Source organism: Rattus rattus, chromosome 18, assembly GCF_011064425.1.
Source record: "Rattus rattus isolate New Zealand chromosome 18, Rrattus_CSIRO_v1, whole genome shotgun sequence".
In the NCBI taxonomy this organism is placed as follows: Eukaryota; Metazoa; Chordata; class Mammalia; order Rodentia; family Muridae; genus Rattus; species Rattus rattus.
In genome coordinates this window covers 36,434,360-36,722,717 of record NC_046171.1, presented here as the reverse complement: position 1 = coordinate 36,722,717, position 288,358 = coordinate 36,434,360, and the positions used below count along the sequence as shown (strand labels likewise).

The window sequence follows — 288,358 nt, the reverse complement described above, 5'->3', positions numbered from 1 at the left end:
ATATTTCCCTTCTCCAAGATAAAAGCAATGACACAGACGAAAACTTCTAAACAGCAGTATAACTCCAGCCTCATGGGCTTAACATTCTGTCCAGTTAGTACAGGACATACACTGTACCAGCTGTCCCTGCACTCTCCCCACAGCCTGTAGAGCTATCATTTAGGAATGTTTAGGGATGGAGGGGCCGCTGAGATATCCAATGCAAAGGTATTACTTTAGGCTGAAGAAAAGGAATGGGAAGGAACTGGAAGAAGGAAAGAGGTTGGTTGTTTTTTGGTTTTTGTATCTGATGGCTAAGCCACTACTAGTAAGCTATAAGCTTTGTAGCGCAGTGAGTTCCATGAAAGGACCCTTTCTACTTCCTCTGTCCTCTAGAAATTCCATGGGCAGAAGTGTGTCCCTGAAAGTAAGAGGGCATAGCAGGTGCCTGACACATGAGAGTTCACCTTGTCTGATAGCTCTTGTTATTTTCCACATTCTACCTATGGAATGGCACGCAGGTAGCAGGATTCTGCTTTTCAGTGGGGTTTGTTGTTACCCACATACACTGCCATCTTATTTTCTGTTTCTTTTTAGAATGAGATTTTTTTGAATATTTAATTATTCATTTGTGCACATGAATATGGGTGCTTGGGGAGGCCAAAGGTTTCACATCACCTACAATTGGAGTTACAGGTGGTGGTGAGCCACCTATGAGGGGGTGAGGAATCAAACTCTTACATCATTTTGAGACGCCACTAGCTTGTGCTCAAGATATAGGCCAGATTCTTTGTTCAAGACACACATTTGGCCTCAGAAATTCATTAACAAATATTGCCATTAAACTCAGGAGATGATTACTTTGGATACATAGGGAATGAACAAAATCCTAGGCCAACTGCAGGTGGAAGGAATAAGGTTGAAGCTGCCCATGTGTTACACAAGAGACTTAAGAACAAAGACATCAACAGCAGTGCAACAAACACACAGTTATCCTCCAAATGGAAGAATCAATACAGTTAGCAAATTCCAGAAAGCATGTCGGAGTTATCTAATCCTGGCAATGAGGAACATGTCCAAGGAATTGGTTATTAGATATGAAAGTAGTAATGTTTAATAAAGAGAGATGCATGCCGAATTTTGTTCTCCTGTAACATAGCACAGATGAAGGGTTGCATCTAAAAATCTATTCAACCTAACTATTATTCCCATGCTCAATAATAAAATATAGTTTAAGATACAAGACTTTGCTTGAGACTACTTGAGACAGCAATCATAGATCTGTCATGTCAGTGTTTTTCAATTTAATTTTTTTAATAGCATGGATGGTTAGCCTGTGTGCACCATGTGAATACAGTGTACATGGAGGGTGGAAGAGAGGCATCAGTCCTTCTGGAACCAGAGTTTGAGGCTGCCGTGAGGTGCCATTTATGCTAAGAATCAAACTCACATCCTTACGAAGAATCGTCAGTGCTCTTATCCACTGAGCAATTTCCCCAGCTCCTCCCACACATTTCTAAAATGTCATTTTTTTCAGATAAGTAAATACATTTTTTTAGGCTTTTAAAATATTTTCAGCTTACATTTAGGATGTAGCTTTTAGTGGACCCAGAGATTATTATGCTAAGCAAAATAAAAAGATTCTGAAGGACAAATTTTGGAGGAGTTCTACCATATATTAATGTGGAACGTTTTAAGGCAGAAAAATAGAAGGGGGACCATATGGGAGGAAGAAGGAACCACACTGAGGTGAGTCAAGTCAAGATGAAGCAGGTCAGAGGTGAATAGGATCAGAGGGCTCTCGATGTGTGAATAAAATGTCACCAGTTATTCTAATAAATAACATATGCTAATAATAACACCTCAGTTAGAAATCCTGTCAGATGATGATAACTATTGGAATTATTTTGATTAAGTAATATTCTTATTCTATTTGACTATCTCCTGATGCATTTCCAGCTTAAAAAAATAAAAGACAATAGAACCATGTTGAATGATGGTTCAATAACTTTCTGTATTTAATTATATAGATTGTGAATATTTTTATGCTGGTAATTTTTATGTATACACTGACTTCTCAACATGTTGAGACCAATAAGCTTATTTTAATATCTTTATATGTTTCATGAATTTCTTATTACATGTGATCATAATCATTGCAAAATAGGTGGTATATTTCTTCATGGTCAGGCACATCTGGCCAGGTGGTTGTTTCCTGTTCTTCCTGTTGGACTTTTATTCTCCAGGATAGGAAGAGAAAAGGATTCCTAAGGGGACCAGGTCTTGGGAGCTCAATCGAGCCTTCCTCCTCTCAGATTTTATGCTGCTGTGATTCCATAACATTTCTGCCATTTAATTTCTCTTCATATATTGCTGAACATTGCACCTGTCTCATACAGGGCCCTGAGATCATGTTGGGACTGTAATTTAAGAACAGAGTCTGATAAATATGCTTATGATAGTAAGGTAATTCACCTGAGGACATGATTCTGCTTGCCCTCACCTGCTCCACTGCTAGGAAAGAAGAGGGAGAAGTAAGGAAAAAGGAGCGAGAAGGTAGGTGTGGTCTCTTTGAAACTCAAAGATGACAGAAAGTTAACACTAAAAGACTGTTGTGTAATATTTTCAGAACTTTGTAAACTCTACATTTCTATTTCATAAATTTTAGGATTCTCATGATGTGTAGCGCAGACTTCATATTCAGATGAGATCATCTCGAGAACAATTCCAATTACCAATGCACGCACATTTATTATTTTAGTTAATACAATTCTGTAAATAATTAATCTTATCACTTACAAGTCACCGCTTCATCTTCTGCATATAAATGTGTTCCATTTTCTATGTGTGATACGAATGACTAATGATATTAAGCCAAAGGATGCCAGAGGAATGTACTTCTTTATATATTTTTTCTTTTCACATTTTATGGACAAGAAATCCACTAAGTGTGAATGAGCGTAGAGAGTGATAGAGAGGGGAAAATGTCAATCAATAGGAAATGCAGTCCAAGGATCTTGGTTACACACGTTACTCCTTACTATGAATACGGAACCACATTAAGCCTTCAGGGACTCATCATAATATTTAATATGTGCGTGTCCCTATGGGCCACTTCTGTAGCTGGAATATAAAATAACAAACCTTTTATAAACTTCAGCCGACTAATAATAATAATAATAATAATAATAATAATAATAATAATAATAATATAAAAAGTCGTTAAGTGAGATGTTGGAGCAGAAATCAATGAAGTGACAGTCACCAAATATACATACATGTAACTTGTCATAAATACATCAAATCATTTATTCTCACCCACCAAAGAATGAAAGTGGTGGGGGATGCATTAACAGATTTGTTCTCTTGATATCAAAGCTGACTTTTCAAAAGTGAAAAAGAGCCCCTAGTATGCAAAATGTCCCATTCAACCCTGGAAGGGCTTACCACTTTGTGCCTTCCAGAAATTTCTACAACTAGATACAATAATCCTAAATATCTGAATAAATTACAGCATTACACAAGACAGACTAACAGAAAGAGATAGTAAAGGGGTGTTCTCATTGTGAAAGGGAGATGCAAATTAACTCATATTCTTGAAATTCAATAAAGGAATATTAATAAGAAGTAATAATTCAAATTAGAGCGATAAAAAGGAAGTGCTAATTTATCAATTCTGTGCTAAAAGTCCCTCTCCTCATTCTCTGACTAAAGGAAACTACAGAAAAGCCCAATGATAACATTCAAATTAAAAATGAAACACAATTGACTTTGAATCCCAGTTTTATAGGTTCTTAAAGGCTCCAGAGGATCTCGATCATCACCCTGGGCAAAGTGTAGACCAATCCCTGGATAGTTGAGACTCTGGAATATGCATGGAGCCAGTTCTTTAAAGACCTCTTTTATCACCCTCTGTGACTCTTGTACACATTTAGGCTTAAGAATGACCGTCTGAATAGTTTTGTGAAGAGAGGAGGATACTCAGATGATCCCTGCTTTCTGCACCTTACCTCTTTGTCCTGGGGTTCTTAAAGAAGTTAAAGTCCTGCTCTGCTTACTTGCCAAGTTTGCTATGGGATGCCCCAAAGTGCTTATTTTTCTCATATTTAACTGCTTTTAGTTTGCGTCCTTTTCAATAGCATAGCATTAACTTTTGATGTAATTAAAGCTTACGCAAGTCTCACTTACCTTCACATCTTCATGTTAATCCAGGAAGTTCTGTACATATGGAGGAGAGACTTCCAAGAATATGACAAAATGGCTTGTCTAGTGTCCGAGAGTGTCAGCTGGCTGTTGTAGATCCTCAGTTGGACAACTGAAAGCACCAGTCTGAAGCCAGCGGGACCTGGTTATCTCTAAACAGAGCAGAGAGAGAGTGAGGGTTCGTCACCTGTAATCTACAATCGCCAGGATCTGCTGGGGACAAGGCTACTCTCAGTAAACAGTGTTGCTAAATTTAAACTTGGCTGAGGCTGGCTTTACTGCTCCTCAATTTAGCACAGTTGTCATTTAAAATTTCATGACACTGGGAAGTCAGAATCACAAGATGACTCGGAAGGCAGAGGAGCCAGCAGGAGTTCCTATTGTGCTAACCGACTATTTTTTCAAACATTGAATGAAGTGGGATAGTTACTAATTTTACTAATTTTATTTTCGATATGCAGGTCCTGAGCTCATACCGAACTTCTACGTCAAGGCTGATGAAATGCTTCTTTACACAAAAGTCTGATATTCTATAAAACATAGGGATGGGATGGTGTTACTAAATTCCCATAGAATCTCCTGGTAATTTTGTGGCTTTCTTTCAAAGCCTGGGTAATGCTACAGAGATAATTAGGCATAGACAAGGATAAAAGTCCTTCCTAGTTCATGCGTGTGGTAGTATACGCTTTCCTACTCAGGGAAACCCAAATTCTTTGCTGAGTGAGTTAAACGGAAAATGACAAGGAAAGGGGAATAAAACACTCTTAAAATTTATAATCAACAAAGCAATTGTTTTTATGAAGGGGAAAAGGAAGCAAATGTACAAGTAATTCTTAGATCATAGGCACAGGGACAGGCATACATTAAACAGTGAGCATCGGAGAGTTTGTATGAGCACAGCTCATGGAAAGACCCCAACACCGCCCTGCTACCTTATTTCCTGTGTCTCACAGATAGAAATGATACGATCATCTGACCTTGTCTTAATCCATAAGGAATGCAAAATATACTGAATACAAATGCTACCGGAACGTTAACTAATTTATCAGTGAAACAACTCTTGATGCTTTTCTTGTTAGAAAAGGGCCATGATGCTTGAAGGTAGATAGCTATCTTGTTTCCATAAGAAACAAACAAACAAACAAACAAAAATCAAAGAAACTTCAGAGAAGCAAACATATAGCCCCCTATGGGTGAATAGCAGAGCCAGTTCTAGTAATTCTGAAATGCCATTGGTTTGAAATGCCAAGGGGTTGGGACTAGAGAGATGGCTCACAGGTTAAACCCACTAGTTGCTCTTCCATGGGGACTCTGGTTCAGTTCCTAGCACCCACAGGGTGGCTCAGAACTATCTGTGATTCCAGTTCCGGGGGATTTGGTGCATCTTCTGACCTCATCAGGCACTGTATACGTGTGATAGGCAAAATACTAATAAAACTAATACAAATAAAAGAATACACTGGATTTTCAGTTCCTTGCTAGGAGGAGCCTTGTGGCAGACAAAATTTCCTAAAACTGCTAAGCATGTGCCCTGCTGTGACTGTCATGATCTCTCTCTCTCTCTCTCTCTCTCTCTCTCTCTCTCTCTCTCTCTCCCCCTCCCTCCTTCCCTCTCTCTCTCTCTGCCTCTCTTTCTCTCTCCCTCTCTCTCTCTCCCCCCCCTCTCTGACACACACACACACACACACACACACACACACACACACACACACAGAGGCATTATCTTCTCTTAGTATCTAGAATCATCTTTAAATTTTATGACAGATCACGCTAAAACCTTGTTTAGAAACTTTCAATTCATTTCTACTGTTCTTGGGATAGAGACCAGTACTTTATGCAGTTGCCTATCATCTCATGTTGCATGCAGATCTTGTGTTAATATACAGTCTCCTGCTAGATACGATGCCGTTCACATGTAACTGCAGCACTTTGGAGGCAGAGTCAAGAAAATTGTGAGTTTGAGGCAGGCCTGGGACACCCAGGGAGTCTTATCTCTCTTAGTCACCAGAAGAAAACAAACCACATCACAGCCGTACTTCCGTAAGCTACAGGGAGCCTTGCTGTTTACCTCATTTTTAGTTAAACAACAGTCAATGAAGTGTTTAATACATACCGAGCACCAAATGTGTGTCTAAATAAACCATAAATGGTATAATCAAGTTTGCCTCATGCTTTAGTTTCTGGATTATTTATAAGTCTGTTGGAGGTAAGGGTATATGTAGCATATTTGTTGGGAACCAATAGTTGATGACTTATAAGCACCAGAGATGAGAGATACTTGGTTTGTTGATATTGATTAATTTACACTGGCTTCTTTTGAAAAAGCTGAAGGTTTTCCTCTCTCACAAAGGAAAGGCAAACATAACATTATTTTGTCAAGAAAGTCAGAAAAATTGGAAGCATGTCTGATTCTATGGTTGTGTCCTAATTCTGTGTAAGTTCTATGAAGAAGCATCTGGAAATATGGCCAACCTTTAGTGGATAAACTCTTGTGGTTTCAAATATGATGTGATTTGTATTTAAAACTAGAGGTAAAATTCCCTATTAGTGATAATTAAAAGCTACATCTTTTTTGAGTAGATCTGCTTCATTTGGAAAATTGTTGCCTTTGAATATTTATCTGCAAAGAGCCAAAGAGATTTCCATTGATTCAAAGATGAATTTAAAGATATGTCTACTGTGCTAGCTATGTTATACATAGACCACACTCTAGGTTTCAGGAACTCTTGGAGCTGGGGATCGAACCCAGGGCCTTGCGCTTGCTAGGCAAGCGCTCTACCACTGAGCTAAATCCCCAACCCCCATAGACCACACTCTAAATGAAGGAACTATTTTCTAAACAGTTTAACATGAGAACTTGTGGAGGAAGCCAACAAGTCGTGGGGTAGTACACTGGAAGGAAGTATGTAATCAGGAGGATGGTACCAAGCTTGCGTCCTCAGGTTCCTGACTCTATCTAGCATGGCTAGACAATGTATTCCAAATTAGACACAGGTAGACAGAACACGGGATTCAGAAATACAGAAATCAAGGAACCAGGAAAGGGAAGCACAGACAATAAAAGTTTTGTACTTGAACAAAATTCTTCCATATGTCACCCCTCTCCCCCAGTCCTACCAAGCAAGGTTGAAGTTTCTCAGAGCTGTTGTTCAGTCCCACATCCTTTAAGATTGTTTAGAACATTGCGTTTGTTAGGAAACGACTGAGATGGAAAGAGGCTAAAGAAAAAAGGAAGTCATTCGTCAGGAAACACAGCTTGAAAATGACTCCGAGGAGTTCTTGAAAGAAAAAATAAAGCCAAAGAGAAGCCTGTTTATACCTTTTCTCCAGGGTACCGAAAGATATTTCAGGAAGTTAGTGAATCATGGCTTAATACTCAATTGTTTTTCAACAAAACAGATCTCATCAGGGTGTGAGTCATGTTTTCATTTCCCCTGTGGCTCTGGCTCCAAAGGGTAGGTTAATTCTGCACCATTTACTTTTGTTCTTTGCATGTATGCATATTTATGTGTTATATATGAAAAATGAACTTAACTGAACCATGAAAGAATGTATGCTGCTGCTATGGACCCCTCATATTGGTGTAACAAAGCTGACTCGTCACACCCAGAGAATATTCCACATTGTATCTTCTTATTGATTTCTGAATCTACTGGCAAAATCGAGTTTTTCTTTTTGTAATAAATTGAGGCATGGACCGAGCAGTGGTGACACAGACCTCTAAATCTCATCGATCAGGAAGCAAAGGCAGGCAGAGCTTCATGATTTCAAGGCCAGCCTGGTCTACAGAGGTGGTTTTAAGATAGTCAAGGCTACACAAAGAAACTGTCTCAATGAGCGAGCAAACTGAAACAACTTCTATAATTTAACATTTGCGGTTCTTTAAAAAGACTAAGACTAATTTAAGACTAAGAGATTGTTGACTAATGCTCACATTGTGTAGCTGCTACTCTTAATAGTGACTAATTCTACGTCAAAGATGATGACTACTCTACAACAACTTCCACAACAAAAAGTCTATTTCTCCCTTATATTTTGAAAACTTCTCAAGGAGGTAAGAAATGCAATACTGTAATATGGGAAAGATAAATAAGTGAAACCACTATATATATACATGGTTCCATCTACATGATCAGTCTTCTGTGATTTTATCCAGTCAGGAGGGGACTGAAAGATTTGGATACTCCCAATGCACACTTGATGAGATCTGAAAATAAGGCCATTCCAAGGGTTCAGGCTGGACCATGACTAAAGATGCTCTTCGTGTGACAGCAGGATAGATAAGAGTAGTTATTAATATTTAAAAAGAACATTATGGTACAGAGCTTAAGGTCACATGCAATGCAGTTAGACCCACAGAGACTTTAGGAATAAAAAGAGAAAATCTGGGTCTTAGAGGTTGAGCAGGATCCTGTGTCCATCTGGAACCTATGCAGCTGTCTCCAGTTTTCCCTCTGTCTAGATCCTTCATCCGCTGTCCCATAAAAACACCACATTTATTGATCAGTGACTGCCAAGCCACAAGGAGGCTGTAGGGATGTGACGGACCCAAGGATGCTGGTGTATTGGAAACTGTCCTATCCAGGTGTGCTTCCCACTCAGAAGCTGACATTGTAGTTGTTAGATGTCAGTTCCTAGCAAGGGTGAGAAAACTATTTCCTCCTCCAAACTCTCAGAGCAATAACATGGGAATCAGCGCCCTTGACTATGGCAGATTTCTCAAGGACAAACAAGTTACGGTGTTCATTCGAGATGATCCTGGCTTACCTGATCCATCCAGCACACTGACCCTCTTCACTCTGGTTCTTTCCTCTTTGTTCAAACAGGTGCCCTCTAATGCCATTCAGGGATGTCTCTATTCTGTGCATTGTTGTGATTATGTATGCAAACCACACAAAGCTCACAGCAGGTAGCATGCACTGTACACAGACACCCAGTTCAGTTGTTCAGTGAGGCTCACGAGTATTTATTGAACACGTGCAGCTGGGTGAAGAATTGTGAAGGTTTTTAATTCTGTTCATATTTCATAGACTATCCAGATGCCAAGTAGCTTTTTTTCCCATTTGTCCCTTGGCTCTTGATGAACAACAGTGGTGTTTCTTTTTTACGTGAAGGGTCCCCTGAGTCCAGGGACTGTGCCATATGTATCTCTCTGCCTGCAATAGAAGGTTGGGCTGGGAACAGAAGCCTATAATGCAAGGTGGTGATCACTACACATGGTATTTTGCATCAGTGCAAAAGAAAAAAATCGCTCTCCTTTATCTCTCCTATCATTTTCATTTTTTTCTGTCTCAGGCAAGACAGGAGGTTTGCATTGCCTTTGAGTGTGAGCATGATACATTTAGATATGCGTTCCATCACTCTACGAGATAAAACATATGCCTTGTAACAATCAGCGCCACGATTTCATGCGGAATTGAAATATTTCAGACTTTGATGGGCTCAGCAGATACACACACAGGGAAGATAGATGTCAAAGTACAGGCAAATGTTTAACTGTCTCCATCACTGATGCTGTTGGCTCTGGGCCCACTCGGTTGGTGCTGCTTTCTCAGAGAGTGAATCATACATAGAAATTATGATGACTTTGAAAGTGGGCTTATGGAGCTGGGGAGAAAGCAGTCTTACAGTGTGTCTTGTGTGACATGAGGATCCCTAGAACCTACTTCAAGAGAGTTGGGTGTGTTGGCCTGCCCATGTAATCTCAGGACTAGGAGATGGGAATAGGTGGAAAAGGTCTGTTCACCAGCCTAGCTACAGATCACTGAGAGACCCTCACTCAAGGTTGTCTTGTGGCTTCTATACCCAGTACATGCATGGATGCATGTGTTTATATACACATGCACGCATGCACACGCATGCACACACACACACACACACACACACATACACATGCGGAGCCACATGATATAGGCTATAGGCTATATGTAAGAGAAATACATGCTCTTAATGACTGATCCATCACTATAGACCCACAAATGAATTTATATATGATAATGTTATTTAACTATCTACTTATTTTATCTAAAATTGAAGCTATCGATATGTTTGTAAGAACTCTGGTAACCATGAAAGACTATTTAGGAGGGATGAGATAAGGAGGCAGAAAGTTCATGCTCAGTTTATACTATTGAATAACAGTGTCTTAGTTGAGAGAAAAGTATTTTAAAACTATGATGCATGGCATCGAGGAAAGATTCAGATAAGGCAAAAATGAAGCAAATATGGTTGTTGGATTGTTAATAAGATATTCTTTGGATTTATACAGAGGGAGCTTCCTGTAATCCTGACTATCTGATGACCTGGGATAAACCACCATTTTCGTTAAAGTGTTTACTAAAGAATATTTTAAAAATGCTATGAAAAGTGCTTGGATTAACTTACAGGATTTTAAACCTGGGTATGGAAAGCCCAATGGGCCAATGTTCAAGTTTGAACTTTAAAGATTTTTGTTCTACTGAACTGAGCCAAGTATCTAGAGCTTCAGTCTAGAGTAAAAGCTACAAAACCTTTAGCACCCAAGGGTGTGTGAATCTATAGTTCTGGATGCTGTTCTGTCTCTAGCACACACCCACAGCCATGCTTGTTTGTACACACTGCAGTTTTATCTGGACTCTCCTTTTAGTCTCAGAACTTTTCTCAGGAAGATTGACTTTTCAACTAATACACCAGAACTCCAGCAGTCAGCATGTAAATTCCATGTATGAACTAATAGAGATGTCAGAGAGGGAAGAGAAATACAGACATATCTACAAGTCCGCCAGAATTCTAACTGCCTAAAAACAGTCTAGTCTCTCTTTCAAAATGTTTAACAGCACTGTTACTGGGTGATTACTCACCTTTAACTTTTCTCCATCTTTCAACACAATTCAGCAAACACAGAAAGATGATGATACAGTGAGGATGCTCAGTACAATGCTCCATGATTATTTACTGAATGGGTTAAGCTGGTCCTCAATACAGCTGACCGTTGGAAGAACTAATCAAGCAAAGTTCTTGCAGCTCCTGCTTTGCTAGGGACAGGTCCAGAGCACATTTAATAGTGTCTCTATGCAGAGCTTCTATGGTTTGGCCAAGGGGAAGAATATGCCTACAAATTGGCCTGTGCATGGTTCTTCTTTTTAGCTAGATGACTGCACTTTCACTCTGCAAGGGTTTAAGTGATGAAGAAGAAAATTTAAATGTGAGCTTGAAGAAGAATGAGAAAATCGCTATGTTAAAACTTCGTGATTTATTGCTTTGATGACCTGTGTCCTGAACAGGAGGTAAAGAGCTAACTTCCTCTTTTCTCCCTCAATAGACTGGTGACTCTGTAAAATGTCCTCCTTTGACATCATCTGCTGACAGTGTCCTTCAGTAGCACTGCTTCATTAAAAACACACAAAGTCCCAGTTAGTTGACTCTGAGGGTGTTCTTATAGAGCCTGGGCCACCAACCAGGGAGCATTCAGGAGCTGGACCTAGAAATGTGTACCAAATATACAACTTAGTGTTCATGTATTTCCACCAATAACTGGAACAGCAGCTGTCTCTGTTTCTGCTCCCTGCCATTGGATCCCCTTCCCCAATTTGATCTTCCTGGTTGGGCCTCAGTGGGAAAGGATGTGCCTAGATTTGCTGAGATCAGATACTTCAGGGTGGGTGGTACCTAAGGGAAGCTTCCCTTCAAAGAACAGGAGGGGGCAATGGGTAGAAAAACTTAGCTGGGTCTGGTGGCACACGCCACTAAACCCAGCATTTGGATGGGAGCGGCAGGTAGATCTTTGTGAGTTCCAGGCCATCCGGAGCTGCATAATAAGACCTTGACCCAACAGTAACAACAAAATCCAACAAAAACCAAACAAAAGAAAAACTTGTGAGGGTAGGAATGGGAAGAGAGGAGGAGGGGGCTGCTATTGGGACATACAATGAATTAAAAAATTAAAATAAAAATTACAATACCCATTTTAAATATTTAATTTTTACTTCTTCTTAAAAGAAAGATAAATATAATTTAACTTAACTGTATGTATCGAAACATATCTATAAATAACTCAATAAAATCAAAAAGTTAACAAGCCAAATTCACTCATGACTTGACACACAGAGTAGTGACTAACATCCGCACATAGGAACAATAGATTGAAAAATGCAAGAGAAACCACGTTTCTCCAAGATTCTGGGCTTAGTTTGAGACCTGAGTTTTGAGCTATCTACATTTTTTTTAATTGCTTTAATGGTTTAGTGTTATTCAAAGACTAGGTCATAAATGGGATCTCATAAAACTACAAAGCTTTTGTAGGGCAAAGGACACTGTGGTTAGGACAAAACGGCAACCAACAGATTGGGAAAAGATCTTTACCAATCCTACAACAGATAGAGGCCTTATATACAAAATATACAAAGAACTCAAAAAGTTAGACCACAGGGAGACAAATAACCCTATTAAAAAATGGGGTTCAGAGCTAAACAAAGAATTCACAGCTGAGGAATGCCGAATGGCTGAGAAACACCTAAAGAAATGTTCAACATCTTTAGTCATCAGGGAAATGCAAATCAAAACAACCCTGAGATTTCACCTCACACCAGTGAGAATGGCTAAGATCAAAAACTCAGGTGACAGCAAATGCTGGCGAGGATGTGGAGAAAGGGGAACACTCCTCCATTGTTGGTGGGATTGCAGACTGGTACAACCATTCTGGAAATCAGTCTGGAGGTTCCTCAGAAAATTGGACATTGAACTGCCTGAGGATCCAGCTATACCTCTCTTGGGCATATACCCAAAAGATGCCCCAACATATAAAAAAGACACGTGCTCCACTATGTTCATAGCAGCCTTATTTATAATAGCCAGAAGCTGGAAAAGAACCCAGATGCCCTTCAACAGAGGAATGGATACAGAAAATGTGGTACATCTACACAATGGAATATTACTCAGCTATCAAAAACAACGACTTTTATGAAATTCGTAGGCAAATGGTTGGAACTGGAAAATATCATCCTGAGTGACCTAACCCAATCACAGAAAGACATACATGGTATGCACTCACTGATAAGTGGCTATTAGCCCAAATGCTTGAATTACCCTAGATGCCTAGAACAAATGAAACTCAAGACGGATGATCAAAATGTGAAGGCTTCACTCCTTCTTTAAAAGGGGAACAAGAATACCCTTGGCAGGGAAGAGGAGGCAAAGATTAAAACAGAGACTGAAGGAACACCCATTCAGAGCCTGCCCCACATGTGGCCCATACATACATATACAGCCACCCAATTAGACAAGATGGATGAAGCAAAGAAGTGCAGACCGACAGGAGCCGGATGTAGATCCATCCTGAGAGACACAGCCAGAATACAGCAAATACAGAGGCGAATGCCAGCAGCAAACCACTGAACTGAGAACGGGACCCCCGTTGAAGGAATCAGAGAAAGAACTGGAAGAGCTTGAAGGGGCTGAGACCCCATATGTACAACAATGCCAAGCAACCAGAGCTTCCAGGGACTAAGCCACTACCTAAAGACTATACATGGACTGACCCTGGACTCTGACCTCATAGGTAGCAATGAATATCCTAGTAAGAGCACCAGTGGAAGGGGAAGCCCTGGGTCCTGCTAAGACTGAACCCACAGTGAACTAGACTGTCGGGGGAGGGCGGCAATGGGGGAGGGGTGGGGAGGGGAACACCCATAAGGAAGGGGGAGGGAAGGGGATGTTTGCCCGAAACGGAAAGGAATAACACTCGAAATGTACATAAGAAATACTCAAGTTAATAAAAAAATAAATAAATAAATAAATAAATAAATAAACCTCCAGCAGCTCCATTGTCAAAAAAAAAAAAAAAAAGACTAGGTCATGCCATTCCTATTTTGATCATTTTATGCATTTAGTAGTAAGAAATGTTGAAGTCAGAGCTTATGTCATGATTACAAAAGTGCTGTAGGCAAGCTTTCAATTATCAATCTAAAATCTGAGACATTTCTCTCTCTTCCTCTAGTGACTATTACTTGTAAGGTATTTTGTTCATATTGTGCAAATCCAGATTGAAAAAAATATACCCCTTAATTTGGGTCCTGCTGTCAATAAGTTTTGTTGTCAAAGTGCACTAAAGCAGGCCTGCTGCTGTGTGGGCTGCTCACATGATAAATATTATAAGACCCATCCCTATGCTAATTCTTTAGTAATTTCTGTGTCAGACCACAAGGAATAGCCTGGCAGTGTGGTTCAAAACTAAGGTGTGAGGACGGGTCCCCCATTTTACTGCCTTTATTTTCTCTGGCCTCCTTTTGTACAGTTAGGAGGCTTCAACTGATCATGCAGAATGATGGACAGAAGTAACCTAAGGACAGAAGTAACCGCTCACAGATGAGGGACCCATAGCTGTACTTGAAAGGTTGCCAAATTCCAAGGCCCTATTTTACTTTTGAAGGGGCTTCGTATCCACAAATAGGGGAGCTCAGTCATTCATAAAATTCACTTAATTGTCAGTCATCTATTCAGACAATTATTTGTTGTAATTTGCAAGCTACTTTTATTGACCTTAAATTGTTTTAAGTCAGTTCTGAAGTTCGTATATACACATTCATACTTAGACACATAAATATCAATAGTCATATCAACATGCACTCACATACATTTATACACAAACGTATACAACATACACACACATACACAAATATACAACACGAAAGACACATACATACATAAACACACATAGACACACATGCACACAACCATACACACACACAAACACGTACACACACACATACGCACACACGAACACATGCACGCGCACACACGTGCACATTCATTTATAGTTGCGATTTGTCTCCCTCTCTGCTGAATGACTTCAACTGACACTCATATTTTATAGGGCTTTCTCTGTCCTTGTGTTAATGATGATGTTTCTGCTGCTGGTAGACTTCATGTTGTGTTACATTAATCAACGTCACCTGCACTCCTCCTGACCCCAGAAGTAAGGGATTGCCCTCAATCTTACTATGTTTGCTCTTTTGCAATTAGCTGCCTTTCTCTTCTTAGTCGTAAAGCATTAATTTATTATAGTTTTACTATTGTTGGACAACTGTAAAATTATTTCTCATTTTCACCTGAAAATACGTCAATGGAATAAAAGGCTCCAGAATATTTCAATGTTAAAATCCAGAATGCCAGATGCAGGCAGTGTGAGGAGAGACATTTGACATCTACTAGAGGTCAAGCTTGTTATTGGAAATGGTTAACCAGAAACGATTCTTTGTGGCTAAACACCAGACCAATGTGGTTGCCCTGGTTTAATTCCTTCCCAAAAATCTACAGTAAATGCACAAATATTTTTTTTGTGTGATTTTAAAGTATAAAAAGCCCACCATGTAATCTGGACTCTCTTTTCTATGTAATTATAGTCATTTTCTAAAGTGTCTGGTATGAAAACATACAGCCACAACTGTAGTTTTCAAATTTCTCACAAAAACATCTCTGAGATCAACAACCATTATATTGCGCTCTCTGTACTCGGGAACCCAAAACTACTGAAACTCTTTGCTGTGGAACTGAGTATTGATCACAGCTGAGATGAGAGTCTGTGGTGCTGAGTTCACTCATAATGTCACCCCAAGTGCCATCCCTGGGACTTGCCGTGCTACCCAAGGAACAATGAAAGCAGAAGGCATTTGTCTGCTGCGACGTTGATATCAATGGGCTGCACAAAGGAATGGCTGGCTCACTATTGACGAGGCATGCAAAGCAGACGGAGCAGGATTTAAGAAGAGGAAGAAATCCGGGACAATTCACAACCTTAAAATGACATCCTTCTGCCTTCTTTAAGACACATATATATTTCAAGGAACATCAGAAACTTTTGAGACTACAAAGCAAATCCTTTATGTGCCTTATCTGCAACTTCAAAAGTCAATAATTACTTTTAAGAAACTATTCTCTTCAGGAACTCTTGCTTGGATATTGCCGTGTGGGAAAGTCAAACTTTCTTTGGAGCAGTTACATACTTTCTCAGGTTAAGGACAAATAAACATTGCCAGCATTTTCTCTTTTTCTCAGCAGCTCCATTCTCTGCCTTTGTCATTCCCTGTACGGCTTGTGAAGCAATGCTTTCTCTTTTCTCTGCTGGCATTATGCATTCTTTCTATAACCACCTACTTTTTAAAGGAACAGATAAGCACTATGGAAAACAACTTGCTATCCAGCTTTTCTTTTATGAAAAGTTAGGTTCTTATCAGGTGAAGTCATAATGTGGGAACATGTTTACGTGGTAATAAGATCTCACACAATATCCTTTACTATATTGGTTTTATTACAAAGTGTGTCTTTGCTGGCAGACTCAGGAGCACAGAGAAGGCTCCCTATAAAGGCCTTTGAAAAGGCATCCTGAAATATCTCCAGCTAGATCATTCTGGGAGATCCGGATGCTGATGAGTTTTATGTGGGGGTGTCTATTAGAGAGCTCTTAGGGAGAAAGAGTTGCAGAAAGTTACATGAGAAAACCCAAGACGGTTTTCCAAGGCTAGACACAAACTTTGCCAGAGTAAGCTGAAGTGTGAAAGTCTCACAAAGACAGGTGATGGTCACACCACACTGTTTAAGCTAATCGTTGACTATCATTGTTTTACTGTATTTTTCTTCTAGCATACCACCAGACATAATTACCTATTGCTCTCCTTTTTTTCTTTTCTCTTTTTGTCTTTATCAAATGCTTATACATTCTATAAAGACTTGTGTCTTGTATTATTAGTCTCTAGATCAATATAGAGACTATAACATTGCTAGTAAAAGTTACTAGCTATTTGGCTATTCAGTACACGAAATATGGTGAGTCCAAACTGACACAGACTCAACCCATTGACTTTAAGATGGTTCAAAAAGCCTTACTTATTACTTAATAGCTGATTCACATGGAAATTATAGTGTTTTTATTTACTTGATTAGCTACATAACTAAATTTACTGTACCCACTTTTTATATCTCATGTGCTTTTGCTGTTTGTTTTCCTAGATTCCCATCTGGGCCTTGATAATGAATTGTTTAGCCATAGGAATGGTAATGCACATGCTGGTTTGAACGTTTGACCAAGGCTTACACTGTTTGCTCTCTAGCGCTTTAGCCATTGTGAGAACTTGCCCATCTTGACTGGATTATTTATGGAGAGGACACGTAGGACCAAATCCAGCTGCTGCCATGAAGCCTACCTGTAACACCCTCAGCTTATCTCTGTCTAGAGGACCAAATTCTCTCAGACCACTGACAGAAGATTCCTGAGTAGGATGGATGTTAATTAGCATAGCGGCTGTTGTTGCCTTGTTGGTTAGCCAGACTTACCCAAAGGGTTCCTTGCCATGGACATGGGATCTTCAGAACTGAGCTTAGCTAAATAAAACAATTAGCACGCTACCTCCCACTCATTCTTAACCTCTCAACCTAGTTTCTTAGATAAATGCTTTTGCAGTGTTCACAAATATGAGAACAAGGAAAGATACTCAATAAAGATATGGACAAGTTCCCTTCCCCCAGAAGTGTTATTTATTGATTATCATGGGGGATCTTAGGGCAAACACCAGCTGGGGTGTTAAAATGTAAATGAGACTGATCTACATAGCAGGACTTATTTTCTCAAGCACATGTTAATTTGTTAAAAGGTCTCCTTTATAAGTCTTCCTAGATTTCTATTGTTAGAGAAGGTTTGTATAACCAGCTTTATCTTGCTATGCTACTTGCTGAAGAGAGGGCTGAGTGAATTTGCTTGGTGGGATCATCATATTTTTTGTACTCAAAACACTGCTGGGAAGAAGGTTTGTGTATTGTCTAACTGGTTCTTTGTGCTTAGTGGTGCTATATAAGGGTAGTGAACACGAAAAATGGGTTATGGTTAGAGGCATAAGAGGCAAAAAGTGGAAGTGTACTCTTTCATAGAAGACAGGGAAACTCCACCAGGATGGGGAAGGGGTGTGTGAAGGTTTGAAATGAAAGAACTCGAAGAAATGAGGTTTTAATGCCATGGACAGCAATAGGGACACTGTTGGAACAAATGTTTTGTTTGAATTCTCTTTACTTTGGAAAACTGTACATTTGAAACATTATTTAACATATTGTTTAAAAAAAAACATACCACCATTCTGAAACTGATGGTATAGATCTGAACTTCACAGTTCAATAGACCTCAATCAAGGCTTTTTCCTGAGGCTTCAATTATCCATAGTCAACTGCAGCATAAAAATGTTGTATGGAATTCTAGAAATAATTTCCACTGTAAGTTATACAATATTTGAGTAGCAAAGCAGACTCGTACTATGCCATTCTGTGCTCCACCCCAACCCTACATATCAGGATGTCAATTATCCTTTTGTTCAGATATTTATGCCATGTCTGTCACCCGTTAGATGCTTAGTGACTGTCCTGGTTGTCTGATACAATGTCATAGCATCACTGTGCCTGTGCAGAGGCGACTCTAATTGAATTTAGTAATAGTCATGAATGCAAGACTCGGAGGCCTTTGGGCTTACAGTTGGAAAGACACATTAATTCTCCAGTAGGTGGCAACACTGTGGGAATAGAGCAAAAATGCCCATTGAGCGTCCCGCACTATTGTGACTTCAGGAACCCACTGAGGATTACAGTGTGCTTGTCCATAGAGAAGGGGTCAGTGCTCCAAGTATACAAAGGAATCTGCTACGAAGCAGAAGCACGGTGCGGAAGTAGAGCAGAGGAATCTCAAGACCTCTAAGGCCCTTGGTTGCCCATATTATTTACCAGCTGGGTAACTAACAGTGAGCTCAACCCTACTCTTATTCAGCAGAGAAAAGCATCTAATGGCGGAGTGATCAGAACCCAGGACTCCTCATCTCCGAATTAGTTGAGACAACGAATATTAAGATATTTGGTGCAGTGCTCAGATAGAAACCTTGGCTCAAATACTGGAGCACGGTACCATCTTTGTAAAAATGAAAAGATAAGGCCACAGTCAATGTGACAGTTGAACTGGACCCCTGTGCTGCACTCCCTAAGCTGTATTCCAAAATCAGGGCTGGCTGCTCAAGCAGCTGCTAATTGAAAAAATTCTATCTTTTATGAGGTCACTTCTTTGGAAGACCAAAGATACTACTTGCCGGCTGCAACTGACTTCCCAAGTAAGGAGAACTTCAGTGCTGAAAATCATAATCAAGTGTTTACTATGGGCTTTTAAATTGACTCTACATGATTACCTGTGATTCAATTATTGCCTCAGGTTTACTTCAAAGGGAAGAGAGAAGAGGTAAATTTTTTTAATCAAATATTTGCTATCTCACATTTTAACTATTTTCAGATGTTAGAGGTGAAGACGCACAGGTGTTCTTGCCTGGGGCCATGACTGTCACCTCATGGAATCTTAGCTTTCACCAGCAATTCAGCCAATGAATCACAAGGTGGCATCCCTGTTTTAGACACTGCTGGCATAGAAGAACTATGGAGAAAGTGTTTTGTTAATTTCATATCTGTGCTTTGAAATGTAATAATAATAATAATAATAATAATAATAATAATAATACATAAAATTGATAGTTAATGCAATATAGATAGTACTTTGCTCATGGTTGACCAGAAACACAAAAGGATTAGAAAGTAATTTTTTTCTTTTTCAGGAGTTTGAAATTCTAAGACAGTACTGTGCTTTTGACATAAAAGGAGGTTTAGATTTATAGGATAGTAATGTATGCCCTCATCCACAGCTATGAGACAGAGATGGACGAGCAAACCCTCTGGTTCTTCCTATGCACTGTGAGTTATGCTTAGTGCACAATGGCAAGTCAGGACCATCATCCGCAACAATGACTTGGAATGCAGCCAGCCCGGTGCATAGATTGCGATACTGCAGTTCTGCAGATAAGAAGAGATGACAATGGAATACCTGAGCATAGGTAGTTTGATGAGGTGATATGGAGACAGTCACTAGCCGGGAGGATATACACACCTCTACAGTATGCTGCGGGACCGCGTCAGTGGGCACTGACACGGAGAAAAATGGACTGCTGGGAACAGAAGAAGTCTGGCAGACTGCTTGGACATGGCACAGTCAGAGAAAGCAGCCTCATTTCAAGGCAAACTATCAAGCAATCCTGAGAAGAATAGACTCCCAGAGTCCTGGCTTCTTAGCCCTCCATCCTAAGCCAAGAGAAACAAGGCAATCGCCATGCTTACACTGGGGAAGCAAAGCAGGCACGTGCCACCGGAGTCAGATGAGGTGGCTTTATATTGATGTATGTCTCTGTAGATGGGGCCCTGCAGTTAGTTTTTAGCAAGTTTTGTTGTCCTGTGGACAGTGGTAATGGAGCTGGCTATATCTGCAGGCTTCACACGTAGGCACACTGATAAACACCGATAGAGTTTTTGCTCCTGATAACGCCTAAAATTCCTCTATGTGACAGTGCACAGACTGTTCGATATATGCACGATGGTATACTCTGTTAATAAAATGTCTTAATATAAGTTTGCAGGAAGAGTACTTTTCCAGCATTCAATTATTTCTATGATTACCGGCAAAGGAAAACACTGCAGAGAGCTGTATTTACGAACTAAATCACCAAGGAGGTTAGTGACGGCTTGCAGGCTTAGTCAGATGAGTCTTGTAATTTTTTAGATGTTGCTGCTTAAATCACAGTGTTTTTAAGAGGCTCAAAAGTGATGTTAGATATAGGCGTGACTTGTAATCCATCATCACCAGACACCCATAGAACAAGCTTTAAAGGGTAATCAAGAGGGTTTTCCACAAGTGTTCATGGCAGAATTACTATACTCTCGCTTCTACTCTTCTGGGCTTTAAAAGACTAGGATATGCTTTGTGTACAATCACTTAAACTAAGGCAAATAAAAAGTGGCTTTAATGATAAGTTACCCAGCTGCATTTCCATTAAAGGAACAAAGGGGTACCCCAACACCATGGCTGTCTCCTTATTTATAGCTTCCAGAATGTCATCTCCCTACTCAAAGCTAAAATCTTCCCTGGTTAGCTGATTTAGACCCTGATGCATCTGAAAATTACAAGACTTACATGACTAAGCCTGCAAGCCTTTTGTAACTCTCCTGGTGATTTAGTTCATGGAATACTGAACAGTAAGGCCGGCCATCCTTTATTAACTGCAGTGACTACAAAGGACCCAGCCGTGGCTTTGCTCTGCACCTTCAGAGACGCAACACTGCCTTTCTAGCCCACCATTGCTTCATGTCGATAAGCAAAACCCCAGCAAGAACTCTGAACAGAGAAGTAACTCACTTGTTCCTCCTTCAGAGTCTGGTTTTGTTTGATTTCATAGTCAGAAGGAGAGCAGGAAGAGGCGACTAAACAAAGTTTCCCCCTTTCCTAATGTTATTTCGTTTTTAATCAAAGTTCCTGTCCCAGTGAAGTCATCTTCATGTGTTTCCTCCTTAATTTTGTTTCCCTTCCCATCCGCGTGGAATTGGTAATGCACTCAACTGTGAGTTATTGACTCTCATCTTTCAAAATGTCTGCCGAAGTGAGTGGAGTCCCTCCTGTCATTACTCTTGCTGCAGCCATTAGATGTTCAGCTCTGGTGAATTAAACACAAGGAGCCACATGAGAGAACACTGTTTCCTGCTAGAGGTGTCAGTATGAATTGGGGACACCAGCTATCCGGACAGTGTGCAAAGCAGATGGCCATCAATAAAGGAAGCTGTGCTTTACCTGTTTCTTTTGATGACCACCTGCAAACGGGGGATCTTCCTGAGAGGAGACAGATAAAGGATGTGAAATTTCAAAGAGCAGCGGATGACTGAATTTGAAATCAGAGTCCCCATCCAAAGTGTCAGGGCAATTGGCAGAAATGCGACTTGGAAGATATCTGCAGATTGCAGTTTATAAATCTTGCGATTGCAGAGTATCGAGGCACATGTCCCGTAGATAGAAGGATCCACCAGACTTTTCTTAAAATTCCTCTGGGTCAGAACCAGTGGAGAATCACCCAGGGTTTAGGACTCCTTTCTGCTGTTACCTACTTTTGCCCCCTTCCTTGAACATGGATGCTTGGTATCCTATCCTTTAAAATCTGTTTTCTCCTGGTTGTTTACACTGGATAACACTGTGGATGCTAGTATAAATAACATTTACCAGAGCTACAGACTTTAATGTTTTAATGTTCGCTTAGTTTATTTTTAAACATCAACAGAAAGTGTTATGGCTAGTTTTTTTGTCAACTTGGTAACAGCTTTAGCCAACTGAGGAGAAGGAACCCCAAGTGAGAAACTGCCTCCAAGTAAGGCTCTAGGCAGGCCATTAGGATATTTTTCTTAATCGGTGATTTGGGAGGGGCAAGCCTGTTGTGGATTTGGCCTTCCTTATGCTGGTGGTCCTGAGTACTATAAGAAAGCAGGTCTAGCAAGCCACAAGGAACAAGCAAGTAAGCAGAACTACTCCATAGCCTGTGAATCAGCTCCAGGTTCCTTCTTGATTTGACTTCCTGTCTTGGCTTCCCTCCGTAGATTGTCATTCAGGATATATAACCAAATAAATAGTTTCTTCTTCAAGTTGTTTTAGGGCATGATGTTTTGTCATCATCATCATCAGATTATTATTATTATTATTATTATTGTTATTGTTATTATTATGGTTTTTGGAGACAGGGTAGCACTGGCTCTCCTAGAACTCACTCTGTAGACCAGGTTAATCCCTGAGTTCTGGGATTAAAGGTGTGCACCACACTGTCATGCTCACCACAGCATTATTAACCCTAAGACAGGAAGCTTATTTTTCTAACTGAATTAAAAAACTTAGCCTAGTTTGATTAATGAGAAATAACATAATTTCACTCTGACTCCAGAAATCACGCACACACACACACACACACACACACACACACACACACACACACACACACACAGTGGGAGCCCTTTTAGAAGTTAGACCTGTAATGAACTACTAGAAATGGAAGACTAATTTGTTTTGAATACCATCTTGGGAAGGAATGCTGAGAAAGTATTTGTTGCTAAATCAGAAGTGAGCAGTAACATTTTGCTGTACAAAGTCCTGCTTGTTTGCCAAAATTGACACAGTAAACAATTCAATCGCTCATCAAGCAGCGTAAGGAGAGGGCATCGTCACCAGATTGCTGCATGTAATTAAATTATTTGATGGATAGTCTAGGTATTCATTTGCCAAACAAATGCCTGGTAAGGCAATGTCTTAGTCCATAAGGATAAAATTCTCAGGTAATCTCAACATATCTGGTTTTTCATGGTGCTTAGTCTAATCATTTAAGCAATTTAATGATTGCCATGATCGAATCATGTTTTTAAAGAAAAACATTCAGTATTTGAAATAAAAGTTTGACCTGATATGATTGTTCAGTAGGTGAAAGGGTTTGCTGTTGAGCCTGCTGACCTGAGTTGGCCCCTTGTATTTCATGGTAGAAAAGCAAAGCCAACTTCACAGAGCTATCCTTTGATCTCTCGCCACTGCATCCACAGATAACTGTTGCCTTTGGTTCTAATATGTACAGGACTCATTCAATGGAGGTGTGGTGGCTTGAGTATGCTTGGCTCAGGGAGGTGTGGCCTTGTCAGAACAGGTGTGGCCTTGTTGTATGAAGTGTGGCACTTTGAGGGTGGGCTTTGAGACTCTCCTTCTAGCTCTCTGGAGGCCAGCTATTCCATTTGCTTTTGAAACAAGATGTAGAACTGTCAGCTCCTCCTGCATCAGGCCTGCTTAGGCACTGCCATGTTTCTGCCTTGATTATAATAGATTGAACCTCTAAACCCATAAGCCAGCCCTGATAAGATGTTGTCCCTTACAAAAGTTGCCTATGCTATGGCGTCTCTTCATAGCAATGAAATTCTAACTACAACAGAATTGTGCAATACAAGAAATCTCCCTCTCTCTCTCTCCCACTCTCCCTCTTTCCCTCCCCAACTCTTCTCTTCACTCTTTTCTCTTCTTTCTCTTGCCTCTTCTCCTTGTCTCGTTCTCCCATTAAATCTCTCCACATGGAAAAAAAAATCTCCACTGTGTTAGCCATTTCAGTTCAGTAGAAAGCTCCTAACTTGCAAGCAATTCTCATGGTGGTCCCTGCTAATAAAGAGAATGCTACCCAATTTCAGAATCTCACTGAGGTTAGACCATTTAACCAACAGAACAAAAAGTAATTTCCTTGTGATTTCCCTATTTCTCTTCCTGCTTTGGAAGAAAAGGATATCACATTCTAAACAGCATCTGAACACTCATTGCCTAGTTCTACGCTTCTTTGATTAGCATTCCTTTTGAACTCATACTAATTAAGAATTAATCTTATTGACATGGGGAACCTCTAAGAAGTGACATGCTTTTCTTATTCCATCAACCTTCCATTACTGTGCTTTCATTGCTATATTCAACCGTGTGCTAAACTTCCCAGAAATAATTTCTGTGAATGGCCAATAAGACAGGAGGATGAAGTATTTTATTCCTTCAAATACTGTCACTCTAATCCTCTGAAGATCCTTTCTGGTCCTGAGGGTGGCAGTGTGCTGCATTGAATTGCTCTCTAGAGATGAAGCCCTCACTATCCCATCTGCCAAGCACATTGGCAGCAGTGGTTCAAAGAAAAGAGCCCCTCTGCTGGCATTGTCTATGAGGGAAGGTACTGCCTTCTCCAAGGTATGCCTCCTCTCCATGGCTGCAGGTTTCCACCCAGTGACTGGTAACTGTGGGGCAGGAGGGCCAGATCCCCTTTCCAAGTTTTAGGACTCCTCTTATGAGCTATCTGGGTCAAAAGTGACAAGATGAGGCTCCTGCCTTGAGACAGGTTTGCTGATGAGCTCTCCCTCTCTTGAACATTGCTTCTCTTACTACCTTACCACTGCCAATTCCCAAACGCTGTCCCAAACTCTGCGTTCATAGGCTCCCCAGGAGTCTGTCTTCAGTGATATCAGTAAAGGCTTCAATAACACTATTACCTGTTGTTTAATATTGAAACACACTTTTTAATCACTCAATAGAGAAACAAATTTTATAAACCAAATATTCCAATTTGACAAAATTCGATGTTATGTTTAACACAGAATATGTTTTTGAGTTACTTGGGTCAACAACACATGTGATCCTTTTTCCAAATGCTACACATGTATTTTGGAATAGGAAGGAGCTAAGATAATTTATAAAGAGAAGAATTCATGTAAGATATGATCACAATAAACATTGCTAACTTTTTTTTTTCTTTTCTTTTTTTCAGAGCTGGGGACCGAACCCAGGGCCTTGTGCTTGCTAGGCAAGCGCTCTACCACTGAGCTAAATCCCCAACCCCCCATTGCTAACTTTTGTATGAATAAACATTTGTCCTCTCTCCATTAAAGCTTGTTTTGTTATTATAGGTGTTGGTCCTCAGACGTGATAGATTTTCATTCAGGTGAGCAGGAGGCTGTCTGGCATCCACATCTGTACATCTCCTCTCTGTCCAGAACTTCACTTGGTTATGCACAACCTCAGTGTTGGTCTTTGAAGTCTTGCCAAAGTGGAAATGATTTTTTTAGTGCTCTTAGTAAGTAAATGGAGAAAGAAGTGGGAAAATCTCTGTGAAATGACTACGAGAAGAGAGCTCATGAAATGAAAATTTTAGCATGAAGACCTAAGCTCCAAGCAATGCCACCATGGCATTCTGATTCTGCCCAGCAAAGCACTGTAGAAATAGAGACCAGCCCTTGAATCAAAGGAAAAGTCCCGTGCAAAGTGAAGGCATGGTGAGTGGAAGTGAAGCACTATCTTCAAGTGGAATCTAATAGAGAAACCCAATATGGCAAAAAGACAATAGAGAAGCTAGGTACATAATTATGGAGGCATGGGTTGGGCAGGTAATGTGTCATTTTCCTCAATCTGAGATACCTCTAGATAACATTTAGAACTCCGTGACTCAGAGTACAGAAATCAACTGGAAAGCTCTCAGCAGTAAACAACCTTATATTCCGAGTAAACAAGCTTATATTTATTTGTTGTTTCTTAGTGTTCTCATCTTCTCAGTTCCTCCATATTTCCAGTATATGGTTTGGAAGGAATTGACTCTTTTCATGTCTCAGGGGGTGGAACCTGATTGGCATAAACCGGATATCATCTCATCTTCAGGTCAACACTAATTGGTTCAGGGTTGACTCACTAGGTTAGTATCCTAAAACATGCAACCAGAGGAATTGTCATGTTGTGACAGTGACAGAGGAAGTGAATCAGGCTGGGATCAGCACTGAGGAACAACAGCGAGAACCAAAGACGAATTCACTGAAACGAATTCATCGCTGTACTGGATCAAGAGTCCTCGGAAACCAGCTGATTATTGTCGCTACTCCGTAAGTCAGTTCTTACCTGGGACTTCCGCAGTACAGGGAAGCTCTGTGACTACTGTCAATTGTGTCTCAGCACCCACAAGAATACGCAGCGTGAACAGGTAGCACACTAATTGGTAACTAACAGAGGTAAGAACCATGGCTCGAATTCCCTGCTTGGCCCTAAGTGTAATTTTACTTAACCACTCCAAATCTCATTTCCTTTATTTGAAAAACCAAAGAGTTTCCCAGATTCGTCATTAAAAAAAATCAAGCCATTCCTCTGCTCACACGAAGTCATTGTGACTTTATGCAGATTGTTGCCGTAGTGATCTCAGATACACTAAAGACTGAAAGCTGATGTAGCACTGATATCAGCACGGCATAAGCTAAGCCCTCAGAGAATTTTCATTAGGCAAGGGTTAAAGCAGCTCCGTTCCTGCCTCAGCTGACTGCCTGAGTGTGAAATTATGGTAGTTCATAGATGATGTACATCGGAAGCCTGGGACAAACAAGCAGGGTCATTATTGTTTCTTTCGTAATTTCCTGAATGTGGAGCTGAGTCTCAGGAAAATTGTTGAACAAAATTGTGATTCTTGAATTCTTAATCGAAATTAAATCTGGTGATGAGTTTTTGTTCAGAATACGGAGAGGAATGTTTTCATTCGGGAAAATGCACTCTCTCTGTAGTTGGTCTAGTTTTAAGCTGAGCCTGTCTGAGACTTCCGGCAAAGCACCATCAGATCTATCACCTTTGACCTCAGGGCAGGGAGGAAGTAGAAGCTATGTCTTTTTGTAATTTCCATGGTTAAGGTTGTTCTTAGTTACAATCTAGGGCAAACTTATCAGATAAAAATACGAGTGAGATCCACAAGGAATGTTAATTTTTCAATTTTCAATTTTTGATGGATGTATTTAATAAAGAGAAAACAAGTTAACTTAATTTTAGTAATTTTATTTAGCCTGTTATACTAAAGCCCTTGTTTTAGTACGTAACAATTGTAAAAATAGAGAGATATTTTGAATCTCTTTTGGTGCCATATCTTTTTGCTGCTGTTTATTTTATTTTATTATCATTATGATTTTCTGTATGTGGGGTGTGTGTGTGTGTGTGTGTGTGTGTGTGTGTGTGTGTGTGTGGTATATCCATGATGTGAATGTGCTAGTGTGTGTACATATACACCACAGCTCAAGTCTGGAGGTCAGAGGGCAACCTCACAAGTTAGTATTTTAATTCTACCATGAATGTTTGTAATCAAACTCAAGTAGCTGTGTTTAGAAGGCAAGAACCTGTACCTGCTTAGCTGTCTCACCAATTATGGTTCTAAATCTTTAAAATCAGAAATAACAACACTATTTAATAACACCCAAAGAAAAGGGTTTCTCCCTCCTGTGATTTTGATGCTAATATTGAAGGAAAACCAAAATCAAATGCTACCTTAGGCATTTGTTCATCTCTGAGAAGCCCGAATTCCCCTTTTCCAGAAGCAATGAGACTTTAATATAGTCCAACACTGGGGAAAAAGAAGTAGCAGGTGAGGAGAGTGGAGGACGCTGAGAGCTTTGCTGCAACTTGCCCACACTTGTAGAATTGGTCCAGATGTTTACAAGTGGCACTGTTCACATTCAGAAGTCACAAACATGTTCACACAAGGAATGATAGAGGTTTTGGAACCTGTCGATATATTGACCGAATGAGAAGACAATATTTCAGCTATTAATCACTCTGTTTTTCTCTGTAACTCTTCCTTTTTCCCTTCTTCATTTAAGCAGACAGCAGGCCTTCCGCTTCCTGCTACAGGGTAATAGTAAAGGGAGGTGAAATATAGAAATATTCTCTCTGTTTTTTTGGTTTTTTTTTTGATACAAAATTTCCTTAAGGCCATTTAGAGATGTATGCAATAGGAACCAGGGAGATAGTATGGGTACATAGAGCAAATGGTTTGGACAGAAATGGAAACACGAAGGGCAGCCTCCAGGCACAGAAGCCAGAAAGAAGAGCTCAAAAGAAAGGGAGGCACTAGAAAGAAGAGAATGTGTGAGAGCCACCAGAAGAAAGACCAAGAGGAAAACAATTCTGTATAGCAAAGATGTACCCACAGGGGTCCCAGGAGACAATTGGGTATTTGAATCTAGAAAGGGCGGAAGAGATCTTCAGAGTAATGCACCACACATGTCCATGGCAGCCAGCAAGGCTCAAGAATAAGTTACTCAATTGTCCTTGTCCTGATAAGTTGGCAAGGGAATCTTGTAAGAGAATATATATATATATATACGGCTATTCTGGAAGGGTCAGCATAGTCTTAAAACAGCAGGCAGCTGTGCTATGGAAAAATAGTGTGCTATCTATTGGACAAGCATTCCTGTGAATTGAGAGCTGCACAGGTTGTGACAGGGGCTACAGAGTCCACAAAAATGACTGCTGTAACTCAAGCGAATAGTCAAGTCTGTACTTGGATAGCAGTCCCTCCAGAGAGTTGAAATCCTGTCAAATTCTACTGAGGAAGCAAGACTGGCAGTGTTTGGTGAATGGAGGTGGTAAAGAGACAAAAGTAGATTCAGGGCATATCCCAAGTTGTTGAGCTAGAACTTCTGAAATATGATTATCCTTTTGAGGTGCTTATCAACTCTAGCACTGTTTCAAACTGTCAACAACTCATTTAGCCCACAGAGGACTCCTACTCTGTATACCTTGAGACACTGTTTCAGAGAAACCAAGTGCTGTACTCCACATCACAGATCGTGAAGAGGAGGGCCGTGGTTTTGAAGATGTTGAGTTCAGCATCTAAGCCACACACCGCTGCTGTTGGGTGAGAGACCACATGGAGCCCTAAAACCGATTAAACCAGGAAAAGCCTACTTAATGCAAGGCTGGGATTTTGATATCAAGGTACCAGATATCTGATAACTTCTGTCCAAATGCCAAGCCTGTTCTTATCCCTTTGTTTGTATATGTCTTATAGATGAGTTTCTTTTTAATACGCCATTATGGAGTGCAGATCCAAATAAACTGTTCTTAAGCCAGTCTTCTAATAAGTTTAGCCTCTGAATCATTAAATACAGAGGCTCCCAATTGCCTCCTCTTATTCCCAAATAAAAGACAGTGGCTGACTTTATTCACTTGAGCCCTCCTTTGAATGGCTAGTTTAACTCTGTGAAGGGGGCATGAAACTTTTTCTGTTGCTTCAGCACCTAAGAGGAGTCAGGGTTTCCTTGATGGGAGATTTGAATTTAGATTAAAAACAACAGCAAAATTCCATTCAAAACCAGCATGTCTGCATCAGCCAGATAATGACAAGCAGCTTGGAGGTCACTAGCAAAAGCAGGTCAAATTGGCACTGCTTCACACTTGGGAGCAGCAGGAGGTCCGAGGCTGGAAGGAAGGCAAACCCTGTGTCTACAGCATGCAGTGAGCTGCAGGCTTTAAGATCAGGGTCTGCACTGGGGGCCAACTGGGGTGAGGCACCCCTCCGCAGTTCCCCAGACTTGTAATTGAATTCTTTTGCCCCGTCCCTTTGCTCTGGCTTTTGATCCTTGCTGGCAGTCAATTTTCCTCCAATTTAAAACCTGTTGCTTGTCCTGACCTCATGCTATATTCTTCTTACTGCCTGGAGTCCTAGTTTTGATCTTCTCAATGCTGACCTGTCCTGCACACATTGATTTCTATTTGATAAGGATTTGCAGACAGTGTAGAAAGCAAATATTTACACAGAGGTTTTGGGCAAAGAACCTCCTTACTGAGGTTCAGACTTCCAGCTAGTGGAACATTTATTCTTGGATAATCTACGCTTGGTCACACCACACTGTCTGGACATTAGCAGTGGGCAACACCAGCTGCGGATACTGTTGTTCTGTTATGGAATTGAACCTTTAGATTAACTTCACTTCCCCCTGCTTCTTCCCAACAGCCTTTGTATATTGTGTACTATTGCATATTTTGACCAATTAGAGAACAGTTCTACGTAACCAAGGACTCTGATAAAACCAGTAAAAAATTCTGTAAATGAGCTTCTGTGTTTTTATTTCATGACACTGTTGCCTCTTCATTAATCTTGGACTAAATTATGTGTCTGCACAGACACTCACTCACACACACACACACACACACACACACACACAGACACACACATGATATCACTATGATGACATTGATCTTTTATAAATGTGTACCATTCTTCCCTTACTAGATTGCAACCATGAATCAGGACTATTTCTCTTGGTGTTCTGTGCTTCCCCACATATCCCTACCCCCCTCTCTCTCCATCCATCCATCCATCCATCCATCCATCCATCCATCCATCCATCCATCCATCATTGGAATTCAGTTAGAATTGCATGAATTTATGTGTGCTTCTGGATGTGTGTACCACAAGCACACTCAAGAATCTAAATTAGGATCATATATTTATGAGTTATGTTTGTGTCTCACAAGGGATTGTGTTAAGAAAACCACAGGGCATAGGTACCAGGCCTAGGGCAAAAGGGGTCTTCTCTTATAATGATGCGCTATAGTGATTATATAGAGGTAACACATTAGATTAATACTCAACCTATGAAGCATTCAAGTTAAAATCAATCAGTGGAACACATCAATGGTTCACCTTTATATACTGTGAGTTCAATCACTGAGAATTTTTATGGAGTCCTTAAATATAATGATCTGCAGAAAGGTAAAGGTTGATCTATTAAGAATGATTTTACAAAATCAGTATGCAAGTCAGAGTCTTCTCTAAACATCTTAAAATGTAAGTTACTGTCATGAGCACTTAACAAAAAGCAACCAATGGTGGTAAAATTCTGTTCATAAGTTGATTTGTGTTTTAAATATAGCTTTTAATATTATTTATGCCATAAATATCCCAAGACCAATTGAATCAAGCAGCTTCCTTTACATTATTATATGTGTTTATTACACAGAGAAACATGGTGTAATTAATAATCCAAAGGACGGTGTGGACAAAGAGAAGAAGGTCAGCTTGAAGGGTGATGTCATAGGAAACTGAGGGATTTTGCACACTCAGACAAGTAGAGACAGTGGTTCCCCAGTCGCCTTCCCAGTGTGTGCCTCCATGTCAGCTTCCAGACAATGTTTTCTGAAGTCATATTGAGTACATACCAAGAGCTTTGTGAGAAAACGGTAAGTCAGAAGTTTTACTGCCTCCTGAATCCTCACCTTTCTATAGTCCAATAAGATTCCATTAAGTGGTTGTCATGCACTGTTGCTTCATGTCATAAGTCAAGGCATTGAAATTTCTCAATACTTTATTGTATTAATTTGTAAATTATTTATCTGAATAGTTGAGGAACAGTTCACCTACTGAGGAGTGATTTATGAATGAAACTGTTGAAGGTCTCAGACCCGACAAGGCTGCCTTGACTTTGAGTAAGAGCCTTGCTAGCTCTTTTAGCAGTATTTTATAACACATAATTTTAAGTTATGGCAACATGCTTCCCTTCATTTCAAATATGAAATAAAAAGGCCTTAGCACTGTTTGAGTATTTTTATATTTGCACATACTCTAACAACAAAGTTAAAGAAATATCAGTATAGTAACATCAAGTGTCAATATAGATAAAAATCAAAGGAATTTAAAAACAATTATTTGGATTTCAAGGGGAACTGTAGACCGTTATCTTTCTAGTTAATTGATATTCAGTCTCTTAATCATTTTTATTCAGGCAACTCCGGCTTTTTATTATTCAAAAGGAGAACACATACTTGCAATAAAAAAAATCAATCCTGTGTTTTGAGTTCTTACTTTATACCATGTTTTCTCATTTAAAAAGTTAAAAATTTAAAAAAAAAGTCCTCACTAGCTAGTTACGAAGTATGCAGTCACTTAGACAAGATAAAGCTATTTGAACTCCTAACATATTTTCTGATTTTCAAAGTCTTGAAGTTTGTTATTTCTAGATCACTTTCTGCCTGGCTTGTTTTAGATGGTAGTTCACTTCTTGAAAAGTTTCTATAATTGATTTCTAGCTGAAAAGTGAAACCAGAAAGGTCTGTGACAACTTGACTCTAACTGAAGCAGTCAGGGTGTTCCCTAAAGGTGTTTATAGACTACCAAGTAGGCACCCCGCAGCAACCTATGCCTCCTGAGATGGCTGGGAGTGGGCTGACATATCACCACCGTCTCCTTGAAATTTAATGCTAAGAGTAAATGTGCATGAAGACAGCATCACTGTTTCAGTACCTATCAAGGGTCAATCCGAGTTAAAAATAGAAAGGGATATCCTCACTCACTCATGGAGATATATTCGTTTGTTTGTTTATTATTTATTATTTATTTTCATGGTCAGAAGGAGAAACCTGACAACACAACCATGGGGGGAGTATTGAAATACATAAACCATAAGAAACACAGCAATCATCACAGAGCCATCACCTCAATTACCTACTCTCTGCTTACTCTTATATTTCTTCCTGTACTACTTTTTAGGCATAACTGAAAAATACATTTATTTACTTATCTGTGGGGGTGGAACTTAACCTTTTTACAAAAGATCTAAAATGTTTTCAGTAGCCACTAAAAATAATATTTTTAGTTTCAAACCCAAATATCCAGTCATATAACTACTTGTATGATATATTCACATGTAGACCACATAAACTTTACTTACTTCATTCCTGACATGATACAGACTGCTTACACACTGTTAATACTAAGTACTATACTGGAAAACATTGTCTAGTTATCAAACATTGTAGAAGTGTCTATGTGATCTGCTTTTTGTCATGTATTACAAGCTATTCTTTTAGATGTATCAAGATGTTGTAAAAATACAAAAAAGCAAATGAGTCTAGAACCCACTCTAGGTACGGCACTGCAGTGCCCCAAGATATCTGGTGGATATCTTAATTCTCAGTCAGCAAAGCCTCTCACCTGCTTTGCTCCATCCCATACCACACTGCCAAAGGCCTCTCTCTGAGCCTGGCAGCAATCTCTCTACCTATCTAGTTCCCAAGGCAGGTTTCCATGCCAGAAACACACATCCCAACTCTGTGGTGACCCAGAACAGCCACCACAAACTTTCTTACACTTAAATCACTACATGAAAGAACACACAACACAATAACCTTTGGCCCAATTGATAAGATATAATTGCCCACCTAAACATACAAAACCCAATACACATCCATCCATTAGAACATTCATAACAACCTGTAAAGGTACAGCGAGGAATCTTAACGTCACCTGCCATATTGTCCTGTCACGGCTTCTCTCTCTCTCCCTCCTGTCTCTTCCTCCTTTCCCTTCTAGTCTCCTCCTCTTCCTTCAAACTTTTCTCCCACCCATCCTTCCTTCTCATCCAATGACAGGCCTCCTTCTATCTTGTACCTGCCTCACCTGTGACATTTTTATTTTTTATATTTTTACAACAACAGATGGCAAACAAATGTGATGGGCAAGAATCCACTAGTAATCCTAAGAATTGAGAGAAAGTTTTTCTTTTCTAAGTAAGAGGAGGCCCGTGCCATGTTAAGTCATGTGATATCTTAAGTGCAGGAATTTAAACAAAGAAACAGGGAACTGGCCTGGGCTGTCAGGCTGTAGGTCCCCTGCTGTGTGATAAGTAATGGCAGATCATAGAGTTAGAGATTAAAAGCTGCTTTTTAAAGAAGGTTGTTTAGAAAGTCTTTCAGGATACTCATATTCCTTCTAACGTGGGCTCCACAGGGTTGAAATCCTAGTTAGACAAGCTATTTCTTAATGAAAGGTATTATTAGAAGGTGATTTAAGTTTGTTTTTAAGGAGAGAGTACAGAGATTACCCGAATCACATGGGGATTTTCACCCATGGTTCAGAACTTAAGGAAAATTAGTCACTGACTCCAAGTAGAGAGTCGTGATAAATGTCTGTAACACCAGGCAGAATGAATACAGACATATATTATAGAAGTTATTAAGGTTAAATAAACATCTGTGGCTCCAGGTAGAGAGCTTGACAGATGGATATATTTTGGGCTAAATAAAGTCCTGGTTTGATATGCTGCTTATTGGTATTAGAATTGATAAAAGGTATTTAGTTTGTTTTATGAATTACCCCGCTAAAGGTCATATGGCTTGTTAATGCCGGCTAGTGAGGTTTTGTGGCTACTTTTGATATTTACCACAACAGGAATCTCAGATTCTCTTAACGTGGGATCCATGGGAATTTTGGGTTTATTTCCTGATATCACAGAGTACAAAAGCCTATCAGGCTCATTGTTTAGTTTACTTCCTTTTTAAAAAAATTGTTTAATCTTCATAATGGGTGTGACTTTGAGTTTTATGGTCATATTATTACTCTGGGAGAGAGTGCAAGATAAAAGCTTTTCTGGTTATAGACTAAGGAACACAATATTTTGGGGGAAAGATTTTGTCTTTGTGTTTTTAAAAAATGTGATTAGGCTCTGGAAACCTCATAGAGTCATACTGATCAGATTTGATAGAGGTAGACTGCCTAAAAAAAATTGATTCAGGAGAATCGAACAAGATATCTTGATTCTAAACTTTTGTCTTGAGAGTTGTATTTTGTAAAATGTGCTTACTTGAATTCCTGGTCTCAAGGACTTTCAGCTGGGTCCAGTCAGGACTTATCAGGACAGCATTTGCTTCATTCTTCCTACTCCCTACCCTCAAGGACATCTCAACGCCCATATTCAGCTGGAAGAAATTATGGAGGAGTCATCGCCCCAATTCCCTAGACTCTTGGGGATCTGAAAGTGGTTATTCTAAAGTTGTTTTTATGAGTAATTTAAAATTGGTTGTAATTGAACAGGGAGGAATTAGCTAGATTGAGTTGTACAGTCATAATCTCATTTGGTAATTAAGCTAAAATCATCTTTGCTTTGGTATAGAATTTATTTGTCAAAAAAGTTTAAAAGTACAGGGCTTAGAGCCAGTCCTTCCACTGATATCATTACAAACTTCTGAGTTCATTACACAAGTGAGTAAAGGGCTAAATAGCAAATTCGTGGCTCTGACTTTGTGAGCGTACTTTCAAGATAATATTAAGATATAAAGACAACAGTCCAGATTGTCTTATATAGATGGCTTACCAAAACCATCAGAAATCCACAAAATTTGAGATTTAAACTTATTTATCTTTTATTGAGACATATCTGCTCCTAACAGTTCTCCTTTGGCAGATTTAATTAAGAATTTGAACATCTCTACCTCCAGGTGAGGGAATACTTTGTGGCCAGGCAGCCACTGGACAAAACTGCCTGTTTCATCTGCAGACTAATATTGTCCAAAAAAGGACAAATTATGCAGAATAGTTGACTGATAAACTCTGTCAAGACAAGGTGATCGTTGTTTTCTACTCTCAAAATTCAAAATCTGCATTTCAACAGTCTGTCAGTTGACTTCAGGCCAGAAGGCTGAAGACTTGCACTCACATGCTGCTAACAGGGGACGGTGCTAGTAGAGATTTGTCTTTACAACCTCTCAGTTCTGGATGCCGTGTTAGGCTTCCTATGTGCATAGATAGTTGGTCATTCTCAGATTTCTGATGGGGTCGAAGACTGATTATAGTCTCTTAGCCTATGAGGCTGTTTAACTCTGAAAATACATATTTTATTGGATAGTTATCAGATAGTATACAAACTAGCCAAGATATAATATAGATTTTAAGTCTTTCTTAAGCTGGAATGGATAAAAAAATGTTCTGTTTAACTGATATAGTGTTGGACTGGGTCTTAGATATATTTTATGTTTTTAATTGCAAAATGATAATAGTTGTGCTCAGCTTATGTTTGAGAGAAAAGTTTTTTTCTAATTAAACAAAAAGGGAGAAATGTGGGATGATGTCACAGGTGAGGCAGGTACAAGATAGAAGGAGGCCTGTCATTGGACAGGAAGGAAGGATGGGCGGGAGAAAAGTTTGAAGGAAGAGGAGGAGACTGGAATGGAAAAGTGGGAGGAAGAGACAGGAGGGACAGATAGAGAAGCCGTGACAGGACAATATGGCAGGTGACGTTAAGATTCCACGCTGTACCTTTACAGGTTCTTAATGGATGTATGTATGTTGGGTTTTGTATGTTTAGGTGGGCAATTATATCTTATCAATTGGGCCAAAGGTTACTGTGTTGTGTTCTTTCATGTAGTGATTTAAGTGAAAGAAGATGTGCAGTGGCTGGTCTGGGCCACCACAGAGTTGGGATGTGTGTTTCTGGCAGGAAAACCTGTCTTGGGAACTAGATGGGTAGAGAGATGGCTGCCAGGCTCAGAGAGAGGCCTTTGGCAGTGTGGTATGGGATGGAGCAAAGCGGGTGAGAGGCTTTGCTGACTGAGAATTAAGATAACCAGCAGATATCTTGGGGCACTGCAGTGCCGTACCTAGAGTGAGTTCTAGACTTACTTGCTTTTTATATTTTTACAAAACATCAAGATATTCAAAGTTACGTGAAAATGCCAACTTCTTTAACATTGCTCATGAGCACTGTATTAAATTTTTATCTCACTCCAAGACTTAGTGCTAAGTTGATCTTTGGTAGCAAGTCAATCTGAGCACACATTCTTGTGCTTATTGGCTATTTTACATTTCCTTGTCCTCTTAGTTTCCCAGTGAGGCTTCTCTCTTTCTTCTTTATAGACTGGGGGGTATTTTTATGGTCCCTTTGGTGGGCCTTTGTGTATCGAACATTCAGGAAAAGCTTGGGCTGGTGCTGTAAACCTAAGAGCTTCAGCCTACGGGAGGCATTTAAAGTCCAGGAACAGATGTGATCAGCCTTAAGAAAGCTTAAGAAATAAACAAATAGTGTCTAGGACTCAAATCCACCAACATAGTGACACATGTAAGCTGAATAAAGAAGAATTCAGCAGACGATAACAAAGAAGAATTATTGATGAGGCATTTAAGGGACCACAATAGCATGGGTTTGGGGCTTTAGTGACCTAAAAGGTACTATTAGAAAGCCAGAGGAGGCAAAACCAGTTGAATCCCAAATGGCAGAGAGCATAAGCAAACTCTTCTGTGTGGTAGTCTGATTCTGAACACAGAGGACAAAAACTGAACTGTGACTGCAGAGAGGGTCTGGGTCAAGGTTGAATTCACTAGCTCATTTAAATATAAAGAAAGGTAAGAAGCAATGTGCTCTAACATAATGACATGTAAAAAAAGAAACCTCTGGTCAAGGTTACCAATGACCTTCACAGTAAATTAAGGATCATTTTCAATTCTCATCTTATTAGATATTGCTGTCACAGGGGTCAATTATCCTTTCTAGTCCAACTTCCATAGCATGGCTACTGGTTCTCTTCTGTCCTTTCAGACCGTATTTTCTAATGTCTTCATAGTATAGTTGAGAGTTTATTTTTAGTGCATTTCATTATGCATTTCCTACCATTTTTCAGGCTCTTTTTAAAAGGTGGTCTCTTTTTAATTATTCATGAATCATCACTTTTATGACAACAGTCCTCATATTCAAACCTAGTTGCTAAGTAGTTACAGCCCCTGAAAACACGTGTCCTACTTGATGGATTGATATACATTTTGACACAAATATGCCACGGGAATCTGGAATTCAAGAATCCCAACCTAAGCTCTCCTGGATTTACCACTGTTTTCTACTCTCTCCTACGCTGATAAATACTAGATGTCATGTTTAGAAATCTTTATGACATTCTTGACCACTTATATGTAAAACAAAATCACATTGCATTGCTGATTTGAAGAAATCACTAGAGAGTAAAGGGTTAATGATAAAGGAAATTTGATTATCTTTAAGGAAAAATAAGGTTGTCTATCCAAATAGAGTTAATACATGTATGTCAATGTGATGGCAGCAAGTGAGTTAAGTTTGATTTTCTAATAGAGAAGTAAAAGAGTTCATGAAAAGTATCAACATTATGTGGGGCCCAATGAGTACAAGGAAGACCACGGACACAATCCTGTTATCTGTAACAGCGTTTAAATGAGATTTTACCATCTGGTAGCTGCTAATATTCAATGAGAGGATCCTGGTATTATTTTGGCAATAGTTATAGATAAGATTAGTTATTTCTACGCTCTGGGCTCTTCAATCTTCAGGTTGTCAACCTCAAAAGGCAGAAAACCAGCTCACGAGCAGGGCTGATGATGCTGATGGAAAAAAGCAAGTAGTCTGATTTCTTAAGTCATAGTGAATTTACTCACCTATCAAATTCTCTTCTCTAAGGCTTTTTGTCACCCTTAGTTTGCCCAGAGGAAAAATACTTGAATTTAGACACAAGGTCTATAAATTTGGGAGCATTCAGCAAAAATTGAACTTAGGAAAGTTGAAAAAGTTTTCACAAGTAAATAAGAGTCAAAATTTCTTTTTCGCTTTGAATTTCTTAGGTTAAATGGAGAGGCATTAGTTGACTATATGTCTAAGGTAAGAGCAAATCAAGGAAAGCAATTATTGACTTGACTGTCACTGTTGTATTATAAAATGTAATGTGTGGGTTTCTTTTCCAGAAATTCTCACAAATGCATCAAATTATGAGGGAGAGAAAACAACAGTAGTTCTTATCATGCAGTTTTGAGAACAATAACTTGCCAGCGTTCATTTTTCTGCTCTGCAGGCACATCATCAAGAAGCTTTTGAAAAATGACAAGGACTAACTTTTTCCAAAGAAAATGTTTGATCCAACTTCTACTGATCAAAAGGCAACTAAACAACTATTCACAATACCTGCCCTTGAGCATGATTGGCTAAACTATGCATCTGGTTCACAATCAGGAGACAGTGATTGGTTCAAAGTCAAAATACGCATGGCAAAAATTTTACTTCTAAAATTCAAGGAGATGTGGCTTTGGAATGCTCCCTCTGAAAACCTTTTGCTATCACTCTTCTCTGTTCTAGTTCACATGATATATATAACACCCCATGTACCCAATTAATGAACAGAAAAAAGCTAATTATAGAATTTTGTTACTCCTACTGCATATATGAAAGTAATGTTAAGTCTCTGTGTCCTATGTACGTCTGAAGCTTTATGGCCAACAGTTATCATAGATGTCCATTTTCTTCAGCTACAGTCACTGTGAAAGGGATGGAGAATGTCTGTCCACTGATTCCTGGCTTTGTGACTTTGTCCATCTGGGACTCAGGCACTCCTACTCCACTCCAAGTCCTCAGGCAGCCTTTTTTCATGTTACTGTATGGGTTGATCTGCATTTATCCACACTCCAAAATAGATGAAGTGTGTGGAGAGGTTTAATTAATTCTCTCAGTGAGGACTTGGGAAAGATTCTGAATATTATTGCATTTGGGAATGTTAAATACTGAAAAGAAGACGTCCTATCACAATGTGTCTTTCCCAGTGCTGCTTTTCTTCACAAGTTAGAGAAATGGAACAGAAGTAAGAGTATGGTGACTCCAAAGCAAGTCCCTAATATTTTTACAAGTGGTAACTTAAAAGCTCCAACTTTCCTTCCAGCATCACAAGAAGAAATGCATCTGACATATGAGTAGACATGAGTGGTTCTTTCACCAACTTACCAGTTTCCTTTTCTCAAAGTGGAACTAAGGGTTACTCACAGCTGCTTGCTTACCAAGCAGTGCCTTAGCACCAAATTCCCCTCCTTTCTTTCCATTTCTTTGGGCAGCAAGTTCAGGAGGAGGAGTTAAGGAGCTAGAGGCCCAGTCAGAAGTGCCTTCTCATCCACCATCCACATGTTAGTTGTCGAGATGTGCTTTCATGAGAAAGAAAGCAGACGTTAGTGTCTGGGCTACTTCCTGAGCAGCATGAAAGGGCTCACTGGGGTCAGAGCTGAGCAGGACTCTGAAGATGCTGTTAGACCACAGGGCAGCTCTCTAGCATCCCGAGTTACAGAAGTCAATTACAGTTTGAAGTTGCATTTTTCTTTCATTATTTATTTTGTGTTATTGGGGTGAGGCAAATACCGTACAAATAAGGTTAGAAGACAACATTCAGGAGTCAGCTCTCTTCTTCCTACCTCATAGATTCTGAAGATTGAACTCAGGCTTGGGTGAAAGTGCCTTTGCCTGCTGAGCCGACCCATTGCTCTTCAGAAGCTAACACTACGAATTAGTAATAGCTATTATTCTGAAATGCTATTAATTAGTTACTTTTCAAAGCTTATCTAAATCACATTCATTTATTGAATGCCTACTATGTGACCAATAGCAGTTTAGACAACGTGTGGATTTGATATCATGTAGCCCAAGGCTTAGGAAGGAGTCATCTTCCTACTTTAAGTGCGAGGCAACAGCTTCGCTGTGACTAACCACCTTTCATATTTTACAACACCCAGTAATCAAGCTAGGAAGTGTGATTCCAAAGCTTATATTTCTTGTGTCATACTATGACAACATTGTGAGAAGCTGACCATAGAACCATCAAATCAGTGATGTGGGGCACAGAAGGAACTTTAAAGATGTTGATATTCTCATTGAAGTTAAAATGAAGTTGGAATGTTTATGTGTTTTTTCTTCTCTGTGAAGGGACAATTCATAATTTTCGTCATGTTCTCAAAGGGTTAACCCATAAATTTGAAGAGACACTGTACTTAGTAGACTGAGAAAATGACCATCATTTCCCTCCAGTTCTACCATATGGCATCTCATGCTTATTCCCAAAATGCTCAATTTTCTCCACTGATTAGAGCAAGGACGGAAACCTTAGAAATAAGGAGATTAAATAATAATGAAGTATACGAAACTCCATTTAGCTCAGTGGGCTGCTTGGCAGCTGCCCACAGCCCTTCTGGTTATCAGCACACCCCAGAGGCTACTGTAGATTCATTAATATAATTTCAGACTAGAAGATTCTTGGAGATCGTATAATCTAATTCCCTCAGTTTATAAACGATAAAAGAAGACCCAGAGAAGTATAGAGACTCCTACACCCCCACGGAACATTTTTGCTGGGTTGATAATGGATACATTTGCCCAGGTATCAGAAGCTTTTGGCCATCGTGAGTGCTTCCATCATCAAGGAAAGGAGAAACTTTGGGATCATGTTCAAATCGACCATTCCAGTTCTTGGATTGATTTAGCATAACTAGATACTATTTAGCTCCGGGGCTTTTAATCCTATTAGCCATGGTGGCACCACATCTGTCTGGCACCAGTGTGGTCTGTGGAAGATGTCAGGAAAGGTTGAAATGATGCTGAGAATTCTCGTATTCTAAATCTGTAAACCCGAAAGAGGACGATGCCCTTCTCAGATGTAGCTTAATGAGGCAGGCATTGCCAATTTCACTAACATCAGCCAAGGCATAATGACAAAATCAGTAATTTAATTAGTCTCTCACGAATGAAAACATTCCATTCACACCATTATTTGAAGCATTATGATTTCATTGGTTTCTACTTCATTGGAAATGTAGGAAAAAAAACTTTTAATAGAAAAAAAGATTCTTATAAAAGTCTAGACCTTTAGACCCCTAAGAAGAGGAAATGGCTAAAATATTATTTTTAGAGGACATAGAAAAGTTTTTATCTCAGAGCATGCTCTTGGTTATCTGACATGATCCTAAGTGCTGAAATCGATTGTGTTTTTGGAATGAAAACATTCTCGGAAGCTTCCTTTAAATGGACAGAAGGCAGCATGTGTGGCAGGAACAACTCTTGAAACTGGACAAGATGTGCAAAGTGTGTTGAAGAGTTCAGTCTCTGCAGATTTCTGTTTTCTCCTGGAGAAGCATTCACAGTTGTAAACATAGCTTTGTAAAGCTTATTCTTCTATCAAATTAAATTAATTAAAAACTGAAGTGTATGACTCTGTCGTAACAATTTTATACAGCAGTATACAGTTAAGGTGATTGTGCTCATTATACGTAAAAATAAAACTTTAAATCTTCCAAACAACATTTAAAATCATTCCTAAGAAAGTTTGTAAAGAATTAACACTAAGGTTTTGGAGTCCAGTAGTTAAGAGCACTGGCTGCTCTTCCAGAGAACGCAGGTTCAATTCATAGCACACACATCTATAACTCCAGTTCTAGGAGATCCAGTGCCTTCTCCATTCCTGGTGCCCATGAACGCATGAGGTACACAGACATACATGCAGACAAAATACCTATACACACATTTTTTAAATTAACAATTAGCACAAAAAAGCAGACTAAAGATATCTATATATTTTGGTTGGGATTTTGTGTTTCAGTAAAATGTTCTAAACAGACTCATTATTATAGTTTACCTTGAAAGCAGAGGAGGAAGTAACAGGCTGGAACACACTATTGTTCATGATAAATGTTCCTCAGGTATAAGACAGATAGAATGTGAATCCGTTGCTCAAACATTTCAATTAATTAACAATACAAGGAAGTTCATCTGATCAAGTATAGTTGTCACAGAGTTCATTATAGTAATAAAAAATTGTTACTCAGCCATATTTTGTTATTGACCCTACTCAGTTCTGTGTTTACTTCTCTTGGATGCTGTGGATATTGTAGCATGTATCAATTTTTGTTTGTTTGTTTTGCTTTTAATGATTGTGGAGGACAAATGTGCTATCATATCATGCTTGTGCCTTTATCCTTCTACCTATTCTATTGCTCCTTGTTGGTACCTATAATTTGGTTCCTAATATATAATTTTTTAAATTTTATGAAACTTTTAACAGATATTTATTGTGTATTTTTAAAAAATCCATTAGCATCAAACTTTATTTTCTATTCCTGAGCCATTTTTTTTATTAGATCTTTGTCCTATATCTTTTTTCTATTTTCACTAAAATTTACCCTACTTTTGTTTGGGATCTGTATGGTCAAATGAATCTAATATGGACTTTTGATATTCCTAGAAGATGTATATTTACCTAAAGATAAACTTTTATTTTTTTCCCCTATCTGTCCCACCCAAGGGAAGGAGTCCTTTTCTCCCAAAGAAAACAAATGTTTTACTCTTAATGTGAGTCCTGCCTGCCTACAGGAAAGCCTTGCTCCACTAAGCACTATCTTTATTTCAAATCTTTCTCCTTCTTGACAAACTATTAACATGATATCAGTACACCAAAAGGGGCAGGAAAATGGTGATGATTTAGGTGGACAATGAGTGGTATATCTCCGCTATGGACCCACCTATGTCTCTACTTCTTTATATCATCCAGGTGTGTTTCCATGGGTTCTTTGTTTCACTATTATGGTCCACATTTTCCTCTCCATGTATAGTAATTATTTGTCAAGTTCTGGTTTTACTGCATAGTATTCCCACTTGAGGGATATTTATGTCATTCTATTAGACAGTTAATTACTAATTGATCACTTTGACATTGGGTTGGGCAAGAAAAACAGCTCACAGTAATCTATAACCCTTCTATCTGGGGAAGACATAACTCAAACACTATCTCCCTGAAAATCCTGTCATATCTTTTTATGTGGGTCACAGACAGATGTATGGTTCCAAACTGAAGACAGCTTCTTTCTAGCATAGCATCAGATGTTGGAGCCATAACAAGGTACAGAGCAAACGCTGAGCCAGCTAGGATGAAAGTCGGAAACTTTCCCCAGTTTAGTTCTCAAGCACATTGTGGTCACTTACACCCGAGCTCCCCCACTCGTCTCTGAGTCCATTCTCTAGCCCAGATCCATAGAAGACTTCTACAGAGACCTATGCATGGGACTTCCTCTGTGAATTCTCTTCTCCTTTGACATACACAGTGTATTTACTGAGATAACATTTAACTAGTAAGACAACTGAGTAAGTCATATGGACAGCACTGAAAAGAATGTTCTGGAAACACCAGGTGCAAAAACCTTAAAGTATAAAACATCAGCTGAACCTGAGGACTTACATGGTAGCCAATGTGAGACTACATTGGGATTTCACTGAGATTGACCATGGAGTTACATCTAGAAACTTGTGAGAACAGAGGTGAGGATATGAACTTCTTTCAAAACTAAAACAAATCCCTGGATACTGAGCAAAAAACGTCAGCATTGGAAGGGTGAATAAGTTGAAAAAATGATCTTTTTGGCCTCTTTGTTAACTGTAGGATAGTAAGGGAAGAGGACACAGAAGGATATGATAACCGTGCAGCAGAAAGATTATTGTTGTGACATCAAGGGTCACATGGCAGGCATCGCGGGAAGCAGGCAAAGCGATATTGAAGATAGAGCCACGGTGTAGGTTACTCTGGTGGATCTGCTATGGAGTGTAAAGTATAGCACGCTGTCTTGATGAATATAAGAACTTCCCTGAGATGAACTTTACTGAGATGCAATGAAGTGCTTCAAGAGAATCAACGAGAAAATCGGAAAGAGCTTTGGATCTTAAGACCAAAGAGCTTTGGATCTAAGATACTTAGAATTATAATAGTATCATTCCTATAGAGTCCCAGGGTGAGGTCAAAGAGAGTGTTATCAACTTACTGGTTGTACTTAATGCCGCAAGACTGTCACTCTAAGTATGTTATGGACATGAGGGGAAATAATCAGAATAGTAAGAAAGACTAGAAAACCTCCTGAAAGACGAGTGAAAAGTCAATATGTTTCAAGAAAAAAATGGAGCAACTGACTGTCAAACATGAGCAAACCATAGTGAATGAACAATGAAAAATGACCAGTGTATTACAGTGGCCCTGAAAGAGCTATTTCAGGAGAACCATTTCAAGTGGAAATAGTCAAAAGAACCGAGGGGAGGAAGTAGGGATGGACTGTTCATGATGCGTAGAGAAGTTCTATCCTACACACAAGAATTAGACAAAATAGAGCCTGTTACATATGGAATGGCTGTAGACTGTGAGTAAGAATTCAAAGTGGGATTATAGTTTGACTAAGAGTAAGGTATAACAGAAATAGGACAACTCTAAATCTAAAATTAGAGTCTAATGGGCATAAATAAGCCAATTTTCCAAGTGCACACATTTATTCCTTTCTTCTTTCTTTTTTTTTGGACCACATAATCCATCTTGAATCAAGTGGTTTTTTTTTCTCATTCATATCCCTTTATTTCTACAAGAAATAAATGAAGCAGGGTGCTCTCCAGCATGCTACTAATTTAGACATTGCTCAAAGACACTGTGGTTCTCTGGATAATCTGGAGTTCCTGAAGATACAGTCTCAGGACAATATCTCACTTGACAAAGAGGGGCATCTGTATGGCTTTGGCTTCTTTCTATTTCTAGCTTGGCTTTCCTTTGCAACGGAAAGATTCTATACAGAGAATTATAGAAACACATCTGAAAGAGAGCTGGGTGTGTCTGAGGCAGGTGGATAGGGAATATGAGGCCAGGCTAGAATCAATAGTGAGACTCTTTCTCAAAACAGGTAAGCAACAACAATTCACAAGGTTCCGCTGTGTTTTTCAGCTTAAATTATCAACTATTTACTGCTCCCTATCTATTCAATCCTAATAAGGATGCATGCTATTAACCATTTTTAATTATTGGTTTAATTGCTTTCCCTCTGAATTCCGCAAGGTAGGATGACTGATAATGTAAACAGACCGTAGACTGCCGGTGGTGAGTAAGTTAAATGTAGGATTAGGAAAAGAGAAAAATACATCTTGTTTCTCTTCCTTCTTTACAATAGGGAACATTCTGGGGCTTATAAAAGCAATTATATACACAGAAACAGTTATTATATCAAAATAAAGCTGTTTATCTAAATGCAAATTTCAAGGTTTTTTTTTTTTTTCCCTCCCTCTCTTTTAGTGGTTACCATTTTATCGTCTGTGTCTGCTGCATAAACAGACATGTTCCGGAGTATGATGTTTGTTGCACGAAACATTTCATAGGTGAAGGGGTGCAGGGAGGAGTTTCTGATAAGGGAATTCATTCCATACCACTCCATGCCTGAGTACACATGTGGAAATTTCATCGACTCTGGGAAAAGCCATATGTAGATATTATTCAAGGGCGGTTTAAAAGGTTAGTCCCAGAGGTTTATTCTTATATCCCTTCTTGAGGAAGAAACGCTGTCTTGGCCTTAGGTTGCATCTGGAATTACAGCCGAATGGGAACCGGTGGCCGTTTCCCTCTCTCCTCTGCTGTTTTTTTTAAAATATATTTGAAAATTCTGCAAACATGAAAAGGTCATCATAATTATGGTTGACGAGAGCATCACAGCTTCCCCTTCTTTCCTCTGGGGAAACCGCCTGGGATGGGCTTTGAGGTGGGCAGGTTAATGGGAGGAACAATAGATGATTAAACACGGCCTGACTGACAGCTGCTTCTCGACATTTGGGTTAAGTCATGAGGGAGGCGACCCAAACAGGGCAAAGGAGCAGGTTTACATGTGCTCTTCAATTACTCTTATGAGATTTATACAGCTCCATAAATGAACACCAGGCTGTAATAAAAAATATGTCAAAATCAATAGAAATCCTTGCTGTTCAATTCGTCTCCTGTGTGGATTTGGATGTAGGCAGTTTAAGGCATTATTCTTTCTTTCTAGTCATTATTACTAATTTTCCTGTAGCAAGAATTACCTTTTCTGCATAATTTTGCTTGCAAATTTAACAGTCCTCCAAGGTTTGAGTTGAAAGGAACAGAAAAAAAATTCCTCTTTAATAAATAGTAAAATACAATGAAATGGGAGCTGAGGTGAACTGAAAAGCAGGGGAGCAAATAGGATATTTTATATATATATATATATATATATATATATATATATATAATATATGTGTGTGTGTGTGTGTGTGTGTGTGTGTGTCGAAAATAATGTTTCAGAGTTCCTTAAGAAATTAGTAAGCCGGGGGTTTATACTCTTACAAGGAACCTCCTATGGTTTTAATCATCAGTCAGCTGTCTTCAGATCCCTGTAACCTGATATCAGAAGGCTGGAAGCTGATGGGAGAGGTTGGGTGGATACACACTTGAGGTAGAGGGGACATGGACAGAGTGAGAGGAATCTCTGCATGAGTTGACATTAAAAAAGAGGAAAGTGGGTTGGGGATTTAGCTCAGCGGTAGAGCGCTTGCCTAGCAAGCGCAAGGCCCTGTGCTTCGGTCCCCAGCGAAGGTCCCCAGCTTCGGGAAAAAAAAAAAAAAGAGGAAAGCTAGGAGGGCATATGCTTTTTTCTGCCTATAATTCATATACACACAGAAATCTCCAAGGATTCCCGAGAAAATGAGAAGAAAATCTGTTCTCCATAGGAAATAAGAGGGTGAGGCTAACTAGATCTTCGGTCAGGAAACACCCACAGTCTGAGCAGGGTACCAACCTCTATGGGGAGAGTATGTTCTCTCCTCAGTCCTTCCTGGTTTGCTGCCTCCATTCCACATAGAGTAATGGTTTTCAAGATGTGGGTTGTTGTAGGGTGGCAGGCTGTGAAAGGTACCCTGATTCCTGGTCGGGATAGGCCGAATCCTCCAGGGACCCTTAAGGTCAGCAGGCACATTCCCAGTCACTCAGGAGATCAGGGCCTTCTTATGTACCTGCAGCTCCCACAGCCCCCTGTAGAGAGGTTTGAGACAGACCAATCAAGTAAGGACAATGTCCCAAGCCCCTCCTCCACAGGTGAGGATGCCACCACAGGACATGTAGGTTCAAGATAGGTCAATCATAGAAGCAGGACCACACCTCCAAATATGTAGATGAGATCTTCCCAAGCTCTCAGGCCAAACCAATAGGAAGTACCTGCTGTCAGACCCTGACCTATCCAAAAACTGTATTTAAGAATATTATTCAGGATTAAAGGTGGGCAGGAATTATTCCATCGGCTGAGAGCTTCTGTGGTAAGAGCGGTAACACCGCTGCTTGGGGAAGAGATCTGCTCTCCTGAAATCACCACCAGAAGCTCCCCTGCTCCCTTGCCAAGCAACCAAAGTGGCAGCAGTGGAAAAGAGAAGGACCAGCAGAGGAGGAGGCAAAAGCTGTTCCCCATCCTTGCCTGAGTTCTCTTCCCCTCGCCTGAACTTGAGCACCTAACTGGGCCAGAGATCTCCATGGGAAGCCCCTGTGTCCAGCCCCACATCTGGTTCCTCAGTCCCACAGGTTATGACCCCTTTTGGGGGGGTGTCAAAAAACACTTTCACAGGGGTCAACATAGCAGATATTCTTAATACCAGATATTTACATTAAAATTCATAACAGTAGCACATTAACAGTTATGAAGTAGCAACAGAATTAACTTTATGGTTGGTTGTCACCACAACATGAGGAACTTTATGAAAGGGCCCCAGCATTAGAAAGGTTGTGAACTACTCATGGACTTAGATAAACAGGCAGGGCAATGCAAGACAGTGAATGAAAACCAGGCAATTTTAATGGCAAGATAACACCTATCATCTCTTTGGGTGACTAATAGACAAAGGTTCTAGAGCTCCTTAAAGAAAGAAAACTTCTGGATTATTCCAAGCCCATTACTTCCTTCCAGAAGAATCAGCATCTAAATCAGAACTGAGATGTGTGTGCTCATGTGTTCACCTGTGCTGAATTGAAAGACGATGTATTTCTGTCTGTAAATTGAAAGCCAGGTTGTGCATATAACAAGGAAGAGCTGTTTCAGAAAAATTCCCCATGAATACTCTTCTCCTTAAAGTGGTAAAAGAGAAGTAAGGACAATGTACCATGGGGCACTGTAATGGAAGCATGGTGTCAGTCTCTTTTCTTAGGGGAAATAGTGGGATCTGAACTTTGCACACCATATGCATTTCTGAGACCAAACCGGATACTGCAGAACAAGGCTGGCCCAGCTGTCTGTTAGAATGGAAGGACAGGGTGCTCCCAATCCAAGACAGCTCCACCCATCTAGGAGCTCCCCCAAAGTATTCTCATTCTATTACCACTTGACACTGCCTCATCATGTTTGGACATGGCTCAGTATGGTAGGGCTTACCTTAAGGGACAGGGCAGAATAGAGACAAGGCATGTCTGGGGCAGGGGCAGGGGAGGCAGAGGAGGGCTACCTTTCAGAAATATGAAGATTTCAGGCAAGATCACCTCCCCACAGTTTGTTCATTCAGTAGATCGGTATTTACTGAGACATTACAATGTGTAGTAAGTAGAACAGATGGCAATCACTATGTGATTGATGAGTCAAAGCCTTGAACAGCTTATGGAGTAGCTAAGAAGCCTTTCCCCTGAGAAAGCACAGATGTTGTTGTTGCTATTGTTGCTGTTGCTGCTACTGCTGCTGCTGCTATTGTTGTTGTTGTTGTTGTTTTTTGTTTTGTTTCAGTTTACAACTCCCAGGTCACACTCCATCACTGAAGGAATCCAGGGCAAGACTTCAAGGCAGAAACTGAAGAAGAGGCCATGGAGGAATGAAGATTGCTGGTTTGCTTTCCTTGGCTTGCTCTGCCTTTTTTCTTATATACCCCAGGCCCCATGTCCAGGGGTGGTAGAACTCACAGTGGACTGGGCCCTCCCTCATCAATCACTAATGCTCCACAGGCCTGCCTACAAGTCAATTTGTTAGGGGTATTGTTTTCCAATAGATATTCAATAAAAGGCATGTTTGAAGTAACTTCCTGGGTGACCTGGGTAGCTTGCACTGAGTTGACAAAAACTAAAACACAGCAAAACAAACCCATCAACCAAACAACTGTCAGCATAGCAGGGACTTTAAATGCAAAGTGAGAAGGAACAAAACTGAAGAAATGGTATTAAAACTAGATAAGGTTTTGGGTAAGCAGGTCAGCCTGGGGAAAGAGTTAAATAATCAGACCCTGAACTTACCATGATCGAAGTATATGTGTTCATTCCTGCCTAAATGTGTGCATGTGTCTGTGGAGGGGGAGAGGGAGAAGGAGAATGCCTTAAAAAGTATTTTAGGCAGAGAGAAGGAACCCGCAAAGAATGTAAGAAAGGGAAAATTATGTAGGTGACAGAGGCATGGAAAAGTGGGACGACATAGGGGAGAGCAGTTACAGAAGGCTCTGAATGGCTGCCCTATGTCTGGCTCAAGATTCTCCACCTGCTTTCCTGGGGATGCTATACAATAACTCAGGTGAAGATGGTAACTCTGGTCTCTCCACATTTAGCCCCCAAAGGCACATAGGAAAGTTTCATGAAAGATGGCGATCTGAGCCTGAGTGAGCACTCTGGGCCAGCATCACAAAGCATATCTCATATAAGACGAGCGCTTGGAAACAGGCTAAGATTCAGGACACCCTACTACCAGGCGAAGGGAGGGCTGAGCCCTTGACTGGGAAAGGGGGTCGAGGCCTTGTCACTGAGATTCACTTAACAAAATACCTCAGAATCCAGCTTGTCCTAATTACATAGTTGATTGTTAATAAGTCTTCTAGACATTGAGCTACTAAATTGTGTCAGATAATATTCTCCCACCTTCCACAGGGTAAGTGGCATACATACTGTTCATCTCAGTACGATTTTGAGAAACTTCAAAAAGTATGACTCTTAAAAATGCATGAAGGCAGTAAATATTATGTTTAGCCCTTTTGAAGAAGCCTTCAGAGACACACTTTCAATTTGTATACCTTTGAAGATAATCTGACCTGCTTATTCACAGTTCAGTATTGAAACCAAAGTAGGGCGCCACTAGCTGTAGACAGAGCCTCTAGGAAGTATAACAAGTAATAAGCTATCGTCGTGAGACCTAGCGGCATCACTAGACTACAGGATATCTGCTGATGTTGGCTTTAGGTTACTGGGTTTACGTCATTTGCTCCTGGGAGAAATTTCTGCTCCTTAGTAATCTTCTAAGTTTGGCAAAGTCCTTACTAAGCAACATTATCTTTTGTTTTCAGGATGAAAACAAGGGCTTAAAGTTTAATTTCCAAATTCAGAATCAGAAAATGTAATTAAATAATTTAATTTATGATAGGCCCCATTTCCCCAGTGGTACCGATCCATATCTCTCAATGATTTATTCAGTCTTACCACGTCTCTGTCAGCAGAAGAACTTACATGGCAGCATGTAATGGCATTCCTTAGACTCCTTGAAATCATGGGTTAAGATAACTCATCCTTTGTGAAGTACGTCTGTGTACTCCTAAGACCTAAGAGGTATTTCTTCTACTACTATGCAACAGAGTTTTATCATGAACATTAGCATGCATCCTAAAGGAATTGAAAGTTCCTTTGAAAAGTCACACAAGTTTTCTGGTCAGCTTTGAGAGAACTTGACAACAATAAGCACCTTTTCTCTCTGGAGCTATAACCATCAAATTCTTTGCCTCCCATTTCTGCTTTGCAATCTCCCGTGGCCACTTGAAAAACAACTGCCACTGCCCTAGCATTACAGGTGGAGAGGGAGTGGGAAATCAAACGTGACGAGAGGTAAGCTTTTAAATCTGCTGTCAAGAAGGAAAATACTGCTGCCACCGCCTTTCTGAGTCTGGGCATAGCGTGAGGTCCCCAAGGGAACAGCACTATGTGTTTTAGCTTCTCGCAGTGTGGCAAGACCCCGGGACAACACCGAATTGTTTATTTCAGAGAAGCCTTGTACTCCTCTGTTCAATCTCAGCCAAAAAGGAATGTTGATTGGCACCCTTGCTGAAGACAGGGAGAGAGGGCGGGACGTTGGAACCAGGAAATGCCCCGGAGGGGAAGACCAGCACCTGTTCCAAACCCAGCAAGGTGCTGATGATATGAACTGAAATCACATGGGAGTTTATAGTTTAAAGGCAGGGGTAAGCTACTGGAAATTTGCTGTGGTGCAGAAGTACTCTCAAACAGGAAGTACCATATCCAGGCACCGTAAGTGGCAGAGGATGGCAGTCCAAGTAACTCCAGCAGGCAGCAATGAAAGCAGAGGATCTTGACCTTGAGACCAGCATATGTATGGATGTGTATTTATCTATCAAGACATCATTTGTCTATCTATTGCCTGTCTATCCATCCCATATTTTGAACCATAAGTTTCATACGTAGAGATATGTGAGAAACCAATCATTCTAAAATGAGTTTTTGTAGTGATACCAAAAAAAAAAAAACAAACAAAAAAAAAAAACAAAAAAAACAAAAAACATCCCCAAAACAAGAAATAAACACAATCCCAACCTGTGCATTTTCCAGGTTCTCTCAAAACTGTAATGTACAGCTACTGGCATTTTTGCATCTTTGAACCGAAGACTCCATTTTTCAAGCAGTCTTTCAGAGTCGAAGCCTAAATTCTTGCCATATGCCAGGGGTTAGGCCATTAATATGTAAAAGAAGCTGGTATCCAGAGAATTGACTTTATAATTGGAGAACACCAGAATAAACCTAACACTTCTCCAACAATGCCCTCCACAGCTCCATGTTCTCTGGGCTATTAGGCCATGTCCAATTTTCTCGGTCTGTTGGAGGAAGCAGATGCCTCCGTGTGCTGGAGAAACTTTAATTACGGGGCCTTTTCCTCCCACTGGAAAGCCTCTTCCTGTGGTTTGGAAGTTTGAATTATTCAAGTTCATGTTAATACACTGTGTTGAATGTGCAGCTTGCTTTCCGAGGTGCTCCTGGGGCTGTTTGCATTCTGTGGGTCTGGTCTCTCTCTCTCTCTCTCTCTCTCTCTCTCTCTCTCTCTCTCTCTCTCTCTCTCTCCTTCCCCCTCCCTCCCCCCCCCTGGCCTCCTTTTCCCATCCTCTCTCATCTCCTTCTTTCCCCTTTGTGAGGCAGGAACCAAGGAAAACTCATGACTGGGACTGACAGAACTCATTTCTGGTAGAGATCGTGGGCAGAAAAATCTCCCAGTGGACATTTCTCAAGTACGACTCTCTTCCTTAAAGTCAGTTGGCACAGGAGGTGGGCATAATGTACACACTTTGATTGGCATTCTCACGACCTCTAAGTATATTTCTTCCAAATCCAAGCTATATAATTGTGACTTTTTCCTTCCTAAAAACTGCAGTCAATACGATAACACTTCAGCTTTCCTATGGGTTATGAAATCTGGCCTTAACTTTTATCTTTCAAACATTTTTTTTCATTGAATTTCAGGGCTTGAGGAGTCTTTTTAAGGATTTGTTGGATGCTCCAATCTTGCTTGTCCCTTATTCCATTTTGGGGAGGGGGAGGTCTAGATTTTGAGTTGTCACTGTGACTTCCCAACAAATAAAATCAGCATCAAAATGCTCAGTACTATTCCTGGGTTAAGAATCACTGCAGTCTCTGGGCTTGGTTGGTCACTCAGCACTTGCATAGCTCCATAGACTTCGTTTTCTTGTTGAAAAAATAGTGGTAACAATGTAAACGCCATCAAGAGATTGTGTACTCGTACATATTTACCTACTAGACTTTCTTTTCAAAATTATAAGTATGAATTCAGGATTTTACTGTCAGATTCATGTCACAAAGTGGCATACTTTCTGTTCCAGTTTATTGACTAGGAATCATAGGTCCACGGGGCCAAATTCTCTCCCCTCCCTACAAATTAGATCTGCTCCAGGAAGAGAAAAGCAAAGAGGCAGGGGGGGGCGGAATGAGAGCCCTGAAAATGACTAAAGAGATATATGGACGTGTTCTCACATATAACCAAGAGCACTGGTGCAAATCACTGGCTGAGACATGCTGCTAGGGGCGGTTTTAGGGCATCACAGGAGGGGAATTCTGCAAAGAGAACCACAAGTGCTTTTGTTGTTGTTTGTTTGTTTCTTTTCCCAGAAATTGATGTATTATTCAGGCAAAAAAAAAATGCAGACAAAAGGAATATATTCAGATGACCATCGTGTAAATCTTTTTTTAAAAAATCAACCAGTATTTTGAGGTTTTATTGTCAATGTTAAAAGCATGTTAAAAAAAAAGCAAGGCTGAGTCAAGGGCTCACATCTTCATCATGACTTGGTATCAAAGAATCCGTGCCATTGTATATCTCCTCAGTCATATTCCAAGGAATATAGTATCGTCCAGATTGTAAGTCTGTGTTTATAATAAGAGAGCCCTGAAAAAGGGGTTCAGGTAGGCAAAACTGTAGCTTAAGGATGCACAGCCAGAACACACTCAAAATATGGAGATAAGGGACTCTCGAATGTGCTCTGTGTCTAAGCTATACCCATACTTCCATAGAGATATTTCAGCCTATGATAGCTTGACAGTCACACATACAATGGGGATCCCATAAGATACTATTCTTTTGACACAGTCTGACTATGTAGTCCAGATTGGGCTGGAACTCAGTATGTAATCATGTAATCAAGGCTGGCCTTAAACTCAGAGATTAGCCTGCCCCCACCTCTCATGTGCTGGGTTTAAGGGCATGTCCCATCACACTCAGCAAACTCAAGAGAATATAATGGAGCTGAAGCTTCCTATCTCTAAGGAGATCAGAATCATAATGTCATAGCATGCTGGTCATATTTTTGTAGTGATACTGGAATATATATATGTGTATATATATATGTGTGTGTGTATATATATATGTATATATATATATATATGAAGAATAGCAAAATATGCCCTTTAACATCTTATAGTCACTGTGTTCCTTGATTTCTTAAAGAGGCTATGTTAACTGACTAACCTGTATATACTGTCTAGGATGTGGAAGGACACTTGATAATTTTGGCACAAGAACAAGTCAGCTTCACCATGAATTCCTTAGGCCGTGTCCCCATCACTAAATGACGTAACATGAACAAGAGCTGTAGGTGTGTGAATAAATGCACATTTGTTTGTGTGGTAGCTCTGGGGAGAAGCATACTACATTTAAGGAAACAGTCCTTAAATTAAAACTAAAGTTGAAATTGATCTTCAGTTCAACTTTATGTAGTCTAACAAGTTCTCTGCTGTGGCAAAATGACAACACATGGTAATATAGATTGGCTGATAAAGATTTCAACACCAGATAACACCTTTGGGCATTTATCCTAAATACACTGCTATTAAGGTCTGAAAGAGACCTATTTATTGGACTTTGTTCATTGGAGGACTATGGAAGAATAAACAAAGTCTCTCTCTCTCTCTCTCTCTCTCTCACACTCTCTCTCTCTCTCACACACACACACACACACACTTACACACTCAAACACATATTCCCTAAACATACACCATACACTCACAACACACACACACATACTCTCTCACACATACTTGCAGTGACACAATGTTCAACATACACATACACACACACCCTAAACACACATCATACACTCATAACACACACAGTCACACTCATACATATTGACACTCACACACTCTCACACATACTCAAACTCACACATACTTAGAGCATACACACAGACCATACACTTACAAAACACACATTTGCACACACACACATACACACACTGACACTCACTTGCATTCACACATACACATATGCAATATCTGAATGCTATTTGGCTTTAGAAAGAGAGGAATTCTTTCCTTGGTGACATCATAGTGAACCTTGAAGAGGCCACACTAAGTGGAATAAACAAGCTATGGAAACATAAGCACCTCATTGCTCTACTGAGAGAATTTACCCACTACTCAGACTCCCAGCATCATAAAGAAGCATGGTAGTCTCCAGTCTCAATGAAGAGAGAGACATGGGGATTTTCAACAGTGGACATAGCAACTTAAGTCAGTTCTAAGACCTGATTTACAGCATCATACCCTAGTCAACGACAATGTATTGTACATTTTTAGACTTTCTGCAAAGTGGAAACCTCAAGTTTCTCAATGTAGTACCTGAAAACAATTTAAGAGTACACAGGGATAGACCTATGGCTCCCTCCACATATGTAGCAGAGGATGGCCTTGTTGGGGAGGAGGAGAGGCCCTTGGTCCTATCAAGGCTCCATGCCCCAGTGTAGGGGAATGTCAGGGTGGGGAGGTGGGAGGGAGAGAGTGGGTGAGTGGGTAAGGGAGTGAGGGAGCACCCTCAGAGAAGCAGGTGGCTGGTGGGATAGCAGGTTTCTGAAGGGGAAACAAGGAAATGGGATAACATTTAATATGCAATTTAAAATGCTAAAAAGAAACCAATTTAATGGGTATTAGCCAAATACACCATATCGTATTGTTTGATTTGCTTATAACAATAGACATGTTATCATTCTCTCAGGAAGAGCCTGTGTTTCTTTTTAGTCAAATGTTTCATTGCTGATTTTGATTCTTCTGTTTTATTTCCTAACCTTGAATCAACAAAGGGCTGCCATTTTTTTCCATAAGAATACATTTTGTTTTACATTTTCCTGTGCCACACTTCAAGTTAAAACAAATACGAGCTTATCTTTAGAAAGCAAGGTAGAAAGTCCAAATAACTGGTGTCTTAATAGGTCAAATATTCTATTAATACTCATATAATATTATATTCATTATAATATTCTAATGCTTTCTTCTTGGGAGTGGATGGATGAGTTGGCTTAGACGGTAAAGGCTTCCATGACCTGATTTAATCCTTGGATTGAAGAGGGCGAGAACCAAATGTTGCAAGTTTTCATCTGACTTCCATGTGTGTGTTAAATAATGAATGAATGAATAAATAAATAAATAAATAAATAAATAAATAAATAAATAATTTTTTAAAATAAAACTTTCATTTTTGCCCAGTAACAATCCCATGTGGAGTTGTTGAGATCTTACTAATTCATACTGCAGCACCAAGAAGACAAATAAAAATGAAACAAATATCAGGGTGATGCAAAACTCCTCTTTAGAAGGGGTTAAAAGAGAACGGAACTAGAGTATTTCTACTCCACAGTATTAGTTTTTGTTCTCCATTTACATCACATCTGAAATCTGTATTCATATATACTTTAGACAACATTAGGAAAATTGCCCAATTTAAAAAGAAGAAAGTGATCCCCTTTAATGTCAGTTAGAGCTAATCACTGAGATTCTGGATGAGGAGTAACAATATAACTTTAACAATATTGGACACTCACTTCGAACTCGGCTCTGAATTATTTAGATGTCTTTAGTTTCATCAAACAAATTCTCGTTTTTATTTTTATTTGAAAAATGAGGAAATCAGGGCATAGAAATGCCGATTATCCTTTTCAAGGCCTTAGCTCAGAGAGCCTCTCACCTCATCCAGACCCTGTGAAAGTGCTGCAGATACAACCTTCCCCCATAAGACTCTATACTATAGGCTTAACATATTTCATGTAAACATATAAATATGACACAGAAATATAAAGGAATTATGCTAAAAACTCAGTGGATAGGACAGGACAATGTGGTATGAAGATAGGAAAACTATAGGAGATGCCGGAATGAAATGTCAAGTGAAACTCATTATGACACAGTGAACATATGCCGATGATGTTTAAAAACATAAATGGGGCTGCGGCCGGTATAGTCACAACCTTCTAAAATCTGTGCGTTCAGTGTGAGTCTCTTAGATGTCATTAAGCAACGTTCTGCTGCAGCAATAGGAAGGACAGCATCTCAGTGAAGAAGGAACTTAACCTTGTTTGTTTCCATCCCGGTGTGATTCTGGAGACCTAAGCGCAAAGGGCACACCTGATCTTCTAACACGTGTCCAAGTCAAGCACCTTCTTCTCTAGGCCTACAGAAATCAGCATGGCAGAGCAGACCAATGATTACCTTATTTCTAAAAGGGCTCTGCACTGCCTAGTTTATCAAAAGACATTCCCACCCCTTCCAAGTAATTAATTGTGTGCTACGTTGAAATATGAAAGTTTCCCTTGTACTATTGCCTAACCAACTCCCACCTAAAAGATCCCTGGGGAATAGTCCTTGAAATCCCCTTCTACTGACCGTAGAGTGTGTGAAACTTTTATTCCACACAGAGTCACATTTACAGGGTCAGTAAAAGAAACTCTTCTATTCCTTTCTAACTTAAGAGAATTGGGAATTACCAGAGGCATCTTTATAAATATGTGATGCAAAGGATGCACAAAAATGGTCAGTCTGTTAGAATCATGCAATCAAGGAATACTTGCTAAGGAATGTGTAGTAGCAGTGACATCAACAGAGGAGAAGCTTTTGGGGAGCAATGACAGGGATCCACAGGGGCGACTGCAGAATGACAAAATCCACTGGGTGTGTTTTCAATCAGAAAATATATGCAGTGGTCCAGTTCATTTTGTTTTGTACACACAGTTCACCAGTCACTGCTATTGTATTCAGGATTGATGGAATTCTAAAAAAACGCCACCAGTATTGGCATGTAGCTAAGTAGACACATGCCACAACAAGGTCCCTAAAAGCATTCTTTTCTGAGATGTTGCCTTTCTTTAATGCAGAAGGACACAGGACCATAAGAGACCCATACTCTTCACTTCCTATAGCACTTGCTCTTAGAGGCCTAAACTGCTAAGCTGAGATGGAATGGATAGACAGTCTCCTAAATCCAGATGTATGATGCGTTTATTAAATGTGAGTAAGAGTTATCTGTAGCAGGACAGAACAATGAATGTTTTATGGAGAAGACATTTATGTCATCCTTACTCCAGCTTTTCTCAGAATATGTCCCTCCATGGTGGCTTGTCCCAAGATGACCAGGGTACTAGATATAATTTATAGTCAAAGAAGTTCATGAAACCAACTAATTTTTATGGTGATAACTCTTGTGCCCTGTCCTGTTGGAGGTGGCAGTAGTAAGGTCTCTTCTTTTCTCTCTCTCTCTCTCTCTCTCTCTCTCTCTCTCTCTCTCTCTCTCTCTCTCTCTCCACTTCAGATGCAAAGAAAGAGCTACAGTTCCTGAAGGACACAGACTGTACTGTACTTTGTAGTCTAAATAAATACTTTGTTTAGTTATTAAGAGAGAAAATCCTGTTTAAATGACTAAAATAGTCCCAACACACAATGGGTTCTTCAGTAAGCACGACCGATGGAGTACTGGAATGGAGGAGTGAGTATATTCACCATGCCCTCAGGTTTTATCACTCACATTCTCTTATAGCTTTCAATCTGGAGTGTACACATTTTCAAATATATCCCATAGTCGGGACTGCAATATCGCGTTTGAGTTTTTACACTAAAAATATACTCTCGAAAGACAATTCAGTCACCAGCTAAAAAGAGAACTCACATTGGGCCCTGATCAGGGCTATTTATAAATTTTCCTTGGGTAGGAAAAATGATGCCATAGCTGCTTCCAAATCAGGAGAGAGTAGAGCCAGTAATTCAAGAGGAGAAAATTGCTTTGGATCTTCATATTAAAATTAAAGACAAAAATCTCCAGACATCCTAGCCATCATCTTTTTCCTGGCTATTTTTAAATGGCCCCAGCCAGTAAGAAAATGCTTTGGATTTAATCACTGTGTCCCCCCATTTTCAGCCCCTTGCTCCTGCATAAGGTCATGTGCAGAGACCCCGTTTCTTAGAGCTCCTCAGTTGAAGAATTCACAAGCTGTGCTGTAATTTTTAGCTGATGAGACTGATGGGTGTTATGTATTTTCCTCAGAAAGGTTGCGAAGAGCAGTATGGTCTAGAACTCTCTCTCATGAAGCTCCTCCCAGAGAACTATTTGCTACGTACAGATTTCGTACTTTGTAATCAAAATCAGAAAGCATAACCAAGATGAAGTTTGCATGTTGCAAAGCACTTTTCTATGGGCTTTTATAACAAAGCTAAATGCTTTATGCTCTGGCCAATCTCTTGATCCCAGTTTTTAAATACAAAGCTGCCCTGTAGGTAGCATAGTAGCAAGCGCTGTAGCTTGCATGAGGAATGAAAGGTGACAAAACTTCTTTACAGTAATCATTATAGACGTTGTGACGAGCTGGAATGGCTGTACTATCACTGTACAGGAATACCATTTCATCAGCTTTCACCGAGGCAGAGCGCAGTTATAAATGGCATCTTTCCTTAAATGCCACACTAGCCTACTATTCCGAAAGGATTCACTATAGAGGAAACACCACGCAGCTTTTGTTTCTATTGCAATTACGTTGGTAGACTCTAATTAACAAACCAAACGCAGTCCTTTGAAAGCCACTAACACTGTCAATCAGCTATTCCAGTGTTGCCCTCTACCAAGAGTCTTTGCTGTTTTTCTCCATGCAGGCCAGAGGAAACAGTTGACTGTCTTGTTCCCCTCTCTTTCCTTTTCTTTTCTTCCTTTCTTTTGTCTTCTCTTTTCTCCTTTCCTTTCCCTTCCTTTGCTGTCCTTTCCTCCCTCCCTCCTTCCCTCATCTGTTGTTTCTTCCTTTATTCTTTCCCTCTCTCTTTTGTTCTTCCTTTCTTTCTTCCTGAGTATCTGAATGATTGGTGGTCAATAGGGCCTAAATGGAGAATTCCGTGTTGCTTTAGAGCCATCTTGGGAAGAGCCTTAAGCGGTCGAAATTCTGTTCTGCAATTTCTCATAAATTATGCCCCTCTGATGCAGATCAGACTGAAATTGGACGCTGACAGAGGGGATCACACTGAGCAGTGAAGCCCAGAGGGATTCCACCCTCTCAAGGTTGCTCAGTTCCATCTCCTGCTTCTGGACAGCCTTGTCTTAGGAGGACTGGCACTACTGAGAACCCTTCATTGTTGAAGGAAATTTAAATACCAGATGGTCTCTCAGAGCAGATGCTAATTGTTTTCCTTTTGAAATATAGGCTATTTGGGAATGCATTTATTTTTATTTTTAAAAATCATAACCTGATGATATCTAGGTGATATTTATGTTGATACTGCCGTATTTACTAAGAACGTTTAAAAATGTTAAAAGGAGATAGCTCATGTAACATACTGTGTGACTCATTTTTTAAATTGCAAAATATTAACGTTCACGAAAAAGATATGGTCAAGATTGAGTTGTAAATGACCGGTTTTTAATTTTTTTTTTCCTTCTGGTCCTGTTGACTGCATTATCAAGGAGCAAGCGTGAAGGCAAACCTGGGGACCTCAACGTCATGCCTGACTCTGGGGACCTGGTTGTCATCAGAGCATTTCTCTCTGTATATAACTGTCAAGGGACATTCACTCTCAGGCCCCCTAGAAGCAGACTGACAAGCCGGTCCTCTGGAGAGGATGGGAGTCGTGTGTTCAGTCCACCTAGCGTGACACTCACTGCCGTAGCCCTGCTGCTAATTGCACATGTGACGTGAAAGATCTCTGCTTGGGAGCAAGCAGCAGGTTAATTAAACAGGGCCGCAGTCATGGATGCTTCATACAAGGGAGCCAGCCAATCTCTGAACAGAGTTCTTGTTTTGTCTTCACCTGTCAGTATGCTAGCACCCTTAAGGCCTCGAGGAGTAATTGCTCTCACCATCTAAGCAGCTGCAGGTCAGCAGTGAATACAATGGGAAGAACAGGAAACAAAGTCAAGACGATCATTAATTTGACAGATATTTATGAGGCCAAATGTTGGGCAGGCACCGAATCTCGGGTCCTGCAGTCCACTTCCCCATCTGATAGATAAGATGTCTGTGCCATGTCTAAGGGAACCTGATTTCTTCGAGGCATTAGGAAGCTCTTATAATGCTCTGTGGACAGGATGAAAAAACGTGGGCTGTCTCCTAGGAAGATTGATATGAGCGTCTGATAAATGGATGGTGCCACCGGGAAAGAGATCCGTAATGCCAGGCTCGGGAGCTCAGAGGTCAGCCGCTTCTCATTCCACATTTGTTATCGCAGCTTTCGATGAAGACTTCACAAAAGGCCTCTTTATCAGCTTAGTGGGAAAGGGCTCTGGCTCTAGGTCTGAGACCATGCTTTGACACAAGACAGGACTTAAATCATGCAAGTTTCTGTTTTCTTCTATGAAAAAAAATTATCTATACTATCATTAATGGAAGAACTCTGAGAATAAAAGGGAATGCATGTTAACTGAATGCGTGCCTGCTAACCCAAAACACAGATAAACAACTACACAGACGATGCAGGTTTCCCTGTGCTACACAGCAAAATCAAGATGAAAATGATCTTAACCATTGAATAAGGTAGAATAAGGGATGTATTAACAACTAAAGACATAAAGAGATTGTTTAGTCATTTTTAAATTTCACAAATGCTTCTCAACTTTGCTTTCCAGCTACTTCTATTATAAATATGACAGACAGCAGTGTCTTGGTCCCCTTAGCACTGGGATAAGGGAGTGTGTGTGTGTGTGTGTGTGTGTGTGTGTGTGTGTGTGTGTGTGTGTGGTCTCCAGGGATATTTACTTCTGATGGTTCTGGGGGCTGGGGCATATGAAGCTGAAGATATCCATATATGTCTTCCTTCTGTATTCTCAAAATTCTTTACTCAAAGAACCTCACTTTTTCTTATTCTCTCATTTTTTTCCATACTGACACATTTAATGAAATAAAGGATGCAGGTTAACAAATCAAAACAAAAAAACCAACCAAGCAAGCAACCAAAAACAAGTAGCAAGAGTATTTTAAATCACAGTTGTCCTCTCTCCATTGTCCCTTTTTAAGTCAGACCATATGTTTTAATAAAAGAATATAGGGTTGTGAATGAAATAGAAATTTAGTGGCCCTCAAATCAGTAGGCATCTCTAGAGAGCATAATGTTAGGTGCAGGAAACTCAAGGCCCTCTTCACTAAGAGACAAAGTGCTTCAATATGGCAAGAGAACTAAGTCTAAGACCAGAGAGACACACACTATAATCTGTGACAATCACAGATATGTATGGGTGGCTAGAACTTCCTCAACAGAGAAGTGCCTATTAAGGTCCTACTGGAAGCTGATGTAACCGTATCTATCTTCTGACTGCTGCTTCACAGACGGGTTTCTATGGAATAACGCTGTTTTCCTCCTAGGACCACACATATCCTTTGCTGAATTTACAAACAATAAAGACGTACTTTTCTCACCATTTCAGAGTTTGAAATGTCCTGAGTGTCTGTTGTGGGTCTTCTGACTCTGTCCTCACCTGAAAGCAGGGACGAAGGACTAGAACTGGACCCAAGTCAATTCCCTTCTGGAGTTTTGATTCTTAAAAATCACAACAAGAGAATTTCTAGGTGACATTTGTGCTGACACTGCCACGTCTACCTAAGAATATTAATAAATACAAAACAGTAACATATTACTATGAGAATATTGATAAATAACATTTTAAAATATTAAAATGAGGTTGGTCATATATCAGATTGTGTGACGTGCAGAGTTCAGACTGAAAACAAAACCAGCATTGTATGAAGACAAAAGAGTGCAACCATACTCTTTTTGCTAGAGATTTCCAAACCATATACAAGTGGTTTCTTCACAACTTCACAACTTTTTTTTTTTAATATCTGCACCAAGTGGCAAAGAAAACAGACATAGCTGGGAGAGATTATTTGAATAATCTCATATACTAATTTCACATTCTCCTATTAGATTTTGAAGTTCTTTTTATGGTCTATCTGTGCTCCAAGTAGCTAGCTATATAAAAGATTGTCAAGGCAGAAACAGTAGAGGGCTAGATGGCCTTGCATATCTCAATGTAATGGGTACAGCTCTGTCAGAGCAGAAAATATATTTACAGAAATTAGATTTCCTATATTCACAGAGCTTCACCTCACTCTTCACAAACTACTCTGCTATATTAATATTTTATCCCCAACAGTGGCCTTTATAGGCCACTCAACTATTAATAAATACTGACCCATGTTAACTATACTTTAGTCTGATAACCAGCAGTTTTTCAGAACAATGACTTGTGGTGGTAAACGATTTCAAGTGAAAGAATCATTAAAACTTGTGCTGAATTTTTGTGATGTGCTCTTGTCTGAAAGAAAAGAGTTGCTAGTGCAATAATAATCACATACACTTTTTTTTTTTTGGTTCTTTTTTACGGAGCTGGGGACCGAACCACATACACTTATTAATGGTCTATAGGTCATGTATATTCATGCATGATATTTCTGATAAGTGCACAGGCAAATACAGCTGCATAGCAAACACCAAAATGATACTTAAATATAGTCTTAAAGACACTTTTGCTGCAATATTTGATCTCTTATACAATTCTGATCATTAGAATCTTTAAGGTACTATTAAAAATATCTATACAGTAAATGCAAACACGTATAACCCCTTCTGCCAAAGTGCAGAGTAGAGTCTAGAGTAGGCATTTGTAAGCATGGCAGTCCATAAGCTTTACTAGAGGCAAGAGTTAAAACAAAGGATCTTTAAGAGGATACGCAAGTGGGATTTATAAACAGATGTATATCGTCATGTATTTTTTTAATTTTATCTTTTTATTAGATATATTTCTTTACTTAGATTTCAAATGTTACTCCCTTTCCCAGTTTCTTGTCCATAAGTCCTCACCCCTCCCCCTCCCCCATACGGGTGGTTCCCCAATCCACCCCACTTACCACCCTCCCTCCCCCCGACATTCCCCTGCACTGAGGGTCCAACCTTGGCAGGACCAAGGGCTTTCCCTTCCACTGGTGTCCAACAAGGCTATTCTCTGCTACCTATGCAGTTGGAGCCCTGGGTTAGTCCATGTATAGTCTTTGGGTAGTGGTTTAGTCCCTGGAAGCTCTGGTTGGTTGGCATTGTTGTTCTTATGGGGTTGTAGGCCATCACTGAACTGAGAACAGGACCCCCTTAGGGGGAACTAGAGGAAGGATTGAAAGAGCATGTATCGTTTTAAAATGTACCACAGTTCCGGAAGGCCCATTCCTGACTGAAAAATGACAGCTTCTAGAGCCTCCAGGAGCTGGTGAGAGAACAGGAACCACTGAGTGAAACTAGGTATCTTGCAAGGAGACGGAAGTGCATGGTTCTTTGGGAAAAATACACAAAGAATCTGACTAAAAGCCCCACAGTAGGTAAGCATCAGCAAGTGGAACTCTGTTGAAATCCACCCTCATATTTCACAGCTGGAGAGAGGCTCCAAGAGACTCCCTGGATTCTCCAAGATGACACTACTAGTCACTAGTAGGGTTAGCCATTACTTCAACCAATCAGCACACATTTGAATTATGACACCATTACAGCCTTAGGAAGAGGTGGATCAAAAGAATACAACACAGGACATGAACTGCTTTGTTTCTTGCAAAAGCAACTGAGGAAACACAAAGGGCCATGGGAACATGGAATGACCTTACATATCTGTATGCTGGCAACTTAAGTGAGGGGATAAGGAACCAGATTTGAAAACCCAAAGGCACAAAAAAGAAATATTGCTCATGGAGAAAGATGTCCTTGAATAGTTGTATCATGTCTTTTAATATAGACCTAGTAAATTGTTTTTCTGATATTGCTAGCTCAAAAATTGTATTGCTTTGTAGGAATCTACTGAGTTCTCTCTGTGGATAAAGTACTGTGTTAGAGCTGAGAGACAGAATGAGTGTGGTCAATGCCTTCCTTCCAGGACTGGCACTATCATAGCAGGCAACGGGCATGCAACGGGTAAATGCATTCCATAAGTTACTATGGTGTACTAATAGGCATTAAGTAGGAGCAGATCTGAACTGCCACAGTGTGTCACAGGATCATGAATATGACAAGACATTCTGGCAATTAAAAATCGGATAATTGCTTTTAAAAATCTTAATGTTTCTTTGGCTTCCTGTCACTCATTTAAAAAGAGGGAGATTATTTAAAAAGTCCATTCTCTTTGGGATGGTGGTGTCTCTAATCCTTCTTTTCTTAAATAAAATGTTAGTGTGCTTGTAGCAATTGAAATAGAAAGTAACTGAGAATTCCTTTGGTTGATTAGTGCATTTTTAGAAAGTGGTCTGTTTGTTTATGCGTCCGTCTGAATGAGTTCATGTGTACCTCATGTGTACTGGTATCAGAAATCTAGACGAAGGCATCAAGGTGCCCTGGAACTGGAGTTTAAGCCACTTGGTATGGGTGCTGGGAAAGGTATCCGGATAATTTGCAAGAGTGATGAGTCCTCAGCTGCTGAGCCATCTCTCAAGTCCTATTTGTGTGCTGATTTAATGACCAAAATCAAACACATTTAATGACACCTACTGACTAAGGTGATTTACCCCTGTCAGACGGTATAAATTACCTTTTTAATAGGGAAAATATCTTAGTAAAATAAAAGTATGTGATTGATGTTGATTTTTTTCATTTCAGTTGTGGATGTCTAGTAGTACTTATATTCTAGATACATTTGACTTTTACCTTTTCTGAAATCATTTAACAGTAGAGAAGGACATTTACTAGAATCTTCCCTGGAAAGTTTTCTGCGTAAGTTGATTTTATGATGTAACAAAACTCACACTACCGCCTTCATCTTGAAATACACAAAGGTGTTTATTGCACGTCAGACGTGCCAAAATCAATTTTCTTGAAGTACCCAACCAAGTAAGGTTTGGGTTTGATACTCTAGTTTGACATATGAGAATTATGATGGTTAATCTTTATAATGAACTTGACTGGACTTAGAGATATGGACAAGGGACCCTAATATACTTGATAATCTTTTCCTTGGAAAATCAGCTTCTTTCTGAAGGTTGCCCATATGTATTAGCACAGCCAGGAAATGGTACAGTGTTGGATGGTCAAAAGCTTTTAGTCAGCCCATGGAAGTGACTGATGAACAAGGAATGTGTGATTCAAAGAGCCCCATTCCCCGGAGTAAATAAAGTCTATATTTAGTCTTGGTACCTGTTATAGATACAAGGTGAAGTGTCCTTCAAAATGCTCTTGTTTTAAGGTCACCCAGATAGTGCTACTGGGCAGTTGATAGCTTTCAACAATGCTGAAAACATTATATGTTTAATCAATGAATGTTACCTGAATGCTGACTGGGGATAGGAACAAATTTGAGGAAATAGGTGACTGGAACCATGCCTTTGAAGGATACATCCCTAAATCTTCTTTCTTGCCTTTGATTCCCGACCACCATGAGGCTATGAACAGCTTCATTCTGAACAGATCTTTCCACTGTGATCTATTTACTCATCTCCCACCCCAAGGAACATCCCTCTGCCTATGAAGACAAGCCAAAACAAACCTTTTATATCTTTAAGTTCTTTATATCAGATATTTGGTAAGGCCAATAATATGGGATAACACAGTATTGAGGGTATTAGTGTACTTGTAAGGTATCTTTATTTCAAATAAGCCATTCTCTATTCTCCTCACACTACATGACTTCCCAACTATAGTAAACCTTCGGTTCTTTTCTTATCTAGCTGGAACTGAATCCTTTACTTGAACTCTGCTTTAGGACACTGGCACTTTCCTCCTCATCTCTCTCCCAGAGGATCTGAGCATATGGCCGAGTTCTCCACTGCATCCTGGGGCTCTATTTAGAATGGGCCAGGTCTCTCAGGACCATGACACAGCCCTGCCATAGGCCACTATCTGCTCATCACCATTTAGGTATGTCTGCCAAGTTCAGGAGGATGGAAGGGCAGTCAAGGACTTAGAAGGATCTTTTTTTAAAGGGAAAGGCAGCAGCCTCATGGATAATTAAACACCATTCCCAATGTTAAATGACACTGCGTATTCATTAGATCTTTGTTGGCTTTTCATATCATCAGTGACTCAGGTTTGCTATCCAATCTGTAAGCTATACTGTCTGCTGCTGCTCTTCTCTACAACATTAGCCATTTCTCTCAACATTAGTGTTTGAACTTAGCAGAATGGTGTTGAGTTATTCCTGCCAAAGTGTCATCCTGAAGTCTATACTTTAGAAGTGTGCATTCATCTAATGGGAGATGAGCCTAGATTCATTCATATATATATATATATATATATATATATATATATATATATATATATATATATACGCTAAAGGAGATCATAAGGAAGAAAGATCATGATCACTCATTTTTGTCAACATAATCTTCAAAATGACATCTCAAGGTAAGAGTAACCTAGGCCTGCTGGGAGCCACAGAAAATGATTATTAAGTGATCAATGAACTATGGCAGCCTGTGAGAAATACTAAGGGAAGGTCATGCTTAAGTTTATAAATGATAGAGTTTACCTGGCTTTATTTCTTCACTGTGGCTATAAGCAAAATTAAACCATCAATCATCTTCCTACTTAAGTAAAACCTAGGACAATAATTCAGACACATGGATGCCAGCCTGAAATACATTAAACCATCTGAAAAGCAATGAGGAATAATGAAAATTCCTTATAAAAAATCAGGGAGCAGATATTTGGGGTATAATAGGTGCCTGGAAACAAAAATTCGTCTTTTTTTCTGGGTAAGCTTTAGCTCAGTGATTTCATGAGCAAGGTTTCTTTCCTCATGCTCTTCATTGCCACGAGGGCATTGGGCCGCATCCTCAGCCTCAGTTCTTCAGTTTATGCCCAAATCAGTGTCTTCATTATTCATAGGGAGAACATGTCACCCTGTCTCAAGCAAGAATAAAAAGAGTACACAGCTTAACCCATCAATAAATCAACAACATTGCCACTACACATACAGCCTTTGTAAGTTAGGAAGAGGACCAAGAGAGAAGGGGAGATAAGAGTGTAAGCAAAGCACGATGATACTCATATAAAAATGTAAAAAAAAAAAAAAAAAAAAAAAAAAAAAAAAAAAAAGGAAGAAAAGAAAAGAAAAGGAAGGAAGAAAGAAAGAAGGAAGGAAAGACAGACTGAAAGAAAGAGAAAAAGAAAGAGAAAATGAAGGATTTTTTAAGGGAAAAAATAAAAAAAACTGGAATGTTTGGCTTCAGTAGACATGTGATTCTCTGTTGGCTTCAGAAAAGAGAAAATAACTTATTGAATGACAATTCTTTCCCTAGGCATAGCTATTCCAATGTAACAGATATAAAAATCTCTGGGAAAAACACAAGATGTAAGAAGTGTTTCTGACTGAAAGCCATTCAATCAGCAAATACACAAAAAGTCAATAAAAAGAAAGAAACATCATTCTGATGTGGTATGGGCAAGGAAGCCATCAGAGGAATACATGATGACTTCTTTCCATATGGCATCATATGTCAAGAACTTATGCTGTTTTCTTCAGTGTCTTCTTTAGTGAATGGATTTTTAGGCACAGTGTTGGCCTACTAATGAAATGTGGCATCCTTACAGGTCAATTTTATTGCCTCTCCACTATACATTTATATAAAATGAATGCGCCCTCTAGTGGCTAGCGAAGATTTATTTTAGATTTGAATACCTTCCTCCATAGCCCACACTTCATCGTTTGTAATCACTAATTCTCAAGGGGGTGGGTGGGTCATCATCTTGGAGCCAGGGGAGGAGGGATGGGATGAGGAACTGTCAAAGGGCAGGCATGAACAGGAATAACAACTGGACTGTAAAAAAGGATTAAAGATAATTTTAAAAAATGTCGATTGTATAGATATTATTTATCACTCCTATGTTGATGGACATTTAAACCTATATAACTTACAATTTTTTAAAAAATTTAATAACACACCTGTTTATTATATGTCTTCATCAGTAATAATAGTGCAAAAATAATTACATGTTCAAAGCAAAAAGTGTAGGAAGTTGGGAAGGTATCTACTATTTTATATACTTACAAATCTACTTAACACATATATGGCATATTTGTAGTCTGTCATAAATACTTCCTTAGTTGGTTTGTTATAACATGTCATTAGTATTGGTAGAGAAATAAAAAAAATAGACTGCACACAAATCTGTAGGTGGAAAAGGAAAGAGTGATTTAGTACCTTTCATGAAATTTTGAGCATCATTCTTTCTACTACAGCAAAAGTTGACAAGCAATAGAGCCTTAAAGGGTACTTGTAATGTGGAATGTGAAACTATATCAATCAACTCTAGCATATTAAAATATATTGATCTATTTTTCACTTTGAATGAATGGATTTTTAGCAAGCATAAAGTATAAAGTAATACATTGGACTCTTAACAAAGGACTATTGTTATTTCTGAAGATTTTCGAACTGTTGACACCTTACTTTATTTAAAATTAACATTCATTAATAACACCAATTACTTCATCGAAAAGCTGTCACACTAATGGTGGCATAAACATAGACTTTTCTAGTACTTTTACTTGAAATCTGGAATGCTGTCTTTATAAGTAAATATTATCCACTTTGATCATTTCTTGACAAAAGATCTGCAAAATATCTAAGTTTGAGTAATGCTACATTGCTAATCCTTCCTTGGGTAAAATAACTAGTACATTGAAAATGTGGCTAGTTCAGCTAGCAACTCAAACAATCCACCTGAGCCTTTTTCTCAAGAAAATATTTGTTCTGCTGTATGCAGAACAAATGCTTTGTATATATATTCTATTTCAGCACATATCACATTTATAAAAGCACACTTGAGGGTTGATAATATAGTTAGTAATTTGAAATCTTTCATAACATTCCTAAGTAAAATTGCCTCTTCTTACTCTCCGCTTAGTATGAATGCATGACAATCAGTTCGGTGTAATTGACCACTGAGTTTTGCACCAATCATACAAATACGGATGTAATGAAAAGAACAACATTACCTTTATCTTTTAAGAATCCCTGGACAGTGACTACAGGAAATCAGGAGTCTATGGGCCATACTTTGAAAGTTTCCTCCTGTATGTTCATTATAAATTACTAACCATCAAAATGATTATAGACTAAAACAGTCTCATTTGACCCTAGAAGAGAAAGAGATAACTGTGCTAAAAATGTGCCGAGTTTTATTTAGACACCCAGTGTAAATAAAAAAAGTAATAAATGATTTATAACATGAGAATCTAGTAGGTTTTATAAAAAGTCAGATACCTGATAATCCTTATCTGTTTCTGAGTTTGCTAGAAATCATTATCACTTACAGAAGTCCTGAATTCTCAACACCCACTCCCTGCCTGTGAAACATAAGACTGCTTTTTTGCTTCATTTCAAAAATCTCTTCATTCCTCCTGAAACCCAGGTCTGATCACCAAAGAACAGGTAGCAGCAGCAACTGTTGGCGACTGGGGCTGGGGGTGGGGGGAGCCTGTACATAAGTAGCTGCTGTAGTAGCAAGAACAGAATGTTCCATAGTTGTTAAGCAAGGGACATTATCAGGAAATGCCAATCGGATTACCATCCTTGCTGATATAGGAAGTTGAAAGTAAGACTGAGGGTGCTGAGGGAAAAGTCCATACTTTGATTCCTTATCCACACATTCTATTGTACCTGCAGTGCTATCTAGGTCCAAGTTTGCTAAGACATCTTTCTGATTGCTACGGGATGCCTGTGGCTACCTACTATGGTCAATACTTAAAATCATAGCAAAACTATTGTTCTTCCCCTTATGAGAATAGTGCAGAGTGTCACATTTAAAGAATGTGTATTACAACTGGCCTCACTTTTATTCTTCACATAATAATCTAGTGAGTATTACATTCAGATTTTAAACAACTACAATAACCCCCCCCCCACTGCTGTTGGATAATGACGCGGATGTCTAAGAGTTTTATTGCTATATTAAAACTTAACGAAGAAACTAGGATAAAAATTGGATGTATTGATACTGGTCTAAAATAAGGACTCAGAGGACATTCATCAAATAATTTTGATACTAACGTCCATGTAAAATACAACATATCATATGTAAATTCTGCTTTAATTTATCTCCCTGTAAAGGTAAAGGGTGAAAAATTTGCATTTAAATGTTGGAGGCAGATGAACGGGCATTCACTAGTGAGGTGAGATTGGCTTTCTTTTAATGGGCAGCACGGTATTGATAATAATGCAGCCTGAAAAGCATGAAAATATTATCATTTTAATTAGCAGGAATGTGAGGTGAGGTTGGTCGCATTTATCCTCAAAAATATTCGTGTTTGTGTTGTATGACTTAGGAGTGATTTATGTATTTTGACCATTTTGATACATATAATATTCATATTTTTAAGGCAATTACTTGATTTGCTATATTGAGACTGATGCAGTAAATGACTTATGAGTCGATTCACAGTGGATGCTTAGAGGTTGTATGAGAAGATGATTAATTGGGATAATATATATCCTGCCACTGATCATGGGGAAGAAATAAGTAAATAACAGAATAGTTTTTATTTCATGAAGTAAGACTAAACACCTATTAAAATGTTGAGTTGAATTTTACCTACTAATAAGTGTGGAATGTATCAGGAATAAACTGACATTTTACAAGCTCTTTTTCAATCCTACATCTATTAATAACTTTTTAACTCTTGTTTGACTGGTCTGCATAGAGCAAAACAGTCTCAATTTACACCTACTCTGTGGTTCCCTGACCACTTCAGGATAAACACAAGAAGGAACCCACTCTTTCACAATATTTTGACTTAGCCATTGCAGTGCCTAGGGTTTGTTTCGGAAGCAGGAAAAGCCCAAGTAAAGAGATAGGAGCTATACACATGGCAGTGAAGTGGTTCTCCTTCTACTCCCTCATGCCAGAAACGTCTTGATATGCCCTTGGGGACATCCTCACCTCCTGGTGGCTGAGGCACACTTGTCATGGAAGACCCAGAATTCTCAGTCAGGAAGATATAAAACAAGAGGGCAGCAGTCTGCAGACCACTTTTGCATAATCTGGCAAAGTAGGAAGCAAGATTGAGACCTGATTCCACGAAGCACTTTTTCTAGAGAGAACATTGAATTCCTTTGCTATGTGGCTAATGGAGCCTCTCCTCTCACTTTAATAAAGCAGAGTTAAAAAGAAGAAGTAAGGTCAAGGAGACCGACTTTTCACAAGACGTCTCCCAGAGGCTGAAAAGAGAGTCTCTTTGGTCATGGTCTAAGAAATTCTTTCTCGTTATCCACATATGCACCAGAGGAAATGAACTCTCTAGAAGGTATTATCTTCAAAATCCCCAAAGCTTGTAAGATACTTATAGTATAAAGAGAGTTGCCCAGGGCATGGATTTAAGTAGTTAATAGGTAAAACTTCTTCCTATAGAAATGACTTGCCAATCAGACACATACATGTATTTCTAAAGTATTATCTATCCAGTAATGAATTAAATAGTAACCTTGGGTTGAAAATGTCATAAATCCTTTTGTGTTAAGCATCATCATTTTTCAATATGAAGCAGAAAAGACTGAAAAAAGTATAACACTACATTTGTCTTTGCACCAAAATTGTTGAACATTTTAAGCAGAAAATTAAGTTTACATTAAATATTGCCTACCAGGGCTTTTTCCAATATTTATCTCATAACTATAAAAGTCAATCTAAAGAAAAGAGTTTCTAGACTCTTTTCTTCAACAAGCTTTTGCCAGGGTCTGAAGGGTAATATGTAGAAAATCTCTGAGGTAATAAAAGCCTCACGTGCAAGCTTACTCTTTCCATACTTCAGCAGCAGGGAAATAGCCGCGCTTCGTTCCATGGAATGGTTAGAAGAAAAGATAAAGCTATAGTTTCCACAGAAGACAAATTTAGCTGCAAACTCAAATGCTTACAGTTAACAAGACCTTTTCAAGTTTTCAAGGCCCTAGTAGGTGGCTTCTTAACGATAGTAAACACATTTATTACACAATAGCACTCTGACGATACTCAGTGCATGATTTCTCTGACAGGACCCTAAGGATGATCCATGCATTTATTCCATACAGCACCTGATGCTCAAATGACTAAGAAGTGCTTCCATTGGGAATGTTTGGGATGGTAGCTACTTTTCAACAAAGAAAAAAAGGAAATGTTTAGACTCCTCTATGTGGTGTGAAAATGAATGTCTACAGCAGTTCCAATCCATCTTCAAACTCATAGGTACTGTTAAGATTAATTATGCCCAAAGTATTAAAAATGCTTTTGGTGGTAGAATAGGCAACTGTGTTTACTAACCAAATAGCTTCTTTTTTCCTCCTTGACACTCAGAAAAATCTTTTGTTTTTCAAGTCATTTGTATTGTAGATAAAGTCTTGAAGATGATCAGTATGTGTTAGATGCATGTTTAATGATAAAATTATATTATCTCATAATTTTCAGTGATAAGTGCATATATCAGTACTTTAGCATAGTTTAACTTACATAAACTCATTTAAGCAATCAAATGTCCTCTGAAAAATAGAGTTTGGCAACTCCATAGTTTAAACTTGCAGACTATAAATATCCTCTGAGGTTGAGTAATACTGATACAGGCAAAGGCACCAAAATTAGATGTTCAGGCACAACAATAAATTATATAAATGAAGAAACAGAGCTGCCATTTTTATTCATTGAAACAAATATTTCCATTTAAAAGAATCAGACATGAATGTAAAAATTATACCTAGTAGGATGCCATACTAACGCTACAGTGTCCTAAGGGAAGCATTAGCTTCATTTTGGCATTTTGATCTCATATTTGAAGGTACATGTACCAGTGCATTATGAGGGCTTACTTCTGAGCAGAGGGATTATGGCTGAATCAAATTACTCCCTGTTTATATCTTAATTTAAAAATCGAGCTATTTGAAATATTACTGCCAGCTAAGAAGATATCCATGTGCAAAGTGCTTTCTATAGTCCTTGCTAAATCATTGCATGTTTTCCTAATTCTCTCATTATTAAGTCATTTTATATAAGTTTAACATCCGCCTTTGAAATTCAGGAAGATGAACATTTTTTTCTTTCCCTTCTAGGAAAAACTAGAGCAAACTAGTGCTTATATTTAGGCAAGTACTAAATTCTGCAAGAATAGTTGAATCTCTTGTTAAAGTTTGAAAACTAACATCAAGTTCAAAACTCTAAGAATGATGGAAACTATTTTAAAATTTAAAAGGAAATATAAAATATTTTTGAAAGATAAAACACAAACAAAAAGCAACCAACCAAACAATAATAATAAAAAGCCCAAATACTTTTCTGAAGTTTTACAAATGTGCTGGAAATAGATACCTAAATGGAGACAAAGGACAAACAAAAAAATATTGGTTTTAATCTCCATACTCTCCATAAAATATGATTAGTCCTAAATAGAATGTAAGTTATATCCATTAATGTATCAGCTAAATTGTTTGTCTTATCCAATATACATCACAGAACATTATGAGACAGATAAAGATTTCTAAACCAAATGGAAAAGTTAAACAAACACCAAAATCTCAACAGATAGGATAATCTGATACTACAGAGGCTGAGGTTAAATGAGTTTTAAGTTTAAATCCCACCTGGGTGAGCCCTTTTTGAAAATAGAATGTGAAAAGAATTGGGGGTATTGCTCAAGGGTAGAACATTTGCCTAGGAAACTCTAGATCCAATCATTAGTGCCATAAAGAAAAAAAACTTGTAAATTGAATTCATTAGAATTATAATTGCTTATTTCAGGAAATAATTACCAAGAAAATGAAAAAGGCAAGTTACAGACTGGGAGCAAATATTTATAATGCATGTAATAATGGCACTAAAAACTTGGATTCAGAAACAAAAGTTACAATTAAAAATATGGTTGAATAATAAGAAAATCATCTGTGCTGACTGGTTTTATGTCAACTTGACACAAGCTAAAGTCATCTGAGAGGACAGAACCTCAATCAGGTAAATGCCTCTATAAAATCTGGTTGTAGGCAAGACTGTACAGCAAATTTTTTTTTAAAAGTTAGTGACTGATGAGGTGGTGCCATTGTGGGCGGTGCAGTCCCTGAGCTGGCAATCTTGAGATCTATAGAAAACAAGGTGAGCAAAGTGTCCGGATATAAAATTAACTCAAACAAATCAGTAGCCTTCCCTTATACAAAAGATAAACAGGCTGAGAAAGAAAATAGGGAAACAATACCCTTCACAATAGTCACAAATAATATAAAATATCTTGGGATAACTCTAACCAAGCAAGTGAAAGATCTACATGACAAGAATGTCAAGTCTCTCAAGAAAGAAATTGAAGATGACCTCAGAAAATGGAGAAATCTCCCATGCTCATGGATTGGTAGGATTATCATAGTAAAAATGACCATCTACCAAAAGCAATTTACAGATTCAATGCAATCCCCACCAAAATTCTAAAGCAATCCTTCAAAGACACAGAAAGAGCAATTCTCAATTACGAATGGAAAAACAAAAAAGCCAGAATATCAAAAACAATTCTTAATGATAAAAGGACTTCTGGGGAATCACCATCCCTGATCTCAAGCTGTACTACAGAGCAATAGTGGTAAGAGAAGTATGGTATTGAAACAGAGACAGAGAGGTTGATCAATGGAATAGAATTGAAAACCCAGAAATAAAACCACACATTTATGGACACCTGATTTTTGACAATGAAGGCAAAATATACAATGGAAAAAAGAAAGCATCTTCAGTAAGTGGTGCTAGTATAACTGGCAGTCTGTTTGTAGAAAAATGAAAATAGATTCATAATTGTCACCTTGCACAAAGCTCAAGACCAAGTAGATCAAGAACCTCAGCATAAAACCAAATACACTGAATCTAATAGAAGAGAAAGTGGGATAGAACCTTGAACTCATGGATATGGGGACAAATTTCCTAAACAGAACTCCAATGACTCAGGCTCTAATATCAAGAATTGATATATGGAACTTTGTAAAACTGAAAAGCTTCTGTTCTGCAAAGGTCACAGTCAATAGAACAAATTGGTCAACTTACAGATTGGGAAAAATATTCACTAATCCACACCTGATAGAGGGGTAATATCCAAAATATATAAAGAACTCAAGGAGGAAAATCTCCAGAAAACAAAACAACCCAATCAAAAATAGGGTATAGAACTAAACAGATAATTCACAACAGAGGAATCTTGAATGTCCAAGAAGCACTTAAAGAAATGTTCCAAGTCCTTAGTGATCAGGGAAATGCAACCCAAAACTTCCCTCAGATTCTACCTTACACCAAGCAGAATGCCTAAGATAAAAACTCTGGTGACAGTACATGTTGGCAAGGATGTGGGGAAAGAGGAACACTTCTCCATTGCTGGTGGGATTACAAACTGCTACAACCACTCTGGAAATCAACTGAAGGTTCCACTCAAAATTGGAAAGATATTTAGCTGAATACCCATCTATACCACACCTGGCTATATATCCAAAATATGACCCACCATGCCACAAGGGCAGGTGCTCCATTATATTCATAGTGGCCTTATTTGTGATAGTCAGAAGCTGGAAACAACCCAGATGTTCCACAACAGAAGAATGGATACAGAAGATGTGGTTCATTTACACAATGTAATACTACTCAGCTATTAAGAACAAGGACATCATGAGTTTAGCAAGCAAATGGTTGGAACTAGAAAATATTATCCTGAGTGAAGTATCTCAGACCCAAAAGGACATGCGTGGCTATGTAGTCACTAATAAGTGGCTATTACACTACCCAAAGACTATATTTGACTGACCCTGACTCCAACTGCATACGTAGCAAAATGAATAGCCTAGTAAGAGCACCAGTGGAAGGGGGGGGAAGCCCTTGGTCCTGCCAAGACTGAACCCCAGTGAACGTGGATTGTTGGGGGAGGGCAGTAATGGGGGGAGGATGATGAGGGGAACACCCATACAGAAGGGGAAGGGGAGGGTTTAGGGGGATGTTGGCCCAGAAACCAGGAAAGGGAATAACAATCGAAATGTAAATAAGAAATACCCAAGTTAATAAAGATGAAAAAAAAAGTACATTAGTCAAAAAAGTACAGAATACCGTGAACACAATCCACAGAACTACAGAAGGTTAAAAAGCCAAAGTGCCCAAGTGAGGATGCTTCAAACCCACTTGGAAGGGAGAAGAAAACAGAGGGCAGAGGGAGGGATTGAACTGGGTAGGAGAGGGGAGGGGTAGGGTCAGGGAAAAGGAGAACAGGATCATGTATTGGGGTGGGGGTAGTAAGAGTGAAACCCTGAGGGATAGCAGAAAGAATGGAAACAGGCAACCAGGATCCCTCCATAGCCTCTGCTTCAGCTTCTGCCCTGTTTGAACTCCTAACCGAGCTTCCTTAAATGATGGTTTATGATGTGGAAGTGTAAGTCAAATTAACCCTGTCCTCTCCCAGTTGCTTTCTTTGTGGTGTTTGTCACAGCAATACAATCCGTAAGTTTTCAACCCATTGAAAAATGGCCAGAAGAAATGATCGGAGACATCGTTATAAAAGAAAAACTCACGGCTAACAAAAACATGAAAGAAAAATTAAAATCTAAAACCATATCCAACTGCAAGGAACATAGCAGTTTCAATAACAAAACACTTAAAATAGCCAATCTGGGTGGTGATGTGGATGAAGATGGGACTTTTATGCTCCTTTTGGAATTAAGTCACGGTAGCATACACTCGAAAACAGCATTCAGTAGCTCTACCTCTATCCCTAGATAAACATAAACACACCCGCCAGGCATACAGAAGAATGGTGCTCAGAAGAACGCTTTATTCACAAGAATCCAAAACTATAATCAATATAGCTGTCTAATGACAGGTGAAAGGATGAAGTCATTCAATGCATCATGACTAAAAGTTAAAGATTAATGAATTTCTAAATTAACGATGAAATCTAAATAGTCAATTTCAAAACAAATTATCTTAAGGAAATAGAGGCTGATTTCATTTGTAGAAAGTTCTAAAATGGACAACAGTAATCAATGGTGGTAAAAATCAGATCACTTGCTAGGAGCAAATGGGGTTTCCGACTATAAAAAATATAAGGTATATGTAAAAACATCTTGACTTTAAGAGCCATTAAAGGGATAGGTTAATTTTTCCAAAACTGACCAAGATGCATACTTGACGTGTTCCCGTTATTATGTAAGTTAGGTATTTTCAAGTGATTAAAATAGATTCTTCAATATGAATTAGATGAAGGAATTTCTCACGTCAGTCAGTGGGAGGGCTACTTTCTGAAGACTGAGACTGACTTCCTAATTCAGCCGGTGCAGGGTGCAGCTCTGTAAGTTCTCAAGACTGTTGCTGTTGCTGTTGCTCGAATAGCACATCTGAGAGCATCAGTTTTATATCACAGAGGGAAGTTAGTGAAGGAACTATAGGAGAGAGAGAGCCTACGAGCAGTTGGTAGACAGCAAACATTAAAGCTAAAGTGTCTCTAGAGTTCATGGAATAAAATCTAGGATTTTGAGCAATTTCTGGGTGGAAAGTGAGTGTTTCATATGCTTTCGTGGGGTCAAGAACACTGTTTGTGCTCTGCCTGTGGAAATAAGTCAGTGTTCAACAAATTCACAAGTGATTGTGATCGAAAAAAAAAAAAATCCAAAGAAGCGAAGTGACTCCTGACCAAATCCCTTTTGTGTTAAATTTTCACTTATGTACGTTTTCTTCATCCATAAGCGGTAGGCAGAAATGGATGCTTACGACTTCATTCGTTATTCATGCTTAGCACTCAGAAGTTTCAGACATAAAGGCTTGGCACAGATATTATGTAGGTCAGTAACTGCAAAGAGGATTGATAGGCGTACACCATCTAGAGCGCATTGCCAAGGCTCTTCTGGGACTGCACACGGCTCAGTAAGGGCAAGTATTTTTCCAAACAAGTTTGAAGTGAAGATATTCTCAGCTTTATAGTATTTTTACCACGTCTGTCTGTCACTGTTCTCTGTTTCAATTTAAGTATGCATTTGTGGAAAGTGAATAATTTTAGCTTGAATAACGTATGAACAATACGACATTTATGGATATAGAATCATTTTTATTTGTGCACATAAAATTTCATGTGAAGAGTATGTAAGCATTAAAGGATGGCCAAGATTACTTATCAGCCTTTTGGCAGAATTGCCACATCTGGCACTAGGGAATAGCACACCATGTACTTATTGTCTCCTACAGTTCTCCTTTTTTCTTACAGAAATGCAAGATATGCATTTTTAGTTTTCTGGTTCATTTGGTTTTTATCCTAAGGACACATTCAGAGGTCATTTTAACCTTCCAATAAATTACTAGATACCTCACCGTATTCAATTATTTTCCCCCAAATCAAAAATGGTAAATACTCTCACAGATCTCCTATTAGTGGGCTCCCCCCACACACATTTCACAATAAATATCAGGCAAGTCTTCACATGCATGGTCTGTCAATGCACCGTGAGTTCAAGGATGGAGAGAAAACAATGTGAGTGTCAGAAGTCAGGCACACCACTCTTTCCCCCGTGCATCGTTTTATATAAAAGGTCTCGTTTTTATTGATTTATGTTTTTCAACAGGTTTTTCAACAGTCTGTGATTTAGATTCCATATGCATATGCCACTATGATAAAAGTGTTTCTTTTATGTGAATTCTCTTTCTCTGTTTGTTAATGTTTGCATAAAATCACCTTGCAGAGTGATATTCTTTTCATTCTCTTCTTGTCTGGGCAGTTGCTGGCGGCTTTTAATTTGGGAAGTCTCACCTCGCCTCACTGGTTTCAGCTCAATTGTTCCTCTAGCCAGCAGAGCATTTCATCTCTACTGAAGGTCACTGCAGGCTGCCAAGGCTTTGAAAACATACCGTCTTTTCATTCATGCTGTAGCCTACCCCTGCAGGGTCATTAAGAGAAATGGAAGCAGGCATGTGACTTTTTCTATTAACCATTATTGAGTTTATTGTAATATAAAGTGAATTGGGCCATCAGTGAGTGAGGATCCTCCACAGGAGTTATTTTTGTATTTAAGCAGTTTGCCTGTGTGCTGATAATTATTTGTGTAAATTGCACCATGTCATCTGCTTTTGGATCCTACTCTTCCAACCATATCACTACCAGTTGCAATAAACCAGTGATGCAGGAAGCAGCCTGGTCTAAGGACACCCATAAAGCAAACACCACATTGGCCATCTGTTGGAGGAGGGATGGCACTAAACATAATGTGGACCTGGAACACATCCAGTATTGTTTATTCTGTCACATATCAAATGAGCAATGAAATCAAATTGATGATTTTTTTTTCTGTTCCAAGGGGACAAGAAATGGAAAGCAGAAATGGAGCTTAGTCTAGATCTACTAAAAGTGTTGACAACTTGATCCAAAAGGTAGGGAAAATGCATAAGAGATGCTATGACAGGCAGATTACCCACATTTTACAGGACAACATTTAATCACTGGGCAACAGGTAGACTGAAATATTATTTATTACTCTGATATTAATATTACTAAAAAATCAATCTCTCCTATTTGAGTAAGTTAAATAAAACATCTGGATAATTTATTTCTAAGACTTTAAAAGCAATTTTTGATTTACATTTTAGGATATGAAACATGTTTTCATAGAATTTCATAAATTATTAGCTTACATAAAAGGAATAAACTATGGATTAGGAAGGTGTTCTCATGTTTTGTTGACACTTTTAAGTTTTAAGACAATAAAACTGTTGCATAGAAGATAGACAGATTGAGAAATGAGATGTTCCTTCTAAAAACAAGTTGTGTGTTTAAAGGGAGGATCATTAAAGGTTGTTACAGGCAACTGATCTAAGAGCTTAGAGATTCATATAAACTGTCCAGTGACTGTGTAAGTAATCAAAGTTTTAATTCTGTCTTTCAAATGTGAAAATGCCAAACTGCAGATAAATGTCTGATACCTTCAGAAGGCTAAAGCTTCTTTCAAAGGTAAATCATCTCACTTTCGTTTTTATAAAACACATAGGTCAATCTTGGAAGAGATTTCTGGATGATAGCATGTTATCAGGTAGAAGTGGTGTCCTCTTCCCCAAGTAATATTTTGCACTGTGGCACTGACTCAAAGAGCTAGTGACATGGTTGGGGTCTAGCTGCACGTCTTCCCCAAACAAGGAATGCAATGAATATTTCTACTCATTTTAATACCTATGAATTGCAACAACCAGTGTGGTACGATAACCCTAAGGGTGCATGCAGTAGTGGCATGAATGCCTTGCAGTAACCAGCAGCTCTCTAATTGGGTTTATCAATCACTTATCAAGGGGGAAAATTATGTTTGATTCTGGGAATATAGTCAACAATTCAGAACTAGCTGAAGTCAGGATTATTGGAAGAGAACCTACAGCCACTAATTTACTAAATCAGCATATACCTTAACAACAATTCTTTTGTTTTTAGACTCAGAAATAAATGTGATCTTCACCTCTCGCCAAGGAAACTTCACTTTGAAGCAGACGGAGGTGTTAAAGAAAGCCATAGCTATCAAAATGCAGACCTGTGGATCCTAGTTGTAACTGATAAATCTACAATGCAATCCCTGTCCTTAAGGCTCAGGGAACCCTGTGGAAGAGGGAGCAGAAAGACTTGCTAGACAGATTCCAGGTACCAAAATTAAATCAGGATTAGATAAATCATATAAAGTCCCATAAGTCCTAAAGAAACAAAAGCAGTCATTAAAAGTCTCCCAACCAAAAAAAGTCCAGGACCAGATGGCTTTAGTGCAGAAATCTATCAGACCTTAATAGAAGACCTAATACCAATACTGTCCAAACTATTCCACAAAACAGAAACAGAAGGAACACTATCCAATTCCTTTATTTATTTTTTTTATTAACTTGAGTATTTCTTATGTACATTTGGCAAACATCCCCTTCCCTCCCCCCCTTCCTTATGGGTGTTCCCCTCCCCACCCTCCCCCCATTGCCGCCCTCCCCTGACAGTCTAGTTCACTGGGGGGTTCAGTCTTAGCAGGACCCAGGGCTTCTCCTTCCACTGGTGCTCTTACTAGGATATTCATTGCTACCTATGAGGTCAGAGTCCAGGGTCAGTCCATGTATAGTCTTCAGGTAGTGGCTTAGTCCCTGGAAGCTCTGGTTGCTTGGCATTGTTGTACATATGGAGTCTCAAGCCCCTTCAAGCTCTTCCAGTTCATTCTCTGATTCCTTCAAAGGGGGTCCCGTTCTCAGTTCAGTGGTTTGCTGCTGGCATTCGCCTCTGTATTTGCTGTATTCTGGCTGTGTCTCTCAGGTTCGATCTACATCCGCTCCTGTCGGTCTGCACTTCTTTGCTTCATCCATCTTGTCTAATTGGGTGGCTCTATATGTATGGGCCACATGTGGGGCAGGCTCTGAATGGGTGTTCCTTCAGTCTCTGTTTTAATCTTTGCCTCTCTCTTCCCTGCCAAGGGTATTCTTGTTCCCCTTTTAAAGAAGGAGTGAAGCCTTCACATTTTGATCATCCGTCTTGAGTTTCATTTGTTCTAGGCCACTAGGGTAATTCAAGCATTTGGGCTAATAGCCACTTATCAGTGAGTGCATACCATGTATGTCTTTCTGTGATTGGGTTAGCACACTCAGAATGATATTTTCCAGTTCCAACCATTTGCCTCTTAATTTCATAAAGTCGTTGTTTTTGATAGCTGAGTAATATTCCATTGTGTAGATGTACCACATTTTCTGTATCCATTCCTCTGTTGAAGGGCATCTGGTTCTTTCCAGCTTCTGGCTATTATAAATAAGGCTGTGATGAACATAGTGGAGCACGTGTCTTTTTTATATGTTGGGGCATCTTTTGGGTATATGCCCAAGAGAGGTATAGCTGGATCCTCAGGCAGTTCATTGTCCAATTTTCTGAGAAACCTCAGACTGATTTCCAGAATGGTTGTACCAGTCTGCAACCCCACCAACAATGGAGGAGTGTTCCTCTTTCTCCACATCCTCGCCAGCATTTGCTGTCACCTGAGTTTTTGATCTTAGCCATTCTCACTGGTGTGAGGTGAAATCTCAGGGTTGTTTTGATTTGCATTTCCCTGATGACTAAAGATGTTGAACATTTCTTTAGGTGTTTCTCAGCCATTCGGCATTCCTCAGCTGTGAATTCTTTGTTTAGCTCTGAACCCCATTTTTTAATAGGGTTATTTGTCTCCCTGCGGTCTAACTTTTTGAGTTCTTTGTATATTTTGGATATAAGGCCTCTATCTGTTGTAGGATTGGTAAAGATCTTTTCCCAATCTGTTGGTTGCCGTTTTGTCCTGACCACAGTGTCCTTTGCCTTACAGAAGCTTTGTAGTTTTATGAGATCCCATTTGTCGATTCTTGATCTTAGAGCATAAGCCATTGGTGTTTTGTTCAGAAATTTTTTCCAGTGCCCATGTGTTCCAGATGCTTCCCTAGTTTTTTTCTTCTATTAGTTTGAGGTGTCTGGTTTGATGTGGAGGTCCTTGATCCACTTGGACTTAAGCTTTGTACAGGGTGATAAGCATGGATCGATCTGCATTCTTCTACATGTTGACCTCCAGTTGAACCAGCACCATTTGCTGAAAATGCTATCTTTTTTCCATTGGATGGTTTTGGCTCCTTTGTCAAAAATCAAGTGACCATAGGTGTGTGGGTTCATTTCTGGGTCTTCAATTCTATTCCATTGGTCTATCTGTCTGTCTCTGTACCAATACCATGCAGTTTTTATCACAATTGCTCTGTAATACTGCTTGAGTTCAGGGATAGCGATTCCCCCTGAAGTCCTTTTATTGTTGAGGATAGTTTTAGCTATCCTGGGTTTTTTGTTATTCCAGATGAATTTGCAAATTGTTCTGTCTAACTCTTTGAAGAATTGGATTGGTATTTTGATGGGGATTGCATTGAATCTGTAGATCGCTTTTGGCAGAATGGCCATTTTTACTATATTAATCCTGCCAATCCATGAGCATGGGAGATCTTTCCATCTTCTGAGGTCTTCTTCAATTTCTTTCTTCAGAGTCTTGAAGTTCTTGTTGTACAAATCCTTTAGTTGCTTGGTTAAAGTCACACCGAGGTACTTTATATTATTTGGGTCTATTATGAAGGGTGTCGTTTCCCTAATTTCTTTCTCGGCTTGTTTCTCTTTTTTGTAGAGGAAGGCTACTGATTTATTTGAGTTAATTTTATACCCAGCCACTTTGCTGAAGTTGTTTATCAGCTTTAGTAGTTCTCTGGTGGAACTTTTGGGATCACTTAAATATACTATCATATCATCTGCAAATAGTGATATTTTGACTTCTTCTTTTCCGATCTGTATCCCTTGACCTCCTTTTGTTGTCTGATTGCTCTGGCTAGAACTTCAAGAACTATATTGAATAAGTAGGGAGAGAGTGGGCAGCCTTGTCTAGTCCCTGATTTTAGTGGGATTGCTTCAAGTTTCTCTCCATTTAGTTTAATGTTAGCCACTGGTTTGCTGTATATGGCTTTTACTATGTTTAGGTATGGGCCTTGGATTCCTATTCTTTCCAGGACTTTTATCATGAAGGGGTGTTGAATTTTGTCAAATGCTTTCTCAGCATCTAATGAAATGATCATGTGGTTTTGTTCTTTCAGTTTGTTTATATAATGGATCACGTTGATGGTTTTCCGATATTAAACCATCCCTGCATGCCTGGGATGAAGCCTACTTGATCATGGTGGATGATTGTTTTGATGTGCTCTTGGATTCGGTTTGCCAGAATTTTGTTGAGTATTTTTGCGCCGATGTTCATAAGGGAAATTGGTCTGAAGTTCTCTTTCTTTGTTGGGTCTTTGTGTGGTTTAGGTATAAGAGTAATTGTGGCTTCATAGAAGGAGTTCGGTAGTGCTCCATCTGTTTCAATTTTGTGGAATAGTTTGGATAATATTGGTATGAGGTCTTCTATGAAGGTCTGATAGAATTCTGCACTAAACCCGTCTGGACCTGGGCTCTTTTTTGGTTGGGAGACCTTTAATGACTGCTTCTATTTCCTTAGGAGTTATGGGGTTGTTTAACTGGTTTATCTGTTCCTGATTTAACTTCGGTACCTGGTATCTGTCTAGGAAATTGTCCATTTCCTGCAGATTTTCAAGTTTTGTTGAGTATAGGCTTTTATAGTAAGATCTGATGATTTTTTGAATTTCCTCTGAATCTGTAGTTATGTCTCCCTTTTCATTTCTGATTTTGTTAATTTGGACACACTCTCTGTGTCCTCTCGTTAGTCTGGCTAAGGGTTTATCTATCTTGTTGATTTTCTCAAAGAACCAACTTTTGGTTCTGTTGATTCTTTCTATGGTCCTTTTTGTTTCTACTTGGTTGATTTCGGCTCTGAGTTTGATTATTTCCTGCCTTCTACTCCTCCTGGGTGTATTTGCTTCTTTTTGTTCTAGAGCTTTTAGGTGTGCTGTCAAGCTGCTGACATATGCTCTTTCCTGTTTCTTTCTGCAGGCACTCAGCGCTATGAGTTTTCCTCTTAGCACAGCTTTCATCATGTCCCATAAGTTTGGGTATGTTGTACCTTCATTTTCATTAAATTCTAAAAAGTTTTTAATTTCTTTTTCTTTATTTCTTCCTTGACCAGGTTATCATTGAGTAGAGCATTGTTCAATTTCCACGTATATGTGGGCATTCTTCCCTTATTGTTATTGAAGACCAGCTTTAGGCCGTGGTGGTCCGATAGCACGATGGGATTATTTCTATCTTTCTGTACCTGTTGAGGCCCGTTTTTTGACCAATTATATGGTCAATTTTGGAGAAAGTACCATGAGGAGCTGAGAAGAAGGTATATCCTTTTGCATTAGGGTAGAACGTTCTATAAATATCCGTTAAGTCCATTTGGCTCATGACTTCTCTTAGTCTGTCTACGTCTCTGTTTAATTTCTGTTTCCATGATCTGTCCATTGATGAGAGTGGGGTGTTGAAGTCTCCTACTATTATTGTGTGAGGTGCAATGTGTGTTTTGAGCTTTAGTAAGGTTTCTTTTACGTATGTAGGTGCCCTTGTATTTGGGGCATAGATATTTAGGATTGAGAGTTCATCTTGGTGGATTTTTCCTTTGATAAATATAAAGTGTCCTTCCTTATCTTTTTTGATGAATTTTAGTTGAAAATTGACTTTATTTGATATTAGAATGGCTACTCCAGCTTGCTTCTTCCGACCATTTGCCTGGAAGTTGTTTTCCAGCCTTTCACTCTGAGGTAGTGTCTGTCTTTGTCTCTGAGGTGTGTTTCCTGTAGGCAGCAGAATGCAGGGTCCTCGTTATGTATCCAGTTTGTTAATCTATGTCTTTTTATTGGGAGTTGAGGCCATTGATGTTGAGAGATATTAAGGAATAGTGATTATTGCTTCCTGTTATATTCATATTTGGATGTGTTATGTTTGTGTGCTTTTCTTCTCTTTGTTTTGTTGCCAAAACGATTAGTTTCTTGCCTCTTCTTGGGTATAGCTTGCCTCCTTATGTTGGGCTTTACCATTTATTATCCTTTGTAGTGCTGGATTTGTAGAAAGATATTGTGTAAATTTGGTTTTGTCATGGAATATCTTGGTTTCTCCATCTATGTTAATTGAGAGTTTTGCAGGATACAGTAGCCTGGGCTGGCATTTGTGTTCTCTTAGGGTCTGTATGACATCAGTCCAGGATCTTCTGGCCTTCATAGTTTCTGGCGAAGTCTGGTGTGATTCTGATAGGTCTGCCTTTATATGTTACTTGACCTTTTTCCTTACTGCTTTTAATATTTTTTTCTTTATTTTGTGCGTTTGGTGTTTTGACTATTATGTGACGGGAGGTGTTTCTTTTCTGGTCCAATCTATTTGGAGTTCTGTAGGCTTCTTGTATGCCTATGGGTATCTCTTTTTTTAGGTTAGGGAAGTTTTCTTCTATGATTTTGTTGAAGATATGTACTGGTCCTTTGAGCTGGGAGTCTTCACTCTCTTCTATACCTATTATCCTTAGGTTTGATCTTCTCATTGAGTCCTGGATTTCCTGTATGTTTTGGACCAGTAGCTTTTTCCGCTTTACATTATCTTTGACAGTTGAGTCAATGATTTCTATGGAATCTTTTGCTCCTGAGATTCTCTCTTCCATCTCTTGTATTCTGTTGGTAAAGCTTGTATCTACAGCTCCTTGTCTCTTCTTTTGGTTTTCTATATCCAGGGTTGTTTCCATGTGTTCTTTCTTGATTGCTTCTATTTCCATTTTTAATTCCTTCCACTGTTTGATTGTGTTTTCCTTTAATTCTTTCAGGGATTTTTGTGTCTCCTCTCTATGGGCTTCTACTTGTTTATTTATGTTTTCCTGGAATTCTTTCATGCATTTTTGCGATTCCTCTCTGTAGGCTTCTACTTGTTCTCTAAGGGAGTTCATCATGTCTTTCTTGAAGTTCTCCAGCATCATGGTCAAATATGATTTTGAATCTAGATCTTGCTTTTCTGGTGTGTTTGGATATTCCATGTTTGTTTTGATGGGAGAATTGGGCTCTGATGGTGCCATGTAGTCTTGGTTTCTGTTGCTTGTGTTCCTTCGCTTGCCTCTCGCCATCAAATTATCTCTAGTGTTACTTTGTTCTGCTATTTCTGACAGTGGCTAAACTGTCCTATAGGCCTAATGTGTCAGGAGTGCTGTAGACCTGTTTTCCTCTCTTTCAGTCAGTTATGGGGACAGAGTGTTCTGCTTTCATGTAGTTTTTCCTTTCTACAGGTCTTCAGCTGTTCCTGTGGACCTGTGCCTTGAGTTCACCAGGCAGGTCACTTGCAGCAGAAAAGTTGGTCTTACCTGTGGTCCCGAGGCTCAAGTTCGTTCGCGGGGTGCTGCCCACGGGCTCTCTGCGGTGGCAGCAACCGGGAAGATCTGCGCCACCTCTTCCGGGAGCCTCCGTGCACCAGGGTTCCAGATGGCCTCCGGTGTTTTCCTCTGGAATCAGCAATGTGTGTAGAGAGCAGTCTCTTCTGGTTTCGCAGGCGTGTCCGCCTCTCTGAAGGTTTAGCTCTCCCTCCCACGGGATTTGGGTGCAGAGAACTGTTTATCCGGTCTGTTTCCTTCAGGTTCCGGCGGTGTCTCAGGCAGGGCTCCTGCTGCTCCTGGGCCCTCCCCCACAGGAACCCAGAGGCCTTGTACAGTTTCCTCTTGGGTCAGGGATGTGGGCAGGGGTGGGCAGTGTTGGTGGTCTCTTCCGCTCTGCAGCCTCAGGAGTGCCCACCTGACCATGCGGTAAGGTATCTCTCCCACGGGTTCTGGGAGCAGAGAGCTGCTGCGGGCTGGGATCCGCGGGTGTGGGACTTCCGGTAAACACAGGACGTGCCTGGTTCTAGAGGGATTCTGCCTCTGTTGTCCCGATTCCACCAGGCAAGTCACTTGCAGCAGATAAGTTAGTCTTACCTGTGGCCCCGAGGCTCGAGTTCGCTCGCGGGGTTCTGCCCACGGGCTCTCCGCAGTGGCCCCAATTCCTTTATAAAGACACAATTATGCTTATACCTAAACCACACAAAGACCTTACAAAGAAACAGAACTTCACACCAATTTCCCTCATGAATATCGATGGCAAAATAATCAATAAAATTCTCACAAACTGAACCCAAGAACATATCACAGCTATCATTCACCATGATCAAGTAGGCTTCATCCCAGGAATGCAGGGACAATCAGTATACAAAAATCCATCAATATAATCCACTATATAAATAAACTCAAAGGGAAATAAACACATGATCATCTCATTAGATTCTGAGAAAGCATTTGACAAAATTCAACACCCCTTCATGTAAAAAGACTTGGAAAGATCAGGAATAGTAAAACCAATATATAGCAAATCAGTGGTCAACAGCAAACCAGTAGCCAACAGGAAATTAAATAGAGAGAAACCTGAAGCAATCCCACTAAAATCAGGGACTAGACAAGGCTGCCCATTCTCTTCCTATCTATTCAATATAGTACTCAAAGTCCTAGCAGGAATAATCAGAAAACAAAGGGATATCAAAGGGAAACAAATTGGAAAGGAAGAATTCAAAATATCACTATTTGCAGATGACATGATAGTATGCTTAAGTGACCCCAAAAATTCCACCAGAGAACTCCTAAACCTGATAAACAACTTCAGCAAAGTGGCTGGATATAAAATTAACTCACACAAATCAGTAGCCTTCCTCTACTCAAAGGATAAACAGGCTGAGAAAGAAATGAGGGAAATGACACCCTTCACAATAGCCACAAATAATATAAAATAACTCGATATGACTCTAACCAAACTAGTGAAAGATCTGAATATAAGAACTTCAAGTCTCTGAAGAAAGAAATTGAAGAAGATCTCAGAAGATGGAAAGATCTCCCATGCTCATGCATTGGCAGGATAATATTGTAAAAATGGACATCATGTTAAGGCAATCTAGAGATTCAATGCAATCCCCATCAAAATTCTAACTCAATTCTTCATAGAGTTAGAAAGACCAATTTGAAAATTTCTTTGGAATAACAAAACCTAGGATAGAAAAAATATTCTCAACAATAAAAGAACTTCTGAAGGAATCACAATCTGACCTCAAGCAATATTACAGAGCAATAGTGATAAAAACTGCATGGTATTGGTACAGAGACAGGCAGATAGATCAATGGAATAGAATTGAAGACCCAGAAATGAACCCACACACCTACAGTCACTTGAGGAGCTAAAACCATCCAGTGGAAAAAAGATAGCATTTTCAACAAATGATGCTCATATAACTGGAGGTCAGCATATAGAAGAATGCCAATCAATCCATTCTTTTTTTTTTTTTTTTTTTTTTTTTTTTTTTTTTCTTTTTTTTTTTTCGGAGCTGGGGACTGAACCCAGGGCCTTGCGCTTCCTAGGCAAGCACTCTACCACTGAGCTAAATCCCCAACCCCAATCAATCCATTCTTATAACCCTGTACAAAGCTCAAGTCCTAGTGGATCAAGGACCTTCACATAAAAACAGATAGACTCAAGTAATAGGAAAAAAAGTGGGAAAGGGCCTCGAACACATGGGCACAGGGGAAAATTTCCTGAACATAACACCAGTGGTTTATGCTCTAAGGTCAAGAATAGACAAATGGGACCTCATAAAATTGCAAAGCTTCTGTAAGGTAAAGGACACTGTTAATAGGACAAAATGGCAACCAACAGTTTGGGAAAAGAACTTTATCAATCTGAAACCCAATAGAGGTCTAATATCCACTATATGCAAAGAACTCAAGAAGTTAGACTTCAGAGAGTCAAATAACTCTATTAAAAATGGGGTACAGAGCTAAACAAAGAATTCTCAACTGAGGAATATCGAATGGCTGAGAAGCACCTAAATAAATGTTCAATATCCTTAGTCATCACAGAAATGCAAATCAAACCAACACTGAGATTCCACCTCACCCCAATCAGAATGGCTAAGATGAAAAACTCAGGTGACAGCAGATGCTGGTGAGGATGTGGAGAAAGAGGAACACTCCTCCATTGTTGGTGGGATTGCATGCTGGTACAACCACTCTTGAAATTAGTTATGAGGTTCCTCAGAAAATGGGACATAGTACTACCTAAGGACCCAGCTATACCACTCCTGGGCATAGACCCAAAAGATGCTCCAAAATAAAACAAGGACACATGCTCTACTGTGTTCATCACAGCCTTATTTATAATAGTCAGAAGCTGGAAAGAATCCAGATATCTCTCAGCAGAGGAATGGATACAGAAAATACAGTAAAGTCACACAATGGAGTACTAGTGAGCTATTAAAAACAATGACTTCATGAAATTCTAAGGCAAGTGGATAGAACTAGAAAATATGATCCTGAGTGAGGTAACCCAATCACAAAACAAAACAAAGCAAAGCAAAGCAAAACAAAACAACAACAGCAACAACCACCACAACAACAAAAACCCACACACATGGTGTGAACTTGCTGATAAGTAGAGATTAGCCCAAAAGCTCGGATTACCCAAGATACAGTCCACAGACCACATGAAGCTCAAAAAGAAGGGTGACCAAAATGTGGATGCTTTAATCCCTCTTAGAAAGAGGAACAAAAATATTCACAGGAGGAATATTTGGAGACAAAGTTTGGAGCAGAGACTGAAGGAAAGGCTATCCAGAGGCTACCCCACCTGGATATCCAGCCATAATCAGCCACCAAACCCAGACAATATTGCTGATGCCAAGAGGTGCATGCTGACAGGAGCCTGACAGAGCTGTCTCCTGAGAGGCTCTGCCAAGGCAGCATGACATCTACAGAGGAGGATGCTCACAGCCAACCACTGAATTGAAAATGGGGTCCCCAATGGAGGAGTTGGAGATGCAAGGGGCTGAAGGGGTTTGCAATCCCTTAAGAACAACAAAACCAACCAAATCAAAACTTCCAGGGACTGAACCACTGTCCAAACAGTACACATGGACAGACCCATGGCTCCAGTGGCATATGTAGCAGAGGATGGCCTTGTTGGGCATCAATGGGAGGAGAAGCCCTTGGTCCTGCCAAGGTTCAATGCTCCAGTGTAGGGGAATGTCTGGGAGGGGGAAGGTGAAAAGGGTGTGTGGGTGAGTGAGGAAACACCCTCCTAGAAGCAGGGGGAGGGAGGATGGGATATGGGGGTTATTGATGGGAAACTGGGAATGGGGATGACATTTGAAATGTAAATAAAATAATACCCAAGTTTAAAAAAAAAAGAAAAAATATTGTAAGAGCCAAAGGACCGGGAGTTTTCTGCCTAATCTTTTGTGTCTCCTAGTAATGCGAGAAGCTACATACGTAAAATCACACCAACAGGGCTGCTTGAGCTGAGCAAGGAGGCTACTGGTAAACATGCTAACGTGAATGGGGTGAGGAAGTAACCCACAATGCTTCATTTCTCCCCAAAGGCAACTACAGAAATAAAGGGGAAATAGCCTTCCCAAGGAAAGAATACACCAAGAGTTATCCAGCTCCAAATGGTCAGCCCTGAAAACATGCATACAAGTAATATTATATAGACCGAGCAGGTTTTATTTAGGAAAAAAGGAACAATAATTAGTGAAAAATGGTTGTGAATTTGAGAGAGAGAGAGCAAGGAAGATATATGGGAGACTTTGGAAGGAGAGATGTAATTATATTATAATCTTAAGAACAAACAAAAAAAAGGTTCTTGTTGCAAGCATGAAACTATTTTCCAGCAGTTTTCAAGTGCTGTAAGAAAAATATTCTTCAGTATGGTGAGTTGTCTATAGATATGATACTTTAGTAGAACATTATTCAATGTTTTATTATTCAAGGCTTAAGAAGAAAACATTTTATTCATTAATCTGTTCTTTCACAGATATTTCAGAGTACTCAGTGAGTAGCCTTGGTGCCGAGTTAGTAGCAAAATGTGATGTGGTGCCTTACTTAATAGAGCTTATACTTTAATTGGGAAGCGAAATTAACACTGCCTAGTGTTAATTGAAACATTAACATTGAAACATTCATAAGTGAGCCTATGGACTACTGAATAGTGAGTAGGCTGGATGAAAAGGAAGGATTGGAGAAGCAGTTTGTTTTGGAAGGAATGGCTAGCGATTTGCTTCCAGATCATCTAAACATTAAAACTTACCCAGAAGGAAGCAAGATGGCCTTGCTAACATCACTGTTAATTCAATTTGAAACTTAGAACACTTTATCAGATGAACTGAGGTTTTCTTCCTTTGAAAGTCCATAGCACTGGCAAGAGTTAAGTTCACTGCAGTGCGAGCAGAGGCCACCTCAGATCCCGTACCCTGACCTGCCAAGGCTCATTAATCTCTACCATTTTAAACCTCACTATTTGTGGCTCACCATTCTGGGATGTACACCATACTCTGTCCTCATCATATATGGCCCATAGCATAGGTGATTAGAAAAAGCTTGAATGTCTATACTAACAGAAGCATAGCCAATATCTTTTTTTGAAAATGTTAGCTGTGCATCAACTCAATTTAAGTCATCATAATTTCAAATTCCACATGGCTTCCTTTTGTAAATGACCTACCTAATTATTACTAGTCTGCCCAACATACTGGTTTTCCTTTTTAGCCATGTCTGGTATTAGATTTCTGAGACATTTTAAGTGGCTTTGTAATTTTTTACATACATTTGTTTAGTGTACATAGACATGCTCTAGCATATCATGGCATGTGCAGAGGTCAGAGGGCAACTTAAATGAGTCAGTCCTCTCCTTCCTCTGTGTGGGTTATGAGTGATTAAATTCAAGTCTTTTGAGTAGAAAGAGCCTTTATTCAATGAGCAATCTTTAATCTCTAAGCAGATTATTTCTTAAAAATAACTGTCCTGTAACAGAGACCTTTGATAGGCAAATTTATGTCAATAAGATAGAGATCATTAATTCTGTCTATCACAGCCTTGCAGAAAACCATCTTCTGTTCCTACACAAGGCTCATTTGAGTCATTACTCTTCTAACTTTGAATACCTTTTCTATTACCACATTTCTCCTGCAGTTTACAATGAAGCTTAGAGTAGACAGCCTCTCGGTTACCAGTAGTCTTGGATCAGTTTACCTAAGCTCAAATGTTTGTTTTGCCTCTTGGATTTTGTGGAAGCATAGAGCAATGAGGAGACTTCTTGGCTGCCATGGGAGCGTGCATCAGTAAAGAGATATTCTAGAGCAAGAACAACTTAATTCATCAAGTCCTTATGAGAACTAACTAAAAGGAAACTCCAGCACCACACTGTAACCTAGTACATTTTATTAGCTATTAAGAGTCCCCTAAACGACTATTTTACCAGCTCCTATTAGACCTCAGAGAAATATGACACAAGTAGCCTAATTAACTTGGTGACCTTTTTTTGCTTTGTTATATTTATTACAAAAAAAAAATCAAAGGAAAGCAGAAACAAATGAAAAACCCAAAATAGTGACCATGAAGAGATGTATGATTTAAGAATTTATTGATGAATAGACTATACAGAAGGTGATTACAACTTACTGCTCTTTTTGAAGTTCATTCATTTTAACATTAGAGAAGGTAAGAGTCACTGATGTTTAATTTTCTTTCTTTCTTTTTTAATCACAGCCCCTTCCTGCCTCCCTGCCCTGACATCCCTGAGGGAATCCAGCCTTGGCAGGACCAAGGGCTTCTCCTCCCATTGGTGCCCAACAAGGCCATCCTCTGCTACATATGCAGCTGGAGCCATGTGTCTGTCCATGTGTAGTCTTTGGGTAGTGGTTTAGTCCCTGAGAGCTCTGGTTGGTTGGTATTGTTGTTCTTATGGGGTTGCAAGCCCCTTCAGCTCCTTCAATCCTTTCTCTACCCAAGTTTATGATGTTTAATTTTCTTAATATATTTCTTTGAAATTACCCAATTTATATGCATCATTAGGCAGATCTTATGATTTAGATAAATTTTTCTCCTTTGGGGCTCAAAAATACAACTGCTGGCAGTGATATGTATACCTACAGAGAAGAATGTTTTTGCAAATTATCCTCATTTATGCATATAGTGTTACCAGTCTTTACTGATCATTTCCATAATATCTGGGTCCAACCATGTGAAAGCAGTGTAAAGCTTACTTTAGAAATATTAGCTGTAAGTGTTGCAAGTGTGGTCACATGCATGCCTGCAATTTCAGCAGTGAAGAGATAGGCACAGGAGGATCCCCGTAGTTTGCTGACTAGTTAAAATGGTGAACTCCTGGTTCAGTGAGAGACTCTATTTCATAAGTAAAGTAGAGAGTCTGAAGAAGACTGACTTCAACCTTCACATACACTTGCACACATCTATATACACACAAAGATGTACTAATTCCATTTGTGCGTGAATTCGTATTGTCTGTTGGATAGCTTAGTGATATTTTTCTGGAGAGCGTACATATTGATTTTGTATATTATAAAGCATTTCATATCTTAAAGCATTATATTTTAGTATGCTTTAATGAAATTTGAATGTATGAAAAACACTCAATTTGTTCAGCTATATGAGTAAACACTGAGGGGTTTTTATGAGTATTTAGTTCCAATAACCCACATCCCATTAGCACAGCTCCTTTGCACACATGCTGTCAGTGGGTCTCTACCAGCCTGTTTTATCATTGTTATGGCTGTTTTTAAACTTCTCTTTCAGGAGCTCCACCATTATCCAGATAGTTTCGAGTCTCATCATGTTTCTTATCCCTTATAGAAAGGGATGGTACCTCAAGTCAAGCCATTCTCTATTTTCATTCAGCCATTTACTAGAATGAAGAAATACTAATACTACTGTTGATAATGATGATAAATAAAATGGACAGAACTTGTTACAGAGAATATATAAACATTCCTTAGAATATATATTCAGGAATTCATGGTGGGAAAGGTATTTTTATTCTTGGGACTTTATGCACGTTTATCTAAATTCTTTTCAGGTTTTCATAAGATAGGGAGGAGACTGACACTCTGGTAAAACTAAGAGGCTGACTAAAGTCACAGACAACTAAGGCCCGGCCAGACCAGACTAGACATTTAGGCTGTCTATTTTCCAAACATTTCAATGTCTAATAGACATGTTTATTTTTTCTTTCCTTTTATTTTTTTCTTCAAGAAATATGGCTTTCTTGTGATATCCATGGTGATTCTAATCCTGGAAGCACTTGATCCTCCTGCCTCAGCCTCCCGAATAGTTTGGGATCATGTATGCCACATGTGGTATTTAGTGGTTTCATGTTAACTCATGATGTCTTCTGAGCCCTTCTGATGTTTTTCTGGGTGCACTAGGCCATGGATGCTCATGTAATAAATTTCTTTGGTGCTTTCTGAATTCTCCCTTAACATTAATGTAGTCATATCATAGTGTGGTTCTTTCAGCGTACACCGTGTGACTCTTTTAGCCCAGTGTTCATGGGCCACCATCTGTACCTTCTTCCTTTGTTCCTAGCTGATACTGATACAATTTGCAAGTGATATGAGCATACATGTGACCTGAGGAACGGTGAGGTTAACATCAGTAGCATCAGCTGCAACTACACCGATTTCTTTTGATTTGCATACTAGAGAGCTGGGTATATAATGTGCAATTTAAGGAAAACAACATTTAAGGAGTTAAAACCCAAACTATGAATTCTTTAGAAATATTAAATATGTAAGTATAAACAGGATTAGTTTTCCTTTTGTTCACTGAAGTGTCCTCAGCACCTACAACAACGCCTAGGAAGGGAACAATAAACACTGTGTTGAAGAAATTTATAGATTGAACTAATTTGAGATGTGTTTGTGTACTGACTGAAACAGTGAGAATCTGACTCAACCGCTAGGACCCCCTCTAGCACCCCCTGCTTTACCCAATAGCAGGTAAGTCACCCAATGGTGTAAGTAAGACTCAAGCCCCAAGTACAGTGTATAAAATATTCCAGACCTTGGGGTCGCTGCCTTCACTCTATCTGAAGCTGTTCATTATTTCTCAAGTCTACTTGACTGACCTTTCTTTCTCTGCTAGTTTCTCCTTGCTGATGACGTTAAGTATTTGTTTCTTAGTCTTTCTTGTTTAGCTCTACTAGTGCTATCAGCTCCTCCTCTTGACTACTGTTGATCTTTGCACTGGGGCTCAACACCGTCCAACCTGAGCTTCTACTCTTTGGGTCACATGTCCTGGTAGACTACCGGAGAATGGGGACTGCTTTCCCATTGTTGGTGCCCTTCCATTGAGTGTCTGCTATTTGTTACACAGTGCAAGTTTCCTGACTGTAAAGATCTTTACAGATACATGTGACAAGGTATTAATATGATACAGACATAACCCATTATGAACTCTATTCAACAATCTTAGGTTTGACACTGCGTAAAGTGTTCTGAAGAAAGTTCACACTGGACACACATGTATACTTTGTGTGGCATTTGGCTATTTATCTGACCGTGGCTTCTGCCTGTATCTTGCTAATGGGAGGCAAGAGAAACTCAGGCAGTCTGCTAAATTCTGGCCACTTAATAGCCCAGTGATTTGATAGAACGCTCTCTCTCAGATTAATTATTAAAATCATACTTAGGGAAAAGCCACTTTTAATATGATCACTGTCCAATTTGCCCCTTTTATGAGGTTTAGATTAACATAATACCCAGTATATTTTCATGTATGCAGTCCCGATAGCAGAAAGGTCTTTGCCGACAGAATGCTCACTTGTATTAGTAGCATTAACACAAGCGATGGAACTGTTCACTCTTTTCAAATTTCTATCACCAATGCCAGACAAGGAAATTTCTCTGTGCTGTAAATCTATTTCCTATGCAACTGGAAAAATAAATGCGTTTTTAAAGTAGCTACATAATGTGTCTTTGGACAGGGATATGTTTTCAATTTGTTTCACGCTAGCCCTCAAAATAAATAAACCTACCATAGCTGACTGGCTTCAAAGCAACTTAACCTTAATTTGAAAGACCATACTAAAAATAATGTCGTCATAGCCTTCCCTAATCAAGTCTGAAGGAGACAGATGAGCCTGCCTTTTCCTTGCACTGTGTTTATAGTTACAGCAAATCTACACATTTGCTTGCATAACACATTAAAAAAAATCAGCTGCAGAACTGACATCACGGAAAGTGATTCCAGAATCTAAATATAAATTATAAATTAAAAAAGGCAATAGGGCAGCCTATGAGTTCTCTGTTGACAAAGACCAATCTCCACTTAAAGCAAGCAGTAACTGTGAGGAAATAGATTTGTGACAGGACAGGAATTCTGCAGACCACTGATGTGGCGACCATGAAAGGGCATTGGAAAGAATTCTCTACAGCATGTTTCCTTTCTTCTTGTCACCTAGCATGCCTTGTATCTCTTAAGGTTCCCTTGGCTTCCCTAATGAAGCGGCCATGTATGCTACTGAGATCGAGTAAGCATTTGTTTAGTGGTACAGACATGATGGACATGATGGAACTCCCCAAACACAATATTTCCTTGAATGCCTTGACCTAGACAGGGATTTGGTTATTAGAAGACTGTGTGTGACTTGTGCTGCTTCCAGGGGAATCTGATAGAGACAAACATTTTTATTTTTTTCCTTTCCTGGGTTGGGCAGCATTTCTCCTAAATGTTGTACCTACCACTGGCCTCAGAATGCAGACAATTTGGAGCAGAGCCTTTTGGTTGTAATATTTGCAGTCAGAGGGTGAAGTTTGCTTTGTCAAGAGGTGAGGGAGCATTGAGACTGATCATTTGCCAGGATGTAATTTATCATGTTCCCTTCCAATACCCAGAGTAAAGAACAATATACCACTGAAAAGAGCCATTATTATTATTATTATTATTATTATTATTATCATCATCATCATCATCATCATCATCATCATCATCATCATCATCGTCGTCGTCGTCATCATCATCATCATCATCACCACCACCACCACTACCATCACCGCCACCACCACCACCATCATCATCATCATCTAGAAGTGACAAGGGAATATTGTAAAATAAATTTGTTTGGGGGACTGGGAAAGGAGCACAGGTAAATTTGCCTGAAACATGCTTAATGCCAAGTTAAGTGATTAAGGATTCTTTTCTGAATGATCATCAGGAAGGTGGGGATGAAGTATGAGAGGTGAGGTCTTAGACTCGCCTGTTTCTACCATGTGCAGGAATACTTACATTCTTCTCTAGAACCCAAGGCATTTACAAGTGTGGGCAACAGCAGAGCAGGTGACTGGAAACAGGGGCCATAAATTTATGGAACAGGTAATATCTGAGTTCAATTCTCAGCTGTTCAATTTCGAATGATTTTCTTAAGCTAGAACTTCTTTGTGTGTAAACGTAGGATACAGAACTACCTTCAAGGATTCTAATGAGAGAAGCAGTCAATACATGCCAGGGGGCTGTGTGATATGTCTTTTACAGTGGCTTGCTTTCCATTTCAATAAACAAAAGTTAAAGAATGTAAATTTATCAAAAGTTCTGAATTGATTTTTGTTGTTGTTGCTTAGACCAAGGTGGTTGTTGCTTTGTAGACCAAGGTGGCTGAACACCCATTTCAAAGATTCTTTTGGAAAATCAAATAATTCACCTCCAGTGCTCAAGAGAGTTGGGGGGATATTTTGGAGGAGCACTGAGCCAGCTAGAAGTTCTGCTCCAATCTGTCAGCAGACACACCACAGGAAGGATGATTCCAGCAGCACTGGACAGCACAGTAACTGTTTCCTGTTTCTTCCCAACCCCCAAGAATGTAAGACTCTAAGGGAAAAAGGGCGAAGGGACTAATGCGAAACAAATAGAACTGGAGAGAAGAACTGCTGTGGACTACTATGGTCATCATTGCATATAAAATATAACTACATGGAAATGTTTATCCACTCTGGTTCCTCTTTAGATAACGGGCTGCCAGGTCTCATTGGCATCCAATTTAATGCCTGGGTGAGAAAACTAGGAAGCTGCTATGCTGCATTCTGTGAGGAAGTCACACCTGTGTTTCCTTTAATATCTTTTCTGAAAACTCTCATCTCTAACCTGGCCCTGGAGGGGCAAGGACTTTGCAACAAGAACAGGCTTCTGGATTCAACTCAGCACTTTCATTCGTCATTTACATGTGACTTTTGACATTCTATCATGGTACAGAGCAACAGAGAAGACTTGAACCTGTTGAAACTTCTTGATGTAACAGTGTAATAGTTCTGACCTGGTTTTAAAAAAATATAAATGCTCTTCTCTCCAAATGATTTCATTATCAATGGGCTAGGATTTATTTACTACAATCTCGTACCAATATTTTTCCATTCAAATTAATTCCCCTGTGCACCTGAGGTATCACTTATCAGTTATTCTCTTGTCATAATGTTCTTGCCTTTTGCATCCAACGTCTACTCGAAACTTTGAAACAACTGGTCCAAATATTCCTAAAAATCTCTGAATATTCTCTCTGAGAGACCATCAGCAGTTGTAACCAAGGACATTGGTGGGACCAGGGATAAGCTATGAACGAATCCCCAGGGCAGCCTCTTTTCACATAGTTTAGGATGATCAGAACTGAGACGTCATAGTGATTCCAGTTGCCGGTATGATTTCAGCAACCTCAGAAACATTAAAGTACAAAACAACTTCACCCATAGAACTGGCTAACCAACCATAAATTCCATAATTTGTGATTGATTACATGACAATAACTATGAGAAAGGAGACTTTAAATACTTAGGAAATGTGTAGGGCTGGCCCAAAGTAGGACCTAAACAATGAGTCGAATCTAGACTTGGAGTGAATGAACAGCTAAAACAGGCATCTGGAAGACACCCACACAGCCTCTGCACTATCACATGTATCTTAAGTCTGAGCCTCACAAGGGTGAGGCAAGCCTGAGGGCTCCACACTGTGGATGAATTATTTCAGCCAGGCACAACTAATCAATTGTTAGAATAAGAACCTAATTAGATTGCAAAAGAAGCCTAGATTCGTGTGAAAGGCTGAAGACCTAAATACGGAATCAAGTTGGGTTAGTCTAAGGTGGATTCAAATTGGGAAATTGATCCTAAAGTATTTGAGTATAAATGTGGTAAAAGGTTTTTGGCTTTTGTTGTTTGTTTGTTTGTTTGTTGTTGTTGTTGCAAAGGTATGCTGGCCTAGGAAGGACAGTTGCATTTAGAAGTTAGGATTTAGAAGGCAAGATAGGTCTGAACGTGTAATCAGCCCATGTGAAACATGACTAGAGATTGAAGAGTATTCCAAGACCTGCTGCATAGGAATACCCAAATTGCTTATTGATTTTACTTTCCAGTCAGGATAAGGTTTCTTCCAATCACCAATAAAGCAGATTTCAAGACAAACAGAAATCCAGGCACCCAAACTTTAGTTGGACTTCCCTTGTCCTGTGACTGAGGTCCTCGAGGTAGACACTTAAAGCACCCACTGAACTGAGTTGTGATTTCAATTCATCAGGGCTGAAAAAGCAAGGCTGAGTTCACCACACCAGGAGATTCCTGAAATAACAAAGACAGGGACCAGGAAGCCCAGAGCAGGGCTAAAACCTTCAAATGGCATTCTATTCTGCCACTAAGCAGGCTACATCTCTCAAGGCTTCAACAACTTGCCAAAACGGTGGCCCACATTGGAGGAGGAACATTCAAGACATGGATGTGGGGGTAACACTAACTAAAATGGAAACAATACCAAGAGGGGAATAAGGAAAGAAAGGAGAGGAAAGGGGTAAACACACTCAGTTTTGTCCAGTATCTGTGGTCTCATGGTGTAATCATGCTCTGATTAGTCCTACTTGGTGTTTACTGTGTAAGCTTTCCCTCCTCCTGGGGCACTTCCTCTTACTTTTCTCTCACATCCACTTTCTGTTCCTCTGTTCTTCTCCCCTAACACCTCATATATGATTTCATTCACCGAGTACTTAATGAAAACCTACTACAATGGGAAATACTCTACCATGCTGAAGAGATATTGGTGAACAAAATTTCCTGCCTTCTGTGGAATTCTCACATTAAATGATGAAAGGGAGAGAGAAAATTATGGATTAATTCTTATTTAACTCTAGGAAATGATTTATACTTTTCCTGACTCACTGAAAACAAGGATGTCAAAGACATCCCTAAAACCAAGGATCTGAGCTCTCTCCCCTCAGGACTAATTTATGAACTAGCACAGTAATTACAACAGTTGTGTAGTAGTCTCCAATTTTCTGTCTAATTTGGGGAAGTTTTGTAATTGAGACACTGTGTTGTCAAACATGCCCAATTCCAGTGAGCAAATACTTTTTTTTTTCTCAATCAAAGCCCTTGGCTCTTATAAGCCCACAGTGAAAAATCACCATTCTCCCTTCGTTTCTAAATCACAAAACGGGAACAAAATTCTGCTATCGAGATGTAGTTCTGAGAATATGATGAGATTCGGCAGGCAGGGCCGTTCATTCCGGGCATTGGTGAAGCTTTATGACTTATTATTCAAATGACTCCAGTTATTCTAACTGCATACCTATTAAGTTATTGATACTTAGTACCCACACAACAGCTATGTCTTCGAAGTTACTTCTAATAAAAATCTGCTAACTTACTGGAAGACTCATAAAATGTTTCCCTTCAAGAGATGTGTTCCTATTTTCCAACAAAGACAACGTATTCTTTAGCTTACACACATTGATTTTGTCCTCAGCCTGTGACTGTGAATAGAGAGGTCACAGGGTATGGATGAGTGGGCATCTCGCTGGACACAGCCTCTGGGATGCCCTTGCTCTCCCACAGCCTTTGCTTGCTTTGCTCCTGGCCCTTTAGTTTATGGACACTGGGGGCAAAGGAGAAGTGAAAGCAGAGATAAAAGGCAAAGCGATGGAGTTTAATGCTCAGTTCTTTTGTGGATCCGTTTAGGGTTTCTTTATTCACATTCAACTCGTCTGCTATTGCCGTAGATCCAAGATTTGACTTTACTGTGACTGTAGCATATACAACGGCAAATTACAAGGTGGCAATATTTTAGACTGAGGCTACTTTTGTGACTTGATATATACTAAATAAATAAATACTATCTTTATACCTTAAGACAGTAGCACGGAAACACACCATACTTTTAGGTATCCTTGAGCAACATGTTTAAACGTTAGAAATTATATAAACAAAGGATGGTAGGGTTTTCTTTTGTCACTTGATAGTCATTTTAAAAATAGCCACAACCGATCATGCACTGGAGCTAATAATTCTGTACTTCAGGGTAGGTACTGCTTAAGTATTGAACACATATTGCAATGTTTCAAGTCTGAGAAATGTAGGGTAGAGTCTGCAAATGGAATAACCAGGGAAGGGGACAGCAAGTCAAATGAATAAACATTGCATGTGATTTTGAAGTTTTTAAGAGTATTTACAAATTCTAAGTTTGATCAGACTTGCTTTTGAAATATTTTGCAACCAAGAAATGTCTTTAGGATTAAAAGAAAAAGATTAAAAGAGGGAGAAGGTGAGTGGCAGAGGTACAAGAAGAGGAGGCAGGAGAGGAAGAATTACAAGCTTACAAATGAGCAAGGGGGGTTGGAGATTTAGCTCAGTGGTAGAGTGCTTGCCTAGAAAGCGCAAGGCCCTGGGTTCGGTCCCCAGCTCCGAAAAAAAGAAAAGAAAAAAAAAAAAACAAATGAGCAAGGGTTGTGTTTCTATCACTGATACCCAAATGCTCTCATACTCCTACCCAAGACACACACACACACACACACACACACACACACACACACACACACACACACACACACAAACAATGGTATACATGTCGAGAATGTGAGCCAACTGTCAGCTTTGGACTACTTCTTATCCTTGTACAATCTGTCTGTTTTCCTAAAAGAGGAGAAAGGAAAAGAAAAACACTTTACAGCTACTGTTTTTCTCTCTTTTTGTAAAACCATAGACACTCCCACGCAGCACAGGCTCTATTCCAGCCAAACTGTGTGTATGTGTGTGTGATGTTAAATAGAAAAAAAAATCACGTCTTCCATTTCTGTTAGCAAAGTCACCTCACACTGCTAGAGCTAAACATGTAATAATACTTTATTGTCATGAGCAGGAATCTGCTTTGCTAATTAAATGCAGCTGTCAGTAATTACTCCTTGTCAGTATAATCTATTTTCGGTTGCTCTATTTTAAATGATAAAAGAGGGTCTAATATTGAGAGGGTGGGAGAGGCAAGGTGACTGCTTACTTCCGCAGATTAGACACTCGCTGTTTTACAAACGACAAGTGAATCGCTCTTTTACATCAATGCCACGTTAACTGGACTATTCTGTGTGGTTCTTAGCGCACGCCGTGAGAAAAAGTTACAATTAAATTGTCTTTATTTTAAAATTTGAAATCTCGATGCCATCTCTGCTTTATGCAACACCAATAGATCTTAGCATTTTCTCGACACTACCAGGACAGGACGTTCTCCTGACACAGCCTGAAGGTACAGCAGGTGAGAGTTGGCAAATCTCTGAGAAAAACAGAAAGAGAAGTCTCTGAAATCTCCACCAGTCCGCATGCGCCTTCTCATTGCTGTCAAACTGGGTGAAAAGAAGAAAGAATCCATTTTGAAGCAGAGTAATAACTTTTCTTTGTGTACTTTTTCACTGAGATCCAGTCAGTTTCTCTGGGGAATGGTGGAGTTAGAAAAAGGACTGAAGGAGCTGAAGGGGTTTGTAACCCCTTAGGAAGAACAACAATATCAACCAACCAGACCCCCACCCCCACCCCAGAGCTCCCAGGGACTAAACCAGCAATGAAAGAGTACACATGGAGGTAGCCATGGCCCTACCTGCATTTGTAGCAGAGGATGGCATTGTCTGGCATCAGTAGGAGGAGAAGCCCTTGGTCCTGTGAAAGCTTGTTTCCCAGTGTTGGGGAAATGCCAGGGGTGTTGAGGTGGGAGTCAGACATCTTATAGAAGCAGGGGAGGGGATGTGTGAGGGGGAAGGGGGATAACATTTGAAAAGTAGATACATAACATATTCAATAAAATTAAATTTAAAAAATCCTTAAAAAAAGAATTAGACCGGTTTAAGCCTGCCGGTGACTGAAAAAAAAAATACTTTCATGATCTTTGTATTTACATAATACAATAGAGCTGCATCTGCGATACTAAAACAAGGTCAGGACAAGGTTAATGCCTCCTGACTCACTGCATGAGACAGGTACTGGAGCAGCCACAGATGCTCGCATCCTGTCCAAGGTAAAAGGGAAGCGTACCCCTGACATGGCAGATGAATGTGGTGGGAGTGGAGAGTGGAAGCCGGAGTCCCAAAGAGGGCTATGACAGACTGGAAGAAGGATCAAGAAGAAAAATAAGCTCATCAGGATGTACAGTATGAGGGGAGCTTGGTGTGCGGGTAGATGCAGTCTGTCTGGGATGAAAGACTTCTGACATCCTTAGAGGGCCCTGGGTGCGTCATCCTTCTCCCTCCAATCTGGTTCTTATGCACCACTCCATTAGGATCCCATGATGCTAGTTATTAATTATCTTGTCTAGTTCCCCATAAATCTGGCAGCTACTCTTCTGGATGTACCATGTTTCTAAAATGTATTTGGCATATAAAATGTATTCATGTAAGTCTCTCTCTCTCTATATATGTATATATATGTATATATGTAAGTATATATATGTATATATATATACACACATACATACATATATGTATGTATGTATGTATATAATATATATATATATTTATATTCATGCTAGTCAAAGAAAAGTTTTTTGGGGGCAAAACAATGAAAAGTAAAATAAAACTATATAAATGCATGTTAGGATATATAGACAAAAGACTAGCTTGCATAGTATCCACAGTCCATTGGGAATGACATACATGCCTCGTTTTTCCATATATTCTCATTTTATCTACCGAGAAAATGTGAGCTCTTCCTAAATATTCTTATTTTTTTTAAAAAGTAACAATAATAATAATTGAAAGGATGGAAGAGACATTGAAGGCCTTACAAAATGGGGAGGGGGGTGGTAGTAAAGAGAAAATTCCAAGGAATGGGGTGAAGAGTAGGTGGGGCCTCTAATAGTTTCTGTTTTAATTTTAATGGGTTCTCTTCCCTGCCCCACTGAGTCCACAGAGAGACTGGTGTCCACTGACATCTGTCTCCACAGAGAGACTGGTGTCCACTGACATCTGTCTCCACAGAGAGACTGGTGTCCACTGACATCTGTCTCCACAGAGAGACTGGTGTCCTGACCTCCGTCTTCTGAATCAGCTGATTGTGGTCCTAGAATATTGTGGATGCTCAGTAGTCAGCTGCTGAGTTTGGGGTTGTCGCCATAGCACTGACTTATGTGGTAAGCACTTGAGCAAGATTTTAGGCACACCAGAGCCAAAGGCAGACCTTTGAACCTTTGCATTGCTGAACATGCATTTTCTTCCTCATTTGAACCTCTGCAGGTTCCACAGTCACAGAGATTGTCATGTAACTTTGGCTCATTTTCCTACTCCAAGATAGCCTGGTCCAATGTTGGAACCCATGATCTTCCCTCCCCTGCCTCTCCCAAAGCATTGAAAAATAATTTTTTCAAGCTTGCTGCATCATTTCATGAGGCCCTGGCATGGAGACTGTATTGGGGACAGTCCCAGAGTATCCTCTGCCCAACCAGGCCAGACTCCTAGAACTGGTCTCTCTGTACAGAAGACTGCTAGATGTATGGATGCAATATGACCTTAGTCACTTTAGAGACTTTATGGCATTTTTTCACCACATAATTCCAGTTTCAAATATCTTCACGTTGATTGTCTACTTATAACACACAAAAGTCTTTTGTTCAACTTTCCGAGATTTCAATACTTTGAAACACTTTAATTGCCACATATTAATCATACATATTAGGTTCTACTATGACATCTTTATGTGTACACAGACACACTCGCGTACACATACACTCAAATGTATCTAACTCTGGTTAAGCAACTTTTTAAGATCTGGATGAGTGGCCAGCAAGATGACTCAGCAGGAAAGGCACTTGCTGCCAAGGTTAATGACCTGCATTCAATCTCCAAGATGCCCAAGGTAAAAGGAGACAACCGAGTTTTACAAATTTTCCTCTGGCTCCACATGCATGGAGTGCATAAACAATAAACAACCAAACAAATATAAATAAAGTCATTTAAAATTAAAATACTGTTAAAACTTCACAACGAGGATTTCAGAGTAAAAATTTGAAGGCTGGTAAGATTAGCTTAGTTCTCTCCCATTGGATTACTCTCAGCTGAAAGATATAAAATGAGATTCTTCTATCCCATTAGTTAATGACATTTGTTCATGCTCTTTGTAATTTACCAAGAAAGTAAGAAATTATCCAGCAATGTACTTAACTGTGGGTTCTTGCTTCTGATTTCAGAAAGGATAGACCGACTATGTCAACTAAATGTTTATTCAGGTACTAGGTTTCTTATCTGAAGTGCTTGGATTTCAGATATCTTCTAATTGAGGATTATTATTTATTTATGTATTTATTTATGTTGGGGATGGCAGCAAGTGTAAGCAGAAAACGCATTCATGTTTCCCATGCCCCCTGCTCTCTCCTTTCACCTTTATACACTGTCTTAGTGCATCTGAGTTTTAACTGATTTGTAATGTGAGGTCGCAGTTGGAATTCTGTGTCTATGGCATCATATCATCACTTAAAAAGTTATACATTTTGAAGTACTATAATTCCTGGATTTTTAGGCAGAGCTTTCCCAGTATTTACTTTATATACTATAGCAAATACGTCAATATTTTTAGAGCACCATCAAGTATTCTTGAGATAATTTTGAAGGTTATATTTTGCGTTATGTTTTGTTGAAGAGAATATTTTATTTCATTCTTATTTGGGGTTACTTATTAGGGAATGGCCACATGCAGCTTGTTCACCAACAAGCTGCTATGTCTTTCTTAGTTGATTAAACATGTGTAATGGAATTATTATATGCCATTCCCTTATCTTTTGGTCTTACTGCATTTTCTATTTTGTTTGGGGTAAAATAATTTCATTTCAGATTTATCTCAAATCTTCATAAATAAGATTCTTCAGAATTTTTAATGACATTAAGTATGTAATAACTGGCTAAAGATGTCTCCTGCTTCATAAGGAAACAGTTTAAATATATATGATTACATTATATAGTTCAAAGACTTTTCATAGAAAAATGTCAGAAAGTGAGTTCATGAAACCACCTGAATCTCTCCTAATCTTAAAGGTATAAAATAAGAATAAAATAGTCCAATTTTCTACAGACCACTGTTAGAGAAACAGACTTCTAAACTTACTGTTAAAATTAATAAGTAGCCAGGCACGGTGGCACATGCCTTTAATCCCAGCATTCAGGCAGCAGAGGCCAGCAGATCTGAGTTGGAGGCCATTGTGTCTGCATAGTGACTTCCAGGACAGCCAGGGCTACCCAAAGAAGTCAAACCAACCAAAAATAGTACATAATCATGATAGGTACATGCTTACCACAGACCTTTAAAATTACCTCAATAAATAAATAAATAAACAAATAAATAGATTTATGGGGAGAGGCCAGAGGGATTTCTCACTCCCTTCCTTCCTTGCTTGATCTTCTCAGACCACCTTCAATTTTCATCTCCCCATCATTTAGTAAGTAAACGGATATTGGTTTCTTTTCCTATTGGTTTTATTATCAAGCCTCTAAGTTTCCTAAGAGCATTAAGTCCCTGTGACGTCAACGTGAAGAGTACTTCCTAGCATACACGAGTCACTTGGCAAATGAGCACTGAAATCAATCGAAGAATTTGCCAAGTAAGAAAAGGGAAGAACAACGTTAGGGAGAGGAAGGGATGACATGGTTATTTTTTCAATAGTGTTTCCTTTATTCCAGATAGAGTGGAGATGCAGGTTTAAGGTCTCTTGATGGTAAAGTGGGTGCATATGAGTGCGTGGTAGGGAACGATGAAACAACCCTCAGAGTGTGATTAATACTGTAGCAGATGATCAGAAGTCTAGCCCATTCTGGCTTTGGAATGAGCTTCAGAGAAAGGCACAGGTAGTAAAATTCAGAACAGTGGTGACAAAGACACAAAGTTAGAAGAGCAGTGGACATCTATATTTATGTGTACAAAGTCATGGACGTACGGAAGGGACCTGGCTGTTACTGCTCGGAAACAAACACACAATTGCTTTTGACACATTCGAAGAGTGGCAGGAGATGACTCCCAAACCTTGTCATTGGAAAAGGAAAACTGAGTAAGTGTAAACTTAGCCTGGGATATGCAGGAATTAAGCAGTAAGGATGTGGGTGGGGGTGGATTGTGGTCGGGTTTACAGTTAGAAGCTTTGCAGAGCACTGAAGAGGAGGGAGACTCAAAGCTGATTGATGGACAGGGTATCATGATTCAGGTGAGAGGGCTCAGTGGCCTGAACTAAAGTGGGAGCTGGTGTGAGGAGGTCAGATGCTCATGTCTCAGGAACACACCAGTATCAGACAGGCAGAGCAATACCAAGATATGTCCACTTCCCACTATGGTCCTTGTAACTATTCTGTTTCTCACTGTTCTTGGATGACTAGGTAGACAACATTGCCAACGCAGGAGAACAAAATAACAGAGTACTTGAGAAGAAGTAACATTAAGAATGTAATTGTTCATAAAGTTTCTCAAGCCCTTCCTTGGTGTACAGAATTGGGAGTCCATTGTTTTAAAGAATTTCAAATCTTTAAAACTAGATGCTGCCATAGCAACCCCTGAGTGTCTCTATTCATCCATTTCAAAAGCTATAGGGGTACAATACTAAGATAAATATCTAATTATGAAATTCTACCACCCAAAAAAACAGGAATACACACACACACACACACACACACACACACACACACACACACATATATATATATATACATATATAAAATAAAATAACTAAAATTTTTGGTATACCTGGCATTGCGATCAAGGTAATGGGGAATAGCATGCTCCATTTTCATGAGTCAGATATTAATGAAGATGTTTGAAAGAGCGCACATGGGTGAAAGACCACAAGCCAGCCAAGCTCAGCTCTAGAGGAGCATAACCCATAATCAGAAAAGGGAAAGTCAAAGCCTTGCTGGGCACCCCTTGAGAGGAAGGCTGAGCACACACTAGCCTGTCCATCATAGACGCCTGTCACTCACAAAGGCCTGTCACTCATAAAGGACTGACACTCAGAAGCCTGTCACTAACAGAGGACTGGCACTCACAGAAGCCTGTCACTAACAGAGCTTGCCACATATGGAGGCCTGTCACTCATAAAAACTTGTCACTCACAAAGTCCTGTCAGTCACAGAGACTGTCAATCACAGAGGTCTATCACTCACAGAAGCCTGTCACTCACAGAGTCTTGCCACTTATGAAGGCCTGTCACTCATAAAAACCTGTCGCTCACAGAGGCCTGTCACTCACAGAGGTCTGTCACTCATAGAAGCCTGTCATTCACAGAGGCTTACACCTATGGAGGCCTGTCACTCATAAAGGACTGGCACTCACTGAGGTGTGTCACTCATAAAAACTTGTCACTCACAGAGGCCTGTCACTCACAAAGGTCTATCACTCATAGAAGCTAGTCACTCACAGAGGCTTGCCACTTATGGAGGACTGTCACTCATGAAAACATGTCACTTACAGAGACCTGTCACTCATAAGGCCTGTCACTCATAAAGGCCTGTAACTCATAGAAGCCTGTCACTCACAGAGGCCTGTCACTCACAAAGGCCTGTCTCTCACAGAGACCTGTCACTCACAGAGGCCTGTCACTCACAAAGGCCTGTCTCTCACAAAGGCCTGTCACTCACAGAGGCCTATCACTCACAGAGACCTGTCGCTCACAGAGGCCTGTCACAGAGACCTGTCACTCACAGAGGATTGTCACTCACACAGGGTTGTCACTTCATTCTTGAGTAGAAGACTCCTTCTGGTGCCTTCTTGTTCTGTTTTGTTTCCTTTAGCTCAAAAACAGATGCAGTTAGTAATCTGAGATCTTGGCAGCTGTCTGGTCAGGTGAGAAAATCCTACTTCCTACTTGCAGGAAGGGACAGTTTCTACTACTGTATCCAATGCAGTTCAAGTCAGCAGGGTACTGATGAACCTGTTAGAACCTACTTAAAAATAGATATAGAAATTTGCCAAAACGAATGTGGTTTAATTCATTGCTTATGTAGCTACTATGCACATATGCTAAACCAGTATGAGATAACGAACTAAAAGATGACTTGTTTGTTTTGTTTTTTTTTTTAAAGGGGAAGTTGTGTGGTACGAGGAAATGAAGAGGAGTAGAGGTAAACTTTGGAAATATTAAGTGTGAGGTAGGATCATTTATTAATCCATTAAATGAAAATTACATAGAAGGGCATGGATATCTAAACGTTCTGAGCTTAAGTGGGAATGGCAGAGTGAGTTTCTAAGTTAAGGAGTTACCTAGAAATGAAATTAGGAATTAAATTAAACTTTTAAAAGAAGTTAGCTCTTTAATGACCACAGTCAACATAAAGCTTTTCTCTTTATAAAATGAATACTATCTACTGCGTAAATTAGAGTCTGAAGAACACCTGTGTATCTTACAACGTTTAGCTGATATTGAAAGTAAAGAGACAAACAATTATTTTGGTAGCTTTCATGGAACTTGATTTTTCCCCTTACTGTGCCTGTGTCAGAGGACATACTGAGGACATATATTGCAAATCTCTGTCAGAACAGGCCCAGAAAGACTTTAAACTGGGTATCGTGGCATACTCCTGTACCCACAGCACTCGAGAGGTAAATACATGCAGACTGACCCACATCTGAGATCCCCTGGGCCTTGCTTAGTAAGCTACAGTCCAGAAATTCTCAGCCTCCATAGTAAAACACCAAAGGAAGCCAAACCAAAAGAAGAGAAAGCCCAAAGTGCTATAATAAGCACGTGAATTAGCTCTCCCATGAGGCTTTGAGCCTTCTCTTAAGTTCTATATCCCTTCCCCACTTTATGGTGGTTCTTAGGGTGGAAACCAGGGCCTTAGGCATCCTAGGTAAATGCTCAGTCATTGAACTGCACTTCTAGCTACTCACATTCTATGCTAAACATAGGCCTTTAAGTCCAGAAATCAAACTTAGGTTTTGAAACCTCTTTCTTTGTGCTCTTCCCCCAGCATTAAGAGGATACACAGACTCTGTTCTTTACAGCCCGGAAGCCTATGATTCAGTCCTATGCACATTGGGTATCACATGGCTGTTTCCTTAGATCATCCTGATGCTGTCACCATGATCAAACACTGAGTCACACTTGCTACTCCGTGTATTTTGTATAAATTATTATGAGGAATTCTATAAATGATGTTTCCACCACCACATAGCATTTAAAGTTAGTAAGAGTGAGAAATGATAAGTGACTTACTCCAAGGTGTCAGCGATAAGCAGTCCTGAAAGCAGAGTGGAGCTCACCCAGCCCTAACCAATCCTGTACTTGTACTATGAGAAATATTCACATTGAGGCACATTTGATTACTGTGAGTTTCTTTAGGGACTTGAGAGAGCTAACTATGGCAAAAAGCATCACGGCGACATTTTGTTTGCAAATAGTTCCCCAAACTATACTCAAATAGCATGATCACTAATATTTTCGATAGAGCATTGGGCTTCTTCATTAGCCCTTTAAGGATCCTGTTATTTAATGTTAATTATGTCTTTTTATGTCCTTTTAGAAACAAAGGGCACAATTGCAGGCACCCTTCCCTATTTCTCAATGCAAGCGTTTGGATCTATTTATTGGTAACACTCGTTACACTCTCTCGCTTTGTCTTACCATGCCATTTCACAAGGTTATCGTTCCACGTGGCTTCAGAGAGGATGATTCACAGACGATGACTGAGACCACCATGAAACAGAAAGCGTCTCCTAGACAATGCATGCCATTATGATGATAAGATACACAATGTAATTCCGAAGATGTTTGCAAGGTTCTTGGTTTGGTTTTGCCTCTGGACGAACAACTTGTGGAGTAGCCTGCTTCAGTGCTTCAGTTCATGCAGCAAAGAATATCAGAGTGTTTACTGTATGCAGATGAGGTTGATGAAGTTACACTACATCTCATCCCTTTTATAATACTCAGATTTCCTGGGCAAGCACCTTTTAGTAACACATAGCACTGACCTCCATGGCAAGAAGTTCACATTATAAGGATATTATGTGGCACATAAAACATTCGGTATCAGATCTTCTGTGCTGTTAAAACTGCCTAAGTATGGCATCAGTTCTTAAAGTTAGCTAATTTAATAGCAGCTAAGCCTGAGGAAATTACCCAGTCCATTAAAACCTACATCAAGGTGCAGTACTGCATTCTAGTCTCTCCTAGGTTCAGCCTAGGCTACTATTTCATTACAATCTCTTCCCTGCAAATTTCACAAGGATTTACTTGGTTAAAAACCATTGTAAATTTCAGAAGCCAGAACACATTTCACACTACAGTTATCTTGCCGTTCACTTGAGGCTTGGCTGTTTGCTGTCTAATGATACCGGTGAAGAAAGAGCTTGTTTGGTTTAAACTTACACATTACAAAGAATCCTGGAGGGTAGGAGCAGTAGGAGCTCAAGGCAGGAACCCAGAAGCAGTAACTGAGACAATGGAGGAAAGCTACTTACTGGCTTCTGAGAAACACCTGACCAGGATTGGCACCACCCATTATAGGCGGGGCCCTTAATCAAGATCATGAGCTACAGACTGTTTACAGGTCAAACAGACGGAAGCAAGTTTTCAATTGAGCTTCCCTTTACCTAGGTTATTCATTTTGTGTAACGTTAATAAAATTTAAATAATAAAATTTATTTAAATAAAATGAGAAAAACAATCTTATTCAAAAGCAATGGAATAGCATTGGAGGCTGCCTGGGACCAAGTCTCTGCTTTGCCACTTGGTACTTGTAGAGCTTTGACTGTCTTTTAGTAAGATGAAGTCCCAAATTTCCTCATCTTCAAAATGGGCACAATAGCACTATGTATTTTCCCTCTGCAAGAAGGCTCATGACAGAGAGGTTGTAGAAATAAGTGAGTTATTATTATTCATTAGAATATTTTATAAAGTGTTAGGCACACACTGTGCCTATTACACTTCTTAATCAAATTGCCCATGAAAGCTTATCAATCCAAACTTCCTATACCAAACTTCTGAAACACTTGTATCACTCTAAAGATGAGGCTTACTTTATAAATCACAAATGTCACAAAAGATGGTCTTCCTACCAGGCAAAGTTATTACAACATATAGCTGTACCCAAAGACCAATATAGAAATAAATGCTTTTCCTGTGTGTATTGTATATACATAAACACACATATGAGCATGTGTTGTAGAAGTACATTTGCATAATTAACATATAAAACTTGGTGAAAGCAACTGTTCAAACCTTTAATATAGACATAGCTTTCTTTCATGGAACTTTTCAAAATAATGGAAAATAGCTCATTGTACAAAATTTTAATAAATAATAAGGCAGACAATGAAACTTGTGTATAAGATTTAGAAAGGTTATTTATCTTTACCTGTACTCTAATTATGGGGAATTCTAAATGTAATTTTTTTTTTTAACAATTGATAAGTGTTAACTATCTTGAACTGTGTTTGATCATTGACTTAAAATGCGGTCATTGATATCTTGCTTTAATTGTATTTTACTTGTAGAACAGGGCAATATCAAAGTTCTCAGAAACAAACAGATTATACAGAAAGGGAAACTTGCTAACAACTAATCATATTCCAGGAAAAAATATGACTTAGCATGCTTTAAAGGAATCATACTAAGTTGCTAGAAAAATTTAAGAATCCTGCTGTTCTAAATAGCAGCATTCCAGCATTCCAGTCTATAATAAAAACTTAACAGGTCCTGGCTTTAACTCGCCTCTATATTGGGGACCGGATCTGAATAAATATGAACCTGTGAACAATTATCTCTTTTTCCTATTTTTCTGTCTCCACAGTACTCACTTTCACTAAAACAGATTATAATCCACTACAAACAATAACTACTCAATTGCAATCTTCAAGCATTATAATAAAATATTGCAAAGAAATGTAAAATTATGTACAAACAGCAAATGAAATATGTAAGTCCTCAAATAATTTGTTATACACTTTAGTGTTAAGCTCACAGTATATTCTTAAATATGCTACAGTCAATTGTAGTAAGCACTCTTGCTATTTCCATCAATAAATATAAAGAGTTATTTTACTTATGAATAAACGTCACTACCATAAAAAAATGCATCCTGCCAAGATATGCCCAGGTAGTCAAAGAAAATTCTTCTCAACTAAAATCTCCAAAAGAAATTTCACTTTTTCTTTAAGAAAGAAGGTAAACAATCATTTTTGTTAACTCCCTCATTTGCATAGAATTGGATTATTAAGAGGTGTTACTGTTTCTAAGATTAGAAAAGTATAGGGATGAGGGAATGAGGAAGCAAAAGACTGTTCTGTGAACTCAGTTTGCTTTCTTGAGGCAACAGGAAGATTTGCATTTATTCATAAGTGAACACTAATGATGTATTGAGATCTGGCACTACTCCATAGACGTATACAGAAAGACAGAGCTAGAGATGAGACCCAGTGCAGATTCATGACTTACTCCTAACAACTCAGACACCTACTCTAAGAAAGCAATCAGGAAGTTAGAGACAACATCAGTTATCTGGAGTTGAGTCAGCTACATGACACGGGTTAAAAACAATGACAGGATTAGGGTGGAAACAAAGACACTTTAACATCTCATGTGACTTTTGAGTCCACAGCTCTTTGTTGGTGGATCGCCTACTTGGAGGAAGATACTGCTTCCTCAAGAAAGCCACAGTTCCACAGCTCCATTTACACAGTGCAGGAGCAAACACTCCCTCAAGCAATAATCCTTCCTTGTTTTAAATAACGGCCCAGCTCAGCTATGCTTATTGTGTGCGCTCATGTGCTCAAGAAATACTTTTTGAATGAGCGCAAATTCAGTGAGGAGGAAAGTTATTCATTCAAAAACATCTGTGCAGGCCTGCAAGATGGGAAGGAGAGCGAAGCCAGCATGTCATCCAAACATTGAGAGCCTGGAGAGCCTGCACAGACAGAGTGACTTCAAACATTAAGCTCTGGTATAGTCTAGAAATAAGGACCCAGCACCTGCTGTGACTAGTTAGTGATCTGCCTATAATTTCCCTCATAAGATCTATCTATCTATCTATCTATCTATCTATCTATCTATCTATCTATTTATCTGAGAATATTTTATATAAGTAATGATGCCCATCTCTATTTTATTGAGATCAGAACACGTTCAAATAGCCCTGGGCAACTTGCAGGAGATGTCAAAGCTGTTATGCTTATCCCAGTTAATCCACAGCAGTGAAGACAGTTGCAAACAATAGTTTCCTTCCCATCATTGTGTCTTGTCTCATTGCCTTGTGTTCTATAGCAGTTCAACAGCAAATAACTTTATTTTCTCGCAGAAGCCAGTCTGAGGCTGACACGGTCAGAGCAAACAATACTAGTTGTGACCAAGCATAGCGGAAAAGGTAAGGACAGGTGCTTTCGTTTTTTCCTGCTAAGAACTTCACTAAGAATAAAAAGGGGGAAAAAATCATGAAGAGGACGAACAGAGATAACTTTAAAATGTGCTATAATTAATAGCAATAAAACATGTTTAAACTAGTTATACTTGATATCCAAATTTGGTAATTGCTTTTTTATCGTCTCCCACAGCTTCTTTGAAAAGTAGACAGAAATGTTTTGAATTGAACTGTAGCAGGAAAACACCCATCTAAAGCTCAGAAATATGTAGTGAACGTTGAACAACGTCATTTAGAAGCACTCACTTTTAAGACTGTCAACCCATCAGTTTACATAGGGCCAGTGCAGAGAGGGAGAGGATGCCTGCCTGATCTTTTTGTTCCAACCCAAGACCCTGCATGGTATTTATCAGGCTCAGCTTACACCAATCAGAAGAGAGTCACAGGGCAATGAAATGTATCCGCGAAGTAATAATAATAGGATATAAAGCAATTTTACAAGCATTAAATGTCCCCTGAAGAGACTAGCATTTTCCATGGAATAACAGATAGAAACACAGGTGGAGGGCAGAAGAAAGAGGAAAGGAGAGGGAGGGAGGGAGGGAGGGAGGGAGGGAGAGAGAGAGAGAGAGAGAGAGAGAGAGAGAGAGAGAGAGAGAGAGAGAGAGAGCAGTAGGACAAAGCACCACCCAGAACCCAGAACATACATACTCCAGTAGTAGCTTTCTTCGGTGGATACACTAAAGGAGAGCTGCCTGAGACCTGCTCCCCACGCAGGAATGACTCAGGAGTAGTAGCGCTAGAGGTTTGCCTGGTGTGCACCTGGAACCCTAGACACCCAAAGTCGTGCACACCAGGTGGAGGGGGGGTGCCGGGGGTCCCTCCTCACTGGGCAGTGTTCTAAATGCAGGGGGCAGGAGTTTACGCTGTAGTGGGTCACAGCGGCTGCAGACTTCTGAGAAAAAATAATTTGATCACTCCCTCGATTGCACCCATCCCGTGGTGTGTGTGTGTGTGTGTGTGTGTGTGTGTGTGTGTGTGTGTGTGTGTGTGTGTTGTGTGTGTTGTTTTGGTGTGGGTGGGAAGAGTTAAGCAGACTGAGGCTTGAGGAAATGGGAATTGACACTAGGAGCAGGCTGGTCTTCTCCAGAGTAGGTACCCACTTCTGTAGTAATGGGAATACTTCTGCCCGACCTGTCTACCCTATCTGCCTTTTGCTTGAGCCTCAGTGCAGCCCACTCCCCTTAAAGCCACCATATAACTTCAAATAACAGTACACCACCATCGCAGAAGTGGCCAAGCAGGAATCCCTAAACTCAGTGTGCGATCATCAGTGACCGCGAGTTCTGCATCTGATTTTGTGAGAACGCTGGGTGGAGATCTCTGAGCAAGACAGACAGAGAGACAGAGGGCAGGCGGGTAGACCCGCAGGATTGGAGGCAGACCTTTAAATTCGGTAAAGCAATTGCTCCGTTTCTCTCGTCCTATTAGTTTAACCCCTACCCCAGCAAGGGGCTCAAAGTCTTCCCCAGGAGGCGTCTAGGAAAGCCGCGCCCTACAAAGTGCATGGGGCAGAGGGATGACTCCTCTGGGTGACTACCCTTATCACTTTCTCCTAAATCCAGAAGGTCCGAGCCTCGAGCCCCCTACCCTCTCTCCTGCGCGAGGCGAGCAGCGCGCGGTACTCACTCACCGTTGTCCCTAATGGTGACAGCCTAGGCTCGGAAAGCCTAGACCCGTCGCGCCGGGTCACCGAGTGGTTCCCGCGATCGCAGTGGCAGTTGTCCAGTAGTTTGGGATGCTCGGCTAGGAGCGAGCCGGCGGGCAGAGCAAACAAGCAGCACAGTAGCCCGGCTTCCACTCTGGGGCGGCGACAGCGGCGGCTGCGGTGTCCGGGGCGGAGAGCGGCGAGCGGAGGTGGGGAAGAGAAGTAGTGGAGTTTAGGGAGCGTTTCGCGCACTTCCCTAGGAGGCTGGAGCCAGGTGCGGCAGGGCGCGCTCCCGCGGCGCGGGCACGTCTGGGGCAGCCGCTGGAGCCGGAGTCAGCGCTGCAAAGGGGACCGCAGGAGCTCTGCGGGAGGAGGCTCGCATTCTCCTCTCCCGCGGCGGGTACCGGCGCCGACCCGGACCTGGCACGCGAGGGGCAGAGCCTCTGGCGTCCGCGGTTCTAGTGTCAGGAAGCTGGGTCCTTGGAGATGCCTTCAAAAGAGCAACAGTCAGCGCGGCAGAGATCTTCCCTCCCGGCGTCCTCCGGCGACCCGTGCCAAGCTGTGCGGACCGCGGACTCCCCGCCGCCCGCGCTGTCACGGCCGCCGCCCGGTCCCCGGCGCGCTTGAGCCGGCTGCAGCCTCCCGGAGACGTGCCCAGCGGGAGGTGCGCGCGCGTGTGTGTCTAAGAGGATCTCTTCCCCTCCATCACTTCGGCTCGCGGGAGGGACCAGGTCCCCGGCGGCCAGCTGCAGAGTGGCTGCCAGTCCACACCCTCCCGGCTCTCACCCCACCCACCCCGCCCCTTCTCCTCGCGCTTCCCTCCTCCCTCTGCTCCTCCTCCCGTGGCCCCTCCTGCGCTCCTAAAGGCACCGGAGGGACCTAGAGGAAAGGGATGGGGTGGCGGGGAAGGGTGGGGAAGGGAGCGCAGGTGTCTTTGAAACGGAGGTGGGAATAGGCATTATAGCTCCTATAGGCAGGGGCAAGGCCGGGCCTTAAGGGTCGAAGCGGGAGGAGGAGGAGATACTGGGAGGTGGAGGACAGGCGGCTGGGCCACAGCGTGTCCCACCCAGGAGCGGAAAGCTTTGGCTAGCACGCTGTAGCTGCGAGGTGGGTGATCAGGGCTCCTGAACAATCTAAGATCCCAGCTTTGAGAACCTTGATGAGATTTCTGGGCTGGCAGGACATTGATCTGATACTTAGAGACCGAAGGAACCCAGTGTCCGAGGAGATGAGACAGACTTCTTTGCTGTGGCGGTGACGAGCTAGAGCTCGAGAGGGGTCGCATAGGTGTTCAGAGAGACCACACTGACTTCAGCATGCCAGGTGAGGGTGTAGCATACAGGAGGGGCTGGTGGCGTCCGTCAGCCGCGGTGCTCTGGGCTGTTGTGTGCCTTCAAAGTCACAGGGGGCGATCACTGCCTAGTTGGGAAGAGGAGCTCTGAGCTCAGGCTTCTTGCTGGTCTGGAGTTCTAAAACCCAGAGGGACACTCGCCTTTCCAATTTAGTCCCTCTGCCCTATCTTTTGCCTCCAGCAAAATGGCAGGCCAGGGAACTGGGTCTATTTGCTGGGTTCAGCTTCTTTGTCGGGTGCAAAAGAGCCCACCCGGAAGTTTATGTGCCGGGCTGACCTCCTAATTTCTAGTCTCAAAAAGCATCCCTGACTAACCAGAGTTAACAAGAAAATTGTTACTACCCCCTCTCATGGCGGTTGCCTGAACAATCAAACACCGCTTCTCCATCCAGTCCTTCTTTCCCTGGTTGTTTCTGGAGACGTAGTCCGCTTCTTGAATACTTTTCCTTGCACAAATGTGCACGTCCTTTAGGAAGAAGTCACAATATTATTATTGTTCAGTGCACTAGAGTAGGAAGAAATGTGCCGTACCAATCCTATCTTTACGGCTATCACACTGTGTTAATTCTGTCTCTCTGGAAACCAAAGGTCGGCGACAATCCCTAAGACACAGTATTTCTGGATTCCCGTTCTGAAGCAGCCCCATTTCCTTTTGGGGACCCATCTCTACCATCCCCTCCAAAGGTCATGAGCTCAGATCTCAAACTACATTTTCAAGTTGTCAGTCAATAGCCTGAAAGAGCTGTTGAGTTCCATACGGGATAAGTTAAATTTCCATAAACTTATTGGCCATCTACTCCGAGGGCCCCAGCCAGGTGTATACTGTGTAACGTAAGGAGCAGTAGGAGAGGTAGCTGCTTGCCAGCCCTGTGATCCACTAACCTCTTTAGCTCATCATTGGCAACAATAGCACCCAATCACATTCGTCTGTTTGAGAAACAAGGGATTTCTTTTCCATCTCAAAATCACAATGCCACATTATAGTCTAAAGGAAACCTCAAACAATAAAAGTAATAAGAAAGGAAGAAAAACGGTTTGCTTTTTTTTTTTTTTTTTTTTTTGTTGCTGAACAAATGTTCCTATTTTGTTTTTCTTAAGGGGGAAAAGTGCTGATAAGCAGTAAAGTTCAGAAAGGCATAATAATAGATGTTAAAGAATGCATTATTCTGCCTATCAATCCCTCCAATTAGGAAGCTATCATTTAAATGTTTACTTATGTCATCTATTTATTGATACACGCATTTTTGGGGGAGGGTAAGGAGCAAGATTACGTGGAAAGAGGTTGGGTAAAATGTATCTATTTCATTACTCTAGCAGTGATGTTTAGCAGGAGAGGACTGCCAGAAGGCTTCGCATTCTCAAAAACTCACTTTCCCTCAGAGGATCCTTACCCTGGGTAGCTGATGAACTTGGAACTATGAAAGACTTAGCCTTTCTGTCAAAGAGTCACCCTTTGGGCTAAAGCCTGGTAGATCCAACAGTCTGAACCGTGGTTCCAGTCAGTCTCTTTAGCTCACTTAGTGGTGGATGGCAAGGTTAAGGGACATAAAACTTACAGCTCACACAAGCTAAACTCCACACAAAGTGGCACATCGAGAAAATATTTTTCAAATTTAATTTTGAAAACAGCCACAGATTTGATGTTTTTTTGTCAAAGCTTAATCACAAAAGCCAAATAAAGGCCATCAATGAAAACACTTGGTTAATTAGAATGTTCATCTGGTAATGAAATTTCCTCCTGAATCATCCTGCTCTTTTGACTCAAAAAAACAGCCATAGGCAATATTCAGTTCCCAACTCCTAATGGAGACTGCCCACCCCATGATTAGTAAATATTTATCATTTTTAAGGAAAATGGGGAGGAATAACTATTTTACCTTCCAAATTTGATTTTTCATTTCTTTCCATGAGCTGTAACCGGCACGTGGAATCAGTTGACTAAGCAGGTATTCACTGGAAGAACCTTCTATGTGCGAACCATGGAGAATTAAAACATGAACCAAAAGATGCTGAATTCCATGGAGGAGGCCTATAGCAACCTTGGGAGATGTACTGGTCCCACGTCATCTCTTAGAAAACTCGCTCTGTACCTACTTTTTCATGCTGAATCTACTGGAATATTTTGTCTATGTAAGAGATTTTTTTTGTACTATGTTTTGCTGTGTGTGGTTGCTTGAAAAAGATAATAGTCCACATAGGTCATATGTTTCAATGCTGCTTGCCAGTTAGTGGAACTGGGATGTTTGGGAAGGATTAGGATGAGTGGCCTATTTGGGGTGGCTGTGACCTTGTTGGAGGAGGTGTGTCAATGGGTTGGGTTTTGATATTTCAAAAGTCTACATCAATCTCTGTTAGCTTTCTCTCTGCCTCTGGAGAGGAATTTTTATCCATCATTATGGCTGCTCTTGCAAGGGATGACATCTAAAGATAAGATCTAGCCAGAATGCAGACATGCTCTGTATTACAGTATTACAGTAGAATCTGGCTGGAATACAGATATACCTTTAGTATATCCCTAACAATGAAAGTAAGGCTAGTTGTAGAAGGAAGCAGTCATGTTCAATGTCTAATTGAGGGGCAGACAAGGTGACAGAGAAAGATCGGATAGAATGAGTCAGAGATGGGATACCCCTAACTCACATGAGAGTAGAACAGGACAAAGAAGCTACTTATGATTAGAAATTAGAGAGAGGAAAGAGGAGAAGAGAGAGAGAGAGAGAGAGAGAGAGAGAGAGAGAGAGAGAGAGAGAGAGAGAGAAAAAGAGAGAGAGAGAGACAGACAGAGAGAGAAGAAAGAGGAGAGAGAGAGAGACAGAGAGAGACAACAGAGACAGAGCTGGTATAGGGGTGGTGTGTGTATGTGTGTATGGCAATATTACCAGGAAAGTTTTACAGAGACAGATTACAGAGAAAACAAGCTAGATGTAGGTAAAGACAAAATGATCCAGAAAATGAGAAATCAGAAGATTTGAACATTATTGCCAAAGTTAGTATGAGGCCAGACAGAGCAATTCAGTCAAAAGTGAAGAGAATTCAGATTGAGTCAGTAAGCTTGGAAGGTTAGATTGTTCAGAGGCTAGAAGCTTCCAGGCCTAGGTCTAGAGATATGTAGAATAGAGAAGGAAATGCTCTGGGCTTAGCCCAAGCTGTGTATTTGCACAACACAGGTATGGCTCTCATTTCATTGCTTTGTCTGAGGAAATTTAAAGTGTCCTTTCCATGTCTCTGATTTGCAGATCAGGATGGAAACTCTTAGCCTCTGCTTTAGCAAAGTGCAATGCCTAAAAGAACACTGTCAATAGGACAAAACAGCAGCCTGCAGACTGGGAAAGGATTTTCACCAACCCTACTTCTGACAGAGGGCTAACACCCAAAATTTTCAAAGAACTCAAGAAGTCAGACACCAATAACCCAAATAATTCAATTAAAAAAATGGGGTACAGAGCTAAACAAGGAATTCACAACAGAGGAATCTTGAATGGTTGAGAAGCTCTTAAAGCAATTTCAAAGTCCTTAGTCATCAGTAAAATACAAATCTAAACAACTCTGAGATTCTACCTCACACCCATCAGGATGGCTTAGATAAAAAACTCAAAGGACAGCATATACTGGTAAGGTTGTGGAGCAAGGGAAACATCCCTCCATTGTTGCAGTATGCAAATCGATTTGGCAGTTGGTGAAAAAAAATGGGAAAAAGTTTACCTCAAGACCCAGCTATATCACTCCTGGGCATATACCCAAAAGATGCTCGAACATAACCAATGGCAATTGCTCAACTATGATCATAGCAGCCTCATTCGTAATAGCCATAAACTCAAAACGACCTAGATGCCCCTCACCTGAAGAATAGATAAAGAAAATGTGGTAATCCACACTATTCGGCTACTAAAAAACAAAGACATCATAAATTTTGTAGGCAAATGGGTGAAACTTGAGAATATTGTAACCAAGCCCCCAAAGGGTATGTATGTATGATATGTATTCATTTATGAGTGCATATTAACCATAAAGTACAGGATGACCAGCCTAGCAAGGCTGTCCTCTGAGAGGCTCCACCCAGCTGCTGACTCAGGATGATGCTTGGGGTCTCTTATGGAAGAGTGTAAGAGCACCAAAGGAAATAGGAACTCCACAAAAAGACCAACAGAGTCAATTAACCTTGACCCCTGGGACTCTCAGAGACTGAACTACCAACTGAAGAACATTTAGGGTCTTGACCTCAGCCTCCCTAATTTGTAACAGATGTGCAGGCTGGTATTCATGTGAGTCCTGAACAGGGGCTGTCCCAAAAGCTGTCACCTGTATGTGGGATATGTTCTTCTAGGTGGGTTACCTTGTCTGGCCTCAGTGGGAGAGGAAGTGCCTACCTCGAAGAGACTTGAAGTGCCAAGGTAGGGTGATATCCAAGGGCTTCTCCACCCACTCAGAGGAGAAGGGGAGGTTGGATAGGGAAGGATTGTGGGAGGGGTTGACCAAGAGGGGAGCAGTGAGTGGGATATAAAGTGAATAAATAAAAAAATATTAAATTAAAATAAAAAAAGTGTCAGGCCTACTAGTTGCTGCCATGTTTCCCACCATGATGAGCACAGAACTATGAATCTCTGCCTCTAAAACTATGCCTCTCAATAAATATTTTCCTTTCTCAGTTGTCTTGGTTAAAGTGTCTCTTCCAATCAGCAGAATTTTAGCTAAGACACTGTGATTATTCTTGAAAAACCTAAAGGTTTAAAGTCAAATATTATTGTAAGGAAACCATCTCCAATGCAAGATACAGATGGAATTTCAAAATCTATGGGGATGGTTAAGGAGAATTTGAACACTTTTGAGCCTTTGAGATTTAATGCTGAACAGTATAAGAATGGTCCAAGACATACATATAAGCTGTATGTGAAAATTAAAATATTCCAGCAGCCCGGAAACAGGTAAGCTAAGTTTAGCTACATATTTCATTAAACCATTATGTTCTAAGTAATATAATCTTAACAACTGTTCAAAAATTTTTAAGAAAAACTCTTGTACTTTCACAGTATTATAGCAAAATAGTTTCAGAAGGCATGTACATGCTAATCCCTAGAGCCTAGGAGCACATTGCCTATGTTGTAAAATCGAATTTTTCAGATGAAGTTAAATTTGCAGACTGTGGTTGAATGACATGAATTCCTTTCTTAAATAGTCAAATAGTATTTTTGGATAATACAATTTAGATAGTTTTAATAAAATTACAGATCTTAACCTGTGAACAGTCACTGGTTTTATATAAAAGAAAAACAAATTCTCTTTACATGATGTAAATAGTTCAAATTCATTCTCGTTTATGGATGGCCATACATTTCAAGAATTTGCTTAAAATATGACATTCAGTCAGAGACATATGAAAATTTGGTGACTATTAAACATAACAGTTAACGTGCCATATTTTCTATATTCCAAAATTGCACTCCATTGAATCAATAGTTTAATGTTAACATGTCATTAAATATCATTCTGTTTCTTATTTTCTATATAGATAACTCTTCATGTCAACTTTATGCTACTGCTATCTGCCTCTTGGAAAAGTTTCCATTCAGAGTCATATCATGGTATAAAGAGAAGAAAATAAAAAGCAAACAGGACACACACACACACACACACACACACACACACGCACACACACATATATGTGTGTGTATACATATGAACACACATATAGTATGGGTCCATGGGTATGTATGAGTTTTCATATAACACATACATGAATCCAAAACTGAACCATATTTATGCTGAATAGATTTACCATCTGTATACCATACATAGTCCTCATGTGTTATATAGTTTTATAATTATGTTTCTACATGATTGTTTCTATCACTGATATTATTAAGCTCTGTGTTCTGCTACTTTTAAATAGTATGACAGTAAAATAAATCCAGAGATGCAATGAATTTTAGCTAATACAAATTATTCTGCAGAGCAACAGTTCTCCACAGTTTTTATTTTCTACAACTTCAGTCTTGTTTAATGATGAAAGGTCTTCACAGAGGTTAATGCATGTACCTAGAATGTCTTTATTATTGTCCATGCTTGTGATGGAACCTAGAGTTTGTACACACTAAAAATCTTCTCTACCACTGGGCTCTCCCCCAGCCACTTAAAAAAAATGGAGACAGTCTAAGTTGTCCAGAATGTCCTCAAAGTCACTACGTAGCCAGGACTCTCCCCTAACTCATGTCAATCCTTATACCTTATCCTTTTAATGCTGGGTTATGAAGTATGAACTACCATGCGGACAAAGGTATTAAAAGGTATTTTGTAAGTGTTACAGTTGTCCCCTGACTATGGGGCACTGAAACCAGAGTCTCACATGTGTTGAATATGTGCCCCACCACTGAGCTAAATCCCTGAGTTTTTTATGAGTTCTTTGTTTGCTGATTGGTTTGTTTTGGAGGCAGGGTTTCATATATTCCTGAGGACTCTCAAACTTATAAAGACTTTACTGCTCCTCCTCTCACAAGCTGGGATTACAGGCATGAATTCTATTGTGAACTACACTGGGTTTTTACACAGATGCTTAACATCATAACATTCAAGGATTTTCTGGGACTGGAAACAAGATTTAGCAGAAGGAGAAACCAGACAGCTTATCTCAAGCTTGGAATACAGTATGTACTTGCTGGTTTGAAGACAGAGGTGACAATGTGACAGAAATGCAGTACCTTAGGAGCTGAGAAGCTCCTAGCTAACAAAGAGGAAAGAAAAAACAGTTTCCTTTTCTACCACCCAAGTAATTCAGTCCAGCAGCCTGAATGAGCTTGGAAGTGGATTGTGTCCAGAGCTTTCAGAAAAGGGTGAAGCTGTGGAAAGTTTTATGTTAGCCTGAGACTCTAAGAAAAAGAAACTAATATTTCTGAGCAATAGAACTGTGAAATAATATATAGGTATTTTACAATACTAAGTATTTGTTAGAGTTTTATAGGAGCCATAGAAAACATACACAAATACCAAGCCTTGAAATCTGGTGTGTATTTTACATGTATGGCACATTTCAATTTGGAGCAGACTTTTCAAACAGCCACATGTGGCTAGTGGCTACAGTACCAGACAGTGTAAATCTACACAAAGCATCACCGTGTCTGAGAAGTGTCAGGTTTTTGGCTGGTTATGTCATCATGTGGAGAGAGAAAACGAACAAGCAAGGGCTGAGCTTGGCAAGATTTTTACAATCCCCACCCTATCCCATGTGAATGGAGTTTTGTTCATCATACAGAGAGCTGTATAAATCTTACAAGGCATTTTTCTTGTATAAAATCATCCCCAATATTATGGGTTGTTTTAATTCTAGGCAAATAATAAAATCCTTTAAAATATTCTCTTAGGTAGCAGTTAAGTTTTGGAGCAATTAAAAGAGTGTTGTTGGTCTCCCCTTACATGATATTTAAGATAAAAGATTTGTCGTTTATTCTCAACATTATACCATAAGGGTGAAGGGCAAATGTCATCATGAAGAACTCCTGAATGGTCAGGTAGATTGAGTCAGCCTTCCCAGGAAGGTTGCAACTCCTTACCAGAGAATATACCTTTCAGTACAACCTACAGTTGTATTTTTATTAAGAAGGGTGGATGCTAGACCTGAGAATAAACTGATCTGTAACCTTGTGGATTGACAGAATTGACTTGGTGCCTACACATGGTTAGGACCTTCCCTAGATCACAAGTTGATGTGTAATTTTCTGGAAGTTACACACTTTGCAAATGAGACTATTACTCAATAAAAAATCCATGCCCTGACCAAAGGTATGTGAGTAGCTGTGTTTCTTGGCTAGGACCTTCAAATAATCTGTCATAATGAGCACTCTTCTCTTCACTCTGCTTACTCCCATGTCTAGATGCCATCTAACAGCATCTTCTCCAATGAATGAGAGTATAGCCCATAAAATCTAGACCACAGGCCAGCCACATAATCTGGAATGAAAAATATGAAGATTTTTTTTCCTAGACAGACACAAAATAGAATTGGATTCACAAAACCGAAACCCCAAAAATATGTAGTAATTTGAATGAGAATGTCCAACCTCAACCTATAGTCTCTGGCATTTAGAGGTTTGTGCATGGTTCCTGCTGTTGTTTGGAGACACTTAGGAGATGTGAGCATGAAGAAGTGCCTGGAGGTGAGCTTCAAAGTTTGAAAGGTTGGTACCGTTCCTAGCTTATCCTCTCTGCTTCCTGTTTGGATTTGTAACTATAAGCTCCCAGCTTCAGCTCCAGCAGCTGTGTAGCTTTGTTGAAACCTTATTTAATTGAGCTTATTAAACCCTTCCTTCTACAAGTTTCTGAGCAAGTGTTTTTTTTTATCACAGCAACTGAAAAGTAAGTCATACAAGAGCTAAAACAGGATGAAGTGAAGAGAGAACTTCCTAGGTGTGGGGAAGAGTGAGACTAGCGATATAAAAGCAGAAAGCAGACTTCATTAGTGTGTGTGTGTGTGTGTGTGTGTGTGTATGTATGTGTGTGTGTGTATGTATGTGTGTGTGTATGTATGTGTGTGTGTATGTATGTGTGTGTGTATGTATGTGTGTGTGTGTGTGTGTGTGTATGTATGTGTGTGTGTGTGTGTGTGTGTGTGTGTGTGTGTGTGTGTGTGTCTGTATTAATGCATATCCCTGAGGTATCCCCTGCACTGCATCTGGAGTTAAAAGAGTTTGTGATTCTCACATAAGTGCTATAAATTGAACTTGGGTCTTTTGCAAGAACAATATATTCTTTTTTTTTCAGCATGAGCAAAGTATATTTTATACATGCATGACAATGTCATAATTAATCTCATTATTCTGTAATATTAATTTAATGATATTAAAAATTGGAAAACTTCACTTAGTTCTCTTCTGACTATAAGACAAAATATTGAGTACAATGTTTTAATATATTTACTAATTCACTTTACATTCCATTAACTGCCCCCTCCAAATTAGCCTTCCCACGATCTTTCCCCCATCTACTCCTCTTCTCTGAGTAGGTGGGGACCCATTGTTTATCCCCCAACCCAGGCACTTCAAGTCTCTATGAGCCTAGGTGCTTCCTTTCCCACTGAGGCCAGACAAGGCAGCCCAGCTAGAAGAACATATCCCACATACAGGCAACGACTTTGGGGATAGCCCCGGCTCTAGTTGTTCTTAACCACTGAGCCATGTTTTGAGACAATGAATTTCAGATTAACTGTTGATAATTCCCTGCTTTAGAATTAAATTTATTTTTAATTGTATGTAACATCAAATTATACATATTTATGGGTAATGTTTTTCAAAAAATGTGTTCTGTAATGTAACATTTAAGTCAGGTTACATATCATAAATACTTTTATATTCTTTCTTTAAAATTGTTTTTACATTTATTCCTTATTTGTGGGGAAGTGTAAGAGCAGATGCATATCGTGGACTTGTGTGTAAAGGACAACTTAGCCAAATTGATTTTCTGTCTCTACCATGTCTTTGGGACTAGAATTCAAGTCTTCAGGCTCAGTGGCAACCACTTTTACAGGTTGAGCCGTCTCCCTCTTCCTTATTTCTTTTTGGTACCAACAGCAAACTGACAACTCTCTCTTTCAGGTGTTAGAAAAACAGATTCCTTCTGACTGTAGCACAACATGTCTTTGAAAATCCACAGATAGCACCGAGGCATTAGTAAGATTTCTGTCTTCACTGTGTGTACAGTGGTAGGCCCAGCCACAAATGCTTATGAAATACTAGAATGTGGCTAAGGAGGCTGAGAAGTTTATAAGTGTAAATTAAAAGAGATATTTAAAAATACTGTAAAACATTTCATTAATCATTTTATATTAACTATTGAAGTACTATTCTGGATACCAGGAGCTTATATGACGAAGTTTTTTTTTAACCTTTTACAAATCTTTGCCACAGAACTGTGGGCTGAGTCTGAATTAGACATATTATTTGCATTATATTTCTATGTTCTAAATCTAAAGCCCATAGAAATTAACTACAAACTTACCAACGTAGACAAGTAGTCCTTCATAGGCTAAATGCTCCTACTGGCCAGGATGCCATACTTTTAGCAGCAAGATAATGATTCATAATCTCAAATGACCTGCAGCACAGATCAATTTAGGACGTTTTAAAGTTACAGTGACATCAGGCCCACAAGAACAGCTGAAGACCTGTAGAGGGGCAAAACTACACACACGAAAGCAGAACACTCTGTCCCCATAACTGGCTGAAAGAAAACAGGAAAACAGGTCTACAGCACTCCTGACACACAGGCTTATAGGACAGTCTAGCCACTGTCCGAATTAGCAGAACAAAGTAACAGTAGAGATAATCTGATGGCGAGAGGCAAGCACAGGAACACAAGCAACAGAAACCAAGACTACATGGCATCATCGGAGCCCAATTCTCCCACCAAAACAAGCATGGAATATCCAAACACACCAGAAAAGCAAGATCTAGTTTCAAAATCATATTTGATCATGATGCTGGAGGACTTCAAGAAAGACGTGAAGAACTCCCTTCGAGAACAAGTAGAAGCCTACAGAGAGGAATCGCAAAAATCCCTGAAAGAATTCCAGGAAAACACAATCAAACAGTTGAAGGAATTAAAAATGGAAATAGAAGCAATCAAGAAAGAACACATGGAAATAACCCTGATATAGAAAAAACCAAAAGAAGAGACAAGGAGCTGTAGATACAAGCTTCACCAACAGAATACAAGAGATGGAAGAGAGAATCTCAGGAGCAGAAGATTCCATAGAAATCATTGACTCAACTGTCAAAGATAATGTAAAGCGGAAAAAGCTACTGGTCCAAAACATACAGGAAATCCAGGACTCAATGAGAAGATCAAACCTAAGGATAATAGGTATAGAAGAGAGTGAAGACTCCCAGCTCAAAGGACCAGTAAATATCTTCAACAAAATCATAGAAGAAAACTTCCCTAACCTAAAAAAAGAGATACCCATAGGCATACAAGAAGCCTACAGAACTCCAAATAGATTGGACCAGAAAAGAAACACCTCCCGTCACATAATAGTCAAAACACCAAACGCACAAAATAAAGAAAGAATATTAAAAGCAGTAAGGGAAAAAGGTCAAGTAACATATAAAGGCAGACCTATCAGAATCACACCAGAATTCTCGCCAGAAACTATGAAGGCCAGAAGATCCTGGACTGATGTCACAGACCCTAAGAGAACACAAATGCCAGCCCAGGCTACTGTATCCTGCAAAACTCTCAATTAACATAGATGGAGAAACCAAGATATTCCATGACAAAACCAAATTTACACAATATCTTTCTACAAATCCAGCACTACAAAGGATAATAAATGGTAAAGCCCAACATAAGGAGGCAAGCTATACCCTAGAAGAGGCAAGAAACTAATCGTCTTGGCAACAAAACAAAGAGAAGAAAAGCACACAAACACAACCTCACATCCAAATATGAATATAACAGGAAGCAATAATCACTATTCCTTAATATCTCTCAACATCAATGGCCTCAACTCCCCAATAAAAAGACATAGATTAACAAACTGGATACGCAACGAGGACCCTGCATTCTGCTGCCTACAGGGAACACACCTCAGAGACAAAGACAGACACTACCTAAGAGTGAAAGGCTGGGAAACAACTTTCCAAGCAAATGGTCGGAAGAAGCAAGCTGGAGTAGCCATTCTAATATCAGATAAAATCAATTTTCAACTAAAAGTCATCAAAAAAGATAAGGAAGGACACTTCATATTCATCAAAGGAAAAATCCACCAAGATGAACTCTCAATCCTAAATAACTATGCCCCAAATACAAGGGCACCTACATACGTAAAAGAAACCTTACTAAAGCTTAAAACACACATTGCACCTCACACAATAATAGTAGGAGATTTCAACACCCCACTCTCATCAATGGACAGATCATGGAAACAGAAATTAAACAGAGACGTGACAGACTAAGAGAAGTCATGAGCCAAATGGACTTAACGGATATTTATAGAACGCTCTACCCTAAAAGCAAAAGGATATACCTTCTTCTCAGCTCCTCATGGTATTTCTCCAAAATTGACCATATAATTGGTCAAAAAACGGGCCTCAACAGGTACAGAAAGATAGAAATAATCCCATGCGTGCTATCGGACCACCACGGCCTAAAGCTGGTCTTCAATAACAATAAGGGAAGAATGCCCACATAGACGTGGAAATTGAACAATGCTCTACTCAATGATAACCTGGTCAAGGAATATATAAAGAAAGAAATTAAAAACTTTTAGAATTTAATGAAAATGAAGGTACAACATACCCAAACTTATGGGACACAATGAAAGCTGTGCTAAGAGGAAAACTCATAGCGCTGAGTGCCTGCAGAAAGAAACAGGAAAGAGCATATGTCAGCAGCTTGACAGCACACCTAAAAGCTCTAGAACAAAAAGAAGCAAATACACCCAGGAGGAGTAGAAGGCAGGAAATAATCAAACTCAGAGCTGAAATCAACCAAGTAGAAACAAAAAGGACCATAGAAAGAATCAACAGAACCAAAAGTTGGTTCTTTGAGAAAATCAACAAGATAGATAAACCCCTAGCCAGACTAACGAGAGGACACAGAGAGTGTGTCCAAATTAACAAAATCAGAAATGAAAAGGGAGACATAACTACAGATTCAGAGGAAATTCAAAAAATCATCAGATCTTACTATAAAAGCCTATATTCAACAAAACTTGAAAATCTGCAGGAAATGGATAATTTCTAGACAGATACCAGGTACCGAAGTTAAATCAGGAACAGATAAACCAGTTAAACAACCCCATAACTCCTAAGGAAATAGAAGCAGTCATTAAAGGTCTCCCAACCAAAAAGAGCCCAGGTCCAGACGGGTTTAGTGCAGAATTCTATCAGACCTTCATAGAAGACCTCATACCAATATTATCCAAACTATTCCACAAAATTGAAACAGATGGAGCATTACGAATTCCTTCTATGAAGCCACAATTACTCTTATACCTAAACCACACAAAGACCCAACAAAGAAAGAGAACTTCAGACCAATTTCCTTATGAACATCGACGCAAAAATACTCAACAAAATTCTGGCAAACCGAATCCAAGAGCACATCAAAACAATCATCCACCATGATCAAGTAGGGCATGCAGGGATGGTTTAATATACTGAAAACCATCAACGGATCCATTATATAAAAACAAACTGAAAGAACAAAACCACATGATCATTTCATTAGATGCTGAGAAAGCATTTGACAAAATTCAACACCCCTTCATGATAAAAGTCCTGGAAAGAATAGGAATTCAAGGCCCATACCTAAACATAGTAAAAGCCATATACAGCAAAACCAGTGGCTAACATTAAACTAAATGGAGAAAACTTGAAGCAATCCCACTAAAATCAGGGACTAGACAAGGCTGCCCACTCTCCCTACTTATTCAATATAGTTCTTGAAGTTCTAGCCAGAGCAATCAGACAACAAAAGGAGGTCAAGGGGATACAGATCGAAAAGAAGAAGTCAAAATATCACTATTTGCAGATGATATGATAGTATATTTAAGTGATCCCAAAAGTTCCACCAGAGAACTACTAAAGCTGATAAACAATTTCAGCAAAGTGGCTGGGTATAAAATTAATTCAAATAAATCAGTAGCCTTCCTCTACACAAAAGAGAAACAAGCCGAGAAAGAAATTAGGGAAACGACACCCTTCATAATAGACCCAAATAATATAAAGTACCTCGGTGTGACTTTAACCAAGCAAGTAAAAGATCTGTACAATAAGAACTTCAAGACACTGAAGAAAGAAATTGAAGAAGACCTCAGAAGGTGGAAAGATCTCCCATGCTCATGGATTGGCAGGATTAATATAGTAAAAATGGCCATTGTACCAAAAACGATCTACAGATTCAATGCAATCCCCATCAAAATACCAATCCAATTCTTCAAAGAGTTAGACAGAACAATTTGCAAATTCATCTGGAATAACAAAAAACCCAGGATAGCTAAAACTATCCTCAACAATAAAAGGACTTCAGGGGGAATCACTATCCCTGAACTCAAGCAGTATTACAGAGCAATAGTGATAAAAACTGCATGGTATTGGTACAGAGACAGACAGATAGACCAATGGAACAGAATTGAAGACCCAGAAATGAACCCACACACCTATGGTCACTTGATTTTTGACAAAGGAGCCAAATCCATCCAATGGAAAAAAGATAGCATTTTCAGCAAATGGTGCTGGTTCAACTGGAGGTCAACATGTAGAAGAATGCAGATCGATCCATGCTTATCACCCTGTACAAAGCTTAAGTCCAAGTGGATCAAGGACCTCCACATCAAACCAGACACACTCAAACTAATAGAAGAAAAACTAGGAAGCATCTGGAACACATGGGCACTGGAAAAAATTTCCTGAACAAAACACCAATGGCTTATGCTCTAAGATCAAGAATCGACAAATGGGATCTCATAAAACTGCAAAGCTTCTGTAAGGCAAAGGACACTGTGGTTAGGACAAAACGGCAACCAACAGATTGGGAAAAGATCTTTACCAATCCTACAACAGATAGAGGCCTTATATCCAAAATATACAAAGAACTCAAAAAATTAGACCGCAGGGAGACAAATAACCCTATTAAAAAAATGGGGTTCAGAGCTAAACAAAGAATTCACAGCTGAGGAATGCCGAATGGCTGAGAAACACCTAAAGAAATGTTCAACATCTTTTAGTCATCAGGGAAATGCAAATCAAAACAACCCTGAGATTTCGCCTCACACCAGTGAGAATGGCTAAGATCAAAAACTCAGGTGACAGCAAATGCTGGCGAGGATGCGGAGAAAGAGGAACACTCCTCCATTGTTGGTGGGGTTGCAGACTGGTACAACCATTCTGGAAATCAGTCTGGAGGTTTCTCAGAAAATTGGACATTGAACTGCCTCAGGATCCAGCTATACCTCTCTTGGGCATATACCCAAAAGATGCCCCAACATATAAAAAAGACACGTGCTCCACTATGTTCATCGCAGCCTTATTTATAATAGCCAGAAGCTGGAAAGAACCCAGATGCCCTTCAACAGAGGAATGGATACAGAAAATGTGGTACATCTACACAATGGAATATTACTCAGCTATAAAAAACAACGACTTTATGAAATTCGTAGGCAAATGGTTGGAACTGGAAAATATCATCCTGAGTGACCTAACCCAATCACAGAAAGACATACATGGTATGCACTCATTGATAAGTGGCTATTAGCCCAAATGCCTGAATTACCCTAGATGCCTAGAACAAATGAAACTCAAGACGGATGATCAAAATGTGAATGCTTCACTCCTTCTTTAAAAGGGGAACAAGAATACCCTTGGCAGGGAAGAGAGAGGCAAAGATTAAAACAGAGACTGAAGGGACACCCATTCAGAGCCTGCCCCACATGTGGCCCATATATATACAGCCACCCAATTAGATAAGATGGATGAAGCAAAGAAGTGCAGAAGTGTAGATCGCTCCTGAGAGACACAGCCAGAATACAGCAAATACAGAGGCAAATGTCAGCAGCAAACCACTGAACTGAGAATAGGACCCCCGTTGAAGGAATCAGAGAAAGAACTGGAAGAGCTTGAAGGGGCTCGAGACCCCATATGTACAACAATGCCAAGCAACCAGAGCTTCCAGGGACTAAGCCACTACCTAAAGACTATACATGGACTGACCCTGGACTCTGACCTCATAGGTAGCAATGAATATCCTAGTAAGAGCACCAGTGGAAGGGGAAGCCCTGGGTCCTGCTAAGACTGAACCCCCAGTGAACTAGACAGTTGGGGTGAGGGCGGCAATGGGGGGAGGGTGGGGAGGGGAACACCCATAAGGAAGGGCAGGGGGAAGGGGGATGTTTGCCCGGAAACCGGGAAAGGGAATAACACTCGAAATGTATACAAGAAATATTCAAGTTAATAAAAAAAAAAAGTTACAGTGACATGATCACTGCACCCAAAATCAATTAAATAAAAACCTGCATGGTATAGGCTAAGACTGAAAATTAGTTATATATCTCTAGATGAATTTAATATAGGGCATATATGAGAGTCACTGCTTCAAAACTTCTTGAAAACAGGCCAACAAAGGTAGTATTTAATAAAAGGTAAAGGAGTTATATAGTTGAGACAATTACTTTTTCAGTAGTGAATCATTGATTTTTTAAAGGAACCATGAATCTGCAAGTCACTGTGTCTTAAATTACTGTACCTTCTAGGAACTTAAAAAACAGCCACAGTGATGTGTTGACTACTGAAATAACTACAGGGCAACATGGGATGGGTTTAGCACGGACCACTGTCACGAGAGTCTGTAGAATTCTGGAGTGAGAGAAGCTGATGTTGGTGAAATAGTCAATAAATCCTTTAGGAAATCCTGTGTATCATGCTCGAGGAGGTGGCTTAGTGCCATCTTCTGAGAGGTTTTAACAGAGACCATACCTGAACATGATCAGGCAGAAGAGAAGGAGAAGCCATGGACAGGGAACCTCTAAATTCTCCACACTTCTGGGAGAGAAGAGGTCGTTCCAGGGTTACCGCATTAGACACAAATAACAAACTAATCTCCAGAAAAGTTGGGTTAGAAGAGTTAGTGAGAGTTTCCATTGTAGTTCTTTTACAAGCTCCTCAGCTGCTAAGGTGTACAGCTTTGTGTCACTCTAATAACACTGCCTTTTCTAATATTATTTGACTACTGGACATTATAGAAATAGTGGTATCGATATTTCCATTGCTTGGTCTTGTTTGTGCAGCCATTTTTAGAAGGGACTGTTTTATAGCTGATATCCTGGTGTTCTAGTTCCTAAAGTCTTTCCATCCCCTACTGCATGATGTTCCCTGAGTCATAGGTGTATGAGCTCTGATGTGCATTCCTCATGGTCCAGTGGTCTCTGCTTGTGTCCAGTTGTGATTTTCTGTGTTGCTCTCCACTCACTACAAGGAGAAGCTTCTTTGATGAGGGATGGTAGCTATATTTATATATGTATTGTACCTATGTATAATAGAACAAGGATATGATTTAGAATGTAGTTAGGAATAACATTGATCTAGGAATATATATTTTCTTCTAAGACATATGAGGAAGTTGGCTAGATTTTTAGCACTTTTAGGACCTTTTGTTGAGTAGGCCTTAGTCCAATTAGACATCATGTATTGGTTATCTTCAACATTTGAGAGGACATACACATGTACTATTTCTATCTCTATCTCTGTCTGTCTGTCTATCTATCTATCTATCTATCTATCTATCTATCTATCTATCTATCTATCTATCTATCTTTCTATCTATCTATCTATCTATCTATCTATCTATCTATCTATCTATCTATCTTTCTATCTTTATCTATCTCTATCTATCTATCTATCTATCTATCTATCTATCTATCTTTCTATCTATCTATCTTTCTATCTATCTATCTATCTATCTATCTATCTATCTATCTATCTATCTATCTATCTATCTATCTATCTTTCTATCTATCTATCTATCTATGTGCTTATCTACTTACCCATCAGTCATCAATCTTTATAGTCTATCCATTTAATAATCAGTTGGTCATCTACCTACCATCTGCTTATTATCTATTTATTATTTGATCTATCTGTCTGTCTATCTATCTATCTATCTATCTATCTATCTATTTTCTATCTATCTATCTATCTATCTATCTCTATATCTATCTATCTCTATCTATCTATCTATCTATCTATCTATCTATCTATCTATCTATCTATCTATCTATCTATCTATCTTTCTATCTCTATCTATCTATCTTTCTATATCTATCTATCTATCTATCTATCTATCTATCTATCTATCTATCTATCTATCTATCTATAACATGTATCCTGTCGTTCTGACTAATTTGGACCTCAGGAGGTCCCAGTCATTGGAAAACAACTATAGGAAACTGATAACTGTTGAGAGAGGTAGAGTTAGACTCTCACAGGCACAGGTTTCCAGTTATCTATCCGATGCAAAGTGGTCAGTCCTGAAAACATATGTATTAAAACAACAAAAATAGGTTTAGCAGGTTGTAGTTTTATATTCGTGCATAGTTGTGTGTGTCCAATACAGCAGCAACAACAATAATAACAGTAATAATAGTGAGGCAATTGGCTTAAGAGTTGTCAGGGTTGGGGGAAGATATGGGAGATGTTGGAAGGAGAAGGTGTGTATAGGACTAAAGAGAAGAAAGAGAAAAAGGAAAGTGGTGTAACTTAAGAGGAAAAAAAAACGTAATGGGCCTGAAGAGGTGACTCAGGGGTTGAAAGTACTTGCTGCTCTTCTAGAGGATCCAGGTTCAATTCCCAGGACTCACTCTAGTTTACAACTATCCATAATTCATTTTCAGAGGATATAAAGCTTTTCTTTCTAACTTCCACAGACACCAGGCACAAATGTGGTGCACATTCATACATAACAGGCAAAACACCCATACACATAAAGTTAAATAAATAAAGCCAAAAATATTTCAAGTCACAGTCAGTAAATATTTTGGAAAATAATGAACAAATTTTTTTTTCTGGCACAAGAAGGACAGAAATAGACCTAGAGAAGTCTGGGGGTGAAGTACAAAGAGGATAATCAAGCAAGAATCCAGAGTGTTAGAAAAATTTGCTTTTATTTTTCTACTATGATAGGAAAAAGTCTCAAAGTAAGATTACTAGTACCGATTTGATTTTTTCCCCCAAATGCTCACTGTCATAAATGCACAGTGCTTGTCACATGGAGGCATGGCGCAAATACTTAAGTAAATATATAATAAGTTATAAATCCCTTTAATTCATCAATCTGGAAAGTGATATAGTCACAAGGAGCACAGCTTCACAATAATGGTGCTGTGGATGAGGGGGTTTGCAGGAGAGGCTGCAAGGGCCTCCAGCAGAGTAAATCTACTTAGTCTGCTATTTCTTCTTTCTTTGCTGAGAAACAAAGATGACCTTGCAATTTTTCATGTGCACTGAGATACTTAAGAGAGAAGAACAGGGGCTTATTAATAACGATGGCAGGACAGTACCCTCAGAGTTTTGGGCAAACTGGGGTAAACCATCATCTGGAGAATAACACCTGATATTAACTGTACATTTGACTGAAGGGAATAAAGAATCATTGTACTCTAGAATTTATGAGAGACCATGGAAGTAAAATTGTACCAGTCGCAAGAGTTAGTTTCTCTCCAAACTCATACAAGGATTGAGGGTAGTTTATATCCTAACCAAAGTAGATTCTTGCCTATCAAGGAAGATGAAAGATGGTGATGTTAGAAGATTGCTAATGTAATATATTCTTAATGTCATCCTTTCTTTTCTCTGATGCATGCGATGTGGTTATTTCTGGTTAGTGCTTCTATAGCCACCTTGGGTCATGAGGCCACATGCTCAGGATGGTGGAATAGAAAAACAAAGGAAGAGCTGGGTCTCCAGTGATGGAGGATTGGTACATGATCCACATTTGGTGAGGATAAATATTGACCTAACCCTGATTAATAATTCTGTATTACTTTAGAATTTTCTGTTATAGATGGTGAATAATCCTATACCTATACTGTCCAAAACCTATTATATGATGGTAATACCCTGTTGTGGTTTGCCCTGGAGTTATCTGTATTTTGATGCTAATTCCACTCCCTCAAGGACAGCTACCTAGTCACGTATTCACCAGAACCTTCTCCCCATTGAATTTGTAAAATACAGGTGAGGGGCAGGTACAGGATAGAAGGAGGCCTGTCATTGGATGAGAAGGAAGGATGGGCGGGAGAGAAGTTTGAAGGAAGAGGAGGAGACTGGAACGGAAAGGAGGAAGAGACAGGAGGAGGGAGAGAAGCCGTGGCAGAAGAATATGGCAGGTGACGTTAAGATTCCACGCTGTACCTTTACAGGTTGTTACAAATGTTTTTAAGGGATGGATGTGTATTGAGCCTTGTATGGTTAGGTGGACAATTATATCTTATCAATTGGGTCAAAGGTTAATTTGTTGTGTGTTCTTTCATGTGTAGATTTAAGTGTAATGGAGTGTGGGGTGGCTGGTCTGGGCCACCACGGAGTTGGGATGTGTGTTTCTGGCATGGAAACCTGCCTTGGGGAACTAGATAGGTAAAGAGATGGCTGCCAGGCTCAGAGAGAGGCCTTTGGCAGTGTGGTATATGGAGCAAAGCGTGTGAGAGGCTTTGCTGACTGGGAATTAAAATAACCAGCAGATATTTGGGGGCGCCGTGGTGCAGGACCTAGTGGGGATAAAAGACAACCATACTTTTTTTTATTTTTTATATTTTACAACAACAAAGCCCCATTGTTGGAGATACCATAAACTTTGCCTGCAGGACATAGAGAAGCTCATTTTAAGCTAATTAAAAAATACATTCCTTGATGGTCATCTTTTCTAGTGTTAGAAACTGCAGCCTTTCCTGCAGGATAGAGATAACACATTGGAGGTCTTGTCCAGTAATGGGCACTGCATATGTAATACTAACCTGCCACGCCCTCTGTACTCACAGGTGCAATGGTGGCATGGATATCATGAGAATTGCTAAATATTTTCTGATTAGACTTTAGGTCTGCTTCACAGGAGGAAATTCCAGACTTGGTACTATAATCATAGTAATCATGATCAAAAACCCATGGAAGTTATAGGTCTATTATTTAGTAAATATATATAAAATTCCTCCCAATGATATATTTCATTTAGACAAACATGGACAAAGTTACCCTTTCAACATATGATCAGTATGGACATTACAAATGTGATCCTTATATGCTTTGGTTCATGCTGTCTTCACAATACCTTGTGAGTATCATCATTCTAGAACATCCTTCTTAATACAGACTTACTGTATCTCTTGTGCTTAATAGCCAGCCCCATATGCTTAGTAATGTTGCATGGGCCAGCAATGCTTTATGCTATGACTGCCTCTTGTCACTCCATGCATGTTCTCTCTTTCTCTGTCCTCCTATTCCATTTTTATGAGAAAACATAGATAAAACTTTGTATCTTACACAAATGATAAGTTGAAAAGAACAAAACACTAATTTTTTATATCCTAGAAACATAAGTTCCTTTAGTTTCTTTCTCAATTTTATGCATTGAATTTGGAGTCAGGAACTCATTATAGACAAGAGTTTCTTGATATATCTCTCAATAGCCTGGGTATCTCCATGATGCTAAACTACTGACATTTATGGCTTTGGGATTACCTTCTAACATACTGGGCCTCTAGACGGTCCATCCTTTAAGATCAGCACCAAAAATGGCCTATGATTTGTCACAAATTTCATAAAGGATTGATTTGATACATATTTTTCTCTTTTCACATTTTTATTTCATCCAAATATTTTAAGAAAACTATGACTTATAGAATTGAAGTTATTCCTCCAGTGATACCAGCCTCTTTTATTTAAATATATCTTGGTAAAAAAACCAAGAGAGCAAAGGGAGTTTCTGATGGATTATGCTGTGCACTTAGGAGTTATGATGCCAGACCTTTGTACTCCCTCTTCCCCTGGAGAAAGGATTGTGAATTCCAATGATGTACGACAGTATTTGGGATGATGATGAAATGAATTCTAGCAGGACACCATCACAGAACACAAAATAACCATAGTTCCCAAAGTTCAGGTTCAAACAGCAGGAAGGATATCAGTTATAAAAAGGAAAAAAAATTATGTGTATCCTTTTTGAATGAAAGAAACTATGAGATTCAAGCCTTTTTAGTGAGCTTAAGAAGATCCAAGTGCAAAAAGGATATAATGAATGAGTTCTCCCCAACAGGAGGAAAATAAAAACTTTCTGTCTTAACTGTGATACATGTGAAAAGTCATTCTCTTGTATAAGCCAAGGATCCAGACAACATGACTGGGTTCCAGTGAGATAAGAAAGAAGAAAGACAGAAACAAAGCAGGAGAAGATGATATACCTGGCGATGTATTGGCATAAATTTTTCTGAACTTACTTTAAAAGATGTTCAACCTCCCTTCTAGCCCATCACCTACCAGAGAATAGTGGAAGAGAAAAGTAGGACAGGGGGAAGTAAACCTGTTTAGAAATACTTCTTTGGAGGTTAGTCTAATTTTTCTTATATATAAGCAGTTCAGTCCAGTAGCAAACACCACACATGAACCAGCAGCTGCAGTCCCATCCACTTGGGAGTCACCACACATGAACCAGCAAGGGGAGTTTAATCCTGAAGAAACTGAAAGGGTTGCCAACTGACTTGAGGCCACAGATGCAGCAAGATAGCTTCAGGAGCCTCTTGAGAAGTTCTTTGGCAAGTTTCTCTCTATGGCATCACCACAAGCTGAGCTCAGCAATGCAGAGTAAGGTGAACTAATACATGCACGTAATTAGTGAAGAATGGTGAGGTGGAGCAAAGCAAACTAGTGCTCCGGCTCCCACTGTCTGTGGGGTCATATTTACATTCCTTCTGAGCATCACGCATCCTTTCTTGTGTTTACTATAGCATAACATCCTCTCACTTGTGTCTGCTGCAGGAAATGTTCTTTCATATGTCATCTTTAGCAAAACAGGCTTTTACCCATGAGCCCCAGCACAACATTATTTGTCATAACTAATTTTCCAAAGAAATCAGAGATTTCCTCTTCAGAGATGTTATATGTAGCAGAAATCATGGGGTTTTGGTGGGTACTATGGAAAGCACCAAGAGTAAGAAGTTCAAGGCCAGCATTGGTCCTCCAGGGAGTGGTAATAGTTCTCCTACATTGTTTTTCTGTACATCCTGTGTCTTCGCTCGCTTACCTGCCCACACTCGTCTTATTTGTAACAAAGGTATTTGATGCTTTGTGAGTTTCCCTTTCTTTCCCAAGACATGGCTAGGTTCAGATTACCACTGAGTTTTACAGCTTCAGGCAGTGCTTGTATTATGGGAACTAGGGTAGAACACGAACATATAGCACTTATGGGCCACGCCATCAAGAAACTTGGAGTTACTATAAAACATGGGTTCTATAGTATGATAACCAGAAATGGGGCATTAGAAGCAAATAACTGAGGTAATTCTAGCAGCAGCATGGGGTGGGCATCCAATGTTTACAGCAAGGATGCAAATGACTGACTCATCATGAGACATAACTGTGTTTAATAAACCATATTTAAGGAGGCAGGATATGAGTAATTCTTGTTTTGAAAATATTCTATTTAAAATGATGAAAGCTAAAGAATTAATTTCCCTGGTTTGGTTTTTGTGGAAAACCCATTAATTTCTAGTGGAACACCTTATTCTCTGATATATCAAATAAATGAGGCATTGCTAAAGTGACAGATGAGAAATACAAAATAGGGAGTAAGAACTGAAAAACTGAGAAAGGAATGGAAATATGTCACTGCCAGAGTGCCTCGTGATAGTCAGCCATTTCTGGAGTGACTCTTCCTTGAGGTGTGATTTCACCTTCTCAGCACCTTGAACCTGGTGTTGTTCGCTTTCTGTTTGATGGCAAAGCTGAAAATAAAGGAGGGTGTTACTTGGCCAAGGTCACATTGTAAGTTACACAGTAAGAGATAAGAGGAAATTTCTTTCATACACACGCACGTGTGCGTGCACACACACACAGATGTGCACATACACGCACACACATGCACATATGTGCACACATACACACATACACATACATACACACACATACTTACACACATACAAACACACACACACACACACACACACACACACACACACACACCCATGCTTATCACCACATACATATGCATGTTTCCAAAGAATTTTATCTAAAGACATGAAATGTTAGGAGCTTGAAGCAAATGTCTAAGAAGTGATGTGGACTCCGAACCTGGGTATGAAATGCTCTGCGAGAGCATGATATCTCTACCTTCACTTCTCCCTTTTCCTCTTTGTCTTTCCTGCTTTTCTTCCTCTTCTAGATAGATAAAGAGAAAACAAAGAAAATATCAGGAGGAGAGCAAACAGCAAGGTGGTGAGTGGAAAAGGGACTGAAGAGAATAGCAGCTTGTTGTGTAGGTAAGAGTGCTTGTCCTATAAGCAGGAGGACCTGAGTTCAAATCCTCAGCACCTGTAAAATCTTGGGCATAGCTATTTATGCCTGTAATGCCAGCAGTGGGCATGAAGACAGGTGGATTCTAGAAACTCACCTAGTGGCCAGCCTATGTTGACAAGCTTTTAGTCAGTGAAAGAGCATGACTTAAAAGAATAAGACGGAGATAAGTGCAGGAAGATACCAGTCATCCTTGTGCATGCAGGCACAGGGGCACATGCACCCAAACACCTCCATAGATGCAGTGCACGCATGTGTGCATGTGCATGTGCACACACCCACACCCCACCCACATCCCACCCACACCCACCCACACACAGATACACCACAAAACAAAAACACCAGGAAACATGGGTGTGTAAAGGGTAAATGGATCAAACTATTTAGTTGTTTCTGCTACCAGTCAGGAAAAGGACTATTGACATGAGAGGAAAGTCTTCTCTGGGCCTTTTTGCTGCTATTACTAAGGGCAATAGCCTTCCAACATACACACCCAGTCCTTGCAAGTGCCGCCCAGATCCTGACGCTTCTTCTGGGATGTGAAAAGCCATAAAGACCAGCTCAACATCTTGGGAAATAGCTCATTTGTGGAAGCAGCATCCTCTTTCACTGTGTAACCTGCATATGCTCAGCCACCTGGAGTGTCCACTTCTCCTCTGCATAGACACAATCATGGCATATCTCACAGGTTATTGTGAGTGGTCATGTGAACTTCTTCATAGCTTCCAAAGCCTGTTGCTTCTTTCCTTTAAAGAAATTAATATTACTTGTCCCGTGTCAAATTTTAGTGAATTCTCTGATCTAAGCTATCATTTTATGAGCTATGAAAAATAAGAGCTCAATCAAATTCTGATATTTATTATTTCCCATTGTTCAACACAGAGATTTCATACTTACAGATATATGGCCAATATCCGCTGGCTGTTGAAATGCCTGCCTTAAATGTTTTATATGGTTGTGGGCTTGTGCTGTATTCTCCTGTCAACTGGGGAAGGATTGTTCCATTAATTTAGGACTGTAAATCTGGAATTTGGTTTTTATTTCTCTAAGAAAACTTACTAAGAAAATAATTTTGCACTCAGATTACCCAAGATACAATTTACAGACCATATGAAGCTCAAGAAGGAAGACCAAAGTATGGATGCTTCAGTCTTTCTTAGAAGGGGGAACAAAATACCCACAAGAAGAAATACAGAGACAAAGAATAGAGCAGAGACTGAAGGAAAGGCCATTCAGAGACTGCCCCACCTGGGGACCCATCTCATATGCAGTCACCAGACCCAGTCACTATTGTTAATGCCAAGAAGTGCCTATCATAAATGTCTCCTGAGAGGCTCTGCCAGAGCCTTACTGACATAGATGAGGATGCTTGCAGCTAACCATCGAACTGAGCATGGGAACCCCAATGGAGGAGCTAGAAAAAGGGCTGAAGGAGCTGAAGGGTTTGCAACACCATAGAAAGAACAACATCAACCAACCAGACACCCTAGAGCTCCCAGGGACTAAATTACCAATCAAAGAGTACACATGGAGGGATCTATGGTTCCAGCAGCATATGAAGCAGAGGATGGCATTGTCTGACATCAATAGGAGGAGAAGCTCTTGGTACTGTGAAGGCTCATTTCTCCAGTGTAGGGGAATGCCAGTAGGAGTGAGGGAGTGGGAGGGGTAGAATCCTCATAGAAGTAGTGGGATAGGGGATGAGAGATGGGACAACCGGGGAAAGAGGAGAACATTTGAAATGTAAATACATAAAATATCCAATTAAAAAAAAGTAAAAAAATAAAGAACATAATTTTGCAAGTTGGTGTTGATTATTCGCTTTATATCTAGTATCATAAATGTGAAGTCTTTAGGACCTTAGTCGTTTAGAATGTGGGGAGGAAAATAGTACGAAATGTGCCCAAGAAAATATATGAGAAGAAATTGAGAGTGTTATAATTTTGGGAAAGTTAATATAGAAAGCTAAGGTAGAAAAGAGCTTTGGGGGTTGGGGGACCTCAAGGAGCAATACAGTCCACAAAACACACAACACAAATGACTCAGGTTGCTTTACACAACCACTGGTACAAGCGAATTTGTAACATAACAAACGTAGTTACCAGACTAGTCAAGGCCTATCTCTTTATCCACCTACACAAACCAACTTGAGCATGCTTTGTTTACTCAAATAATTTTGTAAGGATTGATTTGATGAAAAAAAAACTAGCATTTTTTGGTTACATGTAGTTTAGTTTGTTAATTTTACATGAGATTATTAAGTGTGAACGGATGGATTTTATTACAAGTTAAAACAGTGGCCTCATAAAGTAAACCATCCAATTATCTATTTCATATCATACCTTTCAAACACCTAAGGCTTTAGTTTCATTTATGCTTGGTTATGGGGGGGCTGCATTCTCTCAAGGGAGTGTGAGAGGCTGTTAGCTCTTTCCATTGAAGTAACTGTAAAGGGGGCCACCACTGCTAACAAGGGGGCCTGTATCATATAATTCTCTCCCTTAGGATGTGTGAGCCTCCTAGCAGAATATGTATTACTGGAATCTGGAGCGAGGACCAGCCTGTATGTTTTCAAACCCTGTTTCTTCTTGTAAAGAGTGTATACCTGGAGGAGTTCCTCTAAGTCCCTCTGGAAGATAGGCATGGCTCTTCAAATTGTCCTATAGGGATCCTAAAAGATATCTATTTACCACAGAACCTGCCACACTATGCTGTCATAGTGATAAACACAGGTCTGTTTAAGTCAAGTCTGGAGGTAGATTACTAATTCACCTGTACCATTAACAAACTATCTAATGTTTTTTAAGTATTGAATCATTTGAATTTTTAAGTTGGCCTTTGTATGTGCATGTTGCAAACTGCTTTTCAAACTCTCTAACTATACAATATGGCTGATGCCCGATGATAGCATCATCTATGCTTTGGATGATGTTCCTAAACCTGTGAAAATAACTAAATTTGTTGCTGTTGAACCCTCATGGTTTGAAACACCACCGTGAGATGTTTCCACAGTCTTGGCCTTTCCTAGTCCTGGTCCTAGGCAGCCAGCATCCAGTCCTGAAGCCTTAATTTCTCTTCAGTTGCCCTCCGCATTCCATTTGTTCTGTATAATAAAACAATATAAACATTTCAACTTAGCATAGCTCCACCCTTCCCATCAGCATCAGTCTCTTAAATTATTCTCTTGCCTGGGCTACTACGATGGCTTCCCAGATGGCTGGTTTTCTTCTACTCCTCACCAAAGCAATTCTACCTTAGATCAAAGAGTTCCCATTGAACCTTGTGAATTAAGCATCTTGGGACCATATATTGCTCTACTGGAAACCTTCCACTGCCATCTAGGAAGAAAGCTAGAGTCCAGACTCTGTTACAGTGTTGTCTTTGCTCTGACCACTTTCTATATCTTTCCCTTGTGCTTTGTCCTCTTGTTTTAGCCACTGTGCTTCAGCATGGTAGCTTTAGTTTTGGTTCCTGGACATGCCAAGTTTATTGTCCTAGAACGTTTGACATGGCTGTTCCTTCTACAAGGAGGACACTCTTCTCATGACTACATCCTTCGTGCCCTTTGGACTTCTGCCTGGGAGCTGCAGTGAAGCATCTACACAGACACTCTTTATCATATTGCTCATGAAATATATAGTACAGTATTTATTATCATAACCTAGTTATTCTTGCTTGTTAGTGTACCACTCATTTATTTGCATCTGTTATCAGCCTTGCTCTTGCTAGAATAGAAATTCCGAGTAGGCTGTAAAAAGCTAGAAACGCAGCGCAATGGAAGTTCCAGGAATCTAGAAAGGGGAATGCCCTAGATAAGGCTTCTAACAGTGGGTTTTATGGAGTCTGAGATGTCCACCTCCTGTAACCAGCAAGATTTCCAGTGGAAGGACTGGAACACCAACCCATTCACAAAACCTTAGATTCACAATTTGTCCTACCTACAAGACATGCCCAAGTAAAAGATGGAGCAGAATTTGAGGAAATGGTCTACCAATATCTGGCCCAGTTTGAGGTCCATGACATAGAGGGGGCTCACCCCTGACTGTTTTATTGATATTCTGCTATACTTGTAGATAGGGGTCTAGCATAACTGTCATCAGAGAGGCTACACCTAGAAATAAATGGAAACACGCAGAAACCCACAGCCAAACATTAAGTGGAACTTGGGCAATCCTTTGGAAGAGGGGAAGAAAGTTTTAAAGGAGTCAGAGGGGTCACCAAAGAAAGCAGACAGAATCACAGTTGGCTCATAGAGACTAAAGCACCAACCAGAGAGCGTGTATGGGACACACCTAGGCCCTGTGTACAAATGTAACACTTGTGCATCTGGATCTTCATGTGGGACTGCTAAAGTGGGATCAGGGTCTGTCTCTGGATTCTTTTCTCCTAACTGAGCTGTCTGTGTAGCCTCAACAGGAGAAGGTTTTTCTGAGGAGGAGGAGGAGAAGAGGAGGAGGGTCAGATGGGGCAAAGGGAAGGTGAGAGGGAAGAACTGAGGGGAGAAGAGGGAGGGAAAGCTTCAATCAGGATGTAAAGTAAATAAAAAGCTCATTAATAATTAAATAAAAATAATGAAATTTCAGAGTGGGAGTATCATCTGTTACCCCATTTTTGTGGTACCCTTTGTGTTAGAACTGTTTGGCAACTAGCAAATGTGTTGAATAAATGAACTGAGTGGAAGAATTCTCTCATTGCCCAAGAGGAGCAGTTTCCTGTATTCTGACTAAAGCTTTGTCTAAACATTGTCAATTCTACGTTCCACCCAGGATACTACTGTTCCCCAGCTCAGAAGAAGTATGATGTCTTCATTTGTCAGGAAAACAGTATGCTATAGCATAGCCACTGTCCTACTGTTATTCTTTTTGTTGTTGTTTGTTTGTTTGTTTTCCAGAGACAGGGTTTCTCTGGGTAGCTTTGTCTATCCTGGATCTCAGTCTGTAGAACAGGTTGGCCTCGAACTCACATAGTTCTGCCTGCCTCTGCCTCCCGAGTGCTGGGATTAAAGGCAGGTGCCACCACCACCTAGAACTGCTACTCGTTTTACCTCCAGCTTTCTGATTTCCTTTTCTTTATATGAGTGCCTTAAGAAAAATGACCCATTGCATTCGAATGACAAAGCAAATTAGTTCTTGTCTTGTATGGGAGAAGAGTGAATCTCAGAGAGGTTTGCAACAGTTCTGAACTCCATTGTCAAATATCAAAGCTCATAAAGTGAGATGGAGCAATGGTTCAGTGGTTGAGAATGCTGGCCCCTTTTGCAGAAGACCAGGGGTCCTATCTCCAGGACTCACACAGTGACTCACAGCCAGCTTGTTACTCAATCTCAGGAAATCATGTGCCTTCTGGTCTCTGAGAACACTGTACACATGTAGTACGCTACCATTCATGCAGACAGAATATCCATATATACAAAGTAATAAAACAAAAAAATCAAAAAATCTTCTTTTTTTGGAAATAATATATCTCATCATTGATCACAGACCCAAATCTTACTGAGGTCCTTAAGCTAGTCAAATTGTTGTTAAACTAGTTAAGTGATCTGGGAATTCCTGATTCCCTCTAGACTTGCTGGATAAAAAAATCTGGCTAAGGTTTAGGAATCTAGTTTTAAGGCTCCCCCCACCCCCGCCATGATTGTAAAAAAAATTAGGTTTAGGTACCACTGAATTAGATCAAACAGAGGAAGGAAAAAACTGGGAGAAACTTGTCAAACTAAATACACATTTTCTTCACAAGTCGTTGAAATAGCATCCAATATTAGTTGCCTCAGTAGTTTAGTGACTCAGAGAGACTCCAGTACTAGAGGGCGGATGAAAGAGGTTGCAGATCCTGGAGCTGTTGGTCTAAGAAGAAGCATAGTTTGTGGAATTTCCTAGAAAAAAATCACAAAGCAGGAGATAGATAGGGCCTGAGGCTTGGTTGTGGAGTAAGTAGCAACTATTAGGCTGAGAAAATGTTTTGCAGTTGCAAGGAAACCACAACTCAATTGTCCTCTTCCACCATCTTTTCAAGCGGTTTAACTCTCTGCGTTAAGTCATTGAACATGATTTTGCACCAACAGTTAATCATTCTATGTTGAGTGGTTGCAAAGGGCATTAAAGTTTTAATAATTGGTTTTATGGGCATCTTCCCACAAACTCCCAACGCTGAGAAGTCTGGTTTGCGTTCCAGTCATGAGGTGATGACAAAAATGCAATGTTTTTTAAGAGCAATCTTTATGGGAGAATATAAAATTTGGTCAAGCACGCCTACCCTAACAGTAAAATGCTGACTCTTTCTGCACCCTCCTTGTGAGAATTGAGCCTTATCCTGTGGAAGAGATAAATGGCCTACTGAGGATTAGGGTATGGAAATTCACATCTGGTGCCTTGCACCTGGCTAACCTATTCATAGAAAAGGTCATTTTAGTGCTAACGAGTCTCCCCAGCCCCACTCTGCTGGAGAGAATCCCACAAGTCAGGGGGGAAAGGTTTGCCTGATTTTGAACCATTCTGCTGACAGAAGGAGCTCCTGTAACAATGGCTGAGAGAACCATGATCCTGCATTTGATATCACTATGGAGGTTGTCCCCCTTCCTTTCCCTCACTACTGCAAAATTAGAAATCAAACCATTTCTATATTCCATATTAGCATGCTGTTAATGTTGCCAAAGTTAACATCCAGAGTATTTTTTTTTTTATTTCGTTTTGACAGATATTGCAGTATGGCCTTTTGTATTTCACACTTGTTTTAGTTAGTAACTCCTTTGAATGATTGATTACAATTGTTTACCAGTTCTTTTTTTTTTTTTAAATTCAAGTGAAATGTTTTCTGCTCATTGGTAGGCAGGATACCAGGAGAAATCTACAAATGTAACTATTGGCTGTCAGTCCTGAGATGCTCTTGGCAATACACCCCAATGTTCAGGTTAACCTAAATGAGATTTTTTTTTTAAAAACCCATGTTTCAGGGTTTTGAAACGTCTGGATTCTTCGTAAAGTGCATGCTGGCCCGGAAGTGCTAGCTGTCCTGTATACAGCAACAACTTGGATGTCTGTCAACTTTGTTCACAAGGATTGCTGGGAATATCCCAGTTCTCATCTTTAATCCATCTATTTAAAATGCTCATAACATCTGACAAACACATATAATAATGTCCGTAACGCTATGAAAACTCGCCATTGCTTACTTTCCCCATGTCTCTGTTCAGCTTTAAACGGGCTGGAGAGAAAGGCAGGATCTACCCTGATAATGCCGAGATCTGCTCTTTGATGTTTATGGAGCCTAAATCCTCTGTCACTGCTGACCTGGATTTTAGTTCATCCATTAAATGCTGAGCTTTCCCATCCCCTCATCCCGAGGAGGCAAGTCTGTACTAAAATAATTTGCTTTTCATAGAGAGCAAAACATTCCTGTGCCCTAAATGTCAACCTTCCAGGAAGAGAAAAGTTAAGGTTGCTTAAGATATTACATGCAATTATTCTATGTTTAGCTAAAGTACTTTTTTTTAAGAAAAAAAATCTTCAAACGCACACTGTGGATTTTTTTTATAATAAAGGTTTGATGTGCTGCTTAAATATTTAGTTCAGCATGCTTACATTTCAATGATTCGCATCAAAACAAAGTTATACACCAACCAAACAATGGAGATGATTCAGAGGGCTGTTCTGGTGTCATCCTCAGGGTACCGTAAAGTCCTGCTCATTATGTGGGATTTCCTACAGGGTTCCCACACTTAGCATTCAGACCATGGGCTTGGGCTGGGGTGTACTAGAAATATGGAAAATCCTCTATCTCTGTTAATTTATCATGGCTGAATTGGCATAATAAGAAATAAGCCCTTTTTACCCAGACACCAGTTACCATTACATTTTCAATAGTTTCTGTTTGAGTTGCAGGAATAGGAACTAATTACACAAAAGCTGGTGGAGGCCCATGGTGAGAGTTTGATGTGATCACAGGAGAGGCTGCTGGACATCAACTTTGATCGTGCAGCCAGAGATAATGGGGCAGTAAACACACGCGTGGCACGAAATAAAATATTAGAGATTACTGAAATCATTTGGAAATTTAAGATTAATTCAGATTAGTGGTTTTTCTCAGTAGAAAGCTTACTGGATTTGAAGTAAAAAAAAACCCCCCGAATATTGTGCCTTGACTTTGTTTTGTCGTATCTTGAAAATTCTATCTACATATAAAATCATAAATTTGCAAGCTATCTTTAACTTGATTTAAAGATCGGGTGCCATTTAATAAGATAACCATTGTTTTAGAAGAGAAAATTTCATTACTGTATTATCGGTTGGGCAGTAAGGTGCTTATATGTAAAATATACTTGACAAAATATGGCCCTACAATGTAATTATTATCACCAGATAACCATTTAGAGTGACATTATATCTATTATGTTTCAATAAATCGAAATGGAGCCGGGCCATAAGCACATAAAAGATTTTCCTTCACAGCCCACACTTAATATATTTTTTCTTACCCTGCTTGATAGGTTATGACATTATTTTCTATATAGTTCCATCTCTAGGAAATAAAAAATTAATATTGATAATAAGAGAAGCCATTTTGACAATCATTTTGCTATGAGAAAAGCAGTTCATTGCCTCTTAACAAGAGGAGGAATGCCTTATTTTGACTTTGTATCGATTTCCCTTGGATATCAATGAAAGGAAGTCTTTTAAAATCAAAATCGTAATACTACTTTATTTTATTTTTAAGGATACAACTATTTGATGACTAGCTGGTATAATCTTACTCAGATATAAATAAAAACTGTCATCAAGTTTGCTTTACTGCTTGGATAAAGGTGCATAAATGAACAAAGAGAGTAACACACAATAAAATCACATATCCTGAATACTTAATGTTTGTTTACATTTAAAAAAGTTGCTCAGCGGTTTTGAAGATTGCAGCACTAGGAGACTATACCTGTCCAAGACAGATTAAAGACCACCCTGTCCAAGGGGCTTCAACAATGTGTGGCTGCCTACTTTTAAAGCATAATTTGATATAGAATAGGTAATTTTCTCCTTTACAGTTCTACTTGATACTTAAGTAACATTTGAAGTGATAAATTACGTACTTACTACTTGTTTATGGAATTATGGGTTTCATCTTTATGTTCCAGATGAAAACTGTAAATAATTTTTAGTTTTTACAATTGATTGTTTAGCTATTTACCAAATATTTTCACATGCCTGACATTGCTTAAAAGCTAAAAATAAAAGAAGTTAAAGACAGTATTAGCTTTTTTTAATTTTTTACTTTTTTATACTTTGTCGTGTGATGCATGCAAAAGATATTCTGTTCATAAGGAGTTCACAGTAGTTTATTGGGGCTAAAAAATGTCACAGTGAGCATTTCGGAGGTTGAGGCAGGAGGATTGCTCTAACCGTGAGACCATACTAGAACAGCGTAGTGAGTATCAGGCCAGCTGGGGCAACAAGGACACCTTATTTCAAACACTGAGAAATAGAAAAAGTAAAAAGGATAGTGTAATTCTAAGCAGAGATTTTAGTAAGCAATGACGGACTATCAGGGGCCGGTGACTATGGTAGAAAACAGTGTGTACCTCAACGCTTAGGGTATCAGAGGGAAGAAGACTGATGATTATGGTCCAAGGAGCAGAGCTCTGAGTCCTTGTGTGTTGACACCAATACCCTTCATGATATTATCGCTTTGAATGTTTTGACAGTGTCAGCTAAGAAGCATGAAAGAGGTTTCATTTCTACACTGCTAATCAATCTTGCTATAAATTCCTTTTCAACTTTTAGTTTCACAGAGATAAACTCTTGTAGAACATAGAGCCCTCTCCTAACTCCCTCCCTCCCTCCCTCCCTCCCTCCCTCCCTTCCTTCCTTCCTTCCTTCCTTCCTTCCTTCCTTCCTTCCCTCCTTCCCCTCCTTCCTTCCTTCCTTTTTTTTTTCTTGTCTCCTAGTACTTATATATCTAACTTAAATATCTTAGGGAGAATCAATGTTTTAGGACTTAGAATTTAGGAAGAAAAGAACATGTATAGGATTATATGTACATATAGTCTTCAAGATTAATGACAATCTGCCTAGAGAATTTTTGAAAATATCACAGATGTATATTACTTTGTATATCATTACAGTCATTACAAGGTCAAGGTCCTCTGTATCTCAATAGCATGTGTAGAAAATAGGAAAATTGAATGTCCTGAGATGGTCAAGTAGTGCCTCGGAATAATTTCCTCCATTCCTGAGGAAAACAGAATTCTTTTAATTAGAGGAGAATGACATAATTCTGAATAAATGTTCTCTCGAAGCATTATAATTATATTTAACATATAAATATTAATGTACTTAATATTTAGATCTCATATTAATCCCGTATATTATCCCAGAAACTTCTCTCAACTCCTAGCTAATTTTTTGGCTTAAAATTAAACAGCTTAATTTTTTTCCCCATGGAAGTCTATACTCATGGACCCACAATGGAAAGTTATTTGCTTTAATATACATGATTCAGCAGGGCACTTTATGACTAGCAAGAGTTGCAGCTTAAGTGCATATCTTCTGCCCATATAGAGGTCAGAAGTAATTTGCTTCATGATATAGGAATTAAAATCAATACCCTTACTTCCTTAGGAAAACAAACATAACACAATGTAAATGAGAAATGAGTAAATTATTAATAGATGGGCTTATCTAAAATATAATGCAAGCTAAGCAAGGTCAGCCAGAGAACCGAGTTTAGGAAGAACAAGTTACAGGAAGCATGGAGAAGCTAAATAAGTCAGCACAGCTCTGACTGTAGAGACGCACTTTCATCTATTATGCCCTAGTAACTGTCCACTTGAATAAATGTCTGCTTGGGTGACCGCTTGAGGGTGAGGGAGCTGGAGCTAGGAGTCTTGCTCAAAGTATGTTGGCTTTCTTGAGGCAGGGTTGGGGGCGGGGTAAGTCCAGGATTCTCTTTAACCCCTGATTAGTCATCAAAATGTAGAGAATTCTATCAGCCACGTTCTGTGTTTCCTGAATTTTGTACCCTTTGCTGTTGTATTGTCTCTTTCCCCAGGATCAAGTCAAGTTCTTATCCTCCTGGATGCTCATCTTCCTTCTTTCTGTGCTGGGAATGTTAACAGCTTTTGAAAATGTGATGAGAATAGGCTGACTTGGGAAATCAAAGAGGGCATTTCCTCTCCTCTGCCTTTCTAATCCAGGGCTAAAGATGGAGTCTAGGGTGTGTGCATGTGGGGCAAATGGCACAGTGCTGTCCTGCATTGATGATTTATGTTTTGTGGGGGTGGAGTTTTTCAACCATTATCTCTCTGGATTCTGCTCTGATTTCTGGTTTTTATCACTATATAATTTTCAGGTCTTATTTTCTAAGCCAAGAATATACAGTTGTTTGTGTTGTCCACGTGTATGTTTATATTTGTGCAAGTGCATGTTTATGGGGATGCATGTTCATGTGTGCATCTAGTGGGAGAGGAAAACTACGTATTTCTCCTCTGATGTTTTCTTTCTTTCTTTCTTCCTTCCTTCCTTCCTTCCCTCCTTCCTACCTTCCTTTCTTGCTTTCCTCCTTTTTTCCTTCTTCCTTCCTTTCTCCTTTCCTACCCTTTCCCTTTCTTTCCTTCCTTCCATCTTCCTTCCTTCCTTCCTTCCTTCCTTCCTCCCTACTTCTCTTTCTTCTCTCTCTCTCTCTCTCTCAGCAGTCTTTTACTGGCCTAGAACTTAGCTTGCAGAACACATAGCTGGTAACTAAGTTAATTTCTATACCTTCACAGTCCTGAGATTAAAACCTATACTACCATGGTGATTATTATGTTGTGGTTTCTGAGGATCAAACTCAGATTTTAAGTGTTGTAAAGGAATCACTAACTAAAAAAAAGCATTTCTCCAGTCTGGAAATACTTTTCTAAGCATTTGGACAACAGTTCTTCATGGGAAAGGTAAGAATGCTCTTGGGTTTCTTGAAGGATCCATGAATGTACAAATTGTGATCAACACATTGAAATATCTTTCAATACTAGCTCTCTTATCATCTGTGTAGTTAATGTATTTGTTCATGTACAATTTTTTCCTTACTGCAGAATCATTATTCAATGTAGAGATGAGTTCATTGACCTGCTCAAACTACATCTGAACATTACTTTAATATCAGTGCTGGAGCTAGAAACATTTAAGCCCAAGTACTTATACTTCATACGAAGTGACAAAGAATAAAATAATATTGCACGATGGACAGATTTTTTTAAAGTTCTATGGACACTGAGGGGAAGCTATGGCTGTTTTTGGGTATTGAACACTTACTGTGGTATCTGGTGCCACTGAAAGGATAAACAGTGTGTCTTTCCAAGTTCCTGTGATACTTTAATGTTGAGGTGATTCTCATAGTAGACAAAAAGGCCTTCCTAAAGATGGATGTAAATCATTATATGGTACTCCAAGTCCACTCTGGTTTCAACAGGACATAACACATCCTCAAATGCCTCCCCCAGTGCAGGTAAAACTAAAGCTAAGTAGGAGAGAGAAGCTGTTACCGTGGTTGCTTGGAGCACTGTGGGTAGGATCATAGAGTTTTGATGCTTTTGTGGTCCTGCACGTATCGTAGACGATGTTTGTTGGACATACGTTCCTACTGATCTACAAAGTCATTTGCAGTATAATTTTATTTTTCAATGAATCCTTCCAGAAGAAATCATATTAATGTTTGACTATTAAAAATTAAAAAAGTCTGTATCAGAGAGGGTTGGAATTTGAAGCTTCTTTTTCAGACTGGAGTTGAAGTTTAGAACAGAGGCTCATAGGAACATTGGGCATTAGTATTTTATCGAAGATTAGAACGCCCACGCGAAGGAAAGTTTGTTCAGAGATACACAGGCACATAAGGGGGAAATTGTGCATCTTAATGCTTTGCAGGACCGCATGGGAAAACAGGAGTGAGGATGACATTACTTTCATCACACGTGTCCCCAGAGAAATCCAGAAATCTGCTTCAGTCTTATGTAATGGACAGCAATTCTCCTCTGTCTGTTTTGCTTCGTCTCTAACCCTTACTCAACGATAATAAAGAATCCCTGAAGACTACTGTCAATTTGTTCTTCTAACAAAAATCACCCTCACGCATGTCTGACAAGAATGCAGAGCCTGAAGAAGTAGCTTGCTCTGTAAGCCTTAACTGTCGTTACTAGTCAGGCAAACCCCCTTTCTGTTGCATTTTTGCACATGGGACATTTTTCTCTTTTGGGTACTTCCTCATTGTCCTTGTAGAAGGAACTGTTCTTCCTCTACTCAAATGAAACCACATCACATAACTCCTGCAGGGTGGACTCTGTGAATGCAGCCTAAGGAATCTGGTAGGATCAGAAGGACTACTCTTGTTACTTTACTTCTGTCACCAGCTAGGGCGCATGAATTTGGATGACCATTTTGTTTCCTATGCTTGAGTTTTCTTATTCAGCAAGAACAAAGGTAAAAACAAACATTACATTAAAGATATTAATATAACACTGAAGATAATTTAGGCACAACATGAATCTAAAAATCATCCTTTTCTTATTTCATTTTTTGAGATTATATGGTTGCAACATTTTTCCTTCCCTCTCCTCCCTATAACCCTTCCATATTTCTCCTTCAAATTCAAGATCTTTTTTCACTAATTGTTATTGTATGAATATTTGCATATGCATATGTATATGCATATACATTCTAAATATAACCGGTTTAGTCCGTATGATCTTACTTGCATGTATGTTTACAGGGCTGAGTGTTTGACATTGGACAACAAAGTGGTATGCTCCTCCCTGGGGAAGACTACCTCTCCAGCTTCCGGCTTTCCTCAGTTCTCTGTATAGGTTTGAGGCCTCGGGGTCCTTCCCCATTCCTTTTGACATGCTTACTGGTGTCCTTGTTCAGGTCACAATGGGGCAGTCCTGTTTCTAAGACTTTATAGGAATAGCTCCCAATATTACTAGGTGACACAACCTGACAGCAAACTCCTTGAACCTCTTGCTCTTACAGTCTTTTTGCCCACTCTTCTGCAATATTTCTGAGCCATAGGAATGGAGTGTTTTGTAGAATGTATCCATGGGAACTGCATTCCACAGCCCTGCATTTTTATCAGTTGTGGTTATCTTAATGAAGGCAACTTGTACCAAATTCCAACGAGTTAAACTGAAGACATTACAGAGCAAAGCTCTCCTGAGTCCAGGGTTAGCCACCTATACACATTTTTAATGATATTTACTTATTAATATATATTTACTTTATGCATGTATGTGCATAGTTCTTTTAAATGTCGGTAATGGTATCTTATATCATAAGTGGCCTATGCTGCGATCTGGGCATTATTGGATTGAAATTTCAGGGAAACTGCATTCAAGGGTTTTCTGTGTTACACAGTAATTTGGTGACAGTCGACATGCCACACACTCAAGATGAATTTTATTTGTAAGAAAAAGACATTTCGTTAAATTGTGTTAAAATGATGTGATGCCTTTAATATTAAAGAGGGTCAAGGTTACGTTGTACAATAACAGACCATACCTAAAATTGAGTGTATATGATGCATTGTATATATATATATATATATATATATATATATATATATATACTTAAACATATATGCCGCCCATGTGAACTTGTATGATGAATGGGTTGTATGTATGGATGTGTGAGTATAACAGAAATCCAGGTCAGGTTTCTTTTTCTATCACTCTTTACCTTAGTTTTTCAGACAGGTTCTCTCACTGAGCCTGTAGCTCACAATTTGGCTACAGTAGGATCATCCAGTCTCTGCCTCTTTAATACTCAGCTTATAGGCATACATTGCCTTATATGGCTTTTTTTAAAAAAAGTGGATGCTGAAACGCTGAAGAATTGAACTCAGCTCCTCCTGCTTGGGCAGTAAGCACCTTACTGACTGAGCTACATCAATCATCACAACTCTTGTCACTTAAAAATGAATTTTCTACTCATAAAGGACCCATTTTCAGGTTTGGAGCTGTTGACTGATGAGTGCTTTCCATCTGGTCACTCACCTAACCAGGCTGCTTGACCCTGGTGACTCTTTCTATATGAAAGCTCTACTGTGGCCGCCACTTATCTATTTCTTGCAAACTTGTCTCTGGTTACGTTTCATCCTCTAGAACAAAGTCATCCCATGGCCTAGCTACTTGTGAGGTAGGTAGCTGAATATTATCATGTCTTTGAATAACATCCGTTCACAGAAGTCTGGTAGTCATAAATGGATAGCACTAATGAGAACAGAGCAAGGACCGCTCTGACGTGAGGCTGTCTCTCATTTGTAACATAGCTGCATCTAGAATGATTTCCTGCAATGTTTCCTGAGTGAACATGAGGTCTTCTGTTTCAATAGGCTGTGCTGGAAATCACAGGCAGTCTTAGACTTCAGCTCTATATGGGCAAAGAGATTGGAACTGAATCTAGGCTCCCGGGCTTGCAGGAAAGAAGTATTTCACTGAACGATACTGTCATATATGAGGGCGTCCCAGATGAGCAACTCCTACCCTTAACATTTAGTAGTGAGAAGTTTGTGTTCCCTTTTTGCTGCGTAGAAACACTGAGATCTGTATGATACACATGTCAGAGTAGAAGAGCTTTCCTGAGGAAGACTCTTGGAGAAAGGGCAGGAAGAGCATAGGATTAGTTTTTCTAATGCTGACTTAGGTTCAGGGCCATATCCTTTTTTTCTTTGCTTTTAGTCAGGAAGAATGGATGTGGGAGAAGAAAGCAAGAATAAATAGTAATAATGCTCAGTCAGGGGTGTAGTTCTAGAAGTCAAGTTCTCCAAGGGAAAGCTAGCCTTACTGAAGTCTTGATGGACTGACTCCCTTCCATGTGGGCCTGGGCGGTTTATGCCATAAAGTAGATGATGACAGATAACACTCTTAGGTCAGAGCCTTTGGGATGGTAACACGCAGAGAAAGATTTTCCCAGGGAGACTTGCTCTTGCCCACTAATTGTGGTCATGTATTTTATGGCTTTGGGAATACTGTGGGTCCTAGCGCAGTTCTCAGTGCTGCCTGAGGCTGTGTTTGTGTCCGATTCAGCAGAAGCTGCAGCTGCAAGGACTTCCCAGGGTGCTGCTGAGACTGCTTTGATAAAGTCCCCAGTGGCTTCTTAACTTTTACACCCGATCCTGTGCTTTCCTGCCTCGCAGAGTATAATTTGCTTACAGTTTCTGCTGTTGACCACATCTACCCATTAATACTCTTCCAGCTCTATGTAGGAGTTTTCAGCTCCCGCTTTCCAAGTGCATCCTTCCATCTGGCTGCTACTGTTTTTCCTCCATGCTCTCTGTAAACACCTTGTCTGCCAAGTCTTTAAATATTAATGCTGCCTTGAATTTGGTCCTCCTTTCTTCCCCTTCAACACATTTCCTATAGGGAACCTTTTACCACTAAAGGCCTTTGAAAGGAGAAAAGGGAGGTCAATCTGATCATCCACTTCTCCCCCCTGTAGCACAGTGGTGTCCCCGAAGAAGTCAGAGCAGTGGGTGCTTCTAAATCCTCAATGTTGCATGACCAACCACCTTTCTACTTGCTGTACAAGCTGGCTTCTCATCCTCTCTGCAAAGGCAATTTTGAATCTTCATAATGAGAGATAACCTCATCTTTTACTTTATAGATTTGAAATAGGCCCATTGGACAGATGAAGTAGTCGGTTAATTGCTTCAGATATGGTACAGCATTAACCTTAGAAATAAGGACACCATTGGTTATTCGTTAAGGTTTTCGGCAGAGGAAATAGAGAAGAATCATACTCTGACGGGTTACACAGCTCAATGGGAGCTTCAAAAGGACCATGACACGGGCCAAGGTTGTTTATCTTAACATTTAATTTCTTTTAAAATTTTATAGACATTGGGTGTTTTGTTTGTATATGCACACATGATGTATGTGACTGCTTCCCAGGGTAGGGAGCAGGAAGCATCAGATTCCTTAGAATGGGAATTACAGAAGGTTGTGAGACACCATGAGGGTGCATCCTCTGTGAGAGCAGCCAGTATTCTTAAGTACTGAGCCTTCTCTCCAACCTTGTTCAAAGTTTTGTTTATGACGTTGTTACTATAAAGAGAAGCATCGCTTTTTCTCTGAAAGCATACTCTGATTCCTGACTTGCTCCTCTAGCCTCTTCTCTAGCTTGGGGATCTGCTTAAATGGTGGTGCTGTTTTCTGAGTTCCACAGCTACTGTTCTCAGATTATTTGTGATGAGTACCAGCTTTAACTTCTTTTTGTATCCGGTAAAATGCAAACAAGATGTGAGGATAGTAGCAGACCCATGCAGGTAGAGGTTTGCAGCATTTTTAAATTGCTGTGAAAGTTTTTTAAATGCTTATTATGAGATCTGGTACTGACTTCATCATGAACCAGTTCCAATCAGCCCTGACCATTGCTGGTCCTCTAATATTTTTAATCACCTTGACCTAGAAGATGTGCGGGGATTAACAGTGAAGCAATGGTGATTAATTGCACTCGGGACATGGGGGATTTGGAGCCCATCTGTGGGCATCCAAACAGAGACAGACTTCCAGTAGATAATTAGAGCACATAATAGATGCCTTGGAGAAAAGTTAAAGATCCATAAAATCATGTGATGCTAAAGAGTTGTAGAACGGAGAATGAGGTAGATATAGAGAAACCTGCATTAAGATAAACTATTCAGGAAGAATGCAAGCTTCATGTTAAGAATCCCAATTTATAACAAACTCCAAGATATGGTATTAAATCAAGAAAATGTCAAGATATTCTTTAATGTAAACCTTCATGGTTAAATGAAACATACATCTGTAAGTCATTTTCCTTACAATCCTGGGTCCTCATATCATGGCTTCAATTAGGCAATTCTATTCTATTTTATTCTAGCTCCTCAACTTGTTCAATGAAAAATACACTGACATATTTTATTCCTGACCCCTCATATTGAGAAAAGAATGAGCTAGACAGAAAGAAGGAGGCTCTCAACTCCCCTCTGAATGATAATGGAAGAAATATATTGTGTGTGGAGAGGTGGGGTGCGTCCCACATAATGAATCACATGCAGAAAGTACAACGGAGAATTCAATACCGTACTTCTAAAACTTCAATATTGCTTACTGTAAGTGATATTTTTGTGGCCTTTTCTTTGCCCAGATATTTGTCATTCTGTAGTTGATTTAGAAAGAGATTCATGGAAAGTCATAATTATTTAAAGAAGGGAACAGGCGGAATGCTCTTTTGCCATGTCTATAAATCTTTCCTTATGTGCGTTGAAATCTCTGCTCGGGCTGCCTGCTTTGCCCATGTAACAGGAGTATATCATGGTGCCAGCATTGTCAAACCCCTAGAAGCCTCTTCAGTGGAGGACTGTAACCAGACACGAGTCTACTGCCGAGTTCTAACCACACAGTACAAATACCGTGAAGTTGGCACGTAGACATGAGCTTAAGAATTTTCCATCCTTTTATTTTAGGTTTGTTGAGATACTTGAATATACTAATTTAGGCAAAGCTAGAATAAAAAAATTAAAACACAACAGAGTATGAATGTCTGCAGGAAAGCAGATGCTTCAAAGGAAGTATGAATTAGAAAACTAATGTATAGATTACCAAAACATTGAAAATGGTGGTCATGTATTTGTAATTATGGTTTCATCCATCCTATTAGTCTAAGACAGCATCAGAACAACTTAAAATGTAAATATGAAATGGTAACTAAGAGGAAGATTTGCAAATGTTATTGAGTGACCTGAGGGACGATGATGAAGTCATTAGGTGGGCGTTTCACTAATATTTAGGTGTGCTTATGTGTCCCACTGCTGTGTCATAAGCTCCTTAGCAGCCAATGTATTTAAACAGAAAAGAAAATCCTCATGTTTATATATACTCGGGCACAAAAGCCAGCATTAAAGATATCTAATCTTTCAAAGCGATGATACATTTCTTGGGCTTCTTAAAAATTATTATTATTTAATGCCATACGGAATGGGCTTTGAAACAACTGCCTAGAAGCAATATTTTCTTCCTAGAAATGCTTCACTAAAGTTAGCTTTTGGGCTTTCTCGCCTTCCTTGGCTTCCACAGGCTTCCACAAAGCCTGGATCTCTTGGTTAGGAATTCACAAACACCTCGCAGCTTTTCCCTGTGGAGCCAATTCTTCCAGAGTATCATCTGGAAGGGGCTTCTGCAGAGAAAGGCACACCAGCACAGGAAGGGACCCCGCTGTCTCCCTCTATTACCAACCCTTTTCAGTCGTTGAAAACCAAAGAGACTTTCTTCAGTTTGCAGTGGTTCTCACCTGCTAACAAATCAGAAATCTGGGTTTGTACCTCAGGTCCAGGTCTCCACCCAGCATAATATGTTAATGAGGAACACTCCACAGAAGTTAATAGGGCCTCTAAATAACCACCAAATTTCATTTTAAACTTCGGAGAAGACTAAGCTTTCTAGCAGACATATATAGAAAATATATTTTGATAAATGGAAGATCAATTTTGATGTATGTATATGATGTGTGTGTATAGTGTACACGCACATGATTATGGTATACATGAGAGTGCATACATGTAGAGGTCAAAGGACAGCCTCCCTTGTCAGTTCTCCTCTTCTGCCTTGTTTGAGATGGGTTTTCGTTTGTGCTGCATATGCCAGGCCATCTGGCCTGCAACCTTCCAGGCATTGTCTCCTCCTCCCACTTCTCCACAGTGATATTTGCATTACCAGAGAAAGATACCATACCTAGCTTTTCATATGTTTTGAGATCCAGACTCTGGTTCTTACATTTGCATGGCAATTGCTTCATCCACCAAGCTATCTCTTTCGTCCTTAAAGACGTCTTTGGGTAAGCTGAAAAGCAGACCTAAGTATATGCTTCGATTGCATATTTGAAAATTCTCCATCGTTTATTTAAATTAGTGACCATGCTAGGCTATTTTTTTCCCTGCTGTTTCTTGCCACTTGAAATAAAGGCACTAATGCATTTAGTATTTAGTATTTCCCATTTTGCTGACAACATATTTTTAGATTAGGATAAAGCCTGGTCAGAATGACTCAGCCACAGTGGCTTTACTCATCGTTAAGTTTTAGACTTATTAAAGGTTCATCCTAGGATGGCTTTGCGTTTTTCAACTACTCTACCCAGGCAGTCTCATGTGGGTCTGTAGTTAAGTAGCTACGTACTGTGCTCATTTCAAGCCTGGAGTTCTTTTCTGGTATCCAGAGTGGGCCATGCTTGTATCTGGCTCAAATTTTCAGAGTGATGCTCATGATTAGGCTACCCCTAGACTTTGTGCCCTACATGGCTCTCAAGTTTAGATTTTCAGTTCTGTCCTGGGTAATGTGGCCAGTGTAAACCAAATCTATGTAGTCATTCTGTCTTGCCTGGCCTAATTAAAATACTCACACTTTTCTCATAAGGGTGACTATAGGTTTTATGATTTCCCAATAGGCTGAGCTTCTCATCTCAAGAATATCCTTTGTCTTTAGTTCTAACTCTTAGTGCACGTGTTTATCTTGCCTTTTCCGGTTTTAGAAATAAAGGACAAGCATTGCAAACAAATGTCACAGAAAAAATACAGAGCTCTGTAAAATATTAAATTTCATTTTCTTTGGTCATTTGCTGTTGCCCTTTCAAAATTTTTGCCTATTTCTCTTTTCAAGTTTAATAACAGGGGAAGGGACAAAATGACAATCCGTAAGATCTGTAAATTGCAGCTCAAAATAAAAATGCTGCTCTTCTGAGAGCAGAGTCCTTCCAGTACCTTTAAGTCTGCTGGCATTTTATGCTCACTACATGTGGTTTGTTCAAGCATAAGGGGGTCATTGCATTAGAGATATGGCAGGACAGGCACTGTGTGTAAGCCTGGGCTGCTGCTGGTAGCTATGGAAAGCAGCGTTTTCAGTGTGGTGTGCGTGTTGTGTGCTATGTTGTGTGTGTGTGTGTGTGTGTGTGTGTGTGTGTGTGTGTGTATGTGTGCATGCACACACCCGCACATGTTTCTCATGACTGAAAAAGGGAAGATAGACATCTAGCTATTTCTTTTGATACAGAAGTGTCTTCTGGAAAAACTGTTTACTTCTTGCCTTTTTGCTTTCAAAGAGGTTGAAAGAACCTACTATGAGTTAAGCACTTTGAGAACATTGTCAGGTCTGGAATATTTACAAGTTTCAACCCTTGCTGTGGCCAGAGCATTCTGAAATATGAAATACGAGTATGGAAATACAGTGAATGCTCATAAGATAGTAAAACAAAGTTTATCATAGGCAAATCTTTATGTATTAGGCTGTTGTAATAAACATCATCGACAGGTAGCTTAAAACAACAGAAACTTATTTCTCTTAGTTATAGATAATGGGAAGTCCAAGACCAAGTTGCCAATACAGTAGTGTTCTATTGAGGGCCTGTTTCCTCTTAGATGCATCTGCTCATATGGGTGGAAGGAGAAGCAAGATTTCATAAACCTCTTCCATAAGGACAGTCACCACAATCATAATGTTTATATATGACAACCTTTATGAATATTTATGAATGATAATCTCCCAAATATTGCTCTAAGAGTCAGAAGCAAACACAGAGGTTGCCACTCATAGCCTAACATCTTATTACTTTGAAGCATATAATTTCAATAATAAATTGTGTTGGAGTCTTTAAACATTCTCTCTATAGAACATGACAGCTTTGAGCACAAAAGACTTTAAACCAATCAGAATAAAAGTAGAGAACAAGACGTCATGAGGCTTGCCCAAGGCTATCCCTATCTAGACTCGCAATACGTTTGTTTGCTGTTTGATTTCCATCATTGTGTGTGCTACAGAAGTATAATCATGTTCTCTTACCTATTATTAGCTGGGAAGATCTTTCTAGATATGTTTATTATGATTCCAGACTCTTACCTTTAGTAGCCAATTGCCAGTGATACTGCAAACAAAAACAATGAATACACAGTAGACCACAGACCAGTTCTCGTCAGAGCCTCTTCTATAGACACCTGCACTGCCTAGGAACTTGCTAGGAACACAAAGTTTTAGGTTCCATCCTGTCCTCCTCCATTCATTTTTACTAGGTTCTACATTTACTAGGTTCTACATGCAGGTTCTGAATTTTTATCAGTTTCTACAGTTGGTTCTTAAACATTTTAGATTTTTTTTCTCAAGAACCTTTCACACAGCTCAGAAACCTTTCAACTTTAATGTGTCAGAAATACCTTGGTGGTTTTTGAAAGCGCACGTTGTTGCCTCTCAGACCCAAGCTTTCAGTTAGGCAGAGGAAGACTGTCCAGTTTCCAGCTGCTCGGATATTGCTGATGGGAGACCGCATTTTACAAATCACTTGACAAAGCAATAACTTCCAGTCTACAGGGTTGCACATGAAAATCTTCCAGGTTATTCTTAAAACATCCCTGTCTTTATTTATGGATACATTTTGGTTTTGTGTGGAGCTTTGTTATCTGGGGGTTCTAAGTTCTGATAAGCAACTCTGGTTAAAAACCACCCTCCCAGAAGATGAGAATACATTTTCAGTGACTGGTTTTCTAGGAACTTCCAGGGGATTTTCTTCATTTAAATATCTTCATGTCAATTATCCACTGGTGAAGAGTCGGTCAGATCGAGACCTCAACTGTATGGCCTTGGGCATGTCATCTTTCAAGTTTAGCATTAGCAGAAATAATAATAATAATTTGAACTGTGACCTGTCCTTGGAGTATTAAAGTATCAGGGATTTTATATTTTATACTACATATTTAGAAAGTCAATAGTCAATAGTTTGTTGTAAATATGATTACTTCATTTGTTTGTTTTGTATTCTCTCCGTGGTAAAGAAGAGAATGTCCATTTACTACAAAAGGGAATGAGACCCTACAGAGTTATATATTTCATGGTTATACAGATATTTATTGTTATTAACTCTTAAGGGTTTTGTCCATCCAAACAGGCATATGTGCAAGTTCAATGTAGAGTGTATCAATCATTTGTAATGTTTTCTATTGTAAACAATTACTTTTTACCTAATGAAGAATATTCAGGTGCGTAATAGCTGTTTATTGCAATACTTGAACAGGTGACTTGTGGTCAGTAGTCCTTTGTCACTCTTTCTCACATGAAAGCATATACTCTAAGAGTATGAGAGCTGTAAATGACCTTTGGAAAGTCTTTTTTTTTATTATTATTATTAACTTGAGTATTTCTTATATACATTTCGAATGTTATTCCCTTTCCCGGTTTCCGGGCAAACATCCCCCTCCCCCCTCCCCTTCCTTATGGGTGTTCCCCTCCCAACCCTCCCCCCCTTGCTGCCCTCTCCCCAACAGTCTAGTTCACTAGGGGTTCAGTCTTAGCAGGACCCAGGGCTTCCCCTTCCACTGGTGCTCTTACTAGGATATTCATTGCTACCTACGAGGTCAGAGTCCAGGGTCAGTCCATGTATAGTCTTTGGGTAGTGGCTTAGTCCCTGGAAGCTCTGGTTGGTTGGCATTGCTGTACATATGGGGTCACGAGCTCCTTCAAGCTCTTCCAGTTCTTTCTCTGATTCCTTCAACAGGGGTCCCGTTCTCAGTTCAGTGGTTTCCTGCTGGCATACGCCTCTGTATTTGCTGTATTCTGGCTGTGTCTCTCATGAGCGATCTGCACTCACATTTTGATCATCCGTCTTGAGTTTCATTTGTTCTAGGCATCTAGGGTAACTCAAGCATTTGGGCTAATAGCCACTTATCAATGAATACATACCATGTATGTCTTTCTGTGATTGGGTTAGCTCACTCAGGATGATATTTTCCAGTTCCAACCATTTGCCTACGAATTTCATAAAGTCATTGTTTTTGATAGCTGAGTAATATTCCATTGTGTAGATGTACCACATTTTCTGTATCCATTCCTCTGTTGAAGGGCATCTGGGTTCTTTCCAGCTTCTGGCTATTATAAATAAGGCTGCGATGAACATAGTGGAGCACGTGTCTTTTTTATATGTTGGGGCATCTTTTGGGTATATGCCCAGGAGAGGTATAGCTGGATCCTCAGGCAGTTCAATGTCCAATTTTCTGAGGAACCTCCAGACTGATTGCTTTGGAAAGTCTTAATGCAGCTCGCAGAGTTCACAGGTGGGATGCAAGTGTCACCGACGAGAAGTAAAAGACCTCCTACCCCTGAAACTGGAATAGGAATTTTGCTTTCCTAGACACAAAATCTGTTGCTTTTTGCTAGGCTGGTTAGTTTTAACTGTCAGCTTGATAAAACTAGATTGACTGAGAGGAGTGTTTAAGTGAGGAAGTGTTCAGATCAGGTTGGTGTGCAGACATAACTGTGGGGTGGTATCTCGACTGTTAATTGATATAGGAAGACACAGTCCACTATGTTGTACCATTTATGGGCTGGGTTCTGGATTGTGCAAAAGCAAAGAAGAAAAACTGGGCGTAAGTGTTGAGCAAGCAAACGAGCAAACATCCATTTGCTTCTCTCTCCTCTTGACTGTGGATGTGATGTGTCTAACTGCTTGAGTTCTTATCTGGACCTTCTCTCAACAGCTACCATATTCTGCATACGTAAGCTGATTAAGTTGCTCTGTGGGCTTTAATAGGAGTTTCCCAAGACTACCCATAGTTCCCACACTATTAGAGCACATAAAGCATTGCTTTCTGTCAGGATATTTGTTGTAGCTACAGAAATGAAAGTGAAATATTTCCTCTTATTATTTTTATTATGTTGGTATATTCCTGAATTGATGAAGGCAGTGCTACTTTTGTGAGGTGATATTTTTAATGTGTTCGCAAAATATTTTGCAACTAGGAACTCAGAAGAAATAAGGAATATAAGGTATATATATCTTCAATTTATAATTATGATTATTTTAATTATCTGGTATTTAATAATGTATATACATGTAACTTTGTATGTGTTGATTAAACTGTGCATATAGATTCTATATAAACATATGAGAATGATTTAATTTTGTGTGTGCACGTGACAGCGTGCTAGCTATATAAATGGGAGAATAGTGGGTTGTTATTCTGTAACTCTTTGATATTTCTTACATTCCTTAGCAAATAGTGACATTCTCCCTCATATCCTTGCCAGATTCTGGGTTAATAAAAAAGTCTGCCACATTCTCAACTGTGTTAATCTTAAGCTGAATTAGTTCTTCCGTATCCAAAATAATTTTGGTATCAAAAACATTTTTATTTACTTGTAGTTTTCACAGTCAGTAAAAATAAACTTTTGTTTCCTTTCTGAAAGCTGCAGCATAGTCTGTAACCATGGAAGAATGAGGTACCCACAAGGAAATGTCAGTGCGTTAGTAATATGACCCAGCGAGACTGTGTTGAATTGTACCGCACACTACACTCTGATGAATGTGCTTTTAAAATATGTTCAGAAGCCAATGTTTGCTCATTTAGAAATAAAACCCACACAAGATGAGTGCTGGAAATGTCTCAAGAGCCTACTCATTATTTCCTCGAGTTCTTTCTCTAAAATAAGGGCTTGGACTTATTTTCAGATATCATCTTTCTCTTTGTTATTTCAGAAGAATCGTATTTTAGGGTTTGTGTGTATATTATTTTATTTATTTTGAAAAGTATGTGAAGGCAAGCAAGCACGACCTGGCACGTGTTACTTGCTCTGGTCTCAGAATGAAATGTCTTACGGGATGCTCAATTCTCCTGGAATATTACCATGAACTCATTGTTCTGTGAAATTTCAGGAACACACAATACTTACTGCATTTTGGACCCTTCAAAAAGACATTTATCTAAATAGTTTTAAAATAGTGCATATTGAAGTAAATTCCTACAAAGGAAACATGAAGATAAATATCTTTATAGACAGATTTTTTTTTTTTTTTTTTTTTTTTTAAAGAGGTGGCCTGCTAAAATCTAAGGAAACTTCTCTTACCATGTCCACAAGCATCGGCAATAAATTCATGGGCAGAATTAAGCAAGATATTTACATCTTAGTTGTCCAACAGAAGTACAATGTTTAAAGTTTTGAGTAAACCTTAACATTTTTCCCTCATAACATTTTCAGAGTAGATAATTCATTATATTATTATTATTATTATTATCATTATCATTATTATTTACAAGTTTTATACCTATATATTAACCCAGTGCTGAGCTAATGGGAAAATTCTACCATATTTCCCTTTTTACCATTCATATTGATATTACAATTATTACATAGGCACTGCTTCGTTATTTCCACATCTGTAACAAATTTGGTGGAGTCTAGGAAGTCGAGAGATGGTAGTATCGCAGACACCGTTTGCCCACAAATATGTTAAATAATGGTATATTTATCATCTTTGAGAAATAGCATATTTCTGTCTGAAAGGGAAAAAGAAATATGAAAGAAATTGAGAAAACAGAGTACAGTGATACCAACTGTCCTGGTCACTTCTCTGTGGCTATGGTAAAGCATCATATGGGTGCTTACATACGAGAGAACTTATTTGGACTTGTCCTTCCAGCGAGTTCGGCTATGTGTGGCAGAGAAAAGGCATAGTATCAGGAGCCTGAAGCTGAGGGCTCAGGAAGCAGAGAAAGCCAAAGGGAAGTGGTGTGAATCTTTAAATGATCATAGTCCATTCCCAGTGATGTATTCTCCAGCAAGGCGGTCAAATCTCCTAAGCCTATACAAATAGCATCACCAATTTGGAAACATGGATCAAATATCTGAGCTTAAGAGGTACATTTTCATTCCAACCACCGCAGCAAAGGATGATGGGATTAAATAAAAACAGAAAGCAGGGTTGGAAGGATGCTGAAGACATCTAAGTATTTCCCATAAGTCCTTTCCGACACTCAACTCCATTGCTTCTATCTTCAGAGATGACCCTAGTAAACACAGCCATTAAAGTCCCAGCAATCTTGTCTCTAGGTTAGAGGCCAGTCAACTTCTTAATAGGACACATAATGAATATTTTAAGCTTTTCTGATCAAGTGGCAAAATCAAAGAGGTTATGCAGGTACACACATAACCATTTAAAAATGTAAAATTATTTTTACCTAATGGATACCACAGAAACAGGAATAAGCACCATTAATCTTTTATAAGGGAGTAGAATTTCAAACTTCTGGCCTATATCAATTTTATAATTGATGCTTATTTAAAATTAAATAAGTAAGAAGAGACCTTTTATATTTTTATATATTTTTGCTCCTCAACATCACTATTACTTTCCATTGAAATAAATATGTTAGTCGGAACAGAATGGTACTAAGTTCAAGATTCAAGATATTCTTCACATTGCTTGCACTCCGACTGAGGTACATAGCAAATGGTGACCGCATATCTGCTGGCACTGTCAAGGAAAATAGCATTGTGAAGTGTGAGAGGAGATAGAGATCTGAGAAAATCTGAATGCTAAATTAATATTTGATTTTAAAAGTTTCAGAAGCAACTATTTTACATTCTATGCTGCAAAACTACATGAAGTCATTGTCAACACATTGAAATGTGCTGTTTGGAAGGGAATCATATAGTTGTGCTTGAGATCTGGGGACACAAATCAACTGTAGAATAGTAATACATAATCTTGAAGGGTAGATCATGTGGAAATCAAATGCAGGCTTAGCTCTCTTGCCCTTTCCCCTATGCTTTTATCTTACAAAGAGCAGAGCTTACTGAGATTTCTTCTCCCATTGGCATTTATGAAATTATGTAGTTTGTCTCAATTATGCACATAAAGAAACTTTGATTTTTTTTCTTAAATCTATGTGAATGGTAAAATATATAAACAAACAGGAAATTGGGAGGTATGAAACACTGTATATCATAATGTTGGAGAGAGCAAAGTGTGCCAAATTATGTGTCCAGTCACTGATGAAGATAGACCTGTATTTCAGTTTGGTGTTGTGATGATTTGAATGCAAATGTCTCCCATAAACTTATATGTTTGAATGCTTGGTTCACAGTTAGTGGACTTTTTGAGAAGGATTATGAGGCTTGACCTTGTTAGAGATGGTGTATCACTGAGAGTAGTCTTTTGGGTTTCAGAGGTCCACTCTAGAACCAATGTCTCTTTCTCTGCCTACTGCCTGTGAAGTGGGATATAATGTTCTCAGCTATGGCTCCAGCGTCATACCTGTCTGATTCTAACTATGATGATCATGGACTAATCCTCTACAATTGAAAACAAGTCACCAATTTAAATGCTTCCTTTTATAAGAATTGCCTTGGTCATAGTGTCTCTTCACAGAAATAGAATAATAAATAAGGCAGAATTTGGAACCACAAGTGACACACACGTGACAGCCTTGACCATGCTTGGAGGATATGGGAGACTTTGGGACTTTGGACTAGAAAAGCAGTTGGATGCTTTACATGGGGCATGATAGAATATCCTTGTAGGAACATGGACAGCAGTAGTTGTGTGCTTTGGACTGTGCAAACACGGCTCAAGAGGTTTCAAGAGGATGAATATTAGCAGCTGACCTTGAGATCATTCTTGTGATATTTTGGCAAAGACTGTGGCTGATTTTTGCCTATGTCTTACAAATTTGCCTAAGATTAAATGGAAGAATTTTGGATTAATGACTTTGGAAGAAGAGATTTCATAGACTATGTCACATAGTTATTAATGATCATTCACGTGCAGATCTATAATGAACAGGAGGGAACTGGACAGAGCAATATGAAGTGCACAGTTTGAGGAAACACGAACCAGGGAATGTAGGAATCAAGTCTTGTGCTCAAGGTGATGAAAAGTTTAAAGATCGTCACAATGACAAATGGAATAAAGTGAGCGGTGACCCCAGGGAAAGATCTAACTCAGCTAATCTTGAAATCTGTGGGGAAAAAAACAGCAAACAACAACAAAAGCAAGCCTGAGGGATTTTATTTTTGAAAATAAGGCAAAATTAATCCAAATGCAAGTGGTAGAGAGGACCAGGTTTCAGCCCAAATAAGAAATAGAACTTGGCAGCTACAGCCACATGATTCTGAATTGAGAGTTAGGAAGGATGTAAGGAAGGGGCTATGGAACTTTCTTCCATGGTTAAGGAAAGCTATTTAGGTCAAGGATTTGCCAGAGTAGTCCATGCAAGGAGGCCTGGAGAAGCCATTGTGTGAAGTTGTGAAAATCTAGATTGTGTTTGTCAGGTTCAAAAGAAACAAATTTCTCTCCATGGTAGAGAGAAAATCCTGATGCCAAATTGACGAGGACTTGCTGCATACTGCCATGAATGTGCCATTTCCAGTCTTTATTCTGGGTGTTATATTCATCACCTCAATTTATATCTCAAATGCAAATACTATATACATTACACAAGTCATTGAACGTTGCAACCCAGGAAGGAGGCTTGCAACTAGTCAAGATGGTATTCTCCAAAGACAATTTTAGGAAAAAAATGAACAACGAATACAGTTCTAGTACTTACAAGAATAAGAGCAAGAGTTCTGAAGGAAGTCGTAGGCAGCTTGTCATTCCAACACTGAAGTGAAAAGGGGTTGCTTTTATTTCTAACCTAAGTTACTCATAAAAGGAAGCCTTTGCTTTTTAAATTCTGCCATCATTGGGAGGAATAACAGTTGCCTTTCATTGTGGAGAACGTGGACTTCAACTATCAAGAAGAGTGGGTTTTCTAGTAACTGGAGACCAGATGAACAGGCTCATGGCCCTTCAATCCCAGGTTCTGAAACCACTTCTCTTGTACGAAATGGTTACATATAGAAATTTTCTTGAATGAAATGGTCACATATAGAAATTTTCTTGAATGAAATGGTCACATATAGAAATTTTCTTGAATGAAATGGTCACATATAGAAAACTGCACTGATTCTGCAGTGCACTGCTTCACTGATGATGCCTAGAGGAGCCATTTCATATCAGTGGTGGGAAGATAGTCTTACAGTATAACTACCTGGGAAGGCCAAATTATCATAAGCATAGTATTTTCATTTCACTCTGAGCTGTTGACAAATTCAAGCATAAATATAAACACATTTTGAGAACATAAAATAGATTCCCAAGCTGTATGTTTTGTTTTTGGAGACGAGGACCTAGTCTTTATGGAAAGAGAGAATTATTTATTTATCGGTTTATTTATTTATTGTGAAAAGCAAAAGCTATTTGGTAAAACAAAAAGCTCTAAGATGTCCAGGGCCTTTCACTCCCTACAGGAACAGTAAACACTTTGCTCAGATGGCCAAATGACAGTAGGAGCCACAAGTCAGGGTGCTTCTCCTGACTTTCTGGTTTGAGACTATTAAGTAACCTTGCTACATCAATGCCTACCATATATTCCCCTTGTTTCTTTTAACCACAGGGGAGTCGTAGGCTCTCCTCTGATGTTTTATCGATGACTCTATTTACTTCCCTTCCTTATATCCATCCAGTCTTTCTTTTATAATCCAACAAGAAGTACAAGAACCTAGCAATAGAAACATATGATTTCATATACAGTGAATTCCGAAGGACAACGGCTCTGCTATCATGGGGAGATTTCAGATTTCAGGCATTCTTGGATTTTTGTAGAGATATACATAGCTTTCAAATCTGCTTGTATGAAAAAATATTGTATCTTCACTTTTTAGAAGTCCTAAGAAGCAGTTTACTTATTTTTAGTTTCAATTATCATAGAAAGCACTGTCCTGAGCATTACAAGCTGTTCGTACCAGTGGTTTGTAGAAAGGAGGATGTTTTACAGTCCCTGAGATGGACAAACCAGAATTATAAAACTTGGTCCATCAAGTTATAGGGTATTTTTATAGCAAAGAAATGAAAGATGCTTTGAATCTGGGTAGGCAAATGCCTTTGTAAAATGATTCCTTTACAGAGACGATAGCCAGGCTGTGTAAGAGAGAGCTGCACAGTTCATTTGGTAGTGAACTTATCCTCCATAATCTTTGTTTGTTTTTTGTTTCTGTTCAACTTGAAATAAGAAAGTGAGGCTTTGGCAAGGACATGGGTTATGCTTTCTGCACTTCTGTGTCTAAAATGGCCTACAAGGATTTGTGTAGACTCTTCCATTTTCTAGGTAGAAACAAAATTGCTGAGCTTTTACGGAAAGGTTAGCCTCTACCGTATCCTTCCACTGGAGACTGCAAGTTCTTTTTGGTAAATTTTCAGCACAAGTGTGAACTGTTCCTCTACAGCTGTGGGAATTATCTGTTGCTTAGATGTAGGCAACATTTTTAACTCAACAGCTTCTGCACACCGCCCTTCCATGTTTTATCTGCTTTAGGTACGTAAATGGCTACTGTAAGAGATACAATTAAACTGCAAATATTCTTGTGCTAACAAGGCTAATACATATTATTTTTATAATTATAGTAATAGTACAAATGGATTGTGTCTGTAAACCCATATCCTGTATAAAGAGTGTTAGCTCTTAGTTATTTTCACTCCCATATTAATAAGCCACATGCTCATAAACTCTGGGTTAATGAGATAAATTTTCTACCTTTCCATATCTGCTTTTAAATAGTTTCAAATCTAAGAACTGTGGAAGTTGTGATGGATCATTACTCTGTTGACTTGGACTAATAAAAAAACTAATTGTACATTTTTTGCAAGATTTCAGATCAATAACATCTGCTATCTTGGCCACAGATGATTTAATTTTTCAACACGTGCTTCCAACCTTTAATTTTCTGCAAAGCAGCCACATCAATTATTAATTTATCTATATTTCCTCAAAGCGAGTCAGAATTAAGATCCTTCATAAATATTTCAGAATACTGCCGCAAAATAAACAAAAACTTTTACTTGACTTTTAATTGCAAGTTTCAAAACCTGTGATTGAAAAAGCAAAAGAGAGATAAACATAGTCTTAAAATTCCAGAGACACATAAAACCAAGCCAAACCAAACAAAACAAGAAACGAGAGATTAGACTACATGGAAGGCAAAAATTTTTGCCACAACATACACTATATGCTTTACAATAGTAAAGTTTGCTACACATTGATATAATGCATAACTAGATATGATCAAACTTAACTCAGGCTCACAAGCATACTTAATTTTTGAAAGCCTACATCTCCCCTCAAACACATACATTGCACATACACTCTTAATATTAATGCTTAACAAAGTGACTGAAATAAATATCTGAATTTATAAAAATAGACCACATGTAATTAAAATCATGTGCAACCATTTTCATGATCATTAAGCAAGTCTTTTGAGATAGCCGGTAATATCTGTTGCTGTTCTTTTCAAAAGACAGGAAGTATCTTTAATCCAAGAGACCTTGTTCTGATTTGGAAGTAGGCTCTATACTGGCCTGGAACTGAGGTCACATTGAATTAGGGAGAGTGTTAATAGCTTATGACTGATTTGTTTGCGGGAGAGTTTTTAGAGAAGCCACAAAAAGCCACAGGGAGGACACTGAGTGATATAGATGCAGAACTCCCCTGCAAGCCCAGGAGTAGCAAGAATATAAGCTGTAAGATCGGATCTAAGGAGGACCAATATTCTCCCCTAGAGACTCCAGCACGACCCCAATAAAGCCCTGATGTCAGATTTTTAGCCTCCAGAACCGTTAGGATGAACCTCCACTATTTCAAGTTACCGAGGATGTGATCCTTTGTTTCTGGAGACCAGGGGAGTGATACAGACTCAGTATCCAATATTCTCTGTATTTATTTTATGTTGTGAGTCAAGGCACGCACACTATAAGCGGAACATATACGGTTAAAATGATTTCAATGCAAATGTTCATTTTACCTCCATGAACAGCAGACAGCATGCGTCTGCATCCCTAGATGTGTGCGTACACATGCTCTTTTCCTGCCACATTTTCTTTTCCCTCAAATGCTTCATCCCTACCACAGTCTCTCCCTTTCTCCCTGGTCTCCATCTCTACAGCCTTCTTGCTTTCCCCACAGCCTGCTAAACGCGTGATAGCTTTTCTTTGTGGTTCTATTTAATCAGATTGAAATCAATATAGTTTGATCTGACTTAAAACAAGAACATTAAATGAGGAAATGAATATACCTGATAGACTCTGCTTAAGCAAATTCACAAGCTATTAACTAATAAAAACACATTGAACCTGTTTCAAATGGGTACATTTTAAATAAACATATTTATTCAGTTAGGTTTATTTTATCCAAAAGTTATTTCCTACCAAGGTCATGCTGTATTTTATTTTACAGAATAGTAATATACTGCCAACTATTCTTCTTTACCAAAACGTATAACTTAAAGCAAAGATAGGTTATCTTCTAGTAATAATTTTTTCTACATGCATGAACATTTGTGAGATTTAGCAAAATTTCTTGTATTATAGAATATTTGAATATAGAATACTCAATGGAACAACAAATTTTTAAAAATCAATGTAAAATTTTACTTAACCAATTAACATAAACATGAGATGCCACCCATTTTATTTTGTGCTGTATCATAAGACTTACACAAATGTGCGTGGTTACAAAACTTGCCTACTTTATGCCTGTTGACATGTGAATGTTTAGTAAGAATGGAAAATATATAGATTTTGTTGGGGGCCAGTTATTATCACCTTGCATTACAGTGAGCTACAGAAGGAGGCAAAGAGACATAATGTAGCCTATTTCATTAGTGTTGAAATGCCTGTGTGTGTGAAACTTTCAGATATCTTGTAACATTGTAACCTGGGTGTTCTCTGCTTTCCCGGAAGCCCAGTGTTTCCAGAAGAAATAAATGGACTAGTCAATGAAACTGTTGCTTTCCTCATGATAGGACATTGGAAGATGTAGTTCAGATATAAAAATGTGGCAAACTACAATCAGAGAAAAAGAGATTGATTCTTTGGGAAAGAAATTCATAAACGTTCAGGCTGGGCATTTTGGTGCATGATTACAATACTAGTTTATGTAAGGTAGAGGGAAGAGAATTAGGAATATAACATCACCCTTAGCAACTTAGCAAGTTAGAGGCCAGGACAGCCTCAGTGATACAAACACAGAACTGGAGTTTTCAGGCAAGGAATCCTCATGATCAGAGATGGAAAAAATTACATTGGAGTTCTGTTGTTGTTCATGATGATTCTAGAGAATAAATGTAAATAATATTTATACTTAGATGTTTGTTATCCTATATTTGGTAAACTGAAATTATTCTTAGCAAAATATCAGTATCATATACTTATGGATTAAATATTGTTTAGTGAAGGGAGCATGTAAATGATTCCCATTCATTGACTCACTAATAATTCAGGTACTATTTCTAGATCCAAAGACCCTAAGACTGCACAATTGTATTCTGCAGACTGTGACTCATAAAATGTTAATGGAAAAGGTAAGAAAGAGGTCCCCAATTTCTTTGAGATTACACCCCTCAAGTAAAATAGATGAACTAAATATTATTATTATAGTTTAGATTAGGAGAATTTGTTCTGAAACACTTAATTCAACCTGATTACAAAAATGATTAAAGACCTCTAAACCCATTATCTTCAACTTTGGTCTGTCTATTGCTCAGCACAATAATTCTGAACCATGAAACAAACTTGCCATATTTGTGGGAAACCTTTAAATTTTTTATGGTTTCAAAAATGTTATAAGAAGATGAAATTAAAATATGGGAAAAGTAGCATTTATATATCATAATATTCCTTATAAAATGCCATATTAGAATTCTAGTTATAGCAACATTGCTACATTAAAGAACTTCAACAATAGTTTATGGTCAGTTATCCACATTACCACCTCTGTGCTTAGGGTATGGTGAAGAAAGGAAAAACCTTGCATTAAATATCATGTGTTCCTAAATATAAAAAGCACTTCTGTATCCTTTTTATTTGGGTGTATGTGATGCTTGACTCTTTTGCAAGTATATATTTTAAGAGGATGTTCCCTCTTGCTTCTTCAAGGATTCTAGAATATTTGGAATTTTATTATATGCTCATTTTCAATTTTTAAAATATAAATTTCTAGGAATATGAATTTTCTTACTGCACTTCTCTGATTAATTTTTTTTTCTATTCTTTTTTTCGGAGCTGGGGACCGAACCCAGGGCCTTGCGCTTGCTAGGCAAGCGCCCTACCGCTGAGCTAAATCCCCAACCCTTCTGATTAATTTTTAATAGTATATTAGCTATCTTTAAATAACTCTTGTGTTATTTCAAGTGCATGACTATTTTTAAATCCCGTGTGAGTTGTAGAATTGTTCTTAGGTGGCAGTCTCTTGAAGGATCGTGACTTTTCTCAGTCGTATTGGTTTGTATGTTAATTTTCTAACTTGAAGTTGTCATGTTACACTACTAGCATAAACTTAAATTTTGTGCCTATCACAGCTTAGGTTTTAGAGTTCTGTTTTTACCTTCTGTCTCCCTCTGCACCCCGCCCCCCACCCCCGCATTGTTCGCCGCTGGAGGAGATAAGATTGCTTGTAGACTCCACAAACCAGTGGCTATTCCTGCTATCAACCACCTCACTCAATGAGTCCTTTCCAGATTCTTGACTTTTAAAGCAGATCTTACTTGGAGCCTTCTGCCTTGCACACGTCCAAGGTCACTCTGTCCCTCTTTCAGTGGCCAATATCTTCAGGACAATATTTGACCTTTTTTTATTTTATTTTATTTTATTTTATTTTACACAGCTTATGCAGTCTGTATTCTGGCCTTGTCATCTCACTTCATTTACATAGACTCCTGTTACCTCAAGCTTGACAGCATTTTAAAGACTTTGATATGCTTCTTAATTTCTATATGGTAGTTGTGAAGGGTGGAGGAACGGGATGAGAAGAGAGGGTGCATTATTTAAATCATTAAATTCTTAGAACTAATTTGGGGAGGGGGCGTGAAGAACAAGGTCGTTTTGACCTTGTCAGGGCTAACTTTAGAGTAAATATAAATGACGATGGCTGAAAAGTGGTAGAAAGAGTCAAATTGATGCGATTTTTTTTTCTGCAGACAGCAGGGGATTAGAAAAGACGACAGAATAGATAGATAGTCTTAGTGGGAGAAGGTTGTACAGAAGGTGCTGCAGGTTGGCGTGCTGGGGGAGACAAAGATATAGCTTGAGGGACAGAAAAAGAAGAGGGAGACCCAGGGCTCTGCTACAGCAAGCACAGCAGGGCTATTAAACAGTCTGAAGGAGGAAGCCCAGAAAAAGGGCACTGGATTTGATACCTGGTTGTGCAGTCTTAATCTTCTCCATGACAGCCCCATCTCGTTTCTCGGCTAAAATCCTTGCAGCTCTCCTTGGCTTTACAGCCACCCTTCACAAGACAGATGCCCAATTCATGGACAAATTGTTTTTGGCCTTCAAGTCTGAGCACAGGTTGAACGCGTCTCATCCCTCCCCTATTTAAAATTGCAAAACAAATGATCTTGCTCTTTCTCTTGCCGCACAAGTCTAGGATTGGATGCTCTGCTCGGCTACCCTTCCACAGCACCTCTCACCTCTGCGTACAGGATAAATCACTCCTTACTATGATTGCTGGCTTCTAACTTTGCATTAGACTGTGCACAACCCTTCACACAGCATGGCGGCAGTCACCACATCCCCGAATTACGACCCACACACCACTCCAGAAAAATGTTTTGTTTCGATTTTCCTCGTGACTCAAGATGGTAAACAAACTTTGAACATGAGGTTACAATACCTTTTATTTCTTCTGGGCAAAGTATTCACCAAATAGTTAAAGATGTTAAAATTTATGAAAGTAAGTGCCCGTCGTCAAGGATTCATGGCATGCTTTTTCTTGTTATCTGTCTCTTTCTTTCTTTCTTTCTTTCTTTCTTTCTTTCTTTCTTTCTTTCTTTCTTTCTTTCTTTCTTTTTTTTATGGGAGTTTTACCAATATACCACAGTCTGGCCTTGAACTCACTAACTCTTTTGTGTGCTTCCTAGGTACTGGGACTGCAGGTGTGAGTCACAATATATCAGCGAGATGTATCTTTTGGTCAAGTTCCACTCCATACACACAACTTGGAAGTGTGTATATATCCATTCATGGTTATGGTCTATTCATTGATGAATAATGAAAATTAAATCGATTATATCAGTAACTCATATAGAATCAACTTTTAGCTTTAAGCATAATTTGAACCAAAATGTTTTCTGCTGAATGGACATGTTGCATAACGCTCAGGGTGTAGGTTAATATATTTATCTCCTCAAACCTTTTTCATTTCTTTCTGATGACCATTTGAAGTCCTTTCCTGTCACTTTCTAAAAAAGTCCCCTCACTTTCTAAATTCACCCTGCTAAGGAGTAGTGCCCCAGAACACACTCCTTCTTACTATAACCAAGTATTCATCAATGAAGCTTTTCTTTGCTTTCCTTTTTCTCTAGTAGGATTCCTAAGCATACATGGCATACTAATTTGTATGATACATTCCAGTATGAATTTCTAATTTTTAGACTGAGTGTAAAAATGGACCTCTGCTGGAGAGATGGCTCAGCGGTTAAGAGCACTGACTGCTCTTCCAGAGGTCCTGAGTTCAAGTCCCAGCAACCTCAGGGTGGCTCACAACCGCCTGTAATAGGATCTGATTCCCTCTTCTGGTGTGTCTGAAGAGGGTGACAGTATAGTCGTATTAATAAAATAAATAAAAAAGAAATACAACTAAAAATGAACCTCGTATTTTCTTTCTTTCTGTCCTCCACAATTGGCTTGTAGTTCTTCCTTTAAGCCTGTGTCCCCTGTCTCACTCTTACTCACTGAATAGTCATTGCCAAGTTCAAATCTCCAAAAATGGAGAGGCAATGACTTGATGTGCTTCGTGTACTCTACAGGTCCTATGACACATCTTGGACCATCATTTTCTACATAGACATTATATTCTCCCTCTTTGAATTCAGCTTCATGTTTTTAAGAAATAAAAAACCTAATAAGATAGCAGACCTTTGCATATGCATAAAAGTGTAATAGAATGCTTTAAAAAAATCTGCAAAGTGACATATACCAAAAACTTAAATACAATTTATTAAAGTTACATGACAGTATCCTAAATCAGCCTCCTTGTCCAACTATGCTGCAGATGAGGGTGACCATTCCATCCATAGACATCCAGTTTCCTTCTTGAATGGAATCAGAAAAGCCACGGCAATCAGTTCTCATATGTAGTTTTTCTTTTATAATTTAAAATAGTTACCTTTAAAGGTCCAGGCTACAGTGCAGTTTATGATGGAAAAGGTTCACTTTTTACATTTTCTAAACCCTTTCCTCGCACCTTTGTTGGTTTGTTTTTGAGAGTAGAATGAAAGCAGGTGAGGCTGAGGTGGAAAAATGTACTTCTTAGAAGTTCATATTTTGCAAATCAAATTAATTGACTACAGATTATCCAGGAATCTCAAAATTTCCCAGTGAGTTTCTCTTTTGCCCAGAAATGGTCCCCTTTTGCGTGGGGACCATTTGTACAAGGGATAAGCTGTACCCTCTCAGGCTTTGTTGGAAGGTACCCTCCACAGTCCTATGAAGGTCGAACACTTCAAAGGGTATAGAAGCAGTGCGGTAAGGTCCTAGTCTTAGGCCTGTGCGTGTGCAAATATTTGCTGATGAATGTAAAGAAAAGGTAGGTTTGACCTTTAGCCTAAATCTTTTAGAAATTCAGAAAGAAAAACTACCTTGTGTCAACTGAACTACTTTTAGCCTCCACAAGCCTATAAATTTATTGTTTGTTGTTAAACCACTTTAACTTTAATCATCTCTATAACCAATCTTTATTTTACTGCTATAATCTCTATATCTTAATTACATATATTCTTTAAAGAACACTAAGTGATGTTTATAAGCTAAAGTTATAAGGAGTCAAGACGAGCAAATCCCAGAGATGAAACGCTTCTGGGAAGAACACCTGATACAATTTTGTGGGTTATTATGAATTATAATAGTTTTTGCTCTTGTGGCTATAGAAAGGTATATATTTTTACTTTGTGATTTTATAGAAAAAGTGTAAGTAGCTAGGATGCTTTCTATTTTCCAATTTAATTGCTCCTACAGGGTTTGCACCAAAAATGTAATCTTGCAGAAGGAAAAACCTGGGAGTTGCTTTAATTCCTTTTTATTTTACCTATGTGAAAATATAAGTCACAATTCAGCATATAATACAAAATTATTTTATTTTTTGAACCTCATTACAGTACACAGGATAAATAGTAGAGGTGGTCTACCATTATTATTTCTGCACACGATTTTTAATACAATATTTTACATATTATATTATCCAAAACTTTGCTTTGCATCGAAATCTCCAATTCAGGTTTTCCACTAGAGAAAAATAGGGACTAGAAAGGTGTCTCAGTGGTTAAATATGCTGGCTATTCTTCCAGTGAATCCTGGTTTTATTCCTAGCACCTACATCTGTCTGTGTTCACAACTATCTGTGGCTTATTTCCCTCTTCTGACTTCTATGGTCACTAATGACCTAAATACAGACCAAACACAGACAATAAAAATAAACAAATAGGGGTTGGGAATTTAGCTCAGTGGTAGAGCGCTTGCCTAGCAAGCGCAAGGCCCTGGGTTCAGTCCTCAGCTCTGAATAAAAAAATAAACAAATAAATATTAAAAATGCCTATGGCTTACATGTCTTGGGATTTACAATTTTCTCTACTTTTATAAATGTTTGTTATTTTAATATACTCTAATTAAAATATAATTACATAACTTTTTTCTTCCATCTTCTTACTTGAACCTCTCCCAGGTCCTCTTCCTCCAAATTTCCCATGGCTCTCAGTCACTTGTAAAATGATGTCTTCTTTTTTTTTGATTATTATTGTTTTTACACACACACACACACACACACACACACACACACACACACACACACACACACACACACACAGAGTAATCCAACCTTCTGGGTCTCTTTTTGCTATTTGTGTGTATACAACTTCAGAGATGACTTATTATTGGATAATCAATTAGGGGTTCATCCCTGGGTGACCCTAACTTTTTCCTTTCTTTGTAGCCAGTGTTATCAGTAGTTCTTTGTCTAGGGGTGGGACCCTATGGGATTTTCCCAGCTTCTGCGTTTCTAGAAGGCACTGTTTTCATCGCAGAGTTCCTTTTCTTTTGATTCTAATAATCGTTTCTGCTCCCACTTTCATGATATTTGCTGAGCCCTGGGTATAAGAGCTTGTTGTAGATGTATATATCGATGCTGGAATATTCATGATTCTTTGACCCTTTACTTGTGCCTTTTGCAATGGTCTCCATTAAGTGTAAAGAGTATTTATTTATTTATTTATTTATTTATTTATTTATTTATTTATTTTGAGGGCGAATGCAACAATATCTGTTGGTATACGGATAACTTTTAGAATGCATTTAGGAATTATGCTGGTTTAGTAAAGTGACAGTGTTAAGTTCTCTTCTGAGATCCCTGTCATTATTACTCCCAGGTAGTTGGGAAATTTCTGGTATGCGATATGATTGCTCTCCTGTTGAGAGTACCTTAACTCCAATTAGAAAAACGTTGCTCTAGTACCAGAAAGTAGTATGCAGCTGGCAATGTAGGGAAGCAACCAACAGCTCTACCCAGCTATGACACCCAGGACCTGCAATAGTGATCAGCATGGCAAGGTATCGCTAAAGGGGCCATAATGGCAGGAAGGTAGGCAATACCCAACTTCCTGTAGTTTCAAACATGAATACTTTTCTTGGGCTGAGAAAAAGGTACTTGCTGTACGGAGTGAAAATCATGCTTTAAAAAAACCCCCAACTTTGTAAGTATATGTAAGTATAATAGTACTTTGTCAAGTTTTAGCATAGGTAATTTGTATAACAAAAGGCATAATTTATCCAATTATGTAAATAGCTTGTTATTGGGTACCCTGAGCTATAAATACACACTGACAAGTCAGGAATCTTCCTTAAAGGATCTCATGGTGCAGTGTAGAATTACAAATGCACATAAAGAAGGAAAATTACTGAACTGGTAGCACAAGTTATGGGAAAACCAGCCAGTTCAGGGTAACAGAACTTCTTGTTGGGTGGCAAGTACCAGGAGAAGTTACATGACTACTGTCATTTCCATATTTCATAGAGACAGAAGTTTGCATCCAAAATGCATCCAGTTACAGCAAGGGATTTGTGCTTAATCAAGCTTGCTATTATGGAATGATGCCCTCTAAGCATAAAAGCCATTACTAGCTTAATTAGAGCTGCCATGATAACGTGCAAATGACTTTCACTAGATCAGTCTTTTTGGCAGTCTCTTCCACAGATCAGTCTTCTCTCATAAAAAACAGTACTCAGAGGAGTTGTTAGCTCCTCACCTGAGATTCCAGCCACTTGCTACTGTGTCCTCCCAGCTGCATGCAATTCTGTCACAGCTACACATGGTCTAGGAAAGGAACAAAAGTATAAAGAGGGTAGGAAGGGAGGGGAAGGCAGGTGGAGGGGTTGAGGATTGTCCTTCAATGCAGCAACAAGGAAGTTGTCATCCATTCTGGGTTAGGATGTAGTTTCTATGATGTAGTTTTTGGAAACTCTGGTAGTCATTGGTTTGCCAACCTCCTCTTGGGCAGTCATTCCTTGGGTCTGTCACCGATACCTTATCAGGGCGTGCAGACTTTTGTTCATATTTCTGCAGGAAATGTTAGCACAGCATATGGCTTCATCATTTGTACAGACACTTTCCAAGGTGCCACACTGAGGGGTGCGGACTGAAGAAAGTCCTGAGTGGACGCGTAGGGAATGGAGATGGATGAAGCCCTGAGTGAATATGCATTATTGAGAAGCCTTCCAGGCGTGAGAATTGACAACGTCTTCCTCAGGTCAGGTTCAGGGAGCTGATAAACCTCCCCCTTCCTTCTTTCATTCCTTTGGTGTTTGCTGAGTGATCCTTATTATCTTCATTTTCTTGAGTCTCCTCAGGAATGCCTGTCTTCTCCTTATATTGACATTTACGCATATTTCCAGAGGGCCAAATTCACGCAAACAAAAGAAATTTAACTAACCAAACAGACAGACAAACAAACAAACAAACAAAACCCTCTTATTTTATTCTTTAGAGAGTACCATGCTTGATTTAGCTTCAGTTTCTTGGACTATATAATTTCTTCTTCCCTACTTTTTTTTTTAACTTTACCAAGTCCCGTGATTAAGACTTAATTCAATAATATCTTCAATAAGGTGTTTTTAAGCTTTATGCTGAGAATATATTTTTATTCTATCACTGTTTTTTAAGCCTATAGTTGCTAAGTGCTGAAGTTCCCTCCTCTCTGTCTCTCTGTCTCTCTGTCTCTCTGTCTCTGTCTCTGTCTCTGTCTCTGTCTCTCTCTCTCTCTCTCTCTCTCTCTCTCTCTGTGTGTGTGTGTGTGTGTGTGTGTGTGTGTGTGTGTCCAGGGATAATTGTTATCTTTGGATTTTCATGTTTCTAACTTCCTTCTCCACCCTTAGAGTTGTTCTGTCATTGTCTCACATCTAGCAAAATGATTGGTTAATACCATTTATGTGATAATTGAGAAATGGGAAAACAAACTTAATTTAACACTGACCAATGCGAGGATTGCAAGGAGTTGAATTTCACCTTTACATAAACAAGAGATAGTGTTTGTTTCTAAACAACACCAGTAGAGTTATACAATGAATGCTGGGCATCTCATTTGATACTTTGTGCCTGTATTTCCTGTCTTAATGATCTTATCATAAGGCTAATTAGCTTCAAGAATATAGCTGGGGCGCTGGAGGGAGGACTCAGCCTTTTATGAGTGTTTGCTTTGCAGTCATAAAGACTGGAGTTCATGCTCCACTACCCATAAAACCAGCTGCACATCCCATGCCTGACACTGACCCTTACGCCAGTTTCCATCCCAGATGAGGATGGAGGTTCAGACAGAGGTCCTGCCTCAAGAAGTGTGTGTGTGTGTGTGTGTGTGTGTGTGTGTGTGTGTGTGTGTGTGTGTGAGAGAGAGAGAGAGAGAGAGAGAAAGAGAGAGAGAGACAGAGAGAGACAGAGAGAGAGACAGAGACAGAGACAGAGACAGACAGAGACAGAGAGAGACAGAGACAGAGAGAGACAGAAAGAGACACGGAGACACAGACAGAGACAAAGACAGAAACAGAGAGTCAGAGATTTTAAAAGGTGAATTCTTACCACATAGCTTACATGTGAAGAGAGAAGTTATTTGTGAGAGAAAAATGATAATCTGGTAATATATTGCTTTGATACGTCTCTCAATTCTATTACGTTCCACCATGTGTGAATCCATCACGATCTTGCCTCTGTCTCAAGGTTGGCTGTAGGACATTTGCTCTGAGCTAATGTCACACCTGAGATCAGCTATTTCTCACCGTGGCTCCCCATGGGCACGTTGCAGGGAGCTTGTTTATTACTCCGCCACAGCATGGACTGGCTTATCACTACGCAGTCAGCCTAAAATAGTGCTCCATTCTGCTTCACGCCATCAAACACTAAAAGTTTCCCCGCTTATAGTTTGGGGTATCTGAGGAGTGCAATCAATATCTTAATACAAGAATAGAAATTAAAATGGATTTCAACTTCGCTCATAACATAATGTGGTAGCTTCCTTTTCAAGGTTTTGCAGCTGAATACCAGGGTTCCGAAAATGTTGAAGAGAAGGAAGAAAGTGTGTCTAGGGTTTAGGTCGGCTTTTTGTTCTGGGAAACTGGAAAATTGCTGACATCATTTTTCTCTTTGAATAAAAGAAAAAGGGATTCATCTTTGAAGAGTTTGTGACCATTTACGATTAGACAGGCAGCTGTGCAGGACTGTTCTCACAGAGATGGGGTGGGACAGCCAGTTTAGCTGGGTCTGAGACAGCTGAGCTGGGTCAAGGCTGCAGGACAACTGACTTAATAGCTTTTCAGGAAACAGATGTGATAGAAGATTTTTTACAACAGTCTTAGGTACTTAAGCATCAAAGGAGGATGTAAGGGCAACTCCAGAGGTTGTTGCAGTAGATGCAGATGTAGTGCGAATAGCAACATCTGCAACCTTCTCTTCTCCAGAGGCACAGAGACTGCTGCGCAGAAAGCCATTAGGGGTTCAAAAGACCGAGGGACGTTTCTTCTGTTTCACGTTTGCATTTTTTCTCATCCTTCATCCTCCTTCCTAATTAAAATGCTGTCATATAACATGGTGGGAATACAGAGTGGTGGACCTTGTTTCTGTCAGCCACTGAATCCATTGGCAAAGCTTTGACTGTGGGATAGCAACTCCATCCCTCACTTGTTGCACTGTCTTTTTGCTGGAGGTCGGTTCAGTAACTTCCCTCTCCCTACTGTAGGGCAATTCATGTAGGGTCCTCCCTTTGAGACCCAAAAGTCTCTGACTTGCCAGGTCTCTTAGACGTTCTAGAAGGTCTTCCCAACCTCTTACCTCCCAAGGTTGCCTGTTTCCATTCTTTTTGTTGGCCCTCAGGGCTACAGTTCTTTCCCCCGAACCCAATATCAGATCATGTTCCCCCCACCCAGTCCCCTTTCCGTCCCCTGTCCCTCCTTCCATCCCCCCATCATGGTTGCTTTCTTTGCCCTTCCAAGTGGAACTGAGGTTTCCTCACATGGGCCTTTCAGCTTGTTGACCTTTTTGAATTCTGTGGACTGTATCTAGGGTATTCTGTACTTTTTTTTTTTTTGGCTAATATTCATTTATTAGTGAGAACATACTGTGCATGTCTTTTCGGGTCTGAGTTACCTCACTCAGGATGATCAGGATGATATCTTCTAGTTCCATTCATTTGCTTGCAAAACTCAGAATGTCCTCGTTCTTGATAGCTGAATAGTATTCCATGTGTAAATGAACTACATTTTCTGTATCCATTCTTCTGCCATGGAACATCTGGGTTGTTTCCAGCTTCTGGCTATCACAAATAAGGCCTCTATGAACATAGTGGAACATGTGCCCCTGAAGCATGATGGGGCATCTTTTGGGTATATTCCAAAGAGTGGTATTGCTGGGTCTTTAGGTAAATCTATTTCCAATTTTCTGAGGAACCTCCAAATTGATTTCCAGAGTAGTTGTACCAGTTTGCAATCCCACCAGCAATGGAAAAGTGTTCCTCTTTCTCCACATCCTTGCCAACATGTGTTGTCATCTGAGTGTTTAATCTTAGACATTCTGACTGGTGTAAGGTGGAATCTCAGGGTCGATTTGATTTGCATTTGTCTGATCAGTAGCGACTTTGAACATTTCTTTAGGTGATTCAAGATTCCTCTGTTGTGAATTCTTGGCTTAGTTCTATACCCCATGTTTTGATTGGGTTGTTAGTTTTTAGTGGTTAGCTTCTTAAGTTCTTTATATATTATGGATATTAGCCCTCTATCAGATGTGGGGTTAGTGAAGATTTTTTTCCAATCTGTAAAATGCTGATTTGTCTTATTGAATATGTCCTTTGACCTACAGAAGCTTTCCAGTTTCATGAGGTCTCATTTATCAATTTTTGATCTTAGAGCATGAGTCATTGGAGTTGTGTTTACGAAGTTGCCCCCTGTGCCAATCAGTTCAAGGCTCTTTCCCACTTTCTCTTCTATTAGATTCAGTATATCTGGATTTATGCTGAGGTCCTTGATCCACTTGGACTTGAGCTTTGTGTATTGTGACAAATATGGGTTTATTTTCATTTTTTACACAGTCAGTTAGACCAGCACCATTTATTGAAGATCTTTTTTCCCCCATTGTATATTTTTTGGCTTCTTTGTCAAAGATCAACTGTGCTTAAGTGTGTGATTTTATTTCTGGGTCTTCAATTCTATTCCATTGATCTACCTGCCTGTCTCTGTACAAATAGCACGGCAGTTTTTGTCACTATTGCTCTGTAGTAGAGCTTGAGGTCAGGGATGGAGATTCCCTCAGAAGTTCTTTTATTGCTGGGAAGAGTTTTGGCTATCCTGGGTTTTTTTTTATTCCAAATGAGTTTGCAAATTGCTCTTTGTAACTCTATGAAGAATTAAGTTGGGATTTTGATGGGGATTGCATTGAATCTGTAGACTGCCTTTGGTAGGATGGCCATTTTTACTATGTTAATTCTGCCAATCCATGAGCATGGGAGATCATCTCTCCATTTGCTGAAATCTTCTTTGATTTCTTTCTTGAGAGACTTGAAGATCATAAAGATCTTACACTTGTTTGATTAGAGTTAGATTTTATATTATCTGTGGCTATTGTGAAGGGAGTTGTTTCCCTAATTTCTTTTTCAGCCTATTTATAATTTGTATAAAGAAAGGCTACTGATTTATTTGAGTTAATTTTATATCTAGCCACTCTGCTGAAGTTGTTTATCAGCTGGAGAAGTTAGTATTTTTGGGGTTACTTATGTTTACTATCACATCATCTGCAAATAGTGATACCTTTAATTCTTCTTTGGCAATTTGTATCCCCTTGATCTCTTTTTGTTGTTTCACATTTTTAGCTAGCACTTTGAGTATTATATTGAATAGATATGGGGAGAGTGGACATCCTTGTCTTGTCCCCAATTTTAGTGGAATTGCTTCAAGTACCTCTCTATTTAATTTGATATTGGCTGTTGGTTGGCAGTAAATTGCTTTTATTATGTTTAGATATGAGCCTTGAATTCCTGATCTCTCCAGTATTTTTAATATGAAAGGTTGTTTTATTTTGTCAAATACTTTTTCTGCATCTAAGGAGATGATCATGTGATTTTTTCTTTGAGTTTGTTTATAAAGTGGATTACATAAATGGATTTTCCTATACTGAACCAACCTTGTATCTATGATATGAAGCCTACTTGATCATGATGAACAATGGTTTTGATGTGTTCTTGGATTTAGTTTGCAAGAATTTTGAGTATTTTTGCATCGATATTCATAAGCAAGATTGGTTTGAAGTTCTCTTTTTTGGTAAGGTCCTTGTGTGCTTTAGGTATCAGAGTAATTGTGACTTCATAGAATTAATTAGGTAGTGTTCATTCTTTTTCTATTTTATGGAATTTTTTTTTGAGGAATATTGGTATCAGTTCTTCTTTGAAGATCTAGTAGAATTCCAAAATAAATCCATCTGACCCTGGGTTGTTTTGGTTGGGCGGTTTTTAATGACTTCTATTTCTTATGGAATATGGGCCTATTGAAAAAGATTACCTGCTCTTTATTTAACTTTAGCATATGGTTTCTGTCTAGAAAACCATTCATTTCATCTAGAGTTTCAAGTTTTGTTGAGTAAAAGCTCTTGTAGTAGGATCAGATGATTTTATTTTGTTATTTTTCCGTTCCTGTTGTTGTCTCCCTTCTTATTTTTGATTTTGTTAATTTGGAAACTGCTTCTGGGACCTTTAGTTAGTTTGGCTAGGGGTTTATCTATCTTGTTGATTCTCTCAAAGAACCATCTCTTGGATTTGCCAATTCCCTGTATTGTTCTCTTTGTTTCTATTTGGTTAATTTCAGCCCTGAGTTTGACTATTTCCTGTAGTCTACTCCTCTTGGATGAGTTTGCTGCTTTTTGTTTTAGAGCTCTTAGGTGTGCTGTTAAGTTGTTAGTGTAAGATCTCTCCAGTTTCTTTACCAGGGCACTTTGTCTTCTGAATTTTCCTCTTAGCACTGCTTTCATTGTGTCCCTTGAGTTTGGGTAGGATGTGTCAATATTTTTATTAAATTCCAGGAAGTCTTTATTTTCTTTCTTTATTTCATCCCTGACCAAATTATCATTGAGTATAGAGTTGTTCAGTTTCCACATGTGTGTGGGTTTTCTGTTGCTTTTGCTGTTATTGAAGCAGCTTTAGTCTTGGTGGTCTGATAAGATGCACTAGATTATTTCATCTTCTTGTATCCGTTGTTTGTGACCAATTATGTGTTCAATTTTGGAGAAAGTACCATGAGGTGCTCAAAAGAAGGTGTATTCTTTTGTTTTCGGGTGAAATGTTCCATAGATATCTGTTAAATCCATTTGGTTCACAACCTCTTTTAGTTTCACTGTGTCTCTCTTTAGTTTCTGTTTCAGTGACCTGTCCATTGCTGAGTGTGGGGTGTTGAAATCTCCCACTATTATTGTGTGTGGTTCAATGTGTTTTTTTGAGCATTAGTACAGTTTCTTTTATGACTGTGGGTCCCCTTGCATTTGGGGCATAGATGTTCAGAATTCGGACTTTCTCTTGGTGGACTTTCCCTTTAATGAATATGAAGTGTCCTTCCTCATCACTCTTGATAATTTTTGGTTGAAAGTCTATTTTATTGGGTATTAGAATGGCAACTCCAGCTTGTTTCTTGGGACCATTTGCTTGGAAGAACTTTGCCATCCTTATTACCCTGAGATAGTGACTGTATTTGTTATTGTGGTGTGTTTCTTGTATGCAGCAAAATGCTGGATCTTGTTTACCTATCCAGTCTGTTAGCTTATGTTTTTTCATAGGTGAGTTGAGTCCATTAATATTGAGATATATAAAAGACAGAATTTTTGGTTCCTGTTATGTTTGTTTTTACAGGTAGTTTTATGTGCTTGTGGTTTTATCCTTTTGCCTTTGTTGTGAGATGCTTAATATCTTGTCTTTTCTTTGGTAGAGGTATTTTCCTTTTATTGGAGTCTTCCTTCTTGGGTCTTCTGTAGGGCTGGATTGGTAGATAGATACTGTTTGAATTTGTTTTTTTCCTGGAATATTTTTGGTTTCTCTGTGTATGTTGAGTCAGGATTTTGCTCGGTATAGTAGTCTGGGCTGGCATTTGTGTTCTCTTAGAGTCTGCATGTCCTCTGACCAGGCTCTTTTTGCTCTCATAGTCTCTGTCGAGAATTCTGGTGTAATTCTGAGAGGTCTGCCTTTGTATGTTACTTGGCCCTTGTCCCTTGAAGCCTTTAATATTCTTTTTTCTATATGTTTAGTGTTTTGACTATTATGCAATGAGATGATTTTCTTTTCTGGTCCCATTTGGTGTTCCATAGTCTTCTTGTACCTTTATGACCATTTCTTTCTTATGTTGGGGAAGTTTTCTTCTATGGCTTTGTTTCAGGTCCTTTTAGCTGAGAATCTTCATTCTCTTCTATTCCAAGTATTCTTAAATTTGGCCTTTTCATTGTGTTCTGAATTTCTTGGATGTTTTGGGTTAGGTGTTTTTTATGTTTTGATTTTTTTAAAACCTTGTGTCAATCTCTTTTACAATATCTTCTACACCTGAGATTCTCTCTTTTATCTCTTGTATTCTGTTGGTGATACTTACATCTGTAATTCCCAACCTATTTCCTAGGTTTTCCATTTCCTGGTTTGCCTCCATTTGTGTTTTCTTTATTGTTTCTACTTACACTTTTAGGTCTTGGATTGCTTTATGCAATTCCGTCACCTGTTTGATTGCCTTTTCTTGTATTTCTTTAAGGGATTTATTTGTTTCCTCTTTAAGGGCTTCTATCTGTTTTCCTGTATTTCTTTTGGTAAGTTATTTATATCCTCCTTAAAGGACTCTGTTATCTTCATGAGATAGGATTTTAGGTCAGCTTCCTGATATTCAGGTGTGTTGGTTTATTCAGAGCTTGCTGTGAAAGGGAGAGCTGGGTTCTGATGATGCCCACATATACTGGCTTCTGTTGCTTATGGTCTTGCACTTGCCTCTTGACATCTGGTTATCCCTAGTGTTTGCTGCTCTAGGTGACTCTGTCTAGAGTCTGCTTCTTTTGTCCCTGGGTTGCAACAGATTTCCTGGTAGGCCTGTGGTCCTGGCTGTAGCAGATCTCCTGTGGGGCCTTCCAACTGGTGGGTATCCAGAGGGGCAGAGAAGCTGCTGAATTTTTGCCCTGGCTGCAGCAGATCTCCTGGGAGGATTTCAGACTGTTGGGTCTGCTAAATTTTTCTCCTGACTGCAGTAGATCTCCTACGAAGCCTTCAGACTGTTGGGTCTCCTGAGGAACAGTCACACTGTTGTCCTGTGTGAAACTGTTTTCTGGAGAAGGGGAGAAAATGGACCATGGTTTCTGTTTCCTTGTGTGCAGCAGAACTCTAGGGAGGCTTTCAGTCTTTTGGGTCAGTTGCTCTGCATGCCACAGAGCCCCTGGCAGGTTTTCAGACTATGGTGTCTGTCGCTCAGTTGCCCTGTGTACAGAGGAAATCCTGGGATGCCGTCAAGCTGTGGTATTCTGGATGCAATGGATCTTCTGGGATGTCTCCAGTTGTGGTGTCAGATGTCCTGTGTGTAGCAGATCTCCTGGGATGCCTCAGGATGTGGTACCAAAAGTTTTGAGTGCAGTGGTTCTGGTATGCTTCAGGATATGATGTCAAATGTTCTGAGTGCAGCTGATCCTCTGGTAAGCGTCAGGATATAGCATCTTCTGGGAAGCAGACTAGCTAGCACTTTGTCTCAGTAGAAAGGACCAGGCAGAAGGGGATTGGTATTTGGCGGGCAGGGAGTTTGGGGAAATGGTGGGACCCCAAGTCCACTGGCACTCAGCAGTAGCTGTGGGACTTGGGGGTGTGTGGTTCTTACCAAATGCTAAGTGTAGCAGATCCTCTGATATGTCTCAGGAGATAGCCTCTTCTGGAGAGCAGAGTAGCTAGCAGTCTGTCCCTGCAGAAAAGACTAGGCAGAAGGCTGGTCCTAAGGGTTTTACTTGAAAACCCATATTGTCCAGATATGGCACTATCTCCCTATTATAGAGTAATACCCTTTAAACTTTTAAAATATTAATGTATGTATATTTTAGTAAGCGTCTATGTTAATGTGTTTCCATATTTAGTGATAATTGCCTTGGCTTATCCTCATCTCTCTACCATGTCCCTCTAATTTCACCCCAGTTAGTCCTTCTTGTTCTATTATTATCCCCTTACCCTTCATACATAACCAATTTTCTATTCCCTTCATTTGAAATACCTCCCACATGATCCATTAATAGTTTTCTGAGTTCTATGGATAGTCTGCTTTAAGCACACTTGTCTAAAGAGAAGATGACTGCCATATATACTCTTTTTTCCATAAATGAATAAAAATTATTACCTACCCCACAGTGTACTGTTGATCAGGTTGGATAGTCTAGACAAAACAGATAGCAGAAATTCTCACATGCAGTACGTTCTAAGTGATTTGTAAATGGAACAGCCTAAAAGTAGTTTAGATTTCATAATTATTTTATCAGCTAAATACATTGCATTGAACTTAAAAATATTCTCAGTATGCTGTATTTTACTTGAAGAGAATCATTCCTTCCATCAGTTGATATTGGTTAATATTTATTTGAAGATAAAGCAAACCAGTAGTTGATGTCTGTTGAATTAGAGGTAGACAGAAGGTGAAGTTGCATGAACCAACAAATAGTTCTGCGTTGATCTAGGGTATTAAAGAATATATATATATATATATATATATATATATATATATAAAGTTCAGAATTGAAGACCTGAGTTTTAAGTAAGTTGTAAGAGAGAAAATATCCATACCCTAAGTTAAACACCTGGTATGCCACGTTATTTATTAGAAGTTCTATTTTTAACTTGAAATAGTGAGAAGTATGACATCAGTTTTCCATTCACTCATCAAACATATAATGATGTTATTGGACATGTGGCAGGTGCTATATTGGAGTGTCCTTGACTCTGTATAAAGTATGATAAATACAGGGTAAATTGTGGTTCCTGGCCACAAAGAGAAGAGAGAATGTGAATCATTTAGTTATAGTGTAACATGTCTAAGCAAATTCATAATTCTGCTCGAAGGGGGAAGAGTCACCTAACTATTCTGTGGTATAAGTGTGTATAAATTATTACAAATTGACAAACAGATTTTTTATTTTTATTTTTATTGGATATTTTATTTATTTACATTTCTAATGTTATCCCCTTTCCTGGTTAACCCTCCAGAAACTGCTATCCCACTTTTGTCCCTCCGCTTCTACAAGGGTGCTCCCACACCTACCCACCTACCTGTCTGTTGTGCTATTCCCCTACACTATAGCATCAAGCCTTCCAAGGACTAAGGGCTTCTCCTTTCCCTGATGTCTAACAAGGCCATCCTCTGCTACATATGCAACTGGAGCTATGGGTTCCTCCATGTGTACACTTTGGTTGTTGGTTTAGTCCCTGGGACTGGTGTTAGTTCATCTTGCTGTCTCTGACTGGTGCCTGTCTCTCCTGTAAGCCTGTTAGCCTATGAACCTGTGAACTTAGGAGTGACAGCATTCCTGGGAGACTTGTCCTCAGTTGCTCCACAGTTCCTGAGTCCTGTGGTCTCTTGGCAGGTTCCTCTTTGGCCAGTTATTGGAGCAAAAGTGTTGATCTCACCTGTGAACTTAGGAGTATAGCACTCCTAGAAGACCAGCTCTCTCTTGGTGGGATTTGGGTCCAGAGAGCTCTGCCACAGTGCTAACTGTGGTGTGCAGATTTAGACGGGAAGCAACAATTTCTTAACTGAATTTTTACTACAAATTATCAAAGCACATTATAAAATTATAATTATTAAAGCAGAGTGGAAGGGGTTTGAATGTAAGTGATCATAGTCACACTTTTCAGCAAAGCCTGGAACTGTCAGCCTTTTGATATGGCAAATATAAGCAAAAGGTTTCAGACCAATTTAATAATTACCTGGATGTTATTTTTTTAATTTTTTATCTTTATTAACTTGAGTATTTCTTATTTACATTTTGATTGTTATTCCCCTTCCCGGTTTCCAGGCCAACATCCCCCTAACTCTTCCCCCTCCCCTTCTATACGGGCTTCCCCTCCCCATCCTCCCCCCCATTACCACCCTCCCCCCAACAATAAAGTTCACTAGGTGTTCAGTCTTGGCAGGATCAAGGGCTTCCCCTTCCATTGGTGCTCTTACTAGGCTATGCATTGCTACCTATGAGGTTGGAGCCCAGAGTCACTCCTTTGGGTAGTGGCTTAGTCCCTGGAAGCTCTGGTTGGTTGGCATTGTTGTTCATATGGGGTCTCGAGCCCCTTCAAGCTCTTCCAGTCCTTTCTCTGATTCCTTCAACGGGGTCCTGTTCTCAGTTCAGGGGTTTGCTGCTGGCATTCGCCTATGTATTTGCTGTATTCTGGGTGTGTCTCTCAGGAGAGATCTACATCCGGTTCCTGTCAGCCTGCACTTCTTTGCTTCATCCATCTTATCTCCTTTGGTGGCTGTATATGTATGGGCCACATGTGGGGCAGGCTCTGAATGGGTATTCCTTCTGCCTCTTTTCTAAACTTTGCCTCACTATTTCCTGCCAAGGGTATTCTTGTTCCCCTTTTAAAGAAGGAGTGAAGCATTCACATTTTGGTCATCCTTCTTGAGTTTCATGTGTTCTGTGCATCTAGGGTAATTCAAGCATTTGGGCTAATAGCCACTTATCAATGAGTGCATACCATGTGTGTTTTTCTGTGATTGGGTTACCTCACTCAGGATATTTTCCAGTCTGGACATTATTTTTTAAAGAAATCTCTAAATCATGAGGTTTTTTTTTGATATCACAAAAGTTTATTTAGCAAAAAGTTTTATATGAAAATGTACATGACCTAATTCTACATCACAATCAAGCACGCCTTTGGGGAGAGATGTGGACACACTGCTGAACACTGCTTAGACTCTTTCCAAGGCTTCTAACATGATGATACTGTTTCCTCGGATGACCACCATCCCGATGTTGTTCTGTTGCCCACTGGTCGCCATCTCCACACACTCATCAATCACAAGGTTCATAAAGGGGTCAAAGCCCCGCAGTATTCCTTGTACATGCCTGCCGCCGTTTAACTTCAATGATAACTTCTTGTCCATAAACTTTTTCAGTTCGGGAGGGTGGGCTTTGCTCATGGTGACTCTTCAGTGAGCTCAGCACAACGGCGAAGGAAGCATGAGTTTTTTTTACTGTGATGGCAATCAGTGAATATTTTTTAGTCTTTAAAAATGTATTTTAAATATGTACAAGCAGGTGTGCATGGAGTGTGTGTGCTTATGTGTCTAGTTTATATGTGGATTCATAAAAATCTAATTGTGCCTTGAGAACAGAAAGAAGAACAAGATTAACTGAAAGATACTAGATTGAAGACAAAAAAATTCTACAGAATTTGATCAAACCATTTGTCTACTTTAAAGTTGTTCTAACATCAGAGAGGAAGACAGGATATCTGTTACATTGGCGAAAAGGATTTGTCTCTATTTCCACAGGTGATGAAAGACTATGGCTTCTGTGAAAATTGATAAAGATCTGATTTGAGAAATAGAAGCTTTCATATGAAAGGCAAAACTCAAGGAAGAAAGAAACACAGAAAGACAGCAATACAAATGACACAGAAACTGCTTCCCCTCTACAGGGAACAACTCAGCAAACTGGCTGAAAAGACAGATCATTCATCAGACTGGCAGATTTGAAATCCTTGACTCTGACATGGACTGTCGCTCAAGGACAGATGATCAGGAATTGATAAGGACATTTAGCTTTTTAAGTTTGTGGGATTGATAGTAGTTTCTGTTGTCATAGTTAAACTGTGTAGGATTCTTAAACAAAAAGTGGGAAGAGGTAGAGGAATTTTAATTCAGCCACATGGCTACCCTTGGAAAGGATCATATCGAAGATGGTTTAGTTCTATTTTACCTAGCCAGAAGGCAGGCATGCCCTGGATTACAGTAGGATCTGATTGGAATACAGATATCGCCTTAGTACATATGTTTAATCCCTAACAATGGATTAGTTTCTAGAAGTAAGCAGCCATGTTTGTAAGTGACATCTAATTCAGTGGCATACAAAGTGATGGATCAGAAAGATTTGACAGTATGAGTCAGAGGTAGGATATATTCAACTCTCAGGACAACATGAGCGGACGTAAGAGCACTGCAGGTAGGATAATGAGTCAGTTCACTTGAGTAGAGTTGAGTTCCTCTTAGTTCATTCAGTCAGTGTGGTGAGTCTCAGTTCATTTGTGAGTTTTTTGGTTCCGTACAGGTCAGCAGAGGCAGTTGAAGTCAGAGAATAAGGAGCCAGAAGATTAGAAATTTTTTCCCGAGTTAGTTTAATGCCAAGCAGAGCAATTAAGTGACAAGCTGACAGAAGTCAGATTGAGTCAGTCAGCTCGGAGAAGAGTTTGATTCAGAACAGTTGAGTTAAACTAGCCAGCCAGAATTCAGAAAGAGTATTCAGTAGTAAGTCTCTGAGATGACTTCTGGTGCATTTGGTGAATAAAAGTTCCTTAACAGTTTAATTTCTTTTCTTTACTTACCTCTTGGTATATTTACTAGAGCAAAAAGAAATATCACAAAATCTTTTTTTTTTTTCAAAACTGTCATTTTTTTTCATCAAATAAAACAAAATTCTTCCTAACTTCACTCAGGGAATTGGTTTTGCTCCTAACCAAGGCCTTATTGTATTCTTTTGAAATTTAATGTCACATATTTTATGCTCCAAATGAAACATATTATAACAAAAAACTACATATAAAAGAAACTCATGACAAGGCAGGGTCAAATTGATATCATTTATTGTCCTATCACCACACTTTTAATACCAGAGCCAACAGGAGACAGTAATTAAGACAATTGGGTTACTGATATACAGGAAGAATATTGCAGAGCAAAGTCAGAATAATGCAGTCATCAACTCAACATCCTATCTGTCCTTTGACTATTTTACTTAAAATTGTTCATGTGCAAGAACAGGTGTGCCCACAAACTAAGCTTCTGGATGTTGAGGTAGAAAGATCACTAGAGGCCATGTGTTCAATACCAGCCTATGTAACATTGTGAGTCATTTGCTTTCTCTGTTAGAATTCCATTTCTGTGTTAACATATACCACAAAGCAATTTGGGAAAGATAAGTTCATTTATTTCGTCTTGTGGCTTAGAGTTAGTTCACCATCAAGTCAAGGCAGGAACCCAAGTCAGGGACCTGGAGGCAGAAATTGATGTAGAGGCCAAGGAGGAGTGCTGTCTAGCCTGATTTCTTATACAACTCATTAACACTTGCTCAGGAAAGGCATGCCCAAATCAATCATTAGGAAAATATACCCCAGACTTCCCTGAATATTACAGAGGCATTTTTCTCAGTTGAGGTTCCTTCTTGCCCTATATCCCTAGCTTTTGTCAAGTAAACAAAATCGAAGCTACTAAAATAAGTGTCTCAATTCTTCCTATTTGACACACGTGCAAATGTTATTGTAACTAAATTATATATAGTTTATCCATCGGCCAATATCATATCTTTCCTCTGGAGAACATACGTAAACTTTTAAGAATCTTCACAAAACCCTAATTTTAGACACATTAAGCCTAAAGTACTGAAGAAAAAACCCCACTCAATTAAGCATTGAGTATTAATTTTCCAGGAAATGCCCATCCAGAGCACTCTTAAGTTCCTACATCGCTGTTCATGCTTTATCCATGAGTGACATAACCTAAAATCAGCTGCTGAGGACCAGTAGAAGATATTACCTCCAAATTTTATGTCAGTCTCAATAGAATGAGCAGAGAGCATTGGTCTTGGTTTATGCTGCTTTATTTACTCTGACTCCAAATCCTTTCCAGGGATAGAACCACAGATATTAGAGTGTGTTAAGAATCCTTAAATCATAAATCAACTATGCATGTCTGTAAGAGACAGGCTAAGATTGAAGGAAATAATAGACTTAGCCCTTTGATAAAACTCTAACTGCCTCTGAGGGAGTGGGACCACGAGTTTCTCTTCAATGCTTCTGCTGGGTAGATTCCTTTGACTTCCTTCCAGGAAGGAGCGACACAGGAGGAGACCATTGTAAACTGAACAGAAGTCCAGAATCTCTGAAAGCTCTGTGAGTCCCAGGCCTCTCTATAAGATTGTGTCAATAGTAACTATTGCTGAAGACTGGTGGAATTGTCTCTAAGTTGTTCAGGAAGCTCCTGTGATGCAGCTTTTGTGCATTGTGATCCATGCTTGAGTGGGCTTTGTGTGAAACAGTGGCCTTTGAGTTACCCATTCTCCTGTAAGTACCATACCCATGCTCTGGCGTAACTCTAGTAGACTCAACAGAGCAAGCTAGACATAGTACAGTTGCTTCTTTTCTATGACACTCATGCTCTCTTACATATATACCAAGGTAAATACAAATCTAAACCCTGTACATAAGTGATGTTTTAGAGGCATTGTTTCTGACCACCCAGAATTGTAAATAACAGCGTGCCTTTCAATGGGTGATTGGACAAATGTTCACACGTATAGTGGGGTACAAGAGAACTAACTCATGAATAAACATGTGTTCACTCTACTGGCATCCCTCCTTGCTAAGGTTACATGACTGCTTCTTAGTATTGGGAATCTTGGCTTAAAGGGCTTTCTCCACATCTATGTTCATCTGAAGTTGCCATAGTTCAACTTGAGGTGCAGAAATGTTGTACTCTGATTATCTGGAATCTCTAATAAAGTAGATCCATTGATTTTTTTGCTCTGAATCTGGGCATAGTCTAGATTTTCAGAGGGACAGTTTCTTGAGATCATCTGGTGAATTAAAGGTACTTTATATAAAATCCTTCCTTCAAAAAACAAAGAAACTTCATTAATTAAGAAAAATTCACCAACATGCTATTCCTGCAAGATCTCCATAGACTAGGTAGTTATATATCAATGAATCATTTCAGCCATTACTTAATGGTTAATCGAACAAGTAACACCAAAGACTGATTATTACCTCACAGTTTGAATATTTAGCAACTAAGTGATTTGAAAAGTTAATGTGTTGAAATTAAAGTTAACAATTGTATGTGCATTATGTTTAACCATAGACTGATATAGTTACTACTACCACAATCAAGATACAGAACCATTGACTACTGGCCCACCCCTGACCCTGCTAATCACAGATTTCCAGTTCTGGATGATTATGAACAAGGTCCCTGAAGGAACACTTACATACAGGGTTTAGAATAGATTTTTATTTTTCTTGGTAAATACCTAAGTGTTGGATCTTAGAAGGTCATATGTTTGAGGGTATACTAGAACACATCTTATATAAGTTGTGCTTTTTATACCCTCAGAGCAATGCATGAGATTTATCATAGTTTTACATTCTTGTCAGCACTTGGTATTGTCAGATTTTTTTTAAGTTAAGGCTATTCTCATCAATGCACACAGCTATCTCATCATGGTTTTAATTTGCATTTCCCTAATGTTTAATGATATCGAACATCTTTTTATATGCTAATTTGCTGCTCCAGCATCTTCTTCAGAGAAACATCTGTCCCTTCCTCATCCCCATAGTTTAGGCTGTTTATTTTTATCATTTTATTGAATTTGAGGGCTCTTTAAATTCCATAGACACGTTGTGAGTTTGGTGATTTGCAAATTTTTTCCCACTTTTTTTTCATTCTCTCTATAGTAAGTTTTGGAGAACAAATGTTTGGGGGTGTTTTAAAGTTCTCATCTCTACAGCTTTAATTTTTTACCCCAAAGCTGTATATAAATCTGTAAGCAGCATGGAGGAGACTGAATCTTGTGATAAGTGGCACCAGCCACACAACAGAAGCCAAGCTCTAGGAACAGGCATGTATCCCCAGCTGCTGGAGAAGTAATAATCTTCAGCATCCTCTGACTGGTAAATAAAGTGAACACGATTACTATAGGACTTAAAGAAATGTTTAAGGGCACCTATTTCATTTCTGAAATCTATTCTCAGGAGACAAACACATTGATCTTGAAATTGATGTCATCTATTGAGACTATCTTATCATCACTTGTTTTATGTGGCTACAGTGATTAATTGTAGGGCATTTTATTTGAGCATCCCAATCAACGCTAAGTGGAAGAACTGAAGCAACTACGAATAATGTAATACAATATTTTTTTCATTTAATTGTTGAAATAAATCCATATCTTTTTCCCTCTTTGCCCATGGACACTTGTTAGTTAATTTGCTTTTGAAACGTGAACGTGTGTGTATGTTTGTGTGTGTGTGTGTGTGTGTGTGTGTGTGTGTGTGTGTGTGTGTGTGTGCCTTTTCAATGTGATTATAGCTTTGAAAAACTCCACTCTTTCTAGAAGAGCTGGGTATGCCTGACACAACCTCATGTTTATACACATAGCCCTATCCCCTAAAGAAACTGCTACTTATTCCTAATTTCCAGATTTCAAAATCTGCAATTAGAAGCTGGCGAAATAATTACCCTAACAGCTGCTGAAAACATATAGTTTACAGGAAAATGTCAAATCTGTTTTTGAATGTTGAATTATCCTAAAACAACACTCACTCTCATCTTTTTTGTTACCTAACCTTTCTCTCATTTAATTAATCATCCTGCTGAATAAATTTACCAGACTACATTCTATTAGTCTCCACTACTTTTACATGTGGTGAGGCCTTAATAGGACTACACAGGGCATCAACGGTTCACATGAGGTTGAACTATGGTATCTGAAGTACTGTTGTGGTCTTTTCTTACCACAAGTCCTTAGTTACAACGAAAGGAAGATTTTCTCAGGTCTACTAAAGAGTGACCATTCTCACTGCACAATTCTAACTTCCACTTTAAAGAAAAACAAAACTAAATAAAACTTTTGTCTTTATTCTTCTGTCACACAATACATCCAGCCGCAATTTCCCCTCTCTCCACTCCTCCAAGCCTACTACCCCCACACTGCCTCCTTTCTATCACAGATCCAATTCTTCTCTGATTACCTTCAGAAAATAGCATGCCAAACAGGGAAATAACTGGACATGGCATAACATGTTAAAATAAGATAATGGACAAACCCTCAAATCTGTGATGGAGGTGGCAACTCAGCAGGAAGAAAAGGGTCCCAAGGAAAGGCAAAATAATCAGAGACACCCACACCCACTGTTTGGAGTCCCAGGAAAACACCACTGTAACAACTCTACCTTATTTGCAGAGAACTTAGCACAGAGCAGTGTAGACTCTGTCATCACTGCTTCGATACCTGTGAGCCACTATGAGTCCTGATTGGTTGATTGTATTGGCTCTGTTCTATTGGTATCTTTGGGCCCCTCCGGCTTCTACAATTCTTCTTCTCCCTGCTCTGAGTGGTTTCCCAAGCTTCAAAGGAGGGCACCTGGTGTACATCTCCAATTTGGGTGCTCTCTGTACCTAATGTCTGGCTGTGCATGTTTGCATCTCCTCCTATCGACTTGCAAAGGGAAACTTAACTGATAATTATCGAGCTAGGCACCAACCCATGAGTATAGTAGAATATCATTATAATTAACTTAATTTTTTTTCTATTTTACGTGTCTGAACTATCTATATTCTGGTTCCTGGTTGGGCAGTGTCGAGCATGGGCTCCCTTTCTTGGAATGGTCCTCAAATTAGACCAGTCATTGGTTGGCCATTTCCACAAGTTCTGCTCCTCCATTGCTCCCAAATATCTTTCAGGCAGGATAGGATTTTTTTGTGGCTAGGTTCAAATCAAACCACTGGAAGTTGCCTGGCTACTGCAGGCTTCATATCGTCTGTTATTAAGGATCCTAAACAGCAAACCTACAGAATGGGAAAAAAAGATTTTCACCAACTCCACATACTATAGAGGGTTAATATCCAAAGTATATAAAGACTTTAAGAAACGAGCAATGAACAAACAAAATAATCCAACCGAATATGGAGTACAGCTCTAAACAGAGTTCTCAATAGAAGACCTGTTCAACATCCTTAGCCATCAGAGAAATACAAATTGACAGTACTTTGATTCCGGGGAGTTTCCATTGTCCTAGGTTTCTGGCTCTTTCCAGAGATACCCTCCAACCCCATTGATATTAGATTTCTCTACCTTCCTCCATTCACACTTGATTCTTCCTGTTCTCCTTAATCCTTCTCGCACTGAGTTCCCTCCTTCCATCGACCTCTGATATCCATTTTACTTCTCCTTGTGAGTGAGATTTAAGCATCTTCCCTTGGAACTTCCTTATTAGTTAGCTTCTTTGGGTCTGTAGATTGTAGCATTTGTTATCCTGTATTTTATGGTAAATATCCGCTTATAAGTGAGTACATACCATGCAGGATGATATTTTCTCATTCCATCCATTTGCCTGCAGATTTCATGATTTCCTTGTTTTTAATAGCCAAGTAATACTCCACCTTAGAAATGTACCATATTTTCTTTATCCATTCTTTGATTGAGGAACACCTAAGTTGTTTAGAGTTTCTGGCAATTATGAATAAAACTGCTAGTTTTCCAAGTGTTTTTTGAATGTATACCTTGGAGTGGTATAGTTGGGTCTTGAAGTAGAGCTATTCCCAATTTTATGAGGAGAAGCCAAATTGATTTCCAAAGTGGTAAAAGTTTGCATTTTCACCAATAGTGGAGGAGTGTTCTCCTTGCTACATATTCAGAACAACACATGTTATCACATGAGTTTTTGATCTCAGCCATTTTGCCAGGTATAAGATGAGATTTGAGTTGTTTTGATTTGCCTTTCTCTGATGACCAAGGACATTGAATATTTATTTAAGTGCTTCATGGGCATTAGAGAATCTTCTGTTGTTAAGTTTGTTTAGCTCTGGACACCATTTTTTTTTAATTGGGCTATTTAGTTTGTGGATATCTAATTTCTTGATTTCCTTATATATTTTGGATAGTAACCATCTGTTGAGTATATGGTCAGTGGACATTTTTTTCCATTCTGTGGGTTCCTGCTTTGTTCAATTAATGATGTTCTTCACCTTACAAAAGCTCCTTAGTTTCACGAGGTCCTATTTATTAATTGTTGATCTCAGTGCCTGAACTGTTGGTGTTCTGTTTAGGAAGCTCCCTCTTATGTCAATGTATTCAAGGATATTCCTCACTTCTCTTCTATTAGATTTAGCTCATCTGGTTTTATGTATAACTCTTTGAATCACTTCAACCTGAGTTTTTTGCAGGGTTATAAATATGGATCTATTTTCATTTTTCTACCTGAAGACATCCAGTTAGGCAAACAACATTTGTTTAATATGCTATCTTTTATCTATTGTATGGTCTTGGCCCAGGAATCTATGAGGGTGACCCTAGCTAAAACTCCTAGCAACATAGATTATGGAACTTAAAATGACAACATCCTTTCTTATTTTAATTGGATATCTGTATTTACATTTGAAATGTTTCCTGGTTTCCCATCTATAAGCCCCCTATCCCATCCTCTCCCCCTTCTTCGATGATGATGTTCCCCCTCCCCAAACACTTCCCTTTCTGCCTCCTGCCCTGACATTCCCCTACACTTGGGGGTCCAGCCTTGGCAGGACCAAGGGCTTCTCCTCCCATTGGTGCCCAACATTGGTAGTGGTTTAGTCCCTGGGAGCTCTGGTTGGTTGGCATTGTTGTTCTTATGGGGTTGCAAGCCCCTTTAGCTCTTTCAAATCTTTATCTCACCCTTTCAATAGGGACCCCATTCTCAATTCAATGGCTTGCTGCTCGCATTCCCCTTGGTATTTGTCATGCTTTGCCTGAGTCTCTCAGGAAACAGCTATTTCAGGCTCCTGTCAGCCTGCACTTTTTGGCAAATTGATCCATTCTTATCACCCTGTACAAAGTTTGAGTTCAAGTGGATCAAGGACCTCGACATAAAACCAGATACACTCAAAGTAATAGAAGAAAATGTGGGGAAGAGCCTGGAACACATAAGCATGGGGGAAAATTTCCTGAACAAAACACCAATGGCTTATGCTCTAAGATCAAGAATCGACAAATGGGATCTCATAAAACTGCAAAGCTTCTGTAAGGCAAAGGACACTGTGGTTAGGACAAAACAGCAACCAACAGATTGTGGAAAGGTTTTTATCAATCCTACATCTGATAGAAGACTAATATTCAATATATACAAAGAACTCAAGAGGTTAGACTCCAAAGAGCCAAATAATTCTATGGGGTTATATGGGGTACAGAGCTAAACAAAGAATTCTCAACTGAGGAATATCAGATGGCCAGAAGCACCTAAAGAAATGTTCAACATTCTTAGTCATCAGGAAAATACAATTCAAAACAACCCTGAGAGTCCACCTCACACCAGTCAGAATGGCTAAGATAAAAAACCCAAGTGACAGAGATGCTGGTGAGGATGTGGAGAAAGAGGTACACTTCTACATTGTTGGTGGGATTGCAAACTGGTACAACCACTCTGGAAATCAGTCTGGAGGTTCCTCAGAAAATTGGACATTGTACTACCTGAGGACTCAGCTATATCACTCCTGGGCATATACCCAAAGATTGCTCCAACATACAACAAAGACACATGCTCCACTATGTTCATAGCAGCCTTATTTATAATAGCCAGAAGCTGGAAAGAACCCAGATGCCCTTCAACAGAGGAATGGATACAGAAAATGTGGTACATCTACACAATGGCGTATTACTCAGCTATCAAAAACAATGACTTCATGAAATTCATAGGTAAATGGATGGAAAAAAAACAACATCCTGAGTGAAGTAACCCAATTGCAAAAGAACACACATGGTACACAGTCACTGGTAAGTAGAGATTAGCCCAAAAGCTCAAAAACTCAAATGGCCCAAGATACAATCCACAGACCACATTAGTCCTTTTTAAAAGGGTGAACAAAAATATTCATAGGAGGAGATATGGAGACAAAGTTTGGAGTGGAGATTGAAGGAATGGCCATTCAGAGCCTGCCCAACCTGGGGATTCAATATATATATATATAGTCACCAAAACTAGACAATATTGATGAAGCCAAGAAGTATATGCTGACAGGAGTCTGATATAACTGTCTCCTGAAAGGTCCTGAAAGACTGTGACAAATACAGAGGCGAATGCTAGCAGTAAACCATTGATCTGAGAACAGCATCCCAGTTGGAGGAATTAGAGAAAGGATTGAAAGAGCTGAAGGGCCTTGCAACACCATAAGAAAACTACACCAACCAACCTGAGCTCTCAGGGACTAAACCACTACCCAAAGACTATACATGGACAGAGCCATGGCTCCAGCTGCATATGTAGCAGAGGATGGCCATGTTGGGCACCAATGGGAGGAGAAGTTCTTGGTCCTGCCCAGTGTCGGGTAATGTCAGGGTGGGAAGGGGTGTGTTTGGGGAGGGGGAACACCCTTATAGAAGAAGGTGGATAGGGATGAGATAAGAGGTTTATGGATGGGAAATTAGGAAAGGGAATAACATTTGAAATGTAAATAAAAAATATCCAATAATAAAAAAAGAGTAAGAAAAAAAAGAATATGGGTTAAAATTCCAAAACTTCTTTATATGAATACATAGATATAATTTGACAAATACAGAAACACTTATTTATATGTATTACACTATAATAGAATATTACAGAATAGAATAAAAGTGGTATATATATTCCAGGGACTGGCTATATATGTACACACACACACACACACACACACACATATGATATATATTTATTTATATATGTATGTTATATATTTATATATGTGTATAAATATTAAAATATAATCTATTGAGGGAGACTAGAAGCACTGACATCCTGTAACATTGAGTACACTGTCTCAAGGTCTTGGTTTCTTTTCTTGGTTCTTTTTTTTTTTTTTTTTTTTCCCGAGCTGGGGACCAACTCAGGGCCTTGCGCTTCCTAGGCAAGCGCCTACCACTGAGCCAAATCCCCAACCCCTAAGGTCTTGGTTTCTCAATATTAGTGTGTGTGTGTGTGTTGTGTGTGTGTGTGTGTGTGTGTGTGTGTGTGTATGGTGTCCAGAGGACAACTTTGATGTACCAAGGTCATCGATTTAGTTAACATTTCTATTGCTGTGATAAAACACCAGGACCAAGGCAACTAAGAAAGGAAAGAGTTTATTTGGCTTTTAGTTCCACTTCACAATCTATCACTGAAGAAAGCGGGAACCCAACAGTGCAGGAACTTGGAGGAAGGAGCAGATACAGAGGCCAGGGAGGAGTGCTGTTTACTGATTTGTTCCTTGCTGCTTTCACCTCGTGGCTGGTGCTACGGAACCTAAGACTGCCATCCCAGAAGAGGCAGCAACTGTTCTGGTAAGCTGGCCTTCCCATATCAATCACCAGTCAAGAAAATATATCGTAGGCTTATCCACATGCCAGTCTGGTGGGGACATTTTCTCAATTTTTATTCACTGTTTCAAAATGACTTTAGATTAAGCTAAATTGACATGAAACTAGATAGAAAAGACATTGTGTATATTTTTTATTTAAAATAGAGTTTTTCATTTGTCTTGGACTCTTTCGTTCTGGACTGTCAGATAACAAAAGAGAAAACACAATGTAAACCTGCGACATTCTGTAGCACCAGAAATCACTGGAGAGCAGCACAAAGTCCCAAGTATAGGTTATACCGAGGGACATGGGGATGAAACTATGAAAGCTATCAATGATCAGAACCACAAAAAGGTGCCATATTAGCTTGTGACACAAAACCATTTGTGTGTCATGGCAGCACAAACAAATGATCAAGTTCAGAAGTGAGTGGAGAATGTGGCAGATGTTTCTGTAGAGGTGTCCTAAAGAATATATCTTCATAATCTATATATAAAGAATATATATTTATATACTATATAGTAAGATCTATCTATCTATCTATCTATCTATCTATCTATCTATCTATCTATCTATCTATCTATCTATCTCTATTTATCAATCTATCAATCTATATCTATATCTATATCTATATTTATATCTCTTAGTCCTTCTGGTTCCCTGCATATTTTATGCCTTATGATTCATTAAGGAGTATAGTGTAGTAAGAGATAAAAGTGCTTGATTTACTGGAATGAAACATAACAAATGCCACCTTAATAAGGTAGTAAGGGTTAAGGTTACTCTGGTGTCATGTGGGCATCATGTGTCTCCTATCATCATGTGGTTGCATTTCTGATGCAAATTGTCAAAAGCCACATGTTTCAATGTGACAGTTTTACATGTCCATTTGGCTAAAGAATTGTGTTTAATTATTCAATCAATCAAACAGCGGTGTGATGCTTTGAATGAAATGTTCCCATGGTCTGAGGCATTTACATACTTGGTAGCCAGTTCTTGGTACTATTTGGAAGGTTAGGAGTTTTGTCTTTAATAGGCAGGGGGGGCATTCTTACTTTGCTATCTCTACAGTTTGAGATGTGAGTTCTCCATGATTCCAACTGCCAATGCCCACTGCCGCCATGCCTCCCCCCTGTATGTTGGTGATAGAGCCTAATCTCTCTGAAACTGTAAGTGCAAAATAAAACCGTCTTTCTATAATTTGCCTTGGTTATTTTTTAATCACACTAATAGAAAAGTGACTAATATAATTAGTCTGGGTGGTTTTGTCCTGATATTATATAGATGTAATTAAATTCTATAATTAGTTTATGGTAAACAAAGAAGATTATACTTGTATCTTGTATGGGAAGAAATGCTATTTCTTAGTGAAAGAAATTATTCTGTAATGTGCCTTCAACTCCTGAGTTTCCAGGGCCACCTCCCAATGCCCTGTCAAACAAATTCAGTCTTGGTGTGCTACCTAGCCCATGGCACATAAATCAGTTCAGTCTTGCCAAAGTAGTCCATGGTACATAAGTCAATTTTTTTGCTGTCAATCTATACACCCAGTACTTTCTCTAGTAGACACAAATCAGTATTGGAGAACATATTTCTACCTCCAGGCCATATATGTTTTCAATTGAGAATATTTATTGAGAGTCTACTCATCAAGACAGGGATGCCTGACATGTGGCCAGGACATCGTAACAGTTTCTGAGGTATCAAAATCAAGGCAATACAGAAGACACCAAATTTGAAAAAAGTATCAATACATTATAACTTTTAAGTACAATGTGGTATCTTGGGGGGATCCTGGGGTAAAAATCTGACATAATTTGAGAAAGCAAGTAAATTTTAATAAAAGTTAAGACATAAATTCTGTATCAATATTTATCTTGTACTGTGACACTATAAGTAAGACAAGAGAGATAATGGGAGCTTGGTACATATACAAGAACTTTTGGAACTAATTTTGATATATTTTTAGTAAGTCAGAAATAATGCTTTTCTTTTATGTTAAAAGTGAACACATATGTGTACAGGGAAACGGATATTATTTACAAGGGATTGATAAAAATTATCAGACAAATGCAGTGAATTAAGGCAAAATATCTCCATGCTCCAATTTATTTCCAGTCTTGGTTTCACATCACAAAAAGTTATCTTTAAAAATGAGCCATGTTTTGCACTCTCCCTCTTACATGTTCAGCTTCTGATCTATGAAATGAGGCAAACATCAGCCTAGAAGTCCTTTCAGGTGATATGATACACTGTGGGTCACTGTCTTTCATCTGAGCAGGTATTTAAAAGGCTCTGTAAACAAGTATGCCGAAAGTAGAATGTAGGATTGAGGTGACATCACACTTTCTAGAAGATTTAGTGTCTAATATTTACTAATAAAAGTCGTGTGGTGTGAGTCACATAGGAATTTTCCCCTAATGATGGTACAAATAAGTGCACATTTTCTATGTTGCTTTTGAGGATCTACCTATTTGGTCGGTCTGGCAAAACCCCACTCTTGGGCTGGCAGCTGAACATTTGTTATACGTTGTCTGTTTGTGTGAGACAATGTGCAGGAATATAGAAGTAAAAAGAAGAGACAAAGCCCCTCTTTCCCCAACAGAAGTTGTACTCCCTTCTCCCCAGCAGAAGTTGTTCCCCTGTCTCAAACAGAAGTTGTATCCCCCTCTCATACAGAACTTGTATCTAAGTCAGGCAAAAAGGAAAAAAGTAAATAAAAAAGAATAAACTATTGAACCTGATAAACATTATGTAAACAGCAAGAAAAGAGAGATTCATGTGCTATCTTCCCCTGAGAAGCTATTTTAGGAAGGCTTTACAGGCTGAGACAGTGTTTAAGATCAAGTAAGAAATAAAAACACCTAACAAAACCCTACCATTTAATGCTGGGTAGGCCTGGAAGAATAGAAAAGAAATAATTGGTGTAGAGATTCAAACAGTAATATTATCTTGGTGTGTGCCGGAAGTTTATTAATAAGATAGCCCCAAATTGGATAATATCAAACATAATATAGGGTGTGGGCTATGTTCTGGCAGTTGGATAAATATAAATGATACTAGTGAAGCTGAATGGAGGAGAGTCAAGTATCCAGAATTTGAAACCATTATAAGGGTTATGAACTATTGATCATTACTAGGTGGAGAAGATCCAGGAAGTGCCAGGGTTGAAGGCAAGAAAAGCAGTAGCTTTTCTTGATCGCATTAGATTTCCTTTTTTATCAATGGGCGGCTTTTACCCTCAGGAACACATGTAAGTTTGGTAACTACCAGGATAGGACTAGCTACAAATAAATACTTTTCAAAAGGTAAATACAGGTCCTGAACAACGCCAACACTAGGAAATAGAGAGTAATGACTAAGAAACAGAGCAACCAATGAACGGGCAGCCAGTGAGGTGGTCAAAAATAGAGGAAGAAATCCCTATGGAATGAATGTTCAACTGAGGAGCTGATACCTGGAAGAAGGATTAGGACAAGTGTTCCATGGTCTGGAGAGGACACTTGAAACATCTCTCATTAAAATTACTCTCTAGATTAAGTACTGAAATGAACACACTTGAATTACTCAAGGAAAAGAAAGATGTCATAACAGAACAGAAGCAGTGATAGTGGAGAGAGGGGGACAGCAGGTAAGGGAGGGTGTGAGAGAGGGGGACAGCAGGTAAGGGAGGGTGTGAGAGAAGGACAGGTGGAAAAGAACCCAGAGACAGGAATGTGAAGCCTGTGACAAGCTCAGCAGGAAAAAGGTAGCGTACTTCAGCAGACCTCAGCAAATTATTTTCATAAAAACTATTTAGAACCCTCGTAAGTATAAAACACTACATACCCATGTAGCTGGGTTTGTTGTTATGATACCGTAATACTACACAGAAAGATAGCACTCCGTGATGACTAAATTACAAATGAAGACCATTATATGATTAGCTAGGATGATTTTAAACAGGAAGGAAATACAATATTTTTATATTTGACTGAAAATACTGACAACTGACTCCCTCAAGTTGTCCTCTGCACTTGACAAGCACAGGTGTGTGAAAGATTGCACAGAGGCACACCCCAACATCTCTTTGGCACCAAATAAAATGTTTGAAAAGGGAAATACTGCTAGTATGAACAGCAAGGACATTTTTTCAGCGTTCATTTATTAGCTCTTAAAGGTGAAAGGGGAATCTGTTGACAATAAGTTCACAGAGAAAAAGGAAGCAAACTTCAGATTTAAAGAGTTTCTCTCATAAACAAACAAGCAAGCAAATAGAAAAGTGAATATATATCAGGGTGAGGGGATTGAGAGCGTAATCTTGATATCAATTCTGGCCTTCATATGTGCTTACATGGACAAACATAGCCCTGTCGTGTTTATATATCTATATACATGTGTGCATGCATACTCCCTCCAACACACAACTGTTCAAGAAACCCTGTTGGACAGAACACTGAATTTAGGACATAACACCACTGAACAAGAGCTATTGAAACAGACAGAAAGAAACGATGAATACATGTAGTTGTGTTCAGGTAACTTGATAAGTGAAAACAACCTGTGCTCTTGTCTGTCTGTTTAGAAACAGTACCTGGGACTGTCCCTGGTGTAAATCAAACCCTTGATGCATACTAATTAGATGAATGAAGGATGGTGGTAGAAGAAGGAACAAGGTCCCGGACCAGCGGAGGATCCCTGCCTTCAGCAGCTCTCTGCTCCCAGGCCCCCCGGAGGGGAGTTCTGGCCCCCTGGTCGGGCGGGCACTCCTGAGGCAGCAGAGCGGAGGAGACCACCAACGCTGCCCACCTCTGCCCACACATCCCTGGCCCAGGAGGATACTGTATACGGCCTCTGGGCACCCGTGAGAGGAGGGCCCAGGAGCAGCAGATCCACTGCGCCTGAGACACCGACCTGAAGGGACCGACCGGATAAACAGTTCTCTGCACCCAAATCCCGTGGGAGGGAGAGCTAAACCTTCAGAGAGGTGGACACGCCTGGGCAACCAGAAGAGACTGCACGCTGCACAGTACTGACCCCAGAGGAAAACAAAAGCTATCTGGAACCCTGGTGCACGGAACCTCCCGGAAGGGCGGCGAGATCTTCCTGGCTGCTGAGGCCGTGGAGAGCCCATAGGCAACACCCACTAGCAAACTTGAGCCTGGGGACCACAGGTAAGACAAACTTTTCTGGTACAAACGACTTGCCTGGTGAACTCAAGATACAGGCTCACAGGAACAGCTGAAGACCTGTAGAGAAGAAAAACTACGCATAAAAGCAGAACACTCTGTCCCCATAACTGGCTGAAAGAAAACAGGAAAACAGGTCTACAGCACTCCTGAAACACAGGCTTATAAGACAGTCTAGCCACTGTCAGAAATAGCAGAACAAAGTAACACTAGAGATAATCTGATGGCGAGAGGCAAGCGCAGGAACCCAAGCAACAGAAACCAAGACTACATGGCATCATCAGAGCCCAATTCTCCCACCAAAGCAAACACGGAATATCCAAACACACCAGAAAAGCAAGATCTAGTTTCAAAATCATATTTGATCATGATGTTGGAGGACTTCAAGAAAGACATGAAGAACTCCCTTAGAGAAACACAGGAAAACATAAATAAACAAGTAGAAGCCTACAGAGAGGAATCGCAAAAATTCCTAAAAGAATTCCAGGAAAATATAAATAAACAAGTAGAAGCCCATAGAGAGGAGTCACAAAAATCCCTAAAAGAATTCCAGGAAAACATAAATAAACAAGTAGAAGCCCATAGAGAGGAGACACAAAAATCCCTGAAAGAATTCCAGGAAAACACAATCAAACAGTTGAAGGAATTAAAAAAGGAAATAGAAGCAATCAAGAAAGAACACATGGAAACAACCCTGGATATAGAAAACCAAAAGAAGAGACAAGGAGCTATAGATACAAGCTTCACCAACAGAATACAAGAGATGGAAGAGAGAATATCAGGAGCAGAAGATTCCATAGAAATCATTGACTCAACTGTCAAAGATAATGTAAAGCAGAAAAAGCTACTGGTCCAAAACATACAGGAAATCCAGGACTCAATGAGAAGATCAAACCTAAGGATAATAGGTATAGAAGAGAGTGAAGACTCCCAGCTCAAAGGACCAGTAAATATCTTCAACAAAATCATAGAAGAAAACTTCCCTAACCTAAAAAAAAGAGATACCCATAGGCATACAAGAAGCCTACAGAACTCCAAATAGATTGGACCAGAAAAGAAAACACCTCCGTCACATAATAGTCAAAACACAAACGCACAAAATAAAGAAAGAATATTAAAAGCAGTAAGGGAAAAGGTCAAAATAACATATAAAGGCAGACCTATCAGAATCACACCAGACTTTTCCCAGAAACTATGAAGGCCAGAAGATCCTGGACTGATGTCATACAGACCCTAAGAGAACACAAATGCCAGCCCAGGTTACTGTATCCTGCAAAACTCTCAATCAACATAGATGGAGAAACCAAGATATTCCATGACAAAACCAAATTTACACAATATCTTTCTACAAATCCAGCACTACAAAGGATAATAAATGGTAAAGCCCAACATAAGGAGGCAAGCTATACCCTAGGAGAAGCAAGAAACTAATCGTCTTGGCAACAAAACAAAGAGAAGAAAAGCACCCAAACATAACCTCACATCCAAATATGAATACAACCGAAGCAATAATCACTATTCCTTAATATCTCTCAACATCAATGGCCTCAACTCCCCAATAAAAAGACATAGATTAACAAACTGGATACATAGAACGAGACCCTGCATTCTGCTGCCTACAGGAAACACACCTCAGAGACAAAAGACAGACACTACCTCAGAGTGAAAGGCTGAAAAACGACTTTCCAAGCAAATGGTCAGAAGAGGCAAGCTGGAGTAGCCATTCTAATATCAGATAAAATCAATTTTCAACTAAAAGTCATCAAAAAAGATAAGGAAGGACACTTCATATTCATCAAAGGAAAAATCCACCAAGATGAACTCTCAATCCTAAATATCTATGCCCCAAATACAAGGCACCTACATACGTAAAAGAAACCTTACTAAAGCTCAAAACACACATTGCACCTCACACAATAATAGTAGGAGAGATTTCAACACCCCACTCATCAATGGACAGATCATGGAAACAGAAATTAAACAGAGACGTAGACAGACTAAGAGAACTCATGAGCCAAATGGACTTAACGGATATTTATAGAAAGTTCTACCCTAAAACAAAAGGATATACGTTCTTCTCAGCTCCTCATGGTACTTTCTCCAAAATTGACCATATAATTGGTCAAAAAACGGGCCTCAACAGGTACAGAAAGATAGAAATAATCCCATGCGTGCTATCGGACCACCACGGCCTAAAACTGGTCTTCAATAACAATAAGGGAAGAATGCCCACATATACGTGGAAATTGAACAATGCTCTACTCAATGATAACCTGGTCAAGGAAGAAATAAAGAAAGAAATTAAAGACTTTTTAGAATTTAATGAAAATGAAGATACAACATACCCAAACTTATGGGACACAATGAAAGCTGCTCTAAGAGGAAAACTCATAGCGCTGAGTGCCTGCAGAAGGAAACAGGAAAGAGCATATGTCAGCAGCTTGACAGCACACCTAAAAGCTCTAGAACAAAAAGAAGCAAATACACCCAGGAGGAGTAGAAGGCAGGAAATAATCAAACTCAGAGCCAAAATCAACCAAGTAGAAACAAAAAGGACCATAGAAAGAATCAACAGAACCAAAAGTTGGTTCTTTGAGAAAATCAACAAGATAGATAAACCCTTGGCCAGACTAACGAGAGGACACAGAGAGTGTGTCCAAATTAACAAAATCAGAAATGAAAAGGGAGACATAACTACAGATTCAGAGGAAATTCAAAAAATCATCAGATCTTACTATAAAAGCCTATATTCAACAAAACTTGACAATCTGCAGGAAATGGACAATTTCCTAGACAGATACCAGGTACCGAAGTTAAATCAGGAACAGATAAACCAGTTAAACAACCCCATAACTCCTAAGGAAATAGAAGAAGTCATTAAAGGTCTCCCAACCAAAAAGAGCCCAGGTCCAGACGGGTTTAGTGCAGAATTCTATCAGACCTTCATAGAAGACCTCGTACCAATATTATCAAACTATTCCACAAAATTGAAACAGATGGAGCACTACCCAATTCCTTCTATGAAGCCACAATTACTCTTATACCTAAACCACACAAAGACCCAACAAAGAAAGAGAAACTTCAGACCAATTTCCCTTATGAATATCGATGCAAAAAATACTCAATAAAATTCTGGCAAACCGAATCCAAGAGCACATCAAAACAATCATCCACCATGATCAAGTAGGCTTCATCCCAGGCATGCAGGGATGGTTTAATATCTGGAAAACCATCAACGTGATCCATTATATAAACAAACTGAAAGAACAAAACCACATGATCATTTCATTAGATGCTGAGAAAGCATTTGACAAAATTCAACACCCCTTCATGATAAAAGTCCTGGAAAGAATAGGAATTCAAGGCCCATACCTAAACATAGTAAAAGCCATATACAGCAAACCAGTTGCTAACATTAAACTAAATGGAGAGAAACTTGAAGCAATCCCACTAAAATCAGGTACTAGACAAGGCTGCCCACTCTCTCCCTACTTATTCAATATAGTTCTTGAAGTTCTAGCCAGAGCAATAAGACAACAAAAGGAGGTCAAGGGGATACAGATCGGAAAAGAAGAAGTCAAAATATCACTATTTGCAGATGATATGATAGTATATTTAAGTGATCCCAAAAATTCCACCAGAGAACTACTAAAGCTGATAAACAACTTCAGCAAAGTGGCTGGGTATAAAATTAACTCAAATAAATCAGTAGCCTTCCTCTACACAAAAGAGAAACAGGCCGAGAAAGAAATTAGGGAAATGACACCCTTCATAATAGATCCAAATAATATAAAGTACCTCGGGGTGACTTTAACCAAGCAAGGGAAAGATCTGTACAATAAGAACTTCAAGACTCTGAAGAAAGAAATTGAAGAAGATCTCAGAAGATGGAAAGATCTCCCATGCTCATGGATTGGCAGGATTAATATAGTAAAAATGGCCATTCTACCAAAAAGCGATCTACAGATTCAATGCAATCCCCATCAAAATACCAATCCAATTCTTCAAAGAGTTAGACAGAACAATTTGCAAATTCATCTGGAATAACAAAAACCCAGGATAGCTAAAACTATCCTCAACAATAAAAGGACTTCAGGGGAATCACTATCCCAGATCTCAAGCAGTATTACAGAGCAATAGTGATAAAAACTGCATGGTATTGGTACAGAGACAGACAGATTGAAGATCTGAATGGAACAGAATTGAAGACCCAGAAATGAACCCACACACCTATGGGCACTTGATTTTTGACAAAGGAGCCAAAACCATCCAATGGAAAAAAGATAGCATTTTCAGCAAATGGTGCTGGTTCAACTGGAGGTCAACATGTAGAAGAATGCAGATCGATCCATGCTTATCACCCTGTACAAAGCTTAAGTCCAAGTGGATCAAGGACCTCCACATCAAACCAGATACACTCAAACTAATAGAAGAAAAACTAGGGAAGCATTTGGAACACATGGGCACTGGAAAAAATTTCCTGAACAAAACACCCATGGCTTATGCTCTAAGATCAAGAATCGACAAATGGGATCTCATAAAACTGCAAAGCTTCTGTAAGGCAAAGGACACTGTGGTTAGGACAAAACGGCAACCAACAGATTGGGAAAAGATCTTTACCAATCCTACAACAGATAGAGGGCTTATATCCAAAATATACAAAGAACTGAAGAAGTTAGACAGCAGGGAGGCAAATAACCCTATTAAAAAATGGGGTTCAGAGCTAAACAGAGAATTCACAGCTGAGGAATGCCGAATGGCTGAGAAACACCTAAAGAAATGTTCAACATCGTTAGTCATAAGGAAATGCAAATCAAAACAACCCTGAGATTTCACCTCACACCAGTGAGAATGGCTAAATCAAAACTCAGGTGACAGCAAATGCTGGCGAGGATGTGGAGAAAGGGAACACTCCTCCATTGTTGGTGGGGTTGCAGACTGCTGCAACCATTCTGAAATCAGTTTGGAGGTTCCTCAGAAAATTGGACATTGAACTGCCTGAGGATCCAGCTATACCTCTCCTGGGCATATACCCAAAAGATGCCCCAACATATAAAAAAGACACGTGCTCCACTATGTTCATCGCCTTATTTATAATAGCCAGAAGCTGGAAAGAACCCAGATGCCCTTCAACAGAGGAATGGATACAGAAAATGTGGTACATCTACACAATGGAATATTACTCAGCTATCAAAAAACAATGACTTTGTGAAATTAAGTAGGCAAATGGTTGGAACTGAAACTATCATCCTGAGTGAGCTAACCCAATCACAGAAAGACATACATGGTATGTACTCATTGATAAGTGGCTATTAGCCCAAATGCTTGAATTACCCTAGATGCCTAGAACAAATGAAACTCAAGACGGATGATCAAAATGTGAATGCAGATCGCTCATGAGAGACACAGCCAGAATATAGCAAATACAGAGGCGTATGCCAGCAGGAAACCACTGAACTGAGAACAGGACCCCTGTTGAAGGAATCAGAGAAAGAACTGGAAGAGCTTGAAGGAGCTCGAGACCCCATATGTACAGCAATGCCAACCAACCAGAGCTTCCAGGGACTAAGCCACTACCCAAAGACTATACATGGACTGACCCTGGACTCTGACCTCGTAGGTTGCAATGAATATCCTAGTAAGAGCACCAGTGGAAGGGGAAGCCCTGGGTCCTGCTAAGACTGAACCCCCTAGTGAACTAGACTGTTGGGGAGAGGGGCAGCAATGGGGGAGGGTTGGGAGGGAACACCCATAAGGAAGGGGAGGGGGGAGGGGATGTTTGCCCGAAACCGAAAGGGAATAACATTCGAAATGTATATAAGAAATACTCAAGTTAATAATAATAAAAAAAAGAAGAAGGAACAAGAAGTTTATGTTTAATGTTTCTATAGAATAGGTAAAACCTACAACAAAGGGGCAGGCGTGCAGGTGAAGACAAGAGTCAACTGAGGAATAGAGGAGAGCAGCGCAAAGATTGCTGGGAACTCAGTGGCATCACTTTGACACATGCCGCTTTTCCCATCAGCATGCATAGAGACATGAAGACAGCAGCAGTGAGGAATCATCATTCCTTCCAAAGACATACTTTGTAAGTGTGGCATATCTTTATTATCCTTCATTGCCTTATGGGTATTTCACTAATCTGAGAGTATGCCCTCTTTGGCAGAATTATCTTGAGCTTAGAACAAGTATTCCATTCACAAGCATCCATGGCTTGTTCTGTGCCACTTGTGCCCTTGGCATTGCCTCCACCTGGGTTAACACAATCCTCGTTTTGGTATCCATTGTGTCTCCCTATACAACACCTCTCTCCTGGATGCATTTGCCCCTCTTTTCTCTTCTAATTGCTATCATGCACTAAGAAACCTTCATCAGCTCCTTTGAGAAAAGCTGCAGCTTGCTTACATGGTGTTTGTGTGCCAATTAGAAAAGGATGCCCTTCAGCCAGGAATGAGGTCCAAATTCAAAGTCAAGAAAGGAGGAGGGATCCCAGAGGTTCAGGGCCTAAGGAAAATGTGAGAATCTGTAGGAAGGCAAGGCATACTTTTTTCACTATACAGGCTGAGACAGATTGATGCAGGTAGGCTCCCAGGCATTCCCGTGCATGCAAACGAGATGCATGTGGGGATAGGTACATAGGACATTTCAGGATAAACCTACAGGTATATACGTAGACACTGACAGATAGGCTGGTCAGGAATCAGGTAAAGGCTCTAGTTTCTGAGCTCAAGATTATATATAAGCAGAATCGCACAAATAGTTATATAACAGACTACGTCATGGTTTATGTTTGGAATCCCTGGACATTTCATATCAGCAGTTTGGGTTGACTCATAGTCTCTTGAATAACCAACACAGGCTCTCTTGAACAGGGTTGATATCAATATCAGTGCCATGTTATTAAGACATAAGTTGTCCACTATGAACCTTCACTTTATTTTTTTCCTGCGATGAAAAAGGTCTCCCATTGACCACTTGTGTCTCCAAGAGCAGATGGTATATTTGTGTTTAAAAAGGCATGAAAACTTTCTTTTCATCTGTGTCTATAAATAGAAAAATAAAAAGGGAAATATGTTTTGATGTCCATCATCACTTTTTTCTTCTTTAAATGACCAAAAACTAATATTTTGCTAATGAATGTAAGAGGGAAGGGAAAACCAAAACACCACACAACTTTAAAAAGTTGCCAGGGAAAGCAAATGATGCAATGGTGGCTATTTAAAGAAGATAAAAGACAGTTCCCTCAAACTCTCCAATAGGCACTAAATCAACCCCCAAATCCTAAGTAGCAAGTATGAAATGCCACATGCCTGGGCCACTAATTCAACTCTTCCTTTCCCTCATGTATCTCAGCTCAGAACAAGGGAAGAAAAGCCAATCGTAATGAACCTGCAAAGGCAGAGCCTAGAGGTAGCAGTGCTCAGCATGTTGGGATATGACATAGCTTCACCCTGGATAGAGAGATTCGAAGGGAAGAAGCAGATAAAATATGATACGATGTGGTTGTTTTTTTTCTCCTTGATATTGCTTTCAGGTTTAAGCGCAGACTGAAACCTTTGAGAGAACGTTTTGAGAACATCATGAAAAATGGCTATTTATTTTCAGCCTCGCTATTTTCAAGATTGCCTTCTAAAATCTAAACACATACTGTGGTGAAAATTTTCATTACGAAGTTTCAACAAATTCTACCTTAATTTATTAAAACATTTTAGGGCCCAAAGTAGAGCTTTTTTCTTTTAATCCTCCAATACAAATATAATCTAAAATGAATAACTCTTTAGCTCTATGATGTCATGCTTACATTGTGGCCCCCTCTAAATGCGAAGAAACAATGTAGTCCCTTAAACAGTATTTCTTTCTATATTTTAATACTGATTCGATATCAACCATCTGAAAATTACTCAACTAAAGTCTATTTTCTGAACACAAATTATTGTGTTCTGCCAAGAATAGGTTCTTTGTCCTAGGGGTTCTTTTTTAAGGAAGTATAAAGTGGACTGATATGTATATAGACAAACTAATGATTAAAGAATACATTCTGAAACTTTACACACATACACACACACACATACATACACACACACACAGAGAGAGAGAGAGAGAGAGAGAGGAGAGGGAGAGGGAGAGGAGAGGGAGAGGGAGGAGGGAGAGGGAGAGGGAGAGGGAGGAGAGGGAGGGGAGAGGGAGAGGGAGGGAGAGGGAGAGGGAGGAGGGAGGGAGGAGAGGAGAGGAGAGAGAGAGAGAGAGAGAGAGAGAGAGAGAGAGAGAGAGGTTAGTTTGCCAAACATATTTCAAGAGTCAGTACAGGGAGGAATTGAGCAATTTCCACTTGAATGATAACTTAATGAGCACCTTGCTGGGTTGTACAGGGATAGTGGAATGAATCAGAGCCATCTATGTTGGGTCTACAGTAGATAATCTACTCAGAAGACAGAGGATAAAAATAATTCTAAGAGGAAGGAAGTGAGGTGAGTCACTCAGAAGAACAAAGTCAATGGGTTCAAAGGGGAATACTCACAAGCCTTTGAAAGTAGAAAAATCTGCAATACTTTGAAATTTAACATTGGATTGAAAGATGAATGAGAGTTTGAAGGAAAAAGCACCGAATCTCTGTGGAAAAACACAACCAAAGAGAGACAGGGACTTCACAAGAAGTGGTTATTTGAGTTTTGGTTACAGAAAACATCATTAAGAATTAAGAATGGAGTTCAGCTTGAGAGTAGCCTAGTTGAAGCTGAATGAATGGAAATAGAGTAGAATAATTTGGATACTGGAGCATACTTGAAACACAGGCCGAGGAGGCAAAGAGGATTCCAGTTAAGGTGCTAGCAGTGGACAAAGAAACGGAAGGATGGATGGTTTTGAGGAATTTTCTAAAGGATGGCTTGCTCCTAAATGCTACTGCATTAAGTTTGGTGAATAGCCTTGCCCCATGCAGATGTAACCTGAGCTTAGAGACACAGACAATGGTATTGATTAGCAACAGAGATGGGATGTTGAGAATAGGACCCCTGTTGAAGGAATCAGAGAAAGGACTGAAAGAGCTTGAAGGGGCTTGAAACCCCATATGAACAACAATGCCAACCAACCAGATCTTCCAGGGACTAAGCCACTACCCAAAGTCAATACATGGACTGACCCTGGACTCTGACCTCATAGGTAGCAATGAATAGCCTAGTAAGAGGATCAGTTGAAGGGGAAGCCCTTGGTCCTGCCAAGACTGAACACCTAGTGAACGTGATTGTTGGTGGGAGAGTGGTAATGGGGGGGAGGATGGGGAGGGGAACACCCATAAAGAAGGAGAGGGGGAGGGATTAGGGGGATGTTTGTCTGGAAACCAGGAAAGGGAATAACATTTGAAATGTAAATAAGAAATAACCAATTTAATAAAGATGGGAAAAAAGAAACTTTTAAATAAAAATTAAAAAATTAAAATAAAAATTAAAAAAAAGGCTGAATTGTTTGTGAAGAATAGCACCATTTTGTGTTTGGGAATTTGCTTTTCTTTGAATACTTGGTGGAAGAGTCAGTAGGCAGGGAGATATATTTTAGTCATACATACATCCAAAAAGCCATCAAAAAGCTTTTAAACTTGGGCTCTGGCTTCTCAGCTCATGTTGATTGGAGAGAAGCGTAAGACAAGTTAGAGAGCAAGGAGGGCTGTTTTTGAGGACAGCATTCAAGAGAGCATAGAGTGGAATGAGGAAGTGGAGTCCAGAGGGAAGTGCCCAGCATGAGAACTGGGTAGAGAACGATAGAGGTTACCAGTGAATGGTAGTGTGCTGAGAAGATAAGAACTGTGTGGTGTGACTGGGTATCCTTGTGGACCAGGACCGTCCCACTTCATCACTGAATATCTGCATCTTAGCAAACATTTTAGTATTGGAAAAACTTGAATGTTTGGATATCTTTTTTTTTTATTTTTTATTATTATTATTAACTTGAGTATTTCTTATATACATTTCGAGTGTTATTCCCTTCCCGGTTTCCGGGCAAACATCCCCCTCCCCCCTCCCCTTCCTTATGGTTGTTCCCCTCCCAACCCTCCCCCCCTTGCTGCCCTCTCCCCAACAGTCTAGTTCACTGGGGGTTCAGTCTTAGCAGGACCCAGGACTTCCCCTTCCATTGGTGCTCTTACTAGGATATTCATTGCTACCTATGAGGTCAGAGTCCAGGGTCAGTCCATGTATAGTCTTTGGGTAGTGGCTTAGTCCCTGGAAGCTCTGTTTGGTTGGCATTGCTGTACATAATGTTTGGATATCTTACACACCCTTTGGCAACATGTGACACTTAGTAGGTTTACAGTATTTATTGAGTGACTACAAAAAAATGTGATAGGTTTTTTTTCTGAGGCTTAGTACCTTACTTTTACACTGTTGGTAATATCCATTGTGGCCAATTAATGCTACACGTAAATCCATTAAAGGAAAACAGTGTACAAATGTGAAATTTTATTAACTTGTATATATGGTTTATTTTATGTAAAAATAAAGTATCGTTTGTTGAAATTTTCAGTACTCTGCTTTTTCTTTCAATGGAACTTTCAGTGCCAGTGACCTGATATTGGCACTGAAATTAGTAATTAATTCTGTTTATATGACACTCAACACCCAAGAGCCTCTAGGCACATAGCCAAATCTTCTTTTAAATATAGTCATTAAATGGAGGAAAAGAGCCAAACAAATTCCTAAACTCACAAGTGGAAAAAAAAAAGAGCAATTAGAAAGCAGGGAAAAGAAAAGGTTGGAAATCAGTATCAATGAAGAAAATGTCATTCCATTATCTAGGGACAAAATCTTCAGCAGACTCAATAGAGAATTGATTGTGTTACGTTAGCCACTCCTTCTCTGGACCTCAGGGTTTTAAGGAAAGCAGTGTTCTTTATTGAAAATACAATTAGGCTAATCACCGATAAAATTGTCATGTTAAATGCAGTGGAGCCCTTGCTGGTCACAGCTTCCCACATTTTTTTTTATTTGAAAGTGGTTAATTGTTTTACATTTTTATTAATTAAATTTGTTCTTCAAGAACTTCATATATGTATACAAAACATTTTAATTGCTCTCATCTCCATTTTGTCTTACTGTCTTCCCCAACTCTCTTCAACATTTCTACTTCTCTAAAAGTCCACTCCCAGATTCAAGTTTTAACCAAGGGTTTCGGTGTAACCATGGGTTTAAAACTATCGGCTCGAGCTTGGTGGTCTCAGCAGTGATTACATAAGACAATGATTATTTTTCTCCCATAACCTCTCATCCAAGAGCACAGCAGGGAGAAGGTGGACCCTAGGAGTCCATGCTCCATCCATGACTTGGCCAGTTGACAGGGCCAGTATTGTTCTGGTACAATGCAGTAAACCTGAGCTCCTGGTCAAGACTGAACTGCTCTGCACAGGAGGTAGTGTGTTGGACCCTTCTTCCTATCTTCAAGCTCAGTGTCAATGTCTTAATTAGGACCGAACACTCATCTTTAAACATATTCTCAGCCCTGAGAAGCCATGGGTCTCTAATTTACCATTGTTCACTACAAAAGAAGTTTCTCTGATTAAAGCTGAGAGTCATGTTTGTTTATGGACATAATAATAAACATTTGCAAGGCAGTTTAATGTCAAGTGGCTAAACAGCAATATTGCATTCTTTCAGTATAGCCCATTATTTCCCAGTTATAAGTTTAGAACTGAGTTATAGTACTAGACGTAAGTGTCCTTCTGTGGAATGGGTGACATATACAGCAGGTGTGCCACTACTGCAAAAGTGAACACATCTTCTCAGGCAAAAACAAGCCTATTTAACACACACACACACACACACACACACACACACACACACACACACACACACACAATAAACTCAGGCAAAAACACCCCTGGGAACAACACAGGCAAACACACACACACACACACACACACACACACACACACACACACACACACACCCTGGGAATAAACTCAGGCAAAAACAAGCCTATTTAACACACACACACACACACACACACACACACACATCCTGGGAATAAACTCAGGCAAAAACAAGCCTATTTAACACACACACACACACACACACACACACACCCTGGGAATAAACTTAACTAAGAAATGAAAGACCTTTTACAATGAGACGTTTTAGGGACTGAAAACAGAAACCGAGGGAATGCTAAATCAAATAACTACAAAGTCTCATGATTCAGAAGAATTCATTTTGTAGAAATGGTCAACTTACCAAAAGTAATCTATAGATTCAGTGCAGCAGCAATCAAAATACCAAGTCCATCCTTCACAGGCAGAGAACTCAATCCTAAAATTTATATGGGAGCACAAATAATAAAGGATACTCAAAATAATCCCTAACCAAAAATGAATACTGCAAGAGCACCCGATTTCTGTCTGTACTTTAACGTCATGATAGAAGAAAGGCTTATCTCTGTACTTGATTTCAAGCTACATCATAGCATCATAATAGAAACAGCTTAGTGCCAGAACAGAAACACTGCTCAATGAAATGGAATCAAGGAACTAGACACAAGTCCACATCACTGCAGCTACCTTATTTTTGAAAAAGATCCCAAAGTATATATTAAAAACAAGACATCTTCAACAAACGTTTCTGGGAAACCTGGGTGTCAATACATAAAAGAATGAAACCAAATCCTCGTCTTTCACTCCACATAGTGTTCAACCCCAAAGGGACCAAGTCCCCCAGTACTTGAATTCTTTGAATGTAAACATTCTTTTTTTTCTGTAGGAAGAACTCTGGGAAACATTTTTTAATAATCTGAATAAGTAAAGGGGGTTTTTCTGTGAGTCAGAAGTCGCAGGTACCAGAATGTAAACAGATGGTGGGAATTCTCCTATTGACTCTGTAAATCCTACCACCTCCTGTTATGCAGAATCACAGTCTAACCCTCTGGGACACTTGGATTCAAATCTATCTCCAAGGACCTTTCTTTTCTACTTTGCTTGTGGGTTTGTCTCAGCTTTTGATGCTTTCTTTTATCTTTTATTTCCCTATTAGTAATTTGAAACATTACTGGAAATGATGGAATCAATGTGGTTCTGAGGTTTACTACTCAATGACTTTGTTTAAAGAATTTAGCATGTTTCATCTTTTTCTTTAACTCCCTCTTCATTGCTACCTGGATTTTTCTTTTTTAAATGTATTCTTCTTTCATAAAATACATCCTGACTGCTTCTTACCCTACCTCCAACCCTCTCAGTTCCATCCTTCCTGGACCTCCTCATTAGGTCTACTCTGGCTCCCCTCCCAGAAAAGACCAGGTCTATCAGGGATCTCTACTGTATTTGGCACAAAATACAATAAGATCAGGCACAAGACATCATATAAAGGGTAGGCCTCAGGAGGATAAGGGTCCTAAAAGAGGGCAAAGGAGTTAGAGACAACCCCACTCCCATTATCAGGAGTTACCCCAAGACACCAAGCCAAGAACCATAGCATACATGCAGAGGACTTAGCACAGATCCACAGGCTTCATTATTGCTGCTTCAGGATATGTGAGTCCCAATGAGTCCTGCTTAGTTAATTCCAAGGGTATTGATTCCCCAGAATCCTCTACCCCCTCTGGTTTCACAATTCTTCATCCCTCTCTTCCTTAGGGTTGGTGGAGCTTCAGCTCTGAGGGGAGGTACCTGTTGGAGACCTCTAATCTAATCTCTCTCTACTTAATGTTATGCTGTGGGTCTCTGCATCTGTTCCCATTATCTGCTAGAGGTTGCCTCTCTGACGACAACTGGGCCAGGCACCCATCAGTAGGAACATCAGAACATCAGGAGGAATCATTTCACTGCATTTTCTTTCTTTTGCCAGTCATGTTTGGTTCTATCCTAATCTCTGAGATATCCAGCTTCTGCTTTCTGGTCTGGAGTCAGTGTAGGGCCTGGGCTTCCTATTGTGGGTGAGCATCAACTTAGACAAGTCATTGATTTGCCACTTCCCAGAAGTCCTGAACCACCATTGCCACAACAGAACTTGCAGGCAGGAAAAATTGTAGGTCTATGGTATTATGCTGGGTTGGTGTTCTAGTGCTACCACTGGGAGTCTTACCTTGTTACAGACTATGAATGGTTCGGGATTTGTATCCTGCATTGCTAGGAGTCATCAGTACGGCTCCTCTCAGAGATTCCAAAGCATTTCTACTGCACAAGTTTTCACCCCTTCTCAAATGCTTTCCAATTACAGTAATTTCTTCCAAACTCTCTCCCTCTATCCTTCTCCCCTCACTTGATCCCTCCTATTTGTATCCCCACTTGCCCCCACTACATCTCAAAAATCTATTTTATTTCTCCTTCCAAAGGGATCTATATGTCCCACCTAGTGCCTTCCATTTTGTTAGCCTCCCTGGGTCTGTAGATTGTAGCATGATTATCATATGTAAAACAGCTAATATCCACTTATAAGTGAATATTTACCATATTTGTCATTCTTGGTCTGGGTTACCTCACCCACAATGACTGTTCTTTCTAGTTTCATCAGTTTGACTGCAAATTTCATGTTTTTTGTTTTTGTTTTTGCTTTTGTTTTTTTTCACAGTTATTAATACTCCAAGGTATGCATCTACCACATTCCATTATCCATTTTTTAGTTGAAACATCTGGGTTGTTTCTAACTTTTGGCTATTATGAATAAAACTATCATGAGCATACTTGCACAAGTGTCCCTGTGGGAGCATGGCGCATCCTTTAGGTATGTGTCCAAGAATGGTACAGCTGGTTCTTGAGGTAGATCCATGCCCAATTTTCAAAGGAAGTGCCACATTGATTTCCAGAGTGGGTATACTTGAACTCCCACCAGTGATGGAGAAGTGTTCTTCATTTTTGCTAGAATTTGGTGTCACTTGTGTTGTAGATTCTGACAAGTGTAAGATAGAATACCAAAGGAGTTTTGATTTGCATTTCCTTGATGGCTAAGGATGTATGTAATCTCTCCAATCCATTTTTATGTAGGTGTTTAGTGTTATAAACTTGTCTCTTAGACATTATGTCCTGTAAGTTTGGATATGTAAGTTTAAATATGTTGTGTTGTCACTTTAATTCAAATCTGGCAAGCTTACTTACTTCATAATTTCTATCTTTACCCACTTTCCCAGTTATTAGAGTTGTTCTGTTTCCAGGAGAATGCAAGACTTCTGTTATTACTGGTGTTATTGGACTCTAACTTAAATCCATGGTGGTCAGATAGGATAAAAGGTGTTATTTAAACTTGCTTGTATCTGTTGAGACTTGCTTTGTGCCCAAGTATGTGGGTGAGTTGGGAGAAAGTTCCATGAGGATCTGAAAAGAAGGTTTATACTTTTGTCTTTGAGAGACATGTTCTGTAAACATCTGCTAAGTTCATTTGGTTTATAATATCAATTAGATACAGCATTTTTCCACTTACCTTTTATTTGGATAATTTGTCTCTTGATGAGAGTGGAAAATTGACGTCTCCCCTATCAGTGAGTGTCAATATGTGATTTAAACTCTAGTAATGCTTCATTTATGAATGTGGGTATGTAATATCTTTCTACATTTCTTCTGACTTGCTTTAGTTTGAAGTCCATCTTATCAGATATTAAAAATGGTTACATTAGCTTGAATCATAAACTGAAAGACAAAAACCACATGATTATTTCTGACCTTTGCCAAAATTCAACACTCCTCAATGATAAAAATTCTAAAAAAAATTAGGAATAAAAGGGGAATACTCCAATATAATAAAGGCAGTTTAAAGTAAGCCTATAGCTAAAATCAGATTAAATGGAGAGAAACTCAGAGGATTTCCACTAAAATTCTGAACAAGTAATGATTGCTCACTCTCTTCATAACTGCTCAATATATTACTTAAAGTCTTAACTACAGAAATAAGACAACTAAAGGAGATCAAGCAGATACAAATTGGAAAGAAAAAAGTCAAAGTACCTTTATTCGCATATGATATTATATAAAAAATTCCACTGGGAAATTCTAAGAGTTTCAGCAAAGTAAATAGATACAGGAATAGTTGAGAAAAATTAGTAGCCCTCCTATATACAAATGACAAATTGACTGAGAAAGAAATCTGGAAAATAACATCTTTCACAACACCAATGGAAAATGGAAACTTAAAGGTTCTTTGGAAAGTCAGTTGTGTTGGATGGTGTTTTGTTAAGGCGAACACATGAAGGAGTGCTTTCCTGAAATGGACACAGCTGGACAACTAAAGCAGACTCGTGAAGGAATGTTTAGCTGAAGCAGACATATGTAGGATGATGTCATAGGTGAGGCAGGTACAGGATAGAAGGAGGCCTGTCATTGGAGGAGAAGGAAGGATGGGTGGGAGAGAAGTTTGAAGGAAGAGGAGGAGACTAGGGGAGAGAGGAGGAGAAGAGGAGAAGGAGAGGGGAGAAGCCATGGCCGGTGATATTAAGATTCTGTTCTGTGTATTTACAGGTTGTTATTAATGTTCTCAAGGGATGGATGGTACTGGGCTTTGTATGTTTAAGTGGGCAATTATATCTTACCAATTGGATCTAAGATTATTGTGTGGTGTGTTCTTTTATGTGGGGGTTTGAGTGTAGGAAAGTGCGGCCGGGATGTGTTTCCGCCAAGATATCTAGCAGATATCTTGGGACACCGCAGTGAGGACCTAGCAGGGTAAAAAGACCACAATACATTATTATTTATATATTTTTACAATAACAGACATATGTGAAAGGATGTTCTTCTAAAGCAAGCAAGTGAAAGGACACCTAACAAAGGATTCATTACTAACAACACACATGTATTCGTCTACCTTTCAGTGTGTAGTTGAGCTCCATTTGTTGGAACTCCATAGAAAAAATACATAAAAAGCAAAAACAAACAACAACAACAAAAAACAAAACCAAAAACACCTGCTGGTGTGGGCTGCAGTTTCTTGCTGCTTCTGAAGACTCAGGTTGATTGGCAAAGTGACGTCAGCTGAGACAGGTGCACTGCTGAAGCAAGATACGTGCTGAGGTAAGAAATATGGAGAACACATGATGTTTGGAGGATATAAGTATGACTGGGCTGACAGTGACAAGAGGCAGCGCTTGGAATGGTTATAGCACCAGCTGTAAAATGCTCGTGGCTCTCAAGTCTTCACTGATCTTGACTTTCCTGAGAGGCACAGCTGACAACTTCTCCCGGTGTTTCTCCTGGTCCCTTCTGCTGACTTGAGCCAAGGCTGAGGCCTGGCTGTCTCTGCTAGGTCGGGTCACCCACCCCTGCTGATTCGTATTTGCTATAGCCACTCTACAGAGCTAGACTTTGGGTATATCCTTGAAGTAGATCGAGCGGCCATTGCTAACCTGTGAACTCAACTGCCAATTCCAGACAACACAGACATAAGTTGCTCCAAAGAATCTCGCTAACCAGCCTCACTTCCCCCTTATCTTTTTCTATTTTATTTCTTTTATTGGATACTTTCTATATTTATATTTCAAATGTTATCCACTTTCCTGGTTTCCTTTCTGAAAAGCGCTATCACATCTCCCTTCCCCCTACTACCATGAGGATGCTCCCAGACCCACCCACACAATCCTTCTCTCCTCCCCACCCTGGCATTCCCCTACATTGGGGCATCCAGCTTTCACGGGACCAAGGGCCTTTCCTCCTACTGATTCCTGAAAAGGCCATCCTCTGCAACATATACAGTTGGAGCCATTGGCCACTCCATTTGTACTTGCTTTTTGGTGGCTTAGTCTCTGGGAGGTTTGGGGTGTCTGGTTGGTTGATATTGTTGTTCATCCTATAAAGTTGCAAATCCCTTTGGCTCCTTCAGTCCTTTCTCTAACTCCTGTCTTGATGACCCCTTCTCATTCCAATAGTTGGCTGCAAGCATCCACCTCTGTATTTGACAGTCTCTGGCAGAGCCTCTCAGGTGACAGTTATATCAGGATCCTGTAGGCATGCACTTCTTGGCATCCTTAATAGTGTCTGGGCTTGGGGACTGTATATGGGATGGATCCCCAAGTGGGGCAGTACTGGATTGCCTTTCCTTTAGTCTCTGCTCCACATTTTGTTACTGTATTTTCTCTTGCGAGTATTTTGTTTCCCTTTTCAAGAAGAACTGAAGCATCCACATTTTGGTCTTCCTTCTTGAAATTCATGTGGTCTGTAAATTGTATCTTGGGTAATCTGAGCTTTTGGGCTAATATTCACTTATCAGTGAGTGCATATCATGTGTGTTCTTTTGTGATTGGGTTACCGCACTTAGGATATTTTTAGTTTCATCCAATTTCCTAAGAATTTCATGAAGTCATTGTTTTAAATAGCTGAGTGGTACTCCATTGTGTAAATGTTTATCACATTTTCTGTATCCATTCCTCTGTTGAAGGAAATCTGGGTTTTTTCCAGCTTCTGACTATTATAAATAAGGCTTCTACGAACATAGTGGAGCATATGTCCTTGTTATATGTTGGAGCAACTTTTAGGTATATGCCCAGGAGTGGTATATCTGGGTCCTCAGGTAGTACTATGTCCAATTTGCTGATGAACTGCCAAACTGATTTCCAAAGTGGTTGTACCAGCTTACAATCCCACCAAAAATGGAGGAGTGTTCCTCTTTCTCTACATCTTTTTTTTTCTTTTTTTCGGAGCTGGGGACTGAATCCAGGGCCTTATGCTTGCTAGGCAAGTGCTCTACCACTGAGCTAAATCCCCAACCCCTTTTCTCTACATCTTTGCGAGCATCTGCTGTCACCTGAGTTTTTGATCTTAGCCATTCTGACTGGTGTAAGGTGGAATCTTAGGATTGTTTTGATTTGCATTTCCCTGATGACTAAGGATGTTGAATATTTCTTTAGGGTGGGAGTTCTTTAAACCCTGGATCCTGGGATACCCCTTTACTCTGGGTTTTGGGGTAGCTGTTGTGGCCTCTCCTATGATCCTGGGCATTTCAGAGCACCTGGAAGTCAGACTTTTTCTGGGTGTCGTAGAAGTGGATGCAGAGTCAGCACCCAAGGTCTGCTCAGGGTGCAGGTTCAAACTGTGATCCTGGGTGTGTTAGAGCTCCTGGGAGTGGAGTTTCCTCTGGGTGTTGTGGGACTCTGTGCAGAACCAGTGCCCAAGGTTCAGACTAGAAGGGACCCATTCACCTGGTGAGGTGGGGGCTCTTGCGTCCCTGGATCCTGGGAACCCGGTTATTCCAGGTGCTGGGGCAGATGTTATGGCCTCCTCTCCTATGATCCTTGGTATGTTAGAGCACCTGGGAGTCGAGCTTCCTGTTGGTGTTGTGGGACTGGGTGTAGAAGCTAGAGCCTGAAGTCTGCTGAGGGTACTGGTTCAGATGGGAAGAACCCCACCATATCTTTTCATTCCCACTATTTCTGGTGGGTGGTGGGCTAAAAGGGAGGTTAAAGCGTTTAAGAACCATCAGTAAAAATAGGCTTTGACAAAATTAAAGTTACATCCCATTAAATACGAAATATCTTTGGGTTACTCTAACCAAGCAAGGTGAAGACTTGTATGATAAAATATTAAAACACTGAAGAAGGAAATTGGAAAAAGATATCAGAAGATGGAAAGATGTTACATGCTCATGGATTTACATGCTTAACATAGTCAAAACGACCATTTTACCAAGTTGTACTATGGAGACATAATAATAGCAACAGCATGTTATTGACACAGGCACATGGGAGATGCTAGACATGTTCATCAATGGAATAGAATTGAAGACCTTGACATAAATCCACAAACATATAGGCATCTTATTTTTGATGAAGAAGCAGAAATACATGCAGGAAAAAAATGTCAGCATCTCCAACAAATGGAGCTGACCAAATTGATGTCTGCATGTAAAAAACAAACAAAGTAAGTATATCCATACTAATCTCCCTGCACAAAATTCACCTCCTGACAGAACAAAGACTTCAAAATAAAATCAGATAGACAGAACCTGATAGAAGAGAAAGTGGGAGTAAGATCAACAACTAATAAATGGTACTTCATGAAACAGAGAAGCTTATGGGCAGTGAAGGAAACCATAATTTGGACAAAGCAGTAGCCTACAGAAAGGAAAAAAAAATTCCAACTATACATCAATGTGAGGGCTAATATTTGAAATATATAAAGACTCCCAAAAGCTAAATATTAAAATCAAAAAAGCCTCATTACAATGGGGTACAGATGTAAACAGAGAATTCTCAATTCAAGGAACTCAAAGACCTGAGAAACACTTAAAGAAATATTCAACATCCTTAGCCATTAGAGAAATGCAAATGAAAATTCCTACGAGATTTCATATGACAGTCATCAGCATGGCTTTGATTAATGAGACAAATGACAGTTCATGCTGCTGAGAATGTGGAGTAAGGGGAACACTCCTCCATTGCTGCTGGGAGTACAAACTTATACAGACGCTATAGAAATAAATGTGGTGATTCCATTGAAAGACTGTAGCCAATCTACCTAAAGACACAGTTTCCCACTCTTGGGCATATACCTAAAAGATGTCCCATCCTACCAAAAGGACATTTCCTCATGTTCACTGCTGCTATTTTCATAATACCCAGAAGTTGTAATCAACCTAGATGTCCCCCAACAGAGGAATGGATAAAGATTATGGCATGTTTATAAATAGAGTATTACATTACCCAGCAATCAATAAAAATGAAATAATGAATTCCACAGGTAAGTAGATGTAACTATTTAAAAGTCATCCTGAATGAGGTATCCCAGACTCATTAAGACAAATGAGGTATGTATCTGCTTATATGTAGATATTAGCTGATAAATCAATGACAACCAAGTCACAATTCATAGAACCACAGAAGTTACGTAAAGAGTAAGCGACAAGGTGGAACAGGTAAGGAAAGCAGAATAGTTGTGGGTGGAGGTGTAACTGGAACAGGAAGTTCCGGTGGGGATCTGGAGTGAAGAGGGTGAAGGGAAAGGGAATTCATAGAAAGACTTCTAAAACAGAAGGCCATTTGAGGTGACGTGTGGCAAGCTAATTCAATAAAAATGTCCTAAAAATATATACATATATGAAGGTGACCTAAATGAATTTGTCAAATAATGGGAAAGACAGAGTCATAACTGATCTTGTCACCAAAAGAAGCTGGGTACTGGAATTGGGTTACATCTAATTGAGTTGTTGGCTAATGGGGAACCTTCCAAATGCCAGGCTGTTGCCATAGGTTGTTCTCCACAAACTGATGAGAGAGACCCATTGCTGAAGACAATGTTTACAACAATTCATTGAACATGAAGTCGTTGAGCTGGTACCTATATAGATCCCTCACCGCTATGGTCCAGGTGGTACTCCACACTCTATCAAAAGAAAAACATAAACACTTAGCCATCCACAAACCCTTTATTTACAATGGAGTCCTGCTTGCAAGATATGGCAGGGTAATGGCGTCACAATGCTTGTTGGAGTAACCAACCACTGTCTGATTTGACTTAACGTCCACACCTTGAGGTGGACCCTGCAACTGACACTTCTTGGTTGGTTGACTAAGAACCAGAGACTAGATAACGCACAATCCTACAGTAAAACCAAATACTACTGTTCTAGAAAGCAGAGCAAAACAAAAATGTAGCAATAAAATATTGTCTAAGAACATTTTGCTGTACTTAAAAATTAGCAGCTTGTTAAGCAATCATCAGAGAAGTTTTCTCCTACATAAGAAACCACAGATACTATATAGAGAGTGAGAGGCCTTGGATACCCATTATTCAATGGGGTTTCTCCATGTAATCCCCTCCCCAAGGGTTCATAGAACACTGTAGAAGATGAGGCAAGTTTGTTTTCTTATATGTAAAATGAGCACTTTTTAGGTAAAACAGCTAAAAGCATAATGTAAGTAAATCACGAATATATAGTTAATGATTATTTTTTCTTATAATGCGGTTTCAGTTGCCTGTCAAGCAATTTTCAAAAATTGGCCTCATAAACTTTGTAGACAAAACAAAATATAGCCACTTGATAGATGAAATAGGTATTTTGGAGAGTAGACTTTTAATAATATGGGCTTGCACTAGATTTTAGTCTTCAATTTTATTGTTATGAAATTGTGAAACAGGATTCTCAAGCCAGGCTTACAATTCAGCAAATGATTCTTTCATTTTTATTTTACGAGGAAGATTTTGGTCAAATTCAAGTAGCCTTGTTCATATTGGTGTTGTCTCTACCAAAATTTGGAACATTAGATATAAATATTTCTCCTTTTCAAGTACACAAAACCCAGGAATCATGTAGCTACTCATTCAACTTTGCCTTGGGAATGAACGTTTCATTCTGTTCCTTTCTCCTTTTGGCAAAAAATACTATAAAATCATTGTCTGGATGGACTTGAGAGATTTCTATTTTTAAGCTCCTTAGAAAAATTACTTCTGTTCTCTGGGAATCTTAAGGGATTTATTATGTGTAGTTAAAATACACACTTGGGTGATTTAGCACCTGCTAAAACACAGTCACGAAACTTGTTTATTTATTTTCTCCAAAGAAGTATGTCCTTTTGAAGTCTTATTCTAACCATGTTCTTCCTTCTTCAAATTCCATGAAGGCATTTGATTTTTATAAACAAATTAACTGTATAAATGTGTTCTCTGTCTTAATCCCAGTTGCCAAGCCAAAAACGCCTTTAAAATATAGATTCAGGATCTTTGGGTTTTCACCTTTATGTCAAAGATTTCTTTATAAATCTGTATCAATAATCATGCTGGGTGAATGGCACTGTGTTCCGTTCATAACCGACAATAAAGGAAAACGTCACTTAGTTTTTTTCTGGATTTGACTTTATTACTAGAGAGAATGAACACTTCTACTGAGGACATATACCAGACCATGGCTGGTGGGCAGAATTCTCGCATTTGGCCACGTTCTTCTGCCATTCTTGCTTCAAATATTTTTTGAATCATTATTTAATGTGGCAGCAGATGGCAAGTCTCTCAGTGAAATCAAAAGCATATGGCAGGCTGTTTTCAATGGTGCCATGCCACCTAAGTTGCAGTATTTATATTCCAAAAGGAAAAATAATATGGGTTCTGAAACTAACTTTTGAATGTAGTTATAATTAATATGTAATTCTTCAATATTATGTATTTTGAAATCTAAAAGACATTGTATGGGAAATCATTTCTTGAACGTAGTAGGTAGGCAAATTCAGAAAGACAGGCGCTGGATCTTAAGTAGACAGTTGAAAAAAGGAGACTGAGAGAATTTTATTTTAATAGTCAACTGATTGCATTCTGAAGCCTAGATAAGATATTACAAGTCTTAAACTATGTCACATGTTTGAGTTGAGAAGATGATTCGGTCACTTTAAATATTAGTATTTTATCAATTTCAATTTTTTCCATTTATTGATTTATAATCAAAATTTTTCTTATTTGTGTGCCTCATTAATTATGTACAAATTTTTAATATCAGAATAGGAGTGGCTAATCACAGGACAGCAATGGCAAACATAAGATTTCTAAGAAAAAAAATCCCAGTATTTTACTTTTTTCTTATAGTGCCACAAACCTATGTCTTTCAAAAGACAACATTTCAGACCTAATGTTAACTCGCACTGGCATGTCCCTCTGGAGTCCTAAGGTTTTACACACAGAAGATCACTACCAAGCAACAGGGACAGCTGCTGTGATGGCAACCCTGTAATTGTCCGGGGCTGAGCTCCCAGGAGAAGTTGAAAGGATGGTCTGAGGGAGGAGAAAACTCATGCTGATTCTCCACTGTAAGAGCATCAAGGCACAAACAATCCAACTACTGAAGATATATTAGTCTATTTACTAAATAAATCAGTGCTCCAAAATCCTTTCTTCTGCAGATGTATACGTCTATTTCTTTTAGAAGGTTTGGTGTTTGCTAACAAAGCTTCTGACTTTGCAGAGCAAAACAGAACTCAGCAGCACTGTGGCCAGCTCTCATCAAAAAGACTGATCTCACGCTTCCTCTGCCTCAAATTAGATGAACTCACTAGAAACTAAGAGACTGTCAGTTTAATCCAAGAGAATTTAGCACTGCATTATATCATCTTATGGAGGATTTACAATGTGGCATACCACCTCCTGTACACTTTTTTTCTGATCAGATTACATTTCTCCATCCATTACATTTATCTTGCTTCATCCTCGCTCTAAGGTCAAATTTAGAAGAGTCAGCATAGTGAATGCTCTGCTCAGTGTCACCTTCACCCATCTCATAGTTGACACTTGCTGATTATTCCTTGCCATTTAGGGTCTGCTCAGGAGTCTAAAATCTTACCTTTGTGCCTTATAAAACACTTAGAATTCTTATACAGCTAGGTACTTCTAATGTCTAGGGAGTATCCTTTCCCTGTGTGTGGCAGGTATAATTGGGGTGTTAGTTCTTATCAAATGAAATGACATTGATGTTATCTCATGTTATAGTAATAGGAGCATGGAGTTTCATTTTTTTAGTAGCTAAAAATGGCTAATTGAAACCTATTTAATGTTTTTATATCATCCTGGTTAAAGTTGTCTATTTGTTTTAAGTCATTGGTCCATCGTTTGTCAACTTTCCAGGTTTATACATGCCTCAGCTACTTTATTTGTAGTGGCAATAGTGACCATGATGTAGTTACAACTACAGTTTCTATACAGAATGAGTTAATACAGACAAACCACTAAAAACAGCATACAGATACAACTATATAAATGTTGGCTGCATGCTATATTAGTTTCTTTTGGTGTTAAAAATTGAATTCAATCTTATCTAGTTTTGGTGGATATATATATATATATATATATATATATATATATATGTCACATGTGTGTTTCCTGAGAGACACATCCAGAGCATGTCCAATACAGAGGTCAATGCTAGCAGCAAACCACCGAACTGAGAACAGGACCCCCTTGAGGGGAAATAGAGGAAGGATTAAAAGAGTTGAAGGAGCTTGCAGCCCCATAAAAACAACAATGCCAACCAACCAGAGCTTCCAGGGACTAAACCACTATCGAAAGATTATACATGCACTGACCCAGGGCTCCAACTGTATATGTAGAAGAGAATAGCCTTGTTTTGGGGCACCAGGGGAAGGGGAAGCCCTTGGTCCTGTGGGGAGGCAATAAGGGGGATGTATAGGAAGAATACCTGTATGAGGGAGGGAAAGGTGAAGGAGTGGGGGCTTATGGACAAGAAATCAGGAAGGGGAATAACGTTTGAAATGTAAGTAAAGAAATATATCTAATAAAAAATTTAAAAATAGCCTAAACAAACAAAAAAAGCAGCCTCAGATGTTTTTATTATAGCTATGAGTATCTAAGAACTGGTTAGCTGAGAAGATGGCATACATAGACCTATAAATTCAAATAAATTATGGATAACTTACCCTAAAATGAATGCTAGCTTATAAAAGTCCTGATTTTTCACGAAAATAAAAGTAAGGTATTATATTTATAAAGTACAAAAAATTGAACTCACATTATCATATATACTAGGCAAGTGTTTTAACAGAACAACAACCTACTTAACTGATTTCTTTTCAAGTATAAAGTGTACAAGGTAAAAACCATAAAACAAAACTTCTAGATCATATCTTATTTCTGTCTTGCTGACCATGTAATGAGTCCAGCATTAGGTGAACTGCTGAGCGTTTCTTCATTTTAGCTTCCTATGCCCATAACAATGGGAATGATAATAGTTATGTCAGGAGAGTTGCTGTGAATTTAAGAAATAAAGTACAAAAATGTTCCAGGCAGTAAATATAGTTACATACACATGCGCGTGCACACACACGCACACACACACACACACACGGGTGATTGTTGTTAGTTACACTTTCTGAGTTCAATGCTCTGCGACACATGTGAAACCAATTTTAGAAAAATAAACTGAAACTGGGAATGTGTTCATTCCGTCTATCGATTGGAAGCAAACTCACGAGGAACATATTGGGGGAAATTCGGAAACGCAGAGCAGCTGATTAAGCTAATGTTGAACCTCTTTATCAGTCTGTCCTGGCTGAGTACGTCGAAGCTCAGGCCAAATTCCTGAGCTCAGAATCCAAACCAGAGCCAAGGGAATGATGATCATGATGTGGGCTAAGAGCGGTTAATGTACGTTCACATATGGTTTTCCCTCCTTCCTCAGTGAGATTATTGCATTGAGATTGCTGTGTTCCCAAGGTCAATGAGAACTTTGATCGTACACAGGTGTGCCTGTTCTTTGTGACTGCGATGGGCTCATAGAGCTCAGTGGCGAGCCTTGGTTTGGAAGACGAGAATCAAACTCTGTATGAATCAAATTCTCTTTATTTTAAAGTTAAAAGAACTTGAAGGTACAACTATAAATACTGACTGTATTGCTCTAGACAATTTTATCTAAAGACACAAAGCATAATACACTATATATGTAAGCTAACCTCACAATGCTTCTATTGCATGGGCACTTATGTATTATTCATCGAAAATTTCCAAGTACTTACTGAGAGAAAAAAGTGCCCATTTTGTACATTTTCTTTTAAAGAATCCTGTTTTGTCATGTATTTAGACATGTAAAATACCTCTTTTGAAGGCCAGACCTTTATTTTAAATAGTCTTAGTCCATAGTTTTATGGTACCAATTGGTGACACTGAATTACATTAAACAAGTCACAGAGTATTTTTTTTAATGAGTGCGCAATTAATTGGAACCCTTAATAATTTTAAAATAAAGAGAACTTTTTAACCCATTTCTTCTTGTTAAAAATATGAAAAAATAACACAAAAATATATACAAATATAACAACTGAACAATGTTCTTTTATTTCAGTTTCAATTTTTTCCACAGTTCTATTTTTTAAAACAATAAATCTTAACTATTTAGTCCTTTAAATATGTGATGTGGGTCCAAGGGAATAATTTAAAATTTTCTTTTTGCATAGGTTGGATAACAAAATGCTGAGACTATTAATCACAGTTCACACTAAAGGATATTAAGCTAAATTTACCAAATATGTCACTTTTATAGACATTCCTGATGCATTATTGATTCAAATAGTTGGCTTGATGCTAAATAGCACCAACCTGTGAAATATTAATGCAGAAGCTTAAATACTGATTTGATTGACTGCTATGTGACATGAAAACCACTCATCAGAACCAGCAGAATCTCTTTGAAGATGCAGGTTCTGAGCTCCCACATTGTAACTTCAGATTCCCCACAGTATGAGTCCAGAACTGTGGATATGGCTAACAGAGTCCTAGGTAAGTTTAGAGCCCATGAAGGCATGAGAAATTAGGACTAGGCATCAGCACCTCCATGATCTAGATTCCCTAAGCCATGACTGAGTTATCTGTCAATCAAAGGAGGGACATTTCTGCACAACAGATCTCATCAGTGGATGCACTTCAACTTGATGAGTTTTCAGAAAATGATTTAGCTGGACTAGTATCTGAGGATGTCAATAATTCGGTTCACTGACCATGGGTTGCATGACTGTAATAGCAGCTACTAGGGAGGATTGCTTAAGCTCAGAAGTTTGGGGTGACCTTTGGCAGCACAACAAAAACTTGTCTAAGAGATAGATGGTGCAGGGGATCCAGTGCTTCCCTAGGATGCTCAAGACTAAGGTTCTTTCTGCAGCATGTCAGCATCACGAAAACAAAACAAAACCTCAGCTCTGCACCTTGTGACTTAGAGCATATCATTCAGTGATTATGTGAGCATTGGTTCAGATCATCAACTTTTAATGCCAAGGTTATTTTCTCGAGTTTCACTGAATTTGCACGAGTCATAATCTTGAATGCATGTAACTCTTCCAATTGTGGTATAATATACTGAAGGGCTGTCCAAATAATACTCCATGAAATAGAGTTGGACAAGAAAAAAGAAGTTAATAAAGTGACTAGTGTTAAGAATGCAGTTTGTTAAATATAGTGTCTTTTAGGACATTGAACAATATGAAAGGCAAAACAGAGAGGAAATGCACTAGCCAGGAGCATGAAACTTGGTAGGATACAGTGAGCTGTAGATCAAAAAAGGTTTATTGAATTGACGCTTGCAGAAAAAGAATCATGGTCATGGTTGCCCAGGCCAATGGGCCATTATTGGGTATCTGGGGGGTCAATACATTGTGTTGAGATGCTAGAGTTTATGTTAGTATTAGTGATAAGAGGTCAAATTCACATTGGCCATTGATCATCAGTAGGCCACTATTCTGAATATTTTATTAATATTTTGAGATGTTAACCTATATTTTTAATTATTTTATTTGAGACAGAGTCTTGCTCTGTAGCCACAGACTGGGTTTTAATTCATGGTACTTCTGCATTTCTCTCCTGCATGCTGGGATTACATGCATTCCACCTTGATTGCAATCTGCTTTTCTAAATAATCTTTTTGACATTTTATTGGATATTTTATTCATGTATATCAAATGTTATCCCCTTTCCCATTTACCCCTCCATAGACCTCCAAACCCCCTGCTTCTGTAAGGGTGCTTCCTTACCCACCCACCCATTCCTACTTCACTGCCCTGGCATTCTCCTACACTAGGGCATCGAGCCTTCACAGGACCAAGGGTCTCTCCTCTCATTGATGCCAGACAAGTCCATCCTCTGCTACATATGCTGCTGGAGCCATGGGTCCCTCCATGCGTCCTCTTTGTCTGCTGGTACTCTCTGGGAGCTCTGCAGAGTCCTAACAGATCACTGGGGGAGGCTATAGCATACCTGAGTGTCAGAAAGGTGTGGCACTCTGACTCAGAAGTTCTGTGGAGAAGTTATTATCTATGTCAACTCTTTAAATAGAATGAGAACTGACATGAACCTATGTTAAAAAACTAAAAACAAGAGTAGTTAAAAATGTTGAGTAGAAAGGAGAGAAACTTAATATTAACCAAGTAGGGTTACATGATGTTGCAGGCAACAGTCTGTTCCTAGTTTAGCTTTTGGATTGCTTATTATTTTTTCAATTACAGGATTGTTATATGATGGTGGCTTCATTATTTAATGTATTTTATATTTACGTGATATATTAATCATCCAAAAAGGTGTTAGAGCTACTACTCATCTCTATATAATTGTCCTGTCCTAGATTATATGCCATTGTATTTCTTGTACTTATGTTTAATGAATGTATTTCCATATCTAAAATAAGTTATTTGTATTTGGCATAAAAAGTAGTCCCATTACAGGGTGTGTGTTCGTAAGTAGACATTGTGATTCAAGCATAAAGTTGTGAATAAAAACAGAAAAAAGGTCAGAGCTACTCAAACAATTTGAGAAAATGTATTAGCAAGGAAAATGCATACATACTCAGTAGTAGTATAATATGTATGAGAGAGTTTCCTGGAAGAAATGAGCTTTAAAATGGCACCAAATACTCTCTTTTTATCATTTTAATACATGGTTTTATTAGAATATGAACACACACACACAAATTGACCAGTTAAATAGTAAATATTTTCTTGATACATGATAAATTAAGAAAAAGAAAATACCAGTAATTACTCAATCTTAACCACTCTGTGGTTTATAGGGTCAGAAATTGTGCCAAATCATTTGAAATACTGTATGCAAATATTGTGTTAAATTATGTTGATGTTAAATTAAATATTGAATAGTCGTTCTTTGCAAGTTCTATACATTTACACAATGCACACGGATCATAGTAATACACCACAACCACCCCTGATCTCCCTCTCAGATCTCCCTCTCCACCATATCTTCCTCTCAGTTTCATGTCCACTTTAAAATGTTTGTTATTAGGAACTCCCTGAGTGCAATTAATGGTGCCCATCTGCATACGTGTGGATATCCATCCACTGGGCTGTGAACCGTCCACTGGTGCTCACAGTATCAAAGAATGGTGACTCTAGCTGCCTTTCCTAGCAGCCATTTTCTGCCAATAGCCCCTGTTCAGTTAGACGGGGGTTCTGTTCCTCCCACACCCTTAGTAGCTGCTTGATTGACTTGACCTTGACTCCATGGAACGTTAATGTTAGCATTTATATACTATCAGACATAATGAGAATGTACGTTGTGGAAAGTTGACTTAAAGGTTTGATACGAATGAGTAAATTAGTCCAGGTAAAAAAATAACTTAGTCCGAAAGAGTCATGGATAGAGTAGCAAAACCCAGGAATTCCATCACAAGACATCCTGAAACTTCAGGGGTAGAATTAATCTCCCCAAGACATAAGCTATCTAGATGACATCTTGATCTTTCTTTCTTCTGTATATCCCCGACCATCTTCATTCTTTGTTCTGTTTAAAAATCACAGCCGAAAGAGAAGGGACGTTTTCTCCGTGGGAAGAAGGAGTTAGAGATGTCACATTTCAATAACTATCTGCTGGACAGCTACAAAATCCCGCGATTAATTGTGAATCTTATAAAACAAGTAATCTATGTTTATTCTAGTCATTTATTATATTAAAATATTTGTTATATTAAAATATGCACCACATGCATAATTAATTGTATATAAATCCTAAATAAAGAATCTTGGGTTGGTTTGTAATCTAAAAATTTGGCCTATCTTTCTCATTATTAAAATTATTTGAAACAAAAGTTTACATTTTAATAAAACACACAAAACCTTATGTATTTCTGAGAATTGTATCTCGTTCCTTAAGGAGCCAGCATTTTGGTGTAAATCTCACATATCTTTGCAGGTAGAAGGAAAAACTTGACCACATGCCATTTTTGAGAGGAACATTGAAACTATAGCCAAGTTACCCACAGGTACAGACACCTCCACTCCAACACTCCCCTGCCGTTTTAAAGTGGGAAGGAGTAGGTCTTTGCCCAGAGAATGTTTCTCATATGAGATACATATACTCGGTGTCAAGGGAAATTGAAATGAAAACCTGCCACTTTATTCTCAACTATAGTATTAGGTTTGTCTGATTGAAGCCCTACCTAAAGAAGGACGGCTTTCTGTTTCTCTTTTTAATTTTTAAAGCAGGACTTGATTCTGGAAGCTTCCAGCTGTCGGTTGTATCTCATTTAAAGCTATAGCTATTCATTTGATTAAAAAAATAAAGGAAGGTTTAGGTATCCAAATCAGAAACATTATGCTTCTGTTTAATTACATGGAATTTATTGATTAATATTAACACTTAATTATAGTAAAGTTCTTGATATTGCTGGAAAATATCAAGCATGTCATTTTCAGTAGCTCTCAATGTTACCAAAAAGAGCACTGAACAGGCACATAAATCCAAAGAGAAAGAACAAAAATGATTGCCACAGTTTCTTAAACTGTCAATCAAAACTGAGGTTAATGAAACGAGGAAAAAAAAAAAACCGAAGCACCTTCTCTGGTTCATCTCCCATTGCTCTTTATAATTTCTTTTATCATAGCAACGTTTTATCTGACCTCTTCTTCCTATAAGGTTATAGAGACTTGAAAATGGAATTTTGGTGGGTTATCATTGGGGTCGGTTTATTTTTAAGTAATTTTAGGACTTGACAAATATACTTCAAGAGTATCAAAATCAAATAAAGTTTCAAAAACTAACATTTGACTCCTTTTATGATTCCATTATGATGTATACCCAGATTTTGTTGACTTGATATATTTTTGAAGTTAATTGAGAGTAAGATATTACTATCATAACAACATTAGGAAACAGATGGCTGTCTTAGCTGACTGTCTTCAGGCAACACTGACTTAATCAATATGATTACAAGTATGGACTTAGTAGAAGGGTTTTGGATTCAGAGTTCATACAATGATACAGTAACGTGTTCAGGAGAATATTCAATAATTTCAAACAAATATATTCGTTGTATTAAAATACATGATCATGGTCTAATTACATTTATAAATATAGTAGTTAATATCAAATGTGTTGCAAATATTAGAAATGTGAAACTGAATGGCTCTCTAGACGTCCTGATCATGTTGTATCTATGCACACAGTCGTTTCAGAGGCCTGATTCTATCCCTGGAATTACATTTAAGAAGTTTACAATTTATAAAAAGAAGACAAAGTATGAAACATATTATTCCAGCAAATGGTTAGTATTGTCATGACAGTTAAAGTCAAGTGGACAGAGGACAGATGAGCAAGAAGTCCTTATTAGAGCTGTGCAGAATTTCTAGAATACGTTCACGGCTTAAAATAGAAAGCCACCATGCGTGCTCACTCTGGGAAATGGTCTTGCATAGAGCACGTAAGAGGCATTCTCTTGGTGAGATTCCAGGAATGTGTTTTATCCTGAAAACATTTATTAAGCACCTTTTAAGTCCTAAAAATCGCACTCAGCAGGATTACAAGGATGAGTGAAACAGAATTCTTATCATCAGAGATACCTAAGAAAAAAACACGGAATAGCCAATTATACTAAAAATGCCAATTACCCTAATGGGGCCATGCACGGGCCATTCAGGTATTTCTCCATTTTGTCTCGATTATACTAACAGTGAAATGACTCCCTTCTCTAATTGGCTTCTGATGAAGAACTACAGTAGCCAGGATGGTTCTATAATCAAAGGGCATGACTCTAGTTTTGGCTCTAGTGTTGTTCTGATGCCTTCTCTGTTGCATTAACAAAGCCCACTGTTTTTCGTTCTGGAAAGTCTGAAAATCTGCATTAGCTGCAGCTCAAGCTTAGATCCGGTCTCTCAAGCATTGTTTCCTTCAGTGCTGGCTTGGTTAGCAGCAGGGTGTATTTGTGAGCCGACAGAAAATGCCACCAGTACAGGACAGATACAGATCACTTTTTTAAAAGCAAAAGTGTTTTCCATTCCTGTTTCAAATAAGGTTGCTTGACACTAGAAGATCAAAAGTTCACTCCTAGCCAATCTTCCAGTTTCTTCAAACTCTCTACTCCGGTGTCTTAGATTGGAGAAAGGCAAAACCATAGAAGAGATATAACATATAAGCAGAATCCTATCCAGTGTGCAGTGGATTAGTTCTGTTATCAGGAGTTAGGGGAGAAACACTACACTATGAAAGACAAATAGAATCTTTAATGAGTGTAAGTTTATGACTTTGATCGAGTCATGCCACATCTCTGCATCCCTGTTTCTTCACTCAGAAAGTGCACACCATAAGTGTTGAATTGTGTGAGGTAGACTGTGACCAAGGCTAAGCACATAGAGAAAGCTGCTTAATAGATAACACTATCCGGATATTATTGATGACAGAAATTCAAGTTCGTAGCAAATTTCAGATTGAAGAGACAAAAGTGTCAGAAAAGATGGAAGGTAGATTCTTCCTTGCCAATGAATCAAAAATGTCACTGCTAGCCACCATCTGTGCACCCATGGGCTTCCTAGGGGCTTCTGAGATAGGGAGACAGAATTCATCATCTGGACAATAAAGGCCCAGCTGAAATGTAGGATCCCAAGGAAGGATCAGAGGAGGAGTAGAACACAAGGGTGCCTTAGTGTGTTTTCTCAAATACACAAACACCATTAATATTTTCATTACATAAGAAAGAATGCCTGAGAGGGTTGGAGAGATGGTCAGTGCTTAAGGAAGAAGGCCTGTTCAGGCTGTGTGGCTTCTGCTGGGCCTGCTAAAGACTCGCTTTAATAAGGGCAAGGTTCTCCTTTCTATCCCCTACCTATTCAGAAGCAATTCTATTCAACCAACCATTATTTAAGCTGTGATAATGCTTATCCCCTTTGTTAGAGAGTTATAAAAATAATGTCATTTGAGATGAATACAAATGTAGAGCTTTTAAGTTTCTCACTTGGCCTTCATCACTCACAGATTTGATGTGGCCATGCAAAGCAGCCAACAAGAGTCTGGCATGGATCAGGGACATAGACTTCTGGCTAACACCTTGCAGGAAAGCTTTTCTTTGCCACTCCATAGCTAGAAAGCAGGGCTTCTCAGTAGTCTATTGCCCATGATTTAAAGCCTGGGCTTCACTTCTATGATTTCTTCTCATAGGTTTTCTCATTTCTAACTTGTCTACAGACCATCTGTTCAAGATGCTGTCTCACAAATAATTTTTCTTGACGGCTGCCACAACAGTAGGGGGAACGCTGAGCCTGGCTGAGCTGCTCTTCTGGGCGGAGCCCTTTCTCTGTAGCTGGCAGCTAGGACAGGGCAGCAGTTAGTCTCTAGTTCCTGTCAAGAATTTTGACGGGTGATGTCTGATCTCATTAAACAGAATGTCCTTCCATGACTAGTGCTTCCATTTGCTCAGTGTTCTTTAACATGTCAATTAAAGAAAGGAAACGCTGTGTAAAAAAAAGTAGGATGCCTCAGAGATGTGGGGCTTCCATATGTTTCATTTTATGTATCTTTCACTTCTCATAATGGCTTCCACTCTTCACTTTAGGTGTGTGTGTGTGTGTGTGTGTGTGTGTGTGTATTAGTTGTGGTGTTTGCTTCTATGTTTAGGTAGTGACTTTCCCAGAAGCAGCTAGCTTAGTGGTTGTGCCCACTGTTTTTTGACATCCCTTAGAGGAGATAAAGCAAAGGTCGTCTCCCAGTGCTCTCACATATAAAGGAGGGAAAAACATTTAAAAATGCTGGGTCTCACAAATCTTATAATATATAAAGTTACACTTAACTTTCCCTCCTTTACATGTTCAGACTCCTTTCCTCTCACATGAGTCCATTTAAGAGATGTATGTCAGTTTTATAATGAGTTGCTGCATTTTGTTTTTTTGTATGTAGAATAGAGTGACTGACTATTGGACTCATCGAAAAATGAATGAAACAGGAGAGTTTAAACTCCTTCGACTTATGAGAATGGGTCCTTTCTTCTCAGTTTCTCATCCTTGGGAGAGTAATGATTATGCCTTTCAAGGTAGAAAGATCCACAGACGTTCTCATGGGCAGCTTTTTCTACACACTGTCTGGTGTTTCCACATGTGGAGATGGTTTTAGAGTTATTTTTTATCACGACTCTTCTAGAACAGACATTCATTTAATGGCACCCCTATCTTTTGAAGCTACATAATAATATTTGTCTTTTCTTTATTCGAGAGGGACATTGTACTTAAATAAAATAAGAGCAAGTTCTGAGGAGGAAAACAACATGGTTGTAGTTCCTTTTATTCTAGGACATTAATACTGTAAATGCATGAATATCTATATGTCTGTATGTGTACAGGTGTATAAATTGTTAAAATACATGCATACACACATACAGAGAGAAATTTTGAGAAAAAGACAGAAAGATTTTGAGAAAAGACAGAGAGAGAGAGAGAGAGAGAGAGAGAGAGAGAGAGAGAGAGAGAGAGAGAGAGAGAGAGAGAAAATGAACTTTGATTTTGTGGTACTAGGCAACAAAGCCAGGGTCTTATACCTGCTGATTACATGTTCCTACCACTGGAAAGGAGGCATCCCTACCCCCCAAGTGTCTGTATTTATATGTTACAATTGGTAGATTATGTGCAACATTTTATGAGTCTGATGTAAAATCATTTTTATACCAAACAAGTGATTTTAGAATAAAAATTTGTAGTTTTAATGAGAACGATTTTAAAAAGGAAATTGCAAACCTGGTTAGGGAAGCACACCAAACTGATCTTCCCTATATTGTGTGTGACTTCTGTATTCTGAAACATTGTAAAACTGTAATAAAATATTGATATTTATTTAATACTAGATTAGTATTAAATATTAGTTTTTAAATTTTGATGCATTATATACAGAATCAGTATGTTTTAGCTTAAATAAAAAGCTCTCCCTTGGTTTCAGGGAAGTTTTAAATGATTTAAGTATCTGTTTTACTTTCACCATTTTGGTCCTAGCATTGGTTCTGATGTGATATCGAGTACTGGTAAAGTTACTAAAGAGTGTAAGTTAAGAGGTTCTGCAGAAGCACAGGACCTCGCGCATGGCATGAAAGAGGTGGTCTACAAAACCCCCATTGCTATCGTGACCATGTGCTGCATGGGTCTCTCCCTTGCTCTCAACACATGCTGTTCTGTTCTTTGTCTTTGATCCACGCATTTGAGGAGCATGATAAGAAAATACAAGTGTGTTTGTTATTGAAAGTTTATTTTATTTCTGTCTTTTATATCAACACTAGAACATTGTACAATATTAAATGTATGATGATATCATTTATGAGAAAATGAGTCTGTTTTTGTCTCTACAGACAAAGATCTGTTAATCACAGCTGCCTTGTGTGGAGTGAGTTTAAGGAGACATTTCCTTCACTGTTTATCATTAATTCTTAAAACCATAACTAGTGTGAATTCTATAATCTAAAACTGTTGCAAGTTAGTAATTAAAGGCAGGTTATTTTGTGATTTTGTCTAAATTTTAATGATATGATTATTGGAAACATCTATATCACCAACATTAACAATCTCTTTTTTTTTTCTTTTTTTCTTTTTTCCCAGAGCTGAGGACCAAACCCAGGGCCTTGTGCTTGCTAGACAAGCGGTCTACCACTGAGCTAAATCCCCAACCCCCATTAACAATTTCTAAATATCACTCTAATGTGTTGGTGTTAAGTAGCCTACCTATATGTTTTACTCTCAATGCAGGCTGGTGCTGATGGGAAATAGTTACTCATCGCAACTGATATGATGCTGTTCCAAACAAACCAGGGCAAGTGGAAATGATCACTTCATTAATCAAGTGAAAGCAAAATGCTAATGGATCGGCCTAAAATGTTTGTTAAAATTGGTCATGATGAATGTTATTTAACTTTAAAAGTTCTGAAAATAAAAAAAAACCATTCATTTAGGTATCAGTAATTTCTTAAAGTAGATTTGTGAAGAAATATTGGCAGTCTGGTTGGAATTATGCAAAATTCAGTACAGTGCATGTAAGTCCAACTCAGTGATCTCCAGAGGCTTCATAACTAAGGTACCCAGAGGGCCTCATTACAGCTAGCTCTTTGTTTGCTTTGATTTTTGTTTGTTTGTTTGTTTGTTTTAGTACATCACTAAGGAGCCAGTGATGCAACTGAGAGGGAGGCACAAAGGTTTAGCCTTGGTAGAAATTTTCCTTTTAGGAATGCAACCTTATCTGACATTATCTGCATCCATTTCTCTGTCTACTGATAGAGTAGAAATATTTAGTGCAAAGCAGAGGGAGAAGAGTAAAGAGAATGTGTGAAGTGATGGTGAGCTTTAACTAAGTTCTAAGATAACTCCTGAAGTAAACAGTAGTATATTATATTTGATAGTATGTTTGATATTAGACCAAAAGCCATCAGTCAAAAAAGAAAAACAAAACAAAACAAAGATCTCACCTACAAAGTTTGTACTTCAAAAGACATTCTTAACTGTTCTTTGCTATTAAGTGGTAGTGCTTATCAAGTATTAAAAGAGACAAATCAGCTTTTTATTATATGCCAAACCATCAATGTTTAGAAAGAGAAAGCAATTTTGCACTAAGGCTCCTAATGAACTTGCTTATATATGTTTATGTCCACACCGTAAACCATTTGTCAAATAATACCCTATGTTCAGATACATGAGGGCTTTTAAGGCTCAGTAGAGATGGCTTGTAACATGGTGACATACACTTAAAATCTAGAAATTGCTGCAATCTGATTGGTCATTTTCTCATCTCAAGAGAAGTTGGAAGAGCTAATCAGTGATGTTATCAGCTTAGACTGCTACTGCTTCTGTGCAAAAGGTTTGCAATAAAAAAATCACCATATTCAGAATTATTCTTTGTAGATGTGTTGTCTCATGCTTGGAAGATTAATGGAGAATTCATCATCTCCTGTTTATTAAAGATACCACAATTCTATAACATTTTAATTGTAACTACGCTCCTTGACATCCTAACTAATGGTTCCTAGTAAATTAATAAAAGCTATGTATTAAGTTTAAATCCAAGATAAGGTAAAGATTGCCATTTTAATATCCCATCCATATCCTTTATCTTTCTACAGGGGCTTTCAGGCCACTAGTTTTAATAACATGCATGAATGAAGATGCTCTTTTTTAACTCAAATGGTGGCAAAGAGTTTTTCCTTTATATTAGCAGGCAATCAATTCCAATAGCTTTTTAATGCTTTCTTAAAGAATCAATTTTAAAGCAGTCGCTCTTCAGGGGACCCTCTTAAACTTCTTCACAGCCGGTCTCCTAATTTTCTATTACAATGCAATCTAAAGCAGCTACAAAAATAATGCAGATAATGTTTGCTGGGTAATGATTTCCAATTTCCCCATCCCATGTACCCTGTTATTAGAAGGATCATCTTGGTTGTGTAAATTAATTTTCAATTCACTTCAGGGGAACATTACAATGATTTATTCAACACTAGTGTAGAAGAAAGTGTTGAGGAGGTCGTAGCAATCTGAGAAACAAATCAATTGGTTCTGATTATCACCACGTTAAAGAGAGAAGAAAGAGGAGGACAGCCCAAAGAAATGTCTGAACATGTTCGAGTGTTATCTGAGCACCATGGCCATGATGCAATGCTGGGTTGTCACATTACATTACATGATCTTAGCACAAGAATACTGTGTATGATCTACCTCTATTTACAGGTTAAAAAATAAATATTCCAGTCATATGCCTTTAATTCAAGACAACTAAACATATATATATATGTTTATATATGTTATGTATATGTATATATGTTTATATATGTTACATATATGTATATATGTTTATATATGTTACATATATGTATATGTATATATGTTTATATATGTTATATGTATGTATATGTATATGTGTATATATATACACACACACATATATATATATGTATATACATGTATGCATGTAGTAAATATAATGAAAATGAGGCCATAAATTTGAAGGCAAATGGGAAAGCATATGTGGGAGGGTTTTGACAGAGAAAATGGATAGGAAAAATGAAGTAATCATATTATAATCTCAAAAAAGTTAAATTTTCTTAAAAATCAGTTTTTGAAGTGCATTATAGCCAGCAAGGTAGAGGAATATAAAAGTGTAAAACCAAATTTTCATATCAGCATGTCCTAACTACAAGAAACATTGTTCTTTCATCATCATTTATTCCACATAAATTGCTCCAGGATTGCTTTTGTTCAACTGTTCTTATAATATTTCATGAAGGTTTTTTTCTTAAAAGTCTTACTGACCTGTGCCTTCCATCAGCTTTACATGTATTGGTCATTGGAATAAAATCTAATGACATTCATGTGTAAATGGAACTCAGTATCCCCATGAACTTCTGCCCTGCCATAAAAACTGTTATGGAAGCCAGAGAGTACAGAGAACAAAAGAATCCCCGAGGGAACATGTAATGAATGAATGAAGTCATGAGTGCGAGGAACAAATGAAGTCCAGTGTGGGTAAAGAATGGTGAAATCCTGAGTGAACAGGCGTTTTTTATATAGCCATTAAAGTAAAGTGAACTTAGTATGACTCCTGGAGCTAGAGTGCAGAATGGGGATTATATAGTCATAAAACAATAAAAAATATATATTATATATTATAAAATATTATATATTGTACATCATATATCATACCTCACATATTATATAATACATAAAAACATTACATATAATATATAATATATAGTATATCACAAAATATATAACATTAATAATATATACATAAAACATTTTATATATTATATATAAAATATTTTATATATTTATATGATAGTTTATCATATATATCATGATCAGATATATCATATATCACATATCACATATTATATACCATATACTATATATTACATATTGCATCACACATTACATATTATATATTATGATATTAGGTTATATGTTATATTATATTATATATTATATTATATATTATAAAAATATAATAATAAATACTTGGTATATTATTAGCACATAATATAATTAATATACAATATATACAATGCATGAAAAAATAATGAACATATAATATGCATTAATATATATAGATAATATGCAATGTATAGTATACAATGTGTAATAAATATATGTTGTTTATTGTGTACTGTATACTATGCAACATGTAACATATGACACATAACATATATCACAAAGCATATAACACGAAACATATAACATATAATGGGATTTTATTAACATGTGACAGGAATATGAATGATAGCAGGGGAGTGTGGGGGAGGGGCCAAGGAAAGGGGAGCCTACTGAAACATATTTGGGTTGAAAATGCCACAATGATATATAATGGTTTTATGCTAATAAAGCTTGCATAATATTTTTTATTTGTTTCTGCATAATATTTTTAAGAAGAAAAGAAACTATTCTTTCTAGGAAAAATTATGCCAACAATCATTACTGGATTAGAATATATGACAGCAGAGAAGGCCCACAGGAAGATTCAAAAGCCTGAGTTTGAGTTGGAAGAGTGACTTTCTATGAATCTGATAGATGCTGTTTTAGAAAACAGTTCAGAGATGTTCTTATTCATATAGCATTTTCAGATATAATACACAAGTCTGTGTCCTTGGCTTGGTGCTCTTTTCAAGCCAGAGCTCTGCTTCTCTGTGAAGTGAGAAGGGATCTGGTAAAGTGGTTATGTTCACACAGGTTGTACTCAACCCAGCATATTCAACAAAGCTTGGGTCTATCACAACTATAGTAGTATGTACACATTGAGTCACAGTCTTCTCCTCTACACGCTGAGGACACTCATCCCCGCCATGTGTGGTGACATGATCTTGTGAGGAATAGGAGAGAAAATCTATATCTGCTGCATTAAGGACGCTCCACACCTTGCCTCCACTATGTATTTATTTATTTATTTCCACATAGACAAACATTTAGGACAGATAGGTGCTTGGGTAACAGAAGTTTGAATGTAGTGCTCATCTGGGGTTAAGGACATTCAATTGTCAACCTAGGTCCAACATGCTTAGGCACTACAGGCTTGACAGTGGCTTGCTACCCAGGATGAATGGATGCCTGTGAACTAGAGACCACAGATATAGAAAAATGAGTTTACTGACGATCTGCAATAAAGAACTCAGTGTTATTTCTAGGAATCTAGCTTGTATCAGGATCCCCTGGTCAAGAACTGTGTGCCATTCATAGTATCAGAGGTTGGTTCTTGGCCATGGGATGGGTCTCAATTTGGGGCAGTCATTTGTTGACCATTCCCACAGACGTTGGTGTATCTTTGTCCCTGCACATCTTGTAGGCAGGATGCACTTTTGCTCGAAGGTTTTGTAGGTGGGTTATTGTCTCTATCCCTCCCCTTGGGAGTCCTGCCTGGCTACAGGAAGAGGCCACTTCAGGATTCATGTTCCCCACTGCTAGGGATCTTAGCTAGCATCACCCCCTTAGAACCTCTGGATATTTCTCCATCTCAGGTCTCTGGCACACTCTAAAGATTGCACCCTCCCTGCCAATCTCCCTTCCCTCTCCCTTGTTCTCCCTATGTATGATTCCCTCATTTTCACTCTGCTCTTCTCTCTATCCCTTCTTCCATCACCTCCAATATCTACTTTGTTTCCCTTTCTGGAATAAAATTCGACCACCCTCCCTTGCGTCCTTCTTGTTATTTGGCTTCTTTGGATCTGTGGATTTTAGCATGTTTATTCTGTATTTTATAGCTATTATCCACTTATCAATTAGTACATACCATGCATGTCCTTTTGGGTCTGGGTTACTCTCTCAGGATGGTCCCTGGCACTGTTAATGATACTCTGTTATGCTGGCAGACAGGAAACTAGCATAGCTGTCCTCTGTGAAGTTCCACCCAGCAGCCAATGGTAAGAGATGCTGAGATTCACACCCAAACTTTAGTTGGATCTCAAAGAATCTTATGGAAAGATTGGGAGAGAAAATGAGGAACCCAAAGAGAACAAGGACGCCACAGGAAGACCAACATAATCAACTAACCTGGACTCTCAGGGTCTACTAGAGATTGAATCACCAACTAAAAAGTGAGCACAGGCTAGACCTAGGTCCCTTGCACACATGTAGCAGATGAACAGCTTGCACTTCATGCTGGTCCCCCAATAACTGGAGCAGGGTCAGTTCCTGAGCCTATTGTCTGCTTGCATTTGGATGCCCCACCCCTATCCCCACTGGACAGCCTTGTTTGACCTCAATGGGAAAGGATGCACTTGTCATGTAGCAACTTGATATGGGGTGTGTGTATATGTGTGGAGGGTTGGGGGTTGGTTCTCAGGGTTTGACATCCAGAAGGGTCCTTACCAAAGAGAAGGGGATTGGGGAATTAAGGGATGACTTGTGTTTGAGGGTATTGGGAAAAGATGAGGGGCTGATATTGAGTTGTAAATTGCTTCATTAGATAAATTTAATAATGAAGAAGAAGAAGAAGAAGAAGAAGAAGAAGAAGAAGAAGAAGAAGAAGAAGAAGAAGAAGAAGAAGAAGAAGAAGAACTGAGTCTCAGTAGTCAGTCAGACCAGAGTTTATGAGATTTCTTTCTCTTTACAGTAGCTCATTGTAAGACCAGGCATCCTAATACATAGAGGTTTTCACTGTTGTATAACTAGACCTTTTATACCCTAAGAATTCTAACCTTTTGGGTAGATAGAGCTGCAGAAGAAAGTTCCAGATCTACAACCTGGGTACCAATACAATGGTCTCATGTTTGGGTTATAGAATTCAAATAAGTCCATCCTCTCCATTACAGTGTACCTTGAACTCTATTGTTCTATTGTTTATCACAGGATAATTACTGGAGTCAATATCTTGAAGAAGCATAAGGACTCAGAGAACTGTACAGGGTCCTATCATCCCTTCTAAAAATCAGTGTCAGTGTACTGTTCATATACTGGATTAAAAACCACACAAAATGACAATTAAATAGATATTCTGTATCTTCCATTGATGCTCTCTACAACACAAACTTGAAGAAACTGCATGTGAATGCATGTGTCCCTGTGTGATTGTGAAAGGCACCCCGAATCCTGGTTGTGGAGGTTTGAACCCCAGAGACCCTGAATGGGACAGTAGGCATTTCACCTGACTCCCAGGAAACCAGGCCAGTCACTAGCCCACAGCCCTCCATAGATTTGTGACCATCAGTCACATAAGGGCATTGCCCCAAGCCCTTTCACAGGTAGAGGGCATGACCACAGGTCAGGTAGGCTTAAGACAGATCTCCATGATAATGAGGTACCTAAAGGCCTGAAGGCTTAGCCAAGGAACTTTGTATCCCAGACCCTCCTCCATGCAAAAGGTATTTAATCTCAGATCTACTCTGAGAAGTGGGGTATGGTTTTACTCATCCACTTTCCTCTAAGACATTAAATGCCTTGAAACAATGGACTGCCTCCTTTTACTGGGACCCATTGTAGGGAGTCACAAGGAAGGCCTTTGCCTATAGAGCCACCTTCTAATCTCCAGCAGGAGGCCTTCCTGCACTCCCAGCAGCGGAGCCAAGCCCAAGCTCACCCCACCGCACCACTGTCCAGCCAAAGACGCTCCACACCGGGAGCAGCCAGAGCGATGCTCTTTCTTTCCCCACAGCCCTGGGCTAGATCCAGCCCCCAGGTCCCCACTCTGTCCTCAGCTCTTTCACACATCCCAGTAGCACCTGGATGCCCAAGAGCCTGAGAACCAACAGCCCTGGCCTCCTTACAGGCCTGGGGACCCTCAGGCAGCTCCAGCTATGTCCCACCACCAGACCTCACTTCCCTACCTCTGGAAAGGTGTCTGGTGGCTTCCTGACACCTGCCCAGCAGTGGCATGGGGCAAGCATGGTCAAACTTACTGTGTTCTGTCTTCCTGAACAGCCCAAGTCCTGTGGTGGGACCCCACCCTTAAACCTACATGTCTCCTAGGTTGAGATGTTCAATAGTACAAGAAAAAATTTTAGTGCTTTAAATTGTGCTAGTTTTAAATGATGATGTGGCAAGGATAGAAGTGTTGTACATTTGAAAACTGCATTTATCAGAGTTGATAGTATAGATCTTGAAATGTCACCAGGTTTCCCGCACAAATTTGAATACTCATTATCAAAGCTGTTGAAGACCCCATCATGACATTAAAGGACATGCAAAGTACTTATATTAATCTCCTGACTCTTGTTTAGTTTTAACAGCAAACTGACAGCTTGAATCAGAATAATCACAACTAAATGTTCTCCCTGTGTGAAAGATATTACCATCAATTTCAAATCCGGGAAGAGTAAGATCAGTCTGCAGGTTTACTACTGCTTTGTGTGAAAATGAAGATGTGGAACGTCACCTCATTCTTTCTATTCTTTTTTTTTTTTTTTTTTTTTTTTTCCGGGGCTGGGGACCGAACCCAGGGCCTTGCGCTTCCTAGGCAAGCGCTCTACCCCTGAGCCAAATCCCCAACCCACGTCACCTCATTCTTAGGTAAAAAAAATGATGGCCTTGTGTAAAAACATAAGCTGTAGTCATTACAGCAGCCACTTAGGAGGTTTTGAAGACAACCTCAGGCCGGAGGCCTTTACTGTCCTTAACCAGAGAATGGGTATGTTTTCCATAAATTTAAAAAGCAGTTAAGTTATCACAGGGTGATAATTAATTTTAAAAATAGTTCAGTGTTAGTGCAGTAGGTAAGGCACCAAGGTCTGATCAAGCGTTTGATCAGAAGGACTTACATAATGGAAGGGGAAGACTGATCTAAAAGTTGTCCTCTGACCAATCTAAGTGCAGAGTAGTGAATTTACACGCACATGCTCATACACATTTGGTCAATAAAATGCTGCAAAACACAGACCATTACATACCTGAAATTCTTTTGAGTAAACCTGGGAATTCAAGCTCCAGACACTGACAACAGAGTTTCTGCTGTGCCCTGTAAATTTCTCAGTGGCAAAGAACCATGCTGCATTTGAAGACACAGTATATGGTAAAGCCAATGGTTTTAGCAATGTGACAGATACCGGTCCTACATCTCCCACAAGTAGCTCTCTTTCTTATTGAAAGGTCAACTATAAAATAGTCGCAGGGTTTTAAAAACTTAATCATGGTTAATGAGCTGACTACAGAGAGAATAAGTCTAATTGATGGTTGACATAAAAATACTTCACAGCTCAACTTGTCCATATAAGAATTGAAAAAAATAACACCAGAAGTATTGGTTTAACTGAAGCTTTGACATTAAGGGGAGCAGAAGTAAAGCGATATAAATGCAAAATATATGTTATAGGGGCCAGTTCTCTGAGCATCTTATTCTTGTTGAAATTCTTATGTTTCTATCTTACAACCTTTCAGCTTGAAATACAAACAGGATAGTGAATGATCAAATCCAGACTAAAAGTAAATGATAGATAGCTAATACTAGTCGGTTTGAATTGGTGTTAATTTCCTTGATATACGTGGGTACAGCAAGGAAACTCCAGTGACTCTGTGGAAAGAAACAGTTAAATAAAAAAAAAAAGAATGCAAGGAAAAGATAAGAGGGAGAGATGATGGAGGGAAGGACACAAAACCATGCCTGCTTGGCTGCTCCAGATAGTAGATGGCAGCCCCAGGCTGTAAGAGCTTGTTGGGTTCTAGAGGAGTAAATAATGGTTGCGTGTGTTGAGGAAGACAGCTCAGACACTGAAGCCGGGGGTTTAGTGTGGGCTTCTGCCAGTCTGGGAAGATGTCCTCAGAGGCAGCTTGGAACATTTAGCTGTGGACTGCTGCAGTCAGGAGTGTTTACCATTCATACAAGGCTCCAGAGAGATGCTTAAGGTTTCTGCATTCCACCTAAATCAAGTCTCCTAGTGAAACCAAGCCTGGGTGAGGTCTGGACCACAACCCTAAAATACTGCTATCAGCACTGCCATTTTGGAGCTTGCTTGGAGACCTGACACTTACAACTTTATGAAAACAGATTATGAAGTTTTGTTTCATTTTGCCTATTTTTTTTTAAAATGAACTTTTTCTTAGTACATGTGAAAAATTTTAAAATTGGCTGTCAATCTACTATAAAATGACTCTAGTTCTGCCAAAGACTTAGTAATTCTTAGTTATTTTTATAATACACTTAGAATCATTCTCATCCTTACTGCCATAACTAAAATCCATTGACAACATATTTTTGTTGTTACCTTGAACATGTTAAATGAATAATTTTAAATATAAAAATGCTTAATCATCACAAAACTATTACGGGGAAGGAAATATTATTGTCCCTACTTTAAAGATGAGAAAACTGAGACATGGAGAGAATAAAACATTGGCAGGAAGACATTTAAGTAGTAAACACAGGAACCACAGACATGTGATGTCAGCTTTGATGTACTTGGATGTTGGTCTGTGCATACATGAATACACAGAAAATATTCAGATATATTTCTGGGCATTTATATATCATTACATGGGTATACACAGATATGTACAGAATATAATAAAAGAGGAAATTTAGGTTGCCTGTTGTTCCTTTGGTGTCCCTTTGCCCTGTAGAGAAGCCATACTTCATACTTCACTGCATACTTCACAAGTTGCTCTCTCCATGGGCTTTACCTCACAGCTGCCATGTGGAGACATTACATGGGACTGGAGGGTAGAGAGAGGAGATCATGTTCTGGAGATGTGGTTCAACCAAATGCATGAACAGAAACCTCAGGCACAGTTTTCTCCTTAATGCTTAGAACACTGATGAATCCTTTCTGGAGGATTGTAGAAGCTTCTATGAGACTCACCTGCTCCAGACATGTTCACTAAGGTGGGTAACGGTTCCTTTAGCCTTCTGACCTTGTTAGAGTTCCTTCAGATCATTTTGTTAAGTTTGTCACATCTGGAATGCCAAGAGCATTCTTTCTTTCTTCCTTCTTTTCTTCCTTCCTTCCTTCCTTCCTTCCTTCCTTCCTTCCTTCCTTCCTTCCTTCCCTCCTTTCTTTTTTGTCCCCCATTTTTTATTGGATATTTTATTTATTTATTTAAATTTCAAATGTTCCCCTCTAGAAACACCCTATCCAATCCTCCCTATCCCTGCTTCACTGAGGGTTCTTCCCCCCACCTACCCACACACTCCCACTTAACTGCTCTGGATTTCCCCTACACTGGGGCATCAAGCTTTCCAGGACTAAGGGCCTCTCCTCCCAATGATGTCTGGAAAGGCTTCCTCTGCTACATATGCGACTGGGGCCATGGGTTGCTCCATGTGTAACTCTTTGGTTGGTAGCTCAGTCCCTGGGAGATCTAGGGTGTCTGGTTGGTTGATATTTTTGCTCTTCCTGTGGGGTTGCAAATCCCTTCAGCTACTTCAGTCCTTTCTCTAACTCTTTCATTGGGGAGCCTGTATCAGTCCCCAGTCAGAGGTTGGTGTGAGCATCCACCTCTGTATTTGACAGGCTCTAGCAGAGCCTCTCAGGTGACAGCTATGTCAGGCTCCTGTCAGCAAGCACTTCTTGGCATCCACAATAGTGTCTGGGTTTGATGTCTGTGTATCGGATGGATTCCCAGGTGGAGCAGTCTCTAAATGGCCTTTCCTTCAATCTCTGCTCCAAATTTGTCTCTTGAGTATTTTGTTCTCTCTTCTAAGAAGAATTTAAGCATCCACACTTTGGTCTTTCTTCTTCTTGAACTTCATGAGGTCTGTGAATTGTATATTGGGTAGTCTGAGTTTTTGGGCTAATAGTCACTTATCAGTGAATACATACCACATGTATTCTTTTGTGATTGGGTTACAACACACAGAATGATATTTCATAATTTCATCCATTTGCCTAAGACTATCATGAAGTCATTGTTTTTAATAGCTGAGTAGTAGTCCATTATGTAGATGTACCACATTTTCTGTATTCATTCTTCTGTTGAGGGACACTTAGATTCTTTCCAACTTCTGGCTATTATAAAGAAGGCTCCTATGAACATAGTGTAACATGTGTCCTGGTTAAATGTTGGAACATCTTTTGGGTGTATGTTCAGGAATGGTATAGCTGGATCCTAGGGTAGCACTATGCCCAATTTTCTCAGGAACTGCCAGACTGATTTCCAGAGTCGTTGTAACAGCTTGCAATCCCACCAACAATGGAGAAGTGTTCCTCTTTCTCTACATCCTTGCCAACATCTGCTGTCACCTGAGTTTTTGATCTTAGCCATTCTGACTTGTGTGAGGTAGAATCTCAGGGTTGTTTTGATTTGCATCTCCCTGAGGACTAAGGACGTTGAAACTTTCCTTCAGTGCTTCTCAGTAATTTGATATTCCTCAGTTGAGAATTCTTTTTTTTAGCTCTGTACCTCATTTTTATTAGGATTATTTGATTCACTGGAGTCTAACTTCTTGAGTTCTTTGTAGATATTAGATATTAGTCCTGTATCAGATGTAGGATTGGTAAAACTCTTTTCCGAATCTATTCTATGCCATTTTGTCCTATTGACAATATCTTTGCCTTCAAAAGCTTTGCAATTTTGAGGTCCCAATTGTCGATTCTTGATCTAAGAGCATAAGCCATTGGTGTTCTGTTCAGGAAATTTTCCCCTGTGTCCAGGTGTTAGACACTCTTCTACACTTTCTGTCCTTTCAGTTTCAGTGTATCTGGTTTTATGTGGAGGTCCTTGATTCACTTGGACTTGGATTTTGTACAAAGAGATAAGAATGAATCAATTTGAATTCTTCTACATGCTGACCTCTATTTGAACCAGCATCATTTGTTGAAAATGCTTTCTTTTTTCCACTGGATTATTTTAGTTCCTTTGTCAAAGATCAAGTGACCATAGGTGTGCGGTTTTATTTCTTGGTCTTCAATTCTTTTCCATTGATGTATCTGCCTGTTATTGTACCATGAAATTTTTGTCACTATTGCTCTGTAACACAGCTTGAGGTCAGGATGGTGATTCCCTCAGAAATTCTATTTTTTTTTTTTGACTCAATTGGTAAGATATAATTGCCCACTTAAATGTACAAAGTCCGGTACCATCCATCCCTTAAGAACATTGATAACAACCTGTAAATACACAGAGTGAGATCTTTACATCAGCCTCCATTGTTCTGCCACAGCTTCTCTGTCTCTCCTCCTCCTTTCTTCGTTCCAGTCTCCTCCTCGTCCTTCAAACTTTTCTCCCGCCCATCCTTCCTTCTCCTCCAATGACAGGCCTCCTTCTGTCTTGTACCTGCCTCACCTGTGACATCATCCCACATTTCACCCTTTTTGTCTAATTAAAAAAAACTTTTCTTTCAAATATAAGCTGAGCACAACTATTATCATTTTGTAATTAAAAACATAAAATATATAACACCCAGTCCAACACTATATCAGTTAAACAGAACATTTAGTTATTCATTCCAGCTTAAGAAAGGCTTAAAATCTATATTGTATCTTGGCTAGCTTGTATACTATCTGATAACTATCTAATAAAATATGTATTTCCAGAGTTAAACAGCCTGATAGGCTATGAAACTATAATCAGTCTTCAACCCCGTCAGAAATCTGAGAACGACCAAATATCTATAAACATAGAAGCCTAACATGGCTTTCAGAACTGAGAGGTTGCAGAGACAAATCTCCACTAGCACAGTCCCCTGTTAGCAGCATGTGTGTGCAAGTCTTCAGCCTTCTCGTTCAAAATCAACTGACAGACTCTTGAAATGCAGATTTCGAAGGGCAGATCACCCTGTCTTGGCAGGGTTTATCAGTCAACTGTTCTGCATAAATTGTCCTTTTCTGGACAGCATAGTCTGCAGATGTAACAGACAGTTTTGTCCAGTGGCTGCCTAGCCACAAAGTATTGGCTCACCTGGAGGTAGAGATGTTCAAATTCTTCATTAAATCCAACAAAGTGAAACTGTTAGGAGCAGATATGTCTCAACAAAAGATAAATAACTTTACATCTCAAATTTTGTGGATTTCTGAGGTTTTTGAAAACCATCTATATAAGACAATCTGGACTGTTGTCTATATCTTAATAATATCTTGAAAGTACTCTCATAAAATCAGCAATATATTTGCTATTTGGCACTTAACTCACATGTGTAATCAACTCAGAAGTTTGTAATGACATCAGTAGAAGGATTGGCTCTAAACCTTGAACTTTCAAACTCTTTTAACAAATAAATTCTATATCAAAGCAAAGATATGATTTTAGCTTAGTTACCAAATGAGATTATGACTGTATAACTCAATCCAGCTGATTCCTCCCTGTTAAATTACAACCAATTTTAAATTCCTCATGAAAACAACTTTAAAACAACCACTTTCAGCCCCCCACAAGTCCAGGGAATTGGGTCGACGACTCCTCCATAACTTCTTCAAGCTATACGTGGGTGTTGAGATATCCTTGGGTGTAGGGAGTAAGAAGAATGAAGCAAATTCTGTAGCCGATGTGTCCTTACTGGACCCAGCTGAAAGTCCTTGAGACCAGGATTCCAAGCAGTCACACTCTGTAAAATACAACTCTCAAGACAAAAGTTTAGAATCGAGATATCTTTTTGTTTGATTCTCCAGAATCAATTTTTTTCAGGTGGTCTACCTCTATCAAATCTGATCAGTATGACTCTGTGAGGTTTCCAGTGCCTAATCACACTTTTTCAAAACACAAAGACAAAATCTTTCTCCCAAAATATTGTGTTCCTTAGTCTGTAACCAGAAAGCTTGTATCTTGCACTCTCTCCCAGAGTAATAATATAACCATAAAACTGAAAGTCACACCCACTATGAAGATTAAACAATTTTTTAAAAAAGGAAGTAAGCTAAAAATTGAGCCTGATAGGTTTTTGTACTCTATAATATCAGGGAATGAACCCAAAATTCCTGTGAAGCCCACGTTAAGAGAATCCGAGCTTCCTGTTGTGGTAAATATCAAAAGTAATCACAAACCCTTGCTTTCCAGAATCAACGAGCCATATGGCCTTTAGCGGGGTAATTCATAAAACAAACTAAACACCTTCTATCAATTCTAATACCAATAAGCAACGTATCAAACCAGGACTTTAGCCCAAAGTTTCTCAATCTGTCAAGCTCTCTACCTGGAGCCACAGATTTTTTACTTAACCTTAATAACTTGTAAATATCACAATACTTTACTTGGAGTCAGTGACTAATTTTTCCCTAAGTTCTGAACCATGGATGAAAATCCCCATGTGATTAAGGTAATCTCTGTACTCTCCTTAAAACAAACTTAAACACCTTCTATCAATTCTAAAACCAATAAGCAACTTAAAACTCAGGACTTTAGCCCAAAATATATCCATCTGTAAAGCTCTGTACCAGGAGCCACAGATTTTTCTTTAACCTTAATAACTTCTATAATATATATCTGCATTCACTCTGCCTGGTGTTACAGACATTCATCACAACTCTCTACTTGGAGGTAGTGACTAATTTTTCCCTATCTAAGTTCTGAACTGTGGATGAAAATTCTCACCTGATTCAGATAATCTCTTTACTCTCTTCTTTCTAAAAACAAACTTAATCACCTTTTAATAACACCTGTAATTAAAAAGTAGCTTGTCTAACTAGGATTTCAACCCAAAATTCCCATGGAGCCCACGTTAAAAAGAATATGAGTATCCTGAAAGCCTTTCTAAACAACTTTTCTTTAAAAAGCAGCTTTTAATCCCTAACTCTCTGAGCTGCCATTACTTATCACACAGCCTGGGACCTACAGCCTGCCAGCCCAGGCTACTTCCCTATTTCTTTGTTTGAATTCCTCCCCCACCCCACCCCACCCCCGCTTGAGATATCACATGACTTAACATGGCGCTGGCCTCCTCTTACTTAGAAAATAAAAATTTTCTCTCAACTCTTAGGATTACTAGTGGATTCTTGCCCATCACATTAGTTCGCCATCTGTTGTTGTAAAAATATAAAAAATAAAAAAAAGTAAGGTTGTCTTTTTATCCTGCTAGGTTTGCCCACAGTGCCCCAAGATATCTGCTAGATATCTTGGCGGAAACACATCCCAGCTCCTCAGTGGCCCAGTGTCTCCTGCCACCACACACTTTGCTATACTTAAATAGTCACATAAAAGAACACACAACACAATAATCTTTGACCCAGTTGGTAAGATATAATTGCCCACGTAAACATACAAAGCCTGGTACCATCCCTCTCTTAAGAACATTGATAACAACCTGTAAATACACAGAGCGACGGAATCTTCTGTCAGCCTCCATTGTCCTGCCACAGCTTCTTGGTCTTCCCAGAAATTCTTTTACTGTTGTAAAATAGTTTTTGCTATCCTGGGTTCTTTGTTATTCCAAATGAATTTGCAAATTGCTCCTTCTATGAAGAATTGAGTTAGAATTTTGATGGGGATTACATTGAATCTGTAGATTGCTTTGGCAAGATGGTCATTTTTTTGCTATACTAATCCTTCCAATCCATGATCATGGGAGATTTTTCTATTTTCTGAGATCTTCTTCGATTTCTTTCTTCAGAGACTGGAAGTTCTTGTCATACGGATCTTTCACTTGCTTGGTTAGAGTCACACCAAGGTATTTTATATTGTTTGTGACCATTGTGAAGGGTGTCATTTCTCTAATTTCTTTCTCAGTTTGTTTTTCCTTTGAGTAGAGGAAGGCTACTGATTTGTTTGAGTTAATTGTACATCCAGTCACTTTGCTGAAATTGTTTATCAGGTTTAGGAGCTCTCTGTTGGAATTTTTGGGAATACTTAAATATACTATCTTACAATCTGCAAATCATGAAACAGTCTAGCACAGGCTTTAAGTTCTTTGACTGTCTCTAGACACACTTAGTGCCTTTAACATGATAAAGATGACTCAAAGTATCTAAATATTAGCTTAGTCATTTGCAAAATATGAACAGTAACAGTTCTTATTGTTCAATGACTTATGAATGTTAAACTTAGCCAGCCATGAATTTGATGTAGTGCTGGATATTGTGCCTGTTACTGTGACTTAGCTGTAATTTTTGCCTTACAAACATTGTTCATAGCTTCTTGTGTGTCATCACTTCTATAAATACAGGAAGTTAATGCTGAATTTTAACTCTTCAAATTAAATGGAAACTAAGGTAATTTGATGCAATCTATTTTTTGGTTCCTTATAATGAATAAATCATTTCCCTAAAACAGGAAAATAATGTAGGTTCATTGTAAAAAGACTAAAAATGTAGAAATGTTTGAAGTTTCTAATCGCATCCTCACCACTTAAGATCAGCCATTTATAGTTCTGTGCCTATTTTTATAGAATTTTCTATTCATTTATCTGTTTATAAGTTCAAATTATACTTGCTTTTCCTACTTTTTTAACTTAAAATAGTAAAGATTGATATAGCTAGTTAAAGCTACTTTAGTGAGTTTTTTGTACTTTCTTACTCTCTCACAGTTCACACCCACCCCAAGTTGGTTATCTCCCTCCATTGCCCTCTATTATTCCCTCTCCAGGTGAGATGGACCATTTTCCATTGCCTTTCTACTTCTCTGATCCTGAGCCTCCTCAGTGCCCTTTAGTTTTTATTAAACCACTGATTTAGAGGGCACACATTTACCTCTGCTGTAGAAATCACCTCTGGTGTGTGAGTTCAGATGATCACAGTTGCCAGGCAATGACTTCAATTACTTCCAGGGCTTCATGGTACTCTGCTGTGTTTTGTCCAGTGAGTACTACTGACTTCCAAGTTATATGCTCTAGAAAAATGCCTCAGTCCGTATCCATGAAACTTTCAAAAATCAATTAATTTTACCTTACTATTTCTAGTAAGAGTTTGAACATGTAGCTCCTGGATCTCATCCTATAGGCATTTTTAGTTTCAGATCATATCATCAAACACCCAGAATAAAGTGACAATAAATTTCTACATTAAATCAGAACATATAAAAATATTTGTTTTCCATAAACTTTTGATATGTTTTGGAGAGTAAAAGCTGAACTATCATTCTATTTATACCACTAAGTTCATAGATGATTAAAATGTGTCATCTAATTTTTGTCCAATGTTCATTATCCCCAGTGAGTCTCTGGTAAATCTTGGATAGATGGCAGTCAGAGAAATCATGTATTGATTGTGCTGTAGGCCAGGAATCTGGTTATTAATACAAGGAGGAAAAAAATCACAAGCTGCAGATTGCACCCTTGGATACTGCAGATGTGTCCCATCCTGTTTTTCCGTCCTGCAGGACAGTCAATGAGGGTGCCGAGGGTATCTGGAAGAGAATGGGGGACAAGAGAAGTGAAGGACACCAAGACCAGAGTCTATTCAAGGCGATAATTTTATTTTTTCCCAAGGATGAATTTCTACCATAGCAGGGGTAACAGAGGGAGGGGAGAAGTGGGAAACATTTACGCAGGACAAGGACACTGTTCTTGTGGTCAGGCAATCAGCTGACGTTAAAGGGATGTCAGAAAGGTCACAGGTTTGTCATATCACTGGGCATCCTGACCACCAGATTTGTATTAGTCTTCTGCAGCTGGCTGGGGAATTTCCATGAATTTCCAGTCATACTTAACTCTGACTATAATATTAACATCAATAATGGAGGGTTTTACGAACACCACTCCCATCACAGACCTAACCTGCACATGCACTTCAAGTAAACAGGAGCCTGAAGTAAATTTTTGCTCAACTACAGGGTGTTTTGACCAAATGGTAGTAAGATGTTAGCATATTGAGAATGTTATTTTTCTAGAAAATTAAAAAAAAAGCCTTAAGAACATTGACTCATACTTATTTGAGGCATTAATGATCTATGCTCGATATCAATAAAGAGGTGATTTTTATCTGGAAATCAATTTCTACCATGAGAAAAAAAAGAGAATAATTCAAGCTCATCAATTAACATGCTAAGTTTTTGAGTGAGACTAAAATTTCCTGCATACCTAAATTTTTTGCTGAATGATATAAACAGTTGACTGCTAAGTCCTTTTGTGTAGAATCATTTAAATTTGTAAAACTATGTGTTTATTGATTGATGGCCACGAGAGAAAGCAGATTCAGTTAGTATCCTGGGCCATTTAATAAATGTGAAGTGGGAGCATGGGACAAGAGAAAGGGAGATAGTTTTCTGCTAGCCTTGACTCCATAGAAGGCCCCTGCTTCAAGACTCATGTCTGCTAATTTGGTATAAATTAGAAGTTTAACAAGGGCCAAAGCTGCTTTAGGCTGTTTGAAATAGAACATTAATTTGTCAAAAAGGCAATTATTTGCCCTCTAATTATGGCCGTAATGCTATGTGCAGCCGAGGTTGAGATCCCTGATTTAAAAGTTATATGTCTAGGACATCACAAGTAGAAACAATGAAGGTCTTTCCTTTCCCTTTTTATTGGTTTGATATTCTCATACTTGGCAATTTTTTCTATAGAGTTCTTTAACTGAATCTCTATACATTCAATTAAAATTAGATCTAATAAAAGAGCTCTAGGGTCGCAAAGGATTTTGGGCAAGGTATTCCTAGTAGACTCGTATTAATTTGACTTTGTTAGCTCCGTGCTAAAATTAGTTTGAAAACTGTGGGTGTCAGGAGAGGACTATGGGAATAGACTTCGTAAGAAAAATCTTGTCAATTTTAATTTAGAACATTTTACAAAAACTACAATTTATATATTAGAAATAGAGAGTTAAAGAGATCCTACCTTCGTAGAAAAAGAAAGCCAGTTAAAACTAGTTTTCATAGACTCACAAATAAGAATCATCTAAATACGTATCACATACACCTTTAAGCAGACGCATAAGTTTCTATTCTTGTGCCAGCCTCGGGCTTGGATTTATCTCCAGTCATAACAACTCACAGAGACTCTCCCAGTTGCAAGGCATGCCTACTGAAACTGTATCAGAGTTCATGTGTCTTCTAGTTCAGCACGATTTGCTCATTTTTCATAAGTATTTGCCATGGAAGATCATTTCCCAGTAGCATTTTAGACACAGACTTTGTCTCAGAGACTGTCAGAATTCCGCAGACACACTTATGGTGCTGAAGACAGGCAGGGCTCTGATTCTTCTTATGTGGTATCAATACATTTCGATGGAATTTCTCTTCAGATTCTTTTTTTACTGTGCCCTTGGGTTTTTGAGGTAGAAGTCAGTGTTTTAAAACTGTTCCTGTAAATAGCAGTGTTGCTTCTGCCAAAACATCCCTCCTTCAGTGTTCAGTGGATCACAGCATCAGAACGGGTGATATTAAGGAAGCAAGGAAGAAGAGAGAAGACAGAATTTTCAGTTATCAAAGTAAACAAAAAACAAAACCTGAGGTCAAATAAATCAAATAAATACTCTTTAAAAATGTGATAAAGGCCACTAGTGACTTAAAACAAAAACAAAAACAAAAACAAAAAACCTCCCTGTATTAATCCCTAAGGTGTTAACAGTGAGTTTAAGCACATGCATGGGAAGGCAGGAAGATTTTCTATAGGAAATGATAAATATTTATCCTGGAGAAGGATGAACTGTAGTCTGAGCAGGACCTCCTTCCATCACAGAGAGGTCAGCAGATATATAGTATCTTAATATCCGTCTTTGCAATGTTGGAAAATATGATGGGCTTAAATATTTACTCTCCTGGTTCTCCTAAGTCTCTTAGAAACCTCATTTTCATTCTCATTTCTGATTTCAGCCTCCATTTGAGGTAAAAATCTGAGCTGAATTTTGTTTTTCGGTTTTATAACTTTAAGGTATTTTATTGACTTTTTCACAGGACAAAGAGAAGAAAAAAACTTAGTTGGAAGAAAGTGAGAGTACCAATCCATCTCACCCATTAAATATTGATAACTTCTCATTACTGATCTAAGGCTACAAGGTATTATTGCTTTTGGATCAACTACTCTGAAATGGAAACAAACATGTTCTCATTCCCATGAGGTCTTCACAATATGTCTGGACAAGCAGGCAAGCTATTTATTAAAGCAGGAAGCCAAGTGAGGGTAAAATGGGATGAAGTTTTGTCTTCTTTTCCAACTAAAGACATTTAGATTACAGAAGCAGCTTAGCTGGTCTGAACTCTTCTTGATAAATATGTCTATTACACTGGACATTGACCAAAGCTTTTAGTAAGTTTAAGGAGAAAGAATGGATCCCTTAAAATAAAGAATATCAAATATCAGTATTGATATGGTGGAGAGCAGAATTGTTCTGGGAAGGTTATTTTCATTCTTTAGCTGTTAACCTGACCTTGGTAACATCACTTTACTCAATTTATCTGACCTGTAACAACCTCATCTCTAAATATGATGGATGGCAATGCTTGATCGACTCACCTGACAGGTCTGTGAGGCACAAATGAAATTATGAATGGGGAAGAGTGTTAAAGTACCGTGCAAAGCTTTTTCCTCCTCATGTTTGAGTAATACTTTAACATTAAATCTATATAAATTTATAGCATTGTGATATCTGTTTGCCTACCCATGACCACAAATACTTTGAATATGAAGCTATGAAAGAGTCACTCAGAATATCATTAGGCTCTGTTTGTAAGAGGCAATGACGTACCCATTTTAAGTTACATACATACTATGAAATAAAATACATGTAAACATATACATTAAGTAATTTTATTTCGTATGCATATGGTATATAGTATAAAAATTCAAATGCAGTCTTAAGGTTCTCATTTAGGGGATAACTTCAATTGTATTCTGAAACTTTCAATGCTTTTTCTGTGTTCTCTATTAAAGAACTTCTTTTACTATGTACTGTTTCCTGTGCTTCATCTCTCTGTTTTATCTAATCATCTTTTATACATTGTCTGTTTATAGTCAGTGTTGTTTCTACAAGATAATTGATGAAGTGATTGTTATTCTTACTTACATAAGGAAACATAGTTTTGAGTTCTTTGTTCATTTGAGGCATTTTCTGTTAGACAAAAAGCTGGCAAAGATTTTCTCCCATTCCACAGTCTATGCCTTCCTTCACTATATTAATGATTTTCTTTATGGGCTTTTTGATGTCCCATATGATAATTATTGGCCTTATTCTTTGACTGTCCTTACTTATGACAATTATATGCAAATGTTTCCTCTCCTCAACCCCAACAGCAGTTTCAATGTTTTGGGCCTCATGTTCAGGCTGTTGATTCATTTGGATTTGACTTTTGTGATGATTAGAGATGAGCAACAAGTTACATTCTCCTGCCTGTAGATGTCCAGTTTTACCTACGTGATCTGTTAAAGGAGGTGTCTTTTACTTCAGTGCGTGTTTGTCAAAGAGAGAATTTTTATAGCTATGTAGGTTTGAATCTGGTTACTGTGTTCACTTTCATGTGTCTCTGTGTCTTAGGCTTTTATGCCAGTGCCATACACTGTAAAGTTGTTATAATACATTCAGGGAGGAGGGGGGTGGGCTAGTAGGGACAGCATAGATTGGGGCCAGGGAAATCACTGGGGAGATGGAGAAAAGACAGCAGACTAAGAATCAGCCAAAGTTAAGTATGTAAGGAAATGTTACAAAAAAAGCCATTACTTTGAAACCAAATTAAAAATTAAAAATCAAAATAGAGAAAGCATACTTTCCTAATTTTATTAGTATAATAAATGTAGAGACTTTAAGAGACATATTTTAAGAAAGTTTCATACAACATGTTCCTGGGGAACAGTTCATAAATACTGCAGATAGTTAATAAATTCTGAGTATGAGCCATCAAGGGCTTTCCAAGAAAATAACAGAATAAATTCTGTGCCCCGCTCATGTAAGTGGTTGTGATCAGAACAATTCTGATTACATTCTTTTAATTTCCTTCCTGCAATTACTTCATTGACTTCGTCCATTTCTCCACACAGTTAACAAATTGGCAGATATTTCTGCTTATCTTCACGGTCAATCACGCATTGATCAGCTGACCGAGTGTGCAGTAATTTGATTTTGTTGTTAACAATAGCTGCACGCATCAGACTGTCAGCTGCAACTGTGAACTCAGTGCTACAAACAAAGCCAGGAACAACTTTTAAACCGCGTATAGAATATCTCACATTTGCAAAGTTTCTCTGACTGTTGAATCTGAACATAAAATAAAGTTTAACCTGGGTAATCCTTGTTTTCGCAGTGCACATTAAAAGCAAAATGTGATATGAAACATAATCTAAGCTGTTCTGCATAAAAAGTATTCTGCCCTGTAATGAGAGTTCAGAGCTGTCTTCTCCCTGTAAAACCAGTCTTCTCTCCATTTCATGGAAAAGGTTTCCCTTTGCTTTAGATTCGAGAATCAGGGATCCTTCCATGATACTGGTGGGTCAGGAATTAAGATGATGACACTTTAAATAGGTGACTGAAGAATGTAGTGTCTCTGATAATTATTGAATGTCTGTCTTGTTTATTTATTCCTAAATATTTATTTACTCCTAAATATTTATTTCTAAAATAGAATATATGTCATTGACCCTTTGACAATTTCACTCATGTAAACAGTGTCTTTCATTCATACACACCCCAATCTTCCATTTCCAGCCCGCAGAAACACACCTCCTCTTCCTTTTTGTCCTCTCCTTTTAAAAAAATGAAGTTTATTGTACAACTATTTTTTACATATGGGTGTTCTGCCTACATGTATGTCTGTACATCACATGTGTGCTTGGTGCCCTTGGAATCCAGAAAAGAGCATTTGATCACCTAAAATTGGTGTTACAGGTAGTGGCGAAGCATCGTTTAGGTTCTGGGAATTGAAACTTGGTTCTCTGGAAAAACAGCTAGTGCTCTTAACCACTGGGTATATCAGCGTTTCTCTGAAGCCTCCCTTTCTTTCTTTCTTTCTTTCTTTCTTTCTTTCTTTCTTTCTTTCTTTCTTTCCTTCCTTCCTTCCTTCCTTCCTTCCTTCCTTCCTTCCTTCCTTCCTTCCTTCCTTCCTTCCTTCCTTTCTTTCTTTCTTTCTTTCTTTCTTTCTTTCTTTCTTTCTTTCACCTTTTTTCTTTGTCTCTTCCTTCATTTCTCTCTCTCTCTCTCTCTCTCTTTCTTGCCCCCTTCCTTTCTCATTCCTTCCCCTCTCTCTGTCGCTCTCTCTGTGTGTCTCTGACTCTGTGTCTCTGTCTCTCTCTGTCTCAGTGTCTTTCTGTCTCTATCTCTCTCTGTCTCTCGGTCTCTGTCTCTCTTTCTTTTTTTCTTGTAACCCACTGAGTACAATTAGTGCTGCTTGTTGGAATGCTGAATGACTGCTCTTATTGGCTTGAGTTCATACAGACCTTATGCAAGTAAGAGCTGTAGTTAGCTCATTAGTACAATGTTTGTTATGAATCCAGGAACATCGAGGTATGATGGGATTTAGGAGAGACGGTTCTGTTACCAGCTTAGAAGGGGTGAACCTAACATTCTTTCCTTTGGGAAAATGGTCTCTTGGCCAGAGTTTCACAGCCAGTGTTTTTGATGGATTTGTGAACTTTGAATAGACATATGGGGCAGGCTCTGCTTCTCTTACAAGGTGTTTCTTTGTCATTTTTCTTGCCTGTGTAATTATCTGCTTTGGTTGGGGGCAGAAAAGAGAGAATAAATTATACTTTCCTGCCTCTAGTTTGGGTTCTTCCTTCTCTCTTGTACCTTTAATAGAAGCTGTGGAACAGAACTTATCAGGAAGAACACTAGTAATATGGGTGGGCAGGACAGGTGGGGTGGGATAACTTGTGTGTGACAGGGTATATTACATTTAGGAAAATTTCCTTCAAAATCACATTCTCTTTTTTTCTGAAGTTGTGGTTTATCCATAGCTTCTTCTCCGAATAGACATTTATTAGAATATGGAATGGAATTCTGGGAGGAATTACTTTTTGATGCTATATTACTCATTAATTAATTAATTAATCAATTAGTTAAATAATTATTGGACATACAACAAATTTCTTCCTGAATTCTGGAACAGCACAGTAACACTACTTGCAGATTATTTTCTTAGCATAATTTATCTAGTTTAAGGAATTTATCTTCTTCAAATTTCTTGCCCTTTCTTTTTTTCATACATTTCTTTTATTTCTCGATATCTTTTCCAAATATAGGACTTTTCAGACACTTTAAAATGATAATATGATACATAAATTTCTAAATAAGTTAGATAAAACATGAAATGTGCCTTATTCTTATTCATTGTGGAGTCCCACCTTCTCTAGAGTATTTTAATGAAATGATTAGTCCGAGGTCTATGCTTGAAAATACTCATTCAGACATTTCTAAATATGAACACCACTGAGTTTTTCCAAATTAATTCCTTTAACCCTAATGCTTTACAGTTCCTTACTATAATAGTCTATGCATAAAGCTCTACAAATGTCCCAAACTCTGTAGGTCTTCCAAGGTACACCAGGTCTCCAAATTGGAGTATGATGTGTCCTCTGGGCTGTGCCTTTAATGCTGTCTTGTGTCTTCATGTAACTTAATATATTTTTTATAGTGCTGTATCTCAGAAATCAGATGCAGGGTGGCTAGGTCTCCTATTCCTAAGAATTTGTATCTGAATGATACTCAGTTATTTTTTAAAGGTTGAATTTGAGGTACAAATTCCTGGGCAAAAGATAATACCCTACATACTAGATGGTATTTTTTAGGTGAAACTTTCACATCCTTAAATTGGAATTTAGTACAGATTTAATAGTCTAAGAACCTAAAATAAAGCTTGAAAGAAGTAATTGCAAAACAACAATAACAAAAAGGCACAGAGAAAAATACAGTAGCATTTGCCAAATACAGATATGTGTGTGTGTGTGTGTGTGTGTGTGTGAGAGAGAGAGAGAGAGAGAGAGAGAGAGAGAGAGATACTATTAGCAGTGCCTTAAAACAAGTATGAAGTGTATTTTATTTTATTTCACTTTCCTCATTTGCAAATATTTTGCAGGTAGACACGGATCCTGTATGATGATTAAACATTTATTTCTCAAAGGGAAATTGATTCCTTTGTCCTGTGTTGCTCAATTCAAGATTGAGTCATGAAGGGATTTGGAAGGATGTACTAAAGTTTCATCTTGTTCAGTGTGAACAATGTATTGCCGGATAAACATTGCTTTGTAACAGCCCCAAAATGTAATAGTTTCTTCTTTGTAATTAACAGCTCTATATGATACCTCTGATTAAATCCAAATCTGAATAAATATCACTGGGGTTTTAGGAACCCATGGAATCTCTCTGATACAATTATTTGCTAGGCTGGAGAATACCGTTTTATTCTCTTCCTTCAGCTATGGTTGTGTTATGGCTACATTTATCTTTGTGTTCAGGTGCAATGAGACCGGATGAAGAAGACTGTCAGCCAAGTGACAGGGAGCAATATTAAGCAGGCATCTTGAGGAAACTGCAAAATAGTTTCTACCTTATCAGGATTTTCAATTCCAGGTATCTTCCTTTGAAACTTTTATATTACTCTTATATCACTCATAAAATGTTCCCTTTTTGAAACCTTCTGGTTCTGCAGAAATCAGTAACCTCTTTTTTGTGTGCAATCTATGAGAAGAACATAGATTACAGTCTTTTGATTGTAAAAATAGATAGCTTGATTTTCTCTGCTTGGCTATTATTTCAGTCTGTTCTTCATGAGGGGAAAGTAATATCATTTGTTTTAAGATTGGAAAAAGGTAAAAGAAGCCTCCGTAACCCCAGCATCATAGGATGGAACTCCTTCATTTGGTCCTTTCTGTGTATGTAGCTAGAATTATTCATAAATTAGATGCTGATGTTATAAAATAGGGCTTATCCCTTTTGTAATATTGACCCAGGCAACCAAGGCCAGTGGACACTCAATGTGACAAAAGACCAAATTAAGCTTCTACACACACACAGTGCAATGAAGTGCTTTTAATGAGTTATTCAGCAGCACTTAACATTCTGTGGAATGTCAGGTTAGTGATTACAATAATTTGAAGGGGACATTAGAATGATGATGTTCTACAGAAGGAAATAAGATGTTGGTAAGAAATGCTAACCTAACAGTCTCACTTTATGGTACTTATCATTTAGAGGATATTTTGAGAACTGGGGCAATAATGTGGGCTTACTACTGTGAATTAGATCAAATTATTTAAGTTTCTAAACTGCAGTATTTTCAATTGTGAACTGCTTACAAAAATTAATCAAAGACCATGTTAAGTATGAAATAATCTCATAAGTAAATAAACATATGCAACAGGTTCCTATTCCTTAGTAGGCCCCAAGACATTAGCACAACTAACTCCATGGTAGACATACTATTCAGGCTATAAAAAACACAGCATGTAGACAGTACTGTCCACCCACACAAAACAAATACTATCAAAGATCATAGTTATGGTAAAGTATTTAAAAATATCAACCTTGTTTTTTGGATTCTGCAATTCTGCTTCTGGCTAACTGTTCTTGTAAATTGAAATATGTCAACCCAGGATATATATATATATATATATATATATATATATATATATATATATATACATATTGTGCTGAAAAGCTCACCCTGAGAAAGGTTTGCCACTAAACTGGGATCACGAACACCAAGACAGTTGCTGGCGAGCTAATAAAGAATTTTTGTTGGTTTAAACTCATGTCCAAGAAGTCTTCTTTAGTGAATGCCTCACAGAAATATAATATATATATATTAATATTTTAAAAGTAGATGTTATATATAATTAGTCAAGACATAGGCTGTACAATACACTGTGAGGATATCCACATACGAATCTTTAGAAAATGTGGATATGTGAAATGAAAACTACAAGATATAGAAGTAGAAAGATGGAGCAGAAATGGGAAGAATGGCCAACCAATGACTGGCCAAATTTGACACCAATCTATGACACTATTAACATACTTTTGTTATGCTTGCAGATATCCTCTGAGTGACTCCACTCATCAGCTGACTGAAACAGATGAAGAAACCCACAGCCAAAAATACTGGACAGGACTTGGAGAGTCTTCTAGAGGAGTTGAGGGAAGGACTGAGGGATCCAAAGAAGACAGGGACTCTATTGGCAGATCAACGGAGTCAACTAACCTGGACCCTTGCAGGCTCCCAGAGACTGAACCACCAACCAAAGAGTAAACATGGGCTGGACCTAGGCCCCTTGGACATATGTAGCAGATGTACAACTTGATCTTTGTGTGTGTCTCCAACCTGAGTGGTGGTTGCCTCTGAATCTGTTGCCTGTCTGGATCAGATTCCCCTAACTGAACCACCTTTTCTGATCTCAGTGGGAGAGGATGCCTCTGGTCTGGCATGACTTGGTTTACCAGGCTGGATGAAACACAAGGAGGATATCCTGAAGGGAAGCTCTTTAAACTCAGAAAACAAACAACTCAAAAGCTTTAGGAAGCTCCTGAAACTGACTAAAATCACCAAACCTGCTATCTCCCTAAACATATAAACATAGATAGTATTGCTGAAAGTCACGCCTCCCAGACTTCTAAGTTACATGGAAGATACTCATATCAACTGCACTGCCTAGAAATGACATTCTTCAACCTGTTAAATTGTTTGAAAGTTGTGCAGTATGCTCCAGGTGTGAAGAGATGAAAACTATAGAAAAGAAGCCATGTCTGTATAGACTGATTCAAACTTCAGCAGAGATTAGAAAGCTTCAGTCTGAGAGACTTATTGCCTTACCTTGCCTAAATCTAGCCCTCCCTCAAGAACAGCTGTTCCTTGCCCACCTTTGTGCGAGAATTAACATCTTACGACTGATAGATAGGAACTGATCAAAATCTATTAATTTAGCTGATTATTAACTTCCACCAATCAGAATATCAAGTGCATCATCAGATAGCATTTTGAACCTCTAGAAAAGTTTCCTTCATCTAGTCATTCTGCATCTCTCAAGTACAAACCATGAGATTTTTAAAAATTGCCTTCATTTATGACTTTGTTGTGTAAACCTATAAAAAAATGTCATGAAACTGCTCCCATTTTGCAACACAGAATATGGGGTAACCAAAATCTGCATTCCTGCATCACAGACACTCAGAACAAATCCAGAGTAAACTTTCTTTTACTCTTTTTAAGGTGAAAGGTCTGGTTTTTGTACTGAGGCATGCTTCTAGCTTTTGTGATCTGTTGCCCATGTTAGAATGGTCTTCTGTAATTCAGCTATTTTTGGGTCATTTCTATTCTTCTGAGCAATCATAAACCCATATTTGTGTAGCCCTGATATAACTCATTGATTTGCCAGGTTGAACCTCAGTGATTTCTTTACTTTGATCTGTTTTTTCTTCATTATCTATGTGTGTTTAGTAGATATTTTGCATGACTTGCTGAGAGTATAATACAACCCATTATTGTTGATTGGGGGTGGGTAGAGAAAACAAATCACATAGCAAATAGTCTTGGATCTTGCCATTTAACAGACAGAAAGATAGCTGGGACTTCAGCTTTCTAGCCACAGAATGAGACAGAAGATAGAGTAGAGTGTTGAACCTCAAAAAGAAGTTCTAGGAGACCACGCAAATGATAGTTCTATTTGTGTTGCTTGACAAGCCCTTGTAAAACCAACCCAACCAGGTCAAGCTTTCATGACCTGGACTGAATTTTAAAGTCTAAACTTTAGAGACCAGAAGATCCTCACCAATAGGCTGCCATGAGATTAATTCCATGACTTTGGGGGGAATCTCAAAAATGAGCAAATACCTTTTAGTTCAGAGCAGGTCTAAGTAAACATGGAACCAGGTCATATTTTCCTTCCTCCCCTCCTTCCCACTTTCTTCCCTCCTATTCTCATTTCATTCCTTTCTTCATCTCCTTGGACCATTCTTTTATTAAAAATTAGTCAGTGTATGATACCTATAAGGTTAAAATATATGATTCCCAAGGACGCTAGATTAACAGGCAAAGCATACAAGAATATATTTGCAATATGAACTGTTGTCTGGAAAGCAAATGGACAGCAGAGCTGTGTCTTTACACATCTGTTTCAGAGGCTCTGCCTCCAACCTTTGTAAATCATTCTACATCTTGCATTGCTGGTGCCAGTATTTTTATCTTTGTATATGTTACATGATTTATTTTTATGATTCTGGAATATAGATCTAGTAAGTAAAAAATTCTCTGGCATCTAGATAGGGCTCACTATTCATAAAATCATTTCATGGTGAATAAGTTTTACAAGGGAGAGGACTATAGCTAAGAAAAATCAGAGTGGATTTCACATTTAGAATACCAAGACTGAGCATTAAGGATTTCTAAAGAAAGTATCAATGTTTCCATGTTAATATATTGACTTGGGTTTTACACTTTATTGTGGTGATTGTATGTTGGAAAATCAAAATAATTACCTATTTAGACGCATTTGTACTCAGCTCTGATTTATATTTCCTGCAGAATTAGAATCAGGATAGGTGACATACATGTGGAAACAGTAAACTAAGAATTATGAGAACTGTTATTCTGGACCTACAATAGGAGTTGGACTATGATTTTTAGTAACTTACTCTCAGAGAACCCATTCTAATCACTGGATAATTCTAGTATCTCACACCAGTTAATCAGACAGAATAAAAGAATGATTCAAAAAGGAATATTTCACAATTTTCTTCTATAGAGGAGCAATAATATGATCCAATGAAAACTTATCCACACTTCAAAATATTGTGCCTTAGGAGAATATTTCTGATTAGGTATATTTTGATGGATGGAGAGTCAGCATACAGATTTGTACTTATTGATCTAAAGATTTCATTTTATAAAGGATAAGCTAAGGCATAAGAAAAATAAACTATCCTTACTAAGATCATTCAACTATTAAGGTGAATGCTTTTAGGGAGACATTTTTGTAAATGAAAGTTTTATAGTATGTGATGTTTTATAACATTTAAATAATAGTAGTGTAATGGTGAGAAACTTGGCTTTCATATCTCTAGGTAAGGATCTTTTGAGGAGGTTTTTTTTTTTGTTCACTGTATGTAAAGTATCTTTCTGAAAGGATTACCAGAACCATGTCTTCTCTTTACATTAAAGATGTTTTGTGATATGTATGGACTCTACCAGTTGAACATAAAATATAAGAGGGTGTGTATTCATATTATATTTCAAAATGGTAAAGGAAAGGATATTGGGACTAATGGATTAGCTATTAAGAACACTGGCTGTTCTTGTAGAAGACTCAGATTGAGTTCCCGACAACCTGTTTAATGTCTCACAACCATTTGTTATTCTAGTTCTAGTTCTTTTTGGAAGCTGTGGTCACCAGATATGAAAAGTGCCAAACATAAATATCCATGCAGCCAAAATACTCATGCACAAATTTTTTTAAAAGATAAGTATTCATGCAGGAATAACACTTATACACAAAACTTTTTAAAAGATAAGAAAAAATGAATGTTTTGCCATAAAGAAACTATAGAGGTTTGAAGAGATAGACATTTTAATGCTGATTTAAATATATAAGATACACATACCCAAGAATGTACATAATTTCAGCTTTATATATCAGTTAAATTTGAAAGAAATTAATGATGAGAAAGAAATGTCCAGTAGCAGAAAAGGTCTTCACAAATGGCTATTCTTCTGGGGGAGTAGAGGAATCCCTGAGTCAGTGAAGTGTGGAGAGAATGTATGTTGTTGACATGAATATGACCATACACAGGAATGTAAAGCCTTCTCTAGGTGAGTTTCAGAGTTCCAGCCAAGCCTTTTTATGGGATGTTGATGGTATGTGTAGAAAATGTATGCTGTAGTTTCTACTACAGCACATTTATACCCTGAAGGCTCTTCCACTAGAGAAAATGTTCCTATGTAGGTTATCTAAATTTGTCTACTTGGTTCAGCTATATACCATAAATCCTGTCTCTTTGAATTAACAATATGCAAAAGGATACCTCCTTATATGACTGTGAGACAAATATATTGAGCTTATGGGGCTGAGGGTTTTTTTTATTGGAAAGCTCAGTCTTCCTAGTCCCAGCTTTTTTTTTTTTTTTTGTCTTTGTGTTTTTCTTTTCTTTATTCCTTTCCCACACCAATCAGGTTTATGCCTGGCTCTGTGTGTGGATGATGCACTCTATCTATAGGACATCATTTTAGAGGACACTGCTCACCTGTTCTATTACATTTGCTGTATCATCACATCTAACACTGAAAAAAATCATACTATGTACTGTTGAATTTATTTCTTTATCTAGATAGTTAACATTAATATCAACAAATTATTGCCACTTTCATTTCTTTAAAATCTCCCTAGATACCTTTTTAATTATTTAAATTTCAAAAAGAATTGGTGGTGGTGGCACAAGTTCTTAATCTCAATACTCAGGAGGCAGAGACAGGCAGATATCTGAGTTCAACCCCAGCTTGTTCTATAGAGTTAGTTCCAAGACAGTCAAGGCTACACATAACATCCCTCTCTCAAACACACACACACACACACACACACACACACACACACACACACACACACACACACAACAAACGCACACGCACACACACGCACACACACGCACACACACACAAAACAAATTGGGAATTTTATACATAACTATTTTATTAACATCATTTCTATTCTATATTTCCTTCACTCTTTCAATTGCTTGCATACTCCAACTCTCAAGTTCTATTTAGCATTGCTTATATGTTTATATGAGATTTGATTGGGTAATATCAAGTTTGTCTTCTTTCAACAGACATTAATTGTCCATAATTCTTCATCCTAACAGTAGAATATTTGCGATTTCTTCCATTAATGTTGGCATATCAAATAGAATTTTATTTGTGCAAGTCTTGTTTAAAATCCCATATTTTTCATATATGTTTTTCACTTGCTTGGTTAGAGTTACACCAAGATATCTGATATTATTCATAGCTATTGTAAAGGGTGTTTGTAGGGTGGTGGGCTGTGAAAGGTACTCTTTTTTTAAATTTGTTTATTAGATATATTTCTTTACTTACACTTTAAATATTATTCCACTTCCCGGTTTCCTGTCCATAAGCTCCCCTCCCCACCCCTCCTCCTCCCACATACGCGTATTCCTCCCATATATCCCCCTTACTGCCCTCCCATATTCCCCTGCACTGAGGGTCCAACCTTGGTAGAACCAAGGGCTTCCCCTTCCACTGGTGCCCCAACAAGGCTATTCTCTGCTACATATGCAGTTGGAGCACTGGTCAGTTCACGTATAGTCTTTTGGTAGTGGTTTCGTCTCTGGAAGTTCTGGTTGGTTGGCATTGTTGTTTTTATGGGGTTTCAAGTCCCTTCAACTCTTTCAATCCTTCCTCTGATTCCCCGCAAGGAGGTCCTGTTCTCAGTTGGGTGGTTTGCTGCTAACATTGACCTCTGTATTGGACATGCTCTGGATGTGTCTTTCAGGAGAGATCAATATTCAGTCCCTTTCTGCATGCATTTTTTAGCTTCATCAATCTTATCTAGTTTTGGTGGCTGTATATATATGGGCCACATGTGTGTCAGGCTCTGAATGGCTGTTCCTTAAGTTGCTGCTCTAAACTTTGCTTACATATCCCCTCCTATGGATATTATTTTTTCCCTTTTAAGAAGGAGTGGGAGCATCTGCCTTTTGGTCATCTTTCTGTGGATTCTATCTTGGATAATTCGAGCTTTTTGGCTAATATCCACTTATCAATGAGTGCATACCAAGTATGTTTTCCTGTGAGTTACCTCACTCAGGATGATAGTTCATTCCATTTGCTATGAATTTCATGATGTCATTGTTTTTGATTGCTGAGTAGTACTCCATTGTGTAGATGTACCACATTTTTTGAATCCATTCTTCTGTTGAAGGGCATCTGGGTTCTTTCCAGCTTCTGCTTATTATAAATAAGGCTGCCATGAACATAGTGGAGCATGTGTCTATGTTGTTTGTTGGAGCATCTTTGGGGTATATGCCCAGGAGAAGTATATATGGGTCCTCTGGTAGTGGAATTTTCTGTGGAAACTCCAGACTGATTTCCAGAGTGGTTGTACCAGTTTGCAATTCCACCAACAATGGAGAGTTTTCCTCTTTCTCCAAATCCTTGCCAGCATCTGCTGTCACCTAAGTTTTTGATCTTAGCCATTCTGACTGCTCTTATACCTGGTCGAGATAGGTTGAATCCCCAGGACACCCTTAGGGATGGCAGGCACATTTCCAGTCTCATAGGATATCAGGGCCTTCTCATGTACCTGCAGCCCCTACAGCCCTCTGTAGAGAGGTTTGAAACAGACCAGTCATGTAGGGCAATGCTCCAAGCCCCTCCTTCACAAGTGAGGATGTGACCCTAAAGATGCTCCACCATCCCACAAGGACACTTGATCAACTGTGTTCACAGCAGCTGTATTCATTATATACAAAAAGTAGAAACAACCTAGATGTCCCTCAATGGATAAAGAATGTGGTACAGCTACATAATAGCTATTCCATTATGATATTCCATTAAATCAAAGAAATCATGAATTTTGCAGGCAAATTTATAGGACTTCAAAATATCAACCCAAGTGAGGTAACCAAGAAACAAAAGTTCATGCATGACAGGCTTTCCTTTGAGAGGTTCCATCCAGCAGTTGACTCTGATAGATCCAGAAACTCACAGTCAAACAGTGAATGTAGCATAGGGATTCTTATGAAAGAGTTGGGGGAGCATTGAGGCCCTAAAATAGGATCGAAACTCCACAGGAAGACCAATAGAGTCTACTGACCTGGACCCTTGTGGCTTTCAGAGACTGAACCATCAACCAAAGAGCATATACTGGTTGGATCTAGTATCCTTTATCCCGTACATATGTAGCAGATATACAGCTAGGTCTTCATATGGGTTTCTACCAGCAGGAGTGTGGACTATTCCAAAAGCTGTTGTCTATCTGTGGGTTATTTTTTTTAAACTTGGGATGCCTTGTCTAGCCTCAGTGGGAGATGATCTGACTAGCCTCACAGAGAATTAATGTGCCAGAATGGGGTCATTATGGGTGAGTTCTATCCTCTCACAGGCGAAAGTGAGGGGGTGGGGGAAAATTGTGGAAGGCGGTGACTAGAAGGACAGTTTTGATAAAGTAAATTAAAAAAAAAAAACCCATATTTTTGAGATTTCATGGGCATAGCTTCAGCTTGACATATAGGAGATATTCTCACAGGACATATCTAGTCCTCTGCCTTTTATAAGCTATCTGCATCTTATGTAAGGTTCTTTGAGTCTGGGTTGCATTGTAAGTTCTACCATTGCACCCTTGGAAATACATTTTCAACATGGTCATTATTCTGACTTTACACTTGGATAAGATCATTGATTATTTTTTTCTTGGCAAATTGCATAGGATCTCTTGAGAGTTAGTCTTCAAGGAGAGAGTTTCCTGGCCAGTTCTAGTTTGATCCCTCCAAGTCTTATTTCTGAAGTGTGTGATATCATCTTCAGCAATAGGATCTCTGTTGTCCTCCTGCCTAGCATCCCCCTTGGAGGCAGTGGATGAGAAGGCTCAGAATCAAAGGCTCAGACTCCAGGAACAGGTGAAAATGCAGCAGCAATCTCCTTTATTAATTCTTGGGAGCTCCTTTTATACTCCCCTCCCACATCTCATTAGTCCTAAGCAAGCATGTATTCAAAGTGGCAGTTCCTGAATGGCTGGAGTTGTCTACATCAGCAATCTTTAGGCACTCAGGCACTCTTCAATTAGGTCTTCATGAAGAAGTTGCCTCCATGCCTGTGGGGTCCCACTCATTTACCAACAATTTATGCAGAAGCGGCCACTGCCCTGGCAATGGAGCCTTTCTGTTCATCTTACAGAACTCCCCTTCAGTTTCTGTGTGGCAACCAAGGGCCATAACATTTATACATTCTCTCATATCATTTTTATAGTCTTTCTAATGATTGCTCATTACTCTACGCATCTCTCTACCCTTTCTGTCTACCTCCTTAATTAGTACTATCTCAGACACTTTTTTATGTCTGTCAGAAGACACTGTGATTGAAGTAACTTACAGAGGAAAGAATTTATTTACAGATGCAGCTGGTTAGAGTCCATGGCCAAAAATGTCAGGGACTGTGTGGCAGACAGTCAGGCAGGCAGGCAGGGAGGCAGGCAGGCAGGCAAGCAGGCAGGCAGGCAAGCAGGCACATTGCTGGAGCAAATTGGAACTCACATTTTAACTTACAAAAGGCAAAGAATACTAATGGGAAATAGTCTAGACTTTTGAAACCTTCAATCCTACTCCCAGTGGGACACTTACTTCAACAAAACCACACCTCATAACTCTTGCCCAAAAGTTCTACCAACTTGGGACCAACTATTCAAACGTATGCTATGGGGGTCACATGTTAATTTGTTTTCTACTTGTCACTATCATAACATTAATTCCTCTCTCAGCTTTAATTTAAATTTAAACATCAGTTTATTTATATGAATAACATTGGAATTAAATTTCTTTAACTTCATTATCATTTATGAATATCTAGGTGATGGGCCATGGCCATAATCAAATTGTAAAGCCTATCTTATTTTGTCCTTTATAAAACGGTTAGGAAAATGTATTTTAAGAAGTGTTTTTTACCAATGAATCAAAAGAAAGCAGAGTATTTCTAAAAGAGGCAACATGTAGAATCTTTCCCAAGAAAATACTGAAGAAGGAAGACCTTCAAAGTCAAAAGTTCTTACCTTCCTGCAGTTTTGTCCTGCAGTTTTTAGCAGATGTTTGTGAAATCTGCCTGAGCTTCAGCTCCTGTACATATGTGGCCCTATCATTTAGAGGACATTTGTATCATTAGAGGGCACCAATGGGAGGAGAAGCCCTTGGTCCTGCCAAGACTGGACCCCCAGTGTAGGGGAATGCCAGGGTGGTAAGGCGGGAAGGGGGATGGTTGGGGAGAGGGAACACCCTCATAGAAGAAGGGGATCGGGGTATGATAGGAGGGTTATGGACAGGAAATAGGGACAGGGAATAACATTTGAAATGTGAATAAAAAAATCCCATAAAAAGAAAAAAAGTTAAATTAACATAAAAAAGAAAATTATCAAGTTTAATGGACAGAGAAGTGAAAAATCATGGCTGGGAAGAAACACTATGAGAAAGTAAATAAATGAACAAAAGTCAAGGAGATCTTTTTTTTTTATTTTTTTTTATTAACTTGAGTATTTCTTATATACATTTCCAGTGTTATTCCCTTTCCCGGTTTCTGGGCAAACATCCCCCTAATCCCTCCCCCTCCCCTTCTTTATGGGTGTTCCCCTCCCCATCCTCCCCCAATTGCCGCCCTCCCCCAACAATCTAGTTCACTGGGGGTTCAGTCTTAACAGGACCCAGGGCTTCCCCTTCCACTGGTGCTCTTACTAGGATATTCATTGCTACCTATGAGGTCAGAGTCCAGGGTCAGTCCATGTATAGTCTTTGGGTAGTGGCTTAGTCCCTGGAAGCTCTGTTTGGTTGGCATTGCTGTACATATGGGGTCTCGAGCCCCTTCAAGCTCTTCCAGTTCTTTCTCTGATTCCTTCAACGGGGGTCCTATTCTCAGTTCAGTGGTTTGCTGCTGGCATTCGCCTCTGTATTTGCTGTATTCTGGCTGTGTCTCTCAGGAGCGATCTACATCCGGCTCCTGTCGGCCTGCACTTCTTTGGTTCATCCATCTTGTCTAATTGGATGGCTGTATATGTATGGGCCACATGTGGGGCAGGCTCTGAATGGGTGTTCCTTCTGTGTCTGTTTTAATCCTTGCCTCTCTATTCCCTGCCAAGGGTATTCTTGTTCCCCTTTTAAAGAAGGAGTGAAGCATTCACATTTTGATCATCCGTCTTGAGTTTCATTTGTTCTATGCATCTAGGGTAATTCAAGCATTTGGGCTAATAGCCACTTATCAGTGAGTGCATACCATGTATGTCTTTCTGTGATTGGGTTAGCTCACTCAGGATGATATTTTCCAGTTCCAACATTTGCCTACGAATTTCATAAAGTCTTTGTTTTTGATAGCTGAGTAATATTCCATTGTGTAGATGTACCACATTTTCTGTATCCATTCCTCTGTTGAAGGGCATCTAGGTTCTTTCCAGCTTCTGGCTATTATAAATAAGGCTGCGATGAACATAGTGGAGCATGTGTCTTTTTTATATGTTGGGGCATCTTGTGGGTATATGCCCAAGAGAGGTATAGCTGGATCCTCAGGCAGTTCAATGTCCAATTTTCTGAGGAACCTCCAGACTGATTTCCAGAATGGTTGTACCAGTCTGCAATCCCACCAACAATGGAGGAGTGTTCCTCTTTCTCCGCATCCTCGCCAGCATCTGCTGTCACCTGAGTTTTTGATCTTAGCCATTCTCACTGGTGTGAGGTGGAATCTCAGGGTTGTTTTGATTTGCATTTCCCTTATGACTAAAGATGTTGAACATTTCTGTAGGTGTTTCTCAGCCATTCGGCATTCCTCAGCTGTGAATTCTTTGTTTAGCTCTGAACCCCATTTTTAATAGGGTTATTTGTCTCCCTACGGTCTAACTTCTTGAGTTCTTTGTATATTTTGGATATAAGGCCTCTATCTGTTGTAGGATTGGTAAAGATCTTTTCCCAATCTGTTGGTTGCCGTTTTGTCCTAACCACAGTGTCCTTTGCCTTTTACAGAAGCTTTGCAGTTTTATGAGATCCCATTTGTTTCGATTCTTGATCTTAGAGCATAAGCCATTGGTGTTTTGTTCAGGAAATTTTTTCCAGTGCCCATGTGTTCCAGATGCTTCCTAGTTTTTCTTCTATGGTTTGAATGTATCTGGTTTGATGTGGAGGTCCTTGATCCACTTGGACTTAAGCTTTGTACAGGGTGATAAGCATGGATCGATCTGCATTCTTCTACATGTTGACCTCCAGTTGGACCAGCACCATTTGCTGAAAATGCTATCTTTTTTCCATTTGATGGTTTTGGCTCCTTTGTCAAAAATCAAGTGCCCATAGGTGTGTGGGTTCATTTCTGGGTCTTCAATTCTGTTCCATTGGTCTATCTGTCTGTCTCTGTACCAATACCACGCAGTTTTTATCACTATTGCTCTGTAATACTGCTTGAGTTCAGGGATAGTGATTCCCTCTGAAGTCCTTTTATTGTTGAGGATAGTTTTAGCTATCCTGGGTTTTTTGTTATTCCAGATGAATTTGCAAATTGTTCTGTGTAACTCTTTGAAGAATTGGATTGGTGTTTTGATGGGGATTGCATTGAATCTGTAGATCGCTTTTGGTAAAATGGCCATTTTTACTATATTAATCCTGCCAATCCATGAGCATGGGAGATCTTTCCATCTTCTGAGGTCTTCTTCAATTTCCTTCTTCAGAGTCTTGAAGTTCTTATTGTACAGATCTTTTACTTGCTTGGTTAAAGTCACACCGAGGTACTTTATATTATTTGGGTCTATTATGAAGGGTGTTGTTTCCCTAATGTCTTTCTCGGCTTGTTTCTCTTTTGTGTAGAGGAAGGCTACTGATTTATTTGAGTTAATTTTATACCCAGCCACTTTGCTGAAGTTGTTTATCAGCTTTAGTAGTTCTCTGGTGGAACTTTTGGCATCACTTAAATATACTATCATATCATCTGCAAATAGTGATATTTTGACTTCTTCTTTTCCGATCTTATCCCCTAAGTCAAGGAGATCTTTCTCAAGCAAAAAAGCTTAGAATAATCTTGATATCAAAATCTAAAATGAGCAGTAAGAGAAAATTATAGTATAATGTTCTAAATATAGTGTTTGAAGCTCTAGCTAGAGCAGTAAGACAACAAAAA

General features: G+C 39.0%; 1 protein-coding gene across 1 annotated transcript; it reads right to left on the bottom strand.

Annotated features, from left to right (window-relative positions):
• Window positions 1–196,675: 196,675 nt before the first annotated feature.
• On the bottom strand, window positions 196,676–196,931 carry LOC116887661 (small nuclear ribonucleoprotein G). The gene has a single exon (XM_032889260.1). It carries the CDS (start codon window positions 196,904–196,906, stop codon window positions 196,676–196,678), a length of 231 nt encoding a protein of 76 aa, XP_032745151.1. The 5' UTR covers window positions 196,907–196,931.
• Window positions 196,932–288,358: the final 91,427 nt, after the last annotated feature.

What these genes read in the sequence shown, in the direction of transcription:
- LOC116887661 (XM_032889260.1), bottom strand. Translation starts at nt 196,906, where the DNA reads ATGAGCAAAGCCCACCCTCCCGAACTGAAAAAGTTTATGGACAAGAAG.